Source organism: Coffea arabica, chromosome 6c, assembly GCF_036785885.1.
Source record: "Coffea arabica cultivar ET-39 chromosome 6c, Coffea Arabica ET-39 HiFi, whole genome shotgun sequence".
In the NCBI taxonomy this organism is placed as follows: Eukaryota; Viridiplantae; Streptophyta; class Magnoliopsida; order Gentianales; family Rubiaceae; genus Coffea; species Coffea arabica.
Window position 1 is genome coordinate 3688125 of NC_092320.1, and position 241864 is coordinate 3929988.

General features: G+C 37.1%; 26 protein-coding genes, 3 long non-coding RNA genes, 3 other non-coding genes and 1 pseudogene across 56 annotated transcripts; 15 read left to right on the plus strand and 18 right to left on the minus strand.

The window, feature by feature from the left end:
- Positions 1-9621: 9621 nt before the first annotated feature.
- Positions 9622-10569, minus strand: LOC140008173 (uncharacterized). The gene has a single exon (XM_072051731.1). It carries the CDS (start codon positions 10567-10569, stop codon positions 9622-9624), a length of 948 nt encoding a protein of 315 aa, XP_071907832.1.
- Positions 10570-15858: 5289 nt separating this feature from the next.
- Positions 15859-17005, plus strand: LOC113694622 (uncharacterized). The gene is made up of 3 exons (XR_011815380.1): positions 15859-16245; positions 16344-16513; positions 16669-17005. It is a non-coding gene; the product is annotated as an uncharacterized protein (transcript).
- Positions 17006-19258: 2253 nt separating this feature from the next.
- Positions 19259-22535, plus strand: LOC113696076 (cell number regulator 8). Its single transcript, XM_027215408.2, has 3 exons — positions 19259-19834; positions 20808-21010; positions 22080-22535. Exons 1-3 carry the CDS (start codon positions 19540-19542, stop codon positions 22317-22319), a joined length of 738 nt encoding a protein of 245 aa, XP_027071209.2. The 5' UTR covers positions 19259-19539; the 3' UTR covers positions 22320-22535.
- Positions 22536-23907: 1372 nt separating this feature from the next.
- LOC113697519 (DNA-binding protein S1FA) lies at positions 23908-25616 on the minus strand. Its single transcript, XM_027217174.2, has 2 exons — positions 25459-25616; positions 23908-24323 (listed from the first exon to the last, which is right to left on the minus strand). The coding sequence occupies exons 1-2, from the start codon at positions 25507-25509 to the stop codon at positions 24108-24110; spliced, it is 267 nt and encodes an 88-aa protein (XP_027072975.2). The 5' UTR covers positions 25510-25616; the 3' UTR covers positions 23908-24107.
- Positions 25617-28760: 3144 nt separating this feature from the next.
- Positions 28761-32022, minus strand: LOC113696768 (L-type lectin-domain containing receptor kinase VIII.1). The gene is made up of 2 exons (XM_072052112.1): positions 29509-32022; positions 28761-29330 (listed from the first exon to the last, which is right to left on the minus strand). Exon 1 carries the CDS (start codon positions 31672-31674, stop codon positions 29518-29520), a length of 2157 nt encoding a protein of 718 aa, XP_071908213.1. The 5' UTR covers positions 31675-32022; the 3' UTR covers positions 28761-29330; positions 29509-29517.
- Positions 32023-36867: 4845 nt separating this feature from the next.
- LOC140004289 (peroxidase 21-like) lies at positions 36868-39218 on the minus strand. Its single transcript, XM_072052113.1, has 5 exons — positions 39064-39218; positions 38627-38775; positions 38283-38471; positions 37986-38151; positions 36868-37383 (listed from the first exon to the last, which is right to left on the minus strand). Exons 1-5 carry the CDS (start codon positions 39140-39142, stop codon positions 36977-36979), a joined length of 990 nt encoding a protein of 329 aa, XP_071908214.1. The 5' UTR covers positions 39143-39218; the 3' UTR covers positions 36868-36976.
- Positions 39219-43802: 4584 nt separating this feature from the next.
- Positions 43803-45409, minus strand: LOC140003790 (uncharacterized). 2 transcript variants are annotated; one of them, XR_011815669.1, is made up of 2 exons: positions 44847-45409; positions 43803-44720 (listed from the first exon to the last, which is right to left on the minus strand). XR_011815669.1 is itself a non-coding variant. In XM_072052114.1 (2 exons), exons 1-2 carry the CDS (start codon positions 45060-45062, stop codon positions 44048-44050), a joined length of 813 nt encoding a protein of 270 aa, XP_071908215.1. In that variant the 5' UTR covers positions 45063-45392; the 3' UTR covers positions 43803-44047. The 2 variants fall into 2 exon arrangements, 1 of the variants encoding a protein (XP_071908215.1); XM_072052114.1 differs by having other exon boundaries at positions 43803-44644; positions 44847-45392.
- A 2683-nt stretch (positions 45410-48092) lies between these two features.
- On the plus strand, positions 48093-48164 carry TRNAP-AGG (transfer RNA proline (anticodon AGG)). The gene has a single exon. It is a non-coding gene; the product is annotated as a tRNA-Pro (tRNA).
- A 158-nt stretch (positions 48165-48322) lies between these two features.
- TRNAP-AGG (transfer RNA proline (anticodon AGG)) lies at positions 48323-48394 on the plus strand. The gene has a single exon. It is a non-coding gene; the product is annotated as a tRNA-Pro (tRNA).
- A 1558-nt stretch (positions 48395-49952) lies between these two features.
- Positions 49953-55092, minus strand: LOC140008273 (uncharacterized). The gene is made up of 2 exons (XR_011815670.1): positions 51859-55092; positions 49953-51388 (listed from the first exon to the last, which is right to left on the minus strand). It is a non-coding gene; the product is annotated as an uncharacterized lncRNA (long non-coding RNA).
- LOC140008271 (MLO-like protein 6) lies at positions 51005-56459 on the plus strand. Of its 3 annotated transcripts, XM_072052117.1 has the most exons (13): positions 51005-51124; positions 51211-51268; positions 51357-51604; positions 51911-52027; positions 52110-52170; positions 52299-52387; positions 53919-53993; positions 54104-54198; positions 54522-54571; positions 54957-54997; positions 55085-55258; positions 55341-55376; positions 55497-55568. In XM_072052117.1, the coding sequence occupies exons 1-13, from the start codon at positions 51005-51007 to the stop codon at positions 55566-55568; spliced, it is 1236 nt and encodes a 411-aa protein (XP_071908218.1). The 3 variants fall into 3 exon arrangements, with proteins under 3 accessions (XP_071908218.1, XP_071908216.1, XP_071908217.1); XM_072052115.1 differs by lacking the exons at positions 51005-51124; positions 51211-51268; positions 51357-51604 and adding exons at positions 55674-55734; positions 55835-56459 and having other exon boundaries at positions 51779-52027; positions 55497-55564; XM_072052116.1 differs by lacking the exons at positions 51005-51124; positions 51211-51268; positions 51357-51604; positions 51911-52027 and adding exons at positions 55674-55734; positions 55835-56459 and having other exon boundaries at positions 52064-52170; positions 55497-55564.
- Positions 56460-58046: 1587 nt separating this feature from the next.
- LOC140008272 (polyubiquitin 11-like) lies at positions 58047-59148 on the minus strand (annotated as a pseudogene).
- Positions 59149-60809: 1661 nt separating this feature from the next.
- LOC113694805 (uncharacterized) lies at positions 60810-69867 on the minus strand. Of its 9 annotated transcripts, none has more exons than XM_027213683.2 (8): positions 69431-69710; positions 64703-64857; positions 63772-63913; positions 62531-63277; positions 61978-62459; positions 61493-61591; positions 61279-61416; positions 60810-61083 (listed from the first exon to the last, which is right to left on the minus strand). In XM_027213683.2, the coding sequence occupies exons 3-8, from the start codon at positions 63863-63865 to the stop codon at positions 60934-60936; spliced, it is 1710 nt and encodes a 569-aa protein (XP_027069484.2). In that variant the 5' UTR covers positions 63866-63913; positions 64703-64857; positions 69431-69710; the 3' UTR covers positions 60810-60933. The 9 variants fall into 9 exon arrangements, with proteins under 9 accessions (XP_027069484.2, XP_071908222.1, XP_027069482.2 ...); XM_072052121.1 differs by having other exon boundaries at positions 64703-65656; XM_027213681.2 differs by lacking the exon at positions 64703-64857 and adding an exon at positions 67259-67483.
- Positions 69868-71568: 1701 nt separating this feature from the next.
- Positions 71569-83339, plus strand: LOC113695865 (valine--tRNA ligase, mitochondrial 1-like). 3 transcript variants are annotated; one of them, XM_072052118.1, is made up of 22 exons: positions 71570-71868; positions 71964-72014; positions 72133-72204; positions 72604-72666; positions 72829-72998; positions 73087-73159; positions 73875-73940; positions 74029-74112; positions 74824-74901; positions 75092-75175; positions 75290-75369; positions 76169-76226; positions 76318-76620; positions 76715-76885; positions 77192-77391; positions 77594-77996; positions 78304-78555; positions 78639-79139; positions 79816-79922; positions 81753-81852; positions 82515-82660; positions 83004-83339. In XM_072052118.1, the coding sequence occupies exons 1-22, from the start codon at positions 71749-71751 to the stop codon at positions 83164-83166; spliced, it is 3345 nt and encodes a 1114-aa protein (XP_071908219.1). In that variant the 5' UTR covers positions 71570-71748; the 3' UTR covers positions 83167-83339. The 3 variants fall into 3 exon arrangements, with proteins under 3 accessions (XP_071908220.1, XP_071908219.1, XP_027070846.1); XM_072052119.1 differs by lacking the exon at positions 83004-83339 and having other exon boundaries at positions 71569-71868; positions 82501-82660; XM_027215045.2 differs by lacking the exons at positions 71570-71868; positions 71964-72014; positions 72133-72204; positions 72604-72666; positions 72829-72998 and adding an exon at positions 73711-73791 and having other exon boundaries at positions 73107-73159.
- A 1883-nt stretch (positions 83340-85222) lies between these two features.
- On the plus strand, positions 85223-90364 carry LOC113695867 (syntaxin-71). Its single transcript, XM_027215046.2, has 9 exons — positions 85223-85619; positions 85758-85883; positions 88721-88880; positions 88996-89081; positions 89207-89275; positions 89355-89399; positions 89481-89543; positions 89648-89724; positions 89998-90364. The coding sequence occupies exons 1-9, from the start codon at positions 85464-85466 to the stop codon at positions 90011-90013; spliced, it is 798 nt and encodes a 265-aa protein (XP_027070847.1). The 5' UTR covers positions 85223-85463; the 3' UTR covers positions 90014-90364.
- A 764-nt stretch (positions 90365-91128) lies between these two features.
- Positions 91129-93831, minus strand: LOC113695457 (NAC domain-containing protein 18). 2 transcript variants are annotated; one of them, XM_072052125.1, is made up of 4 exons: positions 93482-93831; positions 93108-93391; positions 91991-92197; positions 91800-91920 (listed from the first exon to the last, which is right to left on the minus strand). In XM_072052125.1, exons 1-4 carry the CDS (start codon positions 93654-93656, stop codon positions 91864-91866), a joined length of 723 nt encoding a protein of 240 aa, XP_071908226.1. In that variant the 5' UTR covers positions 93657-93831; the 3' UTR covers positions 91800-91863. The 2 variants fall into 2 exon arrangements, with proteins under 2 accessions (XP_027070370.1, XP_071908226.1); XM_027214569.2 differs by having other exon boundaries at positions 91129-92197; positions 93482-93828.
- Positions 93832-109597: 15766 nt separating this feature from the next.
- Positions 109598-112460, plus strand: LOC113695197 (zinc finger protein JACKDAW). Its single transcript, XM_027214213.2, has 3 exons — positions 109598-110359; positions 110555-110954; positions 111200-112460. Exons 1-3 carry the CDS (start codon positions 110194-110196, stop codon positions 112296-112298), a joined length of 1665 nt encoding a protein of 554 aa, XP_027070014.1. The 5' UTR covers positions 109598-110193; the 3' UTR covers positions 112299-112460.
- A 6545-nt stretch (positions 112461-119005) lies between these two features.
- LOC113696233 (dnaJ protein P58IPK homolog) lies at positions 119006-124969 on the plus strand. The gene is made up of 9 exons (XM_027215641.2): positions 119006-119418; positions 120403-120568; positions 121389-121590; positions 121672-121832; positions 121969-122062; positions 122153-122365; positions 122537-122617; positions 123489-123707; positions 124530-124969. Exons 1-9 carry the CDS (start codon positions 119289-119291, stop codon positions 124713-124715), a joined length of 1452 nt encoding a protein of 483 aa, XP_027071442.1. The 5' UTR covers positions 119006-119288; the 3' UTR covers positions 124716-124969.
- A 562-nt stretch (positions 124970-125531) lies between these two features.
- Positions 125532-126643, minus strand: LOC140008274 (fasciclin-like arabinogalactan protein 11). The gene has a single exon (XM_072052126.1). The coding sequence runs from the start codon at positions 126500-126502 to the stop codon at positions 125699-125701; it is 804 nt and encodes a 267-aa protein (XP_071908227.1). The 5' UTR covers positions 126503-126643; the 3' UTR covers positions 125532-125698.
- A 1825-nt stretch (positions 126644-128468) lies between these two features.
- On the plus strand, positions 128469-136005 carry LOC140003801 (uncharacterized). Of its 3 annotated transcripts, none has more exons than XM_072052127.1 (12): positions 128469-129248; positions 129883-130200; positions 130282-130390; positions 130491-130584; positions 131637-131724; positions 131815-131898; positions 132857-132950; positions 133052-133139; positions 133344-133449; positions 133539-133631; positions 134062-134151; positions 135244-135779. In XM_072052127.1, exons 1-12 carry the CDS (start codon positions 129063-129065, stop codon positions 135637-135639), a joined length of 1746 nt encoding a protein of 581 aa, XP_071908228.1. In that variant the 5' UTR covers positions 128469-129062; the 3' UTR covers positions 135640-135779. The 3 variants fall into 3 exon arrangements, with proteins under 3 accessions (XP_071908228.1, XP_071908230.1, XP_071908229.1); XM_072052129.1 differs by lacking the exon at positions 135244-135779 and adding an exon at positions 134250-134395; XM_072052128.1 differs by lacking the exon at positions 134062-134151 and having other exon boundaries at positions 135244-136005.
- Positions 136006-137609: 1604 nt separating this feature from the next.
- On the minus strand, positions 137610-142270 carry LOC113697165 (uncharacterized). 2 transcript variants are annotated; one of them, XM_027216649.2, is made up of 9 exons: positions 141874-142270; positions 141610-141779; positions 140673-141152; positions 140093-140267; positions 139134-139425; positions 138758-138830; positions 138595-138685; positions 138425-138504; positions 137610-138264 (listed from the first exon to the last, which is right to left on the minus strand). In XM_027216649.2, exons 2-9 carry the CDS (start codon positions 141739-141741, stop codon positions 138019-138021), a joined length of 1569 nt encoding a protein of 522 aa, XP_027072450.1. In that variant the 5' UTR covers positions 141742-141779; positions 141874-142270; the 3' UTR covers positions 137610-138018. The 2 variants fall into 2 exon arrangements, with proteins under 2 accessions (XP_027072450.1, XP_027072449.1); XM_027216648.2 differs by having other exon boundaries at positions 141610-141785; positions 141874-142269.
- Positions 142271-148754: 6484 nt separating this feature from the next.
- Positions 148755-152416, minus strand: LOC113696222 (probable E3 ubiquitin-protein ligase LUL2). Of its 4 annotated transcripts, none has more exons than XM_072052132.1 (4): positions 151372-152416; positions 149985-150489; positions 149632-149766; positions 148755-149000 (listed from the first exon to the last, which is right to left on the minus strand). In XM_072052132.1, the coding sequence occupies exons 1-3, from the start codon at positions 151839-151841 to the stop codon at positions 149650-149652; spliced, it is 1092 nt and encodes a 363-aa protein (XP_071908233.1). In that variant the 5' UTR covers positions 151842-152416; the 3' UTR covers positions 148755-149000; positions 149632-149649. The 4 variants fall into 4 exon arrangements, with proteins under 4 accessions (XP_071908233.1, XP_071908232.1, XP_071908231.1 ...); XM_072052131.1 differs by lacking the exon at positions 148755-149000 and adding an exon at positions 149327-149541; XM_072052130.1 differs by lacking the exon at positions 148755-149000 and adding an exon at positions 149327-149545.
- A 7025-nt stretch (positions 152417-159441) lies between these two features.
- LOC113695247 (uncharacterized) lies at positions 159442-161843 on the plus strand. The gene is made up of 3 exons (XR_003449548.2): positions 159442-159655; positions 159810-160265; positions 160831-161843. It is a non-coding gene; the product is annotated as an uncharacterized lncRNA (long non-coding RNA).
- A 1173-nt stretch (positions 161844-163016) lies between these two features.
- On the plus strand, positions 163017-165257 carry LOC140008275 (putative serine/threonine-protein kinase). 2 transcript variants are annotated; one of them, XM_072052133.1, is made up of 6 exons: positions 163017-163274; positions 163440-163555; positions 163678-163894; positions 164041-164278; positions 164462-164615; positions 164747-165257. In XM_072052133.1, exons 1-6 carry the CDS (start codon positions 163169-163171, stop codon positions 165053-165055), a joined length of 1140 nt encoding a protein of 379 aa, XP_071908234.1. In that variant the 5' UTR covers positions 163017-163168; the 3' UTR covers positions 165056-165257. The 2 variants fall into 2 exon arrangements, with proteins under 2 accessions (XP_071908234.1, XP_071908235.1); XM_072052134.1 differs by having other exon boundaries at positions 163140-163274; positions 163435-163555.
- A 3555-nt stretch (positions 165258-168812) lies between these two features.
- On the plus strand, positions 168813-170006 carry LOC140007948 (uncharacterized). The gene is made up of 2 exons (XR_011815381.1): positions 168813-169089; positions 169509-170006. It is a non-coding gene; the product is annotated as an uncharacterized lncRNA (long non-coding RNA).
- Positions 170007-170415: 409 nt separating this feature from the next.
- On the minus strand, positions 170416-173224 carry LOC140008276 (serine/threonine-protein kinase-like protein CCR1). The gene has a single exon (XM_072052135.1). It carries the CDS (start codon positions 172937-172939, stop codon positions 170600-170602), a length of 2340 nt encoding a protein of 779 aa, XP_071908236.1. The 5' UTR covers positions 172940-173224; the 3' UTR covers positions 170416-170599.
- Positions 173225-176552: 3328 nt separating this feature from the next.
- LOC113696041 (V-type proton ATPase subunit G1) lies at positions 176553-179542 on the minus strand. The gene is made up of 4 exons (XM_027215355.2): positions 179397-179542; positions 178261-178359; positions 177443-177543; positions 176553-176850 (listed from the first exon to the last, which is right to left on the minus strand). Exons 2-4 carry the CDS (start codon positions 178349-178351, stop codon positions 176707-176709), a joined length of 336 nt encoding a protein of 111 aa, XP_027071156.1. The 5' UTR covers positions 178352-178359; positions 179397-179542; the 3' UTR covers positions 176553-176706.
- A 926-nt stretch (positions 179543-180468) lies between these two features.
- Positions 180469-182005, minus strand: LOC140008277 (aquaporin PIP2-2-like). The gene is made up of 4 exons (XM_072052136.1): positions 181562-182005; positions 181107-181402; positions 180805-180939; positions 180469-180675 (listed from the first exon to the last, which is right to left on the minus strand). The coding sequence occupies exons 1-4, from the start codon at positions 181872-181874 to the stop codon at positions 180556-180558; spliced, it is 864 nt and encodes a 287-aa protein (XP_071908237.1). The 5' UTR covers positions 181875-182005; the 3' UTR covers positions 180469-180555.
- A 7832-nt stretch (positions 182006-189837) lies between these two features.
- Positions 189838-190768, minus strand: LOC140008278 (large ribosomal subunit protein uL11-like). Its single transcript, XM_072052137.1, has one exon. It carries the CDS (start codon positions 190601-190603, stop codon positions 190103-190105), a length of 501 nt encoding a protein of 166 aa, XP_071908238.1. The 5' UTR covers positions 190604-190768; the 3' UTR covers positions 189838-190102.
- A 5711-nt stretch (positions 190769-196479) lies between these two features.
- LOC140008279 (uncharacterized) lies at positions 196480-197678 on the plus strand. Its single transcript, XM_072052138.1, has one exon. It carries the CDS (start codon positions 196792-196794, stop codon positions 197374-197376), a length of 585 nt encoding a protein of 194 aa, XP_071908239.1. The 5' UTR covers positions 196480-196791; the 3' UTR covers positions 197377-197678.
- Positions 197679-207616: 9938 nt separating this feature from the next.
- On the plus strand, positions 207617-210842 carry LOC113697221 (uncharacterized). Of its 2 annotated transcripts, none has more exons than XM_027216739.2 (4): positions 207617-208068; positions 208971-209082; positions 210010-210075; positions 210238-210842. In XM_027216739.2, the coding sequence occupies exons 1-4, from the start codon at positions 207894-207896 to the stop codon at positions 210263-210265; spliced, it is 381 nt and encodes a 126-aa protein (XP_027072540.1). In that variant the 5' UTR covers positions 207617-207893; the 3' UTR covers positions 210266-210842. The 2 variants fall into 2 exon arrangements, with proteins under 2 accessions (XP_027072540.1, XP_027072539.1); XM_027216738.2 differs by having other exon boundaries at positions 207624-208057; positions 210238-210790.
- A 3020-nt stretch (positions 210843-213862) lies between these two features.
- Positions 213863-217227, minus strand: LOC140008280 (CASP-like protein 5A2). The gene is made up of 3 exons (XM_072052139.1): positions 216654-217227; positions 215420-215552; positions 213863-214287 (listed from the first exon to the last, which is right to left on the minus strand). The coding sequence occupies exons 1-3, from the start codon at positions 216863-216865 to the stop codon at positions 214096-214098; spliced, it is 537 nt and encodes a 178-aa protein (XP_071908240.1). The 5' UTR covers positions 216866-217227; the 3' UTR covers positions 213863-214095.
- Positions 217228-225730: 8503 nt separating this feature from the next.
- Positions 225731-230454, minus strand: LOC140008281 (auxin response factor 18-like). Of its 3 annotated transcripts, XR_011815671.1 has the most exons (5): positions 229750-230454; positions 228333-229590; positions 226893-227779; positions 226524-226750; positions 225731-226222 (listed from the first exon to the last, which is right to left on the minus strand). XR_011815671.1 is itself a non-coding variant. In XM_072052141.1 (4 exons), the coding sequence occupies exons 2-4, from the start codon at positions 229440-229442 to the stop codon at positions 226630-226632; spliced, it is 2118 nt and encodes a 705-aa protein (XP_071908242.1). In that variant the 5' UTR covers positions 229443-229590; positions 229811-230454; the 3' UTR covers positions 226450-226629. The 3 variants fall into 3 exon arrangements, 2 of the variants coding, with proteins under 2 accessions (XP_071908242.1, XP_071908241.1); XM_072052141.1 differs by lacking the exon at positions 225731-226222 and having other exon boundaries at positions 226450-226750; positions 229811-230454; XM_072052140.1 differs by lacking the exon at positions 225731-226222 and having other exon boundaries at positions 226450-226750.
- Positions 230455-241864: the final 11410 nt, after the last annotated feature.

Consider the following 241864-nt stretch of genomic DNA (forward strand, 5'->3'; position numbering starts at 1 on the left):
CTGGATTCAAGCTTGGCAGGATTTGACCGAGCAATCTCACGAGTTACTCGGATAAACTTGACTTCTTTAGTTCTTTACACTCTTGCACTGTAGCATATTAAGGATGGCAATGGAACCGATTGCTCGCGGGATCAACACAAAAAAATGTGAGGTGGAGGATGAAATAGGGGAGTTTTTCTCCCCCAACCTTTAAACGAGATAGAGGCAAGAGCATCCATCATCGTTCCATCTCCTACCTCGCCTACCACTTATAATTTTAATAGTTTATGCATGATATATAAAATATATAATACAATTATATATATGCAATATGAAATTTTTCTGTGATAAAATAATATCATCTTTCTTGTTAATTTTTTTTTGTAGTTAAATGATAATTTTGTTATGTTAGTTTACTTTTTATTTTATCATGGCATATAATTTGTTTTAAAATATTAATAATTAATTTTAATTTTATGTAATATCAATTATAGAGAAACGGATTCACAAGATAAGAAATGATTTGTCAACTTTATCTCAGTTAAACTTTGTGCTAAATGTTCAAGAAAATGAGTAATAAATTCATTACTAGCGTTACACATGTATAAAAATAAAATTAGCACTGGAGCAATCGTTGGGACGGAAACGCCTGCCGGGCGAGGCAGAAGGCAGGGCAGGATCGACAATAATGGAGGACGAGGCGAGGGACGGGGGAGCTTTTGGGTGATGGCTCCGCCATCCCGTTGTCATCTCTATACCGTACAGTGATGAGGTTTGCAAGAGCAAATAGTAACCACAGTGAAAGTAGGGAGATGCCGGTGACTTTTTTGTTTTTTTTTTTTTTTTTTTGATAAGCCTAGAGTTGCAAAATCCAAGCAGAACCCTCCAGCCTCGAACTTAAAAAGCCTAGGAATCTGACTCACCCATCCGTGCAAAAATAAATTAATGTGAGAAATTGACAGCACAGAACGAACAGTAAAAACAAGAGCGCTAGAGAAGAGGAGGGAGCAATGTACGAAAGCAACGACTTCTCTCCACCCACTAAAACACACAGTCCTCTCCTCCCCCAGCCTCAAAAGCCAAGATAAATACGGAGTAGAAAGGAGGTGACGCCAACCCTGACTCCTCAGCCTCAGGGAAGAGGAAGATCCTAGCCCGGGGAGTAGGAATGGGAAATATGATAACAACAGTTGCTATGGAGAGGCGTCGGGTTTGGGCTTTGGGGAGGAAGTAAATAAAAAAGTGGGTTCCCAGATACCAGTCGTATTGAGTGCTCGCTATTTTGGAGGTGGGATTGGTATAAAAAGTGAGGAAGAAGATGAAGCTGTCATCAGCAAAGCCCATATCAAGTCCGAGCAGGGCAGATAAGTTTCCAACCCCATTGATGATGAGGTTTCTGAGAAGCAATGTTGGGAGCAGAAGCAGAGGGAGGTCACGTTCAAGTCCTATGTTCATCATGCGACCCAAAAAGAATGCTGCGGCGGCGATTAATGATGCTCAACAAGAACCATCTTCCCCCAAAGTCACTTGCATAGGCCAAGTCCGAGCCAGAAGGTCCTCCAAGTCGAAAACTACCTCCCGGCCTCGTAAACGACTTCCACCTTCCCCCTCCTCCTGCTGTTCTGGTCCTTGTTCCTCTCCCTGCCGCTGCTGCTGCTCTGGCTGTTGTCCTCCAACTGCTCTTCCTCCTTGTTGCCATTTAAAAACTACAAGATTCCGCAAGCCCAGATCATTTTGCAGACCTTTCCGCAAGTTGGTACTGTTTTTCAGGTTTGGATATTGCAAGAAAATTGATGTTAGGGATGATTGTTCTTCTTCAAGGGTTGTGGTGTCTACTGCTCAAAGAGGTCAAAATCATGTCAATTCTGCCAACAGCAATGGTGGCGCTGGTGACATTGAAGATAAGGAGGCAAATGGAGGAGAAACCAAGGAAGATGTTCTTGAATCTTCTACAACTTCTCCACCAAAGAATGCATTATTGCTGACTAGGTGCAGATCTGCTCCTTATAGATCTTCATCACTGGCCAGTAGGTTTTGGGGCTCTCCTTTAGGGGCATCCGATAATACAGAAACAGACAGGAGCCCCAAGAATAAGCTTCCGCAAATGCCCAATTCACCCAATAACTATGGAGATGAGGCGGTGGAATCAAGAAGCAGCAGCTGTCCCGGCGAAAGCGGGAGTGAGGAATTGGGCAGTTCCAGCAACGGTGGGGGGAGTAATGAAGCTACTACTAACACTCAAGAAATGGGAGGATCAATTCATCCTGTACTACTAACTAGGTGCAAATCTGAACCAGCAAGAACAGGGGAAAGGCTCGATCCGGAGGTAATAAATCACTGGCAGCAAAGAAGGTCGTATGCTACCGAGTCCCGTTTACAGCAAAGTAGGAGTAACTGTGATTAATTACTAGTTCCATTAGTCATTGGTATATGAATTACAAATTGAATATTCTGCAGTTTCTTGAAAGAAAATTATACTCAACATACGTATATTAGGCCTTATCAATTGTCCTAGGAGTATTTTTTTTGGGTTGGTTGCTTAGGTTCACTAGTTCAAGTAGCCGATGAAAATAAAACCTCCATAGCTAATTGGTGATAATGAGATATGCTGTTCGGTTGTTTTGTGCATTTGGGGATGGATGCATGACCTGTAATGACCATGGATAGGGAATCTCTTGGCTTGGAAGTTATTTTATGGTAATGATGTTGATGCTAATAGACAGATAGATTATTAAATGGGGTATTCAGTGAGTCGTACACTGAAAGATGGAAGGGCCATATGAAATTGTTTCTCATATTGTACGCTGCAACTCCTCCTCCCCAGGGGCAGAGGCCGGGGCAGGAGCAGCGGCAGCTCAGCTCTATGTTTATTACTGACATCGCTTATAAAAATTGAAGTGCTTACCTCTTGGAAGTTGGGCCTCGCCTCCCTGTCTGTCTTTGCCTTATTCCGTTAAACTTATTAGGCTTCGTTTCCATTAGTTGTTGTTTTTGGGTATTTTTAAAATATTTTATTATAGCAATATACGTAAAAAAAAAAAAAAAAATTTTACTGTAAATGAGATTATTTTTTGTGTCTTTGATATTTTTTAGGATGTTTTTTTTTTGTTTTTTGTATTTTTGAGGTTGTCGAAGTTTTATATATTATTATAGTAACATATTGTATCTTAAGAACTTGTTTCTCAAAAAATGATCAATCCAAATGGAGCGGTACATTTCGGAGATTACTTAATTAGTAGTCTGCTTTTTTTTTTTTTTTTTTGGATAATCATAAGTTACCTCTTAGAGAAGAGCATAGATATGTGATGTGATGGTGGTTGAAGTCTTTTTGCTGCATTATCATTATATGTAAATGGTATGCGTGTTATATGAAAATGTTTCTTCATGAGTATGATTAGCTGTTTGCTTACACTTTTACCCGGTTCTATTTTGATGGTGTATCCGGTCGTATTTGTGGGCCTCATATAACTAACTGCCTACCACATCAGTATCGGTGGGTAAAGACTGAAGCAGCTAAATTCTGCTTTTGGGTTTGCCTAATTTAGATTTCCCCATTCTTTTGGGCCTTCTCGGTTGGACTACTGACTCGATCCCCCTCATGACTCTTACCAGTTAAGAATCAAGAGACATGCGGTATATTAGAAAATTTGTCAGTTCTTAACATGTTGAAGGCTCTGCCGCTGTTTTTAGGCCTATTTTCAGTACACAAGTTTTTTTTTTTTAACAACTTGTTTACAGGTTTTCTCTAAAAACACCTCAAAATTTTTAAAATACACACCCTATCCATCACCGGCACTCCCTCCCTCCCGGGCCCGCCCCCTCCTCTTCCTCTCCTCCTCCATCTTTCCTCTTCTTGTCCCTCATTCACTTCTACTCCTCTCCCTCACCTTCTTCCTCCTTCTCCTCTTTCTTTTCCTTCTTCCCCTTCCCTTTTCCTCCCCGTCCTCACCCTATCCTCTCTCCTTTGCCGGAGAGACGAGGGAATTAGAGGAGAGGGGGTGGCAGGGATAAAGGGGAAGAAGGAGGAAAAGGAAGAAGAGAGGAGTAAGAAGGGGCGTAAAGAGCAAGGAGGAAAGGGAAGAGAGGAGAAGAGAAGGGGAGAGAATAAAAAAAAAAGGGGAGGGTGAGGTGACAGCGGCCATTAGTGGTCAACAATGGGAAAGCAGGAGGAGGAAGAGCACAGTGGCATACTGGCATATGAAGGAAAAAGAAGAGATGGAAAAAAAACTAAAATTTCTTCTCTTCAGCCTCACAAATACATAAATTTTTTAACAAGTTTTACAATAAGGAACGATAAAATTTTATCTCCATTAGCATATTATATTTTGGCAGAGAAAATGTACACTAATACATAAGGAAAACAGGACGATTGCATATCCTGTGATTTTTAAAGCAATAGACTCCTACTAACAAATTTTCTGAAAACCATGTTGCTAGTTTATCATAAAATTCTCACGTGAATCTTTAAAATTTTAGACAAAAACAAACTGTTTTAGACATGCATGTAACTTTTAAAGGTACAACTATGGTGCTCCTGTAATCTAAAAGAAAAGAAAATGCACATCTTTGTTTAAGTATTTTGTCTGTAATTTTTTTTTTTTTTTTGTCGCAACGATAGAAGTTTTATAACTTAATCTAATCTAATATAAGGGGAGGAGGAAGGGACTCAGCGTGAATAGAGACTCTATCGAAGATGACTAATTAAAACCGTCACATATTGTGATAATTTTTTGATGAGAGACAATGATCGAACCCTTGACCTAGCCAAAGACCAGTGGCTATTGTTGGATTCTTAGATGAATAAATGAGTTTAGCCATTTCTGCAAATTTAACCTTTTTTTTATGAGGGGCCCCACACTTTGACGCTGTGGAGTCCGGAGGACAGGATTTGGCATTGGCGTGATAGAGGAGGCTTTTGATTGGAAAGTGGAAAAGCAGAAGTTGGTACTTGGTACCCTCTGTGTTACGCAATCGGAGAAGCAACCCACTTTTTTGATGAATGAATCTGACCGTTTGGGGGGTTTAGTAGTTAAGTGCTGCGGAGCACTTCAAAAGTTGCCGGCTTTTGAAGTGTCTTCGCAGAGTCCATTTATCGAAACACTCATACAAAAAACTGTGAGTTATGAAAGGGGAATCTGACCGTTTGGGGCCTTTCCAATTCCTTTTTTTTTTTTTTTTTTTTTTGAGGAAGTTCCAATTCCAATTCGCCGTTGGCGTCGTATCCGGCCAAAGGGCAAGACAAACTTGTACTACCATTCCATCTATCTATCAGTGTATATCTTCATTGTCATATTTCTGAATTCTGATGATGGAGTAGGGGGTTTGTTGCTCTTTCTTTTTCATTGTCACAATTTCCCGTGTGACCGCTGGTGTGCAGTCTTTCAATTTTTCCCGGGGAGATGGGGTTGTGAAGCTTTGGCGAGGCCGCGAGGGCACTCGGCTTCAACATCATGGTCATTAAATTCGGATAGATAAGGAATCGGACTGAGGACGGCAGCATCAGCGGGTCACTGATTCAAATAATGGATCACTGTTTGAAACGATGAGTATTACAATAATAATTTTAATATTGTTATAAAACTAATCAAATAAGCTACTATAATATCAAGTGAAATATTGGAGAAAGAAGTAGAGAAATGGAGAGTAATATTCTTATATTCCAATACGATACAAAAGTCTTCCCAAAGGGTCTCAATGTACCTCTATATATAGGCACTACAAGATTAAAGGTACATAAATTTTATTAAACATCCATTACTACAATAATATGAAGAAACCTATGAAACGGTTTCTCCATTACATGAATGGATTTATGAATTGTAACTTCTATACATAAGTAGCCATAAAATCATGAATTAATCCCCTTGGGAATACAAAGGGACATCCACATTTTTGTTATTTCATAACACTCCCCCTTGGATGTCCATTACACAATGAATATGCCTCGTTAAAACCTTACTAGGGAAAAACCCAGTGGGACCAAAAACCCTAGTGAAGGAAAAAGAGTACACTATTCTTGTGTAATAATTTCTCCCCCTGATGCAAACGTCATTTGAGATCTTTTAATCGTTGCATTCCAATACTCTTCACCAATTTCTCAAATGTCGCAGTTGGTAATGCCTTGGTAAATAAATCGGCCAGATTATTATCTGATCGGATTTGTTGCACATCAATTTCACTATTCTTTTGCAAATCATGAGTAAAAAAAAATTTTGGTGAAATATGTTTCGTCCTATCTCCTTTAATATATCCTCCTTTCAATTGAGCTATACAAGCTGCATTATCTTCATATAATATAGTTGGAGGATTTTCTTTTCCGGAGGATAACCCACAATTCTTCCGGATATAGTGGGTCATTGATCTTAACCAAACACATTCTCGACTGGCTTCATGAATTGCTATTATTTCAGCATGATTCGATGAAGTGGCGGCTAGTGATTGCTTTGTAGATCGCCAAGAAATGGCTGTGCCTCCATATGTAAATAAATAACCAGTCTGAGACCTTGCTTTATGCGGGTCGGATAAATACCCAGCATCAGCATAACCAACCAATTCAGGTTTGGATTTATTTGAATAAAATAAACCAAGATCTATTGTTCCTTGGAGATAACGAAAAATATGTTTAATACCATTCCAATGTCGTCTTGTGGGCGAGGAACTAAATCTTGCTAATAAATTTACTGCAAATGATATATCAGGCCTTGTACAATTAGCAAGATACATTAGTGCACCAATTGCACTAAGATATGGTACTTCAGGACCAAGTATCTCTTCATTTTCTTCTCGTGGTCTAAAAGGATCCTTATTAGGATCTAATGATCTGACAACCATTGGGGTACTCAATGTATGTGATTTGTCCATATAAAATCGCTTTAATACCTTCCGGGTATAAGCAGTTTGGTGGACAAAAATTCCACCTTTCAAATGCTCAATTTGTAAACCAAGGCAGAATTTTGTCTTTCCAAAATCTTTGATCTCAAATTCTTTCTTCAAATATTCAACACTATTTTGAATCTCTTCAGGAGTTCCAATTAAATTTAGATCATCAACATATACCGCAATTATCACAAAATTTGATCCATTTTTCTTGATAAAAACACATGGACATATTGGATCATTGGTATAACCTTCTTTTGTCAGACATTCATTGAGACGATTATACCACATACGTCCAGATTGTTTGAGCCCATACAGAGACCTTTGTAATTTAATAGAATAAATATTTTTAGGATTTGATTTGCATGCTTCAGGCATGTTGAATCCTTCGGGAATTCTCATATAAATATCATTTTCAAGATTCCCATATAAATATGCAGTAACGACGTCCATTAGACGCATATCTAATTTTTCATGTACTGCAAAACTCACAAGATATCTAAATGTGATAGCATCCACTACAGGTGAATACGTTTCATCATAATCAAATCCAGGCCTTTGTGAAAATCCTTGGGCTACAAGTCTTGCTTTATATCTCACAATTTCATTTTTCTCATTTCTTTTTCTCACAAATACCCATTTATATCCTACTGGCTTTACACCTTCAGGTGTTTGGACTACAGGTCCAAAAACTTTTCTTTTAGCCAGTGAGTCCAATTCAGATTGGATTGCATCTTTCCATTTTGGCCAATCATTTCTACATTGACATTCATCAACCGATCTAGGCTCATGATTCTCGTCCTCTGCCATAATATCAAGTGCTATATTATATGCGAAAATATTATCAATAATTATTTCTTTTCGGTTCCAACCTTTTCTTGAAGTGACAAAATTTATTGAATTTTCTATAATTTCATTCTCTTCAAGAATTGACTCTTTAGGAGCGACCTCTTCAGGAGGTTGAATTTTGTCACTAATTGTTGATTCATCTACTTCTCTTTTCTTTCGAGGATTTTTATCTTTGGAACCAAGAGGTCTCCCACGCTTCAGGCGTGCTTTAGACTCATTAGCACTTGTGATTTGTCCTTCAGGGACATCAATTTTAATCGGAGCATTTTCAGCAGGAATATGTGATTTAGTAACTCTTTTGGAGTCATTAAATGCATCCGGTAATTGATTTGCAATTTTTTGCAAATGTATAATCCTTTGAACTTCTAATTCACATTCTTTTGTACGAGAATCAAGGAAATTCAATGATATTTTCCAAGTGATTTCCTTTTTCGGTTGATTTTTATCTCCCCCTAATGTCGGAAAATGTGATTCGTCAAAATGACAATCTGCAAATCTCGCAGTAAATAAATCACCTGTTAATGGTTCCATATACTTAATGATTGAAGGTGATTCATATCCGACATATATCCCCAATCTTCTTTGTGGGCCCAATTTACGACGTTGGGGCGGTGCAATTGGAACATACACCGCACAACCAAATATTCGTAAATGAGAAATATTTGGCTCATAACCAAAAGTTAATTGTAGGGGAGAATAAGTGTGATAATTTGTCGGCCTAATTCTCACAAGTGTTGCTGCATGTAAAATAGCATGTCCCCAAGCAGATGAAGGAAGCTTAGACCTCATCAACAATGGTCTAGCAATTAATTGTAGCCGTTTAATAAGTGATTCGGCTAGACCATTTTGTGTGTGAACATAGGCTACAGGATGTTCAACAGTTATTCCAATGGACATACAATAATCGTCAAAAGCATGTGACGAATATTCACCAGCATTATCTAGACGAATTTTCTTTATTGGAAAATCTGGAAATTGTGCTCGCAATTTAATTATTTGAGCAAGCAATCTCGCAAATGCCAAGTTGCGAGTAGATAATAAACATACATGTGACCATCTAGTTGATGCATCAATTAGCACCATAAAATATCGAGATGGTCCACATGGTGGATCTACAGGCCCACATATATCACCATGAATTCGTTCTAGAAATGCAGGGGATTCAGTCCTAACTTTAACTTGTGATGGTCTAATAATTAATTTCCCTTGAGAACAAGCAACACAAGAGAATTCATTGGCTTTTAATACTTTTTTATTTTTCAATGAGTGGCCATGTGAATTCTCAATTATTCGTCTCATCATTATAGATCCAGGATGTCCGAGACGATCATGCCAAATTATAAAATCATCGGGATGAGTAGACTTCTGGTCTACTAGGTGATGAATTTCAATTGCACTAATTTGTGCATAATATAACCCAGAAGAAAAAGAAGGTAATTTTTCTATTTCGCATTTTTTCCCATAAATGATACTTGTGATTAATAAAAATTCACCATTTGTCTCAGTCATTGTCTCGATATGATATCCATTTTCGCGGATATCTTTAAAACTCAATAAGTTTCTTCGAGACTTGGGAGAGAATAGTGCATTATTTACAATAATTTTAGTCCCTTCAGGGAGAAAAATAGTGGCTCTTCCGGAGCCTTCAATCAATTTTGCACTACCACTAATGGTATTAACATTTGTCTCTCCCATTTTCAAACAAGAAAAATATTTTTTATTTTTCAATATGGTGTGCGTAGTAGCACTATCAATGAGACAAATATCATCATCACCATTATTTAATCCCAAATATTTGACATCCATTTCTTCTTCAGGAAGAAAATTTCAAACAAAAATAAATATTAATAAAGATGCGAAAATAAATATTCAATGGAAATGAAATTACATGAAAGATATAAAGCATCATAAAAATATCTAAATAATCATGGAATATTTGTTGACATCTTCAGGATGTTCAAAAAAATCAGCAACATCGAGGTGTGTCATGTCAGCATCATCACCATCATCATAGTCATTCTTTTGATCAATAAAATTTGTCTCAACACCTTTGTCTTTCTTTTTCAATGATGCTTGATAGAGGTCAACAAGATGTTCGGCCGTACGACAGGTACGAGACCAATGACCTTCCATACCACACCGGTAGCATTTTTTTTCATAAACTTTCTTTTCTCCATTTTTCTGATCGTAGTTATTTTCCTTCTTTTGGGAAACATTTTGTTGCTTGCCCCGGTTAAAATTTTCACGGGGCACAAATTTACTACGATCACGTCCACGGCCACGACCACGTCCGCGGCCTCCTCCACGGCCACCTCTACGGCCACGTCCACGACCTCGACCAGAATTTTGAAATTGGGTCGCATTCGCTTCAGGGAATGGACTTGCACCAGTTGGTCGGGACTCATGATTTTTCAGCAACAATTCATTGTTTTGTTCAGCCAAGAGAAGACATGCAATAAGTTCAGAATATTTTTTAAACCCCTTCTCTCGATATTGCTGCTGCAGGAGCATGTTAGAGACATGAAAAGTAGAAAATGTTTTTTCTAACATATCTTCATCAGTGACTTTTTCGCCACATAATGATAATTGAGAAGTGATTCTGAACATGGCTGAATTATATTCGTTGACAGATTTAAAATCTTGCAGCCGTAAGTGAAGCCAATCATATCGGGCTTTTGGAAGAACGACCAACTTCAGGTGGTCGAATCTTTCTTTCAAATCTCGCCAAAGGACAAGAGGATCTTTAACAGTAAGATACTCTGATTTTAATCCTTCATCTAAATGATGACGAAGAAAAATCATAGCTTTGGCACGGTCTTGGTTTGAGGATTCATTTTTTTCCACAATAGTATTACCAAGACCCATTGCCTCAAGATGGATTTCAACATCCAATACCCATGATAAATAATTTTTTCCAGAAATATCAAGAGGTACAAACTCTTGTTTTGTAAGATTAGCCATAAGAAATTGAAATAAGATTTTGACTTAGAAATTTACCTCAAAAGTCACTTGAAGAAATACGGGCAGAATTTCGGCAAAATCTTGTGCTACACTTTTGCTCAAAGTAGCGCCTTCGTTTTCGCCTTTGCTCAAAAGAAGAGCTTTCGTGCTGATAACGTGTTATAAAACTAATCAAATAAGCTACTATAATATCAAGTGAAATATTGGAGAAAGAAGTAGAGAAATGGAGAGTAATATTCTTATATTCCAATACGATACAAAAGTCTTCCCAAAGGGTCTCAATGTACCTCTATATATAGGCACTACAAGATTAAAGGTACATAAATCTTATTAAACATCCATTACTACAATAATATGAAGAAACCTATGAAACGGTTTCTCCATTACATGAATGGATTTATGAATTGTAACTTCTATACATAAGTAGCCATAAAATCATGAATTAATCCCCTTGGGAATACAAAGGGACATCCACATTTTTGTTATTTCATAACAAATATATATAAAATATCTAATAAAGTATCTTCCTCGAGGGGATCCGGAATTCTCCTCCTCCATCGTGTTGGTGTATTTTGAGTTGATTTTGTTTTATTTTATATTTTTTGGTTCTTGTTTGACAGGTCTCTATAGCTGTAATTAGAAAATTATAATGACCTCTTCTTTTTGCCCTAAAATTCTACATGCTATCAAATATAAATTAGAGTAAACCTTATATATACTAACAGTATGTATACTATCATCGTTAGATCTATAACATGTGTACAAAAGTTGAATTTCAACATCATGGTCATTAAATTCAGATAGATAAGGAATCCGACAAAGGACCAGGTTAGCGGATCACTAATTCAAACAATGGATCACTGTTTGAAACGATGAGTATTAAAATAATAATTATAAATATAAATAGTAATTTTAATATATATATATATATATAATATCTAATAAAGTATCTTCCTTGAGGGGAGCCAGGGTACGGAATTCTCCTCCTCCATCGTGTTGGTGTATTTTTATTTTTGAGTTTTTTTTTTTTTTAATGTTCGGTGGTTGTGGTAGTTCAACTTTTTTTTTCTTTTGATAAAGGAAAAAATAATATCATGAATAAACTAGTTGAAAACGTCCGACACAAGTTGATTCAAAAAACAATTCGTGCTAATGGCAGAAAATGGTTTTCAGTCACCAAAATGACTATAGCTATTTTTGCTTGGGCTTCGTCAAAGATCATTAGCAAGGGATTTCAAAATGGGCCGTTCATTTTTTTGTTCCAAACCATAATGACAAATGGGCCGTTGGTTGATTGAAACGGGAGAATTCTATGGTAGACCTCTTTTTTTTTAAGCCGAATTAAGATGCAGTCCATTTAGACCTCTTTTGCCGCCTTCATTGCATTGTGTACGAGCCCTCAGCAAATTACAAGATTTAAAAAATCGGATGATAAGTCTTGAAATGCTTTTGATACTAATTGAGTAATAATACTTAACTAGTGTGAATACCCGTGCTACGCACGGTGCTACTGACATTATTAAAAAAGATAAAAATAAAATAGTGAACAAACAAAGGTGAAAAACTTGTATCAACAAAATTAAAATGTAATATCTGTTTAATAATAGTTTAAAATATAATAGAATGTGTATATCATTCAAAACTTATCTTTTTTCGGAAGATGGATCTTGAAAAAAAAATTAAAATTTATATTAAAAAAGGGAATGATATATTTTCACAAATGAATGTAATTGAATGTTGTTAAAATGAAATACTTACAAATACTAAGCATTCGATTTAATAATCTTACTTGAAAGTGCGAACACTTTTCACACCAATCCACTTTTATTACGAATGATAAAATTGGTGCTTTAATTAACTCTGTATTTTATGGAGTGTGTATTACAAATGAAAATGCACGATCTTTGCATGAATTAATTCGTTAGCCAAACAACCTATCACCATTTTACTGATAATTAAGAACGTACGAAATTAGTGTATTTTTTTACATAGTTTATAAATAATACTCTAAAAAATAAATATATATTAAGAAATTCTATCTTCCTTTATAATTCTCTGAAATAAGAAGTATCACAACAAAATACAAATCGTGCATGTCTGTCTTGTAGATTAATATGTATGTTACCACTGGAATATCTGATTTGTATGTTAATATTGTACCTGTTTGACAAATAAAATATTATATGCAATGCAGAAAAATATATTGAAGTTAAATATACATGAAATTAATTACCTAATAACAGTGTCAATCACGTCATTACAATGCATACACACTGTCTTTGAAAAATGACCTTCACAGAGTTGTCCACAATTTTTGCATAACTCATAGAACATATTTTCTACGTTAATGCTTTGAATGTAAGTAAGTATTCGAAAATATTTAACCTAATAAGAATGAAAGAAGATATAGGTTATGATTATAAGTTAAAAAAATTCGTTCAGTAATTAATTAAAATTGAGTAAACTTACCGTATGCATGATTGTATATTCAGATATCTATATTCTTTTTGAATTTGTTATCAACAATGCTTGTGGTATTGTGAAATTGCTTGATCTCAACCACGTAACTAACTTGCGGGCACATGTATTATTTTCAAACCTGCAATTTTTTTGAAATACATGTCAATAAAAGTACAAAACAATATTAATAGTTTGATATAGTGTTACTGAGGAACCCACTAACTGCGCAGGTATCGAACAAAATCTAAATTGTGATTAATATACAATTTGCTAGCTCTAATTGTACACAGTGATGGTCCTGCATAGTATGGTTATATTCGCTCAAAAGCTATTCAAAATATATAGAATATAACTAAAAGCAATTGATTTACCTCTGAAATTTCGTAAGCAAATACCACATGCTAGTAAAATATTATTTTTTGTAGCAGACTGATATAACCGTTCACTATCATCATTAGCAAATTTATCCCACAATATGAATCGAGCTACTGTCAAACTGTGTTAACAAAATTTTGATAAGTGCAAATCTAAATTCTCTAAAAATAAAAAGTTTTAAAAATATCGACATTTGTTAACTAATCTTTTGTCAACCAATAGTATATCCTGACCAATTTTGCTATTAGTAGATATCTGATAGTATGGACCAACAGATACAACTAAACCAATTATATCTGTAATAAATAAAAAATTTTAATTAATAGCAAGTGATTTGCAGAAATATAATAAAAATGATATTAATTGTGAGGACGTACCTATCAATTGCATATCATTATCCATGTACTGTTTTATACGTCTCAATTTGACCAAATTAAACTTGAAAGGGGGGATAGTTGCACAATCATCTAAAGTCTTCACTATTTTTGTATCATTCTCAAATGACATCTGGAACTGATGTGGTGCAATCCGGTACTTGGCATCTGCTGGGATTACATGTACATTCTGAAACAAATATATCTTACCTTCACGGAGGTGTTCTCCTAAAATACTGAGCATACTACTCCCTCTTATTATTCCTTGCATGACAAATTTTTGATAATTTTTTTAAAAAGTTAATAAATATTAAAACTCAACATAATAAATAAGATATGATTTGAATGATTACCTGATCATCAATAAAATGCATTTTGATGCACCCTGAACGCTGAAACACTCCAGATATCGTCATATCAATCAATCTAAATAATCTAACCTTTACATTCCATGTACATCTTTGAAGGTCCAGATAAATCAGAGGTGTGTATTGAATATCTATAAATATTAAATAACATATTAATTAATTATTTAAATTGGAGGAGGATGCTATGTTTGGAGGAGTTTTAATTGGACTGGAATTTTTAAATTAGAGGATTCTTAATTGGAGTGAAAAACATGGGAGGAAATGTGGAGTGAAACGTGGAATGATGATTAGAGGATTTGTAAGAGTGGTTATAGGATGAGTTAAGAGATAGTTGTAATGGACTCTTAATTAGAGTCGGAAATGTGGGAGGAAATATAGGGGGAAACGTGGGATGATGATTAGAGAATTTGTAAGAGTGATTGTAGGATGAGTTGAGAAATAATGGAAATATTTTAAATTTAAATTTGATTGGTGATAAGGTGGATTATAACCCATTTTTTATGTATTAAAATAAATACAAAAATTTAGAAAAAAGAATGAGAAATTTAGAAGCCATTGAGTGGGTTTCTACTAAAAACCCCCCTTCTTGAATACATATAGATATAGATGTCAATCAAAATAGAATTTTATCTTTTTTTTTCCAATTTTTAACTAGCAAATGCAATTTTGCGAAAACGTTATTTCTGGATATCGTTATCTGCATTGACACTTACCGCCTGAAAAAATCCAAACACTAGATAAGCACGTTCAATTAAAAAAACAAAAAGCCCAAAAAAGCTAGGGGGAGATTCATTCATATGAGCCTGAATATCCAGGAGACATGAATACATGATTATACATGTAGACGGTTGCTTCGGCGGAATGTCCTGCCAGTTTTTGCTTTTGTCGCCAGCTTCTTGTAGCTGTCCCCTGAGTGAAAAAAGCTCTCTTATCATTCGTTAAACAGTTTCTTTTTCTGTTACTAAGTATTTGTTTGTTAAACAATGGGATTAGTAAACCATCGATGTAGCTGTCCCCTGATGATCAATCGCGAATCCCATAGCTTAGCTTGGACTCTTGTTTAACATGCTGTGAACCTTTAGCTTTGTCCCGGACTCCTTCCCTAATCCTTTGTGTTTTTGTCACAGTAGTCAAAAACTGTTAAATCCTGGCAATGTTTCTGGGGAAACAGGCGCCCCTCCAGGCTTCAGACAAAATCATTCCTGAGCTAGGAGACCTTGCTACCTTGTTTCTTTCTAGGCCCATATGTAAGAGATTAAACTCAAATTCTTTAGGGTTGTTTTTCCAAAAAAAAAAGAAGATATGCATTGCAAATGCATTAAATGTCCAACCACAATCTGCAACACGCAATGGCGCATTAAAGGAAATGATGCCTATAATCCAAGTACATATAATTACAGCCCTTCTGCTCGACAAATGTGTTTTCAGTTTCCAGAGATTAAGTCCCCATATAATTGTGTTCTGTCATATTATGCCATGCCATAGCAGTAAGATGTGAAATCCAAGAGTTTAATGACAGAAAAGGAGGAAAAATATAGGTAGGTGGTACAGGTGTAGGTGTTTTGCTGTGAATTCCGGCAAAGGGGGTCTGCTTTGCCAAGGCCTGGGACATACAGTATCAATAATACACACATGGGACTGTCCAGCCTACCAAAGCAAAGCCAAAATCAAATTTATCTAAAACTTTTTAATGTCTTCTAGTTGCAACACAATGCACTACATAAACATAAATGTTCCGCCCCAACACATCTACATCAGGACCTTGCAACTTATTGCTGTTCGGATGGCGACGGTTTCAATTGCCAAAAGTTCCTTTGCACCACTACTGTCTTAACTAAAGTCTGCGTGCTGCTTCCTTGATCCTCCCTAAGGACTGCCCAAGAAACCAAAGTGAGCTTTACCAAATTGATCAACTCAGTCTTGCCGTGCAATGGAGTTCCGGCCCTGCATCGCCGCAGCTGGTTTCCTTCTTTTCCTCCTCCTGACACCTTGCCTTTCGAGAGGTATGCAAGTAAAGCTCTTTCACAAAATTTCTGGGTTCTTCCAGATGATGCTTGATGGAAAAAAAATCGTCCTGACTTGTAAATGAAATCAATTCCAGGTATGCAAAAGAAGGAGCTCGACATCTACGAAATTGATTACAGAGGCCCAGAGACACACTCTTACCTTCCTCCTCCCAACCGATCTAATGGCAGGCACAATATCCATCATCAAAACGTGAATGCGCATGGCAAATCCAAAGACTTCAGAGTTGTCAGATCAGGCGGAAAGGTAAGAGCTAAGAAGTAATTTCTTGTACTAACAAGCTCCAAGCTAATTAGAATCTTTTGATCATTCTGCAGAAGGAGAGGATGATGTTAATAAATGCAGTTTACCTGCAAAATTAAGTCTTGACTAATGAAACCGATTTCGTTCAATTTTAGCAGGGGAAGAAGATACATGACTGAAGATGTTCGCAATCAAAGTCACGACAGTCGCTGGAAATGAAACATAAACGAGTCAAGAATTCTCTATATGATACTGTGACCTATATATGAACGTGTTGTGTGTAAAAGTATATCAAGTGTTACCTTTGTGATCACCAACTGATACAGCAGCCTTTTGCATTCCTTTTATATACAGGTGCTACGTGTAAATGTGGATTGTGAACTTGCTATTTGAAACTTGTAACTTAGATGTAGTGATTACCATATATCTTAGTTCCAAGTTCCGTCATAAACAGCCTCTGCAAATAACAACAGCAGTGTTTTTGCAGTTTTAAAATTGAATTGCAAGTTGCATTCGCGAGTAAATCAAAGCAATTAGAGTCTCACAAACTTTTAGAGCACCATATACTACCTTTCTCGACAGTAACTTGATGGGAACTGTTTTTCTGAGTAAATCCCACATAGTCCACAAAGTTTTCTCAACTATTGTTTTGCGCAGGACTCAGCTCTAACTTTGCTAACTTATAATGATTGATGACGCATGGTGCAGAAAGCAGCCATTGTTTTAGTTTCTGGCTGACATTTACCTGTCTGGGCAAAGACGGAGGAGACTGCGACCTAGGAGCTGGGTTAACAGTCTCCGTGTTGTTGATTCATCAACCGGAGTATTATTTTAGAACCTTAAAAATCAATGTCGGACTTTCTTTATTCCGTGCGTCTTCAAAGTCAGATAAAATTGCAGTGAAAAAGGAGACAGAATTCGATGGAGCAAACTAACCATCCTGCTGCCAGAGAACACAGCTTTAAATTTAGAAAATACAAGAAACACAAGCCCTTTTGTTCAATTAGGAGAAGAACACCAGAATTAAATTATTGAACAGCCAATAACAGCAATGCAGTTAAGTATAACTAGTATAAATCAATGCAGTTAAGATCATGTACGTACGTAACCAAGCACTAACAAAGCACGATGTCATCACCTCGAGCAGGAATGAAAGTATGTGTGTGTGTGTGTGTGTGTAGAAGTTGATTTCTGCAATTTTATCATGGTGTAGTTGAAGTTTGATGATTCCTTAGCAAATAACCTGTCAAAGGAAACTGAGCTTGATCGCTAGAATAGCCTCCGACGATCAAGTTAGAAACAGAACCCAAGTTTTGTTTTGTAAAAAAATGAGATAAGTACTCAAACCCCTCTCTCTCTCTCTCTCTAACCCCGTGACCCTTCTATTGTTTTAAGATGACTATACAGTATATAGCCACCTCTGTAGTTTAATGGAACGTAGAGAGTGGATGGGATTGAACAAGTGAACATAACTAACAGCGTTAGTTGAAGTGCTATTTATACCCTTACCTTTCTTTTTTTGACTATTGTTGTACCCTTACGTAAATATATCCAACATTTTCTCTCTATTTGATTTTTATGTGTTGTATATTATATTTTTCTAGGTCAAACTAAGAGGAGCAAAACTTAGTGGGTCAGAATATAAAATTGATATCATACCTTCTTCTCTACCAGTTCTTCAATATGCCTCAAAATTGCAAAAGCCAACACCATCATAGCGGGAAAAGTCAATCGCCATCACTGTTAGCCAGCTTCGCCCAGAGCAATCGATCCCAAAAACGACATTAAAAGCTTAAAATCCATCAGGATATGAGAAATATTTACCCAGTTTATAGAGGAAAATTCCTAACCTGAAATTTTCATCTTTCCACAATTGTTCACATTAAAGTAGAGGTGGTTGGTTGACTTGTTCACTGTATCACAACAATGAAAGAGAAATTTTAAAAATATGATAATCATCCAAAACCTCACTCACATTTGACCAAATGAACTTTTTGATTAATCACTTTTAAGATATTAATTTCACATATTTATAAATTTAAGTCAGTAATTTGGTTCCAACTTATATTTTTGATCATTTTTTTTACCCTGTGTCCATTATGTGACTCGCATATGATCATTTTTTAACGTAAAAAAGGTTAGATGCTATTTGTAATTAAACAAATGACCCGATTTATATTCATTTTTTGCCTCTAAAAGAAAACTAGAATATGACTTGAATTATATTCATTTTTCTCCTAAAAAAAGTAAAATTTGACCTGGTCCGCATTCATTTTTGCACCTAAACAAAAAAAAAAACCTAACATTTTTGTACCTAAAAAATAATAATATGTGAATCATGTGGTAATTTCAAACTAAAAAGTAGTAAAAAACCTAGGTTAAGATCAAATTTTGTTGATTTGAATTTGTAAAAGATGTAGAATTAATATTTTAAAAGTGAAAGGTGAAAAAATTTATATTTAGCGAAATATAAAGCATATTTTAAACGATTTTTTCAGAAAAAAAAAAGAATTAATTTTTCCTACACTGACAGTGTATACACTATCAACGTTAGATGAATGAAAAATTTGTAAAATTTGAATTTCAAATGCAATTTTTTTATATATATTATGAATCCAACGAAAACATGTATATACTGTTAGTGTGCATAAGATTTACTTTTAAAAAAAAATTTGTATCTAAACACTCCCATTCCACTGTGCGAAATTTTATGGGTTTTGAGGTTCAGTGCTTCGTTCCGCCCAAATTGGACAAAACTCAGGGAGGACCAAATGGAACGCTTGCGGGCCCGCGAGAGGAGAATCTGAAAGAGGGAAAAAGAATTTTAACAAAATTAAAAAAAACAAAATAAATTCCACCGACTTTTGCTGAGTTAGTTGACCTTTTCCAATCTTTCACCACTCTCCCTATTCGTACGTTTCTCCCAATCTTTGTTGTTAAGTTTCTTTAGCTCCCAAAATTTCAAATCTCCTGCCTCCTTATTTTCAGGATTTTCTGAGGAATATAGTGTAGTTCCTGGATCCCTAATAATGGCCAATTCCGAGGAATCGAGTCCTCTTTTGCCTAAGCAACAAGAGTCTAAAGTGGAAAAAGACCTCAGCCAGAATGAAGCTGTTTACCCCACCAAATCCGCCGACGGCAAGGCGCCCGATGCAGCTAAGAAATCAGCTCCTCCCATTCCGATGAGTTGGACCGCCAATGGTCTGCCACTCAACCATGGGAGCGTCATGGGGGAGCCTATGATGGGTAGGGCCCACTGGGACTCCAGCCTCTGCGCCTGTCTGGGCAGGAATGATGACTTTTGCAGCAGCGATCTTGAAGTTTGTGAGCATTTCTTCTTAAATTTATTACCTATTTCTCTTCTTCGTCCTTTTCTTTTTGGAGCAAAAAAAAAAAAAAAGAAATCCTTTGAACATTCGATTTTCGATGAGATATTGGTTTCCTGATTTTATTTTTTTGTTTTTTTCATTGATTGCTGATCTTAGAGCTAATATCAACTTAGACGAGTATTTAAACATCTGAATGTTGCCTTTTTTGTATCAAAAAATTAGAAAGCATTGTTGATTTTGAAGTCGGCTTCTAGGCGATCGACTTTGAGGTTAAAGTCGACTCCTAAGAAATCGAGTGGACTTCCAATGCCCTCAGATATTTTTCTTCTTTACCTTGGAAGGAGGCCATATTATTGTCCATTTTTCAGAGGAAAAGACAAGGAAATAATATACAAGCAATATGATGGTCATTGTATGTTTGTATCCCTCCCAAAATGACAAATTAGTTTTTAAATTTTAGGCAAAAATCACCTTGTGAGATAGGCATCGTGACCTTAATTTCAGCTTGAAGGCTAGCAGAGCAGCCAAAAGTGAGAACCAAGATAGATTGCAAAAGGGCAGATAGGCAAACTCAAAACTGATGAAGAAAGGAGGCAGAAGATTGTTGTTTGAAGGAGAAGATTGAGAGATTTGCTGAAAAATTAAGGGCCAAGATGAATTTTGATGAAGAGAAGAAGAAATAAACGTTTTGGTCTTAGACAATTTAAGCCTGACTTTCATAATTGTGTAAACCTGTTAAACCCAACGATATTATTTTAATTTCCAATAGAAAAGACAATATTTGGGTGAATAACCCCTATTGCAAGGGTGGCTGCCTTTCCAGTTCAGTTGTTGGTAGTTGATTTTTTACTATGTTGTTTTTGCATTGTTTTTTGGTTTGATGTCCTCTAGTGTAGCTTTTGGTATGCTATCATTTCCTTTCTTCCCTTACCTTGTCTCTAGCACTAAAATGTAGTGACATGGAACAGGTCTGCTAGGAAGTGTGGCACCTTGTGTTCTCTATGGTAGCAATGCTGAAAGACTTGGATCAGCGCCAGGGACTTTCGCAAATCACTGCTTGCCTTACACAGGTCTGTACCTGATTGGGAATTCCCTTTTTGGCTGGAACTGCTTAGCACCCTGGTTTTCATACTCCAGCCGTACTGCTATCCGCCGAAAGTTCAATTTGGAGGTATGCCATTGCTTGTATTTCAGGAAACTGTGTTCTTTCTTTGTCTTTTATGGAGTTTGGTCCAGTTGAACAATGATGCCTTGGTCAAAATATTAATAGGTAAATGCCTTGCAATTAAGAAGGTCTAGGGGCATTAAGAAAGTTTAGTGCTGGTTTTTGAGTGCTATGCTGACAAAACAAATGTCCTAAACAAGCTGAAATATTGGGGGCAGATGCAACGATTGACCTTATTATGTAGGTGCACTGACTTATTTAGAAGTATAGCTTCATTCATTGTCCTTGAAATTTCTCTCCCTCTTACTCCACCAACACACTTGCACACTCAAGCATGCAGATTTAGCTTGCATGTTGTAGAAATGTTCTCAGGCATTGAGAATTGTCACAGAAGGCACAAACATTTGGTTCACACTAGCTCATATGTGGACACTTTCACTATAGATGACCATTGAAGAGTTGAGTCTCAACTTCTCACTTAGTATTTGAACTATCCTTTGTGTATTGGTCTTGGAATCATGGGTTATAGGCGGAAGTTGTTTTGAATAACAAACCTGCTGAGTGGTTGTGTTGATATTGAACTAGCTTCAGCTTGTCACATTCACTAAGGAAAAAGGTACCACAGCTTGAGTTCCTTGCTACCTTACCACTTGTCTATGAAGCACCTTTCTTATTATGAAGCACCTTTCTGACCATTTGTCTATACTAGTGTGTTAGAACGCGTGGACTTGCAATAACTGCATCCATAGTTCTTGCAGCATCGTCCATTGTTCACTTATGATAGTGACACCAGATCCCTGATGAGTATACTTGTTGATTGGTCTGCCTGTGATTGTTGCTTGAATTATCACTTTTCTGTCTGTCCGAGCGATGATTTTGTTTTTCATTGGCTATTATGTTTTATCCCTTTCAAGGGGTTTTAGCTGGTTTTACTTTTAAGCGTTATCAGTGGAGAAATGTAAGTTGAGTTCAAACTTGCTTTAAATTGTAAATTCCTCTATATTAAGTGTTGGGATCATTTTATAGTTGGGTTGTGAGGCCTTTGCATAAATGTTGGGTCATTTGATGTCAATAGGGAAGCTGTGAAGCGCTTACCAGATCATGTGGGTGCTGTGGAAGCTTTGTGGAGGATGAGGCGCAACGTGAGCAGTGTGAAACAGCCTGTGACTTCGCAACCCATGTCTTCTGCCATGCATGCGCCCTTTGTCAGGAAGGTCGCGAGGTTCGTCGCAGGCTTCATCACCCTGGATTCAATGCCCATCCAGTCTTGGTCATGATTCCACCAGGAGACCAGATTATGGGCCGAGGAGCCTGAATATGATGCCTGAATTGTGCGTGGATTTTATAATCCTGTACGGATCGTTTACTTGCGAGACCCGATTGTTAGATAAACACTCCTATAACTTGCAAAATTTGAATGTCAGTTTCTTTTTTTTGTCTGTGTGATATGTATAAATAAATAAACATGAAAACTTTGAAGACTTGTAAGTTTGTATTGGCCAAGTTTTATATGTACTTTTCGAGTGAATGATCCTAGGAGTATTATTTACAACTTGCATAACCCAAAGCCCTTGCTATTGAGCTATCGGTGTGGAATAATATCATGAACTTAATTTTGAGGAACCATTTTTTGGTTAGAGAAAGCAAATTTTCTCCTACCAATCTTTTTAACAGAAAAACGAATATACTTCCGGCTAAATGTGGGCTTGCAGTCACTCTGAACTAGGGCTGCAAACGAATCGAGTCGCTCGCGAGTGGCTCGAGTCAAGCTCGAGTCGAGCTCGACATTAATCGAGCTCGAGCCAGCTCGAGTCAAACTCGAGCTCGAACTCGAGCTCAGAATATTAAGCTCGTTAGGCTCGCGAGCTTAAATATATATATATATATATATTTTTTTTATTTTTATTTAATAATAAAATTACGTATATTATATATATATATTTTTTTTATTTTTTATTTTCATAGTGAAATTACGGATATATCCTTAATATTTTATTATTTATTCAGAAAAAAATATTATTTTATTTATTTTTTTTAAAAATAAATTTTTTTTTATTTTTTTCGAGCTCGACTCGACTTGATTCGAGTCGAGCTCGAGCTCGAAAATTGCCAGCTCGTCGAGCTCGAGCTCGATAAAATTTAGCTAAGGCTCGGCTCGATTAGCTCAAAGCTCGACTCGGCTCGACTCGTTTGCAGCCCTACTCTGAACTAGAAGAACACGCCCTCGAGCAAATGCAAAATGAAGGTGAAAATTGGTCACGCAAAAACTCAAAAAAAATTAAGCAAAAAGGGCTTAGAAACGTTGGAAATGTCTAGCAGGATTAGAAACAAGTACAGCGCCTGAAAAGAAAGTAGGTATATTGTAGAATTCTAGGTAGTGGTAGGTCAAATTAGCAATGCATCCAGATTAGGAAATCAAATTAGCCGAGCCAAATTTTATTCTAATCAAATCAAATCTTAACTTGATTTTATAAAATTTAAGCTTGAGTTCGATGAGTTTAAAATATAAAACTCGAATTTTCACTTAAAAAGATTAAAAAATAATTATTTTATTTTTTAAAAATAAATAAAATAATAATTTTTTAAATAAATAATAAAAATATTAACAAATATATATATAATTTTTACTATTAAAATAAAAAATAAAATTATTTAATCGAACCGACTCGCGAGTTAACGACTTAAATATCTTTAAATTGAATTACAACTCAAGTTCAAATTGATTAGTTCGGTTCGATTCATTTGCAATCCTATTTCAGATCCCGGTGAGTTTTAAACATTTTTTTAGCAAAAAAAAAAAAAAAAAAAAAACATTTTTTTAGCATCAAATACTCGTGAAGTCGGACAGAGTCAACCAGAAAACGCAATGATTCAAAAACTAGGAAATCAAAGCAGCAAACACATTTTAAACAAAAAACAGTTCTCTTTCATAACAGGAGGAAAATTTTCCAATTTTCAAGTTCTATCTAGTTTTATAACAAGTAAAAGAACAAAAATGTCGGCACAACAACGTTCAGGCATCCGTCAACATTGCTAATCAATGAGATTTGGATGCAGCAGCTCAACATCATCAAGACCAGTACAATCCTAGACTTCAAAATGTCTATTCTCCTGGTGCTGAAACACCTTGCTTCAGTCTCTCCCTCTTCATCTTCTTCTTGGAAACTGGCTTCTTTTTCTTTGGAGGAAGGGTTTTCTGTGCATACATGTAAAGAAAGTAATTCCCAACAAGGAATGCCAATATTAGCCCACCAACGAGAAGTAAGACAATCAATCCCGGATTGAATCCTTTGGCTTCAGTTTCCACCCCCATGTTTCTCTGTCAATCCATCAGATATAATATGTAAACTGATTATTCACAATGAACAAAGTCTTGATATGCCCAGAGGGGGGGGGGGGGAAGGAACACTGCACAAGTGCACTAGACAAAGTGACGCTGCAAAAGTCACTCCTAAACCACATTTCCACAATTTCTGAGATCATGCCATCACACATTTTCAGAAGTTCTTGACAAACAAAAGCTTGAATCAATCTCCAAAAGCAAGACACCAAACACACACGGGGTTGACAACCATAAACCATACAGTGCTCTCATCCAAAGCAAAATCAGTGCTCTTAGCCAGCTCCTATTCACATAAAATCTCGTTGTTTCTTTTCCAAGACTCAGTTGATAAAATGCATAACTTAAATTTCTTCTCTGAACCTCCTATTGTCAAAAACGGACGAAAATAGGAGCACGAGGCAGCTGCCATTAAATAGTCTGGAAATGCTAGTCTAGGTCTCTACACACTGCAACTTAACATCCAAAATCTAAATGATATACAGAAATTTTCTAAACTTATTTCGAAAAAGAAATTGAGAATAAATTCTCTGAAAGTAATCTCAACATCTTAAGCATCTACATAATCTTCCCAACTTTTTCTCAGGTCCATTTAATCAAATTCACATGAATTATAGCATCTGCAAAAGTTCACGGAATCAAATGTGGATTTCTATGGTAGTCCACAAATTAATTGTTCATATGTTCCCTTCGATCAGCCAGTAACATTTTTTTTTATAGCCAATTTTAATATTTCACCTCTGGATTGGAAAATCTTCAAAAAATATATAAAAAGGAAGAAGCTATTCTGCATCATCGCCACACACCACCAAAATTTTCAGGACCAGATGAATTTAAGTTACCACGAAATACAAGAAGTAAGAAGATTAAACGATTTCCAACAAAATAAGGACAGAGTGAGCAAATTCTTAATCAAACAAGTCCATCTCTAATTCTAGAGCACAAAGAAACAAGAGAGGGAAAAAAGAGAATCACATGAACAAACAAAATCACTCGGATTACTGAGTTATAACCACAGATCAGAACGAGAAATAGTTAAAATTGCTTGCAATCAAATTGGATCTCATGAATTCAAAAAATCCAGATTGAGAAACACAGATCTGTGAAAAAGTACCGAATCAAATGAGGGAGGCACGCGATCTCCGAAGTCCTGCTCGTAATCCATGGTTAAAAATTGATGAGAAATGAGAGGATCCTTAGGGGCACCGAGACGGAATGGCTTTTGTTCAGGTTCCAGAAGAAAACGAGACCAGTGGTGTCGCAGGCAATAAGAGCTGATCTCCGTGGTCGAATATTCATTTTCGGTCCTCGAGTTTTTTCTATGTTTGCAATTAGTCTTACTGTAGAATTGGACTTACACCTTCAGTCCCTGAATAGTGAATACCTCGGAATGCCAGACTTTTTTTTTTCTTTTTTCTTTTTAAATATATCAACCCACAGACTTTTTTATTTTTACTTTTTCAGTTGGAGTTAGGGTACAAAGGACTTTTTCTTTTTAACATTTTCGGTTGGAGTTAGGGCTCAACTACATAGGAATTTTTTTTTAAGAAAAAGTTTGAGTGAATTTGGCTTCAGTCACTCTCATGAGTCCGGTCAGGTCAGGACATGCTTCCAATCATAAGTCACTTACAGATGTTCTTATAAATCGTCCATCAAAATAGCCTTTATATATCACCAGGAAAATTCGAACACATAACTTTTTATAAAAAAATAACACATCCTTATCAACTAGACCAAGTACATATGTTCTAGCCTAAGTTTCTGCAACTTATGAGTTAATTCGTGTCACCCTGGACTATATATTGCTCGTGATTGTAATTTATATCATACACACTATATTAAAAAAAGTAAATGCACTAGAGATTTTCTTTATTTGTTTGCTTTGTGGGTTGATCGTTGCTCCCTTGAAACCCCTTTTTTTTGGCCCCTTGAGAAGAAGTGTGTCATTTTGCTTTACGGTGTTCTCTGAAGATATTACGCTCTCAAGTTTTGGAGTTCATAAATTTCAATGGATTTGGACATATAAATCTAGTAATCTTTTGAGATTACTCCAATTTGATCCCAAAACACCCTGTTTCTCGTATTATGTCTAAAAAATAAAAGAAAAGAAAAACTCTTATAATTTTCATATATTGATTCATAGCTCTTACCAGGTATCTCTTTTTGAAAAATATTTTTTTTAATGTCAGTTAAAATCTATCCAAGAATAGCTTTTGTTAATTCTGGTCAATTAGTTTTTTTTTTCTTTCAAATTTTACATCAATCGATAATGGCCCCTTATAATTCTAATCCCCCTAGCCAAGACTGCCTATAACACAACCTAATTTTCGGTTTTCAATTGTTCACATATGAAATTTGAGTCGTCACCTAAAAAAAAAAATCTATATTTATATAAATTGCAAAAGTGGATTTTAGAAGGGTCGCCTAAAATTTTAGCCTTAAGACTCTCTCAAAGATAAACAGGGCCAAATATGAAATTTTTTTGGGGTAAAGGCCGAATTTGAACTGCACTCGTTCTGAAATTCTTATTTCGTTTGGATTCAACCAGGCACCAAAACCATCGTAGAGGGTTGAGTTCTAGTTGTGATACATGAAATGAAGAATCACAAAACGGGCTTATTTACAGGGACCCGTTCAGCGAAGACTGTGGACAGCTTGGAGCAATCAATGGATGATTGGCGTAATGGGCTTGTGACTGCCACACACAGCTTTGAGGATGGAAACAAAAATTAAGCTAAAAAAAAATAAAAAGAACTTATCCCGTTGATGTGATTCGGAACACTTGTAAAATCGAATTGGCATCTCCGCACGTTCAAAGAACTAACTAGCAAAATTTAAGCATGTACATCTAGGGATGGCAACGGGGCGGGGTTGGGGCGGGGGACCCCTCCCCCGTCCCCCGTCCCCCGCCCCGTCCCCCGCCTCCCGCTCCCCCCGCCCCGCCCCGCCCCCGCCCCGCTTCCCCCGCGGGGGCACCCGCGGGGTTAATGAAATTTTATTATATAATTTTATTATAATTAAATTTTAATAAATAATCAAGTACTAAAATATCAACACATCACCAAATTATTATTCATTGTAATTTTACAATTAAAACTCATAAAAACAATCAAACATAAATTATTTGAATACAATCTAATATGCTGAAATAAATATAACTAAAATAGTCAAGTTTTCACTTTTATTACAAATGCAATCACTAATTCATTATTGTGTTTGTGCTTTTTTTTTTGAGAAAAAAGTGTTATTCTATTAAGTGTAATTAGAAATTTAGTATAAATGTATTAGTAAATTTAGTATAACTAATTAATAAATTCTATTAGTAGACATATATAATTATTCATATAATTGATAATATCAATTATATTACATAAACTAATATACATTATATAATACATCTAACTAATAATATCATTATCATAAGTTTATAACTAATTAACTTACATATTATATATAATTATATATATATATTTTTTTTTTGCGGGTGGCGGGGCGGGGGAGTATACCCCCGCCCCCCGCCCCCCGCCCCCGCCCCATCCCCCGCCCCGAGAGCCCCCCGCGGGGCGGGCACCCGCCCCCATTGCCATCCCTATGTACATCTTGTAAGTTTCAGTTTTTATAACGTACTTGTAAAGTGATTTTTTTTTTTATCAGACGATAATAGCTAATCTATTTTACTCGATTCCTATCCCTATTTTAGTCTACATTAGGACAGAGAGATCTAATAGAATTTAGAAAAATCGATGAAAATTAAATCATCATTGGATTAGAAGGATGCATTACACACCGTATGAATTTAAAGAAGATGGAAGGCAAGGTAAAAAAATGAACTTATCCCGTTGATGTGGTTCGGAACGCCTGTAAAATCGATTTGACATCTCCGCACTTTCAAAGAACTAACTAGTAAAATCTAAGAAAGTACATCTTGTAAGTTTCAATTTTTATAACGTACTTGTACAGTAAATATTTTTTTTGTTAGTCTAACTTTACTCTTACTCTTATTTTAACCTGAGTGAGAGGATGTACTACCCACCATATGAAAAATCGATAAAAACTAAATCACAATAGAATAAAAAGACTGTACTGCACACCATATGTATGAATTTGGTGTATGAATTTAAAGCAGTCACGTTTGACGGAAGGAAAGGTAATTGAAACGGTGAAACGGGGAATAAAGAAGGATACATGCCCAAATGAAGGTGCATGTGAAGCGAATAAAAGATTCCCGGAATTGATTCGGTTGGTGTCTGGTTATTGCAGGACGACATTCCATTTCTACGTGGAACCGGTGTAGCTGTCTGCATGCATGCGTATGTGAATTCCATCTGACATGATGTGAATGATGATGATTTACTTACAAGTATATGTATGTGTATGTGTATGTATACATATATATATAGTATATATATTAGAGAGTGAACCAGCCAAAAATCTCTTTTGTTGTTAAATCATATACCAATCATCATCCAAAAGAACGAACGAACAGGGATCACGAGATTCATGACTTAAATTTTTGCTCTTGCTCCACCCCCAATGCTTCATTACTAGATAGCTACTGCTACTAACATTACGGTCTACATACGATCAAATACTACCATACCATACCATACCATTCGCCTTTTCCCATAAGTCGCTATACTTTACCGGGCGTCCACTCAAAACACTTTGCTTCTCTGCTTTTTGACTTTTAACCTTTGCCCGAGACACCAAGTTCCCACCTCTCTCTCTCTCTCTCTTCTAGTCTCTAAATAAACAGGAAGGAATAAAGAGGGATCCCGATTATCCAAACCCAAGAAAACGACTTCCACAATTTTGCTTGCCCCCTGCCACCTACCAGCAGCAGCCACCCCACCAGCCCTCCCTAACTACTAGTAGTAGTACTATAATTGAAGCGGAGAAAACAGTCAGCTGATGAGACAACCCAACGGAATTCCTCCCAAAGGGCCCAAACCTCCTAATTCTGTGTTGGCATGCCCCATTTCGCACCTAGCAGCAGCATATGAATTAATTTACAGCAAACAAATCAACATATAGATAGAGTTATTTTTCTTTCTTTTTTTTTTTTCTCGAAAGAAAAAAGAAAAATGAAGAAGAAGAAGAAGAAGAAGAAGAGACAAGTGAAATAATAATAATAATAATAACAACAACAAGGAACCACCACCACCATTAATGATTAAACGAGGTTGATTCCATCACCGTTAAAGCTGTGATCCGACGAGGAGGTAGAGATGGTGAGCAATCCATTCAAATCAGAAACGCTGTCCTGCAAGTTCAGCAGAAGGTGAGATGTGCTGAAACTCAAGGCGGCTGGCCTTGCTCTGGGGACTAATGGGACCTCAGCCTCGCCCACCAGCATTTGGACCACACCCCTCATTGCAGGTCTGGCCATTGGGTCCGGGTGAGAGCAAGCTAACCCCACCAATAGCACCCTCCTCATCTCCGCCTCCTCAAACTCTCCGCAAATCCTCGAATCAGCCGCCGTCAACAGCCTCCCTTCTTTGTGCAAGCTCCACACCCATTCCACCAAATTACTCCCCACCCCAACTTTCCCCACCCCACTCGCTTCTTTCTCGATGGGCCTCCTCCCACTGGCCACCTCCAGCACCACCGCTCCGTAGCTAAAAACATCCGTTTTCTCAGAAGCCCTCCCGGTTAACAAATACTCGGGAGCCAAGTAGCCCATCGTTCCCGCAGCCACCGTAGCATCGGGAGATTTGTCATGCTCAACTTGCCTCGCCAGCCCAAAATCTCCTAATCTAGCATTGAACCCTTCGTCTAACATTATGTTACTGCTCTTAATGTCCCTGTGAATCACCTGATTTTCGCATTCTTGATGCAAATAGGCCAAGGCAGAAGCAACGCCTAACAAAATCTTCAGCCTGTGAGCCCACGGCAAAACCATCCTCGACTCGAATAATGCCTTGTCAAGACTCCCATTGGGCATCAAGTCGTAGACCAACAAAATCTCACCCTTCTCATGGCACCAACCTTGTAGCCTGACGAGATTTCTATGCCTAAGGGTTCCGATTATCGACAATTCAGACAAAAACTCTGTCTTCCCCTGCCCACTATGGCTACATCTCTTCACCGCAACAATGTCGCCGCTATCCGGCAGTATACCCTTATACACCGTCCCGAACGCGCCGTGCCCAATAACCCGCGTAGAATCAAATCCTTTGGTCGCAAGCTTAAGCTCCTTATAGCTGAATTCCTTGGGCATCTTGATGATATCTTTAGCCAATGTCTCGGAATTTTTTACGTGCTTGAATTTTTTGGAGTAAACCCATATCAGAAGCAATGCACATAATGCCAGAAAGAAAGCACCAGCCGTGACCACCCCAACAACGGCCCCTGGGCCTTGTTTACACAATTGGTTGTGACACTTGCTGCTGCTCTTCTCGTGCAAGGCTGTACTGCTACTGGCGTTGTTAGACTGCGATGGAGCTAAGGCAGGGGACGTTGAGTTGACGTTGTTCCCAGGCGGTGGCGGTGGCGGTGGCGGTGTTGATGACATTGCTGACGGGGAGTTAGACTTGGAATTTACGTCAAATGACGAACTGAAACTCCACCATTCAATGCTATGAGTCTCAGTGCTCCCCTGAGTCGACCCACTAAACCCGACGAACATGACATCATTCACGTACTCGTTAAGATTAAGGGTGGTTGATAGCAGCGGCTCTTTCGGTTTGAGATTGGAGTAGGATACAAATACATTCAGTATCCGGGTTGACCCGGAGTAGTCGATCCACGAGTTAACCAAGTCACCGCTCTTGAGATCCACGCCGACGGCATCCAAGTCGCTTGCTTCAGCTGACACCATGGAATTCAGATCCAAACCCACGTGGTTCCCATTGATGTCCTTGAACTCAACGTCCATCAGAGTGTCGAATTCGACGGCCACGACGCTGGCTTGGGCACCCTCTGAGTCCATGATCCCCAAGTATCCTCCGGCGTCGCCCAGCGCAACGTCGTCCGGCGTGATGATAAACGCTAGACCGCCACCAATGGAGGACGGATTCAAATTAGTAACCGAGAATGAGAAGAATGTAGAGAAGCTCACTGGATTCTGAGACCCAGGCTGGAGGAACCTGACGGGTTTCGAAAACAAGACTTTCCCGGCGCCGGAGTTGGGGACAGTCAGATCGCCAGTTAGCCTCACGCTCCCGTTGAGCATGTGGGCATCCCCGATTAGCTTCAGGCTGGATATGGCTAACGTGCCGAAATCAAATTGAGCGGCGGAGACGCTGACGGGAGAGTGGAGAAACACCACACAGTTGATGAGGAGTGTCAGTACAATGGTGCCGGGAAAATCGCCGCGAAGTGACGTCATTTGCTAGATATTTTTAGGACAACATAGCCGTAGGAGTACGTTGATACTCAGGGCGGGCGGGCGGGTTTGTTTGGCAGCGAAAAGACAGGAGTTTGCAGCAGGAGAGACGAATCACGAGATTTTAGTGAAGGATAGATAGGAACAGGAGCGGGGAAACGGAAAAGGGAAAAATGGTGATTGGGAGTTTAATTAATTAATTAAGAATAAAAAGAGAGGAGGAATTAGGAATGCATGGGAATGGAAACAAACAAGGAATAGAGATGGGAGGAAGGAAAGAAGGGGTGGGCGTGAAGGTGGGAATCCAAGGACGAGCAGGGATGGAACTTGGAAGAAGACAGGTGGCTAAGAATGGACGCCACGTGTTCTTCCCTCTAACGGTAAAAAGGATGATAAAGAAACCTTTTATTTCCCATCGTCTTGCTGGAAGAACTTTCCCACTGACTTGAAGACTCGGGGTCCCACATTTGTGTGTGTGTTTTTTTAGTTAGTGCTGAGATGGGAATGGAATAATAAGAATTTAGTAGCATGTTTTTACAGTTTGGCAATTTACTGTGCCTGCCAAAGCAAAGAGTACAAATACAAACCACTCTTCTTCTGGGGATATTGGCTGGTGGAATTCAGCGTTGATGTGTTTTATTGACTTCAGAGGAAAAAACTCTCTTTCACCGCCGACTCTTTCTAAAATTCTACTAATATTAAAAAAATTCTACTAATATTAAAAGATCACTGCTTCAGCTACAAATACAACCGAATTCCACGTCTATATATTGAGGAAGAAAAAATGTCATTAAATAAAGAAAGAGATAATCCACTTATTTTCACGTCTGTGTCTATACAGCTGTCAGTGTGACGTGGTATGACTCAAGATACGAGTGGCATATGTGTCATGGTCTACTCTGTCATTTTTTTTTTTCTACCTCTCTCATTTGTCCGTCATCTAGCAGTAGTCTTACTTTTTTTGCGAATGAAGTGATTGTTCGGATCAATTCTTACAGGGCTGATTAATCCCACTTCGATTCGAGAGGAGATGCTTCATCCCCAAACATGATAATCACAGGACTCGAATTCTTACGGGCATTCGAGAAGAGATGCTTTATCCTCAAATATGATAATCACAGGACTCGAATTCTTACGGGCACTGGACATCAGCTCCTAAGTAAACTTGCTGAGATCAATCAAATTATCTACGAGGGACAAATAATTTGATGGGAGGCAAGGAAGACAATTTGGTGCTGAGACCAACAAGTAGTCGAAGTGTGCATAACTATTGCTAGACTTGTACAATGGATAAGTGTGCATTACTATTGGTCCAATTGGGTTCTCCTAAAATATATGGCAGTGTAGAAGTAAAGTAGATGGTGCTAATTATACAAACAAATATATATATATATAAAAGTGTGCATTATGGACCAGAACTTTGCACGATGGATCCCGAAACTCGAAAGTTTGCGTAAAAGCTGAAAGGTCTGGCTCAAATACAAAACTTGTGGCAGTAAATTTATTTTTTTACTCTACCGGGTACAAACTGTGGCTATTCTTTATGAAAGACGATTTACTCAACTTTAAGCTTAAATATATATACGATGACTCGATAATCCATAGCATTTGGGTAAAGGGTCCATTTCACAAAACCTTAAGAATAGATGCTTATTTCTTGGGGGAAAATGGAAACAAAGAAGAAAGGAAAACCCAAATTACAATTTGAGGTATGGTTAATTTTTTATAAGTTAAGAACTTAAATATTGACAGAAGAATTATAGGCGATTCAAATGGTGGTAAGTTTCAAAACCTTTTCACCCTTTTAGGCGCTTTGGCCGTCCAAAGGAAATTTGGTTTATCCAATTCATTCAGCATTTTTTTCTTTTGGGGTTGCTACCTCGGAAATACCAAAGCGGGAAAGAGAAGTTGAGGATTGACCGGAACACAGATTAGAAGCCTGAGTTAATCAACGAGATAGTTGCACGCGAAAGGTAGTAAATCGAACCAGCCAATCATGCGTTAACTTTATCAGCAATGTAACTCTACACATTTATAACCAAAAAATGGAAAAAAAAAAGGGGGGGGGGCCCTTGATCCCGCGATAGGAATGAAGAAAAGCAGCGGACAGAGATGCGAAAGAGGTAAAAGAGTAAAAATAAAAAATAAAAATCACATGTTGAAAGTGCATATAAGACAATGAAAATGTGGCGTGTGTGTGCCAAGAGGATACCTTGGCCAGTCGGCCGTTACAGACAACTCACTTCAATATAGCTTGTTTACCTGAGGTCAACAGAAGTCTGGTCCACCATTATATTCTGATCGATAATTGACATGATGATTAATGTGACAATCAATCACTCTATTGTTCAATCTTATTATTGACACATGCGTCATGTCTTATCGTACGAGATCAAACTATCAATAGATTTCATCATTTCTTTCCCTAACTCCTCTAATATTAGTCCCTTTATCTCCTTGAGAGATATGCTTTCTAACCAATTCGTCACAACTTCTAATAGCTATTGATTTAAGCATCGGAGTGATCTCGAGGGACATAGACCCGAACACTTTCTATTTTGTAGGTGAACTCGTCTTGTGTTCGATTTCAGCTCGGTTGCGCAAACCTCACATGCACAGTGTGCATTGTGAATGGGCATAAAACTTAAAAGGTTATATTGCTCCAAGTTTTTCATCTTCAACCAGTTATAACAATTGTGTGATATTTATGATTTTTTTTCCCTTTGGGTTCTTTCTTTTCTATTTTGTGTCATTTGGAGGCAAGGGGTACATCACTCAACCATGGGATAATTATCAACAGGGTAAGGGTGTCACAAGAGTTGAACTATCGATCTCATTATCAATGACTTTTGGGCCATACATCCAAGTCTCTTCTAGTATCATGCACCTATGTTGTTAAACTTGGACATGATAGTAATTTGGCTAAACTATTGGATTGGGACTTAATTGATCGGATTATTTTCAAAAAGTCGCTGATGTAAGTATCACGTCATAATTATTTTACATTTTATAAGTTCTAGGATATTGAAATTATGTTCTTAGTTATATTTGGCCAACCATGTAAAACGTTACAAAAATATTAGGCTTGCAATAAAAAATACACAAAAAATTATATATAAAAAAGTGAACTCATGTTTAAAATATGTCCATTCTCCAAAATTATTTGGAAACTAAATTAAAACAAATCATACACAATTCGAGATGTTTTTGTTGGGAATATGGCTTTATAATGTAAGTTAAAATCACTGATGATAAAATTGATAAGATGATACAGATGAAAACTTCTCGATTTAGAGATCACTTAGGTAAGCGAATGATTTTGATGTTTACTTTAAGTGGGCGGAATTTTTCACTTCCTATTAATAAATGAAAATTTAAAATTTATGTAATTCAAATTATGTTTTAGGAAAACAAGAAAGAAAAGTTTGAGAATTGGATCGGGCAATTGAACCGGGTCACTAATTTGGCTGATTTTTGACAGTTTTAACTGATTTTTTTATCAAAATGATTTCACACTACTAATTAATTCAGTAAGAAAACTGGTTCACGGTCGGACTTACGGATCTTGTACAAGTCTAACAACATTGGCATGCACGTGAAAGATGAATACATTTCGACTCCCTTGTTCAAAATTGACACAAATTAAGGCTGGAATGCGAAAACTAAAATGTGAAAATCGTCAACGTATGGCGTCCAGAACAAGAATATTCTTATTTGGAGCAATTGACCAAAATATACTAGTTGTTGTTGAGAGTTTGGAGAAAAAGAGAAAGGGGGGGGGGGGGGTTGTTGCAAACCTGTTGCTTGCAATTGATAGTTTCGTGAACTTGAAGAGTGGGACTTAGATGGCAATTTTGCACCAGCAAGTTGAAGCTGAACTGGAATATGATGAATTGTTGGTTACGAAAGCTACACTTTTGCACAGCAGCTAATGATAATTCCCCTATATATGACATTATGCATTAGCTGTTGTACATTGGCTCTCAAGTCCACCAATTTTGGTGGACGTACTAACTGGCCTGATATATATATATATATACACACACACACACATACACGTACGGTCATCTCAATTACTACGACTCCAAAAGTCATTCATTCCTGGTGATCCATCCCGATATGGTAGTTGTTACGGGTGGAACAGAGCCGAAGGGCAAAGAATGTCTGCGATACCCCATTGAAGAACCGGATTAGCCAAGCCAATCGTTAAAGATCTTTTCAAGCCCTTTTCTGGCATCGTCAATCCAACAAATTTACCATATCTCATCGGACATGGTTTTAATGATCAATTTTTAAAGGATTTACTTATAACTGGTCAGTAGTGAATGAACTTTGAGAAATAGTGCACATTGTAAGGTTACATAAATTTTTTTCTCCACATCAAATTTAGACAAACATTTCACGTTGATTGAATTCACCAAATTTCCTTGTTTTTCTATTACTGGTATGTATTGGCCAAAACTTGACTTGATCCGATTTTCAAAAATCTAATGATCCCAAATTGTGTCACACTGTTCAGTAAGTAAGATGATGCGGCATAATTTGGACCATTACATCTTTGGAAACCTGATTTATCCAAGTGTGAGCTGTATCTGCTAAACAATGTGAACAACGATTGCTGAGAATGTTTTTTTCAACAAAATTGATTGCGAGAATTTGTCCGATGAAGGGATAGAGAATAAGGAGTGGAACTACTCTCGTTCTTGTATCCGTTGCTTTGTTTTGTTACGTTTTTCATTATGGGGTACTCACACTTACCTCACTTTTTCTTTATATTGTTGAAAGTAAACCATCGTAGATAAAATTCTTGCGCTCTTCTTCTTCCATCTTTTCTGATGGTTAACGCGAATTGAAAATTCCTTCGCAAATTGACATGACCCAAACAAGAAAGAGTAAAAACCCCCAATGGCTCAATGGCCACCAGGGAGGGACTTAAGTCCATCCTTGGACTGTAGATGAGTGTTCAAACCTCACCTGTAGCGAAAAAAATCTAAGGATTGTGCCATAGTACTTCCTTGATCTAGTTGAGTCTGTATACCCACTAGTCTCCTATCACACCCTCGTTAGGCTCCCCCTCCTCCTATATTAGGATAAAGTCTATATTAGGATAAAGTAGGTTATACAAATATACCGTTGCTGACACAAAAAAAAAAAAAAACAAGAAAGAGTAAATATTCCTACCTCTTAATCTCTGCAAAAGGGGAATACAGAGTCAACTTCTAATAATATCCAGGCAGGAAGTAATTGGCTCCCATTAATCCTCACAAAAGAGTTTGTTTCTACTTGGTCGTATCCCTAAACATGATTAATTCTTGTTAGCAAAGCGACAATCCTTTCTTATCTCTCCCTCATCATTGAGAAGGGGATTATTCTCGGACAAAATCAGCAGAGCCCTTGAAAACTGGTCGTGGAAGTAGTCATTGTCAGCAGCCATCTTCTGGACAAAAGGAGACGTCAAAGGATCCGAAGCCAATTCTTGATCGACTATCAGGAGCCCTTTGCCGTCCAAGATGCTCTTGTGATATAAGTTATCGAGCACCATGGGCGTTGCAAGATCATCTCTGGAATACTCCACCGCCTTGGGGTCTGGTTTTGGGGAGGGGCATCGACGTTTGAGGTATTCAACATGAGCAGGGTTAAGGGTCGGGTCAGCGTTTGGATAGAGTCTGTCCACAAAATTGATGCAATGAATTCGCCCCACTGAGTGACCGCCTGTAAAGAAACCAACCCATGTTATATAATTGTACGTTAAAGAACTAAACGTCCTCGGTGCAAATAACGTTAAGAAATTACTCCCACAAAAACTGCTGTCTATCATTGATAAGGTGCATTAATCTTTGATAATCATGTGTGAATTTGGTTAAAGAAGAGAAGTTGTACCAACCGAAACGTATGGGTTGTCATGCCATGCATAATTGCTGTCATAAGTTAAATGACGACTTCAACAGTGATTTGTCACAATTTGAAATTTTTTGACTTGCGAAGAAAAGCTTATCACTCTTTCATTTTACCATAAAATTGAGAGGAAGCCTTCTTTTTCTTTTTCGAGATTTTTTTTTTTTTGGGTTTAGGTAGATATACTTCTTTTTTTTTTTAGAAAAAAAAGTTTGGATAATTTTGATTCTGATCACACTGTAGGGGTCAATGCGTGTTCAAGGGGATTCTTACCCATCGCCCACTAATATAATTTTCACATTGATAGCAACAAGATTCGAGCGCGCCAGATTTTTTGTCAGAAAATGATCCGCCCTTACTAAGTAAGTCAATTTGTATTGTGGTTCAGGTAAGTATAGCGGCATACAAACGTTAATTACCTAGTAAAGCAACAGTTCCTTCTGCATCGATCCCAACCGACTGAAAGCGCGAAAGAACTGAAGACATGCTATCGTTATGGTTAGGAATAAGGCTGTCAACGTCCGCAGCATGACTGACTTTGCTGTCTTTCCTCCCGGTTTTCATCTCAATTTCTGGCCCTCCCAACTGTAGCATCAAATTTCAACAATATGGTCACTGGTCAGGCAACCAAGAGAATTCGACGCCAATTTGCGCCTATAGAAATCTAAGGGGAAGGCAAAGGGTTTTTACTTATACAACATTAGAATTTGTCTCACCAAAACGACGCCATCCCTTGCAGAGAGAGCGACGATATCAGCACAAGAAACTGTACCGGGGCATTCACTTTCCAGGGCCTGCTTAATTGTGTTTATGTACTTGAAGTTTCTCATTCCAAAGCTCCTCGCTGAGTTCTTCTCAGACTCCATGCCAGGGGCGTTGTCCAGCAGAAGCGACGCATCGCATGACTACAGATTAAATGCTAGTAATATAGTAGCCCATGATCATCGAATAACACGACACACAATATATACATATACATATATATATATATATATATATATATATATATAGTTGTTTCTTGCATGCATGCATGAACCAATAGGATAGTGATCATACATACCTTAACCATGCAATCATGGAATATATTTCTGAGCCACGAAATTGCAGTATTTCCATGCTTGTGGTACAGGTTGATGACTTGCTCTTTGATGATCTCTTCAGCCCTTGGGCAACTTTCTGAGTAGTAGTTTAATTGGAGATCACTTTTCCCTGAGGCACCACAAATAATGTAAGTGTGTTACTACTACAAGGTTTGTAATTTAATCGGCAATCAACATAATCCAAACGGAGACGCAGAATAAGGATGAAGATTTCACAATTAAGACAAAAAGATACAAAGAAACAGCAGCGATGAACTAAAAATTTTAAAGGAAAAAAAAATTTGTTGACTTTGACTGGGATCCAAACAACGACTTTACGTGCGTGGGGTCAGCGGGGATTACAATTTAAAAAGAAGATAATGTAAAGAAAGAAAGCAAAAAAAAAAAAAAGAAGTACCAGAACAAAACTGTAAGAGCAACGGTAATAACAGAAAGATGAAGAAGCAGGAGCTAGAACGAGGGATCCTGTTGGCCATCTCTCCTTCTATTGCCTTTCTTGAGAAAGGGATCCTGTCTGCAGATTTCTACGCAGTACATATATATATACACATAGTAGGCTAGCAGGGAGGGATATATTATATGCTGCGTCGGTGGATGCAGAATGGAACTGAAATCGGAGTCTTGTTCCACTCAAGAGAATTTGTTTGACCTTTCGGCTGTTTATTTCAATTTTCACCACGCGTGCACAACCTGCACCCACCGAAAGTCACCGCAGCAAATCAAGTTGCAATTTGGAGACATGAACACTACATAAATTTGGTACAGGCCAATTAATGCGGTGCTGCTGTCATGACTTGTACATTCAGCATATATATTCCCCACAAATTTCAACCAGAATTGCCATTTCGTAATTATTATTTTCTTTATATTAGTTTAGTTAATCTTCAATTGGACAGCAGTTACAAGACACGATCCCGGAGCACATAACCTTCGAGACTATGGGCAGCCCTCCACCGCCGCCAAAAGTAGGTATTATTATGATGGCAACTCGGTAACTTAACGGCCACTCTATGTGGATGACACACGCCGTCCGGTGTAGTGTGGTGCACTTGTAACAGTTCGAAGGAAAAAAAAAACTAAGAAAAAATATCACTCACTCGCGTGGCTATGGTGAAAGCGATTTTAGTGGTGTGTGGATTCCATTGCGACGACCAAAGAAAGAGTGCATTTGGATTGTTATTTTCTTTGACATGCATGAAATAAAATAAAAAGGTGATTAAAAAAAATGTTCGCGCATAAAAATGTTTCGAGACGAAATGACAATCAAAACAAGTCTAAATCTCTATGAAACTAGAAAAAGGCATGCGAATTATAGTGCCACTACAGTGTCCCAAGAAATCATGAAGCTAATGCTCAACCCACCCCCTCTAAAAACAAATTCATGAATCTAATAGCCCATTAACCTATTGAAAACATCGCGACTTTCAGGACGAAGTATAACATGAACATGAAGGCTATTTATGATCCTTACCTCTGAGATGGTGCGCGGAGGAAGGGGAAGCTTTGAAGGGGTGGTCCTGAAACTGAGAAAGCAGTCTCCAGAACGTAGACCACCGATAAATAGGTAAAAATAATAAACTCAAAGAAGAATTTGATCCATCGGGGACTCCTTGAAGATAATCCCAATCTAACACAAATTGCTATCCAATTTTATCTACACTGACGATTCAAACTTACGTATAGGCATCTACTTGCTGTGCTCAGATAACATTGCATAACAAGTAAAAGGGAAAATAAGATAAACACCCAAAATGAATAAGCATTTATAAGCCAAATAATGATCGAAAAGAAAATCTATATATCTATATAAATTTGAGAAGGGATTTTTAGCAACAAGCCTCCACGCATCTTCTCACTACCAATTCCATTTTTCTAGCATTTCACATTTAATTTAATTTATAAAATATATTCATCTCAACTTCCACATCTACTCTTCACGTTTGAAATTGTTGGTTACCTTTTAAAATCATTTCATTTCAAATTGTTGGTTAATATGCATGTTATCCTATTTGAACTTCAACCCATCATGTTTCCAATTGTCTTGCAGTATTTGTGATTCTACAACAATTAAAACTTCTATAAGACCATAAGAAAAGATAACAAATACAACATCTTTCATGCTTTCTTATTAATTTAAATAAGTAAGATTATTTACACTCCATTTTTGTTATTCACACTTCAATAATCATTTTGGTTATATAATTTTCATTAATTATACTATATGATAAAACAAATAGTGAAATTGCAAATAATAAAAAATGGAATGCAAATAATATTTTCTTAAGTAAGAAATGGTTTCCATGCCTTTCTAATTTAAAAAAATAGTGACTCCACTTATATAGGCATTTGGTTTGAAGTTTAGTAGTGAGAAGGTAAATAAAAAGAAAGCATTGCCAAACTTAGTAAAAGTAAAAAAGTAAATGACAATATTTTATCTTTTAACTTAGTAATCCTAAGTAAAAGGGTAAAATCAAATAAAAAATATTCATGAAATAATGTCGTCGATTTAAAAAATCAAGAATGGTACCATTCGTGAAATCCAAATTATGAAATCACTAAATAAAAAACAAAGTACTACTAGCCTTTTAACGTAGAAATTTTTTTTTAAATTTTCATTTTCGATAAAAAAAATAATGATAATGACAACACCAATTCTACCAAAAATTTTTAAAAAAGTAACATTATAGTTTAAAAGAAAGATATAGAACATTCAATCCTAAAATACTATTTAATTTGAATATATCTGGCCCAAATTTGACATTAGATTTGAATAAGAGTGCAAAACCCAAACACTAAGGATAACTTTTGATATCATTAATTATTTATGTATTCTTATTGCTGTCTTCATATGTAAATATGTATTTGCTATGTTAAATATATATATATATATATATATATATATATATTGATTGTAGTAATTAAGGATATTATAGATATTATCAGTTTTTCATTCCCATTATTAGATACTAATGATTGCAACCATTGTAATCAATTTTCAAATTTATATTTTCATTATGATAGGTAAAGTTAAATATATTGGGTTGCAGGGATATGAATTTAGAGGTTAGGTATAAGGGGGGGGAAGGGAGGGAAGAAAATGGTGAGAAGTTGAAAGTGACAAGAAAGGTTGAAAAAGAAATATGGGTTACAAGGATGAGCAGAGAAGGGAAAGAAGAAGAAAGGGGATTGCAAAAATATGACCGAGATGACAAAAAAATAATAATAGAGAGAGTGATACCATGATAGAAGATATGAAAGTCGTAGGAGACATCTGATGACTAGGTGTCGGATAAGGGAAGAGAGAAATGATGGTGATTTTTAATAATTTTGAGAATTCTAAAAACACATATTACGGAATTTTTTTTTAAAAAATATACGTTAAAGTTTATGAAAAATGCTAATCTAAATGCATTCAACAATTATAGGGGCACAAGATAGGAGAAATATTTTTTTTTTCTAAAAATGGAAGAAAATAAATTGGTTATAATTTATTTTTTTTTATATTATAAGTATTGATATATGAGTATAACATAATATGTTTTGTCAGATATTGATAAATTGATTTTTTTTTAAGAAAACTCTTTTCACCTTACCACCCAACCTAACCCTTTCCTTAAATGCATTAACAATTCTTTTATCTTGTAAATCATTATAGATTAGTTTTTTTTCAAAATATTAAGCATCACTTCTTTAAAATTTTTAGTATATATATTTATTATTCTGTACCATAATATATAAATATATACAATATCATTTTGATTTGAAATATAATCCCGTGCATAGCACGGGTCAAAACACTAGTAAAAGAAAGATTGTGAAGTTACCTAAATATATCTACTAACATGAGAATTCCAATCTTGTTCTTGTTCGACGTGAGCTATAACGAGGTTAATATAATCATTTAGCATTCTTATGTGAAGCAAGGCGAATCGAGGTGATAAGTGTAGATTGTTTAAATTTATTTTTGGAGATAGACTCGAACAAGAGATTAAACACATGTGCTAAAAGAAATTTGACAAAGACAAAGATAGTTTTCAATTTTTTTTTTTCAAAAATTTTAAAATTTTCATTAGTCTTAATATCCTTTCCCTCCACTTTCATCCACTTTTGGATGGATAACATGCTGACAAAAAATAAGTATACCTTATCCTTCGTTTTCCTCCCTATCCTTTCCTTTCCCTTCTCAAAAATTAATCCAAACATTAAAAGAAAAAAAAAACCTTATCCCTCTAATTCCCTTCTTTTACTTTCCCTCCCATTCTCTCAAAACACAAGGTACCTTATAGACTATAAGTTATAGTTTTGGTTGTAGGAGTTAGAATAGGGATTAGCTTTATTTCACTATCTTTATCTCATAAAGAAATTAAAAGAAGAGACCCACCTTTTTCTACATCTTGTATACTTCTTAAATTGTAATTATAGTTATCTTTCTGAGACATACTTGAGATAGTTTGTTATGTCATCATGTAACCAGCAACAGATCTAAGATTTTAGTTTAGGGAGCGAGGTATCAATGATATGATAGCAAACAAATTCTACAACAAATAAAATATACTATACGTAAAATGAAAGTTCAATATAATAGACTATAATTAGAAATAAGAAATTTTTTGAAAACAAGGACATAATGTAAAAAAAATATATACGAAAATTAGACTCTATACCATTTCATTTATTATCGATGTGATAGTTAGATTTTTTTTTTCTCTTTTAATCTTTGTCTTTGGTTTCCCATGTAATATGTACAGTGTTACAGTTTTATTTATACCTTTTTTTTTTAAATCTTTCTAAGACTTTTTTATATACAGTGTTAGCTTTCGGAAGTCCAAATAGTAAGGCCCAAATGATCATAATCCATATCAGGCATCACGAATTTCTTCATCAAGGAATTATTCGGGAAATAATCCCAAAAATTCTCCAAAGTTGTAGTGGCATACCAGTACATGAGGCAACATGCATGGATCCGATGTAGGCACGTACCAATTGTAAAAAATCACTTCATTTACATCTCTCGTTTGTTTCCATTTATTTAAGATAAAGGAAAATGATCATGATCACCAAATTGTCTCTTGCTAAAAGATACATTTACACGTGACCCTTTGAAGAGTAATAATGCACTAGAATTGAGACTGAAAATTGAAGTAAATCCTTGAATCGTCACTTCTTTTGTTTTGAGCAAAAGGGCAGTAGGAAATTGTTTTATTGATAAGGTACAAAGGAGAATTTTTTTTTTCCTGTTTGTCCTTTGTTGTTCTATAGTTACAGGCAGCTACAGAGAGAGGGGGAAAAAAAAAAAGCACTAACTGATAACTCTTTTTACAGTTCCCAAACTGTCGGTCGGCGCTAGGGAAGTTCTATCGTCTTCATATTGGTAGCAAGTTTCAAGTTTCAAGCGCAATCGCGGAAGCGACGGTTCTAGCCCAGTATTGGAGATGTTTCTTCATATCCGCAGCGGTAGAGACTCTGGGAATTCTTAAATTTAGGAGCGGTGAGTCAGGCCTTCTGATTAGCCACGCCTCCGATAGATACGGCCTAGTTATGGTTTGTTCAGCTCCTCCTTCAACTTCAACTCGTCGAGTTTCATGATGTGGAGGGCTGCCCATTAAAATGTTATCTTTCCCTTGAATGGTGCTTCCGGACAGCTCCAGTCTTTGCAACCCTGGAATTACGCTCATCATCCTTTTGCTCATGTTTTCTTTGTTAAAAATGAAACCCAGGTCCATGAAACCTTGTACCTCTTCCAGTTCAAGCTCGCACAGGCTTTTGCAGCTCATGGTTTTGTGCAATCTCCTGCCAGTGGTACCTGCAGTACTAGAGAGTAGTCTGAGGTTTCTTGATCGCTTTAAATTAGATGGCGACGATGACTGAGACCGGGCTCTGCTGGCCGTAACGTTCAACCTTGTTGGTCTTTCCTCTGATTCGGCACAAGTAGAAGTAGTAGTTTCCTTCTCGTCACTCTCTTGCTCGTCAAACTCAGCCTTTTACGTGAGTATACATATATGTATGCACAAGCGGCAACGTAAATTTAATACTCATTTCGTGGACGCGTCCGTCCTAGCTTGCATATACACACACATCACTACGTGTGTGCTCATTCATGTGCTTGTGTGTCGGTGAGATCACAAAGGCAGGCAAAGGCATAGGTGGTGCAATAAATTAATTGCTGGAGATTTTGCTAACCTGATTAGTTATGGAAGATGATGAAACAAGCTGCGTTTGAGAGTCGTTGCTTGATGAGTGTAAAAGTTCTTCTGAGACTGCACCAGCCATGGATGACGGCTTATGGATCTTTGCATAAAGTGAAGACGCCGATGGTTCCGAGACAAGAATAACGTTGCGAAACCAAAGATTATCCATGAGCCCTACTAGACATGATATGGCATAATTGTCTGCCATGAAAGGATATATAGTGTACTGAGGGCCGGGAGGAAGGCTGCAGAGAGAGTCCAAGAAGCAAGCTAGGTGAAGGGGATGGATGTTTGAATTTGGGTGTAGAAACTAGGAACATTCGATATTATCTTAGGATGCGTTTATGACGGTGTGGTGGTTGTGAATTGAAACAAAATAAATGAACCAGAATCGATTCAGAAAGTCTGTGGGATCCCGGAGACAGCAGATGTGGCCACGAATCATGGCATGGACCTTTCCCCTCCTCCTTTGTTTCACATGCCAGTATATGTAATCATCACTGATTGGCCTTGCCCGCTGCTTAAAGACAACACTCCGATGAGGACGCGCGACTGGATGAGTATTGTGCTGCTGGACCATTATCCTATTTTTTGGTTGTAATTGTAGTAACGTACGGGTTTTTGCAGTCATGCTGCCAAAAAAAAAAAAAAAAGGTTATATTTTTCTTGAAAAACGCAACCTTCCCTATCATTTACCGGCATCTACGTCTAATTCGGATTGTGTTATAGGGTTTGAACTTCAAATTTTGGCTATCCTATCGTGTATGTGTCAACGTTGAGTAGATAGATAATGTAACAAAATTTTAATTTCTTTAATCAAAATCTACCTATTTAAGATTTCTTCAAACTTGACTTTTTATTTTATTACTCCCTCCGTTTCACTTTGATAGTCCTATTTTCTATTTTCATCTGTCCCAAATTGTAGTCCATTTTCCGAGAAATTCTTCATCTTAGAGTCCGTTTGTTTCAGGTGAAAATGTTTTTCAGAAAAATATTTTCCTAATTTCCCGTGTTTGGTTGTACAAAAGTTACTGAAAACATTTTCCTATGTAAAATATTTTCACTCATCTTATGGAAAACAACATCCCTTCCAAACTTATTGAAGTTGTTTCCCGAAATGCATGCATCCCGCCTGTAATATATTCCAAACTTACTGAAAACATCTTGTAGTATGTTCTTTTTTTTTTGTGTAAACAAGAGGACTTGAACCCAAGACATCTTCCTTACACTCCCTCCCCCGTACCACCCAACCCAACCCTCCCCTAGTATATTCAAAAAAAAAAAAAAAACATCATCCTGCTCATCCTATGCTAATAATTAATTATGTATAATAGGGACAGTCTTTTCTAGAGAAACTTTTAGCAGTGAGAGTGCAAGATATACGTCACAATAAGCATTGCATGTGATTGATATTTGACACTAAATGGCCAGCAATTTGTTTATTGCTTAAGGAGATATTTTTTATTCATATATACATTTCTGCAAGATTTTTTAAATTTAAACAATGAGATAAATTTTCTTATTTTGCATGGGAAGAAGTATGTAGTTATAATGTGTAGAAAGTAAAGATAGAGATAAAAGTGAAAATATTTCAAAAGTTAAACAAACACCAGAAAAATGAAATAAGAAAATATTTTCAATAAACTAACCAAACCCCTGAAAATGATAAAAGGGAAATAATTTTCATGAAAAATTACTTCCACAGAAAATATTTTCCCAAGGAAAACATTTTACTTCCAACCAAACAGACCCTTAATGATTGCCCTATCAATCAGTTAAATTTGGTGTCTCTATTATTTTTAGCTTCTTTACAGAATCTTGAATAGTCAGAATGTGTGACAAGAAAAAAAAAAAAAAAAAAGGTACTTGAGTTGAGTAGGACATATGTATTCAACTATTCATTGCGAAATGAATCACGATGCTTTATTATATCAGTTTTGTTTTCTCTAGCAATACATTTTTTGTCTTTGAGTACAGTAGTATGATCCTTTCTCCTAACATGGATGGAGTTAATGGGATCTGATCAGTCTTCGACGATTTCTTGTTCATCTTCCTCTGATAGGTTAACCCGGCCTCAAGTACACCATCAAATTAACTACTGCTATACATATTCTGGAACGGACTCGATGCCATCTGATCAGGACTTAATTCAAGATTATTTTACTACTGAGGATGAGAAGGGCAAAAGAGTAGGATTTAATAAAGTGACCAGGAGTTTCAGTAGATCGAGCGACTGCAAACAGGCCATAAAGTATGATGATATTTCCTACTCCCTCCCTTTTTTTATAACTGACATTTAAGAAATTTGCTCTTAAGTACTTTTATTTATCGTTGTATTATCCCCATCCAACATTAATTATTTTTTCACAATTTTACTCTTTCATCTCTCTTTACCAATACAGGACCCTTAATTACTACTCCTAATAATTATTACTTCTCTCTTTGCTTTTGGCCTAGTAAAACAGCACCATTTAATACTCTAGTGAGAGAAAACATGAGTGAATTGGACAATTAATGAGGGTACAAAAGAAAAGTAGTGTATAGATTTAAACAATGAAAAACTTTTCTTAATTAGTGTGCAAAACCTTAAACGTCAGTTATAAAAAAAGGGAGGGAGTACTTGATATAATTTGGTAATCAAGTATAAATGGACCAACATTTCTCAAACTTTGCCTAAATTTTGTCAAAACCTGACGATTAGTAGAGAATTATAAATGATAATTATGCTTTTCAACGGTGTTTGATGTGCTGATTAAACAAATTTTGCTGCTGGGGCAAAGAATTGTTGTAGGGTGGCCAATTAATAAAAAATTCTTTTTTTTTCTATTTTTTTCATTTTTTCTCGTAAGAAAGTTCTCTATTATTGCCTTTGTATCTGTACTTCTATTTGAAATTTTTAGTGTATATTTATTGCAGGACAAAGTTCATAAGTTTGCAAAGTTTTCATCACCAACTTTTTGGATAGGGTATTATTTGGAATAATTACTGTAGCACTTTTTGTGATGTGATGTATGTGAGATAAAAAAAATAATTGAAAATATAAAAAGGTAGATTGAAAAATGTATTATGATGCAAGCGAAATATTATTTCGGATAAGTTCACTATCCAAACAAACCCTTTATTTTCTATCAACTCATTGAAAGAAAGAAAAAAAAATGGATTTGAATAATTTAATTCCTTTTCCTACTTGTTCTCTTGCTCCAATGAAGAAATTTAGAGTTATTCAACCACTACAAGCGGGCATTTGGTCTAGTGGTATGATTCTCGCTTAGGGTGCGAGAGGTCCCGAGTTCAATTCTCGGAATGCCCCTCGAATACATATATTTTTTTTTGGGCTGCAAGTAAAGTAATGTTGTAGCCTTGTAGGTATTTCACAATGGGCCTGTGTGAGCGAGAGTCTTTGTAACTGGCGCTTTGCGGCTGGCATTTGGAAGACCAGTTTAGAAAAAATCAAACAGCACCACAATCGGGCATTTGGTCTAGTGGTATGATTCTCGCTTAGGGTGCGAGAGGTCCCGAGTTCAATTCTCGGAATGCCCCTCAAGTTCTTTTTGTTTGGCCTGCAAGTAGAGTAATGATGTAGGTTCTTCACAATGGGCCTGTGTGAGCGCGAGTCTTTGTAACTGGCGCTTTGTGATCTTTGAAGCCCATGCGGCTGGCATTTGGAAGACCAGTTTATAAAAAATCAAACTCGTCGGAAGAATTAAACGATCGTTTTTGAACACTAGAAATTTGGTTAGTACTTACTAATCTCTCTGTCTCTCTCAAAATGGATATGTTAATCTGCAAATTGCATGATATGGATGCAAATTCTCACGACTTTTGCTATTGTCAGTTCCAATTGTACTCTACCAACCATGGAAAAAAATTAAAAATTATCAAAATTGTTCATATTGTAAAGCCTTCAACTTCAGTGCCAGCGTCTTTTGATTTGTCTGCCTTTGGGCCGTGGTGTGGTTAAAATAGATACTTTATTTTTTTGGAACACCATAAAATTTATTTAAAACCTACTTTGTTTGATAACATAAAAACTGCTACAACTGAACCTTTTTAAACATTTAGATATTTTGAATGTTTAATAAATGAAAATCTATCTGCCGAATTTGTTAAGCAATGCTAAACTTCTGAATTTGTTAAACAGTGCTAAACTTGTGTGTATTTTTTCAGTACAAGAATCATAACTGAATGCTTAATTCTGATAATAATCAATAGTATTACTTTATCTACCTTATCTTATCTACCAAATCTACCCTGGTTTGTTAATTATATTCAAAATTTTTATCTAATTAAACAACCTGATATTCTTTATCTAACAATTTTCTGTTTCTCTTTTCTCCTCTTTTAATGACTTTCACATCTTTTGCATAATGCTCATACAATATATTTCATCTTTTATACTAATTTGATTTAAAATAAATATTATCATTTTCATACATAACAATTTTAAGCTAATTAAATCATAAGTTTTATTTCTTTTTTTAAATGAAAAGATAGAGGGGCAAATTATCAAATTAAACTTATTAAGTATTCAGTTATAAATATTTATTAAACAATATAAATAGGTTTGATATTAAAATTCAAACATTCATATATTTTTTTCCCTTACTTAAAATTCAGCAAATTAATTATTTCAGAATTCAGATTCAGTTTTATTAAATGAAACTAGGGAAAAATGGATATGTTAATCTGCAAATTGCATGATATGGATGCAAATTCTCGCAACTTTTGCAATTGTCAGTTCCAATTGTACCCTGCCAACCATGGAAAAAAAATTAAAAAATTATCAAAATTGTTCAAATTGTAAAGCCTTCAACTTCGGTGACAGCATCTTTTGATTTTTCTACCTTTGGGGCATGGTGTGGTTAAAATAGATACTTTTTTTTTTTTTGGAACGCCATAGAATTTATTTTAAACCTACTCTTACTCTATATTAGGGGGAAGAGGATCCAAAGAGATTCAAGGAAAATTCAGAGGAAATTAAATTACTATCGATACAAGCGGCTGCCTATGCATCCACTAGTAAATTTTTTCAAGAAATTCTGAATTTTTTAAAATGCAAGGCAAGAAATCCCTTAATCTACGTCCAAATAGAATAGAGATATTAAGTGGTTTTTTGGTAGAGTAGTTGGCTGGTTAAAATAGAAACTTGTTCCGGTACCATTTCACATTGACGCTCCTGCGAATATTTCAAAATCAAGTGAAATGATGCTATGGTCAAGCTGAGAGACTAGAAAAATCCCCACTGACAATGTCCGATTCCACCTCACGATTTCTAATTCTAACCATATTCTAAAATCTGAACAGCGAAAGCCATGCATATGAACCTCGAGGATTCAAAACCTGCTAGGAGATGAATGATTCTCGAATTTGTTCGTTACTCCTTTTGTCTCAGCATACAGGCTTGGTCGTACGAGGAAAATGTAAGCCCCAAAAAAAAAAAAAAAAAAAAATCTTGTGAATCGCAATCTCAAAAACTTTCTTGCAACATCAAACAAAGTAGTAATAAACACGGGAGATGAACAAACAAGACCATGACTGACTACTAAGTAATTGTAGATCACGTACCAGAAGGAAGATGCAAATTCCTTTGAATATCTATTCAGCACCAAGTTCATCAGTCTAGGACATTTTACGAATGCTCAGTACTCGCAGAATCAGCAGTCAATTTTCCAAAGGGATACAGAAATCTACAATCGCCTACCAGTGAAAGAAGATGAGCCGTGACATATTTCCACATGTGAGCATCTCCATGAACCAGACAATCAGAAATGCCCCTGAAACACAAAAAAAAGGGAAAAGATGTGGATGGTTCCTTTCCCATATTCCACCAATTAACCTGATATGCTATTTTGTATTGCACATCCCTTGAAGCACTGACAGATTGTCCGGCAAATATGGTCTATAGACAGAAGAAGGAAGACAGGGTCAGCAGATACAATTAACGAGTCAACTAATAAGTCGACACGCCAAGCTTTCTTTTGTGCCATTTTTTCACCATATCTTAGTCACATACGGTTCCCTTTTAAAGCACTGTTAAACCAACGTAACTAGTGTCTCAGTTCATTCATATTCTAAATTATTTTGAATTTCCTCTATCTTTTGCATGATCACGAATTTGAGTGAACTTTTCCGATACTCGTCAAAAGAAGAATGGCAGCAGGAGGAGGTAGATCTCTTGAAGAGACACCCACTTGGGCAGTTGCAGTTGTCTGCTTTGTGCTAGTAGCACTATCTATAATCATTGAATGCGTCATTCACTTGATTGAAAAGGTAAACTTAACATTACCATAGCATTATGCAACCACATCAAAATATAGGGTGCATGAACTCTAAACGTATGATTCTGCTGGTTGCAGTGGTTAACAAAGAGAAATAGGAGAGCTCTTTGTGAAGCACTTGAAAAGATCAAATCAGGTTGGTCGTCCAACCAACATTGAACTTACCCTCTAACCGAGTGTGCAGAACCTAACTCACCATTCTGTTTTCTCTTGCATCGTCTCAGAGCTTATGCTTCTAGGTTTCATGTCATTGCTCCTAACAATAGGACAAGGACCAATTTCAGAAATATGCATATCAAAGTCCCTAGGCAATACTTGGCATCCATGCAATAAAAAACAAGAACATAGCAGGCACGACATTGATGCAGACAAGGAAGCAAGTGGACATAGGAGGCTCCTCGCATTTCCAGAATCTAGCTACGGTCAACGACGTGTTTTGGCAGCTGCTGGCTATGACAAATGTGCAGCAAAGGCACGATTATTTACATCCTTGCGACCGAACCAGAAACGAATTCTTTACAATAACAGCATTACTAGTGTATACTTTCTTGAGTTCACGATTGGACAATTAGAAATCGCCACTCACATGATGAAGGACAATCGTTCTATTTCAGAATATGGACTAGCCAAGATAACATAAGTAAAACCAATAAACATTTCTTGATCAAATATACCAAAAGGCGATAACGAAAAGGGGATATGAACCGTAAAAGAGTAAATACATACCTCGAGCTGTTTTTGATGCATTGCGTGCTATGTTTGAACTGCCTTCTTGCAGGGAAAAGTTCCTTTTGTGTCCTCTGATGGCATCCATCAACTTCACATATTCATCTTTGTACTAGCTGTTTTTCACGTGCTTTATTGTATAACCACATATGCTTTGGGCACAGCCAAGGTATGGTCCTCCTCAGTCCACATATTTATTCATACATTACTATGACCATCTGGTGAGTCAAGTTTGTTTAACTACATCACAGATGAGAATGTGGAAAGCATGGGAAATGGAAACCAGAACATCAGAGTATCAATTTGCACAAGGTAAGTACTTGCTTGACCGAATAAAGTAATGTCTTTGTGAAGGAGAATTAAGCATCATCTCACTTCTAATATACTTGTTCATTCGTGTTACCAACTTCATGAGAAAATGAAGTATTTAAATTTTGCAGATCCAGAGAGGTTTAGATTCGCAAGAGACACGTCTTTTGGGCGACGGCATCTAAGCTTCTGGAGTCACTCAACCATTCTTCTATGGACGGTAAGACCAATGAGATGTCCTCCTCTGTTTACAACTATCAGCTACTGACCAACTGCCCCCTTGTTAGTAGGGCTTTACCCCGAAGGGAGCCTTACCAGAAATTCTCAATGGCCAATGCCAATGAGGGGGTTTGGAAATAGTTTATTGTGCATCATTTGTCTTTGCAGGTTTAAAAGAGCAAATCATCACATAACGATCATCAACCTCTGAACCCATTTGAATGTACCAGACAATTGTTCCGTCTCCTCTCTCTCTCTCTCTCTCTCTCTCTCTTCTTATTCTTAATCATCCCTACCTCAAGCCGCTGCACCTCATTTGCCACCTCTCCATCCTTCGCCGTTTTTTCTTATCTATACCACTGCATTCAAGTTCTCAACTGATCCAAACAATCCGAAATTGTTCTGTACGGCCCTTTCCCACCGTTAGGCGGTTCCAACAACTGGAGCCAACTTAATTCGTCATATGAGTATAAGCTACATTTACAAAACCTTCCAGCCAATTTAAGTCAGTCAGCTTCTAATCCTACAGTAATATGGCATGATATCCAAGCTAAGCTCAACTTTCCTTTGTCATTGTTTCAGTCTCCTGCTCAAGCTCAAATTAAGATTCAATCCAGTTTTCAAAGTCTGCAAACCCTATCCCAACAAATTCATGGGAAGGAAATTAACTATTTCACCTTGATTGAAATATACGAACGGAGTATCAGATGACATTAATTATTTAGTTACGAGCAAACAGGGAAACAGAATTTAAGGATTTTCAGCATGATGCACCCCATACTTGGTGTCAATGGATTTGATAGATCTGATACAAGATGGGGAGAGGAGAGGAGAGAAGGTAAATGGGAAAAGCAACGTTGTTGGTTTAACAGCACAGGCTGTCATGCAGATGAAATGGAGAGGGGTAGGAGATTGAAATAGATGAAATGGAGCAAGCTGTCATGCAGATTACTCATATGCGCTCGAAGCAAGCTCCCATGTGTAGTTTAAGAACCAAGCTGACTTGCTGCACCCTAAGATGCCACTAATTTTGTTGCAGCAAACAGAATGCACATATCTGAGACATCAAAAGTAGAACATTTCACTGTATTTGTTTTACAATTAGTTTGTTGCCGTACAGACATGAGAAATAGACCAACAAAAGTAGAAAAACAAACAGAAAACAGTCTCAAAGTAATAAGATTGGAAAGGGTTCATGTGATGAAGTTGCCAACCTTGATTCATTCATGGTATTTTTATTGCAACCACATACATATCTGTTCTTCAGTTGTAGAAGGAACAGACAGCTTCATGAATTTTTCCCAGTTGCCAAGAGAGGACTCCTTAAGAGTCCTCCTCGCTGTCAAGTTCAAGGTTCGAATCCTATACCTAGCAGTTGGGGGGTAAAAAGCAAATGGGGAGGGATAGAAGGGAAAAAAGGGGAAAAAAAAGTTACAAGAGCAGGATAAAGCACAACTTGCTCCAATTAATTCAAGAAATTCTAGCCAAGAATGGAAATTCTTACCTGCCTCCATTTCTAATTCAAATGCCAGGTGTCTTTCTTTAGACAGTTTGTCAGATCAGTACCCAAGGTGGATTATCTGACTCTGCGCTATGGATTTATAATTGTAAGTTGTAGATAAATTCTTTTAATTCCACCACTTTAGACTGCCCCAAGATATAGTTATACATCAGTTCCAATCATCAAGTTCTCAGCTCACCAACATGAATTTACCAGGCACATTTAGCACCACAGAATCAGGCTAATTTTGATTTCCAGCAGTACATCAAAAGGTCACTTGAAGAAGACTTCAAAGTTGTTGTAGGTATCAGGTAAAGTGTGTTTACCATATTATAAACTTCATGCCACATGGGAAACATCTTCAGCTTAATCCCTTCACCCTTGAAGACAAGATAAAAAGGACAAAAAGAAAAGCTTTTTGCTATCTTTGTAAAAGACATACTATCATCATGCTAAAAGTATTCTGGAAACTGTTTCCCACTTCCATGATCCCAAATTTAACCACCAAAGGAAGCCCAATTAAACTGAAAAACAAGATCACAACTACAGCAATAGAACAGACCATTAAGTTTTCACTCAACAATTACTATTGCTAACAAAAATTTAGACTTACTAACACCTTCCATTATTGCAGCCCACTTATCTGGTTGTTTGCTGTACTTTTCCTGCTGTTTAACACTCATGGTAAGAAGATCACCCTTCCCTTTCTATTGGAGGGCATGCATTGTGTGTCTCTGTGTGCACATGCATGAGTATAATGTGTTAGTTTCCCCAGGTCATGAGACAGAGAGAGGTGTTATCGAACATGGATTACTTAATATATACAAAAGTAACTAAAGCTGAGGGTGAAAAATAAGCAGATTGATATGACATTATTAGTAAGTCTAAATATGGTACTATATATCTTAGTCAGTTTACGCTTGACTAAACGTATTCACTGTAATACTTAGATGTGACATCTACATGGTATAGAATTCAATGGTTGTCTGATAACACCAGAAATTTAATTACCCCCCCTCATGAGTCGTCGAATTGGCATGATCCTGATAACATAACCTCTTTTAAACAGGTTGGCAGTCCTACCTGTGGTTACCCTTTATCCCACTGATTGTAAGCATCATACTGTGTTTTTCAAGAATCCTCCAAGTTCAACCAGTCATACCATAATTGATCGAGATATTCACATCTCAAATGCAGATTATCCTATTGGTGGGAACTAAACTTCAGGTTATAATAACCAAGATGGGTTTAAGGATTCAAGAAAGAGGGGAAGTGGTCCAAGGAACTCCTTTAGTTCAGCCAGCGGATGATCTCTTCTGGTTCAATCGCCCTCGAGTCTTACTCTATCTGATCCACTTTGTTCTCTTCCAGGTACTTAAGATCACAGTCTAGTAATATCATGGGCTCTCTGAATCAATTATAGCTGCTTCTAAACTCTCTTGTACTCTCACAGAATGCATTTCAACTGGCCTTGTTTGTCTGGTCTTGGGTAAGCCATCAAACCAATATGCATCAAAACTTTTAACTCTGTACTAGTACATGTGTATTATTGTTTTGTTGTTGTTCTGTTCCTCCATCCTCTGATAGGCGTTTCTTTTATTTCTACAAGTATGAATATGGATTTCAGTCGTGCTTCCATGAGAACACAAAAGATGTGGCGATCGGAATATCAATGGGGTAAGTTTGTTATTTCTGCCTCTTTATTGGTGTCATGTCAATCTCAGCAGATACAAAATGATAGATTAATGGACATCACTAAGAAATATAAGGTCTGCAATTTCGCCAGGGTGCTGATACAAATACTCTGTAGTTACGTGACTCTCCCACTCTATGCTTTGGTAACACAGGTGAGCTGTCATATCCATCAGATAGAGATTTGTTTTTAATTTTTTCCCTCTCGTGTATGAGCCCTTTTGTCATTCACCTTGATTCCTCTACGTCAAACAGATGGGTTCAACCATGAAACCAACAATCTTCAATAAGAATGTAGCTAAGGCACTGCATACCTGGCACCAAACTGCAAGAAAGCACATAAAGCAGAAATGTCACTCAGATTCTGTGGGTCCAGTTTCAAGTCAGCCAAGCACTCCACTGCAGGGAACATCCCCTGTTCATCTACTACACTACTACAAAAATGAGATTGATAGTGTAGAGACATCTTCAAGAATTTCCAGTTACAATACACAACCATGGGAAAAAGGATCCCCTCAACTCTCATGCCTGCAAAATGACCCATCAAGTACTCAACAAGCTAGAAATAATCATACTATTGAAGGAAGAGTAGCTTCTGAACAGGTTAAAAATAAGGAAGGCTTAGTCCCTCAAACTCATTTATTCCAACACAAAGTAGATATTCCGTCAGCAGATTTCTGATTCAAGAACTGTGGCAGAATGGGAAGGTTGAGGCCACATGAACCAATTGTAAATGGGACAACCTGCCAAGAGTTATAGATGATTCAGGAAAATAGTTAGCTAACACAGTTCTGAAAAGTAGAAGACTCAGTTAGCATCATTAACATGGTACCCAACTTTGTCAATGCCAGTACTCATGAGACATGCATAACTTGAACAAGTCATTTTTTTCAACAGATTATTTTCTCCACTAAATGAGAAATATTCATTGCTAAGAAGATCTATAGTATCAGGAGCCATGGCAAAGATATATCTTTTACTAAGATTCAAACTTACTTCAGAAAAATCCAGCAAATAAGTTTTTGACATGTTCAATGTTGGTAAACCTTCATCTAATCCAATCACGTCTTAATATGCGCCTGGTGTTATTCGATTCTACCATCATCAAGTGGGTTATAGAGGTATATTCCAGCATCCATACATGGGATGCAACACAGGAGAGCTCTATTTATGCACAGGCCTGCAGCTTGCAACCAGCCAGCGTATTAGTATAATTTTTCCCTGGTAGCCATGTCCCTGGCAAGACTGGATCCACTGATTTGTGATCTCATTGGTTCTTCAAGGATGTAGGACAAAAAAATAAAAATAAAAAACCATCTGATAAATCAAGCATAAAAGAATCCAGGTTAGTGACAGAAAAATAACTTGTTCTGTTATATCCCCTTGAGGAACCTAATTGCCCACGGCTGACAGCATTTGATGAAACCAAATGTTTGGCAAACTCAATCATAGAGAGAGAGAAGTATTATCAACTGGTATGGTAAACAGCCCAACTATACGGTCAGTCAAAGTAAAGCACAAAGAACGAAGGAAATAGTCATCATTTCCTATTTTTCTCTTGTTAGGTGAGAGATGTCACTTGTTTCAGAAGCACCAAAACCAGTTCAACATTAAAATAATAATAACACCTGATAGATAAAGCCACCCAAAATTTACCGCGAAAATGAAACTGCTGTTTAATACTACTACATGCAACCTAAAGGGAACATATGGCAACACATAGATGTAAATCTTACTCATGCTTACCAAGTTGTACAGGCAAAAAAATGGTACCAAGACATACACTGAAGAAAGAGAAGGTAAACCACATGATTTTCAAGAGAATCATGCCACCAGAGAATCATGGTACCACAGAATTTCATTTACCATCAGAGAAGAACGTAGTTCTGTAGGTCCTGCCAATTATTAAAATCTACATCCAAAATGTCTCAGTTTGTATTCCGTTCAAGACAGCTGTGAAATACAAAAGGCATTTGGATATATGTGATGGAACCAGGAAAAAAGACAGGTCATAGAGTGGTGCCTGTTGAGAAACATAGAAAAAAATCCCAAGACAAAAAGATTGCTTTGTAGTCAAACAAAAAGCTATCGCATAATAGTTAGTTAAGTTACGAAAAACACCAATTTGGATGCCTCGAGTTCTGTTGTCCAAAATAGAAGTCCATAAGAACGAATTTCATTAGTCTCATTATCCCATCAAACACCAAATGATGAGCCAGAGACATATGATCCACGTAACCAGTCAACTGAAACGGAACTTTTTGTCAAGCAAGTATATCGATGTGGACCAAACTGCAAATGAATCAACAATCCACAAACATCTTCTTCTTTTTTTGTTTCAAGCTAATTGATGGATTTTCCAGAACATTGAAGCCAATCATTGCAAACAAGAACCGTCCAGAAGAAAAGATGTTAGGAAGCAAAACCAACAACATGATTAGAAAAATTTGAAAAACTAGAGACAACGTACGAGATAATAGACATGGACTTTAATTTAAATCGTTAAACGAACATTGAACACATAGTTTTTTGTTTCACCATTAAAACAGCGTCCAGACAACCAATACAAAGATTTATCTAGAAGACACCGCCCGTGAGCCAAAGGACAAGGTGGACTCATCCGGAATATTGTAATCAGCAAGAGTGCGCCCATCCTCAAGCTGCTTCCCAGCGAAAATCAATCTCTGCTGGTTGGGTGGAATCCCTTCCTTGTCTTGAATCTTGGCTTTAACTATCAATCGTGTCCAAGCTCTTTCACTTCCAGAATGATAGTCTTTCCCGCGAGCGTCTTCACAAAGATCTGCATCCCACCACGAAGCCTCAAGGCCCTCAACACCAGATGGAGTACCGACTCCTTTTGAATGTTGTAATCCGCTAAGGTTCTGCCATCCTCCAGCGACTTTCCAGCAAAAATCAAACGCTGCTGATCTGGGGGAATTCCCTTCTCATCCTGAAACTTTGCTTTGATGTTGTCAATTGTGTCCGAACTCTCAACCTCCAACGGTCTTCCCAGTCAGGGTTTTCACAAAGATATGAATTCCGCCACGGAGTCTCAAGACACGGTGAAGAGTGGACTCCTTTTGGATGTTGTCCTCAGCAAGAGTTCTGCCGTTTTCGAGTTGCTTGCCGGCGAAGATCAATCGCGGCTGTAGCTTATGTAGAAGTTTTTTAAAAAATTTTTAGAAGTGAATAAATTTTTAAATATTTAAAAATATATAATTTTTAAAATATTTGTAATTAAAATTTTTAAAAAATTTATAACAGATAAACTTGATAAAAAACTCAGGTCACAAACAGATTGCAATCAAATGAAAGATTCAACAACTACACCAAATTGCTTACTTTTGATAATGAATCCATGTGTTCGGATGATATGACGATATATGAAGCAACGGTTCCGCCTTCGGGTCGCTAATGACCTGGGGTCCGAATAGGTTCAGGTTTTTAAATTTCCTTTAGGCTTAGTTTGGGAGTTTAGGGATAGAAAAGATAAGGGAAACTTAAGTCACAAGAGAAGAGAAGAGAAAGAAAGCGATTGTTATGTTGTTTTTTAGAGTGTTGAAAATTGGTGGAATGATTTGGATATAAAAGTCGTGAAATATTTGTTCAAAATATTTTTAAAGATAAAATAAATATTTTAAAAAATTTTCACAAGCTTCCCTGAGATAATTTTCACACTTTATGGTATTTCATTTTTTTTTTCAATTTGGAATAATTTCAAAAACCTTCCCTAGAATTTGTAGCAATATTGCTTGATACCTGTGAATTTTGAAAAATCTCGCCCACCTCCTTTATTTTCAACTATTTGTAGCATTATCTACTCATTTCAAAAATCTTATTATGAAACTCATATTCGAAGAGGAAATATTTTCATACCAAAATTGCCCTTGTGTTACCCTACTATTTTTCTAAATGTGAACACATATTTACTACAAAGTACAAACCTAAAAATAAAGATAAATAGTGTGAAAATATAGTTCTAACATAATAGATTATATAAGTAGGTGTTTTGACGTATAAAAGATTACTATCTAAGAGTATATTTAAGGTGCTTCAAGCTATTTTTTTTTTATGTTGTTCACTGTAAAGTGTTTTCGTTAATTTTCGGAGTTTTTATAAATTTAAGAATTTTGAAGTTTCTAAATTTTTTATATAACCAATGGCCTGAAAATAAAAAACATACACAATGTGAAACTTATATTTACAAACTCATTTGAGGTGTTTTCAAAAATATAAAGCAACTTTCTTTATTACAAAGTTTTTTTGGATGAATTTATAATTTTTTTGACGTTCTAACATTTTGTCCAAAGTGTTGGCTTGAAAACAAGAGAAAAATAATTTATTTACGATATATTTAGAAACTTAATTGAGGTACTTTCAAGGTACAACATATTATTTTTGTTCTAATTATAATAATTTTCTCTTTTAAATTTCTTGTCTAGACAGATGATTTCAAAAATTGCAAAAGGTCTTTTAACATCTTCAACGTATTATAATTCTTAAGGATTTAACTTGGTGTGCTATGAAAAGTGAAGGTCCACAAGAAAAGGGTAATTATGAAATTGAAATATTTTATCCCTCCCAAAATAAATTTTTAAATCACACCTTCTGAAATGGGTTAATATAAGTTACAAAAAAGTTGAAAGGAATGGGTTACTATAAGTTACAAAAAGAAAAACTTCTATGGAATACTTTTTCACTTCTCTACCCAAATACTACTCTTTTTGGCGAACACACATTCTCAAATTTATCATTTTTAGATTTAATCATATGCTAACCTACTGAAATTTCTACTTGCTCTTTTTTATAGTTAAACGAGCCAAACTATAAAATAAAATAAATAAAACCCCGAGCTTAAATTTGCAAGAAAGCAAAAAAGCATGCAGTTGTGCATACTAACACAAGTATCCATATGTAATCAAATCGCCAATGCAGGCAATTTGGAACGGTGCCAGTTCCTAAATGCTCTCCTCAAGCATGCACAGAGTTACCTACCTAAGCAGCAAAAATCAGCAATAAGAATCTGACTTCAAGATTCATAAAAGGTGCTGCGGTAAAGTCGGGCTATAAAATTAAAGATGGAAAAGCCAAGGACATTGATTAATTCATTTCTGAGCTGGAATGAAGCTCTCGGTCAATGAGGGTGCCAATCCTCCTTCCCGCTTCATTCTCTTCATCTAGGTAAACTATTGCAGGGGATTTTTCGTAAAGAAAACAAATGAAAGATGGATTGGAATGAACGAGGATTTGCATTACAAGTTCTCTGTAATTATGCCATTTCATCCATCGGAGGGGCACATTAAATACATATGTACACAAATTTAAAACAGTAATTTACTGGAATACGAATAAGGTTATTCCTCCTTCACATTGTCATCCAAGGCAGAAGCTTTGCAGATTGGACATAAGTTTTTAATAGATAACCACTTTCTGATGCAACCGACATGGAAATCATGGCCACAGGATCTCAGAGTCCCCACGTTATCCATGTTCTTGTACTCTTCCTGTCAACACAACATACAGAATAATGACCGCAATTGAAAGATTAAAATTTCATATATAGAATGAACACAATGTAGGAAATCAATCTCTGCTAGTGTCAGGGTTCTGAGCTCTGGATATGCATATATTATTATGACAAATGAAGTACCATGTGGTCCTAACTCGAGATTTAGCAAGAATCAGATAAAAGTTCTCACCAGGCAGATAACACATGTTCCTTCCTCTTGCAGTTGATCTGATGAACAATATATCGACTCTGTGAGACACTTAAAAAGTGAATCCTCCGACAGGCCAGTGCATACAGTCCCAATCCTCTCCCCAAGCGCAAGAAGTTCCTATTTGTGCCAGGACATCAGTAGTTGTACATTGCTAGAGAAGATATAAGAAGAGTCAAGGCAATAGATTTGCTACCTCATAGCTCATATTGTCTATGTCAAGTCTCATGTCTCTGTGGTGATCAAAGAGACTTCTAGAACCATAAATAGCAGATCGATCCATACTCATGAGACCCTGAACAAGGCACCAATATTTTTGAGAAAACAAAAGTATTTGGGACTTAAATAAGCAAATAAATTTTAAGAGAGAATTTTCAAGAATCAGTTGTGGGACCATAGATCCCTACTTCTCTTCAGCTTTATCTGCTTCAACAAATAAACAGATACATCCTTTTCTGTGATTCACATTCATCACCTTTCCCGTGATTTGGATTTCTTTCACTCTTTTATCATTTCCTTTCTTGTGCAGAGAGAACCTGCCCGAAGTCTTTTTACTTCTCTCATCCTTTGGGTGCACAGTTTTCTTTTTTTTTTTTTTTTTTTGGTTTTTTTGGGGGGGGGGGGGGGGGGGTGTGTTGATGGGGGAGGATGGGTGTTGTAACTGAGACAAATAGAGATAACCTGGAGAATCCCGTCTGACCCCTGAACCGTATGTAGGTAAGAATCTAAGTTGTAGAAAAACTGTCCACAAACCTCAGGTGTTGGTCGCTCATGAAAACCAGCATGATCAGAAAATGATCTGTATCTATCACTCGGTATCCTGCTTCGGCCATTCCTATCACCATTTCGGATTCCTATAGTAGAAAATGGCCGTGGATGTCTGGAGGCATAACTCTCTGAAACCAACTGTAACCCTTCATCACATGGAGCTGTGCTTGCCACCTGCATGTTGCTTGAAGAAGCCCTGAATGTAGGCATAGGCCTGTGGCTGTAGCTGCTTCGAACTCCTCTGGAATATTGACTTGAGGTACCATGCAAAGCTTGAGGCGCAGGGTTTCTGTTTGAGGAAAAATCATTTACATATCCCCCAATCTCAAGTGAGGCACCAGGATTACCATTTAGTGCACCAAACTGATTTATTTCATGACAAATGAAATTGGTATCTGCAATTTCCAACCAAAGAAATCTTAGAAACAGAAGAAAGCACAACAAAAGAAATCAAATAAGCACCTACCAGAGGTAACATTCCTCCCATTTGAAGCAGATGATGCAAAAGTATAATTCCATTCCCTTGAAGGAGCACTTGAACTCTGAGCCAGCAAATCCACAGAGCTAGGATGATCAGTGGTTTGCCCAGGAAACGGATGGTGGGAAGGGTTACTTGACAAATGGCTTCGGGCTGGGGTGCTCTCCAAGTCAAATGCAGGTCTACTTCTCACATTCCTCAGACTGCTTTCACTGCCTATAGAAAGGCCATTGCCTCTATAACTGGGAGCAAAATCCCAAGGTGAATGATGAGGGTCAGTACTTTGTTTATCCAGCCATGAGTCAGCAGGAAAGGAATGATCAGAAGAACTTCCAGCATCATAATATCGGCTTGTGTTGCCCCTCTCACAAACTGCTGGAATGCCAGGGCTTTTTCGCTTGTATGGTCCTCTACCATTGCCCATGGAAAGCTCAAAAAAGCCACCATCAACCCCATGAAACGTTTGTCCACCATGGCTGGATGAGGATGCTTGATGTGCATAATTTTCTTGGGCCATGTTTAGGCTTCCAACAGCTGATGGATGCAGGAAAGGATCACGAGATGGACCTGGAACCTGTGGTTGATAATGCGGCATTTCAACATTGACACCAGAGGAAGAGTATCCAGGAGTTGACCTGGGTGCCGAATTCCACTGTGCAGTAAAATGGCCCTCATCAAGAGTCATATTATCTGGAGGATAAGGAAGAGCACTGTTTTCAGGTGCCCCAGGCCTTGCTGCAACACAAGATCAGAAGTAGAATATTCAGAAAAGAAGCATGCATTGCATATGCCAAAGATGTAAATCCCCTGCAAATATAATCTCTACTAGTGCGAATGCTAAAGGAACGAGTGTCAGATCCATCATTTGGCATAATGCACACTAATGACCTTCCCCAATCGAAGGCCACAGCCTTGTTTTATAAGAATTGCATGAAAATTTGGTTAATAATACATTTATTTCTTAGTCCTCAGAAGTTGATCAAGAAAACGTCCAAAAAAAAAGGCCTTGCCATCAAAGAGACAAAGTGACTGGCATAACAAAAATGACTAAACTGTAGTTCCTCAAACTATGTCAATGTCCTCATTAAGTGCATAGTCTTACTCACAGCTTATGCACCAAAATAAGTCGCCAGTTTCTCAAAATGTAATCCAAATATCAATAACCTAATCAGACAATGAACAGAAAGGAAGGAAACATGCAAAAGCCATGGAAATGAGGATGTCAATACCCAAATGCATGTAAGGTTGGTCAGAATGATTCCACCCCTGTTCATTCTCGTTCTCAAACATTTGGGAAGAACTGAATAAATGTCTATGCCCCATAGCAACGTCAACAACTGCAAGCTATTTAGCTTTAGATCTCACCAATACCTGCAGGTTGTCACAACCAATTTCAGTGCACCTTGATCAGAAACTCTTAAACTTGGAAGGAACATGAAATGCAGCATTCTGATATGCTTAAGATTATTTCTATTGACTTAAACCAAACCAGGGATCATATTAATTTTCATTGCCAGAATTAGTTTCAGAACTCCAAACTTCAGTAATCTATATTTGCTTTGAACACGTGTCAGAAAAAATAAACCATAAAAATTTCAGAAGATGGATTAAGATGTTAAACATCATACAATAAGAGGAGATATGTCCAAAAGCTTCTTAGTCAAGGAAGTTAGTCAGTGCTTCAACTTCCTAAAATGTTCAATATTAACCATAGCAATGTTAGCAACCTTATACCATCATCATACTCTGCTGATAAAAATTGTCATGGCACATGACTTGAAGACAATTGAAAATTGAACTATAAAGACAACTAATTTTCAATGTACATGCGCACCCGTCCAAGCAATTCTGTCGATGGGATAGCAGGGAAATACATATGTATTTTCTACTCAATGAACTCTAGCAAATTTTCGAGTAAAATCAATACAAACTGTCAAGACTACCCTTATGCTTAATGTCCCACCCTCCTCTTTAAGTGATACAGCCTTCATAACTGCTACTCCCAACAAAAGACCCTTGACTACACAAGCACAGAAAACTAAGAGCATATCTTGTAGTGCCACTGACATTTTAGCAACATTTGCAGAAAAATAAAAACGTAATGTACTATCATTCACTTGTCTATTCAATAACCATGCAAAAGAACAAAACAACGGATACCTTAGCCAATTATGTTGTCATTGATGAGCCAAAGAAACTCAAACACCATACTAGTATCAAAAACTCAAATTAGGAACCTTATCCTCAAGATGTGTGAATTTCTGAATTTGACTTTCAAAGAAAAAGTCAAGTTGACTTAGTTGTCAAATAAGTTCCTGCCCATAACATTTTAAACATCAAAACATAAAATGAAATATCTTATGTACCTAAAAAAAAAAAAGATCTTTTAAAAGCCAAAAGCTGCAATTGTATGTGCACCATTTAAATCTAAAAGACACACACAACCAACCTGTTCAGCCAAAAGGGCAATGGATGATCATATGCGAACCCCCCACCCCCATCCCCACCCTCCAGAAAAAAAAAAAAGAAAGAGAAACAAGCTAGAACAGAAGAGGTTGTAGAACTGCTAAGGCATACAAGGAAGATCTCCAAACACCAACCAAAAAAGCAAAAAGAAAAAAGTGCTGTATTTGACTGAACAAAAGAAAGAATACATCAAACTAGGGCCTTGGAGTATTTGCCAAGACAACCAGGATATTGGGTTTCTTGAAAATTCGTTTAGGAATCAACATTTGCAAAAGCCTACAAGGTACTAGTGCGAAGTGCGAGATTCTTCCCCACTTGAAGCACATCAGTTCTAGCTGGCTCTACCACTCGACATGAAGATATTTGGAACCTCACTACAACGATGTCAACTACAATTCCTGTCAGCATTTCTATTGTCAGAAAAGAAAGATTATGGAGTGTTTCAAAAGAAGAAGTTAAAGAAAAAAATAAACAGTGATAATTACCTCTGGAACCTCACTACAAAGAAACCTGATTAAGCCATTATGTTTTTCCAGATCCAATGATAACCCCTGAATAAGCTGCACCTTGGTGATCTAATGACAGATTTTGCTCTAACTCTAACAATACTTCAACTTTAATGCCAAGTTACATATCCACATCCATGGCCTAAAAATTAATTTTCCCAGAAAGTGCAGAGAGAGAAAAAGAGAATGGGAGAGCGCAAATAAGTACATATGTAGCTTCTTAAGAAATTATTAGATCAAAGGGCTCTAAACAGATTACAAGAAATTGAAATACAACAGCAAACAAAAAATTAGTATTACAAAAATTTCCAGAATTTCTAGGTAAAACACATAAGGGCACAGTAACAAAGCCCCAAAAATGGAAAAGGAAACTTTCAAGCTAACGTAACATCATGACTAAGCCTTTTCATCCCATGAAGAGGATTCCATCCGCCAAGAGAGAGCTTGACAGTAAATACACCACCTAACAAGCAATTAGGATAGGCTTGAATGTTTCCGCCTATGCAATATCAAGGTGTCATATGATTGGAATACCACGGAAAATTTGCTCCATAAAAGGCTTCAAGCGTGGTGATTTGTACATGCTAATGAAAAGCATAAGAAAATGGAGCATGCCCCTATTAATCTTGATTGTTCTCCTACATGCTAGGGGGTGTAATTTGAATGGTATATCCAGCTTTTTAACAGCTTAAGAACCACTAACTCAAGAAATTCAGATAAGTGAACTCTGAACCGTCAAACCAATGGAAGCTGAAAAAGCTAACTGTCAATCATCAGAGGAAGAGCTGTTCTTCAGAGAGACCAAATACAATAATTTTTTCAGCTACTTTAGATAAAGATCATCAAGGGAATGCATAGGCAACCTCGAGCCAGGCCCACCCTCTCCATAGTTTGACCAAATAATTGTAAAAACATCAGCACACCCATCAGCGGCATCCAAGAGCATTGAGAAGAAAAGTAACTAACATCCTATAATTGATGGGAAAGGTTTGAGTGGTTTTATGATCAACCCGCACCCTCACCTGGCATCATCAACCAACATAAGGAGAACTGATGCCAGTCTGCTCTCATAGAAAAGCCCCCAACCAAAAGTAATTAGCAGGCCACATGTTTAGCATCAATAATCAAATGATAATTTGGGAACCCTTAGATCGAACTGGAAGGTACATCCAACAAAGTCTCGCATTAGTGAAGGAGCATGACCAATTCTATTAGTATCCCTACAGTTTGCTCTCCCAACTCAAGGCCGAAATATAAGACACTGCAACAGCAGCAGGTCATACTAATCAATCTTGACAGGGGACACCAGATATCATAAACAAATCTGTTCATGAGTCTTCCACATTGACCGAAAAAGTTCCTGCAACACCATTTGTGATTGAAATTCTAGAGATTAGTAATCTATCCATCTACCACCAAAACTAAATCCTAACATGGCTAGTCATTACTAAATTTCCAGGTCTTCTGAAAACATAGCATTGCCTACAATTAAATGTATAGAACCAAGAAATCTGAATTTCATGGAGCGATGCTAAGTTATTGACCAGGGAAACAAGATGGGCAGATTTAACAGTTTTTTTTTTGGGAAAAAAATGAAAAAGAAATATATATTGCCAAGGGCTGAAGCAAACCACAGTTGAAGCACAGAAACTATCATGTAGAAGACGCTGGTTATAGAAGACAAAAATCAGAGACAAGAGCATAATATCTCAGATAAAAGAGCTCTAAGTATTAGATACCTCACCTGTACAATATTTTGCCCACAATCCAATGCCTGCAGACTAACTCATTTGCAATTCAAATGCAAAAGAGGTGAACATAAACAACCGACAACGCCCCAAACCCTCCAGCAGAAATCAACTTGAGAAACCCTAATCTTAAACTATTAGGGTCATTAATAGACAAATTTTCAACAAACTAGGGCGAAAGACAATATGTCCACTCAAAAAATGTGTTCAGCATCCAAAGCCTGCATAATAAGAGCAATCTAAACCCTAGTTGTTCTCAAGGTAATCCAAATAAATCCATTTCTAAGGAAAGAGTAACCTGCCTCAAACCCTAAGGCAAAATAACATGCACCAAAAGATTCAATCAGATATTAGAGATCCAAAATTCCAGTCAGACGAATAGTAAACAGACCACAAATGGTACAAGCTCATAACTCTTCTGCCCAAATGATATGGATTACAGAAGGAATGAATAACTATAGAAATAATTTATTTAGCAGTTGCTTTCCATTAGATAAGATCGGTACATCAGTTTTGAATGACAAGACCACAATAGGTGATGAAAAGCATTTGAGAGGATGTAAATTCAACCATTTGAAAAAAGAATAGTATAACATGCTCAAAATCAATTACTTGCAGCGTTTTCCAAAACCCGAAACTTTTGCTATTTGAATGCACGCATTCGCCCATGACAACATGGACAGGAAAAGTATATCCTTTAACTTGGATACCAGTCAAAAATAGTTAGACTGCTTGGGTGAAGAAGGATATGAAACGTGAAGACCAAGACATGTAAAACTCTACTAGCAACTTCATTTGGTCAGCAAGAAACAGTTATTGCCATTCAGCTATGACAACAACCAGCAAGCCCACTGGCAAGAGTTTGGCAAGTTGAAAATCATCAGGAACCAAGTTCAACACAGAAAGCCGAAAGTTGGCCACTCCCAGAATTTAATTACATTATTCATGAGTAACATATAATTGTGGCTAAAAATTGTCTTTATACTACGTGCATTTCTAGGCACAACAGTATCTAAAGTAACTTGAATGATCACCATCATGTGCAGAAACTGGTCATCCCAGAGAATCAAAATTTAGTAGATAGAAAAATACGTTCAACAACTTTGATGTAAACATCACTCTTTCAGTATATGGCAAAGTGAAAAATAAAATAAAGTATAATAATATAGCAAAGGAAAAGTCAAGTTTAATAATGTATTGTTAAACAACTCCACCATTAATCAGCTAGTAACTACTATTGGTCATAAATAATAGTCAAGCTATTGTCAGAAAAACATATGTGCAGATCTTTTGTCCTTCACATTAGGCCAGACTCCATCAAAATCCAAGTTTCTGAGTACACTAGTTTGCGTGCTTGTAACAAAGTACAAATAGATACCTGATTAACAAACTTGTGAGTATATTTAGAACTTTCAGCAATCTACCGCTTTATGATATGCACCTTAAAATGGTAAATATACTCCATTTTACCATAAATGGGTTCTATCTTTTTCAATTTTTGGACTTCCAATTCTATATTCACAAGGATAAAACATATTCGACTATTAGTCAGTAGAATAATCTAATTACTGTAATTGGAACCCACTCTTAGAAATTTGTAAAATGACCCAATCAGGGCCCAAAGTATGCAGATTTCTCATCAATAACAAACCCTTTCTCTCGTTGGGGACCAAGAAGAAATCATCCAACGACTACAAATCGTGTTTCTCACAAAAATCCTGATGCCGCCGCAACTACCACTAAGACAATCGTGAAGTTGTCAACAAGTTTCTGTTTGATCAAACATGAGTACGTGAAACTAAAAGGGCAAAAAAGGTGATATTCGAGGAATTACCTCAGCTAAAGTGAACGGAATTTTACTTTTTCTAAAGGAAGAGAAAAATAAAAAAAATAAAAGAAAAAAAAATAAAACTATAATTGATTGACTAAATGAGCGAAAAAAAATCGAAAACTGCATGCATAAAGTAAAATGGTATCACGATTAGAAAACTAAATAAACAAAAATAAAGATCATGCAGGAAACTAAAGTCTAAAATCAGAAAATAAATAGAGATAAATTGAATAAAGCAATTATAATCAGATATGAGTATAATACACATAAATAACAAATTAATGAATCAATAGATAATCAGCCGGTGATCATCGGTCAGACAGGGTGAGGATTTTACCGGTAACACAAGATAACTTTATTGGTGGATGATCGGTTGGAGAAGGGCGGCCGATCAACCGTATTGATATAGATAAAGAATGGCCCACACGCAAACGCCGAGAGATAGCGAGAAAGAAGAGAAATATAAAGTATATACTAAATCCTCCAAGAAGAAGATGGTGGAAATATATAGCGGATGGGTCATGAACTACAAGGCCTCATGGGTGCCTTCTCTTCAAGAAAAAAACTATCAAAGGGCTAAATAATAAAAATTCTTTTCGTCTATTTAGCTTACGTGCAAAAGAAAAACTTACGCGAACATAAAGCAAACCACGCCGCTTTTGTTTCGTTTGGCTAGAAATTGATTTGGGATCAGTTACTTTTTGTTTCTTTTTCAGGGGCGGACGCAAATTGGTGGAAACTAGGGATGTCATTCGTGCAAAACGTGTACTTGTTTGAAATTATAAACAAGTGTACATACCATTTACTTTTTTGTGTGATTGAAGTTTAAACCACTGTGGAGTAGAAGATTTATAGGAAAAAAAAAATAAAATAAAGAACAAACGGTTACAAATGAAAATGTCGTCGTACATCAATATATATGGTCGGTAATTCATTTCCATCCTATACAACAAGTTAACTATTCTAGAATTTGTATGGTAACTTTTGATTTTTATAATTCTTTTAATTTATAAATGACTATAATTGGGTGAGACATAATTATTCATAAATTCCATTGTAAAAATCCATTGTTTGGCTTCCAAACAATGAAGTCTAGCTCAAATAAATTGTTTTTTTTTTTACTCTAGAGGTGAGACAAAATTCTTCATGAATTTAACTCATATGATATTCTTGATAATTGGATTAGTGTAAAATAATCAAGAAATTTCTTAACACAATAAGAAATAACTGACAAATATAAAATAATTAAAGAAACTAATAATAAATTCTCTAAATATCTACCTGTAAATATACTCCAATAAATATATATTACATCGACTAAGGGCCTGATTCAAAAAACATATATTTAGAGTGCGTTTAATAAAATTGGAGTTTGAAGACTGAAATCTGAAATATGAATTCATTAAATTACTGACTGTGAAGTGCTAAAATTGATATATTTGAGTGTATGTAGTATTAAGTGATAAGTGAATAACTTATTATTTATTTTTTGGAGTAAGTTTTGCATAAAAATTGAGTACTATTTAATTAATTCAGATATTCTATTTTTTGTTATCAAATATGTTTGAACATATAAAATTTTGAATTCATAGTGCTAAATTTGATTATTAAACAATGCCTGTGCTTAAACATTAATTGGGTGTTGATATTCTATCTTTTTGCGAGGGAGTTAAATTTTAGACTATTCCATCATAAATCATATTTTTCATGTACTGATAATTTACACCATTAATATTGAATAAGTTCATTATTAGTTGATCATTCTAATTGATTGTAAATTTTGATTTTAGATAATCACTTTGTGATATTCTCATTTGCTTTTGTCTTTAGACTATAGATTTTTCAGTACCCAAAAAAGTTAAAGTATACCAAAATGTAATTTTTTATAATTTTGATTCTTTTCCATAACCAACTTTTGTAAAATATAAAGCAAACAAAGAAATGCTCAAATTGTGAGTTTGGAACGAGTTTCCAGTCCTTTTGTTACTAAATCTATTTCCTTTACAAATTTTACAATACCAATAACAAAATGTGAAGTGTCAATATCATTACTCTCGTGAAAAATTTTGAATAATTGTTTCATGTAGATATTTACCACATATGATATGACTTTTACACACACATATATATACCAATTTTCATTATTATATATATATATATATATATATATTTGTTTAGAATACCTTTTCATTTAGTACTCAATCGTAAGCTTGTTGAGATTTTCGTCAACTCAACTATTTGATATGTTACATAAAAAATTCTTATCGGAACTACTCAAATTTGTTGCCAATTTTTTGTTGAAATTGGAAGTTGTGGGGACCAGATTTTGTTTTCACTTTTTATTTATTGGATGAAATTGAGGACTACTTTGACCCATTTCCAGAACTTAAGGGGCCAACACGGCGAATACAAATTCTGCTTTTTTTTTTTTTTTGGTCCGCTTATAAAGCTTATGAGTAGTATTAGTACTTAATTTAATTTAATTTGACTTGGACCTGTAACGGCGTTATGAGCGGGTAGGGTTTAGCTTCAGTTTTGATTCCTGACACATATTGCTTGTCCTCCACGCCCATCTGCATCAACGCTCCGGCAATCGGCACTTTTCGCGTTTCACTTCCTTCGCCATGCTTATAAGTCTACACTTGCTCGACTTGCATGCATGCTAATCTCAGGCTAGCACTAAATCTATTCGTACGACGAGGGAATAATATTATCCGGAGCACATCCCCGTTTGCCATTTCCAAGCTCTCTTCATTCTCCAAAGCAGTAACGATGGTAATTTCGATAAAGCATTGAAAAGTTTTAAATTTATCCGACTAGGGTTTGTTTTCAACAGGCTATTAAACAGCTGTTCAATATCGTTACTACAGGTCGAATCGGAGACCAAAAGTTCAGAGATGGAGAAAAAAGATAGCACCGAGGTTGGATTGTAATCTGAAATCGTTTGCTTTCCTCGTTACCGCTGTGATTTTCTTGTTCTCTTTTTATGTTTTATTTTCGGAATTGTATGTATTGTGCGAGTGGGTAATTGCATCGCAGGCGGGTTTGGCGTCGGAGCCGAAACAGCTTACTCCGGAGGAGCTTGAAAGGAAGAAGAAGAAAGAAGAGAAGGTAATGCCTTTGTACCAGTTATGTCTTGCTGTGTGAAGTTCGATCAATTTTCTACGCTTCCTCGAGTTCAATGTCACTTCTTCTGCTTACCTTTAGAACTACTTTTTGAAATTTGCTTCTTCAATTGAAGCGGAACGTAATTCTTTAAACCTTTATTTTATCATAGGATTGCTTTGCACTGGTTTCGTTCATTGTTTTTGGTGGTGGAAATTAGTTTCCTCCTCTGTTTGCTGGTTAAATTAGTTTTTTTTAAGTTCGAAAGCCTCTCCATGGTGTTTTGGTAGTTATTGGAGTTGAGTTCTGTGCATTGCATGAGTATAGCTTGCTTGATCAAGCCCTCTTGTTGTTGTAAACTAAACAACTGTTTCTCTTGTTGCTTTTCTCTTGTTCACATGGCAGGCTAAAGAGAAGGAGCTGAAAAAGCTTAAGGCTGCACAAAAGGCAGAAGCAGCCAAACTTCAGGTAAGTTGATTTTAAGTTTTCCACATTAGTAATTTATTTTTAATTCCACGTGTACATTGCCTGCGTTGTTTAAACATTTAGGGAGGAATTGTATATCAAGTTTTATTTGTTTTACTCTATGCATTATAAATATTTGGAGCATACTCCTTGGTCATATTTTAGGCACAGCAATCTTCAAATGCTCCAAAAACAGGGAAGAAAAAGAACTTAAAACGAGAGGGATTAGAAGATAATCCTGAGGATTATGTTGATCCAGAAACACCTCTGGGTGAGAAGAAACGTATCTCTCGTCAAATGGCAAAAGCATACAATCCCAGTGCTGTAGAGAACTCGTAGGTTCTTTAGTAGTATTTCCTATTTACTGCTACATATGCTCATTTTCTTCATTTATAGCATTTTGTTTCATAATGGCTGGTTTAGGTGGTATGCTTGGTGGGAAATGTCAAATTTCTCTGTTGCAGATTCCAGCAGCTCAAAGCCGCCTTTTGTGATTGTGAGTTTCTCTGTGGGCTTTAGATTCCGGAATTGGCTCCTTTTGATGTAGTCGATAGCTTACAGACTTTATAATGAATAATCTTAAATAACTGAATATCTATGTTGACTGCCCTGACCTCCGGAGATTGTACTGAAGAACATTAAATGAGATTTTCCAAGTTAAATACCTGAATATCTATGTTGTCTGTCCTGACCTCCGTCTTTATTGTACTGAAGAACATTAAATGAGATTTTCCCAGTGGATGGATGGCATAGCTGTACAATGAAATTTTGAAGGACAATTAGAACATCTGATCCAAAAAAAATTTCGGAATATTTGACTGTCAGTCTTCAATCATGAGTTATTTGTTCACAATAAGCTCTTTGTATGAGGTTTCTTTTCATAAAAATAAGTGAATAATGAGAACAAAAATATTCAACTTTTTTCCACAGAATTAATCTTATAATTCAGCATACCTTCTAGGTTCTAATTATTTGTTGCATTGTACTTATTGATATTTATTCGAATATGATTGATACCTTTTTGTTCGATCTGCCTCAAATGGGTAGAAAGCGTAAATGGAATCTGGATGGTTGAATTATTAATAGCAGTCAATGGAAAATCTAGCAGAAATGATGAGGATTAGTCAAGTATGGCTAAAATTCTTTCTTTTGAGTTTCAATTTGCATGTGGACATTTTGCTTTCCATGAGCATTTTTCCATGTAATTTCAGGTCCTGCCACCACCGAATGTGACTGGAGCTCTACATATTGGCCATGCCCTTACTGCTGCCATTCAGGTCATGTATAAAGATATATTTGCTAGGACTCTTCATCTGGTGCTCCATGTTATTTTGGAGGTTGATAATAAAATGTTTTTTTTTTCAGGATACCATTATTCGTTGGCGTAGAATGTCTGGATACAATGCCTTGTGGGTGCCTGGGATGGATCATGCTGGGATTGCAACACAGGTTGGTTATAGTTGCCATTATCTTCTTTAGATCAAATGTCTTCCAAGGTTTCTCCTTATGTATGATAATGGTTGTGATTAATTATTTTTTCTCCTTGTGTGTGATGGAAGATATTTACCCGCACCTTTTTTCTATTAGTATTTTGATTTCAAAACTTGAACGTATCGAGATGAAGGTGTAAATTATGTAATTACGTGAAGGCTTAATTCCTATATAGGAGGTTAGAAAGACCAATAAAAAGGATTATTTCTGTAGTATATTTGTGCTTTGAATGTTAATTAAGTGTTTACTAATTATGTAATTACGTGAAGGCTTAATTCCTACATAGGAGGTAGACCAATAAAAAGGATTATTTTTTGTGCTTTGAATCTTTACCAGCAGTAATATGAAAAATATGTCACTGGTGCATGGCTTCTCTAAACTCATATTCTCTGCTCCTGCTGTATATATCTGAGGTGTATTCAATGTTAATCACATGGCGCTAACTGCAGATCAAGCAATTCTGTTGTGCAGTGAAATGAGTGCAACTTATCTGTTTGCATAGTTGCATGGTCTTATCATTTTGAGTCCACAGATTTTGATTTAGTGCTATATGTCCTGTTCTCCATGCTGCGAGACGTATGGGTTGTCAGTATTACTTGATATGGTTACTTCATTATATTATATTATTCTTTGTGAATTTTGCTATTTTTTCTGTATCTTGGCATCTAGGTGGTGGTGGAGAAGAAGCTCAAGAAAGAAATGAATAAGACAAGACATGACTTTAGTCGTCAGGAGTTTGTAGATGAAGTAAGTTTCTGTTTTGTTACTCCATGTCAGCATGTCTAGTTGATTTGAGTTTTCTGATGGTACCTCATTTGAGCTGATGCCTCGGTGGCTAAATAGCAGGCCCCGGTATCCCTGTGCTTTTTCTGAAATAAAAACAGTGATGCTTTGGTTCTCCAGCTACATTAACCATTGACATTTTCTCATCGATTAGGTCTGGAAGTGGAAAAATAAGTATGGTGGCACCATATTGAAACAACTTAGGCGTTTAGGTGCATCTCTTGATTGGTCTCGTGAGGTAAGCTATAAATGATACTTTGATTAGTCAACATATTGTCAGTCCTGTTGTAGAGGTGAATCATGTCGTGAATTAGCCATCTCTTCTTGCCTCTAATTCCCTTTTTTGATACAGTGCTTTACCATGGATGAGCAAAGGTCAAAAGCAGTGACTGAAGCTTTTGTAAGACTCTATGAAGAAGGTCTCATATATAGGTTAGCAGAATGCACTTCTTATTTTTGCTTTCCATACTTGGATTAATGTTATAGGACTTGTAATGCCTTTCTTTGCGTTGATGTTGTTGTTTTGAATCCTGAGTCTTTTCTACTCACAGATGTGGTCTTCAAGTTAATCAGTCATGTCATCTTTAGTGTGTCCCATTGTCCAAGCATCCTAGCATGTCTTTTGAATTGCAATCCTTCTTTCCTTGGATTGGCTGAATTTGGGCAAGTTATTAAAAATATACTTTGCAATCACAGTTTGAAGGCTTTCATAATTTCCTTTTGCTTGCAGAACAATTAGAGAGTCTATGCTTTTTAATGATTTTTCAGTTATGAAAATAAACGGCATTAGAGTATTACTTGTCATCCATCTCTATCGCGTTCATATATAATGTGAACCAAAATACGAGTAAAGGGGAATATGCTTTATTGGTTTGCTTTTTGTCTAGAGTCTTGCATATATCTTGTTAATTTAACTCCTTGCATTCTCATCTTTGATGTTGTGGTTTTTCTTTCTCACTATTTATTGTACCCATTATTTAGAGGATCACTTATGATGCACTAGGTTTTCTTGAAGTTTTGACAAAGAATGATTTGCTTTTGTTCTTAACTTAGTTCTACTACCAGCTGACTAGTATTGTTGCTTCTCTTGAACGGAAATCAACCGCGACTTCTTTGGTCGATGGCATCGAAAAGTTTTGATAACAGACTCTAGTATTGTCTTGTAGGTTTCAAGTTGGTATCTATCTAATCTGGATTTTTTCCTTTCTTTTTGTTTTTTCAAATGGCAAAGGGAAATCCGACTTGTGAACTGGGATACCATTTTGAAAACTGCAATATCTGATATTGAGGTGAGCCATGGCCGTGGCAGTTGCTTTTGTTTTATGAAAAGGTGCATATTATAGTGTCTGACATTTGTCCTTGCTCTCTCTCTGGGTGTAGGTACTGCACGACGATGTATTTGGGAGAGAACTACGACAGATCCCCGGTTACAAAGACCCTGTGGAATTTGGTGTTCTCACGTCTTTTGCATATCCTCTTGAAGGGGATCTTGGTGAGATTGTTGTAGCCACTACAAGAGTTGAGACAATGCTAGGGGATACCGCTATTGCTGTACATCCCGATGACAAAAGATACAAGCACCTTCATGGAAAATTCGCTATTCACCCATTTAACGGAAGGAAGCTTCCTATTATTTGTGATGCAATTCTTGTTGACATGCACTTTGGTACTGGTGCTGTTAAGGTGCATATGCTCTTGCACTTGCAGATACTCTATACAGAATTCTCCTCTCCCTCCTTTATGGAGTCAATATTGATATTTTCTCCATCTGTTGCAGATAACTCCAGCCCATGATCCAAATGATTTTGAGGTCGGTAAGCGACATAATCTTGAATTTATTAATATTTTTACTGATGATGGGAAGATTAATAGGAATGGAGGCTCAGAATTTGCTGGTATGCTGCGCTTTGAAGCCCGTGTGGCCTTGACTGAAGCTTTAAAGAAAAAGGTAATTTTCCCATATCTTGATCAGTGTGCTTATTGCTCTCAGGGTTCCTTAAAAAGGTCATTTGGCTTACTTGAAAACCTCATCTAACTCTTAATTTAGTTTGATTGTTGGATTTTGTAATGTCAGAGAACTTCATGTGACTTGTTAGCATGGCAAGCCTGCTTGGGGCATAGTGAAGAACTCATTTAATGTTAACGGATGGGAACTTTTTCAACTTTGAAAGATGGTGGCAAAACTTGCTTATTTGGGCCTGTTTTTTATTTAGATAAATATATTGTAACAATATCAATGATTTTGCGTGTTTAGGGGCTCTATCGGGGTTTTAAAGATAATCCGATGCGCCTTGGTATTTGTTCTAGAAGCCAGGATGTGGTGGAGCCCCTAATAAAGCCTCAGTGGTATGTCAACTGCAAAGGGATAGCTAAGGAAGCTCTTGATGTTGTCATGAATGATGATAACAGGAAAATTGAAATCATCCCCAAGCAGTATGCTGCGGAGTGGAAGAGGTAACTTTAAAACTGAGACATAGAATCTGTAAGTTAGTAATATGGCGTACCAGATAAACAATTTAATATCCTTGTTTATTGACTTGCTCTTCTTCCTCCCCTTCCTCTTTTAGGCCTCCAAAGTTCAAGCACAAATTCTTGTTCTGATACATGGCTATTGGTATTTCCAAATCTTCTAAGAGTTAAGTTTTCCATTTTTCAGATGGCTTGAGAATATTCTTGATTGGTGCATCTCAAGACAGCTTTGGTGGGGTCATCAAATTCCTGCCTGGTATGTGACTCTGAAGGATGATGAACAGAAAGAAATTGGTTCCTATAATGGCCGCTGGGTGGTTGCGCGAAATGAGAAAGAGGCCCAAGAGGAGGCTCAACAACTTTTCCCTGGAAAGCAGTTCCAGTTGTCTCAAGATCCTGATGTGCTGGATACCTGGTTTTCTTCTGGTTTGTTTCCATTGACTGTTTTGGGATGGCCAGATGATACTAAAGACCTAAGGACATTTTATCCAACTTCTGTTCTTGAAACTGGTCACGACATTCTTTTTTTCTGGGTGGCACGCATGGTTATGATGGGAATTAAGCTGGGTGGCGATGTACCTTTCAGAAAGGTAAGTGTCCTTTATTATGCTTACAGGATACACTAAATTAGATTCTCCCTGCCTTGTTCAGTTGTAAATATAGGAATGCTTTCTGACAAGCAAATGCAAGAAGTGTGATAATTCATCTGAGAACTATAAGCTACTCTCCCTGTAGATACTTTTACTGTTTATACAGCTGGTAACGCCTAAAAGCAAAAGCAATCTGGTGTACTATCAATAGTAGACTTTTACTCCAAGCACAATACAGCATCTGTGAATTTTCCTTAACAATTGAAGAAATTTGCTGGATGATTTTTTTTAAAAAAATTCTGTACAGGTTTATTTGCACCCAATGATTCGTGATGCACATGGGCGTAAGATGTCCAAGTCATTGGGAAATGTGATCGATCCCCTTGATGTAATTACTGGAATAACGCTGGAAGAGCTTCATAAGAAACTAGAGGAGAGTAACTTGGATCCTACAGAACTAGAGAAAGCTAAAGAAGGACAGGTGAAAGATTTTCCCAATGGTATTCCTGAATGTGGTGCAGATGCTCTTCGTTTTGCCCTTGTGTCCTATACATCTCAGGTTCATCACTTTTCAGAATTTTCTTTTTTTTCCCCCACTTTTAAAGGGCAACTTGGTGACATTCTTCTTCTTTTTTTTTCCAGTCTGATAAAATTAATCTAGATATTCAAAGAGTGGTTGGATATCGTCAGTGGTGTAACAAACTGTGGAATGCTATAAGGTTTGCAATGGGCAAACTTGGAGATGATTACACACCTCCAGTAGATGTAGTTCCTGACGTCATTCCATTTAGCTGCCAATGGATACTCTCAGTGTTGAACAAAGCCATATCAAAAACTGTCCTTTCCCTTGATTCATATGAATTCTCAGATGCAGCAACAGCAATATACTCATGGTGGCAGTTTCAATTATGTGATGTGTTTATTGAAGTGATCAAGCCTTATTTTTCTAGCAAGGATTCAGAATTTGTATCAGAGAAAAAATTTGCGCAAGACACTTTATGGGTATGTTTGGATACTGGATTACGATTACTTCATCCATTCATGCCATACATCACAGAAGAGCTGTGGCAGCGCCTGCCTTCTAGAAGTGATTGTGCAAGGAAAGAATCTATTATGATATGTGATTATCCATCCACTGTTGAGGTGAGATATCAGTTTACAGAGTTCCGAAATCTAAGGATCTCCTGAAGTACTTGTTATTTGGCTGTGTTAGAGCTTCTTATTAAATATTGAAAATTTTGACTTCTGTGATATATTGGTTAGTAAAAGGGTTTTATGTATGTGAAGATGGGTTGAACACTTTTAATTCAAAGAGAAGGGAACTACAAAATGTAGTCTTTTATACAGGATTGTGCTGGCTGACTAGAGTACTTCCATCACCTTGCATCCTAAAGTGTAGGACTTGCAGAAAGAGATAACATGTATCATAAGCAGATGCATGCATGTGTATTTCCTGTCATTGTTATGCATTAGATTCTTAAGCAAAAATGGAAACTTATTTTAGAACATGTGGGTTTCATTTTCTCTTATCTCTTCATCCTTTATTTTCTTTATCTACTTTAGATGGCTATTTTAGATGTACTTAGATGAAGGCTTTTAGTGTCATAGATTCTTTGATAAAATAGGATTGCAGTGCTCTGATAAGTTATAATAGAGTTAAAATAGAGGCATTAGAAGCTACCTTGTACATTTTATTTGAGGAGCAATTACCTCCATTTGATGATATTCTTTGTGCTAAACTTTCAGTAGGCTATATACATACATTTGAACCTTAAAATAGTGCAATGATGCCACTGACTCAACACTCTTCCTTGTCCAGGTGTGGAATAATGACACAGTTGAATCTGAGATGGATCTGGTTGAAGCTGTTGTTAAATCCCTGAGGTCAATAAGGTCATTGTTGCCTGCAAATGAAAGACATGAAAGGTATTTTTCCTTCACATCTTTGCCTGTGTCTTTGGAGAATTACTTAGTAAAATGTAATTAGCGTAGAAGCTCTTTTGGGCTCTCAAATCTACATCCTGGTTTTAGTCCCTCTGGTATATGCTCTAATTTGTCCTTTTACTTGGTGAATGTAGTCCCAGATATATTTTGTAAAATGGGCATTGGCTATTCTGTAATTTATTTGAATATCTTTTGCATACTTCTCTATTTCCTCTGCTTCACGCTACCATCAACACCATGCGCCTACAGCTATTCTTCTCCGGCAGCACCTGCTACCAACTAAACCTGTGAAACAGGTCCCCTTAACCCTCCCTCTCTGATGCTGTTTTCTCTGCTGCCACCTTACCTGTTCCAGCACACCTTACATTCCCTTTTCCCAATTTGTCGACATCCAACTCCTCAACTGTTATATTTTTCCTAGCTTTACCTTAATAAACAGGTACGGGACAGGTTGAGATTTCCGATTGCTGTTGTAACACTAAAGGAAATGAGAGATAGAAGTGACTTTGTTGAATTTTGATATGAACTCAGAAAAAGAGAAAATAGCATCTTTTTTCTTGTTAAATGTGATAGAATGTAAAATTCTCTTGCTCATGTATAATTTCCTGGAAAGGATTGTGAGGTTTGTCAAAAGTTTGTTATTTTTGCTGCATCCTTTATTGGGTACTGCAGGCTTAAATGATTTCAAGTGATTCTAGGAGTTGTAAAATAAGAAGTTAGTGGAGGGAGAACTACATTTAAGGATTTCTCAAGTTTTGGTCCTGTTTGTAGATCTCAGGACTGTCAAATATGGCATAAATGTTTTGGGAGACAATGAAGAAGTGTGGTTGAAAAAGGAAATTATTACCAAAGGTTGAGATGCATTATGCATTAGTATTGTATTCCAGAATTAGCCTTTGTTCCCTGTACAAATAAAAGGGGGTTATGCAGGGGTATTCATCAGGAATTATTAGCATTCGTAAGTTCCCAAGGCTGTTCCTATATGTTGGGGAAATCTAAAAGCAAATTTAGGTAGCAGAGCTCAAGTACTAGGATTGATGAAAAGAAAGCATAGAAGTTATGAAGGAGATTAGCTTTTAGGCTGTTTGAGAGCCCAAGACTGCTGATACAACGTTTAGGTAATGACTGATGTGAAAAAACTGCTGGCTGCAGTACTTGAGATGAGTACTTGTAGGGTTCCAAACACATTTGTTTCCCTGAAAGGATGAAAGGCCAAAATCTCTAAAATATGCAAAGCCGGATTCATGTTTTGGTGTGAACATTCAAGTTCACTTTTTATAATTCCAAATTCACCCTTCTAATTAACTCTTCACCTGTAAGCGTGTTTATAACTACAACTGCTGATATCACACAATTTCTAGGGCTCCAAACACAATTTTTCCCTAGAATGACAAAGGACCAAAATCTCTAAAATATGCAAAGCTTGATTCGTGTTTTGGTCTGAGCTTTCAAGTTCACTTTTTATAATTCCAATTCACCCTTCTGATTAATTCTTCACCCTGTAATTTTGTTTATAACCCAAAATCAACCACTGGCATCACTGCTACCTATACTGGGGCACATGCTACTGCAACATTTTAGCAACAAAGCATAAGGACGTACTAACATGCTTTTGCATGTCTATGCTTCATGAATGATTAATTACTTGTTTATTTTTTGCATCTTCTCTCTAGTAAAAGGTAAAGCAAAAGATATGAGCTTGCTACATGTTACTATTGCTATCAAATCCTCTGGATTTCGTTTTGAGAGTTGAATTTTCTTTTTAGTTATGAAGCCTTATTTCCACCAGATTAAAGGTTTTCTTTTCTGCAGGCGGTCAGGGTTTGTCCTTTGTCGATCCAATGGTGCCACTGGTATCATCCAACGCCGTCAGCTGGAGATTTCAACACTAGCATCTTTATCATCAATTACAGTATGTGCTTGAATGCCTTACTTGATAGTTGTTGACTTCAATGTATCTAATCTGTTATTAAGATTCAGAGGTTATGAAGTAAAGTTTCCTTTGGTAAAATGTTTTTGTGGGCTTAGAAGAATGAACTACGTCTTCTTTTCCTTGACAAGTTAGGTATATATGTCTAAGTATCTATTTTAAAACTTGTCCAACCATTCTTTGTCTCCTTCTGGCTTCTGCATGATAAACTTAACGGAACTTATTTATAAGAGGAATAACAAAATAAAATAACCTCATGCGATGTTTCTACACTATAGGGGTTATTTTACTGCTGAAGGTGAGGATGTTAATCACTGCTGAAGCAAAAACAGAAATAGTACAACCAATTGGAATGGTAGTTAATTACTTGCTTTGTAGCTTATTTGTAGTGTGAATAGTGCAGGTTACATGTCATCACACATATCTTAAAAATTGGGGGCATCCCAAAGAATTGCTACACTCTTTTGCTAGGAGAAAGGAGGTCTGGTGGTTGGGGGAGGGGAAGTCGTGAAGCCTAAATAGTTTACTTTTCAATCAACAACTAGCTGCTTGTTCTTTCCTCTTCTTTTGCCCTACTTTTGTGGGATTTTTAATCCTTTTCCAATCCCTTATCCTTGTGACCTTTAAAAGATCAAAATGTGCAGGTTTTAAGTGAGAATGATGTCTCTCCAGCTGGATGTGCAGTATCTGTTGTAAACGAAGTGGTATCTGTCTACCTGAAACTTCGAGGGAGCATTAATGCTGAAGCTGAGCGTGAAAAGCTGAAGATAAAGATGGAGGAGATTCAAAAGTAAGTGACATTTCTGATCTTAGATTATGAATAACCATCGGATTTGTGTCGAGGAGCTCAGCTCAAATGCCCCTTCAGAGTACATTGGAGTATTGTAGCTTATCAATAATCCCAGTATTTTCTGTCAACTTGCAGTAAATTTTCCAGTAGTTTTTATATGGTTTTGGACCATATTCTGCAATTAATTTCTAGAATTTTAATGCAAGGGGAATTTAATGAGCCTAACTATCATGCATCATTGATCTTATAGCTGGTTTACCTGAGCTCATGGGTGTTACGCTGACAAGTCAGTCAAGATTTTTGTTCCGAAATGTGGTATTGATGTAGTTGAACGTTTTGGCAGGCAACGGGATAGCTTAGAGAAAATGATGAATGCTTCAGGGTACAAGGAGAAAGTACCGGCCCATATCCAGGAAGAGAATGTTGCAAAGCTTTCCTCACTGATGAAGGAAATTTTATCTTTTGAGGAAGCATTCCAACATTTGGAACGTAAAATGGAAACATGACTTGTATGACTCTGATTCGCTGTGAATGTTATTATTACAGAGGAACTACTTATAATTACTGTCTCCAAAAGAAGTTGTTGCATTTGTAAGTTTTCATTTACTTCCATTCAGATCTTGACTCAGCAAGCTTAAACCATTTTGAGTAAACTGATAATCGGCTTTGATTGATCCCATTCTGAACTGCCTTTTCTTCAATTACCTTAAACGGCAGCCTGTAATACAGTTTTGACTTTTCATTTTGGGCCCAAAGTTTCAAAGGGTCATGCTACGGAGAGTTGGAAGCTAGATAGGATAGGCTATGGCAACAGCAAAACACTATGGCCGCAGTGTGAGTAAATGGGAACATGCCATCTCATCCTTCCCACAAGATATGCCAATGGATTGAGTCTTATCTAAATTCAATCCAGATTTAATGTACGGGTTTGGATTTAATTTCTCAAGCTCATATCCTATTTAGATTCAAACCTGCAAAAGAGTTATGGGTGTGAGTAATGTTTAGTTTTCTATATTCTATATTCAAATTCAAATTCATATTAGACCCTATCTAGATATATATTTATTTATTTATAAATTTATAAAAATTATAATATTCTATGGTTATTAGATCCAATTTAACTATATATGTTCAAAATTGATTTCTTATGAATTTTATATGTTTTTTTCAATATCTGCTCAATCCTTGTTCAAATCATTAAATTGTACCAGTAAGGTCTCATATTGTTTTCTGTTTTCAATTTCATCCTAGTTGTCATTGTAATTAGTACAAAGTTTTCCAAAATAAGGAGAAACAGTAAAGGTAAATAAAATTATACATATATATATTAGTAAATTTATAAAATATTATTATATTCTATGATTATTAGATTGAATACAGTAAGACTTCATATTGTTATAGTTGAACTTTCAAACCCAAATAGAAGCAGTCAATAGTAGTTTTTTTTTTTTTTGAGTTCATAATATTGCATTCAATTTCTTGAATATTATTTTTATTATTTGAAAATAAAAATTGGATAGTTATTATATTGTTTTGGAAATCTATATATTTTTAATATATTTTTATTTTAATGCGATTACAAAAATACAATCCAAAGAGAATTTGGGTTTGAATTTTTTTTTTTCAGACCCATAAGAGTTAATGGATTTAGATATGGATTTGAATTACAGGGATTCAATGCATTAATATGCCTGTTTCCCTCCGTTGGGCTTCTATAGTTTTACCCTATCCTTTCGAACTCCTCTGGCTTCAATAATCCTCCATCCGCACAACGCCAAGAACACCAAGAACAACCTGCAGATATAAAGAATACTGAAAATTGAATCGCGTTAATGCACAATTAATTGCCAAAGCTTCTGCTGGCATTGGTACTGGCTCAACTTTCGGATAGTAGCTCGCATGATCTAAATCATGATGTACCTGAAGAATGGACGCGAGACGAGGCTTGTGGCCTTTTTTCTATTGTATTTTCTCCGTGACTCAATGAAGCGCAGAATTTGTAACCAAAAGTCTAAAATCATTTTCCCAGAAGCTCTTGCCTTAGAAGACCATTTTTTTTTTTTTATTCAAGTCAAAATTCTCTCAATTCTAATAAAATGTAATAGGATCAGGTGTAAGTTTGATCAGAGCATATATAGATAGAACTTATAACGGAATCTCGAAAAATAAGTAATTTTTATTGGGCCTTTATTCTTTTTGTAGGTTCGGCAGGGTTCTTATTGGTTGGGAAAAAAATTTTTTGTCCCAAAACGCCAAGTTGAATCTATTGATTTGATAAATCTCACAATCAGTTTTTATATGTTATGCTATCCACCTATTCGTATAGCCTAGAAGCTTCCAATTATTTGACATGTGTCGTTTTTATGATTATTGAATTATTTTATTATTTAATAAATTCGATTATTTGTTAGTTAAATTAAAAGTTTTAATTTCGTACATACCATTCAACATAAATTTAGGTGTTTAAATTCTTATTTTATTTTGAAATTTAAACTACTTTTAATCACCAATTTATAGTTGTGCACAGCACAGCATGGGATGCAAAATTAGTACTAACTACTAAGTTTAGTCGCTGAACAAACGCTAGTGAAATGGGGATAAATAATTCACCTCGATCATCCCACTATTCCAGGCTGGGTTGCAAGCACCCTTTGGTCCATGGACAATAATTAACAACAGTTAAAACCCACCCTCTGGCCTCTCTCTCTCTCTCTTTAACTTCAATCCTGACACTAGTTCTTCGTCGGTGATCTTATCAGAATTAAAGGGGAAAAGAGCCAAAAACAATTTTGATTGTTAGAAGATGAGTGTGATTGAAATTCTCACTCGCGTCGACGCGATCTGTAAGAAGTATGACAAGTACGACATCGACAAGCAGAAGGACGCCAACATCGCCGGCGACGATGCCTTCGCTCGCCTCTACTCTGCCATCCAATCTGACATCGAAGCCGCTCTTCAGGTCACTATTAACTTCTCTCTCTCTCTCTCTCTCTTTTGGGTATCTAACTCGTTGTGCCTTCTAGGGGTTTACTGTTACTCTTTATGCAAGTATGAATTGAGCTTGAATTATGTGGCCGTTATATTATTTTATTTACAGAAAGCTGAAACAGCTGCCAACGAGAAGAATAGGGCATCGGCAGTAGCCATCAATGCTGAGATTCGTCGAACCAAGGCGAAGTTACTGGAGGAGGTTCCCAAACTCCAGAGATTGGCTGTCAAGAAGGTCACTCTTCCACTTTCATTTATTACTTCAGTTTTCATCTTCGTTTCGTTTCTGGTGATTTGTTAGGAAATAAATTATGGCGAGGGCTTTGATAATTTGTTTATACAAGGGAAAATTGTAGGGAAACAAAACTGGCCTTTCAATTCGTCTGATACACTATTTCGTATGTTTATTCGGAAATTTTCTGATATCGTTCTGCATTGTGGAGTTGGTAAGCGACGGTTTCTTCAGTTATGGTGATTTTCAGGCTTTCTGGTTTCTTATCTTTTGTCTATGTTTTTTCTGTTGCAAAGAAGCATAACAGCTCTCCAAGAGTGCTTAGACATAGTGTCATACAGTAAAACTTAAGATGGTAGCTTTTTTGAATTTGTCTTAAAGATCCAAATGATTCCTTGTTTTGAAGGACAGCATCCGATGTCTAGCTGCTCCATTTGACAACTAAATTTTGTATCTAGGATGCTTTTACTTCTGATATTGCTGTTCCTTTCTTGTATAAGGAAAATTCAGGTAAGACGGAATCTAAATTTTGTAAATGAGTGCTTTTACCTTGAATTGTGAGTAATACTAATTCTGCAACAGCAGCGTATGTGAAATTTGGTTTATTTGGGATGAATAAAAGGGGATGTTATGAATGAATTAATCAAATTGACCCAAAAAAAAAAGAACAGAATAAAAAGGAAGATTCAAATTCCATGTGACAACCTTTATAGCTGTCCTTGTGGTGCAACCTTTATAGTTAATAAGATTATTGTGATGAATGTGACCACCGACCACTTGCTTTCATTTTGCAAAATCTCCTCTTCCTACCATTTGCTAATGTGTGCATCTCCAACCGCAAAATGACTTTTGGTAGCAATTACACCTGTCAAGTGAATCCCTGTCCTTCATTAATATGGATTTTACAAGTTCTGTTCTGCTGGTTCTGCCGTTGAAAACTTCCCCGAGAATTTCATCACCCATCTTTCACATCATGCTTCAAAACCCACACACTTCTCCTCCTTTGGAAGGAAACATTGATTCCAATGTACTGTAAACGTCTAAATCCCTTCTGCCAGTGTGTTGCTCTTACACAGATCACCTGTTTGCTGTCTTCTTCTTTGACACAGGTTGTATGACTTGGAATTTTTCCTCCCACAAATATTTGCTTTTGCTTCCGAATGAATCAGCAACAAAAGGCATTCCTCATGTCAGGATACTGTTGGAGGATATGTTTATTTTAACTAAGAATACATTTAGTCCTTTTCTGCTTAAGAAAGGAAAATTTTTTTTTTGACCCCCTCCAGTTTGGAGGTGGGGGCGTGGATGATGGAGAATTGTTGAATAATGCCCTGGGGTAATTGTGGTCTCATATTTAAAGCTGTTGAATGTTTGATGGTTATGGAAGGTTAGAGTTAGTAGGCTTATAGTATTGATGGGTTCATAGTAATTTGTTTGATATTGATTGCTGGAATCAGGAGGACAAGGTAATTTTTGAATGCTGATGGCAACAATTACAGCTATTGCTTTCTGGCATTTGTTTGAATTCTGGGGCTTTGATTGAGAATGAGAAAAGAGGGAGAATGAAATAGAAGTAGAAGGGACCCATATTCCAATGGCCTGCAGCTGTGATAAGCTGAAGCAAAAGGTGATAATCAGAAAGAGAAGACAGATAAAATCATGGATAACTTTTTCCTACTCCGTCAGTGTAAAACCATTTTACACTGATGGCTCACAATTTACGCTGCCACATTAGTGGGAGTTGGTAATCTGTTGTAACCTATTGTCTACTTTATTTAATAGTTTAATTTCTTACTCCTACATTTTTCTTTAAAATCAATGATTTTCTCTTTCTTTAGCTTCTCACCATATCGAGCATCCATCCCATCCCTCTTTCTCTCCCTAACCCTCTTTTCATCCATCATCTGCTCTTCCCAAGCCTGCCAACGGAAAGTTTGAAAGAAAGCAAAATTTGGGATCAAATAGGTACTAATGTGGAATTTGTTTGGGATAATTTATTTATTTATTTTTTTCACTGAATAGAATTTTGGGTAGCAACAGATTAAAGTGTTGGAAATTGAATCAGGTTTGGCGATATGGTCAATAAAGCTTCTATGCTGCTGTGTTTGAGCCCTGACCTTCAGAACCCTTTGTACTTGTTTTCTGGGGTAATAATTGTTTTGGTATGTGATTTCCAGATTCGATAGTGAATAGCTGAAAACTCTTGAAGTATTTTAGGCCAGTGAAACCGTTGGGTCTTTGTGATACAGGAGGTCCTCCAGTTCATTGCATCATCTTCCTTTAGAAATTTTCAATCCAGGAACTTTTTTAAACATGTTTATGAAATAAATAGTGTTCCTATAGAGAAGCTTTCGTATTCAGCATGCTAAAGAACAAGAAGATAAAGAAAAATAGTTGAAGTTTTCAATACGCGTAGCCTCAGGAGTGATTCCTTTATATGAAACTCTTTGTTTTGTTGGGTAAATACGTAAAGTAAATTTCAGTTAATATAAAATTTTATTTTTTTAATAGAATAGGTAACAAGCAAGGACATTGGGTTACCGAGTTTCTTCAGCGAGGTTGGCCAAAATAGTGAGCCATTAATGTAAAACCATTTTACATTGTCAATTTAGGAAAGATTTATCCTAAAGTTTATGCCCATTTTTTTCAGTCATTCTAAAATTGATGAAATTATGAAGTTTTGTCTGCCCCCACTCTCTCTCTCTCTCTCTCTCTCTCTCTCTCTCTCTCTCTCTCTCTCTCTCTCTCTTCTGTGTGCCTGTGTACTTTTGGCCTGGCTATGCCACAAGTAACTTTTATTTTGGGTTGGATTCTGTTTTCATGATACTCTTTATCTGCAGGTTAAGGGGCTTTCGGGTGAAGAACTTGCTGCTCGTAATGATCTGGTACTTGCTCTTCCAGATAGGATTCAAGCCATACCAGATGGTGCTGCTGCAGCACCCAAGCAATCTGGAGGCTGGGGAGCTTCTGCTTCTCGTACAGAAATAAAATTCGATTCAGGTGGTATTTTGACCAGTTTATCTGTTTAATCTTCTCTTTTTCCTTTCTTGGATCAAACACCTAAGGATATCCTCTGTAACTTTCTCTTTTAACTTCTGCTTTCTCACTAAAACAGATGGGCGTTTTGATAGTGATTATTTTCAACAAACTGATGAATCAAACAACTTCAGACAAGAGTATGAAATGCGGAAAGTGAGACAGGCATGTGCTTTTCTGGAACTTAGTAGAGTTGTTTCTTATATTCTGGAAACTCTTTTTTGTTTTTCTCCTGTGAATATCCTGTATTCTTGGTTCTTTTCATTACTTGTACATCTTCATTCGTGTAGGATCAAGGTTTGGAAGTCATATCAGAAGGTTTGGATACACTGAAAAACATGGCCCACGATATGAATGAGGTTTGCTGCTTTTATGGATTTTACTGTTGCTTTTCCATGTGCGCTGGTATTTATTTGTGCTGTTATGCATTTTGTGCAGGAGTTGGATAGACAAGTTCCTTTAATGGATGAGATTGACACCAAGGTTGAGAATCTTGATCTTTCCTAGTCAGTCTTCAGAAGTGGTCCATTTTCGTGACATAAATGCCCTTGTCATTACTTGCAGGTAGATAAAGCGACATCTGACCTGAAGAATACAAATGTCAGACTTAAGGATACTGTAAATCAGGTGATATGAGCTGCAATGTGGAATTCTCATTTTCCATTTTATTGCTACTGTGCTTTGCTTCACATTCATTTATTGTTCCTAATAAACTTCTGTTTTTGTTTCAGCTGAGATCTAGTCGAAATTTCTGTATTGATATCATTTTGTTGTGCATTATTTTGGGAATTGCAGCCTACTTATACAAGTAAGTCCTTTCAAATGAGATTGTTGTTAAAACTCAATGGACTGCTCTCTTTTACTCATCTTTCTCGGAATTTTTTAGCATAGTTTGTGCAATGGTTGCATGCGTTCTTAGTTGTTGCCACTCGGCAGGCTGAGAGTTTCAGCTTTTGTTGCTGGAATACTTTGTTGATCTAATTTGTATTCTCTTCTTTCCTGCCTTTATGATTTGATTTTTTTATTAATTGCATTCTTTTGGAATTTCATACTGATGATTGGTAATTTGTCTATTTTGCAGTGTACTAAAGAAGTGAAAGTGCTTGAAAAGTTTGGACGCTAATGTATAATGTTGGTCTTTGGATTTCCCTTGCATCAATTGGAGGTGTTTTTGCTTCAGCTTGGTTGTAGAGTTGGAAATATTTTTTAAGCTTTTTATGTTTGCTTTTAATGCATTTGTTGGCTGTTGCATTTTGATTTCGGCATAGAGATTAATTGTATTAGCCTATAATACCTACTAAGGCTCTAGTCTTTCTACTTGAAGTTTATTTCCTGACTTGTATGTTCTTAAAATTTATGAATTCTGACAAACATGAGTTGAGCTGGTTCAAAATTTATGAATTTGTCAAGGCATCAAACTCCTTTGACGATTTGTCAAGGTAAGCAAACATGGCGGGCGGATTAGTGTTGGTCTGCAGCAACTTATTGCGTTGATCAAATCAGATCTGTATTGCTGCGACAGTTGCATTTGATTACATATGGAGGTTGCCTCTCACCAGCCATGTTTGTCAGTAAAGATATGTTTTGTCAGTTTGTCTATGCGTCTTCCTGCCTTCATTTTTCTTTTAATTTTTAGTTAGAAGAGAGGCAGGGCAGGGACGGGACAGGACAGGAACGAGAAAATTGTACTACGTGTTGTTTGTTGTATTCACAGTTCGGGAAATGACTAGAGTCTAAAAGTAATCATAGCTGATTCTCTACACCAATTGGCTGTTGTGGATCCCATAAATGCTAAATTAATTTCAGTTTTTTTTTTTTTTTTTCAAAAAGAATGGAGAAGATGTTCGAAGTTCCGCTTAGCCTGTGTTGTCAATGAAGTTTTATTTTTTTAATTTTTTTTTTTAAAAAAAAGGGATCTTTAGGGGGCAAAGTATAATAGTATTTGTTTTGGTGGATCCCAACGACAAAATTAATAAGAAAGACATCAGCTTACATAATCCCACGAAGTAACCAAAACTCTCGAAGAGCATGCAATAAACACGAGCAAATATTTACATGGCCAATTGCAAACAGCTCTTTCTCGTTTTCTGCTGGAGTTACACTACTAAGATCCTGTACAATTGAGCCTCTCTTAACTCTTTGCTAGAATGAACGAGCAACGTCGGACGGTCTTCCGCTGAAAATTCATAAAAGTTAAAAGAGGCGCTCATAGTTATTTGAAATGATTCTCCAAATCATGTCCACTAGTGAAAAATGCTAGAACGTTGATCACGTCTTCATCTCGCGATATTCACAGTTATATATTCAAGGAATTCGTGAACTAATAAAAGGTCATCCATCATTCCCAATCCACACACCCCAAATATATACAAAGACGACTCCTACCCAGGGACTTCTTACGTAAATACATAGTGCATGAAGAAATGTTATTGTCTGTGCACCTCACACTTTACACTCCATAGCCATGAGTACTGTTAGGCTGAAGCTGCTTTGGAGGCGAGAATTAATGTGGATGGCGCTCATGGTCACTTTATTTGTATTGCTGGTCTTGTCCTCTTTGCCAGCTCGATGCCTCATTCTCCTCAAGCAAAGGCCAAACTGTATAGATCTTGATACATCATGATAGAGCCCAACTGATCCGCGCTGGAGTTGTTTCTCTCCATTTGGTTTGTACTGCAAGAAACGGTACCTGTAGTGTCGTTGCTCGTAGACTGGGGCTGATTGCCCTCCATTTGGCCTACTGATCTGTGGGTTTGTTTCTTGTGGGGGTGTGTGAAACTAATATCCCCTTCACCACCATTCCCTTCTATTGTTAGTATATTTTTCCTCTTCCGCATGTGCAACAAACCATTACCGGAAGAAGAAGAAGAAGGAAGGACAGCATTTTGCAAATAGTCTATGTTAAAGTTGTCCCCGCAAACGGATGAAGTCTTGTTCCCTTCGAAACTTATGTTGGATACTGAGTCCACGCAAGGAGGGCCAGTTTGTGAGGACGCCTTGCTGCCTTGGAAACTTATTATGTTAGAGACGGTATCCATGCAAGCAAATTCTTGAGAGCCAAAGAGAAATGGTACCATTGGACAGTCTCTGTATAGATATTCTCTGACCATTTCAGCAGTTGCGGGAGCCGTACTTGTTGTTCCCATAGGGACAGGGCAGTGTTTGTCCAATTTTGGATGGCATTGAGCTGTTTCTTTGCTTGCAGGACCATTTCTGTCTTCCCAAAGGTTTCCTGCCGTGCCGGTTTTCTGCCTCACTCGGCAAAGCACCCAGTCATCCAACTGCAAATTCAAAAGCGCATACTCAATTCCATCGACCAACGTTATATTTTGTTTTGACCAGAGCAAAGAAAAGAAAAGAAAAGAACAGAACAGAAAGCTTCCCGTGATGAAAGATCAGAAAGTACTTACACACTCCATCTTCATTAGAACGGGGGGGTGTTATCAAGAGGAGCCAAGATTTAAACAAATGCTAGCACACCAAGAATTATTCCACCAATGGAGTCTGACTAGGAAAGTGTAAAACCTTAATTATATGTCATGCAGTACTAGATGTTAATCCGCAAGGGTCGTTTGTCGGCACAATATAATACTTTGAAAGGGGGCGCAAATTTACGATTCTATATTTCTGTTATAACCATGGTTCAAAGTCGTGGTCACGGTCACGGTCGCGGCCCGAAACGTTCCACATCGGTCTCGGCATATCGATCGCGGTCTCGGTGAGACGCAAATTTTAAAGTATTTAATATTCTAAAAATTGTTAATAATATTAAAAAAAGTATGCTAAACAAAAATAATAAAAAATAGCAAAAGAAATGGCCGAGTCAATCCGTCACGGTGTAACTCGGCTAATTTCTCGTCTTGACTCGGGATAACTCGGAGTGATTCGGTGTAACTCGGCCGAGTCAATCCGTCGCGGTGATGTCTCTGCCGATTTCTCGGCGAGTCAAGTATCTCGGTATCGTTTCGTCACGGTATCGTATCGGTAGGGGCCGAGGCGGTGACGACTCGGCCGAGACTTCGAACCATGGTTATAACCAGCTTAAAAATCAAAACTAGCTACACGTGCAGCAATCTTCAAGAAGAATACGAAATGATTATGGTCCGCACCAAAGATCAATTATATAGCAATATGTTATTTAGTGAGTATAAACTGTGGGTTGTAATAATGATCATGAGGGTATCAACTTACTCTCATAGATCTTTCTTTCTTGGCGGTCCAAGTTGCTTCGGGCAGCCGATACTCATGCATGATCCAGTCAGTCTTGTTACCCTTTGGGGGACGTCCTGTGTAGAACACTAAAGCTTTCTTGGCTCCGATGACCTTTGCACCAGAGGAAGACAGGATAGGCTTATCGGTTCCAGTAGCCTTCCAGTAACCTGAGGATGCCATTCGATTAGGCCTCATCCCATTCGGGTACTTCCTATCCCTCGGAGTAAAGAAGTACCATTCGTCCTCCCCAAATAGAGCTTTCTCTGCCAAGCCAAGATACATGCTTTTTTCTTTTTAGCGTTACAAAGCAGGAACTAGTAAAGGAAGAGTAATACATGGGGTCAAGTACTTACTTGGTAGATCCCAGGGGTTAAATTTGTAAAGTTCAACATCAGCAATAATAGCAGCCGGGAGTGGAATTTTGGTGGCTTTTTTCCTGAGATAGTGCACGATGAGTTCCTCATCGGAGGGATGAAATCGAAAGCCAGGAGGGAGCTGAATCTCTTGATTGAGTGGATCTTTTTCCATGGAGCTGCCGCGGACGACCAAGGACCAAGGAATTTATGTGTCTTGTTGGTGTAAGAACCAAGGGAGGGGGAAGGGGAAGAGGAAGGGGAAGGGGATGTGTCTGAACTGGACACCTCGCGATATAACCAAACACTACAATTTGGGAGCAAGCAATATTCACCATCCATATATATACTGCTAATATCCAAGGAGCACCCACCCTGTCTATATATATATATATATATCTCCACAAAAAAAAAAGAAGAAAAAAGAGAGATCATGAGCAGATTGCGCGTAGCTTTTCAAAGATTGAAAAATTAGATTGCATTGCATTATATATTTACACGCAGGCCCTGTCAAAGAAATTACTTGAAATTAAACTTAGGAAAAGTACAGGTTTTTGTCTGTTTGTTTTTGAGCCTTATTAGAAAATCCAAGCACATAATAGCATATCTCCTGCGAACAGGGGAGCATTTCTACCGTACATTCAGCTTTGTAGTAGTAGTAGTTTATACCTTTTTTTTTTCTAATTATTATTTAGTTAACATCGGCTGCTAAGTTTTTGGACTTTGGATGTTATGACGAAAGATAAGGGTAGATGCGTTCTTCATCAGAGCAACCAAAACTGGATATTGTTATTGACCAAAAGAAGGAAATTAAATAAATGCAAATATTTCAGAACAGATATATAATTCTTAGGATGGATCCTTGTATGTGCCCACGGGACGGGATAAAATAAGTGGAATCTTTATGACTAGCTTTTTCTGAGAAAGTGTAAAACCTTTTCACACCCTTTTTTCTTTTCGTCTCTTTTCTTTTTTGAAAAGCGATCATTCTCATACTTAATTTTCAACAGTCGAATGCTAAAAACGTAATCCAGACATCAGGACGGTCAAGTTAGGCTGTTGCTGAGATAACTCGTCAGCATAGCAGACGTTTATTCAGACAAATCCACAAGCTTAATGGCTGTTTAACTAAACCCAAAAAAGAAGAAGAAGGAGAAGAAGAAGCGACATTGCAGGGCAGCCAAAGGCATTTAGTTGAAAGAAAAATCAACAGCCACATTCCATTAACATTGTAGCAGCTCAGCTGTGTCATTCGGGAAAGTTAACAATCCGACATTCCCATTCCAAGTCTTGATCCTGTGTGCTCCCTAAATTCCTTGCCCCACCTGCGCCAGAGGAATCAAACACGTGTGCGTTTCATACCCTTGTCCTGGATTCCCTTTTTGAAAATCACCAGAGGTACTTGAACTGTGCAAAGCACAGTTTGGGCCCCTAAAAATTTAGTCGAATACAGACAAGGGGCAGGACCTGAACAGTCAACGGCCAGATTTTGGCCAAAAAAAATATGCGGTCCAGATTACAAGTTGTATATCAATTTTCACAACGTGTGTGGGGCACGTAAATTTTTGTACTAAAGTTACACGTTGTGCAAACAAAGTTAAGCCGCGTGCAATCAAAATTACGCGCTGTGTAAAATGATCAAAATGCCCACTATCCGTCGAATGCATAGCATCAAATTATTTTGACACATGATGAATGAATAGAAATATAGGAGAAAATTTGAGCATTAAAGCAATTGAATTTGACAAATATTATTTGAACTCTCATTTTTGTTAATCATACTTTCGTTATTATTTTTATCGTATAGTTTTTGTTTATTGTAGGAACACAATTAACACAATATGGAGTATAAATAAAATTTCTCTCAAAATTTGTTGTGAAGAGAAATTCCATCTGTGAAGTCAACCTTTCTATTTATTGTGATTTGAATAAAGATTTTTGAACCACTATTATGATGATACCTAAAAAGGAGAGAAACTTAATATATTATAAGTGCATTGGTGTATTAATAGTAGTATAGTTTTATTTAAAAAGCAGTCGTAATACTTTTAGTACTTTAATAATGAGAAAAAGTTTAGAAAACTACTAAAATATGGCACAATCTTCAACATCAATATATCTTACTATAAACTTTCATATTTTTCTTTCTTTTGATAGAAGAATCCAGTTCATCTATTTAAATTCTGCTTAAAGGTGACAACATTATCCTGCAGCTCCTGAATATAAATAGCAAGATTAGATAAAAATATGGGGCCTGTTTGGAACCTGAGTTTTTGGGAGTTTGTCTAAAATTTTACTGTAGTACACTGTAGAAGTTTTTGAAAAAATTTTGTAGAAGTTTTTGTAAGGTGGAAAACTTTTTTTTCTTTTTTTTCTTTTTTTTTTCTCTTTCCCTTTCTTTTTCTTTTTCTTTCTTTCCTTTTTCTTTTCTTTCCTCTCTTTTTCTTCTTCTTCTTCTTCTTCCCCGTCACCTCCGCACCCCCAGTAGCAACTCCACCTCCCGGCTGCCCCGCCTTCCCCCTCCCCCCGCCACCCCCTCTGCCCCTTCCCACTCTGCCCCTTCCGCCGCCCCCATCTGCCCCCCTCGCCACCCCCGTCTACCCCTTCCCCCTCTGTCCCGCCTTCCCCCTTTCCCCCGCCGCCCCCCTCTGTGTCACCCCCCTCTGCCCCTTCCCCCTTCTCCCACTGTCCCCTTCTGCGCCGCCCCCTCTGTCCCTTCCCCCTCTCCCCGCCGCCCCTTCCCCTCTCTGCCCTCCTCGCCGCCCCCCTCTGCCCTCCTCACCACCCCCCTCTGCACCGGACGTAGAGAGAAAAAAAAAAAGACAAGAGAGGATGATGGCAGAGGAGGAAGAGGGGGAGAGGGAAAAAAAGGAGGAAAAAATTTTCTTGTTCGGCACCGGCAGCGGCACCGGAAATTGGTGACGGAGCCGGCAATGGAAGTGGTGGTGGGGGAGGAAGCAGAAGAAAAGGGGAAGGGAATTTTTTTTTGTTGTGTTTTGGATATTTTAAGTGTGTAGGTTAAAAACTGTTGATAAGTTTTTTGGGATTCCTGTAGCAAAAGTTGTTAAAAAACTAGTTTTATACAAACTTGGTAAAAAACCAAGCTTCCAAACAGGACCATGAATTGCCATGTTTCCTGGTCTATATATACAAATTAGAATTGAACTATTTTTTTATTGCAAAAACATCTTTCTAATCAAAATTGAAATTTCTAACAATTTTTTGTCAAGTCACACTCTAGGCCGAAAACCTCAATTGTGACTTCCACCACCAACTGCAATCCTTGTATACCAATCCAATTCATACTACAACACTTGAGTAATTAAAAAACAAACAAAAATTAACTTTAGTTTAAATATATACAAAATCTTATTGGATCCTTCAATTAAATTTAAAGGCCATAAAGTAATTGCAAAAAGAAAGAAATGGAGAAAAACGGAGATACAAGAATGCCTAACTAGATTTATCTTGGTGGAAACATCACATGATATATCTTTCTCCTAAACAAATACACAAAATTGTAGATAATTACAAAATGTAACCAAAAAACAAAGAAAAGGAAACAAACTATGAAGTAAGAAATCAAAATGTGAAGTAAGAAATCAAATCATAGGAGAAGAAAATAAAAGAATGAATTTTTGTTCTATTATTCATAGAAAATGATCATTGGTATAAAATGAATTCTAAATTTTTTTTTACATATTTTAAAATTTCACATTTTATCCATGAAGAACTACCAAATAAAACATCATCCTATAAATTTAACAAACAAATGCTAGTTGGCTATAACATTATGATAAAAAAATAGAGCAAACATGCGAGATTAGTGATGAAGAAAAAAGGAAGAAAAGAAAATGTAAAATGGGATAAAAAATAATAAAGAATTCTTTTTGGTAAGTAGTTATCATCTTGACAAAAAAAAAAAAAAAGAACATGGCAACAATCTTAGTTAGATTAGTTTTAAAAAATAAAAAATAAAAAAAAGTGAGGGATGACAGTAGTTACTGCAAGAAGAAAAAGAAGAGATAGAGTTGATGGCTTTTTCTTTGATTTTAATACTATAAAATAGATTGTCTAAATCATTTTCCCCTTTTTTTTCTTCATAACAAGTGGTTGGACTACTGTTCTCTTATCATACTTCATATCATATCATTATTCCATGGCTCAAAATTTGCAGCCCGTTTGGATTCTTATAATGGCAGAAGAAAGGTCAAGGCAGTAAAAGAAATGAAAACTTCACCTCCCATCGTGCCGCGTGGCACTGCCCAAAGAAGTTACAGTGGAACCAACTGGGAGCGCATGTGGTGTAAAGTAATCTTGAACCCTTAAGTCCCAACTGCCTGGACAATATCTAATCCCATGATTAAAAAAATCCCTGTAGTGGCCTGTAACGCAAAACGCGGTAGGTTGCAGCTTGTAGTTGCCTAATTGCCTAAACCATTCCACTTGTCAAAAGTATACGTAATACATGTGTCAAAAAGATAGGCTGCCACGATAACTTGATTTTTTTCTTGTATACAGGGTAGATATGGAACACATGTATGCCATTGCCAATATTAAGGATTCGCATAGTCATGGGCAGGGCATCCTTTTTCTTCTTCTTCTTCCTTCTATCGGGTTCGGGGCAAAAGAATCCCTCTCCTCTTTAACCAAAATGTTAGGCTGTACGACATTGCCACAAAAAGAAGAGTATAAAGAGCTTCTTGCTGTTGAATCCTTCAATGCCTGTTTTTAAAGAAAAGTCATAACCATGATATGTATTCCGTCTGAGATTTTTTTTTTTTTTTTTTTAAAAGACGAAATGTTATCCTGAGCCTTTTCCATACAAGAAAGCAAAGAGGTTGCTGTAAATAAGACACAGCCAACAAGAAAAGTTTGCTAATTCTCATAAATTGCTAAGTCAATAATAAAATGTTTTCAGTGGTGACGTCCCTCTTTAACGTACTTAGTGTACCATTCAGGATGGTTAAAGTAAATCGTACTTTCACTGGTATCACCATTCCATGAATTTAGCCTAGTAAGTGTGGTGGTTTAACATGGTGTCATCCTCTAATTAACCCTTCTTAAATCGTAACTGTATATATATATATATATATATATATGATCCTGATTCACAAATATATGCTTCCAACGCTCTGGAACAAACAAAACTTGGCTCAGTGTTAAAACATCTATCTAATCATGTGCCATAACAAAACTTGATAATACCATTTATTTTTTCCGAATACGATAGACCTACATTTATTCTATGCTATGAAGAGGAGGACCTGAAGAGGCCCAAGGGAAAATCGCTGGAGACTGAATCACCATCGGCCCAAATGGGTGTACCACGCACCCGTTTGGAACCATTTTAAAGTGACAGGTCATATATAGTAACAAATTGTGGACGACAAATTTAAACTCTTGACCTCCCACCTCACCAAAAGCCACTGAGCTAAGCTCGGTAAAACTTGACTTGATAATACTACGCAGTAGTATATATGTAATTAAAAGTCCCCATGAATAGACAGATGATTTTTTAGTATTCGGTGGTGACGTAAACAGAAAATGAAGGTGGCTCTGCCAATTGGCTTCCAACTCCAACCCATAAAACAAACCTAAAATATCCCAACACACGCGTATGTATATATTTCTTTTGGCTTCATGTTTGCAACGGCCAGCGATTTCCGAATAATATTCCGGCTAAACCATAGTGCCAAAACATTCTCATTATAAATGTTAAGCAAAAGCAATAAGCCAAAATCACCCTCTGGACTGAGTGACGAAATGCTTTTATAAACTCCCACTTGTAATTTGCAGATTCAATCGTGCATGACGTGAATGTGAATGAGGTAAAAAGGGAGAAAATTTTAACAGGGTTGTCCTCAAAAGGAGGTGGTTGAAGAATGAAAAATTGAAAAGAAAGTAATGCATGTGAAGATGGAGATGCTGTTACTGTCAGAATCATTGGAGAGTCGATCCAATGATTGAAGGAGGGTTGTTAAAGTCTTTGCCGTTGGGAAAGGATGAAAAAAAATTTCTTTTTTTTTTTTTAAAGAATTGCTATTAATTAAATACATGAGTTAGAATTAGCCCGTTTCGAAGAGTTCAAGAAGTAATTGTTGGTGCAAGGGGTCTCTGCACCTTTTCTCGAAGAGTTTCTTGGATGCGCCTTGTTTAAGAGGATGTCATTTTGTGAACATCAAGGAAGTTTATTGGTGCAAGGGTTCCTTTTCGCAACGGATCTTCTGTCCTACATCCTGTGCCATTCTCTGTCCCACTTTTTATTATATTGTTATTTCTCTTACATAAATATTATGTTTTAATTTTTTTTTTTATTTCCTTAAGATCCAATAACTATTAATTAAGTAAAAAATAAATATAACAGCTTCAAAAAAGCAATATATAATAGAAAATTAAAAAATACAGCAGAAAATTCATAAAAATCTCATTTTTTATGCATTTTGATTTTTTGAGTTTGTTAAATTTTGTGTATTACTCAATTAATAGTTATTGGATCTTAAGGAAGCAAAAAAGAATTAAAACATGATGTTTATGTAGGAGAAATAGCAATATAATAAAAAATGGGACAGAGAGTGGCACAGGGTGTGAGACAGAAGATCCGTTGCGGATTTCGCCCTATACCATTCTCTGTCCCACCTTTTTATTTCCTATCTCAACCTTTAAAATTGCAATTTGCACGGTCGGAATTAGCATAAATTATAAACAAAGAAAGAGCAGAAAGTAGGAAATGTCAGAGTCAATCTCACAAGTAATTTTCAAGGAAGCGGATCTCTCCGTTTCTGTTGAACTGGAAAATCAAAATCCAATTACTAATTCTTTTGCACCTCTCGCCATGAAAGACCAAACACAAAACGGACCTTATTGTACAATTTTACGGTCACTGGTGGTGAATGGTGATAAGTTGTACAGTGCAATGTAATACACTAAATAACCATGCATGTACAATTTAATGCAATAAATGTATACACTCAAATAATAGCTTTCAAATTTTTTAGACTCAACTTGATGGACAGGAACATTAGTCAAATAACCGTGACAATCTTAATTCGATCGTCAAACTTTTCCATTTCTTCTTTTTCATTGTAAGGTGTGGAGTCTCCCTTTCAACAAAAACCAAATTTCAAATAACAATTAATATATTTTTTACTCATTTTTTGGAGTTGTGTTCTAATTTAATCACAACAACAGAAATTTATTTTAAAAAATATATATATATATATATATATCTTGCCCATCATGATTATACTCTTACACTTTTCTGGCTACTTATTAGTTCTGAGTGAGTTCTCTCTATTTATTTATTTATATTTTTGGCCAAACGGCAGGCCTAAGCCCACGAATACAGAAAGATGAAGTCATGCAAACTTGGGATTTGGGCCCACCCCAGGGAACGGGACTGTGTTGTTATTGGGCCTTCTATTTTCTGGATCAACATTTAAGGCCACGGTGCAGCAGACAGAAATCTGAGATGACTTTGCTCGGCTTGGGAGCTTCAACAGAGGCTCCCACATGTACTATACTAGGCTTAGTAGCTTTGGTCAGAAATTGTGGGAAGACAACAGGAATTCGGAGTTGATCTCCGCCGCCTTTGAAGTCATCCCTCTGATTTCAGGCCTCCTCTCCATCTCGCTCTTTTTTTGAAGTCTAAGGATCACATAAATTGTTGAGTCTCATTCAAGCCCAATAATGAGACAGCAATAAGGGTCGCGTATTTAATAAATATATTCTACACTGTGGAAGCTCAACGAAAACAACGAAAGGTCATGACATATATATTTATATATATATGCTGAAAGTTAATTAAGAAAAACAACGAATCGACAAGACAGCCGAATTAAGCAGGATTCTGATGCATTGAATTTCAACCATCCTGTTCAAAACTTTGTAGGATCTGCAGGGTTCAAACTGCTTTTTTGTAGAAACTGTAATCAACATTTCCATTTTCTGAATTGATTTGGTCTTTGAAGATGTCATTCAAGGGAAATCGTTTTCAGGTTAACTGGCTAAGCGTGACTTTTGAAAATTCAGGCTAAGAAATCGTTTTCATAATAACATATGAACTTCATCGGTGTTATTGATTGATGACATGGAGTCCTACCAGCGGACAGAAAATACGTATGCAACCGTGTCTTCGCTGTTCTTTTATTATTATTATTATTTCTGTTTTTCCCCCCATCCAGAGTGGAATATGATGATCGCTAAAAAAAAAAAAAGTAAATCTTGTATAGACTGACAGTTTATTCACTATCATCGTTAGATGAAGTGTAGTGGGCCTAATCCACCGGAATCACGTGTCAGTTCGGGCCTGGTGACCTGGCAGTTCGGACAGATCAGTTCGGGCAGAAGGCATGACAGTTCGCGCATAGCCGCCGCCTCCTAGCTGGGTGGGCCTAGTGGGCCGCGGCTCCCGAACCTTTCGGAGCTAGCAGACGAAACCCTAGAAGGACTTCCTCCTCAGCAGGACTCCTATTCCTATAAGGAAACTTCTACCCCGAGGCCTATAAATATGGCACAACAAGACAACACGAGGTACGCCGTCTACAGTATTTACGCTGTTGTTTTACTCTTCAGCTTTTACTGACTTGACCGTTGGAGCTATTCCGAGAAACTAGCCCCGCCGTTAGTCTTTCTTGTAGGCCAGTTAGCTCACCTCGCTAGTATCAGTTCGCTCAGCCCGCTGCTGCTCAGTTCGGAACGTGCTCTCAACAGTTGCATCAAATACCGCATAAGTGAAATTTAGATTTGAAATTTAAATTTAGCATATGTGGTATTCATCTAAGCATCACAATGTATATACTGTCAGTACATACAAGATTAATGCAAAAAAAAAAAAAAATTTCAAGAAGAAAAGTAAGAAATCCTCCCACACGTGAAAATTATGAAAAATAATTTGACTGCGGTATCTCCATGCCAACTTAATTTGGACATCAAATGAATTATTAAGGTATTTTCAAAAGGAACTGTCAAAAGTACAGATATACCAGCAAAGCAAAACTAAATATCCATCTCTTAAGCCAGACTGGAACTATGGTTCTGCACTGAAGCGCCGACAGCTCCATGCCAAATTGGTCAAAAGAATCAAGACCCCTGTTCAAAATGAACAAAAACTGTATATGATTTTGCATGAAGAAGGTTAAGAATCTAACAGATCCACACACACACAGTCCGATTAATATAATGAACTGCCTGCAGTTTCCTATTTGGTCATGCGGAGGGAAGAAAATTGAGACTCGTATCTCTTCTCTTTGCAATTAAAAAACGACAAATAGAAACTACCACTTGGACTCGCGCGCCTTAATTTCTCAAGACAAAGAAAGAGAGAGATTTTCCCCTGGAGAAATGGTACAAAATATATAAATTTGGAGTCAAGTATGAGCTTCCTAATTAGCTAGTAATTAAGTATCAAATCTGCCCAAAGCTGAATGCCATCCCATCCAGTTGACAAAAAGCTGAATGCCATGCAGTTTGACAAATGAACTTTTTATTGCGTGAGGGAATAGCCATTTAGTTCCGAATTTTTACTTTGACTTGTAGCAGAGATATTATAGAATAAAGAATTTCTAGTTTTACTATTAACGCTAGCAAAAATGGTTACTGCTGCGCCTGCAACAACACACACATATATATATATATGCATTCATGCAAGCGTTCTATATATATATATACACACACACATATATGTATGCATTCATATATATGTGTGTATGTACATATCAATCAGCATTGGATCCCTTCTGTGCCTAGACAGCCCCATGTGTGTTTATTCCCAAAAACATGGAATTGTTTGCCGTATAGGCGAACGTGCAGCAGGGCTTGGGCACTTTTCCATCGGTTGGTCAAGCATGATAATCCAAGGATTCATTAACGGTAAGAATAATGCTTGGCAGCAGGGAAGGGGAAGAAAACAAAGGAAATATCCAAATCGGGTACGTACTACATACATTTATTTCCTGGCAAAAGGATAATAATTTGAGACATGAGCAACAACGCCACATTCTGCTTACTGATCATTGTGGAAAAACGGCAAATCAAGTTGCAGCATATGATCTTTGACGTATGGACTTCTCTTTTTTCTTTTTCGGTGAAAGCTGTTGGTGTTTGGTTGATTAAAATAGGAATTGATGAATATACCCCGAAATCATAGGGATGGAATGGACAAAGCAAACGAAGCTTTCCAAATATTCTTTACGTGGGTGGTAATGCTACATGGGCAGCTTGAAAATGTAACACTAGGACGCGTTTTAAGGAGAAGGACTTGCCAACTAATAATTCTTGTGATCATCTGTATATAATTAATACCCAATAATTTAAGTTGTTAGCCAACAAAACCATATGATCTAGTCTCTAGTCTAGGGGAATAAATTATATATACATATATAGTCAGTCCTCTACGTGCATACATCGGGGAGAGAAAGGTGGAATCTATGCTACGGAATGGAAAGTGATGTCGTATGTGGTCGGACTTTAATTTTATGTAATATAATCTTCCCTCACAACCCCACAACCGCCCCGCCCCCAACCCCGGAATTAGGGTTTGCATGTTTTTGATACAAAACACACGTACTACATACATACGTATTATACAAAGCAAAGTACCAAATTAATTACAGTAGACTAATTGAATTGGAAGAGAAGGGTGGTTTTATGGATTGGCTGCCCCAAACAGCCCCCGCGCCCGCTTTTGGGGTTGGGGGGGTTGGAATGTGGGAACCTTGGGGACCCTACGGGTGGGGTATGAGAACAAGAAGAATAATTCAAGTTGTAGTAGGATCCGAAAGCATGAGGCCAAAAGCAGTTAAATTATTTTTATGTGTTGGGATATACTTTATCGCATAATAATGTGTGTTTTTTCTAATTGATTATTAGTGCATTAAGAGAGGGTGGACCACTCAAAGTCAGCTCCGAAAAGGACACTTGAAACTTTCTTCCAAAGCTGTTGTTCTTCGTGTACGGTCTTTTTTTTTTTTTTTTACACTTGGGCAAGCGATGATTAAAGTTTATACATTTGAGTTAAAAAGGCATATAGGAGTAATAAATAGCTGATGTTTGTAATAATTACTACATATATAAATGTTATCACGGGCTGGAATGTGAAGCATGAAAAGCATGGCCGTATGGGAATTGGGAAACTATGGCCCAAATGTTTGTTTGCACCCCGCAACCCGTTCACGAACGGAACACGGACGAAGAAGAGAAATTTTCATTTTAAATCACAGGATTTTTGTTTTGTAACGATGAAAATGAATCCTGAAAGTGGTAAAATTACAGCGTTTTTTTTTTTTTTTTACCTTTCCTCTTCTGCATGTGCCCGAGATATAGATCTCGTGAGTCCTCAAGGTTCATGACTCGAAAGTGAATAAAAATACTGTAATTAACTCGCAGACAATGAACAAATATACTACTCAACTTTTTTTTTTTTTTCATTTTTGGTCATAAATCAACAATGATTGCTGCCATGTTCGGCGTACTACCTACGTGATTAATCCAAAGCTAGCTAATTGCGGAGCCTTTTGTTACTACAAATAACTTAACATAGCAGGATTCGATCGTTCTTTTTGGTGGCTATGACAAAGAGCAAGCAAACAATACATATATATTGACATTATACTTGTTCTATATATGCTGCTTCCAATCCAGGACGTTCGTTTGCTGCCGTAAATTCCTCTAACTACGTACGCGAGAGAGATGTACAAGTGAAACCATGCCCCGCCGTGTACTCTTTTTTTGGAGTGTTTTTGTCCCTCTGTTCGATGCATGCAGACCATCTTACACGTAACACTTTTATGAAAATATACTATCAATTATGTGTGTACCCGGTTGTACAACACTTTTATGTATACACACACACACACACATATATATATGTGTGTGTGTGTGTGTGAATTTTTCTATCAGGTACTGCATGGACACTCGTTCGTACACTTATATTCTACATAATCTATCATGTATATACACATATTAATTATTAATACTTTTTCTTATATTTATACAATTTTTTTAATTAATTTCCTTGCACATTTTTTTTAAATTAATCTCATATTTTTAAAATTCTAATACTTGAAATATATCTTATCAGTGTGTCCATAGGGCACCCATTCGACAGACCGTATATATGCTTGGCCTTACGTCACCTCAACTTTGTTCACTTTTCAAATATCACCTAAAATTTACGTATCAACTTTGTTCACTTTTCAAACTTTGTTCACTTTTCAAATATCACCTAAAATTAACGTACTTACTTATTAGTAATTCAATTAATCCCAACCAAAGTTTCTAGTTTCTAGAATTGCTCAACTTGAAAGGTGCATGTCCCAAGATTTGTTTACTCCGTTTTTAGAAATTTCTAGGCATCTCTAATTAATATCGCTGACATGCCCATCTGCCAATAAAGATTTGATTCTTTTGAAGCATTCCTTCTCCCCGCCGCTCAAAAGCATTCCTTACCATCAAGATTATCGTCACAAAAATGAGATTTTTAAGCGCTAATCCCCAACAAAGAAAAAATCTTAACCGCTAACACATTTATTTTAGCAGCTTCGAAGCCCCTTAATTACCACCCTTTAGCCATTATTTGAAAGAATATTTTGTTCACACATTTATTTCATCAATCTGTCAGGTGGTGTTTGGATCGTAGCTTTTTACTTAAGGTGATCGTATTTTTCAGTCACCTTTTTTTATTTTATATCCGTCAAGTAGCTGCGCTATATATTCTTTTTCTTTTTTTTACAAAAGGTACAAAAAGTTGCCAGCCAGCCAGCCATCCATCCAAAGGAGACCTCCCACATGAGATAAGTCGTGATTGGTTTATCGCCATGGAAATAGACAAAGGAAGCAATCTTGTGATGATCAGGGAAACCGTGATACCATAGTTGGACGTCTTCGAAATAGAACAGCCAACAGGACCATGCGTGCACCAAACCACATTATTGGACTCCAGTGCATATGAATTACGAGCAGTAGTACCTTGGCTGCGAATGGTTGTACTATCAGAGAACAATAAAAAGGACCCCACAGAGGAGGGAGTGGTATCACGGACGACTGTTACCCACGAAAGTACCTCGGGAAATTCAATTCAATTCAATTCTTCATTTTCTCTGTCTTACTAATTCTTAAACAGCAGCAGCAGCTGTCTCTCTCTCTACCCTCGCCCTGACTGACCCCTGATCCATCGATGGATGACGAGTCTCCTCTCCTGACATTTCCCCCCCCCCCCCGGCCCACACTGCAATTTTGTATCCTCTCACTTGGGGTCCAACCTTTAATTATGCTGTAATCATTTTATACCTGATCGGGTCGGGGGGCGGGGGCTGTAAAAGGCAATCCACTTTCTTTTTACTTTCTACGAAAAATATATCATTGCCTTCCACACGTTTGTCAAAGAAAGTTTTTTCTTTTTTTTTTAATAATAAAAAATTCACCATCCTTTGACCTTTCTCTTCACTCTTTTAGCCTCTCAGGTCCACAAGCTTAAGCTTGATGATATTTGCAGTTTTGCACTTGCAGTCCTGTCTGCAGTCTGTGAAACAACAACCCAACAAGTCTTTCTTCTAAAGGAAAACAAAAGAAAATTTGTACCTCAATTAGGGCTACTTTCAACGGAATTTCTTATCGTGGGAGCCTTCGCGCAATTTGAAGTAAAATTAGGAAAACAAACTAATAATAACAAGCGGAAATCTCCATTTTTTTTTTGGGTGGACTCGGCTTCGTTTTGTTATTCCTCTTCTTTATTCTTTATTGTATATAGTTTAGCTAGTAAAAGTTCATGTTATATCATCACAATAAAACGTTCTTATGTATAAGTCAAAAAAAAAAATTTGTAATTCATACATTTCAATGCATATTCTGAAAAACACTCGTTTTTTCAACTAACAATATGGAATTCGAAATAAACTTTCAGCGTATTATACTTTACAAATTATACATTAATTTTCGGTGAAATCTAAAATTTATGTAGCACGGTATGCATAATTAATGACATCCTTCTGAGTTACATATATACAAATTAGCAACCACATAGGTCGCATACATACGAAAATAATAAGGTGATAAAATTTTAATGTCATACACAATGATAAGAGTTAGATTAATTGTACTAATATTATTTTTGGTTCCACAACTTAGAAATACTTTCACACTATTCAGGTATGACTTTATATATGTAATTGTGCAAAATATGCACTCTTTTTTTGCCACAATTTTACCCGCATCAATATTTAATTTAGAGATGTTATAGAGATGCCAAATGCCAATGTTAACCACATAGATACTAAGAAAACATAGTGCAAGGTATTATGCAAATCTACATTCGCATTTATTGCTTCAAGTACATGTAAATTCGTTACTACGTTAAAGAATCTCCTTCAATTAGGAATCCCAGGTTTATAAGCTGTCTTTTTGTCTGTGGAGAAAAGAAAAGAAAAGAAAAGAGGAAAGAAGAGAAATAGTTAAGCCACCTACATTAATTAGAGCTTGATATAAATAACTCCAAGCTCAGCTAGAAGGATGATGTCTATTTAGAGTATGTAATTGTACGCATCACTAGTTATAGTAAACTTACACATTTAGGGTTGGAAACATAAATTTAAGCGTCAGTGTGAACCTAACACTTGATGTGCTCAAATCTGAAGACGCCAAACCAATAATATTTAGTGTGTTTGGATTGTAAGTTATTTGAAATATTTTTACTGTAGCACTTATTGTGATGTGATGTATTTGAGATAAAAAGGTAATTGAGAAGATAAAAAGGTGTATTGAAAATTGTAACGGTGATGTCAGCAAATATATTTGGCCAAATAATTGGCTGTCCTAATGACGACGAACAATATACTCTGTTACTTTACCGTGTCAATAAAAATAAACTTTTCGATTGACCATCTGCGCATCATATGCACAACATCATTGCAGCAGTATTAGTAGTGCTTCCCCCGTCCCACTTTGATAGTCCTTTTTTTTTTCACACAGTTTAAGAAAAAGTAATTAAATTTGTTGGAACAATCAATTTAGGTAGCTATTTTCCTAAAATACCCTCACATTAATTAGAATACAAATTTATGAGAACTTGAATTGATGGTTTATGAAAACTTGAATTGATGGTACAAAAAGAATCAACTCTCATTAAATAGGGTAGGTTTATAGTAACAACAACTTACATTGAATAAGGGTATTTTAGGAAAACTAAAATACAATTATATTCTTCAATTGGAAAGTGGACTACAATTTGGGACAGACGAAAAAGGAAAACAGGTCTATCAAAGTGGGACGGAGGGAGTATCAAAATATGAAAAGAACATAATTGAGTCTTGATTTCGCATAAAACTTTAGAATTTAAATCTACCAGCTCCATGAGTTCTCAAAGTACAATACGAGTACTTTGGAACATATATAAGCGGGAGTGGATGTTGTTAATCTGCAAATTTTCAGATTTTGAAGTGCAAAGAATATTATTAATTCTCAAAAGAGAGAGAAACAAGAAACAAAAAAAAAAATCTTGTTCAAGTTCAACAATTTATGAATATTACAGAACTAAGGTAGCACACAAATACAATATATAGTTTCCTAACTCATAACCATGAAATTCATTTGATAAGAGATTAATGAAAACCCCCCCCCCCCATCACCTGGCAATTAAAGTAACCTTATAAAACTCAATATTTGACGCAGTAGAGTGATGTTCTCCTTCCAGAAAAGGTAAATTCAATACTGACAATTGTTATGCATCTCAGTTCAAACATGAGAATGCATTAATAAACTCGATGCTCCGAAGTGTTCAAAAAAAAAAAAATCCACAAAAATCGTACTGCTGCAGAATATGTCCAGCATTTAGCTCTTTTTTCTATTTAAAGTTTCCAAATTTCCGAAGAATCTGAACCGTTCCTCAATATTTCATAGATCTTGGTAAATAGAATTTGGCTCGGAATGCTACATAAGTGTTGACACAGAGCTCTACACATTCTGTTGAACAGCATACAGCCAATATATATATACATAATAAGTACCTGTATAGGATTATACTCCATAGCAGATATACAAGGGGGAGGTGGGGCCCATCTGCTAAATCCTTGGCTGACCGACTTTGAAAATTGTGGGTAAGATAAAAGGTGAGAGGACGTGGGGTGGAGAGGGAAGCTTGCAAGTTTGTAGAAGCGAGATTGAGATAGATAGAGAGAAAGAGCAGCCGGTTAGGAAAAAGAGTGGAAATATTCTCTTTAGCTTTCGAGGGTTTTTTTGGTGTTTTCTTCTGAAATCAAAACAAAGGTCCGAAGTGTTTTCGGATCTCTCTCTCTCTGCAAGGAAAGTGTCCGAAGTGTTTTTCTAGATTATTGTTTGTTTTTTGCTTTTTATATTACGATATCAAGCTTGTTTTGTTGGGTGTTTTGTGTGTGCTCTCTTGTTCTTTTGGCACAATCTGATAAACCCCTCCCTCGTAAGATCTGGGTAATACACTAATACTACCAAAGTTTTATCTGTTTGTATCTGGAGGAACTCACTCTTGCTCCTGCTTCTTCTTTTGTTTCCTAGCAGACAAGCAGTCAGCCAAGCTAGTGTTGGAAGCTATCAACTGGTGGGATAACCGGAGTTTTTAGCTTCCAAAAGCTAGTTTTTGTGTCCACTAAGCCAAGAGAAAATCCTTACCCTTAACACCCCACCCCCACCACCCCCAATCCCAATCCCAATCCCAACCCCAACATCAGCATATATTCATTTTCCTTATGCTAGTCATGTCTGCAAATATGTTTACAGTTCCCCCTTCAGTCAATGGCTTTTCTCCAGAGCCAGCTGATACGAACCCTACTAGCAGTAATTCCAATCCCAAATCCAACTCCACCACCACTAACCCAGCTGGCAAAAAGAAGAGAAATCTACCAGGAAACCCAGGTAAAGCGGAGACGAGCCTTAAATTTCAGTTGCTATAAGCTCTCTGATTTAATTCACTTGGCAAATGAATTGGCATGCACCCTTTTTAATATGTGCTTTGGTTATCATGTAAGTGTTAGGACTATACTAGACCACGGAGCCTAAACTGGAAAGACTTTCAATTAATTTCCCACCCTTGGTTCTTCTTAAAATTAGATCCAGATGCTGAAGTTATTGCTCTCTCGCCCAAGACCCTTATGGCAACGAACAGATTCATATGCGAAATTTGCAACAAGGGTTTCCAAAGAGAACAAAACTTGCAGCTTCATAGAAGGGGGCACAATCTTCCATGGAAGCTTAAACAAAGGACTACTAAAGAGCAAGTGAAGAGGAAGGTGTACATATGCCCAGAAAAGACATGCGTCCACCACGACCCGTCTCGAGCACTCGGGGACCTCACCGGGATAAAGAAGCACTTCAGCAGGAAGCACGGGGAGAAGAAGTGGAAGTGTGAGAAATGTTCAAAGAAGTACGCAGTTCAATCGGACTGGAAAGCTCATTCTAAGACTTGCGGGACTAGAGAGTATAAATGCGACTGTGGAACGCTCTTTTCCAGGTACTAGCACTGGTACTATATATTTAGTATTTCTTTCCCTCTTTTGCAAACTTCGCAATCCTCAAATGAAATCCTTGTTTGATCGAGAATATTTGTCTGTTGAAATAAATGCAACTAGTAATGATATCAAGACATTTGTGGTTGGAACTGAATTAATTGCCGAGAAATCATTAGGATGAGTCAAGTTGTTTTCGAATTAAATGAGGGCGTTTCTAGTTTATTTTATTTTTCTCCATTTACTACAGAAAAGACAGCTTTATCACGCATAGAGCTTTCTGCGATGCCTTAGCTGAAGAAAGTGCAAGAATTACTTCTGTTGCGGCCAATAATTTCAACTTCAAAACTGATCAGCAGCATTTAAATGGTGGTGCTCTGCTAAATCATCCGGGTAGTTTTCCTCACGGACTGAGCGGTCCGTCTGGGATTTCACAAATTGGGGTAGACTTTGCAACTGGAAATCAGCTCAAGCCTAGACTTTCATTGTGGTTGGATCAAGCTAGCAATCCTCAGCTCAATCACGCTGATATGCCCCCAAGCCAAAATCTTTACATGCCCTCGGCTTCACACCATGACATCATGCAAATGTCGTCGGCTGCTGATGTCTTTGGCAATTATGGCATGCCTTGGCAGCAGCTGGAAAAGAGTAGCGCACCACCGTCATCAGCATCATCGTCTTCCGCAGCAAATCTCTCCTTATCGCCGATGATGCCCCAGCAAGTCTTAAAGGATGAGGGAGCCGGAGGCAGCATTAACACCCAAACCCTTTCTTCTTTGTACTCCCCTAGTGCTGCCAGTAACAATGATATCAGTCATTCAAAATCTTCGGCGACGCCAATGTCGGCCACTGCCCTTCTCCAGAAGGCAGCTCAGATGGGGTCATCTAAAAGCACCGCAGCAATCTTCGGCAATGGCTTCGGCATAATGAACCCCTCCTCTTCGTCGTCTTCTCCTGCTGTTGCTGCTAATATGATTGCCCCAGCAGCTTTTAGCAGTGGTTTAGCGCAAAATAGGACAGAGATGATGCAGGTTTTCGGGAAGCAAACGGACAATATGATGGGCGGGGGTTCGAATATGACTTCGTCAACCAGTTCCACGTTAACCAATAATCTGGATCATCAGCCCATGGTGCAAACCAGTACTGTCGCAGACAGCCAAACTGTGGCTTCCTTGGGCGGTTTTCATCGTCACCCGGGATTCAATGCAGTCGTCGAACACGCAAGTCTAACCAGAGATTTTCTTGGAATGGGTGGAGACGGCGGACGTCCTTTCTTGCCACACGAGCTTGCGAAATTTGCCTCAATGAGTTCAGCCATGGGTTTGGGGCATTTCAGCAGCAATCACTAGCTAAGAATTATAAATGCTTCCTTTCTTTTGGGTTCTGCTTTTCTTTTTATTATTTTTTTTCCTTTTTTTCACAATCGTTTCGTGTCTGGAAGTCAAAACTAATAATGTAAAAATGGCTGTACGTACTTGGTACAACTAGAATGCAACCTTACCTTATGATCAGGTGGCCTATATATTCACCAAAATGTACAGGCCAGGGTGAGCTAGATTTGTTGATAATTATCTGTACAGGTGCCTAGCCTCCACGAGGCCTCCGCAACCAAAAATGAAAGGAAACGGGAGAGAGAGAGAGAATGAGAGCGTGAGAAGGTAGACGTAGGCATTGCGACAAAGGGATGATGATGAAAGAAAATTAGATGGGTAGGTTATGGTTTTGTGGCCGGTTTGATGATTGATGGGTGGGGGACTAATTTAATGAATGTTGGGAATGCGACGGGAGAAATCAGAAATACTACTGAGAAGAGCATGCAATTTGATTTGATTTGGGAGCATGCACAAGCGGCAACTGGGCCTAAATGCATGTTGTTTACTTCTTCTTGTTCACATCTGCACGGCCTGACTTCCTTCCTCTGCGTCCCTGAGCTGTGTGCTATGTGGTCTCCTCTTGTTTGTTTGCTTCCTTCCTTTCTTTTTTCCCCAAAAACAGTGACTGTGGGTGTAATAGGGTCGCATCGCTATCGCGACTGCTCTCATTTTGGAGCCAGAACGGCACGGAATACTACGAGATTCGTTGTTGACACAACACGTCAAGGTAATCCAACGGCCCCATGTCGTCAATGTCTGTTGCCTCCTTTAAAATTCTTTTCGAGTAGTATAATTGCTACGAGTACGAGTACGTAGTCTCTCTGCCTTCTGTCATATTTTGTCCTCTGACAATGAAATGGTGGCCTCTTTTTTTTTTTCTTCCTTCTCTTGCCGTTTTTGCCTTTCTTTAGATTGTTTCACTCAACGAGTTAATCAAAACTTAAACATGGTATGTAATTGGTTTTGATATTTAGGAAGAAATGGCCAGGGCCGTAATGGATTTTTTTTTTTTTACGTTGTTCGGATTAATTTTCCATCCATGAAACTGTAACATGAATCCAAATAAACAGTACCTACCGCTGTTGATCTTCTTCTTCTCTTTATATATAAAAGAAAGATAGATAAATTAGAGCCATATGTATAATTACTCCTACAGAATTTGCTTTCCAGTTTAAACAATCCGCCTTCAATAGCCAAACTATTATATATGGACATGAATCCCAGATTTCAAGGAGAAACCACAGCTGGCTGGCGTTGGTAATTAACCAGATTTAGCTTTATATATGTCACTTGGAGAGTGAAATATCGGCTACTCACACTTTGGTTTTGTACTAAGGCAAATACTACTATATACATTGCCGGCCCTTTGACTTCAGCTTGGGATTAGATCCTCAGGAAAGGAGGACTTGTTTTTCAAAACTATTCCATAGAAAAGAAGATGAGAGGCCAGAGAGCCGCTTTGGAACTTAGCTAAGGCTTTTTTTTTTTTAATTATTTATTTATTTATTATTTATTAAAAAAAAAAAAAAGAGGGTCTGGGAAACAGCGTGGTCGTCTTTCTATGACTTTGATCGTGTTCTACACAATTTACCTTTCTTTACTAAAACTCCAAAAAGTAAAGTAAGAAATTCAAGGCAGCTATATTATATGGTACTATATAGTATAAAGTTGCCTTTTCATGCATGGTGATCCGGGGATATGGAACATAGAGATGGCAACCTGTGTTTTCTCGGAGGGACAGTTTTTTGACTTTCCAATACACCCCCCCCCCCCCTTTTTTTTTTGTTTTTGTTCTTTTGGGTTGGGTTCTGTAATTTAATTCATCAGTAAACTCAGATAGAACCTGGGACTGAGAGCGAGAGGCTGCGAGGTCCTTCCTTCCTCCTTTCCTATAGTATTATTATTAGTTACATGCATATATATATATAGGTCGTTTTTGACATTAACGTCGAAGTTCGAATCAAACCTTCTAATTAAACAGTCGAGCCCCCCGATGGCTTTCCTCAGCCTACTCATATTGGATAAACAAACCCGAAGAAGAAAACGAAAGGCTAATTGAGAGCTTTGGTTGAAAAGGACTACAGCATTATCGTGATGTTAAGAGGGGTTTTTTTTTTTTTTTTTTTAAAAAAAAAAAAATTCCTCATCTTAATTTCCTATTCCTGGTTTCTTTTATTTATCCCTGGCTATAATTGACTGGTGGTTGTGTCGCCCGCCACTGACTTTTTCGAACTTGGACGGTTCCGTGACCGGCTAATCCCTGATTCTGTGCCCCTCTTTCTTTCTTTTTCTTTTTTTTTTTTTGTTTATTAAATTACCAAACCAGTCGAAATGAAACCTGTTAATAAAAAAGATGATAAAATGAACAAAATATTAAATTACGACCTCTTTTTTTTGTGGTTTTCTTTTTTGCATGTGTGTTTTCATGCAGATGTGGCGTTCTGCTAATTCCAAGAACTTTCTACCTGCTCTAACGAAATCTTCAGCTAAATAGATTTCGTGGCATGAATTCTTTTCATAACTGATGTTGATTGGTGCAACGGAATATGACAAGTCAAAGTCAGGGTAGGATTGCGGAATTACATGTAAATAAAAAAAAAGAGCAAAAATTACAGAATAATAATAATTCAATTGGCAATTAGAATAGGTATTATGTCCTTGTCAAATGTCAATTTTTGAGCTGGAAATTAGACAAATTGCATTTTTATTATTATTTATTTTTTTTTCCCCCAGGCCGAAACGACGGTACAACATTTAACGACTCAATGTCACTTTGCGTGATGCTTAAACGCTCGAGAAGGGTATATACGAGGAAAATGCAAATTTAATGCTGCCTTGTTCGTTTCTCAAGTACTTTCGCTCTGCTTTTTTCTTGCCCACCCTCAAGTAGTTTAGAACTTGTCAAGAAAATTTTGAATCACCTTTGAAGCTGTTGCGGCCTTGCATATAGACCCTTATTTATTTTTCGAGTTTTAAATAACGTCATCATTTTGTTATTTCGTGTGACTTTAATAACTCCATTTTCTTTAATATATATATATATATATATATATATTAGATTTGGCTTTTTAGAGCGTGTGATTATTTAGTTATAGTGTTAAATTTGTAATGTAAGGTAGATGTTAGGCCTTGTTTCATAACCCAATTCAACGCTTAAATTTAATGGATTCAGATCTTAATATTTCCAGGCATGTTTGATGACAAAAAATTGAACATCTAAATTTATTAAATAATAAATTATTTACTTATCACTTAATGTGATATACACGCAAATCAAACAGATTTAGTACTTAACAATTCAATAATTTAATGAACTCATATTTCAATTTTACCAAATGCACCCTCGCTGTAAAATCGTGTACTTGAGATTAGTACACAAACAACCAAGCATACCGCTCACTCCATATGTTGTTCCTGTGTTTTCTCTAATAAATAAGTTCGTTAATTATTTTCAAATTAACATTTTCCAGTTCTCACTATTTCTTTTTGCCTCATGTGCAATTTTCCAAGTCCCGACCGATAAACTTACTCTTTCGTTGTTAATTATTGTTTCTTTTTTGGTTAAGGGGAAAAACAAGAAAAAAGAGAGTTTTAAAAGAAAATTTCAGGAACTTTTTTACTGTCGCTCACCTAATTTTCGTACCAGCTGAACAGGAGGGTTTTACGTGCCACTTTAAGTTAGTTTGGTTACTTGACTCAACTGTTGCAGCGTGACGGAAGATGCGATGATTGGTCCAATTATATCAAGCATGTTCACTCGCTGGGCCCTAGAGTTAGAAATGGGGTCCCAACTCGCCTGACTTGGAAATTTATTTGCTTGGCGAGTTGATTGGTTCTTTATCCCTATATGCATTTTTTTGTGTAAGAAATGAATTATCACTGTCAAGAAAGTGCTGTAGTAAGGCCGTGGTAGCACGGCATTGGTAGCACGGCCTAATGAATCGAGGCTCTTGTTGTAAGTTACAGCTTTGGTCCTCCGTGTCCTTTTTATTTAATTTTGGGGTGGAACTCTTGTCTAATATCTTGTTTTTTTTTCAACAGCCTGAATCAGACTTTTGTTGTTTTATAAACCTAATCCCAGAATTAACCTCAAAAGCCGGCAACTCTTGAGGCAATCCCAGGGACTTATATCCCAACCCAAACCCAACCCCAACCCCGATGTGGGACAAATGTACCTATAGGGGGGACCTGCTGCTAAGTGGGATACTACCACCCAATACCCTTTCAACCCTGAGGCAATTTGTCTTTTTTCAACAGCCTGAATCAGACTTTTGTTGTTTTATAAACCTAATCCCAGAATTAACCTCAAAAGCCGGCAACTCTTGAGGCAATCCCAGGGACTTATATCCCAACCCAAACCCAACCCCAACCCCGATGTGGGACAAATGTACCTATAGGGGGGACCTGCTGCTAAGTGGGATACTACCACCCAATACCCTTTCAACCCTGAGGCAATTTGTCTAATATCTTGTTTGATAACCTAATTCATCGCTTAGATTTAATGAAATCAAATCATTACTTTAATGAAATCAAATCTTAACATATTCTAATCATTTGATAATCAAAAATTAAATATATAAATTAATTAAATAGCACTGAATTTTATATACAAAATTTGCACTTAAAATTAAGTGATAAACTATTCACTTATCGCTGAATGTGATAGACACTCAAATATATTAGATTTAATATTTAATAATTCAATAATTTAATAAATTCAAACTTAGATTCAGACTTCAATTTTTAAATTTCAATTTTATCAAACACGTCTTAATATTTACGAGACTAATTTATTTACGGATCGAGGGCTACATGATTTTGAATCCCACATTCGACTGTGTTAAGACGAGAATCCTCCCGGGAGTACTCGATGAATGGCCCACAGAGCCGCATCATTTTTGGCCCAAAAACAGCAGTTAGGAGTCCAACCCACAAACTCTTGAATCTTGATAAAGGCCGAAGAGCATCACCACCACTCCAACTCGCACGCCCAAGACCAACATCAAAACGTTTGAAAAATACTTAGCCTCCTTAGTACTCTTTTATTTTTCCAATTTCATTCTATTTGTCAAAAAACTCCCAAATATATATCCAATTAGCTCCTGAACAAGGATAGAATTCAATTAGGCCCTATTTGATAATTCAATACACCACTTAAATTTAATGGATCCAGATCTTAATATGTTTAGATGTATTTGATAACAAAAATTTAAACATTTGAATTCATTAAGTAGCACTAAATTTCCTAAACAAAATTTGCTCCAAAAAACAAGTAATAAGTTTCTATTCACACGTCGTACAAATTTGTTTGTGATATTAATCAACAACCTTTAATGCAAGTAACGGCATGAAATGTTTTTATCATTGAATTGGTTAAAATTTATAGTTATGTGAATATAAAGTTTTCTTTTGACTTTTAAGATTGCATGTATTGTAATACTATCAAACAAGTCAATGATTTAAAACGTATTATCAAACTCAGTTTTTCTCTCAAATTTAAGGATAAAAAAGGATGATCATTCTCGTCGCATAAAATCACCTAAGGTTCATGCTAGACCAAAGCCAATAGCAAAAAATGGGCAGACAAGACAATTGATTCCAATTGACAAATGAACTTTGAGTTTAGTCGTTGAACTAAATGATTAGTAGTACCCATAGTTATTAAAACCGGCCCGGTCTGATTGTTCGATCGGTCAATCCGATGAACCGGTTTTTAAACCGGATCGGTTCTCTAATTAGATCGTTTTTTGCAAGTGAATCGTTGACTTTTCAACGGATCGACGGTTCAATCGGATTAAATCGAAAATCCGACCGTTTTTTGTGGGCAAACCGATTTTGAGAAAAAAAGTCTTTCCAAGCCTTTGCTTGGATTCAAACCCAAGACCAAATTATGACACGCTTACCACCAGGGCACTTTGTCACTTGTTAATTAATGGCCATTCATATGTTATATGAACATTTTGTTAATTTATCTTTATTTTTTAATTCTCCAAAACAAATTTATTTGTAATCTTTTAATAAAACTTATGACCCCTATATTCTATAAATTATAAAATAGATTTCAAAAATAACATATTACATAATTTATTTTAAAGACAAATATTTTTTTAATAATTTTTTGCACTTAAAACTCGTAAATAATCTAGATTATTACATTAAATATATAAAATTTTACACTTGAAGTTTGGTGGATTACTAATTAAATTTATGTTTTGCTGATTCTTATATAAATTAAATATTCTATAGCAAATTAAATGAATATTTGTTATGACATTATTTATTACAATTCATATCATATACTCTATATCAAAATTTATAAGATATAATATTTAAATATATTTAGTGACCCACTGGTTCAATCACTCACCCACGGGTTGAACCAGTGACCCGTTGATCCACCTCCTTCGCCGATCTCCTCTCCGGCCGAGTTTAATAACTATGTTAGTACCTAATTGCCAACTAGGACCGTTTGGTGGAGAGAGAGGAAAGCTCGTTCCTCGCGGCGTCCTGTGATTAGCCATGCACTGCCTGTTAAATAGACTGCAAGAACACGTGGAGCCTAATGATAGGTGGGCTTAACGTGGAATGACGTGCAGAGTTCCTAACGTAGTACATGATTACCAACAGGTGTGAACAAAAAAAAAAAAGTAATAAATGAAGTTCCGGGTAAACAGGTGTAGATGAACAAACAGAAGAACAAGATCAAGAAAGCCTCTCACGTTACGACTCCGTCCCCTCTGCTGGCCCAAATTCAGATTCAACCCAACATCTTAGCAAAAGTTTTATTTTCCAGCGGCTCCCGCTCTCATTGTCTCTCAATCGTCTACCCCGTATACGTGCTCGACCAGCTCAGACGGACGGTCTTAAGTCTTAACCGACGACGCCGACGACAATAACACTATATAAATATAAAACAGTGTGAGGGTTGAATTGTGGAATTGAAGGGCTGCGAAGAGAAAGAAAGTGATGAGGAGGCAGTGGTCGGCGGCGGCGGTGGATTTGATAGCTTGTGGAGGCTTTGCGTTCACCATATTCCTACTCAATTTCGTATTGGTTTGCCAATTGCTCCTCCTTCACCCACTTGTTTCGGCATTAGGTATAACCTTTTTGTTGTCTTTTCTATTTATAGCAGGACTACCAACAACTTCCTCGCCATCTCTTTTTAATATTCGATGAATAGAATGAAAGTACCGAAAATCTGTATATGTTGATTAGCAGTACTTTTCTGATTAGTTCATCAACCTTGTCAGTCAAAGATTCGATCTTTCTTAGTGCGTTTCACTGGGTTGCTATGGCGGTTTAATTGTTTATCTGACACTGTTGCTAAATATTGTAGTACTTGGTATCTAGTTACATTTAGCTATGCCTCTTTAAGATGGTACTTTCGGATTATGAGAGAGCTTCCATGCTTGATGAGATATGAAACCTAACTTGTTTTGCCAGTAATGTGTAAAGGACTAAACTGCCACTACTTACTTCTCCAATGTCAGTTCTTCTATTTCTTTGGCTCCTGGTTTTGCTGCACCGTTGCAGTTCAGAATATCATTTGCAGTGCTTTCACTACAGGCAATTGTCAGAAGAAGACCATTAGAGCATAAGCATGGATGTTTTCTGCACACTTTTAAGTTACCTTTCTCTGTTGTAGTCATATAGCGTGCACTACCCTGAAAAATAACGATTTTGAATTGGATTTTTATAATGAAGCTTGACTTTTTGCTCTGCTGTTTCCTAAAGATGACTAGTGAGCTAGACCTGTGGTTTCAGCATTACATTTTATGCAGTAACTGCACCAGGAGTGCTATAGATAGCTTATACCCCAAGATTTAATTTTTACTGTCAATGACTTGAGTAAAAAGTGCATTCAGATGCTAAATGGTTCTCTGGAATTCAAGTCATTCCTGTATGCATCAAGATTTATGCTTAAATATACAGCTAATGATTTATTCTTGCTTATGCGTATTGCTTGTCAATTTCATGATGATGAAGTGCAGAGTCTTGTTTTTGCATCTTGATAATGGGTTAGATACGAGTCTGTTTCAGCAGTCCATCAGGGTTTGAACTTTTTAGTGTTAATTCCTAGATGGCAAACCTGGTGATGCTGCCGCATTGTTTCAAAGAGTTTCAGAAAGTGTAAAAGTCAAGAAATATACTGAGGCCCTTGACGACCTCAAAGCTGCCATAGACGCAGATCCGGCTCTTTCAGAAGCATATTGGCATCAAGCATCTATTCTTCGTCAGTTGTGCAGGTTTCCTTCTGAAAATATTCTAATCTACTGCATTTTGAATAAAAGCAAATCAGGACCCTACTCTAGTATATTACTGATGTTTCTTACATTAATAGATTTAATTGTCTTCCATTTTTGGGTTTGAAATAAGGATTTGTGAATAGGTGTCCAGTAGGACTTCTGAAAATTTACTTGAACATGAATACATTGTTTCTGGTTGCTTCTTGTTGTTCCATGGTCACTGGCAAATCTAAACAGTACTGCCTGCCCTCTTCCCTCTTAATAACCCCTGCTTACGTGTTTCCAAGGAGCTGAAAACCTTTTATTTTGGTTCTATCCATGATGTAACTGTATTTTTTTTTCTCGAATAAGTTCTCATGAATAAAATTTCTGTCTTCTACATGCTTGTATGGGCCTATGCCTAGATGTTCTTTGTTTGGTTTTCTTTTTTTGTTTTGTTGGATTCAATTCTTATAGTTCTGCCCTTTGTTTCAAAATTTTTTTTAGTTTTTCTTCTCTTTTAGTAGGAATCACGTGTATGTATCTTTCACATAGCTGCTGTGCTTCATCACCGAATCTCTTGCTTGATTTTTACATCAAAATTGTGTATCGCAAAAGAGGTTGATTCTGGCTATTATAGAAGAGATGTTTTAATCATTGTAATATTATATGTTGGACTGGATCTTCCTCCATTGTCCTGGTTCCGTCCTAGGCTCCCTCCCTCCCCCCCTTCGCCAAAAAAAAAAACTACCTCTCTCTCTCTCTCCCTCGTTCTCTCTCTCTCTCTTTCCAATATCTGATTTGAAAATTATATGATTCTGGCAGTTTTTGGCTGATGTAGATACGAGGAGTCAGAGAAAAGCTACAATAAATTTCTGGAGCTGAAACCAGGAAATTCAGCAGCAGAGAAGGAGCTATCTCAGTTGTCTCAGGCTCAGAGTGCTCTGAATTCAGCTTCAAATCTCTTTGATTCTGGTGATTTTACAAAAGCTTTGGAATACATCGATAAGGTGGTACTTGTTTTCTCTCCAGCATGCTCAAAGGTAATCGCAGTTATTTCTATGGTCATCTCATGTCTATAGTTTTTATACTCCGTTTTGTGTATAATCTATTGGTTGCTGCAGGCAAAAATGCTTAAAGTGAGGCTACTAATAGCAACCAAAGATTATTCAGGTGCAATATCAGAGGCAGGATACCTCCTTAAAGAGGATGAAGATAATTTAGATGCATTGCTGTTACGTGGGCGTGCCTATTACTACTTAGCTGATCATGATGTTGCTACAAGGTTTGTTGAGAAACATGTTGGATCTGCTTTCTTCCTTCTCTAGGCCTGATAGGTTGGGGAAGGGGAGAGAAGGCTAATTCTGTGCGATACTACTTGGACTTCTGCTTAGCAGGATGTTTGATCTATTTTTTCTCAGGCATTACCAGAAGGGTCTTCGCCTAGACCCTGAGCACGGTGAACTTAAGAAAGCATATTTTGGATTGAAGAATCTACTCAAGAAGACCAAAAGTGTAAGTAAAAATGTTTTCTATACTTCTAGATTTTCCAAAGTATCTAAGAGATTTTCTGATTCTAGCTTGAGCTTGATGAGATTAATGCAGGCAGAGGACAATGCAAGCAAGGGAAAGCTTCGCCTTGCTGTGGAAGAATATAGAGCAGCACTTGCACTGGACCCAAATCACTCTGCGCATAATGTAAACCTTCATCTTGGTTTGTGTAAAGTCTTGGTCAAGCTTGGTAGAGGAAGCGATGCTGTATCAAGTTGTTCTGAAGCGCTTGAAATTGATGGGGAGCTTGTTGAGGCTTTGGTTCAGGTTTTTCTTTTTATCTGGGCTCACTATTCTCTAAATTCTTAAAGATGGATATGGTTTTAGTGTGAGAATGCTATCTATACTAGAGATGTGTGTATTACTGGAAAGAACTTTTTAGCCAAATTTGATCAGTAGGTTTCTTGTTCCATAAGATTGGTTTATTTTTGCTTTCAGAGGGGTGAAGCTAAACTTTTAACCGAAGAATGGGAGGGAGCTGTGGCAGATCTGAAATTAGCAGCAGAGAAATCGCCTCAGGTTTGTCTTGCACTTAAATTTCTTGAATTTTGTAGTATTAGGATTTTATCCTCTGTGGTCTGTGGGATAGCCAGGACCTTTGGCCGGGGGAGAAATGTCATATGTGTATTCTGCAGTTGGTTAGAGATGTTGTAATAACAAATTTGGCATGTTCTCCAATGCTACAGAATTGGAAATATACGTTGTGGTTCAATATAAACTTCGTATGCAAATTAATTATTTGACTATATTATGCGTCATGTTTCAAAATCTGTGTCATCTCTCAATGAAATATCTTTTGAAATGTTCAGCAAGTCCAACATTTTTTTTAAAATATGGTGCATAACCCTTTTCCAGCTTCTATGGGGGGCAATTGTGGAGAGCAATGTGGTTATTCTCAAATATTAGGGGTACAAACACAGTGCAATTTGCAAGAATGCAAGAATAATATCTTTCTTTAGGTGATCTTGTTATTTTCAGAAAATCGAATTTAGCTCTGCCAGTTTGTATGGTGGTCTACTTTCTTCCATGTTTCTAACACAATCGGTTGTATTTTGGTGTTTCACCAATTCATCGTGGGGTTTGAATGTTTGGTTGAGCTAATACTGGAATGGTTTAATTCATCCTTGTTCTAGTTTACACATAGAAATAAAGACCATAGAGACTGACCTTGGCCTCATAAAGTATTGTAGGCTTCTGGGAATAGGCCTTTCATTTGCTGTTTGGTACTTAGCATTTTTAATGAGAAAATCTTTGAAACTACAAATTGGATGTGATTGGTACATGAAATGATAAGCTTGTATGCTATTTTCTTGAGTTGGCTGAATTGTTCACAATCTAGATATCTGTAAGCTTTAGTGCTATAATTTAAAATTTTGATTTAATTGCTTAGGATATGAGTATTCGTGAAGTGCTGATGAAGGCAGAAAGATCTTTAAAGTTGAGCCAGCGGAAGGACTGGTACAAGATTTTGGGAGTTTCAAAAACTGCACCTGTCTCAGAAATAAAAAAGGCTTACAAGAAACTTGCATTGCAATGGCATCCCGATAAGAATGTTGACAATAGAGAAGAGGCAGAGGCCAAATTCAGAGAAATAGCAGCTGCATACGAGGTCTGTTTCAGAGCATGTCCTTTTATGTCTATCATTTTTTATGTGCTCTTGTGCAGTTAATTTCCGTGTTCAAATACTTAAAGCTGCAATGCATTAATATTTATTTTTTTTTAAAAATTTCAAGTCCCAGATTCACTGACATCGTACTTGGGAATGTTTTCTTGATTACAGTAGTGCAAATAAAAATGCTGTGGAGTTTTGTATTCTTATGGTCTCAATCAAAAATTCCATTTCTGAACAGCTATATGTTTCTCATTTTTGGAATTTTCTTCCTGATTTTGATTATAACTATAATCAGTTAAAATGAAGATCAACTACAGATTAGTTAACTTCCATAATGGATAAAAAAAAGGTTTGAGAGAAATCAGTGTGCTAGTTCTAAATGGAAAAGGATATTTTACGGCAACAGAAGGTTCTGTTCCATAACTCTCAGAAGACAATTTTCCTCTCTTCTCTAATTGGAAATGTAAAGGATATTTATCGGTATTCTTGTAGCCAGATAATAGTTCTACGAGGAGTTGTTTTGATTGTAAGTTGGAACGAATAAGTCGGGACCCCTTGGTGTAAGAAACATGCTAGGAGTTGCAACAGATTTTTATCCGCAAGATGCAAGTTGTTTCTCCAAGAAAAGGCATCAAGTTTTGGAAAGTCCTGTCTCTCTTTGTTAATAATCATTTTTCTGATGATTTTTCTTTTCCTGTGCTTTTGAAAAGTTGGCCATCTTCCTACTGAGCTGAAATCTCTGGATGCTTTCTATGTTGAAAAGGAGACATGGCTGTGCAAGTCTTGCTTACATTGTTCTTTTTATTCTTGTCATTTCAGGTTTTGGGAGATGAGGAAAAGCGTACCAGATATGATAGCGGTGAAGACATAGATGATATGGGTTCTGGAATGGGTGGTGGAGGATTTAATCCGTATGGTGGTGGGGGGCAACAATTTACCTTTCACTTTGAAGGAGGGTTTCCGGGTGGTGGCTTTCCTGGTGGATTTGGTGGTTTCCACTTTTAGCTGTGGTGACGTTTTTATTATTTGCTTTGTGCATCTGGAGAGAAGTACAGTAGGCAGATAATATTCTTTGTAAGAAATTTGAACTGACCGAATGGAAGGTCTATAGGGGATTGAATCAATTTGTTGGCACAATTTTGCTTGGGGGATATTTAGTAATCCAGTAACAACTGGTCAAGGAAATAGATGAGCCCTTGTATGAGCTGATACCAGGTCCTTTTTAACTGATAATCTGAGGATCGGTTGGCTTGATTGGATCCCGTTTTGTTCCTCAAATGTCCACTAACAGAATCCTCGTGCAACAAAAGCGTACAGGAAAGAATTTCCTTATCATTGTTTTTCTTGAATCATTTCTGAAATGCTAACCATTATGTTTACACGTTTATTGCTTAAAAGGAATTTTGCTTAACTGCTTACAGATATATGTCTGCTTGTTTGGATCAGCATACGATAATTTCTTCTTTGAAATAGCTATGTTTGCATGATGTGCAATTGGCTGGTAGGTCATATCTGCAGTAACTAATGCATGACTTGTGTTTGCTTCTAAACCTGCATGCGACAGCTCTATTGGAATAAGGTCTCCACTTGGGTAAGCTTCTGTAGCTGCTATACTTCTTGGCTACGGATATCCGGTGTTCTATCTTGCTTTTAAGCTAAAGCGGACCATGCTGTAAGCGCGGTTCGTTTTCCACATTTCAGAATATCGTTCTTGTCGGAAGTGTGTTGCTTTATAATCGTTTCAAATCAATTAGGTTTACGTCTATATGATCCCTGCTTTCCTTGTTGGGCTTGGAATGAAGCTTATACAGGGAACACGAATGATCTGTGGACACACCTTATCAATATAACAAAGCCTTCAAAACAGCAAATTCATATACATATTGCAAAAGAATAAATTGGCAATAGGAAATGAAAAGACAAGAAAAACAACCAAAGTAACAACACGCTGGCACACAGGCTTCCATCAACATCAGGTCCTCGTCCGCTCATCCGATCAACCAAGATGCTGCCAGAAGTGCAAATGCGTAGGAAGCTTGAAGCAAGCCTTCATGGATTAGACTAATTGCACCTGAAGATTCCACGGGCTTTGCAGTGGATTGAGCCTTCTTGGGTTTTGAAGGTGCTGGAGCTGGTGCTGCAGGAGGCGGAGATGGAGGTGGAGCAACGAAGAACCTTTGTGGAAGAAGTACTCGATCCACCTGATACACAGCAAGCTGGTTATCAGTGTACACTGTGCCAACAACTGATGCACTGGCAAAACCTGTGGTTAGGTTCACTGCAGCTGCTGATGTGGTCACATTGAGCGGAAACTCGCCGTAATTAGTTCCACCAGCTTGTGTGCTCAATGGATTGCTCGCGGTTTGGAATTGTTGGACGGACATAAAAGAAGGAAGGATATGGGACTGTATCAATTCGGCTTGCTGCTGGTTAGAGTAAGAGTTCAGGCTGCCTGCTTTGAGTTTTGCAAATGCAGAATCATCTGGGGCAAAGATGGTAAGGCCTTGCTCGGACTTGTTGAGCTGCATGTTGATTCGATCTGCAGATTGGGTGCTTTTCAGAAGGCGAATAAATGCAGAAAACCCACCGGCTTTTTCGAGGATTGCAGTGATATTGGTCGGGCCTGTGGGTGCAGGAGCCGCTGCTGGGGGTATTGGAATCGGTGCTGGGGGTGCTGGAACCGGTACTGGCGGTGCAGGAGCCGGTGCTGGGGACTGAGCAAGAATGGAGGTGAAATGGATGCAAAACAGCAACAGAGAAGCAAATGTTGGCATTGCCTGCATCATCTCCATGGATGGGATAGGCGGGGGTTCCACTTACTTTTGAAGTAGTAACTAATAAAATAATGAATGGCCTCGTGAAAGTCTGGGGAAGAAGAAAGAAGCTAATCAAAGCTGATCGAGTGTGTTGGACGTGGGATGCGTTTTTTGGTTCGCTATATATAGGGAGTTTAATTGATGGAATTTTCTTTCTTGCAAAATTTAAAACCCGAAAGTGAAATGGGGAAAAAGTTGAGTGGGGTATCGAAATCAGGGATTTAGCCTTTAGGTGGAAGGGTGCGATTTAAGGTGGCAGGAGATTTTGATGATGTTGAGGCAGCTGCGGCTTTGCTTGGCATGGGAGGAAAACCAGCTATTGGATTATCATGCCATTTTTCCATCGCCATCAATCATCATTTAGGCTAATCATAGACATATATACATACGACAGCTTCTTCATCTGTTTTCCAACGAAAATGATTTTTCTCCAAAAAAAAAAAAAATATATATATATATATAATTGGTAAGAGAATACTTTTTCCTCTTGAAATCTGCGAAGTGGAAGTAATAAAAAGTTAATTTGCTTTTGGAAAGTCTGAGAAATTTGTCAGGATATATATATATATATATATACACACACACAGAGATTTATCCAGATGGAAAGCAAGAGAAATGTCAAAATCTTCTAGTTAGGCCGCCGTAATCCGTCTGATTAATGCATGTATAGCAGGAAATGCAAAGGTACATCCATTATTATCGACGTGGACGTGCGGAACAAACTTTTGTTCCGCAAACGGGCCGTTAAATCAATTGCTCCATTAATGCGTAACGATTGCCGGCTCGAGTGGACGCAGTTTTAATAGCCTAACACTATGGGCTTCAATATTGGCTGGGCGCTTTCTGCTAGGCTACACTTCGGGGGCAACGTATGGGTTTTGTTTGGTCTGTTGGGTGCCTGTCCTACAATTGGGCCTAATCTATTAAGCCCAATACCTGGAACCGGAGGCCTGCTCTATAGTCATCATGCACGCCTCTGCGTCCGCATCCGGCTGAAAATGAGGATGCCGCAAATAAGAAGATTTTGATCGTGTAACGTGTTGTGTACTTGCTTTACTAACCTACTTGGTGAATACTTTTCGGTAAATAATTAATTGTGTGATCTGGCTAGAATTTTTCAATAGCAATTGCACGATCGATCCTACTTAGCGGCCAATACAATAACAAAGTCGGTATGTGTCAATGGTAAAAAAATTTTAAATTAGTCGAATGTTCGATCCATTCCACAATGGTGAGTTATATACAGCCTTACAAAAGAGTAAAATGATCAAAATTTACACCCTCAGCAATATTCAACATTAATATATAGTTAGGAAAAAAAAAATCAACCTGGTTGATTTTTGTATGACTCCCGTTTGGAGTTGTGATAAATTATTGAAAAGTACCTCCCTAATACCTGAGCGCTTTTAAATATATTGTTTGGAGATATTGTTCGACGAGTACTTTGTAGTAATAGATAATGCGTAATTTGAAAATTTTTAAATGTATTTATCTTTTTATTTAGTTCATAATATAGGAAAAAATGATTAAGTTAAGCGTTTTATTTTTAAAATCATAAAATTACTCTAAAAAGCACTGAGCTTGAGCGTTTGTTAAAAATATTTTTAACACCAAAAACTGCATTCCTAATTTTATGAAATGATGGCTCTGTTTGGATTGTAAATTATTTGAGATATTTTTACTGTAACATTTTTTGTGATGTGATGTATGTGAGATAAAAAGGTAATTGGAAAGATAAAAAGATGCGTTGGAAATTGTAATGATGATGTAAGCAAATAAATTTTGGCTAATAATTCTCTATCCAAACAAACCCGATGGATATTTATTAACGGTGTTAAAAAAAGTACACCGTAACTCCGAAGGGGCCTAAACATCAGTTGCATACACGGATAAACATCTCGTCGACCTTTTAAAAATACCTCCTCCGTGGTGCCTGGTGTCTACGAGACGTGTATGCCGTGCGTCTCCAATTCACAGTAGTGTCACTCCTTAGATGATAAACGTTACCCCTCGGTTGAACTAAACTGACCCCTTCGCCATCGGCATCGGACAGTGGAATTCGCACACACTCGCGCACACATTTGCACCGAGAAGAGAAGCAGAAACAGGAGACTTTGGTTGTCCTCCCGACTCCCGATCCTCCGTTCCCAAAACCCAAACCCCCCAAAACAAAAGTCAATGCCCTGCGACAACAAAAACAACAACAACTACAACTTACCCCCTAAATTCCCAAAACTCAAAACTCGAAAGCTATTCCGTCATTAAACATTAAAAACGCTTCCCCCTCTCCCAGGACCGGGAGGCCTTTCTCCCCTGTTTGCTTCTGCCTCTGCCTCTGGTCCCATCCCCCTTATATTTCACTGATACAACAAAACAATAAACACCCGAAACGCAATTCCTTCACAAAACGGACCCAATTGAAATTGCAACTGTGTGATCGATCCCATTGCAATTTAATACTGCCAGGAAAAGGGGGATTTTGATTTGAAGACGTATAACTATCAATTGTTGGGTTTGTTTATTTGAAAAAAAAAAAATGATCAATACGGCCGGAAGTAATAACATGATGTCGCCGTCGGCTTCATCGGCCTCAGCAAATAATGCACAATCGCCAGGTTTAAAGACGTATTTCAAGACGCCAGAAGGGAGATACAAGCTTCAGTACGAGAAGACTCATCCTTCTGGTCTGCTTCACTATGCCCATGGGAAGACCGTAACCCAGGTTATTCGTTTCTACTCAGTTTAGGGTTTTATTTTTCCTTTCTTTCTTTTTACAGCTTTCATGTTATCTAGCCTGTTTTGCTAAACCAGCGTTGGTTTGTGGACCGAAGAGCATTAGCATTAGAGGCTAGATTCCCATATTTTTTTTACAGTGAATTTTGCAACTTGAAATTAGTACAAATGGCTAGTTTGCAATTGAGTTTTTTCGTGGTTAAATTTAAATGTATTTATCAGATTTTGACTTGGGATTGTTATCAAGTAGAATTGAAGTCCATTTATAGTGAATTTGGAAATCTGACCTTCACTTAATCGGAGTACTTTATTGCTTTGTATAAAATTTAGAACTTCGATCCAACTTATATCGTTGATACCTTTTGTTTCTGTTGTTATCCCCAATTATTTGTGTTGAATATCTAGGTTTCTTTTTTCGGGTTGTAGTTTCTCATTACAAAATTAATCTGCCCAGGAACTAAGAATCAATTCTTGTTTAAGGTTCACTTGGGCATGAAAAGAAAAAGATAAGACAAAAAAGAGCTGGCTATGCTTAGAAAAATCTTGCATGGTCAACAGTGTGCATCTAAACAAGTAAATCAGAACCAAGTTTGTGTTTTGAGGGTTTTTTTTTTCATGGTCAGGTAACCCTAGCTCATCTCAAGGATAAGCCAATGCAGGCACCATCACAATTATCGTCAAGTCTTGGAGTAAGCAGTGGTGTTAGGTCAGCTGCAGCACGGTTCTTGGGTGGAGGGAATGGAAGTAGGGCACTTAGTTTTGTTGGAGGAAATGGAGGCACTAAGTCAGTGAGTGGTAGTAGTAGTAATAGAGTTGGGTCATTGGGGGCTTCAAGTTCTAACAGTGTGATATCTAATTCAAATTTTGACGGCAAAGGCACTTACTTGGTATTCAACGTTGGCGATGCCATTTTCATAAGTGACTTAAATTCTCAAGATAAGGTACTATAATGGTTGTCTTGATCTTGTTTCTTCAGATTATATGCACTGGATTAAGTTTTGAGAGGTTTATGTTTCGTGTAGGATCCTGTAAAGTCTATACATTTCAGTAATTCAAATCCTGTTTGTCATGCATTTGAGCCGGATGCAAAGGATGGGCATGATTTGCTTATTGGATTAAATTCTGGAGATGGTAAAGTTTTTAGTTCTACTCAAGAAGTACTTCCCTCTCTCAAGTATTTATGAGCTATTCAATGATTCCTTGGGAGGCTAATTTTTTCTTTAATTCTTAGTGTACTCTGTGTCTCTTCGACAACAGTTACAAGATGTTGGCAAGAAGCTTGTCGGTGCGCAGCATTATAATAAAGATGGTTCTGTGAATAATACGTAAGATCATGATTTTATCAAATTTGTCTTTAAAATATCGTCTCTCCAATTTTGTTCAAATAGCATCTAGTGCTTTTATGCTGTGTTTCTGATACATCATCTTGGTTGTCTGTAGAAGTTTGTTTTCATGTATTTCTGCTGAGCTGATATTCACGAGGTTTATAATCCCAATGATAGAAATTGCTCTTTAGAACAATGACTTTCAAGAACAATATTCTTGTCCTACTTATGCTCCCCTTGCATTGAAAAAGGGTAAAGAAATAAGAACAAAAGAAATAATGAAATTTTTCCAAAACAGTTCTTTTTAGCAAAATTTTAAGACTAATGGTCGTTTTCTTGATAATTATTATAGTTTTTTCAAGATCTTCTTGTTACCTCTTCAAACCTTATTTTCTTTGCCTAGACCACAATATGTTTCCAAAGTTCCTCCAATCCCATGGCTTCTTGCTTTACTATCTCACAACCATGTTTAATGATGTTTTATCTCACAACCATTCTTTTAGTACCTCATAAGTTACTAGTTATTTTGCTTGGTCTCGTGATTGATTGGGTGGCGACTAGCAGGCAGGATAGTGCCCATTGAGTTTGCTTTTCAACACGTAATTTGAAAGCTTATAGGTGCTTTAACTATTGGGACTGCTTTATTAAGCTCTTCAAACTTAAATCTCAAGTACCATGAGAATGCAAATTCAGGGTACTGGTAAACATCTTTGTGGTAGAAGGTCTAGACTTTTATTCTCAAGTGTTACCTTGAGTCCACTACTTGGTTTCGTCTTGGGTTGGTTGTATGGGAGGGCATGTGGTGGCGTTTAATTTTAGTTCACAGCTACTTTTAAGTTTTAAAGTTGACGGTTACTTAATCAAGTGAATAGAAAAGTTGCATTAGATGCCTTGAGACCATTGATCAGCAACAAATATATTCCGTAGTTGTGTTAGATGTCTTAGGACCATTGAACTACAATAATTATGTTCCTTTCCTTATGTTGAAATATATATTTTTTGGTAGTCCGGAACTTCCTCGCTGAGTTCAAATAATTTGCTTGTGTTAGCAGTCGTTGTGCAAGTATTGCTTGGGTACCCAATGGTGATGGCACATTTGTTGTTGCTCATGCAGATGGAAATTTGTATGTATATGAAAAGGCAAGTCTTTGGATATTGTTGATGTATGTTTTCTTTACATCTGCCATTTAATATCCACATCCGACTGGTATGTATCTGTGTTTCTTTCAGAGCAAAGATGGTTCTGGGGATCCTTCATTCCCTATTATTAAGGATCAAACCCAATTTACTGTAGTACATGCACGTTACAGTAAGGTACTGTTTTATTTAATGAGAGTTTATCTTCTTCATCCACCACTACACACGTATACTTCCTTCTTCTTGCTTAGCAAAATGTTTTGTTGATTGAGAAAGTAGTCTTCTATTTTGTCTAATGAGCATTCCTTCTTCATATTTGGATATGGTTACTATCTTCATGAACTGCTTTACTGGTATCAGTGGTAAGGTTCCTAGGTCTTGTTCAGCAACAGTGTGTTAGTAACTTCGAGTAGCAGTCAATAATTCTATACTATAGGTAGATAAGATTGGCTGAGCTAAATATAGTATGTTATACACATGTATTCTCATTTTAGGACTCATTTCTTGTGTAGCTTTACAAGGATAGAAGGATTTAAACAGTATTGCCTTTTGTTTCGGACTCTCTATTTAATTACTCCTATGCATGTAATGTGTTTGTTGTGATGGTCACTCATTATTTCTTTGAAGTTTCGTCAACATGAAGTAATGGTGTTACTTTGAACCCAGTTTGCTAGGGATCTGTGGCACCTCTCCTTTTCAGACCTTTATTGGTCTATTTGCCATTAATGATAATAATTGTAAATGTTCAAATGAATTTGGAGTAGGGATTGTTTTGGTGAGTGACCAATTAACTGATGTCATGTCTCTCACAACGTTTTGGTTTTCCATGGTGTACGATACTGACATGTGGTATTGCTAATGTGCTGTCTTAGCTGACTGGATACACTATCACAGACTTCTGTTTAGGAACTGGGAGACGACATAATCACTTTATTTTTTAAACTTATTCTTTTCTATTTTCATTCTTTATCTTCCATTGCTTTTCACTACAGTATATTATCTTCCTACCTGGAGAAGTATTACATAGGTCTGCACAAACTTTTTTTTTTTTAAGTTTGTGTCATCGGTATCTCGTTTATAGTTTTTTCAAGTTTATCCAGCTCTATTTTGAGTCATTTTCTGTTTTCGTACTCAGAATCCTATTGCTAGATGGCATATTTGTCAAGGTTCAATAAATAGCATCTCCTTTTCAGCTGATGGAGCTTATATTGCAACTGTAGGAAGGGATGGTATTATCTCCATCTAATAATTCTGTATTTTTGTGATAAATAAGTATCTTCAGATGAAAATAAGTAAATATGGAATGGCTGAGGCAGTTTAACAAATGTAGGTTATCTGCGAGTATTTGACTACAAAAATGAACAACTTATATGTGGCGGGAAGAGCTATTATGGTGCTTTATTATGCTGCACTTGGAGGTGAGTGTTGTCTCCCATCCCCCACCCTTCTCCCCCCCACCACCAAAAAAAAAAAAAAAAAAAGGCCCGTCATTTGTTCATTAGTGCCTGTCATCTTCCCAGCTGATGACAAGGTTGGCCTTTTTCATCTGATTAAGCTGATCAATAAGAGTTTATTACCTTTTTCACAAGAGAAGAGATAACTGACAGTAAATAAAACAACAGCATGGATGGAAAATACATCTTGACTGGAGGCGAGGATGACCTGGTTCAAGTATGGAGTATGGATGATCGGAGAGTTGTAGCATGGGGTGAGGGACACAACTCGTGGGTGAGTTCTAGCAGGTCCAGTCAAAATTTTCCTTTTGTTGCATTGCATGTTGATGACTACCTCACACATTTTGTAACGGATGCTGGCAGGTCAGCGGAGTGTCATTTGATTCGTATTGGTCTGCACCAAATTCTGACGGCACTGGAGAAAATATTGTTTATCGTTTTGGATCTGTTGGTCAGGTACCATGGAGTTAGTGTAATATCTCTTTTGCCGTTTTCGTTCTATTCTTTTCGATTTGTCATGATATGTATCCATCAATCTGACAAGGATAAAATCTGTCATGGCCGCTAGATTCTTGTACATGTCCTCTTTCCTAGTGTCCATTGTGTGGTCACAGTATTGAGTGATATACTCCTTTTTATTCTTTTATTGTGATACTTAAACGTTGGAACCTTAGTCGTTTCATTTCATGTTATTTGAACATTACAAAATGCAAGAAAGATTGGTATTTATCAAGCCATACAATTTATTTGCTCAAAATCAGAGCCTTGCTAGCACATCCCATTGGTTTTAAGTGACTGCTAGTTTTCTGGGTACAATACTTAATTAGTCATGCTACAGGTGTTATATCTCCACCATCCGGCTGATCCAATCTTGGATTACTTGCAGTTTGGTGCACCTATTTTTGGACTAAATGAAAAATTATCAAACAAATCCTTGTGTGTAAAAGGAAGTCGAGACTTCTATGGCCATCTGCAAGTATCATCTCTGATCTCTATGTTTCTTTACTACTCCTTTCTTGTCGCACATCCTTCTGTGCCCTTTGATTAGGGACCTGACTCTCCACTCCTTGCAAGTCCATAGGTTGCCGATCCATGTAGCATTGGCACATTCACTGAAAATCAAAGTTGCGAGGGCTTGGGAGCTTCTTGTTGACTGGGCTCCCCTCTCCAACATAGTACTTTACTGTGATATTGGCAGTTAAAATTCCATTTGGCTGTTTAATGGGTGAAACTTGCTACTTGTTTGCCTTGTTGTTTAGGTTTTGGTATTAGACAAGCTAGGTTTTGGCTTGAGATTGTCTGTGCTGAGGCTGGTCTCATTTTATTGGTGAGGCCTGAACATCTCTTAAAGGTTGACCTTTTGCCGTTCAAGATCAAGTTAATTAAGCTCCCTCTGATTTACCTGAGAAAAGCATCTTATAGGTTTGCCTTGAAGATAATAATCAATATCTAGGAGTTATGTTTTAAGTCAAAAGTTCAATTTAGCCCAAGTTATCTTCTATTCATAAGAGATCTCCCATGTTTTGTCCTCTAACTTATTAACTGATTCTTCTCGTAGTATACATAATTGATATAATCTGTTAGGGCAAATCACGAGAAGAAAATCAATATCAAACAAAATCAACAATATTAGACGTCTAGGCAAATAAAGTTGTCTTTTCTCATTGAGTGATGGGTCGATTGATCTCAGGTTGGTTTAGAGATGTCAAGAAGAATTTTTCTGCTAGGCCCACCACTTTAACTTTGGGTTTGGGTTTGGGTTTGGCTTATAAACTGGGTTTTGGTTGGTCTATTGGTGGAATCTTCTTGGACTTTTAAGGGAATGGACACTTCTGCTAAAGAGCATCCTGGTTGTTTGGTCTTTGATTGGGATCTTTCTTCACCTTGGAAATGTCATTTTTATTGTACTTTGAGTTCATAAAATTGATTTTATCAGCCATGAACATGTTGAGGTGGAAAAATCTATGCTACCTAATAAGTACATCATTCATTTTACTTCGTTACATGCTCTTAGAAATCAAGTTCTTTGCGATACGCATCATACTCTTCACAACTTGATGTTGCCCAGGACACCCAATTGCTCTTATGGGATCTGGAGATGGATGAAATTGTAGTGCCAGTCCGCCGTCCTCCTGGTGGGTCCCCTACTTTTAGTACTGGAAGTCAGTCTTCTCACTGGGACAGCGCTTGCCCTGTTGGTACTTTGCAAACTGCTCCAAGCATGAGAGATGTTCCAAAGATATCTCCACTAGTTGCTCATCGTGTCCATACTGAACCCCTTTCTGGTTTGATATTCACACAAGAATCTGTCCTCACCGTCTGCAGAGAGGGGCACATAAAGGTCTGGATGCGACCCGGTTTTGCTGAAAGCCAATCGAGCAACTCTGAATCACTGTTAGGTACCAGTTTGAAGGATAAATCCTTGATATCAGGAAAGGCAGTCAGCTCCAGTTATAAGCAATGACCTGCCGTCAATGTGTCACTAGACTGTTGAGTCGAGCTGCACGGTGCATGCTGCTCTTGTCATATGTTTTCCTAGGACTGAAACATTATATGACTCGAGTCGTTTGCAGAGAGATATAACTGACAAGTTTTTTTTTTGTATAGCCAGGGCTTGAAATGCCATGTGGGCACCACGAAATTGAGGGGAGTGCCCGGCGACGTTGTAAGTATGAAAGGGCTGTCCATGAAATGACCGGCATAAATAATTGAAGCTGCTTAAAATTTGTAGTTTCCAGTTGCTTTTCGTCATCTGTAGCCAAATTTGCCTGGAAACAGCTGGTTGACATTTAAATTATGCTTTTTAATCTAACATTATTGGTTTTTTTTTTTTTTTTTTGGTGAACTATTAATTTATTTTTTTTTTTACATGCAAATTGAAAAAAATCCGTTTGAAATGCAGCGAGATAATTGGAACGGAGAGTGGGTTTGAATTTTGCGACCATTAGCTCAGGTCTGAAGATGGTAACTGCTAAATCGAAATTGTAACAAAGGGAAGCCTTTCAATGTTGCCTGGGTTATCTAAACTATGTAGCAGCTGCAAGTCGTTGGATTTTGTTGTAGTGTCGTCCATTCTATAAGTTGTTGGATTTGTTTTATTTTAGGATAAATTTCACATATACCCCTCGTGGATGAGAGGTTTTTAAGATCCACACCTTGTGATTTAAAAATGTCCTCTTACACCCATTGTAGTCTAAATAAATTTGAGTGGAAAACAAATTGAAATGGACTCTACTATTGACAATTTAACAACAATGCAACTAATTACTTGCTGCTAATAATAATGTCATGCTTTAATAAAGTGTTTCTTTTGAAAATGTCCCCAAACGAATGTTAGCACTCTATAAAAAGGCTCAAAGGTTCGCACTCCAATAGTGATAATTTGTAATTTAATTTTTTTTTTTTATAGATTGCAATTGTTAATTTGGAGGAATTTGTAGAAGAAAAATATTATTAAGACCTTTCATAATTAGAATCAAGTAACTAGTTGTACTATGGAACAGTGTATATAGATGGTAGTGAACTCCATTTTTATATGTTTTCCATTGAAATTCAAAGTACAGGGAGTGTAAGTGGACATTTTAAATTACAAAAAAAATATATATATATATATATTTTTTTTTTTGGTATTTTGCGAATCCTTAAAATCTCAAGGGATACAAATTGGGGATAAAGAGAAGTATGTCTTTAATTTTGAAAGTTATATTTCATCAAAGAATTTTGTGAATAAAGTAATGAGTTAATTTTATGAACACTAACAGTGTATATATATCATCATGATACATATATAAAATTTTAATTTTAAATTCAAATTCAGATTATATGTCATACGTTTAACGGTGAAAGATTTTATGCTATAATGTACCACCGAATAAAAACAAGAGCGTGACCAAAAAGAAAGAAAAATGAAAAGCCTATAAGATACCACAGATGCGGTATACCACATGCTGGATGGTCCCTTCTCTTTCCCTATGAGTTTAGAGATCAAATGATGGTACTGTCATATTCCCACAGTTGCAGATGCCTATGATATAATAGAATTGCGAGAATTGATAAAACCCGCGACGTTATCTCACGTGATTCCCATCTTGCGATCAATTTTTTTGAGTTTGAGTTCTACTGGTTGTAGAGAGCATTTTGATGACTGGTAATACAATAACCGGTATTGGTGTTGTTTTCTATCCAAGACAAATTAGAAGGGAAAAAAAAGGGTTGTAGATGACGATGGACAGCCATCCTCATCAACCGAGGAATTCAAAAAATTGCAGCATAATCCGCAGGTTTCTCGACGACATGACAATCATAGCGGGACCCTAACAATTGGGCATTTTGGGTCAAGAGAGAGGTCGAGCGTTGGAGGGTAGAACTGTTGAATGAATCAGATTTGGTCTCGCTGGATATGAATTGCTCTGGGAATAACATCAGCCAGTCGGGTACTGAATTGATTCGCTTATCATATATCGCAAAAGAGGCAACTAATCCTCACCCCAAAGCCAAAAGCCAAGGTAACACAAGAGGTGAAAGATTCAGACTTCACAGATCTGATCCTCCCCCCACGCCAATGCAACTGGTGATTCGCTTAAACTTGACATATACACCATTCCCTGAAAGAATCCAAAAGCAACTGATGTACCTGGTTCTTGCTCCTCTTGCTGGAAGTCGCATCACCATGTTGGCTTGAACGATGAGTTTCACAATTTTTGACAACAGGTGTCAAGTGTTGCCACAAAGTCGAATGAGACTCTATTATGCAGTATATTTCAAGTAACCAGTAGTAGTAGCACTTTCCTGTACAATTGGCAATCCTGCTGTTTGGCGTTCGCGGGCTCAATGTGTTCACTGTCTATCCACGATCGATCCCTGAGGTGACCATACTACCTGCCTCTGGAGGCTCAGTTTGTTGTGCGCCCCTTCCATCTGACAACTCATTTGGGTTCAAAACCTCCTCAGAGGTGCGTTCCTGAGTCGACCAAGCATTCCACCGTCTCCTCCATTTCATGAGTTCAAAAACAATGGAAGTCCCACACATCGCACCTCCAAATCCAGCAAATGTCGCTAGCAGCACAGATAAAATTGCCTGTACATGAAGCTACTCTCCAGCAGCCATAAATGAAAATGCCCCGTCAGCATACGCTCTTAGCATTTCAGATTAATTAATCAACTCAAAAGATAATAACAATGTCATCTCTTCAAAGCCTTCTCCTACCTAGCAAATCTTTAATTATCATTCTAAATGAAGAATTTCTTACCAGCGAGTAGAAAACATGGGCAAAGAGAACCACCAAAACAAACTGAATAGTTGCATACATCCATGCATATCTTCTCCTTACTGAGCGCACAAGGATCAAGGCAGATATATTAGTAAATCAACTACTTGAAACTGCAAGCGAAAAGACAACATTTCATTACAGGCTTGTACCCATTGTAGTAGATGTCATGGATGCAAGAAGACCCAATATGCAGGAAAAGGGTAGAGATATGGCAATGGCACCAGATCCCATTTTTATTACCTGTACACCAAATCATACCATTAGAACAATTGATTCATTCCAAAGCAAGCAATACAAAGTGGCATGAATTACCAAAAGTTGCTCAAGAAAACAAAAGTAAGCAAGCATGCTGACGATCACAAGAACCGGAACATCCTGCCATACCCTGCAGACGATTACACCATCGTCATCAAGTAGTTAGAAATTTTAAGATTTTAACTTTCTTAAACAACTTCATACACTTCACTATCAACAGTTGATCACAAAATTGAACAATCAGGAATGAGTCTAAATCTCCAGATTTCAAACTTTAATAACACTATAACTTAAAAACAAAAACATTTAGAGACAGACAGACACAGACACAAAGATCCATGAGCACGCAAACACAGCATCTTCATATAGACACTCTGTCAGTTATAAACATATAGACACAGAAAGATTCAGAAAGCAAACATTTCTGACTTGCCTGTATCGAGGAACTTCAATAGACCTAACTGCTGCACTTCCTCGGGGCTGACCCTCTTGAATTCGTAAGAGTGTTACAGGTAAGTTCTGAACCTCTTGCTTGCAGACATCACAGGTTTTGTTACCTTTTATGCTAAACCATTTCACAGCACAATCTTGGTGGGCCAGGGCAAGTTCACCCTTACAGTTGCATTCCATCTTAAGGGTTTCTGAACTCTCCCCTAGTTCAACCAGACAGATTCTGCAAACTGCTTCTTCTTGAGGGATATCTTCACCATTATTATCACTTCCATCTGAACCAAAAAACTAAAATAAGGTGGAGCTTCGTTATCACAAGTCAGAAAAAAGGGGATTATAGATGCAGTAGATTTGCAAACTTGGTCAACATACAGCATCCTTCCTTTTAAAAGGTAGAACAAAAATCCCCAAAACCAGATGTCGAAGGTTCAAATCCTACATAGTATGATACAAAAAGGGCCCCTTTATCAATTTTATCAATTATTTGATAATTCTTCGTACCAGAGAACTGTCCCAAGTCCAATTTTGCTTGAGCATGTATTTTACCATAAAGAACTCATGGAAATCATCTTAAATTCCTTTTAGTATTCTTGAACAACTTTATCTGTGCGAGTTCCAGAAATGCAGTAACATTTTCAAGCTCTGATTTGGTTCTTCCCATAGATAGAATGATTAACAGATAGATCTGAATGCAATTTTTTTCATATCTCAAGGTATTGTGTTTACTGGAGATCAGAATCTAAAGGTTGAGTTGCTGCTTTGGAATTAGGTGCCACTACTCTCCTTCTTGGAGTCAGCCAGATCAACAATAAGAAACTTTTAAAACTTATCAAAGAGTAAGAACCTAGACCTATGTAATATTGAAGATAATAACAATAATAATAATTAATAAAATACTTAGCTGCATCACATAAAATAAGCATGATTAGTAAATTGACACACCTATATCAACTTTCACAGTTGCGTCCAGTGTTGGTACATTGTGTTCTGTAACCCGTGGAGTAGCAGGGATGACACGAATTACACCACCCAAGTTATCAATCTGCCTTACACTTCCATCTTTGTTTAACACCGGGACTGAGCGTGAGCGGTGGATGGGATAAAATGTCCCACCTTTCTGTAACGGAACTGATTTGGTAAGAGACTAGCTAGAGATAAAGTATCTCCAAGTTACTTGGCAAAAAGCGAATTAGCACCAAAGAAGAGCATACTAATAATTGTATACATGAGCTTCAACTTTGTAAGTAATGCAAATTCTTGAGGAACTTGGAAAATGCACCAGGAGCAAACTCAAGTCTTGTTCCAAGCTTCTATGCAGCAAAATTGTGAAAATGAAAAGAATAGAACAGAACTTAAAGATGATCAAAATAAAATTATGAACACAGAATGGTGATCCTACCATCATATTTTTCTTAACTGAAAGAACCATCAATTACCCATATTATTTAGTAGCAATTAAAAAGTTAACCAAAGCAACTGCATAAAATAGAATAAAAGCTAATATGAAGCAACTATCACTCACAACTGAATTTCCATTCCCTCCATGTGTTGACTCTGGATTTGAATGAGCAATTGGAGTTACTGGTAAAGATGATGTTCTCCTCATCCTTGGTGTGAATAGCTTTGTAAGAGAAAATGTCCTTGTAATTGACCTCTTCTCCTGTGGTCCGAGTGGAGAACCTAGAGCTAGCATGGCTGCCTTTTCGATCTCTGAATCTGTATTCCGAAACTTAAAGCTCAGTTTAGGCAGGAGGCTCTTCATTGATGCTTTACCCTTGTTTGATGAGGAGGGAAGCGGGGATCCATTAAACCTGATATGACCGGGACTCGGTAATGGTGAAAAGTTCACTTTTTTAGGAGTTGGTGACGGAGGCACGTTTATCCTCACAAAATCGTCTATGGAGCCATCAGCTGTTGTTTTGGGTATATCCACAGTTACAATTTCATTCCTTTGGTGCTGACTACTTGTTGATTCCTCAACTATTTCACTTGATTCTCTAACCTGCCAAAATAATTTAAAAAAAAACACTGATCAGAAGGGGAAACTTCAAAGTGCAAAATTGAAACTTTCTAGTGGGACGATTGAAATGAAGAAGTCAAGGCAGACATAGCTACAGCGCGCAGACATTATGCCCAAGAATTGCACCATAAAGGAAAAAGTTCATTTCTCGGAACATTCAAACATCATAGTATGGATTATCGCCAAAGTCCTAGCTAAATTATAGTAAAAGGGGAGAAAAAAAAAAAAGGGGCAATGAAAATTCTAATTGGAGATCAGTTAATAAGGCAAAGGGAGAATATGGAAGTGAAATTCTGACAGGGCAGGGAGGATTTCTCATTAAAGAAAACAGAGTTCAGTCACAAGAAAGTCGAGAGATATGCTGACTTAGTTAAGTGTAGCATGTAAATGCGTGGATTAATTTAGAAAAAGAAAAAGGAGGCCAGAGGACAAGTAGTACCTTTTGGATACCAGCAGCAGGCGGTGGATGAATTGCGGTTGAGGCGGCGGGGAAGGAGGGTGGTAAGGAGGCCACCAGCCCCTGAACGTCGTCATGGTGTTTAGTCAAACAATTCTCTTGAGAATTTTCCATAAATGCACGTAAAACGGTAAAAGGGAGGAGGAGAGAATCTGCAACTAGTAATTAGTCAAGGAGTCAAAAGGGAATCAACTGGAAATTCAGAACAAGCTTGTAAGAATCAAAAAATCCATAATCAGAAGAAACCTCAGAAAGTCCCAATCACAATACAGTACTAGGCTGCTGGTGAAGTTTTCACAGACAACTCCTTAACACTGACAGAGTTTCGTCTCTCAGAGAGAGAGAGAGAGAGAGCAAAGGGAGGATTTCAATTTGGCAATCGATACTGATATTGATACTGATGTGGGCTCTGTCTACATTTTTGTGGCGCAACATAATAATAAGAGAGTAAAGGTACAACTGCACGCTCTGGCTAGTACAGCCGTACACCCTCCACTTTTACAAACTTCGAAAGCTCCCAAGAAACAGAACCACCAATCACTTGCTCCTATGTTTTATTTGTTTTCTTATACGGCTTCCCGCCGGTTACCTCTTGCCAGTATAATTCTTCCCATTGTTTCCCTTTTCCCCCCATGATAGTTGCATCACATATTGGCAACCAGTCCAGGGAACAATTCGGGATATGGATTTGGCACATATCATACCTTTTTTTTTGTTCTTATTTCTTATTAATAAAAAAAAAGAGTTACAAATAATGCAAGAATTAAGAGTGTGTTTGGATAGTGAGTTATTTTCTCAAATATATTTGCTTACATCACCATTATAATTTTTAATACAATTTTTTATCTTCCCAATTACTTTTTTATTTCACATATATCACATCACAAAAAGTGCTGCAGTAAAAATATCTCAAATAACCCACCATCCAAACACACTTATGGCTTTTACAAAAAAATGTTACCAAGTATTATACAAAAAAAAAAAAAAAAATTGACCATATGGCTTTTAGAAGGGTAATGCCTTATAAATCATTCAAGATTTACAAGGGGAAGTAGCGCAACATGAAGAGAGGAAAGTTGGGAGGAGGATTCATGGCCAACTTAATACTAGCCAGATAGTTTGGGGAATAATCATATGTTTTACCTAAACTAACCCCTTCTGAAAAATGCATGCATACATACATACATATATATATATATATACACATATATATATATACATATAGATTGACCTTTATTAGTTCAGAAAGGTCTGGTGACGTTTTGATGATGAGTTGTCCAATGAGAAAACCTCATCATTTATGATCGAAGCATAGTTATTAAATCCGGCCCGGTCCGGCGGTCGAACCGGTCAAACCGGTGAACCGGACATTGGACCGGGCTGGGTTTTGAGTTAGATCGTTTAAGCAATAAACCCGTTGACTAGTCAACGGACCGGCGGTTCGACCGGATTAAACCGAAAACCCGGCCGATTTTGTCTACAAACCGGGTTCCTGAGAAAAAATTTATGCCTTTGATGGGACTCGAACATTGGACGTATGAACATTACAACAACGCAGACACCCCCAAGCTACTTCACAATATGGTGCTAAGGTTTCTTACTTATAATATATAAACCTTTTTCAATTTTATCTTTTTTTTTATTTCTCTAAAACAAATTTATTTGGAATCTTTTAATAAAAATTTATGACCCCCAAACTCTATAAGTTATAAAATAGACTTCAAAAATAACATATTACATAATTCATTTTAAAGATAAATATTATTTTTAATATTTTTTTGCACTTAAAACTTATAAATAAGTTAGATAATTACACTGAAAATAGATAAAATTTTATACTTAAAATTTGGTGTATTACTAAATAATTTTATATTTTATTGATTCTTATATGAATTAATTATTTTATAGCAAATTAAATTATATGAGTATTTGCTATGACATTATTTATTACAATTTATATCTTATATCTTATATTTAAAATTATGAAATATAATATTTAAATATATTTAGTGACCCACCGGTTCAACCACTCACCCACTGGTTGAACCAGTAACCCGTTGACCCACCTCGTTCGCCGGGTTCCCTCCCGGGTTGGGTTTAATAACTATGGATCGAAGTGATATCAAAACCCCGAAATGGGTCCTCCCTGATTTATAATTTGTTTTGGGGCTTGGCCCGTCTGGTGTTAAAATTTCCTAACAGTTGCAAGACCGGTTTGTTTGGATGGTAAGTTATTTGAGATATTTTTACTGTAGTACTTTTTATGATGTGATATATCTAAGATAAAAAGGTAATTGAAAAAATTGAAAAATGTATTAAAAATTGTAATAATAATATAAGCAAATATATTTGAAAAAATAATCAGCTGTCCAAACAAACCAAAATACGATGACTCAATACAATACTGTACGATGACTCAATTTAATTGTATTGCTTAAATTTAATATATATTAGTCGCCTTTCCCCAACCCCAGAGCAAGAGGGAAGACGAACGAACAAGGCAAAGAATATTTTGATTAAAAAGTAAAGAGTTACATAGATATCCTTTTGTTTTAAATTGAAGAGTTACATAATTGTGTTTGAATTGCATTTTTCATAATTTTTTATGAAAAAATTACTGTAGTGATTTGATGTATACGAGAAAAAAAAGGTAATAGGAAAATGTGATCACGAAAAACGACGTAATTTTTTGACGAAAACAACAATCCAAACAAGGATTTTCATGGATTGACTCCTATGTTCTATCACGTACGCTACAGTATGCTTCCGGCGAAGAACGGGTTTTGACATAGAGAATATATATTTTTTTTAGGAGGTGGTGGAGGTGTTGTTGTGGTTTGGGGGGGGGGGTGGGTGTAAAGAAGGGCCTTTTTTTTGTCTGAAACAGATTGGTGGTAGACTAATACTCAAGCCATAACAAAGTCAAGAGATGTGCTTGTAGTTATTATTTAACCCTCGAAGGAGGTTGACAAACTAAGCAGTAGCAGGAGGATTACTTAAAAAAAAAATCGTAATAGAAGAAGAATGAGATTTTAAAAGTGAGGAGGAAGTAGAGAGATTTGAAGGGTCGTAAAACCTTAACCTTAATCACTAAACTAAAGCCTCTTCAACCTTTTGGAAGGAAAGTTAACCATCTACGAATTTTAATTTCAGAAAGTTAATAGAATAGAATATTTTGAAAGTATGACTAAGGAAGTAAGGGATGAGGTGCAGTACTATATAAAATGGAATAATTATCATAGTATCTTTTAGTGTGATATGATATATATGAAATAAACGACACTTGATAAAATATAAGAGATGGATTAGAAAACATAATGGAATGTCCAACAATTCCCGGACAAGAGGTCTCACTCCTGCAAGTCAAAACAGCTGCAATAGAGGGCAAGTGGGCAATGGATCAAAAGGATTACTTTTTTTTTTTTATCTCAAGAAATAAAGAACACACACGCACACAATTAGATTAACACTACTCAGGAAGTCACCAAAGGACAATTTAAGGTGGACCCACAAAGTAACCCGATTCAACCAATTGGAATCAAAAGGATTACTTGATGTTAAGTTCTTTTACTTATTGTGACTCAGAACCCAAGTTATCACTTCAGCTGTTGATTCAATATTGCGGCGAAACAGCTTCAATTTTGTGTCATATATTATTGTTGGTGCATTCTCCGCTGCCGACCCATAAATTTAAGGGTAAAATACAAGGAACCTCCTTGTGGTTTCGCGAAAAGACACCTCACCCCCTTATCGTTTAGAAACCTACACATAAACACCATAAACTTCATAACTAAAATGGAAATTACCTTTTGAACCGGTTTAGTTACCGGCAGAAGGTCAAATACCTTGGCAGGCTGTCCAATTCCTTCACAAAAAAGAAAAAAGCTACTGTCCAGGGAAACTAATTTGTACAACGTCGATCAAAGAGATATCTGCGATTCGACTTCACTCTCCCACCCGATATAAGCATACAGAAGAGAGAGAAGGCAGAAGCGAAGAGATCCGCAACACTCCTCCTTTCTCCAGTCTTGCAATGGTATCAGCAGCATGCGACACCACCAAAGCAAATTTGCTATGAATCAGATCTGCCATACAGATTGACAAGAAACGAGCTTTGTCAGGAAAATTGGTGCTGATAATCACGTGAATGCAGATGTCGAAAAGAAATGTTTGCCAAGCTTGAGAAGATTGAAAATAAGAGATTGCAGCTGTTACGGACTTCGAATCTGAGGAGAAGAAAGTGCAGTGAGGCTTGTTAAAACAGAGACCCAATGCTTCAGGTCTGTAGGAACAACATTGATGAAAGAGGGAATATGGTATCGCAAGATTTTCCATCCAAATTTTTTATTCTGAGTTTGAATATCCTTCAGAACACTCTGCAACATGAGACGACCTTTAGTAGTGAAGACATACCTTTCATTGTTCAGAAACGGGAGAGTTGAGTTCTAGCTTTACCATGTCTGTCATTGAATGGATCCTCTGGTGAAAAATTGCTAAAATACATAACCAGTTCAATTTCCATATATGGCAAGCAAATTTAGTCAATGAAATTCCATCTGGAAGTTGTAAATTTTTAAAAACCAGAAGACACACGGATCAAACACTTTATCCAAAACCTGTGCCCACTTAAAAAGCAAAAAGACAAAAAAAAAAAAAAAGGAATTAGCAGAAGTTGAAATACTGGTCCTGCGGATTTATTAACTATTTGTATTTGTAGCCCTGGGTTAGTTCTTCACTACATTAATTTCGAAGAGATCGGTTAACTTTGGCTCAGATCTGCTTTAGCCTTTGGAATTTGTTTGAACCTTGCCTGAGTGTAGCAGTCAATGAAATCCGATGTTGTAATTTCGATTCTTTAATCTGTAGTGGATTACTCTCCATTCATGGGGATCGAGAAGGGTGCTGTTCTGCAGGAAGCGAGGGTCTTTAATGATCCTCAATTGGATCCTAGGAGATGTTCACAGGTCCAGTTTTCAGCCTGCCTTGTTACCTGATATTCGACCAGCACATCCGGTTAAAGGTCAATTTCCACTTTAGTAATGAAGTTTAAGGTGTTTATGTGTATGTTTCTAAACGATAGAGGGGTAAGGTGTCTTTTCGTGAAACCACAAGGGAGTTTTTTGTATTTTACCCTAAATTTAATTTGATACCACACTACTACTAAAGTAACGACAGCATAAAGTAATGCGACCAATCAGGCGGCTTGAATATTGTCGTCATTCGTCTCCATGATAATGATCCTGTTACAGTACAGTACAAGTACAGTTGACATTCACGGAAAAACAAATCTTCTCAGACCATCGATTGATTTAGACGGACATGTTAGGGTAATGCTTTTTCATTCTCTTTTTTTTAAAAAAAAAAAAAATTGATTAGATAAAATTTTTTTAAAAAAAAAAAAAAAACTCACGGATGAGATGGCGCGGATCGGAGCAGATGAGCATCAGCTGCCTGGCAAGTAGTGCTAATCGATTTGCCAAGTCCGTAGACTTACATTAGTACAATGTAATGATGTGTTTTAAGGCACACCGGAAATGACAATGGGGACCCGCTGGGATGAGCTCTTGTAGTGTTCTGGGTTCGGGTGGCCCTGGGGGTGGATTCCTGTAGAAGTCAGCTTTCGCTTTGACAAATGACCGTCTGAAAGGGACCGGAAACGGAAAGCCACATCTATACTATATAGTATATACGAACGGTAGATACCAGCCAAGAATTCAGAAATTTGAGATGAGGGAAGAAGATGATGGATGATGAGTAGGACAACAATAATATATAATTATTAGTGTCAAGTGTAGATCATGACAACCACTGCCTCAAATCTCTCCATTGATGGTGGTGCTCCCCCCTGCTTTGCTTGTCTCCATCAGGCGGCCATTAAATTATCGACGTGATCATGTATTGGCCGCTGAGGTTTTTGGCCCTAAAAAAAAACTTAGAGGGAAAGGGTTATCTCATAACTCCCTAATCCCACAATTGGTTTTTTATGGTACTTTCAGTGGTTCTATTCGGTACAAAACTGCCGCTTGGCTAAATTTTATAACTTGCACTTGGGTCCTCCCTGACTCGGATTATTACAAAGCACAGAATTTTAAACTCGGAATTTGATTAAGATACACATGGAACAAAAAGCCTGATTAAGATCTTTAACGAACACAGAATTTTAAACTTACATATGAGCAGTTTACATTTCATCGGTGTTAACTCAGGTAGCGCATTTTTATAGTTGGCCTATCAGTTGAAGACCTAAGAAGAATAGAGACCTGTGATATGCGCTTAATGTGTGGGTAAACTACCTGTTTCTATTGCTATTTTTAAAAAATTTTCCTGTTTCAATTGCTATTTTTAAAAATTTTTGTAGAAAAATATATCCTACCAATTTGAAATTTTTGTAGCAAGGAGAAATACAAGGACGTAAAAGATTGTTTGGAAAGGGATTTTCAATAAAAAAAAAAAAAAATCTCTACATTTTCCGTGAATACATTTTTCAACCATCTTTTTACCTTACATATACCATATCGCTACAGTACATTTTCCATATATTCTTTTCGCAGTAGTCAAGCCTTCCCTTAAGGATGCTCTCTTCCCTCCCGAAGGCCAATGAGCGGAAATGAAGGAAGGTTCTCGAGTAATGTACTTCGACTCGCATAAGAAATGCAAGGAGTTTTTTATGATTAGTATTTTCTACTACATTGACAATAATATTATTACAAAAAGAAAAAGAAAAACACTACATGAGAAATTTGTATGCACGTCACAAATGCTAAAGAAGGGAATGCCAATGGAATTATGTGTGTCATAGATTTAGATTTGACTCAGGTGAAGAATGAATTTTTCAGGAACGTTTTCCGTGAAGACCAGTCCTCGACCTTCCACTTCCAGTTTTTTGTACTACCACAAGGCTTAAGGTCGTGGACAAAGCTGAGAAGTAAGCGCAGACGCGATAAACTTTCATGATTTTTGAGTAAAGCAAAATAATTCCCCTCTGAGCAACATGCCCTGAACCACGATAAGATTTCAAGAACCGCCGCACCGTTAGAATATATGTTGAACACCCAGTACCCGGAACTGCTTTTTGCAGATTTTGGTCGACAAAGGGGAGAAACAAGTTGGGCGATTGACACCAAAAATGAGCACCTTAGTTCTCCATCAGCATTAATGGACATCCACTCGAAAAAAAAAAAACAACTTTGAACTTCCCCCAACCACCCTATCATATGATTTCAAAACCACCATTGCTCTCATTTATTGTATTAGTAAGAGTAAATACATATTCATCACTGGTTTCAGAGGACTCCTGAAGAAGACATAATAAAGAGTCGAAAACCCCTCACATATCCCACACGCTGATCACAAAATTTCATTTCGCAAGAAACCTACGCCAAACAAACCGTCAAAGGTAACTAAGATACTTTAACAGTTGGAACTATTGCAATTAAAAGAGAAAATTACTCCACAACCACAATCCAATAGCAATTAAGCTAATTCAGCAAAGAGCTTTAGCTGAATCATCCAAACTCCATTAAATTGGGGCCCAAAAGCAGACCCCTAAAAGCTGTTTAAAAATAGGAAAGCATGTAGCCTGCAGGTTTTCAAACTAAACCTTAAAGTAAATAATGTGAGTGTTAGGACCATCACCAAAAGACCACAACGAGAGTTTTCTTGGGTGGATGACAATAAACTTATAAGGACAAGCCAGAAATATTGCAAAAGGTTATAGAATTTCAATCAGAGAAACAACAGGAGAAAAAAAATCACGCTAGTAAAGTAACAAAGCTAGAAAACACGCTACATACTGTACATAGTTGAGCAAATAATGAGTAGCAGGAAGTATCATTAAGCACCTTACGAGCAAGGAGCCATTAAACTATGAGCAATGAGCTCAGTTTGCATTACATCCAAGACTCGTGCACTTTCCTGCCTGATTAAAATCATATCAAAATAGGCGCAACCAAAACATGGGTGCAGACGAGAAGACAAAAGAAAAGGAGATAAAAGAAACTTTACACAATGGAACACTCGTCTTCATTCCTCAGCTGCATTGCTAACCTTAATCTCCAGAAGCCGTTCAACTGGCTGCCTGCAAATTGGGCACCTATTTGTTTGGAACCTCAAAACTTTGGCACATCCGTTGCACATACACTGCATTCAGAAATTTTAACTCAATTATTGCACTATATGGCAAGATAGGCATAAAACTTAAGAAAGCATGAGCAGTCTTTTCAATCTATATCGGCTACACAGATTCACGTAATGAGACTAGAATGCTGACTCTATTGTGGTGAATAAGATGAGTTCCAGAAGAATGAATCACAAAGTCCAAAAAACAACAACTGAGAAAAGAGAAGATAGTAGAGTACCATGTGTCGACATGGAAGGACAGTAGTGTCTCGGGGTTCTGAAAGACATATTACACATTCTTTTCCTGGATCATTTCCATCGAAGTCACTGTCAACTGAATTGCCTATCCCAAATATTTCTTGCAATTCATATCTCATGCCATTGACCCATAAGATTTGCTTCACCACCCTGACCTGATATTCACCTTTCTCTTTCTCAAACACTGCCTGGGTAATCTGAGAGTTTGTCGATCCAGGTTCTGGCTCTGTGTTTCCATCCGCTGATGTACTCTGATTATCTGCAAATGCCTCTGCCTTCACAGCTAGGGGATAAACATCCATCTCCCCCTCCTTCAACAAATATGCTTCCTCAAACATTGAGAGGTCTAGGCCAGTTCCAGAGGGCTGTCTAAACTTCTGTGCTAAGCCCTTTTCGAAAGACACTGTTACGGGTGGAAGTAAGCTATCCTTCATTGGAGTAAGAGTACAGTCTTCACCTTCTTTTGCAAAGAAAATTATGGTGATGCTGCATAGAGCATGAAAACTCAGACTTCAACAAGACAAAGCTTCTAGAGTTCTAATTAAGGAGTAAGCATCCCATTCAAAGAAAGTAAAACAATTAAACCAAATAAGTTAAAAAAACTAGTTGAAATGCCATATTTGATTAACTGAGAAGAGTATTCTAATTTTAAAAAATTGATAACAAAGAAAACAAGATAAAATGACTACTTTCACGCGCATATGTAATTACATATTTTCCTTATGATGCTGTAAACATCAACTTACAAAAGTCCTCGTCCAAAAATAATAACTTTTGGCATTAATCATTATGGCCCGAACAGACTGAGCATTAAATCACCCATGCTTGATCAAAATATAAACATTAAAAAATTTTATATGACCTATCATCAACAAGTGCTCCTACAAGATTTCTTCTTGACAATGAAACTAGATCAAAATGAGATAACGCTGCATAACCTTTTTCTATAGAACTATAACGATACCAGCCACATTTTTTTCTTAAAAGAACCTCAATCAATATGTTTATGCGTGAAGGGCATCTCAAGAACTACTGAGCAACTGAAACAGTTAGGAGGCAAACAAGTGGTTCCTCATTAAATACTACCATTCAACGCCTCTGTCCAAAAAACTTCAAACTGCACAAACAATTAATTTCGATCCATCCACACGCTAAGGGGTAAACCAGTAAAGCAGTAAAACGGTGTAAAACCCATAGGACCATTCGAGTCACCAAAGCTTATTGAGTTTCAAGAATCAAATGAAAAACAACAGAAAAATCAAAGCTTTGAAATCAGGACACAAAAAAAAAAGCTCAAATGTACAATTTCGACTGCACATTGTAATAAAAATCCACGTAAGAACATAAAAGAAAGGGATAAAAATATACCTCCCAGCAACCGTAGCATCAAACGTGAAAGCAACAAGATACTTGCCAGGATTGGCCTCGTCGGGCTCAATCCGCAAAGTTTCCTTCTTCAGATTAACATCGTTCCGGATGGTGACCGCCTTCTGATGCTCCACATAGGGTGTGGGTGGTTGCATCATTGGCCCGCAAGGGTAACGGCCACTGACCCAATTGGTATGGGGCGGGTCCATGCGGTGGTGGTGATCGTATGGAGCCGGTAAAGGCACCGGCATAGCCGGTGGCGGTGCCGGATAGTAGCCAGTGTACTGGTAATAGGGAGGCGGAGCATTAGGGTTTGGGTATTGGGGAGGGTACGGGGTCGCTGCGGCAAAAACGTATCGGTTGGCAGTAATCTCAGGTTGAGGTGGCTGGGGGGGCGGCGGCGGTGGGTGGCTCCGCCGGCTGCCGCTTCTTCGCCGGTTGTTTACGCCTGTACTTCCAATATTACCCATACTATTTTCAAACTAATCGAAAAGAAATGATTTCTGTATAAATGAAAAAGAAAAGATTTCTGTGTGAATGAAAACTAGTATACAATTAGGCAGCAGGCATCATGAAAATCGAATCCTTGACATGATCATAGAGAAGATTTTTGATACCGAAATTTCTTCCCAACAAAAATTTTTTGGCTTAAGCGGAAGGATTCTGCAGGTCAAAAAACGGGGAAACGAAAACTTCTGGGTTTTGCAGGGGGTTGAGGTGAATTGGGGGCTGGATGGGCAAGAAAGAAGTGTATAGGTATTGAAGGTATGTGATAAGAACAACTGTTGAATGCATATAATACGCGGAGGGAGGAAAAGGCGGTGGGAAAAGAAGGAAATAGGAAGGGAGGAGAAGGGGGAGCAAGGAATATTATGAATTGAGAGAGAATTATGATGCAGGGATGGACGGACGTGGGCAAATTCGGGGGTGGGCCGGTGGGGGCTGTTACTTTGCCTTGTTGGGTTGGGAGAGGATCAGGATAATGGGATTGCGTAAAGGTCCACCAGCGCCAACGACACCATCAATGAGTTCTGGCGGAAAAAAAAAATGCCAACTTTTCTATTTTCCTTCACCTTTTTGGTTCTTTGAAGCAACAATTCTGTACATTCTTATAGTAGCAAAAATCAAGTGGATTTTATTTCTTTTCTTCTTTTTAAAAGATCAACAGTTGTTTTCCATTTATTCATTGTGACTCAAACTCCCAAATGATTATAAAGGAAGTGCCTTACTTTGGAGAAGTGTGTTTGGATTGTAAATTATTTGAAATATTTTTACTGTAATATTTTTTGTGATGTGATGTATATGTGATAAAAAGATAATTAAAAAAATAAAAATTTGTATTAAAAATTATAATGATGATATAAACAAATATATTTGACAAATAATCTCCCGTCCAAGCACATTAAAGATTTCATTTCAATAAGATGAAAAGATCGTTACATAGCCATTTGTGTTAATTGATGGAGTTCCATGTCCCACTCTATGATAGTGTTAGAATGAGATATTTCACATAACTTCCCAATTCACGAGCAACATAATTACTTTTTCTACTGTAGCTACTAAACTCCATTTACAGTTTCGCGGATCACATCTATGAATGTGACAGATCACAGAATTGAATCCATGTGCGGATCTTTGCAGGCTTGGTCTCAAAACTGGATTCCCGGGCGGACCCGCTTCTGTGGAGAACTTGAATCCACTTTGCGAATCATGGTGACGTTCAGAAACTTCTAAACTTTGTTTTGGCATATTTTCATGTGTAATTTAGGTCATGTTTGATAATCCAATTCGGCATTTAAACTTAATGAATTCAGATTTTAATATGTTTAGATGCGTTTGACAACCAATAATTGAACATCTGAATTAATTAAGTGGCACTGAATTTTCTAGGCAAAATTTGCTCCAAAAAATAAGTGATTTTTCACTTATCACTAAATCTGATATACACTCAAATGTATCTGATTTAATATTTAACAATTTAATAACTTAAGGGATTTGAATTTTAGTTTTTAGATTTCAATTTTATCAAACGCACTTTTAGTTATTTTGATCCACAGAGATATCTGAACATCTGTGAAAGAGTGTGAATATATATATATATATATATATATATATATATAGCTCTCTTGGAAACATTAATTTTCTTATAAAACTACACGTGCTTCTAGACAAATTAACTAACTTTCACCATTGATCATTATCGTGAGAAACTCAGGGTATTTATTAATTATTTTCTCTAAAATCTTATTATATTTTAGAGGTAATTTGCTATATTCCTATAATAAATACTTTATGTAGTACGAGCAAATAACATCTCAAGAATAAAAAATGTTGATACACATTTCAAGATCATCTCTTCGTCTCCACTTTCTTTGTGAAATTTGTGCATGCACTGTTGTGTGTTTGTGTATATCAAATACACAAGCAATACAAATGGAAAATGTTAAAACCGTAGATCTATGTTACGTGTGCCGTGAAGCTTTCACCTAATTGCTAATTATTTGTGTATCATCTACCACAAGCTTTCACATCACACACACAAAAAAAAGGCTCCACCAGATGAGATTCTAATATTTATTACGATTCTTATTATAAAATATATTCCGGATCAAAGGTCTTTTCGTGCAATAATACCTTCTAAACGGAAAGCAAAAATTCCTTCTTCTTAAACCCTTTTTTTTTTTTGATTGCTTGTTACGGTATCCAAGGCTTTACTTTGACTAATTCGTTAGTCGATTCGGATCGCACACCTGACTGTGATGGGTGAATCTCCTAACAGGGTGATTGCATATGCCAGATTTCAAACACGAGACCTGCTTAAGCAAAATCAAACTGCTTACCACTTGGTCCAACCCGATTAGTTTCTTAATCCCTTTTGAATGCCTATCATTGACTCCTTTATTGTGATTGTTCGTAAATTTTATTTATTGGGTCGTCCTCTAAATGAGGAGTATCTTGATTTCTGTCTTGCTCCTTCGGCAGGCGCCTTCAACTTCATCGTACAATTTGAGACCATCCAGCACTAATTTTGACCACCGTGGAAAAGAAGCTGCGAATAAATAAAACGATTTCCCAATGAGGAATATGCTTTTCTTCAACATTTATTTGCACAAAACTCGACAGTCAATTGATCAAAAGCACCCGACCCTAGGTAACTTTTTTTTTTTTTTTCCTTTGCCGTAAACAAATGATGATGATTTACAAACATCTCTTTCACGTTAATGGCTACTTCCCCGCCTTTATCGGAAAGATTCCGTTTCTGCGTCTCTGGACATTATGATTATTGGCACATATAAAATAGAACTCGCATATTAATTTGGATTAAAAATAAAAAAGATTGCCAATGATATACCTAATATATAAAAAAGTTTTCCGTAATTTTAAAATATATAAAATGATATCTCATATTTTAAATTAAATTATAAACTAATAGAATTCATTAAACTTAACCCTATTAATTTCGTTAAATTGTATATCATGGGGGCTTTTTTTTGTTTTTAACCCTATTAATTTCCTTTTTCTCTTTAAATAAAACTTAAATAAAGTTGTTGCCTAAAAAGGTGGAGAAACAAAGTCCTCCTCTTACGAACGCGGCTGTCTTTTGTCCAGATGAAATGCATCGACGAACAGGAAGTAAGATCTTGCTAGAGACTAATGAATAATGCAAAAGAAATAACATAAAACGACGACCTGAGTGGAAGATCATCCACTCACTCAAGTTCCGTGAACGCAGAGCCCTTCATGTTGCGCTGGAGCACTTTTTTAATTTGGGCAGCATCGATTAGCTTTACTTTACCTGTAGGTGGCGAAAAAAATTTAAATATTATGCCATAATATTTTCTTGATCTAGTTGAATCTGTACACTCATTAACTCCTACAACAGTCTCCTTAGGCTCCCTTAGATTATAATAGATTAGGTTATACAAATGTATCGTTGCTGATAAAAAAAAAAAAAATTTTACTTTAGCCAACAAATAAATAGTGGATCCCACTAATGCGCAGTAAGAAATCATCTTATTTGAGCCGGACAACAGATTATCTTAACATAAATATGATTAAAAATAAAGAAAATGCTGTTCTATACAACACCTGACATTACACTATACAAACAAAATGAAAAAATGGTTATTAATTTTAGATAATTTGTGTCTATCCGTAGGCATAGGCATAAGCGTGTGGATATTTTCCTTCGACATGGGAGCTGTTTTTGTTTTTATTTTTTTTTTGGACAATAGCAATTACTTTAATAGTCCTATTTCTTTTTTCACACAGTTTAAAAAAAAGTTGTTAATTTTGTTAGAAAAGTAAATTTAGATTGCTATTTTCCTAAAATATCCTTACATTAAACATGGTACAATTTTATGGGAATTTAAATTGATGGTAAACAAAGAATCAACTCTCATTAAATGGGGTAGGTTTATAGTAATAACTATTTACATTGAATAAGGGTATTTTAGGAAAATTAAAACACAACTACATTCTTCAATTGGAAAGTGGACTACAATTTGGGACAGATAAAAAAAGAATACAAAACTATTAAAGTGGAACGGAGGGAGTAGTAGTTTGCACTGGAACAACCATTTTCGGTATTTGGGTCAGCTAATTTTCCACTTCAATATTTTAGGCACGAGGCTTGTCGATAAAGGACTTGAGTGGACTGGACTGATAAGAGTATCCAAATGATAATAAATCTAACCCCATAATGCTATCCTTGTTTAACTTGTAATCGTTGCTGGTTAGATTTGTGTAAAAGTTGAGTTCAAAATAAATTAACTATGTTCCGACCATTCATAGGTTAGTCATTAATGTTATTGGGTTAAGGTCTTATTGACAAGTCGAGTGTTACTTTTAAAATTTAATATTATGGCAAGATGACCAAAAAGGGGTAATTAATTGGTGGTAAAAAATGCATGCGTAGTTTAATTCTTTTGAGACAGGGCGTTTACGTCAATGTGTAAATTCGTAAATTAAATGGTCGATCAGGAAAGCGAGGGGAATCCCTGATTACGCTCATTTGAATTGAGTTGGATCCTTTATTTTGTTACAGTATTAGGATACAATTTTGGGCCACAAAATCAGGGTAGGTTTCCTCAATGGACGTGGTCACATGATTGGATTGTGCCAACTGGTTTGCTCCATCAGCCCATCTAAATTCCCTCTGTTATTGTCTCTCGAGTATTTGTTTGCAAGTTAAATGATCAATTCAATTTCCTTCTGCTGCTGATATGTACATTTTAACTGCGATCTGCTGAAATTTCTCTCTGCTAATATATTATTATAAACTAAATTAATTGCAAGGACAATATGCACGTAAGGCCTCATTTGAGCTTGCGGTACATTTATAGGAAATGCGCTTTTAAACGCTCGCTAAAAGTATTTTTAGAGTATTTTGTAGCTAATTTTTTGTAATTTGAAGGGTCTAGCTTTTGATAATTTAAAAGTACTTATGTCGGAAGTGTATCTTTATAAATCAACGTCACCCCAAATGAGGTCTAAATCTTTTCTAACAAGTTTCTTACCGCGATTAGTATTTGATGATTTGACAAATCGTGTAGACAAGTGCTCCGTTCAACATTTTTACAGTTCCTATATTGAGTTGAGTTGGTCAAATCTTGCCGTGCTCTCGATGGTAAAAGGTCAAAAAAAAAAAAAAAAAAAAAGCCCCCGAGAGGAGGTAATTTTGCTAAAATTCAATTGGTCGCAAGTCATTGAAGAACTGAAGTGAATTGAATCACCAGTCAAAGAATAATTTGGTCGTCATCACTCATTCTTAGAGCAGAGAAGTCAGTTGGGAGTGATGGGACCACATGTACTAAGTATAAATACTATTCACACAATCGTAAATAAACCCGCCCTACCATACTCCATAACCTGTATGGTCAACTCAAATGCAATACAAAAAGGAGGACCGACTCAGTGCCATTTACTATGTTTTAATAATACTAATAGGATCGTGCCCTTGTACATCTCCCACTCCAATACGCATTACTACTAAGTCTTTTATTATTTTTTTGGCGGCTTGGACTCAACAGTGGATTTTCCTTCCTATTTTTTTTTTTTACACGACGATCACATTTGTATAGTCTACTTTAAATTAATTCTCAAGAAGAGAAAAGGAGGATCCGGAGGAAGCCACAATTAAATAACAAGGTGCAAAACAAGATTCAACTCTTGACCTTCTATCTCCACCAAAATTTGAATGTCTTGGTAGTACAAACAGCCTGGCTGTTGGCTGATTTTCCTTCCTATCAACCTGACCAAATCCCACAATGTAGCTAGACTTTTCACCTATCGTAGTAGTATTTTTGTGTCATACATTTAAGACTCAGTTGTGTATCTTAATTAGCAATATATAAAATGGTTTTTTTTTTTAAATATCTCCTAGGAATTGAAGGTGGAAGGGGTGAGCATGAGATATTGAATGATGTCCGTTCGATTCAAATGATTGCTTTTAAGCAAAAGCAATAATGAAAGTGATCAATTGATTCTCAAATATTTGTATATATAAGCCATAAAAGTAACACTTTGACCATACAGAAAGAGGCTACTAATCCTTGCAACAAAGTCTGCTTATTTCCACATATCTCCTTTGACCAAATTATGATTTGTAATCTGGACCCTGTTCCATGCTGAGTAAAAACGGGGGTTGCTGTATCCCATTCTATGGCATCATAATCTTGACTAAGTGCATCGTGTGCACATTGTATGAATTGTTGAAAAAAAGATTTCCACTGAGACATGAGAAGTTTCGAACATGAAAGTCCGCAATTCAAAGCTAAGAACTCCAGTATTCATAAGATCATATTTAAAATCAACCAACATAAATGATCAAGTGACGGACCAAATAATGCTAGTTTACTAATTAATGAGTAATTAAAGTTGCATGTTAAAAGAAACTCGGAATGGTTAAAAAATGTTTCTTGGAAGTAGAGAAGGACGCATGCTTGTGCTTTCAATTGAAATTTTTTTTTTATTGAGATAAAATGGACCCAAAAACAATTTTAATATTTGGTTATTAACAAAATAGCAGCTTCCTCAATATTCACAATTCAACCGTAGACCGTAAAAATTTGCAAAGAATGTCAACCATTTTATGACTTAGTTATTAAAAAAGCTAGTCTAATCAATCATATTCGAGAATGACTTTGACTTTCACCTTGAATTTAATCAGGAAAAGAAAAACTCGAGCGATTTTAAATTTGAATATTGGTGGGTTACATCAAAGCCACATATTTGGTGAAAAAAAATACAAGCCAAAATTAGGTCTTGCAAAATAAGGGGAAAGAACGAACTTTCTTAATCTGTTGCAATCGGACGAGACTGTATCATTCATTCCCCTCAATACTTGAACGGTTTACAGCGAGAAACCAAATCCATCTCTTTCTGCAATGTTTTGAAAATCGAATCGGTGCGGCTGATTTGATCGATTGAACCGTAAATTGGTCGTATCTTCAATCCGATTCAATGATTAACTCAAAAGCTCAATTGGGCCGATCAAATCCAGTCAAACCAATTGAATCGGTAAAAATTGAGAAGTTCAATCGATTTTTATTAATTTTTTATCTTCTAAAACAAAGATTTCAGTTTTATTCAAAATTTTTAATATTAAAATAAAAAAAATAACTAAATCTTCAAACCAGGATCGAATCGAGTCGAAGTATGAACCAATAGCTTTTCCGGTTCACATTCACATCCCAGGTTCACATTGGTGTTGCGTAATTGTCTAACCCCCTGCACGCCGGATACATACACATGGCAAGACAGTGACAGATCTTGGCTTTTGGCACCATTTGGCACTTGAGGGGCTGCGGGAAGATTTCTTTCGGAAAAAAGAAATCAAACGTTTTCCAATTCTCGCAGTTGACGTTTCAAAATATATGAATTGTCTAGATTTATTTTGTCCTGCTTTTTGACTTTTAACCAATTGGGTTTCAAGTTTTTATCCATCAAATTAATTAAGATTAAAGATGCCTCCTCATATGGGATGTGACTCTTACTTTATAAATTCATCTCTTTCTTAATTATCAATCGACATGCAATCTTTAATCCCTCTGCTTTGCATCACAGCAACTCGGCAAGCAAAGGGGTCAAAAAAGCAGGTGGAATGGAAGATAATCTTCCAAGCATATACTCTCTTTTCCCTCTCTGGTCAAAGTCTCACTCATAGCGATTGGCTTTCCTCTCTTGTCCGGTCATCAATTAAATATTACGCAGTCATCTCTTCTTCTCTTCTCCTCTATAATGTTGCCCAGAAACCCCGCTCCCTCTCCTTCCAGAATTCATGGTAGGTAATCTTTATTCTTTCGTGTTACCTTTGTCCAATTTTCGTCAGTTCTACGCACTACAAACCCCCTTGGAAACGCATGCATATATTTGAACTGTTCAACTCCGATGATTATTTGTTTGCATTGCTTCTTTTGACTCGAGGGTGCTTGCAGGTAGCGTTTCTGAGAAATTAGGATCATAGGTGAGTTCCGGCCACGTCTCCCTTTTCGCCGGTGAAGATTCACCGATCGTGATTGTCTGGTTTTATAAACGAACTCTGCCCTTTGCGGCTTTCTTCTTTCTTTTCGTATTTGATATTTCTATGACTTCTAAACACAGTTTGGGCACTTAAATTTCTGAGCCCCTGTTTGGGTATTTTTCCTAATTTCAATTGTCGAATCAGGTTCCAGTGGAATAATAGTTTAGGTACAAAACAAAAAACTTAAGGATAAGTTGTTGGACTATTTTCTTTTCCTCTTCATTTTGACCCGTTTGAATTGATTCAAGATCAGTTTGACGAAATAAGCAACTCAACCTGCACACGGCCGACAAGGAATTTTGGTCAGACCAATCAAACTTACCTTCCCCGTTGCACGACGGATCATAACCTCCTGCACGGTTTGTTGGAGGTAAAATTACACCAATAGTCCCTCGTGTTTTTTGTTTGTCCTTTTTTAGTCTCCAACTTTCGAGATGAGCATAAAAAAACGCACAAATATTAGCACATGTTGGTTACATGCCTAATTCCACAAAGAATATGATACTAAAACATAGATTGAAAGCCCCAATCAAGGAAAATCAAACTCGTTACTTTAAGAACAAAAGTTTTCAGTCCATAAAGAAAGGAGCAATTTCAATTTCAATTACTCGTATATCCAATAACACCTCTCCTTGAAGATTACCAAATTGACAATGAAATCCAGAAATAGAATAGCTAATTGCCAGTTACTACTTCTTGTTTCTCGTTATTTTAGACTTGAACCCTTATTGATGTCAGGTTAAAATTATTTTTGAATAACAATGAAATTGCTCAAATTTACTTCTAAATCTTCAAAACTGTGTTACAGTAATTATTTTAAACCGTGCTCAAATTTACTTCTAAATCTTCAAATTTTAATTTATTTTTGTTTCTCCCTTTTATATTCCCAATCATCTTTTTATCTTCTAATCACATGTATCTTGTAAATTTGTTAGTCCAACTTCCGTACAAGCAGGCGGCCGATGCTGAAATAATGGGCCCCGAAAGATAAAGACTGCAGGGGGTAGTGTCACACTTCCACGTAAGATAAAGACTGCAAATTGCCTTCGTTGCAGAAGCATCTAACTCGGTTGCTACCTGGAGGCTACAAGCCTACAACCATAAATGAAGTTTAAAAAAAAAAATCACCTTTTTACTTTTTTTTAATAAATACAATTTTCAATAACCTTCCTATAGGATCACAAACATCAATTCCCTTAATTTTTTTTACAAAATTTCCCAAAAAAGATGATTCCAACCGAGTTCTAAAACTGCTCGGCCTGAGTGTTTGTCCCAAAAAAAATATATGTATATTTTTTTTGCCACCGTGGAGTCAAAATACTTATAGCCTAGCTAACGTACATTATGCACCGCCCAAAAGTCAAATCGAATCGAATACATTTTTTTTTCTTTTTTTTTTTGATGATTTTAATAATTTTGCTTTTCTTTGAGTAGGAGTTTTAATAATTTTTGCCTTTTTGATACAACAACTTTTCTGGTGAACTTACACTACTGTCTGAAGGATTTATTGTTTTTTATCAAATATTGAAGAAAAAAGGACCTAAAAGATTAAGAAAATTAAAGGCGTCTTATTCTTTCTGAGCTCAGCAAAGAGTGGACTGCTATACTGCGCCTCAGCCGCCTTCCCTTCCCATCCCAGCAAAATAGCACGTCATTACTCTTTATTTCTGTGGGTCTTTCGAACTGCCAATTCATCTTGGAGCACGTGTGACCATCAAAATTGTACTAAATCGCAACGATTCACATTCCCCCCCCCCCCCCTCTTTTTTTCTTTTGAATCTTTATATTAACTCGGTTATTCAATTTTGATCACATGATGACAACCTCAAGATATGAAAATCAATTGTGAGTTTCATACCAGGCACGAAGAAAAATGCTCTAATTTGAGGATCGACTTTAGACTTTTGCTAGACAATTTGTGGTCGAACGTTATTGAATTTAGCAAAAATAATTAGTCTTTATTTATATAAAGTAGGAAAAATCGTTCAAAACATCTCTCACATTTTGTAAAATAATTTTTTTTCATCTCTCACTTTTAAAAGTATAATTTTGCATCTCTTCCAAATTTACATTGATCAAATTTTATCCTTACTGAAATTTTTGACTAGTTTTTTATAGGAATCCATCACGTACCGTGCACGTGATCATTTTTTAGGGGTAAAATTATCAAATCAAATTTCATATAATCCGATTCATAGTCCCTTGCATTTCATAAAATAAATTTTTTTATCTTTCACATTTTACAAAATGAATTTTTCGTCCCTCATATTTCACAAAATAAATTTTGTTATCTATTATTGATCATATGTACGAATAACTCTTTTTTAACTCGTGTATACAACTAGTTGATTTCATCTGAATAATACAAATAACATAACAAACCTACTCGTGCACATGATCAATGAGAAATAAAAAAAAATCATTTTGTGAAAAAAAAGGGAGACTATGGATCAAATTATGTGAAATATAATTTGATAATTTTGCCCCTCAAAAAATGACTGGAAAACTTGTGTAGAGATCAAATTTGACTAATGTGAATTTGTAAGGTACGTAAAATTATACTTTTAAAAGTAAGGGACAAAAAATTTTTTTTCCAAAACGTTATGGACATTTTGAACGAATTTCTGTATAATTACTCACTTAATGCTGAAAAGTTGTATCCGTCCGTACACAAGTTGTGTGATTGTATTTGTGCAAGGTGCAGCTCATGCGCTGCAATTTGGATCACTTCAAAGTTCAATGAATTTGCAATGCTGCATTCTATTTCAAGTGTGTACATACATATTGGACAAAATGAAAACACCACTACACTAGTTTCCTGGCTTTTTTTTTTTAACCCCCTTTCTTGGTGGTTTGGAGGGAACAGGAAATCCCAATTTCTGAATTAGTCAAAGTCAATAATAAGATTTGGGGCTTCGGCTACATATATTAGCGTGGCGGTTTTTCGTATTTTTATTTTTGTTCTGTCACCGTTTCTGCCCCATTTTGTCTCTTCTCCTTAAACCTCAATTGTCTGCGTTCCTCTTTCCCAACTCTTCCTGCTTCCTTACGTTTCCATTTATCGTAATCATGCCCTTTCCCATCACTGCTATGTAGAAACTTCCAACTTTTATAAGTAAGTAATTGTAGTAGTTCTTAAGTAGCCATAAGCAAAGTCGATAATGGTCGCCGGAGACGAGTGAAAGAACATATATAGTCCTTCCTGAGATTCAACTACAATACAATAACGACACTAATTTTTTTTTTTTTATTTTGAAAAAAGGAGAGAAGAAAATGAAGTTTTCTTTACCGTTTGTCAACTGTTTCTGCTCCATAGCTCAAAATAATTCCCAGGTGGACGACGACGGAGATGGCTACGGCCGTGATTTAAGACGACCTGGTAAAGAATTTTAAAACCCTTATTACTTATCTCGATATTCATTTAATAGCATGTTTGAGTAGGTTAATAAGGGTAGCAGTACAATACTATATGAATACTGCTTGTAGATGTATGACGTCTGATGAAGAGATAAGACGCTTAATTATATTTTGAATCTCAGAGCAGGTGGTCAAAGGGTTGAGCATTTTCCTGTGTATTCTTACGACGCATTGAAAGCTGCGACTCAGGGGTTCAGATCATCCAACCGGATTGGAGAGGGAGGCTTTGGTTCTGTTTACAAGGTAATTACTGGCTATTTGTTATAGTAATTAAGCGACCAACTGAATACGGTGATATACATTTTTTGCTAGCTGGTTCTAATATTGTGGTTGTGATTCGACGAATGATCAATATAAATTAAAAGGGGATGCTGCAAGATGGGAGTCTAGTGGCTGTGAAAATTCTTTCAGTTGAGCTAGAATCCATGAGGGGCGAGAGGGAGTTCATATCTGAGATTGCTGCTCTATCTGGCATTAAGCATGAGAATCTGGTTAGTCTCCGAGGATGCTGCGTAGATGGCGCTAAGAGACTCCTGGTCTACAATTATATGGAGAATAATAGCCTCGCCTACACCTTTCTTGGTAATCTTTACTTCTTTGTCTGATTTCAACTGCTAGTATGCATACACACTGATGTTGTAGCCAGTTGTACTTGTTCTGGATTCGCCTGAACAATTCAATTCCCAATTCTTTTACGCCTGATGCAATTCCCAATTGTCGATTGACAGGTGAAGAGCATAACAGGATGAAATTCAGTTGGAAATTGAGGAGAGACATTTCAATTGGGGTGGCTAGAGGACTTGTATATCTGCACGAACAAGTCACTCCTCATATCGTGCACCGAGATATAAAACCCAGCAATATACTTCTCGATCTGCATTTTACCCCGAAACTCGGTGACTTTGGTTTGGCCAAGCTATTCAGGGATGATGCATCTTACATTAGTACTCGCGTTGCAGGGACATTGTAAGTGGGATCGTGTCCCTCACTACTTAAATTTTGGCACATTAGAAAAGTTAGCTCGCTTAAAAAAGGAATGAATGTCCAATCTTGGTGATCATTTTTCTTGCTTTCTTTTGTTTCCTTTAAATCTTTTTTCTGGGTGCTGCTGCTTCTTGTTGATGGGTATTTTTCTTTTTCTCTCAAAAGAGGTTATCTTTCCCCGGAGTATGCCATTAGTGGACATTTGACGCGAAAATCGGACGTTTACAGCTTCGGAGTACTATTATTGGAGATTCTGACCGGTGGTCCAGTTGTCGGTTATGACTTAGAACGTGGAGGAGAGTATTTCCTTGTCGACAAGGTGAGGAAAACAACTAGAGTATTAGCTCCTAAAGTTGTAGTACTAGATTGAAGAATACTGGTTGAGCCTCTGTAACATGAGATTATAAATTTTTTTCTGATGAGACACGATGAATGCGGGTGGTGGTGCAGGTCTGGGAAATGTACAAGACTAACAATCTTCGGCAGATGGTGGATCCAGTGTTAAATGGAAATTTTCCAGAAGAAGAAGCGGTTAGGCTCTTCAAGGTTGGATTGATGTGCGTGCAAGAGACCACCAAACTCCGGCCTAAGATGTCTACAGCCGTCAAGATGTTGACTAATGAGATTGGCATTGGAGACACGGAGATATCAAAACCCGGGCTACTTGCTGATCTAATGGATGTGAAAATAGACCGGAAGCAGCAATCCTCGCAAAGCTTTTTCTCCGGCGACAGTGCCAATGCAAGTTCAGCGACGTAGACTGGAGCGCAGAGGACGCTCATGTAAAGAGCTGGGGAGTTGTAAAGTAAAGTTGCAATCATGCGATTGCCTAAAAGCAGTTTTTTTTTTTTTTTTTTTTTTGGGGGTAGTTGTTAATGTACAAAGTTCAGACGTATCAACTGGATTGATGAGATTGTATAAAAACGTGCAATAGCCTTGGTATATACTGCTACATTCAACATTGTCGAGGGAATGCGCTAGAGTAATGGACCTTTAACAATAGTTGTTATGCCAATACAAGTTGGCTCAATTGATAAGGAATTATCATTTTTTCATAAAAAATCGTTTGTTCGAATTTCACTAGTGAGAATTATATTACTGTTTAATCTATAACAACCTTTTATGAGTGACTTATAATTTCAGAGGCATCTCTCGATACGAGAATTGTGTTGGTGTTTGATCTACAACAACTTTTATGAGCAACTTATGGTCTGAGAGGCATCTCTTCTATACAAATTATTCCTATAATAAAAAATTGGTACTATATTGACCTTGTAGTCTCTCTATTTTTCCTGTACTCCAACTTCTATCTTTTTCTTTTGCTCTTTTCAAAAGCCTTTTCCCTCCCTCTCATAAATTTCGTTTTGTTTTATTTTTTAAATAAAGTTTCTCCTAAATTTTCTTAGTGAATTTTTTTTTTGTTTTTTCTAGGAATTCCTTATGAGAATTTTCTATTTTTCTAAGAATTTCTATGGAGATTTTTGTATTTTTTTCCTTATTTTATTGTTATATTTGAATTTATTTCAGATATGAAATTTTTTGAACCTTAAATCTATTTCGACGGATCTTATTATCATTAATGTTGATTAGCAGATCTGGTACTTGGAGCATGCAAAGAAGGGAGATACAGTGATTTATTAGATGATAATTTTAAAATTTGTTGTATTTTTTTTGATCTGTTCATAATTTTTCAAATCTATATATCTGTCAATTTGTAAATCTATAATTTCTAATGCATGTTTAACCTACTATTAGTGCAACGATGTAAATCATATCTTGTTGGATAAATTTCAACAATCTATTGATGAAAATTGATTTTTATCAACAAAAAAAAAAATATATATATATATTGATCGTGTAGTGAGCGAAAGCAAAAAGCCTCGTATTTATAGAATTTACCTTGTTTTTCAGCCAATTAAATTGATTTGGAGAACGAAGCCCTTAAAGAGCCACCGCCATCCGTGGGAAAGTCTACTATCCTACTGGCATTCTAATATACGGCATAATTCGAACTTCTAAAATCACTTGAACAATCACCAAATTATCAAGGAGACAAATGTCAATTCTCATTTTAAATAATAATAGCAACCTCTTTCTGTTTTTTCTAATGATTCTCTCATCAACACAGCTGAAGAAAGAAAAGGAGAAAAAATTATTTGTTGGCAAAAATATCTTAAATTGTTCTGAAGTTAACAAAAATAACTATACACTAGTTTTTTCTTTTTGGATAAATGGGAGATCTTGAATTTAGAATTTTCTATTTATAATTTCTCTTACCTCAATATCTAACTCAACCCCCTAACTGAATATTTCAAATTGCCCTGTATAACCTTTTTCTATCTTCTTCACTAATGTTTGGTAACATAAGCAGCCAGGATAATTTGGATATTCAATTATTCAATTGATTTGGATAAAATTTTCTTTCGAGTTGTTAGAACGCAGAGACATTAGTTGGATTGTTGTCGGTTGATAAATAAGGTAGGCGGACGAAATATCCGCATTCAAAGGAGGCGAGCTGAGGGAGCCGCCGGAATCACATCAACGTATTCCGCCCATGCTTCCTCCCTGTAGTGTTGGGTACCTTTATTCGACGGCTAAACTGTGTTTGGTTTGACTCTTTAATGGATCACGGAGTTCTGTCCAGATCAAAACTTGGTGTAAACCCGTACAGTTTGCATATAAACATGAATTTGTCAATTTATACAACTCATTTAACGATCATATCAAAATTATATCAATCTACATCAAATGTAGTAAAAATTATACGGATCGGATTGAACTGAACTAAGCCACTGGCCATTTGGTCCAGTGGTCATCACCCTCTTTGATGATGTTGGACGTCAGAGATTTTACCCCCGCCTCCCTCAATCTTGCCACAATATGTGACTGGTCTTAGTTGACCATCTCCCCTTACCCCTTCTCCTTAGATTAGGTTATAGAGCATCTATCATTGCCAAAAAAAAAAAAAAGGATTGAACTGAACTAAACTCAACTTGTTGTGAGGCTTTACCCTTATTTCACCGTCTCGACGTGCATGCCAGAGTGGAGGAAGGATACGTCACTGTCCTGACGCCCAGAACAAGTCATTAATGAAACGTTGGACAGTTTATGGCTGACTGACTTCATTCAATGGACTCAAGCAGCGGATGTATGATGTATCATGTATGCATGATGGCTGATTCCGACCAGGGGACTTTAGCCCAAGGAGCAGTATTTTTGACAGGGTAACGACAATTCTTGATCGACTTTTCCACCAGTGCCTCAAGACATAAAAAGTGAACGGTTTTCCAGTCATAATAATCAAAGTTGGATTGACTTGGGCTCTGAGCGTTGGACAATGTAACAATGAAAACACTGGTAACTCACGGAGAAAGAGCAGCAGTCAAAAGGATCTGCTTCCACGGGTAACTCATGGATTAAAACCATGGTTCAAAGTCGCGATGGCTCGGCAGTTCTGCTTTGATTTCAGCATATCGATCACAGTTTTGACAAGACACAGATTTTTGAAATATTTAATATTTTAAAAATTATAAAAAAATGATAAATAAAAATAATTTAAAAAATTTGTAAAAATAATAAAAATTCGAGTTGGCTCGGCTCGACTCAATCGTTTCTATTCGTTTCAGAAACATCTCGGCTGAGTTGTCGGCGATTTATTATCTCAGAATCATCTTGTCCATGTATCGGATCGAGAATCCCCATTCGGATGACCACTCGGGCGAGTCATTTTTGTGTCAGCCGAGTCTTTGAACCATGATTCAAACCGTTCACAAGCAAGAATTTTGGCTCTCGGTCTAAACTCTCCTGTTGAGTCATTTTGATTATTACTTTTAGGAGTTTTTGTAAAAATTTACATGGTATTTATTATATATATATATATGATTAAAAAATGTATTCACGAAAAAAACATAAAAACTTTTCCGTGCAAAAATACAATCCAAACAAATCAATATATGTCATGTACTAGTATGCAGTATCTATGTCGCCTGGTGGTGCAAAAGCTCACTAGTGACAGCACTTGTACTATTTTCATGAAGTTAAAAATTTGTTAAGGGATTCCATGATAATCTGGCTACAAACTTCGTGAATTATTCCCTCCTTCTCCATATCCATGTACCCTTTATTTCTGAAAATCGAGTGTGTTTGATAATAAACCTTTTATGTTGCCAATCTCTCTGTTGTTATAATGATCTGTGCAGCAGAAAAAGCAAATGTGGGTGTTTGGATAGATTCATAGTCACAGATGCCAACCAAAGATCATGTATGGGTTTTGAGAGCTTGAAACCCATTCTATAGTAGTGATTCCGCTTACCAAACGGCTGGTAAGTGGAGTACTTCTTAACAGAAAGGGAGATTTTTTGCAATTGCAGATTGATCCCCTTTAATTTGAGATATTGCACAGACCTCCCTGAACTCGTTGAATTTCCTAAAATTTCCTTCTTTTAGTTCCAAATTTACATTGAAAAAGAACCTGTAGGAGGAAAAAGGAAAAGGAACAAGTTTTGCCAAGGAGCTCAGGGTTGCAGACCTTCGCTTCAAGTCGTGGTTCACAAATTTCCAAAATCAAACTCGGTGCTCTCTCTATTGAGCGTAAAAGGAGCGACTTTCCCCTGCCAAAGATATAGTAGCCCAACGAATTCTTATTCCAACTTTCAGCCAAGCTAAGGCTGCAGCAGTTTCGACTTTCAATCAGAGGGTCTCTCATGCATTGTCGAAGGAAGAGCAATCGTTCAAGTTGCCGAACCCCAACCCCGGGGAGTCGAGACGAACACTGCCTTTGTCCTGCCCCAGCAGTAATCTTTCTCTCACCATTACTTAGCCCCAGATTCTTTCGACATCCATTTCTTCTTTCTTTCTCGTTCGTTCAACCACAATCAGTGATAACTAACTTCTGGGTACTGGTTTTTTTTTTTTTTTTTTTCATGTTCCCTTTTGCATTTTACTTGTGCTTTTATGCTATAGCTAAGAAATTAGAGGAGAATTATTTCATGCACGAGCGGTGGCCATGGTTGCCGTATGATAACTGTAATTTGCTTGGAACAAGCAGCGAATGGAGAATTGTTATTCAATTTTCCTTCCACAATGACGTTTCTGTTTAGTTGGGTCTCTCATTGCAGTTCTTATAATTTAACTTAAAAATTTTTTGAGCAATTTGTTGGTAATGGTCTTCGTCTCGTGTTTGTGAGAATTTATGAAGGCTGAGCTTTTGTAGGATTGAATGGATGGTGGATCTCTTGGTAGAATACTTGGTTCTTGATATGGGTACAAGGACATGCAGTCAAAGGATTTTCCATTTGTGTTGTTTTGATGATTGAAGATAATAGGGAAGACAACGGCAAAGCTAGTGGCTGTAGTGGAGGACACTGAATGATTGAATGTGGCGGCGGTGATGAACTGATGATTGGAACTGATGATTGGAGATGGGAAGCGGCTTTTTTATTTATAAAAAAAAAAAAAAAGAAGGAAGGTTTAAGAGCGGGCATGTTAGGATAGTCAGTTGAATATTTTTGCTTACATCTGCAAATTGGGCTGTTTCTGTTACCAGAAACATGAAAATAGGTGTAATTACTATAATTAGAGCTGAGGGGCACTGAGGTTTCTCAAATTATCCCTAAAGAGAAAAGAGAACGTAGAAGACCATAGCATCAAACCCCTCTACTTTACTCTATAGTTATTTGATTTTAACACTCAAACATTTGCTTCCTTCTTACTTGGAAAGCGTGCTGTCTTCTTATACATAGAAGTGACTTTGGATATAGTCCCTTGCAACCTCAGATTCTTCTTCCAATACTTGAGATGAAATGTGAGAAAGTGGTCTCAGGAGCACTAAAATTTGAACAATAAAATGATTTTATAGATGAGCCAATTGGGACAATCACAGGATGAAAGTATAGCTATGTTGTTGCTATCATCAAATGAATAGACTGCAACAAAAAACCCAGACAAGTTCGAAATGTTTCTCACAGTTCTGAGCAAAGTTTGTGTACACAAGGTTATCTCCAAAGTGCACACTGTTGAGAATATAGCAACTCAACGTTAACTCCAAAATGTAAACAAGAAATAGGCTGGTACAGTTAATTAAAGAGACCCCCCCCCCCCCCCCCCCCCCCCAAAAAAAATTTCGATTCTCTGCCTCCTTGAACAAGATAGAGGGAAGTTATTTAAGCAACATAATTTACAAGAAGCTCATTGAAAATGTACAGTTGCCCAAGAGCAGTGTTTACCAGAATCTGCTATTTTATGTCTTTGTTTGTTGGATAATTAGATTAAAGAATGGAATGAAATCAAAACTCCAACTTTAAACTACAATAACAATCCCTCCTTCACTAGATGCTCCAACAAAAGTACCAAATCCGACATGCTGGGCCGTTTGCACGGATCTTCCCTCAAAGCAAGCTCTGCTATATCTGCAAGTTTAAGTAGGGGTTCAACGTTTCTCGGTAAACCTATGCACCGGTCAATGATGGCAGCAGCTTTGCCCTGTCTAATTAGAGGCAAAGCGGAATCAACTAGACTCGGCGGCTGGCAATCGGCGTCATAAGCTTTTCTCCCACTGAGAATCTCTAACAGCACAATCCCAAAATTGAGAACATCAACTTTCATGTCTTGACTGATATCACCATCATTTGGAGTAAGAAGTGCAAAATCAGTGATTCTTGCTCCCCAATCAGCATCAAGAAGGATTTTTGAGCTCTTTAGATCACGATGTGCGATAGGCGGAACAACTTCATTGTGCAGGTATTCAAGTCCCTTTGCAGCCTGCATTGCAATTTTCAATCTCATGGCCCAATTCAAAGGAGAAAGGCCCCCGTGAAGGTGGTCATGAAGGGTCCCATGAGGCATAAACTCATAAACCAGAATCCTTTCTCCCATCTCTGTACAGCAACCCAACACGTTCACAATATTAACATGGCGAACCCTACAAAGGACCTCCAACTCTAATTCAAAGTCCCGGCTATTCGTGTGGATTATCGTGGCAGCATTTGCCCTCTTTACTGCTACTTGCCTCCCATCAGGGAGAACAGCTTTGTAAACAAAACCATTGTTTCCCCTACCAAGCTCATTGAACTCCTTGAAACCATTGGTGGCATCCTTCAGTTCTGAAAGCCGGAACACTTGGGCAATCCCAGGACATTGGACCACACACGAAGGAGGATTTGGATCACCATTGATTTCAATCTCCTGCTCAGGTTTGCCAATGCAGGAAGCAAAATGTATCCTTTTTCCTCCTCCTCCTCCTCCTCTTTTTGCGGATGCGACGCGGGGTAAGAGGTACCAGCCAAGTAAAATCAACATGAACCCTGAAGCAGAAGACCCAATTATAAGCAGCAATTCACGCAATTGATGCTGGTGCTTCTGCTTCATCTCCGGCGAAGATTGGAGCCCACAAATATCCCAGCAAGAGCTGTTCTGGCAGAGGGAGCAAGCCGTGCAAACCCTGTCAGCATTCTCAGTACAAGCACTCGAAGTAAAAAATCCTGCGGAACAATTCAGCGCACAAGGAGAACAAATCTTAAGATCTTTCCGAACACACAAGTTGGTCAGATCTGGCTCATTGAGAATGCTGGCGTTGAAGGCAAATTTTCCTTCACCACAAGTAGCAGGGTTGCATAATCCGGGACTGCATAACTGCAATGGAGGATCATAATCTAAAGGTGGAGGACCATTTGCGAACCAACAATCAAGTACTAGATCAGCCTCCCTGATGCCACAGGTAACAAAATCTGTGGAAGCAAGGGCAAGAAAACCAGAACTCTTAGGAACCAAAGAGGTATTAAAGTTCCCCCAGCATTCAACTCCGTGATCATCTTCCCGAATCCCACAAAAATGTTTTGCTCCAGCTGCCACCGAAACGAAGCGAATCCCATCTGGTAGAATGCCAAAAGAATCATTATTACCCCAACACTTGATTCCACCAGAAACTCGAGAGATGCCGCAAATGGAATCTATCCCTGAAGTCATGCTAAATAGATCTCCCGGTTCGCTGGAAACTTCCAAAGTCTTAGAATATGGACCCCAGCAAACAAGGCCACCATCTCTAACAACTCCACAACTAAACCCATCGCCAGAAACAATTTTCTTGAAAGCAAGTGTACTCACATGTTGGTCATAAAAGAGGGTACTTGGCCTTGAGGTCAGGCCATTTTTCGATTGCGGAACAATGTCCCAGCAATCAACAGTACCCCAGTCGCCTTCGGAGTAGTAAGTCCCTCGTATAGCGCAAACATGGTTCTGACCAGCCGCAATGTGAAAATAAGCATTGGGCTTGAAACTCTCAGGAACAAGATCAGAAATTGGGCCAGTGGAGTCCCAACAGTATGCCTGGGAGCTATTTGCTAAAATGCCGCAAAGAAATCCACGGCCACCGGTGAGAGCAGCCATTGCCGGGACTTCATCAGGATAAATGGGCGGTGGATTTGCAGACGAGGAAGAGAGGGATTTGTTGCCCCAGCAAATGACTTCTTGCTTGCCACTGGCGTCAATGGCACAGAAGACGCCATTGTCACCGAAGGAAGCTGAAATTGGGCCCATTGAGCCAAACCCAGACACCAAATCCACGAGAAGGAGAAGTAAAACGAATGGGAGGGAAAAGAATGCGACGGTTTGAGGGGAGGGTATGAGAAATTTGGGAAGCTTTTTCATGATTTGATGCGCATATGCAGGATTTTGAAACAGTAGAGAGGAGTGCAAAAGTCATGGAGAGAGAGAAACGGAAGGAGAAGAAGGGCAGTTGGTGTTGGGGTGTGTGCTGGAGCTGGGGTTTCACCGAGTCAGTAGTGTTGGTGGAAGTAGTAGTATAGTTGATGGGGAGCTGATGAGGAAAGAACGTGGGGGTCGCCATTTTTACAGTTTCTTGGCTTTGGCCCTGTTGCCTGTTGGTGGCTGTTAAGTTGTCAACTAGCTATTTCACTGTTGAGTTGGTTATTAAAGTACTGCTCCTCCTTTGTATTTCCGGAAAGTTAAGCAGAGACAAATAAGGAAATTTATTATCTCCGCGCCCCTTTCTTGACTTAGCGTCGCTTTCCTGCGATTTGACTGTTGTCAACTTGCAATTTTTCTTTTCAAGAGTTTTTGAAAAAAAAAAAAAAAATTACTGTAGTATTTTTTTTTATGATGTTATATACTCAGTAATTGAGATAAAAAGATTATTAAAAATTACATTAAAAAATATTCATAAATATTTAAAATTTTTTTTAAAAAAAAGGCAATCCAAACAAGACTTAAACTCCTTGATATTTATGTAACAAAACAATCATGGATTTTTTCTTTTTCTAACGGGTGTCTCTATGTTATTGTTATTAGTACGGAAAATTTACCATATGAATACACGCTCATATCATATCTAGTGTATTCTTATATTTAGATATTTTTTCAATTTTATTTTGTTTTTATCAAAAAATTAACACACGAGACTCTCAACAGGTGCCTTCGGATACCGCTCAGCGAAACGTTTTTATATATTTAGTGAACCGCCTAGAAAAATATATATATATTTATGTATACTGAATCCCGATTTTTTTAAAGCGTATTCATACCTAATGACGATAAAAGAAGAAATATGCAATTTAGCGCTGACCGCCAACCCATTCCGGCATCCCCAAATTTCTTTACTAAGCATGGCCGTGATGAATTAGTTAATGAGCCAAATGTTACGAGGTTGGATCCTGGCCGGTTGGACTGGGAAGGGCCCAGTCAGCGTACGTACCGACTAGCATCTGCGCAAAATCACATACTATTTGGGATCTGGCAAACATTTATCTAATCCAAATGATTCCAATCCCATAGCTTTCTAGAATTCTAGTATATGCACAAAATGGACATAACGATGGGCATGAGGACGCATAAAAGACAACCCACAAAATTGAAAAAAGATTACCTAGGACAAATTTGAGGGTTCCCTGTGGCAATGCACATGTTATTTTATATTCAACTCCGAAACCATAAGCGATTAAGTATAAATAAAAGCAACTAGAAGTGTATGAATCGGAATGGAAACTATATATTCCTTTTTTTTTTTTTTATCACTGTCAGTATCCGGGTCTACACCCGACTAATTTCACGGCGCTCCAGCAGAGCGGGCCCGACCGATGCTGAAGAAAATAACAACTGGATTGCAGGCGCGAGCGAAACGGAAACTATTAATATATTCCGATTCCACAATTGTAACTATAAAACTGTTCTTATAAGAGCTCTCGTTTCGATTCCGCTGTTTAAAGAAATAGAAACCCACGACTCCAAAAAAGCAATCACCCCTACTTTAATAGTAATAGCTAGCACCAGCAGTGTAGGCTTCATGTCGGAATGGGGATCCAGGAAATTCCGGATTTGGCATCACGTGATGGTCCACTTTTTCTTGGCGTCAAACCTCGCCTGCCTTGTTACTGGTATCACCTTTTCAACGTCAATTGAATCAAATCTATCTAGCAAAAGCGCAGGATGGGATAGCACGATGAGCGTGGTCAGCCCATGCCATCACCTATTAAAATTTACTATAATTAAAATTATTAGTAGAAGATAAATTTGATACCAACCCGTAGTCGTTAATAACGGTGGGCTTGACTGACAATCAACTTGATTCCGTCTACTGGTATCAACTTTTATGACAAATTACAATAAAATTTTAGATACATATCCAAAAAAAAAAAAAAAAAAAACTCATTTATTTGTCAAGTAGGTAGGGCCGAAGAATAGAGACAAATCAGGGGCTGGGATGCAGGGGTCTCTTTTACCTTTTTGTTCCGCTGCCGCATAGCATGTGTGTGTGCTAGATATTAGCGGTCCAAATATGGGTGTGGGGGCTTCAAATCTTGGGAACCACCGAATCAAGAGGGTTCGTTCAATGTACATGGATATTGGAATCTTTGTGCTAAAGAAATTTCTCTCTTCTCTCTTTCCCCGTCGGCCTCATCATGATGTTGTTCCCCGAAACGTCCCTTTTAACATCTTCTTTGGATGTTACCCTTTGACAAATATGCTCTGCACGGTCTTCTACTCCAGCATCCATCCATTAATTCAGGTATTACACTCTTTATGTCCGAGCACGTATTTTTTGCTAGGCCATTCAAAATCACGTTTTTATCTGCCAAATTTCTCGTACCTTTTTTTTTTTTTTTTTTTACACAGAAGTGTCCGGATCAATTCTTACGGGGCCCGACTAATTTCCCGTGATCCGGGTCCGGCGTCCCAACCCGGCCCGAACATGTTAAGTGCGCGGAGGAATCCAGCGGAACGGAGACTCGAACTTGTGATCTCAAGGTTCACTGGTGAGAGGCGCTGCCGTTGGACCATTCACACAGGGGCCCAAATTTCTCGTACCCCACCAATGCACTTTTTATATTTCAATTTGTTTGTAGCTGGCCGGGAGGAAAAAAAAAAAATAGGAGTAATAATAACAATAGTGGCACTGGTAACGGGTATTGGATATGGAGGAGTATATCATAATCAGGACGATTTGTCCCACTTGCTCTCAACGTCACTCACTCATCTTTGCATGTGATCTGTCCATAAAGAGAAGGAACATGATGATATTTGCTGTTTGGATTTTTGTACATTTGATACTACAACCCTCCATGGCCGCGGACTTGCATTCGCAACTGGTTACAGTTCAAAAAAGAAAAAACCTCTGGCCGACCCCAACTTTTGTTAGATGATGATCCGATGGTAGTATTTCTTTTGCAAACTGAACCATTCTCAAAGCAGTCTCCCATCTTCTAAGAGCAGAGTAGGCAGGAGAAGACAAACAGGAACAAGTAATCAGTGAAGATGCTGTTTTAAAGGCTGTCATCGTTGGAAGATGGAAAAGAACCCCTTTTTTTTTTTAACATCTGTCAAGGAGCAACCATCCAAGTAACCGAGATAGTGAGATCCATTGGCAGAATATTTTATTGACTTTGGAGTGGAATCAACTTGATCGGTTAACCCGATTTTAAAGCCATTAAGAATTCAGGCTGAGAGATCTAATCGTACCCCGCATTTACATTCTTCCTGGGGTTACGGATGCTACGGTTACATGCCTGCAGAGAGAGCAGCTTCCTTATACTGCGGGGTTTAGTGTCTAAACACAACAACAGCAAAGCAATACAGCGGATCTGGTGAAATGAAGATTGGTGATACTGAAGACAATGTCCTCTGCTCAATTTTGTGGTACAATTATTGCAGACTGGTTGGGAAGCATCAGTAAGACAGCCACCACTTAGACAGCCTACAATGTGTCAAATGTCCTCCTTCAAGAAATCACAGGTTATCTCATCTCAAGTGCAAAAATGAAAGTCCCATAATAAAAGCCGTGTGGCACTCCCTACAATATTGTACCAGAAAGAGTGAATAACAATAATAATAAGTCAAATGCTGTTGAGGGCCATGAGGCCATTGCCATTGTACTGCAAATCTATAGAGCAGCTTAAAGTCTTTTAAGTTATCACAGTTGTGGCATGCTTAAAAAGCATGGAGGCAATTCCATTGCGCACACTCGCAGCCTCCATTTGCAGGTGATTGATCTTTCCTTCTGTTTCTTGTTCGAGGCGCTTGATGATGGCTCTCAATTCTCCGGAATTCTAAACATAGAAACAAAACATTGGATAATTATGTCAGTAACAAGAGAAGAGAAAGGTGATAAGTGGCAAAAGTTCTTGCAGCTCAAGGCTGTCTAAAGTAAAATATCACATGGGTTCTCCTAAAATGGCATTGATTACCATGGAAAAATACTCAAAACTGAAACTACGGTATGAGATATAGCCTCCAAACCTAATAATGTTGTCTAAGACTAATAATTTAAAAACAAATGTGCACAAAACACTCTCTGGGTTACTTTGTCTTTATAAAAAGCACCTCCTCAGATCTGAAGTATATATGTTAGAGCAAATCGGACTTTCTCTTGGAAAATAAAGGTTAAACTGTTAATAAGTTTTAACAAATTCTGGCTCTGTCCTGGTATGTCAAACTTTGGAAATTAGGTAATTGTTGCATTCCAACATGACTCCCAGAACTGCATGGTATGCTAAACCTGAGTTAGACATACACAAACAAGGAATTAAGATCTCAGATATCTCAGCCAACACAGAGCTGCTCTCAAAATTATAATGCACAAATGTCAAATTCAAGCTCTCGCACATGGTGCTCAAGACTAAGATTTAGTACAGTAGCTACCTCTGCCTCGTTCTTTCGGAACTCGAGCTCCATTTCTCTATGATGTCCAGCTACCTCCTTTTCAGCCTCTTCCTTGGCTTGTGTAAGTTTGCGTACTCTCTCTGGAATAAAGGACACGTGAGTTTTCACGGAACCCAAAAAAGAGAACTAGGTCCTAATTTCGACATCATGAAATTTTCACCAAGGATCTGCACCAATTTTACAAGCTAAATATATTACATATTTTTGTGTTATTTAAGATTTTCTAGCTCTATATTAAGAGTAATAATGCCATAAGCTGGGGGTGCTTATTGCAACCTTCATTTAGAGAATCCTCGATCGTCAACGACCTCCATGAGGTTATCAGTACAGTCTTGAAACAATAATTTGCATACTAGGCATGAGGCAATTGTATTTGCTACTGTAATCAAATTCATTTTCTAAACTCCAACACTCTGCAATTAATATTTCCTTCTTACATTATCATAGTTAAGCAACATTTTCAGCTCAAAAAAGATACCGCAATCAGTATGGCTTAGAATGAAGATGCATTCAAGCCAGGGAAGACATGCATACTCGTGTAATTAATGATTATCAAAAGGAGTTTGCAGAATCCAAACATCAAAAGCTATCCGTTATCTATTCATCAGATGGACAAAACAGTCAATCTGTCCCTCTTCAATGATCCTATGAATCATTCACATTCAAGTCATAAGCACAGACAGTCTGGGAAGACTAGCACTAGATTTTTATGGAGGACATACGGCACCAAAATCATGCATCTGCTGCAAATTCAGATCACACTTAAAAACACAAGCACAAAGTGAAAGAGGGTTTACCAGTTTTGGCAGCATTCACAATTTGCTGAGCTTCATGTTCTGCAGCCAGAAGTAATCGAACAACAATTTGGCGCCTGTTGGCTGCGTCCATTGTGCATGCTGTAAAAGCAGTATAAGAGATGACAACAAAGGCAACGAGGAAGAAGTTTGAAAGTCGACAATAGCAAGTTGCTCAAGAGAAAACGTAGAAGCAAAGCAGATACTGGAACCGTACAATCATAAAATGGTGGCTTTGAATTAAATAACTAAAGAAATATCTTGGTGATGTTTATGAGGAGGAAAACGTAAGAAATGGGCACCACAGAGAACAATTCAAACCCTCCACTCCTGAAGAGTTCTCATCACCAAAAAGCCTCCCTTAATCAGAATTGAATCAAGGACAAGGGACTATCCACGAGCACATTGAAATTTCAAATGCTAATCAGCCCATTTTGGAAAAGCCACAATCCAATTACTCAAGCACCTGAAGCGATTAATATCACCCCAATAATTCACAATAAAATAGAACTGCTGTACTTATCAACATATCTTGGTTAGGGCCACGAGGTATTTGTTCCTCATCTTAGAACAAAGGTCCAATCCCACCTGTCCCCAGCCCCCCTTCCGCAGTCTCGTAATTTGCATTGTTTCAGACTGGTATCAACTAAACTAACCCCAAAAAAAATTTTTTTTTTAAAAAGACACTAGTAGCAATCAATCCTCCACCAACAGCATAGTAACTCCAAGGGCGGCATTAAGTAAACCGAAGAACCGCATAAAAGTAATTACTCGATACCTCAATAAAGAAATTGTAAATTCAAGACAATGATGCCTATTCTGTGGCACCAAAAACTTTTCCACCACGACGAATCAAAAGGTAAATTAGAAGGCTTAAGGAAGTCTACGTAAGCCCATATGTCCAACATCAAACGAGGACAACTAGTAAAATTAATCTGTATTCGTCAAGGACCCCAGGGCCCGGTGGGTGAAGCAATGGGGCCAACGAAGGCAGTTATGACAAAAGACGACGCGATAATGCGAAAAGAGTTTAAAATGAAGCAAACAAACCATGAAACCATCAGTAACAGTAGGAAGAGGAGAGGGGCTAAAGCGTATGCCGATGTAAATAACAACGGGGACTAATGGGGATGTAGTACCTGGTGGTGATCGGTGATGGATTGTTTTGATCGAAAATTGAAGATAAATTCCGTAGAATCTGAGAATCGGGGAGGAGATAGTAGTGGAACGTCTCTTACTTTCTAGTTTCTACCGGCACCGCACTGTATTGTCACAATCGTTCTATTCTGTTCCGTTTCGGCTCGCTACTTACTACTGCTACTGCCAGCGTTGTCGTTTTCTCGACTTTGGGCTGTCTTTTCTGTATTCCGTATCAGAGTGGACCCCCAAAGATAACCAACCTAATAGGAGTCATCTCATGAAATTAAAAAGTTGGGCTTCATTTAACATATTGTGATACATGCGCACATTTGTTGGGCTGATTCTAGTTGGTGTCTTTTTATGGTGTGGTTTAGACATGTTCCATCCTCAAAGCCCAGCTCAACTAAAACTGCTACTGACGTTAAAATCGCCCTTGAGTTGGGCGGGGCTGAATAAAGAAATTTTCTATTCCATTAATCGTGATGCGCCTTATAGCAGAAACTTCAAAAGTCCCAGGAAAAAAACCTAATAAATTTGACACAAAAATTTAGAAAAAGAAAAACCTTGAGAACGTCAAAAGGACCCAAAAAAAAAAAAAGATATTAATCCTAAATAACAACAAAAGGAACGTAACAATCACTAGAGTTGATCCAATAATTAATCCAGTAGTTAGGAGAGAGCTTGTTCTTTCTCCCGTCAAATTTAGAATTCGAACTTGTACCTAACCTTTAGGGTGAAAAAATGTGTCCTGTGGCCTTCTGTTGTTAGTTTAGAATTCGAATCTTGTGTGCGACCTTTACAATGGAAAAGTTGGGAGGATTGGAAAAAAAAAAAAAACAAAAGGAACATAACAGATTAATATTATTTCAGACAAACATAACTTCGCTAGCAGATTTATTATTTTTCATGACTACACTGAAAGGTAAAGGCCAAAAAAGAAAAAAAAAAAAAAAGGAGAAGCCCGGCCCGGTACAAGGATGACTTTAGGCACAACTAAAACTAGTGCCCTCTGCCGAGATAGAAAAGCAGGCAACTCATTATACACAACTTATTAATGGAAGAACTGCTTGATTTTGCCTCCCGGGCCCAGAGTGGGCAGTCTTCCGTTCCGTTGCATGCTCATGCAGCATACAGACAAGAGTTGCGGTGCTTAATTAATTAATAGGGAGTGCTGCTCTTGAATGAGCCCAGAGCTTTCACTGCTCCTGCTCTTAGAATGTACTGGTGGTAAAATGCAGCAATTGCAGCACCAATGAATGGTCCAACCCAGAAGATCCACTGCAATTAAAAACAAAACCCAAAAAAAAAATTTTGTCAAAGCTAACTATCAATCTGTGATATTGCTTTTCCTGTCCGTAGCTATGAACCATTAAAGATTAGGATGCAGGATGCGAAAGTTGCACGTACATGATCGTCCCATGCCTTTCCATATATGACAGCAGCTCCAAAGCTTCTTGCTGGGTTAATGCCAGTGCCAGTTACCGGGATAGTAGCCAAGTGAACCATGAATACTGCAAATCCAATTGGGAGTGGTGCCAGTACCTTTTCATCAAAATACGTAGCACATTACGATCAGTTAGATACTCTTACTTCATCAAAAAATGAGCAAAAATTCTTTCTTTTTTTTTAAAAATAAAAAATAAAAAATAAAAATTCCCCCCTTCTCTTTTCTGGGTGAAGATTGAAATTTAATAGGGAGTACCACTCACAGGAACGTGAGAGTCTCGTGCATTTCTCTTGGGGTCAGTGGCGGAGAAAACAGTGTAAACCAGGACAAATGTACCAATGATTTCAGCTCCCAATCCGGTGCCAGTGCTGTAGCCGTCGGATAGCCCATTGGCACCACCGCCGTACCTTACGTAGTAAGCCCTTTGGAAAGCCTTAACCAGCCCACAGCCACAGATGGCCCCCAGGCACTGAGCCACCATGTACAAGACTGCTCTGACCAGGGACACCTTCCTACCCAAGAATAGCCCAAATGTCACAGCAGGATTAATGTGCCCTCCTGTAGTAAAGTCACGAGTTTGGCCATCATATCAGTACAAGTGCTACTTTAAAATGATTACACTACTGACTTTTGTGTGGAATTAGTAGTGATAGCAATTCTGCAACTTAAAAAGGAAAATTAAGAGGATGGTAGAATATTCTTTGTTCAGCTACGCACCAGAAATGCCAGCGGTGCAGTAAACAAGGATGAAGATCATGCCCCCGAAGGCCCAGGCAATACCCAGGATGCCAACACCCCCACATATATCTCCGTTGGCCTTGGTGTCAGATTGGCTTTTATAACCAATCACCGTTAAAACCGTGATGTAGAGGAACAAGAGGGTGGCGATGAATTCAGCGATGATGGCTCTGTAGAAGGACCATTGGGTGAGTTCTTCGGGGTCAACAAGGGGTGCTGGAGGCGGGTCTTGGTAGTCCTTGGCCCCGTAATGTTCATGAGTACTGCCCCCAACCTCAATATCCTTGGCCATTTTTGCTGCACCCACCTAGATGATCTCTTTTGCTAATACCAGCTGCTACAAACAAGTACGTGCACGAGTTGGATTGTTGGAGAAGCTATAATATTGTAGTATCGCAAGACACGACTTGGGATGACTGATGACAAGAGTCTGGGAGATGGCAGGGGTATTTATGGAGACGCAGATCAGTGATCGGGTCATTAATTAAACGAAAAGCTTTTGCCGCCCCCATCACACTCAATAATGTTTTTTTTAGACTACGTGACCACTGGGACCTAACCTCAGTACTATTCTGTGTATTTCCTGTTATTTATCGGTGCACTTGTGATTAGTCTCTTTTAAGTTTTTAATGGCTTCGTCCCTTTTCTTATCCTTTTAATATAGAAGTACATGTGTGTGTAGAATACTGACCTTTGACATATATGTGTGTGTGTGTGTGTGTGTGTGTGTGTGTGTGTTTTGCAATTAAGATTTAGATAGATGAGATTAGTCACGGGACATCTGTAAATGAGTAATAGAGAGTTTGCTTTTGTGTTTTTAAGTGTTATTATTTCAATATCCATGTTATTGTATTAATGCAAATATTGTGCAATATAACTGAAACTTAATCTACTGGTCCTAGTATTTTGTACTGGTATTTGAAGTCAGACAGTGATCAAATGGTCATCTTCACGTTGTTTTTGACCATGTAGAAGGTTTTATGATAGATTTGCTCACGCGGTTAGAGAGGTGCAAACAAGTTGAGTTTAATCGAATAACTCGCGAGTTTACTCAATTAAAATTTGAATTTGAACTCGTATTGACCAAATTCGAACAGTTAAAACTACTTGACGAGTTGACCTTGAGTTTAATATATAAAACTCGAAATCTCGTCAAACTTAATCGAACTTGACATGTATACATGTTTTTGTTTTACTTTTTTTTATTAGTATGAACTATCTATTTTTTCCTTTATTTAAAATTATATAAAATATAATTTTATATTTTTTATGTTTGATTAAACTCGATTAAGTTCGACTGAACTCGAAGTAAACTCGATTAGGCTTGATAAGCATGAGTTCGAACTCAAACTCAAGTAATGCAAAATAAAATCGAACTCAAACTCGAGCTAGACTTTCAAGAGTGCGGCGAGCCCAAACCTGATTTCAAGTTCAAGTTTTTTATTTCGAATCAAATTCGAATAGTGTACTATTCAAGTTTGACTCGGTTGAATTACATCCCTATACTGTTATCATTTTGTCGATTGCGCTATATAGCTGAAAACTATTATAGTAAAGCTATTTTATTGGAGTGTTATACTTGTTATTTTACAAAATGGTCACCATCTTATAAAAGTTAAAATTAATTTTGATATCTTTTTTTAATGTTATAAAATGTTGATATCTTTTTTCAATGTTATAAAATTTTAATTTAAAATTTTTTAGATTAACTTTGAAAACAAATTTACTAACATGTTGTTCAAAATTAAAATCCCAAAATATGAAATAATTTGGAATTGAGGAAGTTACTTAAAATACTTCAACAAAATGTGAGGTTTTTGGACAAATTTCTGGACGACGGGGTTGAAGTGAACTTTAAAGCCCACATGTCAAATCAGACGACAATGCCGACACATCACGACGAACCGACCATCATCATCATGAGCCATGCATTTAGAACTTAGAAGCACCACCACCGCCCATTCCAAGGTAATTCCACATCTTTGTATCGCCACCGCCATTCAGATATTGCCACTTCATCCCAGCCGCCATGGACCCTATTTATTCATCACTTGCCAATTATTGAAAATAAAATATGTCTCCGAGAGAAAATTGTGGAGGGTGCCTGGTTATTGTTGCGCCAGATGTCCACCCGAATTAAAGCCTTTGGAATTAAGAACAATTGTGGACAATATCAATTGGTCGGTTGCCCAAGCTCCTGTCCTCCATGAATTCTATCCCTCCTTTTGAATTTCATTTTTTTTTTAGAGTGAAACGTGAAAGAATTCGATATAATCAAACGCCACACATTGGTGTGCGTGCCCAGATGAAATCATGGTCGACTCTTCTAGTTTTGGACCTTTGTCGTGCTGACACCATATGCATCAATAGGTTATGGTCCGGTTGCTTGCGTCCAGTTTTGGTTGGACCGTGAATTTCCCTTGAATAGTATGTGCGTGTATTATTTAGTGTTGCTTGGATTGATGCTATGATTTTTGGATGTTTATATGAAACTTTAATATAGTTTATTGTAAAATCTGTGCATTTGAAGGTTTGTAAATATTGAAAATTTGGTGCGCTTGGATTAACTGTTTTTTTGTAATATTTTTGAAAATTTTCATTATAATAGAGTTTTTATAGTATATTTAAAATATTTTTAGAAAATATTTTGAGATATTTAAGAGTCGAAGAGTATTTAAAATATATTTTGAAATATTTTTTAAATATTAAAAAAAATTAAAGTACCTTTTAAAGTATTTTTTAAAAATTTTAATAATATTTGAAAAATTAATGAATCCAAACCGAAATTGAAAAACTTATTCCTTTTTCTTTCTTTTCTCTCTTCTCCTTCCTCCCCCACATCACCGCTGTTGTTTCTCCTCCCCCTTCCCACTATTGCCACTTCCCCTGCCATCACCTCACCCTTCTCTCTCTCCCCCCTCCTCTTCTCTTCCCCATCTTTCTTATTATTCCCTTCTCATGCCATCCTTTTCTCCCTCAGCCTGCCCCCTTTCCTCCCTCTCCACTATAACTAGAGGTCACGCGATCTTTCCCCTCTCTCCATGACATGGAGAGGGAGGGAGGTACGAGGAGGAAGGATAGGACAGTGGGAAGGGGGGGCAACAGCGATGATAGTGGGCTAAAACGCGAGGGTGGTAACGGAAGAGAGAAATGGGTATGTGTTTTTTAGTAAATTGGAGTGTGTATTTTAAAAAATTTATGAGGTTTTAGGAAGTTAGTGAAGATAAAATTATTAAAATTTTTGTGTAATAAAAAAAAATCACAACCATAGGTGGGGAAGGAATTTGGAATTTGTGAGCTTTTCGGTGCCAACCCCACACTCACTTCCTTCTCTATTTGGCTACGAAGTGCCAATGCAGATGCTAGTAGTAACAAAAGTGGAACAACTTCTAAATGCTTACTATATTGCTAGTAAATGTAAACTTTTAATTTAAAATCTGCATTTTAGAATGAATCAAGTATAACAATTGAAGAATTTTGATATCAATTCTCATTTATTTTTAAAGTAAAAATATTAAAATTTCACATAAATAGACAATTACTATCGTACAACAAATAAAATAAAATGTAATAAGACATCTTATGTCCTATAAACTAATCAAAGTTAATAAAGTCAATTTTTTATTTAGTATATTCCATCTGACACCTAAAGATTAATCATACCGAACATTAGAAACTGAATTAACATTCCATTCGGACTTATTACCAAATTTTGAAACCATATAATTTTTTCCCTTCTGGATGGAAATATATTCTGGGCAGAAACGCCTTTCCATTCTGGGCATTCGAGCTAACGAGGATTACAAATTAAGATCTGGGGCGTGTATTTAACCATTCCACTAACAATACTCAAAACAGGAATCTGTACACAACATTTCATTGCCATAACATCGGCAGAAAGGCATCATCATCATCATCCTAGCCCTCAGATTCTTCTTCTCTTGCCCGGGAGAATAATTGCTGGCCTTCTGAGCTAAAATGGCAAGCGGTGGTGAGACCTCAATCCAAGAATGCAAGTACCGGTGAACCCGCTTCCCTATCAAGCTACCATTAATTGGTTCGGGCACAGTGCCCCCATTTGCTTCGACTGTTGCCAAAGATTTTAGCAAATGCAGTCCCGTTTGGCAAGTGAGTTTTTTGGGTGTTTATCTAAAATTTTTAAATTGTAACTTACTATATAAGTTGTAGAAAAAAATTTTGAAGTGTATAAATTTTTGAATATTTTGAAGTGTATAGTTTAAAAATTTTGAAAATTTTTTTGAGATTACTGTAGATAAAATTGTTAAAAACTTATAACAGACAAGCTTGGCCAAAAACTTACTTGCCAAACAAGACCTGCAGACTCCGCTCGGTAATTTGCTTCATAGCTGTCCCTTTTTCTTTTCATGTACTTCTTTGAAGCCACATTTGAATTTGGAGAAAGACTGCACCGCCTCCGTTTAGATTGGCTATTTTTTAAAAAACAAAATTTTAAATACAATATTACAGTAATACACACATAAAAATAACTCAAGAAACATCTCATTTATACAATATATCAAATATTTCAAAAAAATACTTATAGTAAAAATTTTTCATATACATTGGTATAGTAAAAATTTTTCATATACACTGGTATAGTAAAATTTTTTTAAAAACATCCTAAAAAACAGCTAACGCATCTCTGGCAGATGACAAAAACTGTCGGCAGATAGCAAATGGGAGAGGTCTAACACTAACAGTATTCTACATATGTAGTACCAGTTGGGTGAGTAAATAAACGCGCAACGTGTGAAAAATATGGAAGAACAACTGATAACAAACTGTCGGCAGATTGAAAAATGCATTTGTTATTTGAATTGCTATTTTTTAGAAGTTTTGTAATAAAATATATTGTAATAATTTGATGCACATAAAAGAAAAATGCGTTTATGAAAACATATATATTTGGATAGGAAACTGCAATCGAAACACATAAATTAATACTTTGTACGACTGTTCTGGCTTAGAGCTACTAGTGGCCCTCACCCTGTGAAATTGATTCTGGAGAAACGTGAATATATGCAGAGAGAAAACAAACCCCTGTCCAGATTTACATAATGGTGTTCTCAGAATGAATTAGAAATCATAGAAGTCAAGCATCTTCCCTTTCAACCGATGCTTTTGGTTCTCAGAATTAATTAGGTGCTATTGCGAGTGCACAGGGCACATTATCGTAATCAACATTATGCTTTGGAGGGTGCGGTGCTCAAAACAAACAAAATTCTGATTCCCTGTTATACTTTTATACCCTGCAGATATAAAAAAGAATAAAAATTTCTTCTCACCAAATTCTGATTCCGAACCTTCTCCCGCCGCATATAACAGAGATATGTAGCGCCGGAAGCCTAATTGATGCCAAAATACAAGTCATAGACTCATAGACCTGCAGATTTAAATTTTGATTTCTTGATAGATTGCTGAAACTGAAAGGGAATTGTTGACGGGATTAGGGATAGCACAAGTTTACAAAATTTACCAAATAGCAGATTTAAAGGTCGCAAACAGGGGAGATCAACTCCCATAATATCATTCTCAAGCTGACTTCAATTCCTATTTTTTTTATTAAAAAAAAAAAAACTAGCTAATGAAGGCTCGTCTGATCGGAATGGAGACGATTCAAGGAATGGAGACGTTTCGGCATGGTTTCCTTTCAGGCTGAAAACCTAACCTCTGAATTGCAACATGTTCGACCTCTACAAGATTAACGATTTAACATTTCACTTGTCTTCTGACAGCTTGAAGGCATGGATGTCGGTGATTACATGACTGCAAGCGTTGTGCCCCTCCTCATTGATCTCTTCGAGGATGGTCTCCAATTGGGGTGAGTTGCAAGGCTTAGGTTTTCGTGGGTTTATAACAGGAGGCGGAGCAACTTCTATCCATGTCTTGGTAACCCAGCTAATGCCCATCTTTTTTGCCATTCGTGTGTGTGTGTGTGAGAGAGAGAGAGAGTCGGAGAGTTGCAGGGGAAGAATTAGTAGTGGTGGTGGTGGTAGTAATATTGGCAATAGCTATGGCGGCAAACGATGTGGAGAGCTCTTGAGGAGGATTGGTCTGAACCGGATGCGGACGCCCTATTACTACCACCACGGCTGTCATATAGGAGGATGCGCTGCACGTGAACAATGTGATCGTCGCAGATCCTGTATTTTAATGTTAACAAAAGTTGGCTTTCACTCTCTGTAACTTTTGTAGGCAATTGTTTGGTTGGGAAGTTTCCAGCCCAGCGCCTTGGCTGAAGCTGGGGTGAGGAACCGTTTGGATTGAGAGAATGGGAAGGGAAGGAAATGAGAGGGAATTTAGATGGACTAGTTTTTCTGTTTTCATTGACTTTTAAGAAGAGAAAAGATAGGGAGGAAAAGGCAGAAAAATGGTCTATAATAATTTTGTTGAAATTTGATTTCCGTTCACAAGTGGTCAGAAATGAATAAAATTCAATCGTACACTTTAATTTCTCTTTAACAAACCATTTTCTCCTTCCTTCCCAGTTTATTAGCACTATCTTTACCATCCTCAATCCAAACAAAACTTTCAGTTATTACTTTTCTTTTCCATTACACATTGCATCCACTCATATCCTTTCCCTCTCGGACACCTTCTTTTCCTTCAATCCAAACAGTCCCGCCCTCCGAGGAATTTTTAACGTGTCTGTGTTACTCTTTTTTACGCGTCAGTGCGTCACTTTAAGATGCATGTCCCCTTACATTTTTGGTGGCTGGCTGCAGCTTCAGCCCTCAAATAGGCCAAGGCAATACGAAGCTGATTATTCCGCGAATAAACTGCTACTACTTGATGACCATCAGTTGTAATAGCATAAATTTTGGGCCCGGCTGGCTATCTTTTTGTGATTACTGGGCAACGATATATTGCTTCATCACTGATTTTTTTTTTTTAAGTTTAAAACCCAAAAGGAGGGAGAATTGAACCCCAAAAAGTGGATTAGAACCCAAATTTTTTTTTTTTTTTAAAAAAAAAGGGGGGCAGAGCGACCTCAACCCCATCCCACCCCCCCCCCCCACACCTTCGCAACCTCAACAATTTAAAACAAAAAAAAAAAGAGGTTGTACCAGGGCACCAAAAAGGGAGTTGAAACTCCCTCCCTCTTAGGCTAAGTTTGGAAGTTTAGAATGGAAAAGAGAAGAAGGGAAAACTCAAGTTATGAGAGAAGAAAAGAGAAAAAAAGGAATTGTTATGTTGTTTAAGAATTTTGAGAATTAGTGGAATAATTTTGGATATGATGTCATTAAATATTTGTTCAAGACATTTTTAAAAATAAAATAGGTATTTTAAAAAACTTTCATAAACTTCCTCCAACTCTCTCCATTTCTCTCCAATTTGAAAGGAAAAATTTTGCCTACCATTCATCCTCTCAAATCCTTCCATTTCCCTTCTTTTCTTTCCTACTAAAAACTAACAAATGAAGGAAAAGTTAACTTTCTCTTCTTTCCCTTTCTTTTCTGTCCAAATCCTCCACTCCCAAACGAAGCGTTAGACAAAGAAGAGAGAAAGAGAGAACACCCTTCAATATTTCATATGCCTACTTTTTTGTATAATTCAAAGAGTGTCAACTGCATTAGCACACTACAGAGGTTTGGAACTAAAATTGCATGATACCTGAAGTAAGCTTCAGTTGATCCAAAATATCAAGACAACAATAACCAAATATGCATCCAAAATATCAAGACAACAATAACTTCTAAACCACTAAAGATGGATATTGACACCTTTCCTAATGAAAGTTTTGCTGGAACCACATGCATTAAACACAAGAAAGCAGCAGTGTTTCTCTGTATCCAAACACTAGAACATTTCTTGTGCAACTATCAGATCACACCCGTAATTAAAGTCAGCATCCTCCTCTCAATCATGCTAATCGTTAAAAACTGTTTATTCCCAAAAAAATGTCAATTAACCCTCTCGGCTAGTAAGCCCCTTTAAAAACATAGACAGCAGCATCTTGCCAAAAAGATTTGAACCTCGACAACAGAGAGTTATCCAAGCAATTGCAATGCAAAACTTCAGCAACAAAAGCATAGCAACTATAGCCAGACGCAGCCAGATATTCAAGCAACCCGAATGCAAAAAAAAATTACCAGAAACTCCAGCACGTCCCTATCCAATTGTTCTATTCTACTAAATCCAATTTCAGCATTTACGTCATATATATTCTTCCCCAACACTCCTTCAAATGTATGTCATGTCACAGAATCACCATTCAATCTAAACATCATATGTGAAGCTAAAGTGTAGTCGATTGATATATAACTAAAAGTATGACAAGTAAAAACAATTATCCGTAACGATAACAACAATTCCTGAGAGCTCCATCCAAAACTTAATTATGAGAAATTAACAAAGTCTACGATATCTGAGTTTCCCATTATCCAAAAAGAAAGGTAAAGGAAAAAAAAAGAGAAAGAAAAGCAAAAGCAGGCACAAAACTCCAAAATAAATAGAGAAAGGCACAGTTATGTCTGTTACTAGTACTAAATATGACTCTTAATCCTGCGGGATATCGACATCGCCGTCAGTAATCTCCTGCTGCAGATCCTTTGGGTCTTTCCCATCGACCGTGCAGCCGACGGATACACAAGTCCCAAGAATCTCCTTAACAGTTCCACTCAAATCCTTAGCCATGGACCTAGGCCTCATCACCTTCGCGATCTCGATGACGTCATCGAGGGAGATGTTGCCGCTGTGCTTGATATTCTTGGTCTTCTTGCGGTCGCGCTCGGGCTCTTTCAGGGCCTTGATGACCAGAGCGGCCGCGGAGGGGACCACCGCCACCTTGGCCTGACGGTTCTGAACGGTGAGCTTAACGGTAACGCGGAGGCCCTTCCAGTCCTTGGCGGTTTCTTTGGCGATGTCTTCACCAATTTTCTTTGGGGAGAGACCGAGTGGGCCGATTTTGGGAGCGAGGGAACTCGCTGCTCCAACTTCGCCGCCAGTGACCCGGACGAACACTTCCACCACCTGGGTCGGATCAAACTTCGGCGGCATTTCGGATCCGACGGCGGAAGCTGGTGCTGCTGCTGGTTAGGGAAGAAAGAGCTGAAAAGATACACAGAGAGAGTGTGACAAAAATGGGGGGAGGGGGGGACGGAGATTGTGGTTTTAGCGTCTAGGGTTAAAGGATATATGGAGGTCTAGGGTTTTTGCGGGTGGAACATGAAAGGACTATTGTATCCTGGGTCACTTCTTCGGCCCCTTTGCTTTGCCTTGTTAATTGTCTTTTGGGCTTGTACCTGCATTGCGTTATGGGGTGGGTCTACTTGCAAGAAGCTTTTTGGGTTTTAGTAATCGATATTTGCTTTTGGGCTCTGACTCTTGAGCCTTTGAACACCTTGTACAGCCCTTTACTCTTGGGCCTGGTTTTATATCCCAAAAAGTAGAATAAGATGAGAAGAAATGAAACACTCGTCTCCACCATTAAGCTGCTTCCTTCCCTTCCCTCCCCCCCCCCCCCTCCTCCTCTCTCTTTGTTTTTTGGGGAACTCTTTGAAATTTGTTTTGCGTCAAAGCATATTTTGCATCTCTTCTTGAAACCAATGTTTTGAAACTCGAACTGGCCATCAACTCGGTCGAGGTCAGGGGTCAATTGATTCGATCCAGAAGAACCCATCTAAGAACCAGATAACCTCATCATTATGTTATAAATATATTTAATTTTAAAAATTAATATATTGTGTAAAATTTCTAAAAATATATAATACTAAAAAATGTATGTTCAATATAAGTTTAATGTTTCTAAGATACTTTACAAAAAAATACGAATAAGGTAGTAAAATTAAGTAGCAATTTAATACATATTCAACAAGTTTAGAACCAAATTGGAGAGCTCTATTGAAAAGTAATACAACAATTTAGGGCTTTAGCTATAAGTCCTAAAATTTTTCTAGGTGTAATAATAGTTTTCTAGTACTTTAGGGGTCAAACCATAAAATTGATAAAATATTTCTAGGTGAATTTTTTACGTTATTTTTTTAATGTTTCATCCCTTTTTAACTTAGATCTTCCATCGGAGTTGTTTGAGAGAGTTTTATGATATGATATGTAAAGAGGTTTGAGAATAGTTAAAAGAAAGAATAAAAAAAAAAAGGAAAAGAAGAAGGTAAAAAAGGAAAGAATGGAAAAAAAAATCTGATTCGAAGCAATTCATTCGGTGATCGGGTTTGATCGAGTTTTATTTCACGGTCTTTAAGTCAATTCGGACCAGATGCCTTTCGGTTTTTCTCGGTTCAACCGGTTGAATCGATGAATCTGATCTAAATTTCAAAACACATCTTGAAACAGGTACAGACGACTTGATGAAAAGATTAAATAGAACCAAACAAAACGTAGGAAGTAGATGGCTTAGGAATTACGAGCACGTTTACAACCTAAAACAGCAGTATGAGGTGCTCATATATGGTAGCAAGTGGTAGTATAATTTTAGGATGGGGGAATTGTGTGGCTGATGTTTATGGAAACTACGACCGGGTCCAGGTACATGTTTGTTACGTATTGCCAAATTAAATAATAAAAAAAAAAAGAACAAAGCGTTTTTTTTACACGCTATTATTGTTTTTTTTTTTTACGCGCTATTAATGTTTGAAGAAGGAGTACTCGTGCGTCAGTACATAGATTATTGGTACCTCAATGAATCATTGGCCGTTAATTTAATGAAGAATTACTTTGAACATCTTAATCTTATCCTACTGGCTTCATGTCAAGCTGGCCGATGGCCATGAAAACACGCCAACTTCTCTCCCTTTCATAACTCACAGTTTTTTGTATGAGTGTTTCGATAAATGGACTCTGCGAAGACACTTCAAAAGCCGGCAACTTTTGAAGTGCTCCGCAGCACTTAACTACTAAACCCCCCAAACCCCCCCAAGCGATGTGGGAACTTAACCCCACAGGGTGCCCCGCTGCTAAGAGATAAAGACCCCCCAGACTCCCCGAGACAGGTTTTTCCCTTTCATAACTCACAGTTTTTTGTATGAGTGTTTCGATAAATGGACTCTGCGAAAACACTTCAAAAGCCGGCAACTTTTGAAGTGCTCCGCAGCACTTAACTACTAAACCCCCCAAACCCCGCCAACTTCTCTCCTGGTCAATTATTTTTTGGTGCTAGTACAAAAATGCGTGCCAAATTAAAAAAAAAAAACAAAGAATTTCTATGCCCCCAAAAAAAAAAAAGAAAAGAGAGAGTATGGGCATGTGACCGTAACTTTTTAAACTTAAATATGGTGGTCTTTCTCCCGTTCCGGTACAAGAACCTAGACACTCAAATTAATTGTTGATGCTTTCGAGGAATTTTATGGAAGGTGGAAAAACGGGGATTATCTTTCACACCAGTTACACGTGATCTTATCTTATTACGTATTAAGGATGTTTTAATTTTGTCAACCAATAATTAATTATTTCAGAATTGTACGAGCAGTGAACAAGCAGCCGCAACCAGGCACGCTCCATCAGAAACTAACAAATACGAGTGAGTGTAATAATTTAAGGGACGTTTTTCGCTCAACTAACTTAACTTAATTAATTAATTAACAATTTGTCCTCCTCAATAATCAACATAACGCCATTATTTGATAACACTACTGTTGTTTCTAGTTTAGTTATGGATATAATATCCAAAAGGTTGCTCCCCACGAGCCATGGAATCTGAGATATTGTCCCCATATTAAAGCTTTTTCGAGACTCGCAGCAGCGTATGGCCCTTCCAAGCTGTATTGTGGTACTACATTTCAGCATTCCCTGCTCCCGCTTTAAATTTCATTAATCTCACCGAGTCACTGAGTTTGTTTGGACAACAAGAATTTGGAATAAAAATTTCAGATTTTGTTTTGCTTGCATCATATACATAATTTCCAATCAACTTTTTATCTCACATACATCACATTATAAAAAGTGCTACAGTAACTGGATCAAATAAATCATCCAAATAAATTCTTATCCAAACAAACTCACTCTTTTTTTTTTTTGCCTGACACGATAAACTTACACCATTTTATATTAGGGGAAGAGGTCCAAAGACAATTCGAAAAGTACTGAATCACCATCGGTCCAAACAGGTATCTACGCACCTACTGATAATTTGATCATTTTTTCCCCTATGTTTGGAATGTTTTTAAAAAACTAGTTTTGCAAATATAATAAAAAATTTTAAAAGTACTCTAAAAGATAATCTAAAAATTAGTTTAAATTTTTTTAAAATTTTAAAAAGTATCTCAAAATATATTCTAGAAACTCTTCAACTCTTAAATATCCCAAAATATTTTCTAAAAATATTCCAAAATATATTCTAAAAACTCTGCTACAGCAAAGTTTTTCAAAAATACCCCAAAAAACAGTTAATCCAAACAGAGCAAATATTTTTAGAAAAACTTGATTTTTTAGAACGTAAACAAGAGAATTTGATCATTTGACCCACACTCACGTGGAGTTTTAAATCTCTTTTGGTGGTCAACTAATCTCACCGAATCACTCTAACTAAGCCAATTCCAAGAGTGTAAAGCTGGTGCATGATTGGCCCAGACAATAACCCCCCACCAATTCAGAATAATTCTTTGAAAAAGGGTTATTCAAACTTAGTGATTATTTCTAACCATTTAGATTTCAATAGTAGAGGTTTTGGTCGAAATCTATGCATAATTGTACTAGAAGAAGGATGAAACTTAAAAGCGTACCAGATAAGATCGGCTGATTTAAACGTTAGAACCAATTTCCTTCCCTTTTTTTCCCCCCTTTTCTGACATTTTGAAAGGGTTGAATTTTTCATCATCATTTTTCCGTGTCATCCAAATAGAATAATACGCACAGTCCAAAACTGATTGCAGTCTTTTGTGAAAAAAAAATTAAAATTTATATTTTTAAAATTTTTTTTTACTTCATGTACGTCAATTGTTACAGTAAATTTTTTTTTTTTTAACAAAAATTGACTATCCTGAGGGGTTCTAAATTAAGACCCAACGCTATGTTCAATTCGCACGAACAAAGCATTTTTAATGCATGAAAAAGGTAAACATTCCGTGGGGGAGTTGCTTTGGTCGGTGGGGATCATTAATCAATGTAACAAAAGCTTATTGGGCGTGTCATCCATAGGGACCTCGCCTCCTCCAAATGTGATTCTCATAACCTTCCACATTGCATAAGAAAATTCTTATTGATACGTATCATTGGCCACCCCCAAATTCAATTCAATTCAATTCTTCCTCGTGTCGCCTTTAACTCGTTTGGCATCATGTTTTAGAACGATCGGTGCCGTTCATCTTCGCGGATCATGTGGATGAGCGACAGCAACGTACGGTTTCCTGGCGCTTGACTATTGAAGGCATGGACAAGAAGGACGTTCTTCAACTACGTCCAGATGTTTCCGAATGGGGACAAATTACGTAAGGGCCATGAACAAATTTTCGTACATGACGACGTGGCTGATAAGAACATTTTGATCCGGACCCACAGCAACATGGACTGGATCACTATATCTATTATCTAGGCCCACCAAACACCCCGTGTAGTCATTACTTGACGCAAGCGCTTATTGGTCCACGTATACAACATCATTTTTACTGGATAAATCATAACACCCCGCTCTCAACTCCTCTCTCTCTTTGTTCTCTCTATGTGTAATTTTTTTTTTTTTTTTTTTGTGGGATATGCTATCAAGTTCTAAATGTGTGTGACCCCGCTAGTGTCCAATACATTATTAACTTGAATTTGTAAATTTTAGTTGCTTGGATATCACCATTACACCTTTTTATCATATGCATATTAAATTATCATGCTAGTATATTTTTTATTAAAAATTCAGAAAATAAAAATCTTAATGAACATAGTCCCTACAAAAATTGGTCAAATTAAATAAGAGGAAAAAATTACTTTGGGGCCGAATTGCTTTAAATGAAACATCATCATGAAAATTACAAGATTGTCATCGACTCTTGTAATTTCTTGTGATCGAACACTCAGAGTGTTTAAATTTATTTATTTATTTTATCAAGTTTGAAATTATGTTTTAAGTTTGGATCGTTTATCTGTCAAACCGAACCAAAAGAAGTTTTTATTGAGTCAAAGTCGAATAGTTTGAATTTACTACTTATAAATTTCAATTTTATGCTAATACAGCCAACCCTAAAGATTTATTGAATGCAAAATGCTGTTCAAGTTTAATTTAATTAATTGACAAACCAAATTTGAAATGCTGTCACCTAACTAGACTCGATTCTAAGTATCCAGTAATTTGATTCGTCTTCTAATCCTCCTAATTTTTAGCTAACAGGTGTCTCGGTCACGCGTTAAACTGAATTTTAGGTGTTAAATTTTTTTTTTTTACAAAAGTAAATCGATTTCGGGAATCGTGTAGATGCAGAAGTGGATAGAGATATAAGTGTGTGAATTCACATGATAAATGAAATTTGATTCAGGATACTAACGAGTACGCTGACACCTATTAGAAAAAAAAAACTCACAAAATAAATAGATAAAACCATCTCCTGACGTGCCAATGTAGCATCTAATTGGATCCCCGATATCCATAATTGACGCTGTGTTTACGCTTTCCTAATATGATGTTAGAAACAAAGCACAACAATCCGATCAATTTCTCGCTTTCTCTAAGCAAATTACTAGGAACCAACACACTTTGACGTGTGACTGATAATATGATGGAGGCAATATAGGGGCTGAAGACGCTCGCACATTTCCTCTTTTGCGGTCTGCTAACGCTCGAGTGAAATGGGAGCTGAAAATCTGAAAGGAAAGCATCAGGCGTTAATAGGAATGCCCGATGGCTGACTCACGGGATATTGCGTGAGGCCGTCCTTATCCAATGCTGTCACCTTTTGTTAACAGGAGTATTAAGTAGTAGCAGTGGGATATCGTAACTTTTTATTTGGTAATGGAGATGAAATTGAAACAGAGCTTATCCGTTACACGACACTCTCTATAATAATAATAATCTATATATGAAGCTATGAGCCGCTGCCTCACGCCACCAAATCAGCCCTGCTTCTCTACCATTGCTACTCTACTCAGACAGACCAGAGAGAGACACCTAACTCCTCTTTAACACACACACTGCTTATATATATATATATATATATATATATATCTATATATATACATACACATGTATTTTCCCACACAATCCAACCACCAGGCTTCCTGAGTCCTAATTACATACGTATGTAGTTGTGATAATGATGGCTTCTGCTGCTGCTAGGAAGAGTTTTCTGAATTATTTTGGAGGGGGAGGAGGGGGAGGTGCAGAAAGAGTTGATGACGATGATCTTGAAGCTGATTTGGATTTTGATGAGTCCGATGTCTGGGATTCCAATACGGATGGTGTTGGAAAAGTTCCCACGTCAGATCAGGGTAATAAGAAATCCATGATGATGATGAGCAAAAACAACAACAATTCACGTCCTTTGAAGAAACCGACAAGAAAGAGCGGCGGCGGTGGCGGCAGCTTTAGTCACGCTGCCAATCACAGGTCAATTGCTGCTGCTGCTGCTGCCGCAACATCATTGCCGGTAAACGTACCCGATTGGTCCAGAATACTGGGAGATGAGTACAAAAGCCGCGGCAGCAACGGGAGAGAGCACGAGGACGGCGAGGATGACAAGGATGAGGATGGTAAGTTACCTCCCCATGAGTATCTGGCGGCCAGGACGAGATCAGGTTGGTCGTTTTCCGTTCAAGAAGGCATTGGGAGGACGCTCAAAGGGAGAGACCTGAGTAGGGTCAGAAACGCGGTCTGGAAACAGACCGGCTTTGAAGATTAGCACCCGAACACACCCCAATCCTCTCTCTCTCTCTCTCTCTATTTTTTTTTTTTTTTTTTGGAAGGAGTAGATATATTTTTATTTTTGCTTCACCATCATCTTCTTCAGACTGGCTTTCGGGGCTGGTAGTATGTACTATGTAGTGTAGCCTCAGATCCTCTAATTTTGGGTGGTTTTTTGTGGTTGCCATTTCAGTCCAGAGGATCACCGCTAGGCGCAAGCATGTAAACTTTCTAACTCTGAGATTTGCCCCAAATCTCACTGCTTAAGTTAATTATTACCGCTACTGTTTTTCCCAAGAATCATTTGATACTTAGCTAGCCAGTTCTAATGTCTTCTTGCATCAACTCATAATGATCAATGTAACATCGCTGCATTTTTAGAAATTTTCATCCCCCCTTTTATTGTTTACAAAAAAAAAAAAAAAAAAAAGAACTCTTGGAAGTTTTACAGAGTGTTGCCGTGGGTATTACAATTAATTAAAGGATGGGTCGAACAATCCATGCATGGCATGCAATTGGTAAATTTGAAACTTTCCAGTGAGTGATGACTGATGATCATAGCTACTGTTTTTCTGCTAAACAATGGAGGAGTTGCATTCTTTCTTTGTTGTTGGCATCGAGTCGACAAGTATGGTTTTTGGCATATGGTTTAAGACATTGAACCGATTGCAACGAGGGATGCCTTTAGTAGATAGATGGCGTAGCGGTAGAAACGAAGGCAGATTTGTAGACTTTTAGCGGATTGTTTGTTTCGACCTTTCATTCAGCGTTAGGTGAGAAAGCAACAGCCTATCTAAACGACTAAATTCTAAGACCACCCTTGAAGTAAAATTCATCATCCATCCTCTTGTAAACGACAAATATGTACTAAAATATGCCTCTCTTTCGCTTCTTCATCTTTCCTAGTACTAATACTTTTTTCTTTTTTGGTTCTCTAATCTTATCTATCTATTTGGATCGGACGGGAAGTCTTTCATGTTTGTGAATGACGCTAATAAATTGACATTCTCCTACATATTCCTCCTATCCAAGTTTTAGGCTCTTAGCATGGGCCGCAAAATGAAACTTACACATCACCAAATGTTTAATTATAGGGATAATTTCAGAAACCTCTCCTGGGTTTCTTGACAATTTCATTGAGCTCTTCTAAGATTTAAAAAATTATACTTACTTCCCTTGATTTGATAGTTTTAGTAACAAAAACATAAAATAATATTGATTTGCTCAATTTTTTAAATGAATACCCAAAAATGCTCTCGTGTAATGAGTTTTAATTTATTTTTCTATATAATTATAAAATTATTTAGTATAATTATAAGGAAAATGTGCTGAATTTTCATGTTCATATCTACTATTTGATAAATAATTATAATTTATTGTTATGATATGATACTTTTGATGGTATTTTATTATAGATTTAGATTTATAAGATAGAAAAGAAAATGTTGAAATAATTCATTTAGAGTTTATGAATTTTTGAAGCAGTGGAATTATCATAATTTAGTAGTGCTTTTGGGCAATTTTTTTTTATTTATTGTTAATTTTAAAACCAAAAGTAGAAAACAAATATCACCAAAAACATTGGATTACATATAAAATTAACTTGCCAAAAAAATCACTAATTCGATATTTGGTTATATAGAAATTAGGGGCAATAGTGGTAGTTCTATAGTTTTATTGGTGAAAAATTTGAAAAAAAAAGGGAACAAGAATGAAAAAATAATTTTAAAACCCATTCTAAGTATAAGCATACCAAATAAGAGAATTTCATTAAAATATTTAAGGATAAAATCGTCATTTTAAATGATAAGGGAGGTATATGTAATTTTTTAAACTTCAGAAGAACTAAGTAAAATTATTAGAAACCTCAAGGGAGGTTTCTGAAATTAGCCCTTAATTATATGCAGCCATAAAAGGAGGAGACTGTCAATCGATGCCAGCACAAAGTGCAATCTATCTAATAAAGTGCATGTATGTATTCCTTTTGTGAACAGTTTTGAATTTTTAGAAAAAAAAAAAAGAAAAAACTTTTGATAAGATCTTGATACTTCTTATCACCGACTGTTTACAAATTAAACAAGCTCGTGTCCTGTATTTATTGCGCCGAATTAAATGATCATAATAATGCAGAGAGTAAATATCAAACCAACTGACCAAGTTAATTTCGTATCTACCCCCGTACAAATTGAATTTACGATTAGTATCGAAACTCCTTGTACAATCTCCGTACGTGCCGCGTACAGATTAAATGCATTGGCCGCACCCTGCAAAACTACGACCTGATCTCCGTTGTCTTTTCCTTGCGCGCAAATAAATTCAATAAATAAATGAATAAACTTGAGCACCGATTATAAATATATAGGAAATTGCAAAACTACCACTATAATAACTTAGCTATTTTTATGACGAGCTTCTTTGTTTGTTTTGGCGACCTAATGTCACCAGACAAATATCTTGTTAATTGTTGAATTTATGAACTAATTAATTGATGCTTGAGATTATCCCATCCGTTAATTTCCACTGTATTCAATTATTTAAAATGGAACAATGAGATAATAGAAAATGATGCCCGGCCAAAGAGAGAAGTCAAATTTTCATGGTTATGAAGTGTATGATGAAAGAAAATGGCATCGGTTGATTTTGCGGCCAATTAGTTGTTTTTAAGTTAATTCCTGCAACCACTAGGGTCGATTTAGTGGTCAGGAAATGACGCTTGAAATTTTCCCTATTAGCATTCTGTGCTTGGCAATTAATTGTTTACCATAATGTATTAAAGTAATTTGTCATTTTATTTGACAAACCACGTGATGAGACACCACTGGATCTCACTTAGTGTAATAATACTACTAATATAGCAGCGAGACATTTGATTAGATGAGGCAGCCATTGGCACTTTAGTCTAATCTATCAAGGTTGATGTTTGCGTGCTAACTTGGATGGGATGGATGCTTCCCAGTGCCCGATATCCTTAATCCTTAATTTGACGCTTGTTTGTATTGTAACTACTTGCTCTCCAATAACATCAAAAGTCTAAAACTGTTGCGTAATCACTATTAACTTCCATAACCTAATGGATATCCAAACTGGCGATGTGTTCAGTTCTGACCATGCATGGACGTTTGTCATAACATGCAACCTTCCGTTCCCACACACTAGCCACCGGCCACCCATGGTGGGAACACAGAAGAAAAAGGTGATCCACGAGACAAACTAATACAGCGCCACGCAAACAATTTGCTGTCCTTCCTCTTTTCACGACAAACATAATTTATAAATTTTAACCGCTATTACTATGTTTTGTTTCTAAAGATGAAGGATGTTAACGTATTATTGTTTTTCGAAATTTTCTTCAGAAGAGTCTTTTTTTTTTTTGTCATCGACAAGGAAATCCACAATCGCTATTTGAGCATACACACTAGATAAACTCCCGTTACGTGCAATAGTCCGCCAATCACACGAAAAGGTAAGATGCGCTAGGCAAGCCCTGCTCCACAAACACTCCAGAAGAGTCTTGTTAAAAGATATCGCCTTCCAATGACATTTAGTCAATTACTCTTTGAGTACCTAATTGGTTTCTCTTAAGATATATAAACTATATAAAAAAAAAGACTCGTCAAAGTTGTTTCGTAGCACTTTTATCTTGCGGATTACTACACTAAGTTATCTATATGACTCACTTTCGTATATATATAAACTATTAAAAAAAAAAGACTATAAACTATATGTAAAGCACTTTCGTATATAAACTATAAAAAAAGACTTATCACTAGAGCATCGTTACCACCAAACCACTTAGTAGATGTTGGTGAGGTAACTTTCTTATAATATATAAATGTTTTATCAATTTTATCTTTATTTTTTTATTTCTCTAAAACAAATTTATTTGAAATATTTTAATAAAAACTTATGACACCCCAAACTCTATAAGTTATAAAATAGATTTCAAAAATAACATATTACATAATTTATTTTTAAGATAAATATTATTTTTAATAATTTTTTGCACTTAAATTTTATAAATAAGCTAGATAATTATACTAAATATAGATAAAATTTTACACTTTAAGTTTAGTGGATTACTAAATAAATTTATATTTTATTGATTCTTATATGAATTAATTATTCTATAGTGAATTAAATTAAATGAACATTTGCTGTGGTATTATTTATTACAATTTATATCATATATCTTATATAAAAAATTATGTAAATATAATATTTAAATATATTTAGTAACCTACCGGTTCAACTACTCACTCACTGGTTGAACCAGTGATCCGTTGATCCATCTCCTTTACCGAGTTCCTTCTCGGGTCGAGTTTAATAACTATGCTTCAAAGTTGTTTCATAGCACTTTTATCTGCGCGGATTACTGCACTAAGTTATCTGCATGACTCACTTTCGTATACAATTGAAACAATTTCGGTTGAATCATATGATGCCTAAAGTTATTTACGTAACTCAGTCGCGTTCACAACTGAACCAATTTCGGTCGACCCATGTGATGCACGAGGGGAGTTGTTGATTAATTTCATGTGTAAGAAATTTTCTGTTGCGAAGGGAAATTTTCTTTTTCAGAATAGTTTCATGTTACTAATCGTGCTTAAATCATGATTTCTCTGATATTAGTAAATTAAACATATCATCGAAATCTTACGGCAAGCAACCGGCACAATCGAAAGTGTTCTATTATTATTATTTCCAACTCACCAAACAAAAGGTATGACACTCACATTTGTTTGCCTCTACATTTTAAAAATCCCTCGTAGCTTTAGGATTTTACTTTCTTGGTCAACCATTTTACTTTTGTTTACTCTTTTTGTTTTATTATTACATTTACCATCCTTGTGTTTTGACCATATTATCAAATGAACTATATAGTTAATTAAATTATAGTCAAACCCCTTGAATGTCAAAATGTTTATCAAATGCCCACCTCACATTAACCATAATTAGAAATAGTGCTTGCATCATCAAAATACATGTGATACGAGTCAAGCTATGCCATCGGATAAGGTTCAAGTCCCACTAGGACTGGTAACTCGAGCACGAGCTAACAAGATGAGGGAGGAACTCCAAGGACTTGTTCATGAGATACAAGGCCAAGAAATTGTCCCCAAGGTCATTGAGAGTCTTGAGCATGAAGGAATGAAAGTCATCCATGTAGTGCACGTCAAAGAGAACCATGTGTGACCCTTCTCTAGTCACATTTGCTATTTTAGTTAAGTCGTTTGTAATAAGGGCTTAATGGTCCATAGCCTTGCTTTATTTACCTAAGCGATGACCTCATAAGGTTATTTACCTAAACGATGACCTCATAAGGTTGTTTACCTAAGGGATGACCTCATAAGGTTGTTTACCTAAGGGATGACCTCATTCTTAGTCTTATGGAAATAGTCAAGCCTACAATTGTTAGTCTTAGCCAAGACCACAACTCTAGACTAGTTCCACATTTAGTTGTTCATCTCTATGTAAGGCTATAAATAGCCTACACTTCCAATGGTTTTGGCATTCAATCAATAAATCAGATTTTGAGAGTTTTCTTGGTTTCTCCAAGGCTTCTTGAATACCTTAGAATTTCTCTAGGTGTTCGTGACTTATCAATCTAGAATCGCACTAGGTTGTGGCGTCTTCTACCATTATACCAAGGTTCGTTAACCACGTGATTAACGGGTTGAGGTCATCCGCTCCAAACTTGGTGTCCTCTTGTCGATCCTGAATCTAATCTTTTACGGGTTTCGTCACAAGGTTGGCGACGTTCGTATCAGTTGGTAATCAGAGCTAGTTAAGAGGTATCACGTTATATCCCTTTATTTATTTCCTTTCGAGTCAAGTTGTCCAAAATTCTGTTTTCATGTTCTAAGTTTGCTATCCGCAATTTCCAGATTTGTTGCATCGTGTTCTTGCGTTATTTTTCCAGATTTGTTGCATCATAAACTTGCGTCTAGTTGTTGTTAATTGCTGTGGTTAGCCTTGTTTGGTCCAGCCTTTCTTTTGTGTCTTATTCTTGATTCTTTGTTTGTGTTTGTGTCTTGTTTCTATCCTGTTATATCCATTTAATTCCAGTCTTTTGTTCTATTTGATCATCCGAGGTTACTGTTCATCCGAAAAAAAAAATATAGCTGGCTGACCTTACAAAATTCTTGAAAATCTGTCTTGATCAAAACTTGGGTTTCTTGAAGTTCTTGATTGTTTAAAACCACAATCTTGAAGTTCTTGGAACTTTAGTTGGGATTCTTGAAGCCAACCAAAATCTGTCTTGATCAAATCGAGAAATCTTGGATTGTTTTGGGAGGAAATCATCTTCAATTTTGTGTTTCTTGAATTCTGGAAATTAACATCTTGAATTCTTGAAAGAATCTTGAAGTTTCTGGGTTTTGGGAACCAAATCTTGGTAAACAACAAGGCTGCAAAATTCCAGCTGCCAAAATCCTTGTCGTTCTTTCTTTCTTGATCAATCTTCTTTATTGATCACCACAACAATCTTCTTTCTTGATCAAGAACATTTAAGCCACAAAATTTGACTCTTGAAAGCCTCCAGAATTGACCATTGATAAGAAGAAGAATGTTCAGCCATGAAATTTGACTCTTGAAAGCCAGCCTCCCTAAGCCACGAAATTTGACTCTTGAAAGCTTCCAAAATTGACCATTGATTGTGATAAATGCCTTCCTAAAAGCTGACCATCAAAAAAAAAAAGAAGAGCACCAAAACAACCAGCAACCCTACTCCAATTCCAAGTTGGATTTGATTAGTTTAGTCCAACTTGAATAAGGCTGTCCAGATTTACTTCAATTTCGTTTTTACAGCCTGTTAAATCCTTTTTGGGATAGGAAAAAGGGATTAGTTCCGGAATAATCCAAAAATTTCCACTATCCATTATTTCCTAAATTGCTGCAACAAGAGCAAGTGTTGGTGCACTCTTTAGGCAGTTGTTATTGAGTCAAATCTTTATAGCTTTCTTGAATCAGTTGTTCTGATTATTTTTTCCAGTAATTTCCAGCCAGAGTAGTGTCCAAATTTCCAGCTCTTGTATAGCTAGTTTTTGTGTTGCATAACTAGTAGTCCTTTTGTCGTGCATCTACGCATTTTTTTCCAACAAATTCCAGCAGATTATTTTTTTTTCCAGTTCTTTTGAGTCATTTTTGTCTTATACCTCCTCAAATTTCCAGCTTATAACGAGCCACATTTGAGTAGATTCTTGTGCGAAGCTAGTTGAACTTTTCAGGGAAATTTTCTACTTTCTTCAAGGGAAGCAAGCAGAACCTTGAGAACATTAGAGTGTTTTAAACACTTGAGTGATACACGAGTGACGAGTGTAAACATGTGAGCTTGTGTGGTAAGGAAAAATATCTTTTGTTTCACTAAATTTTTGCAGGTTTCCTCAATACATCATGGCGAATACGAGGCATTTAAAAGCTAGCTTACAACATCTTCTTCCTGATCCTAAGGGAGTCGAAGAAGTGGCATTACGTGGTGTAAATGAGCAGTTGGACATCGTCAAATCTCAGTTGCATTGTTGGTTTTATACTCGTTGTGGTGTCAAAGATAAAACATGCAGCTTGGCCATTGATAGGAGTTGTGAAGTCAATCTTGCAAGCGCTATCATGGTTCACAAATTAAATCTTCCAACCATTGATCATCTTCAACCGTATAAGTTGTCGAGTGCTCATGGTGATGTTTGGGTTACTAAACACACACTTGTACCTATTCAAATTGGCAAATATGTGGATGAGGTGTTGTGTGATGTAGTCCCAATTCAAGTGACACATGTGTTGCTAGGTAAAGCGTGGATGTTGAGGCGAGAAGTTAAATATGATAGACATACTAATAAGTATTCCTTCTTATTTAATGGTCGTCGTTCTGCACTTGTACCACTTATTTATGACCAACTTTGTATTGATCTAGCATACATGAGAAGTGAACATGAGCGTTATAGTATGAAGAAAGAGCTAGATGAGGGAATTGTGACTGATGAGGTAAAATCTGAGGGAGTTGAAAAGGAGAAAGAGGCTGAGAATAATGAGAGGAAAAAGACAGCTATTGAGCATGAGAAAGAGATTGAAAAATCCAAAGTGTTGACTGAGGAAGCGAAAGAAAGAAGGGATAATGCACTGATTTTAAGTTTCAACAAAAATGAGAGTGAGGGGACTTATTGCCATTCTAACAACCTTAACATTGCTCTGTCTAGTGTTCCTTGTTTTGTGCAGGTTAAGCAAAGTGCAATCGTTTTGATCTTACAATGTTCCATCCCAAAGACGCTTGTGCAATTTGCGAGTTTCCATGGAGTTTGTCTTCTAGGAGTTAGATCAATTTGGTTCCCATTCATGGAATCAGATAATTTCAATGCTGTTCACGTCTTTGGAGGATCAAACTATGTGTACCCTCAAGACCTTAGAACCGACCATGTTCCACGAGTTTACACAAGGAGCGAGGTCTTCAATGGTCACTACAATACCTATGCTCATCTTGCACCTAGTCCACTTGAAGCTCCAACTTCACCAAGTCAGCTTCCATACTTTGCAAGCTTATTCAAGTTTGAGGAGTATGATTTCATAGGATCTACATCGCATCACGTTGAGGATCCTTACCTCATGATCACAAGCGATCAAGTTGGGCATACATTGAAACTGGTTCGTGACATTCAAGGTTCAACAATGTTTACTTTCCAGCTTAGCAAGTGGTTTATGCATTGGATGAAAATTGTGGTAATCATAACAAAATTGACTCGACGGCATGTAACTCTTCTTATCATCATTCATGCTTCAATTTGTGGGCAAATTGCTTTCAAGAGAAGGGGAATGATACGAGTCAAGCTATGCCATCGGATAAGGTTCAAGTCCCACTAGGACTGGTAACTCGAGCACGAGCTAACAAGATGAGGGAGGAACTCCAAGGACTTGTTCATGAGATACAAGGCCAAGAAATTGTCCCCAAGGTCATTGAGAGTCTTGAGCATGAAGGAATGAAAGTCATCCATGTAGTGCACGTCAAAGAGAACCATGTGTGACCCTTCTCTAGTCACATTTGCTGTTTTAGTTAAGTCATTGTAATAAGGGCTTAATGGTCCATAGTCTTGCTTTAATTACCTAAGCGATGACCTCATAAGGTTATTTACCTAAGCAATGACCTCATAAGGTTGTTTACCTAAGGGATGACCTCATAAGGTGTGGTCAAACCCACAATTCTTAGTCTTATGGAAATAGTCAAGCCTACAATTGTTAGTCTTAGTCAAAACCACAACTCTAGACTAGTTCCACATTTAGTTGTTCATCTCTATGTAAGGCTATAAATAGCCCACACTTCCAATGGTTTTAGGCATTTAATCAATAAATCAGATTTTGAGAGTTTTTTTGGTTTCTCCAAGGCTTCTTGAATACCTTAGAATTTCTCTAGGTGTTCGTGACTTATCAATCTAGAATCGCACTAGGTTGTGGCGTCTTCTACCATTATACCAAGGTTCGTTAACCACGTGATTAACGGGTTGAGGTCATCCGCTCCAAACTTGGTGTCCTCTTGTCGATCCTGAATCTAATCTTTTACGGGTTTCGTCACAAGGTTGGCGACGTTCGTATCAACATGTCTGAAAGCACCAAAATACCCTTTTGTAAATTGTGTTAATTAAAACTACCTCCCTTGAAATTTATCCAACTTATGTTTACCTCTTTTGACGTTTGTTCAAATGACAAAATGAATCCCATATATTTCCGTTAGTTGGTTTAGAACGCCATAACTCATGAAGGGTCATTGTAATTTGGCCAAATTACAGGATTGGTGTAGGAGGGCATTGACCTAATGACATTTATGTAAAAGGAGGCCTTTTCTGTTCTTTTTTTTTTTTTTTGAAGACGACAACAGCAATATATCCTAATTTATCCTATACTAGGGGGGAGGGGGAGGGGGAGGGGGAGGGGGTGGATCTATGGAGGTCCAAGGATAATTCGAAGAAAACTGAATCACCACCGGACTAAACGAGTGCATTACACATTCACCTGAATTTTTTTGAATCAAATCCACATTTTAATATGATAATTGATGGGTTTGAAACCTTACCTCCCACGTCAAACCTTAAAGGTTTGATGGTGACCATCTGCCTTTGAGCTGGTGGCTTCTTTGTTCAGCTCATTTGCACTGCTATAACTTTTTTTTTTGTTTTTTTTCAAAAAGTTTGTACTGCTGTATGTCGAAAGAATAAAATAAAATAAAAAACAAAAGAAATGAGATGTCCCCTTGCATTGTAGGCGGTGCAGTGGCGTTGGACCAATGGCAACTGTTTCAGCTTCGGGGCTGGCTCTGTTATCAGACTCGGGCGAAAAAAAAAAGCCTTGTATAGACCCAAAAATTCCTAATGACCATCCTCGCTCCAACGCCTCCTGCTACTCGCCCTCCTACAGCTTCATATCGCTGCATAGTCAATAGTGATAGGTAGATTTTGGGAGAGATGGGCCTTCCCTAATTTCGGATTTGTTATAAGATTACTACTAGTAGTAGTATAAAAAGAGACATTTAGGGCCAAAATGGATATTGTTACAGCAAGAGACACCAAAGTGGTAGCAATGGGAAGAAAGAGCAGCGGAATCTTGATAGCCTTCGTGGTGATTATGCTGATGGCCATCGCTGCCTACATCAAGATTTGGACCATCGACTATCGGATCTCTTCCCAGGAATCCCTGTTGCTAAGGTCACTATACTGTAATCGTCTCGTCTACCCTTGCTGCTCCCCTTTCGTCATTTCGCGTTTCCCCTTTTCATTCTTTCTGTCTCCTAGTCAGAGATGTATGGTTTGGTAAATAATTCAGAAAATGCGGGCTTTTTTTTTTTTGACCAAAATCTAATTGCTTGGATTCTTGAGAAAATATCACAGGGAATTGCCTCTTCCGGAATTAAATTCTGCCAGATTAATTTCACAGTACTTAACCTGTACCCTATTCGTAAAAATCCATAGTCAATTTTGTTGTTAATGAATATTTAGAAGAGGGTAACCAGCTTATTACTTTAGTCTTTTTATTTTTTTTCTTATTATATTTAAGGAACGGGCATTATTGGTTCTCGTGCTTTGATTTCATTTACTTGATCAAATCAGCTAAAGGAATGTGAGTGGCATATACGTGTTGTTCCTCGTACCGTCCAGTAATACGTAACTGAAACCAAAAGAATATGACAAGAAAGATTTTAGACAAGTCTAAGCATTACCTCTTGCTATGTGGAAACTCCAGTCTCTGGCAAAAAGAGGAAATGCAAATTCGGCTTACAGAAGTAAAAGGACCTAAGAATGGTAAACAAGCACTCAATAAGGTCAAATGTAGTTTATGTAGTAAAGTTTGGGGCCGAGGAGGCCTTGTTCTAGTGGTTAAGGTTGAGGCTTCAGGACGTATAGGTCTTGGGTTCATCTTCCCTTCTCCCTCCCCACTTCTTAAGTCCCACCCCTCCCTTGCAGGAAAAAAAAAAAAAAGAGTATTTTATGTAGTTTATGCTATCGAGTTCTATCCTCGGCTCATTACATTACCATTCCAGTACAATTCCTCTTCTGTAAATATATTTGGTTATTCTTGTCCTGAAATGTGTAATTGTATCTGTTGACTGACCACTTGTAGGCAACAGTTTGATCTTGCCCACAGAGAAGCCATGGATGAATCTGCAGAGTGGAGGCAGAGGTTTGATATGGAGGTCGAGAAGAGTCAAATGTGCATCAAGGAACTCGATCAAGTATGCTCTGTTTGTGGAGTTTTTTGCTATAATGTCATATCTATGTCTTCATTTGAGGAACATGATCCATGACAAGTAGGTGATACTGGTTTGCGGAACTGTTATGTTGTTACTTGACACTGTAAAATTGCTCAACCTGGATATGAATATCATTTCTGTGAGCTTGCTTCAGTAACCAATATGCATGTATCGTGTAAAATACACTATGGAGCTACTTTCAGTCTTATTTGAAATGATCAGTAGCTAATTTTTTCCTTGGTCAGGTTATTGATGGCTTTATTGTCTATAAATTTGAGTTTCCTATGGTGCTTTCAGAAGGGTTATTTATCTAAATATTGTCTTTTTTTATCAGAAATGGAAAAAAAAATTTGTTGGTTTTCATAGAGTTCAACAAATGAAAAATCTGAGGTATTGTACCTAGGCTTCCCTAAAACTCAAACTGGTCCGAGTATGATAGCATAATGGAGATTAACTAAACCAAAATATTTCAGTCAGTTCTGTGCAATTCATTTTCTTTAGGTTCTTTTCACTTTTTTTTTTTGTTTCAAAATCTTCCATTAGTGCAGAAAAGTAATTAATAGGGACCAAAAAGCTTAGCAGCTGGAACAGTATTATCTTGTCCAAATCTGCTTGGCAGGGAAATGCATGCGAAGAAAAAAAGTACCTGGATCTTGATTTTTCTGTGTGAAAGGCTTGTTTGTGGTACTCAAATGTGAAACTGTCAAGCACAAATTAACTTACCACACACTTGTGACCTAGCAGCTTTCATTCATTGGATTGTTAGTCAATGTGATTGAAGCCCCATCCAGTCACTTTTGTATAGGAAATTCTTTTAATTTTCTCCTCTTTTGGCCATGCACATCAAAAAACCTAATCTGTTGTTGGTTGTTTTAACCTCTGCATTTAATCCAAGTGTTTGCCTCATAGATCAAGGAATCTCGCCAGGCTGCGAGTGCGGCTGGTATCAACAAGAAATTGGAGTTGTTGGAGAAGGTGATTGCTCAAGGCTCTTATTTTAGGTTTTGTCTGAATTATTTCTTCTGTTGATCCACACAGATGTCATGAAAACTAGTCTAATGGAAGCCCCATAGAGGTAACTATTGTTTATGCAGTTAAACCGATACTAATTATTGAACATTTTTGAACTATTACAAGGAAAATATGGACCTGCTTGAACAAATAGAGATACTGAAACAAGAGCTTGAGGCAGAGAAGTTTAACTGCAGCATGCGACATATTTAGGTGTTATCTGGTGTCAGGAGTTTTGGAGAATGTTATCTGAATATGATGTTGCTCAAATTTTGATGGAGTTCACAACTTTTCTTTGTTTGGAGAAGCTGATTAATCACGAGAAGAACATAAGCCAAGAATGCATGCGTGCATATGCCATTGATACGGCATGACTTGCTTCACAGGAAGAGTAGACATGTACTGAATTTTCCTGCTTATGTGGTTGGATTGCGACTGTCCAACTTCAGATGGGCTCCAATTTCTGATCATCCGACATGTTCTGGAGACATCTGGCAGCTAAAGAGGCTAACTTTCTATTCTTACCAGAGAAGGTATTGTGAGAGCTTTCCCGATTGCTCATTGTTGAAGTTAGTCTAGATCTCTGGGAGCGTGTTGTGGGGATCGATCGTGTAATTCACATTTTGTAATATGATACACCTTCATTACATGTCATCCTCGTATTGCGTTCGCTTTGGCATTCTGTTGTCTGTTTAAGTAGTAATTATTGAGATGATGGACTTTTAGTTCGAGATGATTATGCCTATGCCACAATATGGAAGTAGGTGTTTCATCATTAATTAATTTTTAGGCTAAAATCTGAGCGATATCATTTGTTGGAATCCACATCCAAAGGCTGATCAGATTGCAATTCAGACAGGTGTTTTGCTATGATCTGCTCCAATGCTGCAGTTTTCTCAGCTTGGCTTGCTGAAGACATTGCGGAACTGTCACCCTCACCGACCTCCGATTGTTGAGAATTCGTCTGACCGGTTGAAGTAGCTGAATTGATTGCTGCAGCACCGGCAGCAGATTTCTTTCTTTGAGGGTTCTGGAATTTAAAAGTGTCGAAGAGTTACAGCTCACGCTTATTAGCACCTCAATTGACATAAATCGACGGATACTCGGCATTAACGAATTAGCACGCAAATGAACGAGCAAATTCACAGTACATGTAAAGATGAGGAAATTGGTGGCACAAGAACAATTTTTATGGTCTAGGACTGGCCAGCCACGTACATACCATTACTGCGCGACGAAATCCAGGCGTTATTTCCAGAAAAGGAGGGGAAAAAAAATCAGGTCTTTGGTGTAGGAAAAGAATAACGTATGGTTGGCAGCCCCCAAGTCCAAGTAAAGTTTGCTAAGCCTCGCCTTCGGCATTCATCATTCATCTCAAATACGCACTTTGTTTTTTTAATATATATATGTGTGTGTGTGTGTGTGTGTGTGTTACTGTTATCAATGCCTCCGTGCACTATAACTATTTCTGCAAATTTCAGAAGTGGTATACCTTCTTATATCATATGATGGTAGGGATCGGAGAAGAGAAAGGTAGTAGAAGAAAACTTACGGAGGCTTTTCGACGCTTCCGCGATTGTGTTACGGAGTCCACCGTCTCCATCAACTCCTCAAACTGATCACCCACCCAAAAGAAAGTACGACGAATGATCAGCGAAAGAAAGAAAAAGAAAGAGGCTTGTTACATATATATATATATACACACACACACACACATAGTTAGCCTTAATTTATTTCAATTGGAAAGCCTAACGCTTTCTTTCTACTTTCATCAACTTAGTCGTGCAGATACAAATAGCAGTGTAAGCTAGGATTAACTCAAGAAACATGCATGCTCCCAAGGAAAAACATTAACAAAATCGGGCGCCCCCGCGCGTTCACTCGCATATATATAAAAACGGATGATGGATGATTGATCAGAACCTGGTTTACAATTTTTTCAAATTTCACAAGACATGCATTCTGCCTCGTCTCTACAACACATTCTTCCTCGGACGTTTCCGAGCGCTTGTCCATTTTCTCTGTGTTTTTTGCTTCGTCTGTTTTGTTGTTCTGAACTGTATTTCACGGCAACATGATGTGTGTGTTTGTGTGTGTGTATATATATATATATATATAGAGAGAGAGTGTTGGAGAGCGAAAGAAGTGTGTCGAAATTAGATGTAATAATCAAAAGTAGATGCATTAGAACCTCTCGCCATGTCAAAAAAATTCCAGAAATTCATTTTACCGAGTACACCACCCGGGAAGAAAATATACAAGTATATATATATATATATAAAATTTGAACATTACAACTAGGTGGTCGTCAGTATGACGTCCTTTGCCGGTTGGCAAGACTTTCAACCATACTGTCCACACTTCACGGTGGAGGACATAAAAAGCAAAACCGTTATGGTAACGACCATCTCTAATTGTCCGTTCCTTTGTTTATTGTTCTCTAAATCAGACGCCAAAATCGAATTTCCACAAAGAAAAGAAAGCATATAACTACCGGTTTTTGTCACACAACCTTTGCATTCATTTGGGATGCTTTTACATATCCTGCCCAATGTCCAGAAAGAATAAATCGTCGCAGTAAACAAGTAAACGGTTTTCAGTTATAGATGCCCCCTAATGACTTGTCGGTCGGTGGTTACGTTGTGCTCACGCTAAAATCTACCTCGATGTGATGTCACCAACGTCTCTCTGCTGATCCTAAGTTGGCAACTCATAGTTCTTAATTCATTGCTTTTGGGGAGAAAATGCATAGTGCTTGGTTGCTGCTTAGACAAATGTAAGATGAAAAATGAAAAGCCAAAATTGAAGCCTCAACAATTTAAAGCTCCCCTGTGCTTCCTCGACATAAATAGAGGGGGCCAAAGATTGGGAAAAAAAAAGAGAGAGAGAGAAGAAAATGTAGTAGCATGACTAACAATTTGACAGACATTTAAAACTCGAATAGACAGCTTCTCAAACCTGATCGATGCACCAATCAAGCGGACTCCTCTTCAAAATAACGGACATCCAACTCAACGACCAATCATGCTTGCATAAATACACTTGAAACAAATCAGCCACGGGTTAGATGAATCGAGTCGAGCGGGGGAGTTCCGAGTACCGTCCAGAACAACTTGTTTTGCTTGGGCAGAGCTTGACTCGATCAACAAATACTATGAAATATTCGAGAACACGAGTTCGAGCTCATCGAGGACCTTTTTTTTTTTTTTAACTCGAGTAGTGCTTGAAATAAAAATTGAGCTTAAGTTAGCATGTTTGATTTTTTATATATATATAAAAAAAGATTCTATTACAATTTTTCAATATTTCATGTGCAATTATAAAAGCCAAAACACTTGAACTAATATTAAAATGATGAAAACTAATTAGCCATGTCTAAATAGAAGCAGTGATTTCTTCAATACAACATTTAAAACCCAAAACTAAAAAATTTTTGTAAATGTAAAAGTCTCAAAGTAAAAATTAAAAATTAAATAATAATAATATACTCAATTAAACTCTCATAGCTTGCAAACACAACATTTGCTACTTCAATTTCTCAAAACACAACAAAATCGAGTTGAGTCGAGCATCACGCTATTCAAAAGTAGCTTGATTCACTTACAGTCACAGAATACCTTTTTTTTTTTTTTTTTTTTTTTTTTGGGGAGAAACTGACACCCGAAGGTTGACGCAGCATCTTTTTACCTTATCGGAAGTCCTGGTGAACCAATTTTGAGCCTTCCGTACCTCACCCTCTAAAAAGATACCATTAGGAACAAAATAAGACTTCATAATTTCGTTATCACAAAAATTTACCGGTACATAACATTATGGTCTACAAAATCTCACTCGTTGAAGTAACAAATGAGAACCTCGATCAAGCAACAAGGCAGATGTGCTAAATGATGATAATATGTATCTAACAGACCCCTCCCCCCTCCTCTTTTTCCCCGGGCCCTGCAAGCTCTTCCTGCAGTCCAAAGCACTTTCTAAGACCTGACTCTACTGGGAAGCCAATGACCAAAAGTTCAAGAAAAATGATGGAGATACTGCAAACCAGCTCAGAAAAGCCATAGCTGTAGCAGACATAAATCTTTTGCAGTGATTCACGCTGCATCTATCAAGATCATTGCCAATAAGGACCGTAATACCAGCAGATGCACAGGCAGCAGCAAATGTAAGAGTGGAAGTAATCTACACAAGAGATGAAACGTATTGTCAAAATAGCTTCCCAAAAAAAAGGAGAAACGGACAGTTATGAACATGAGAATCCATCGAATACCAAGTATGCTATAGATATGTTTGCTTCTGGTAAAGACAGGATGAAGCACCTTATAGATAAATATGAAATTCAGATAGGAAAATCTATATTTGCTCGAAAAGATGCAAAATGAACTTCCCCATGCGTTTGTTATTTTAGCTTATATAGGACTCTGCAATGACATTTCAGTTATATTAAACCAGTCACAATAAGTGCAAAAACTAGGTTAGCCATTTGGTTTGATTTCCAAAACATTCAAGAGAAGTTTCTAGGGGACAAAAATTTCATTACATTCCAGGTGACAAAAACTCAACTGACATTGACGGTAAAATTCCAATTCATATCTTCATGCCAAAGATTCCTCTCAAGATTGAATTTTTAGGAGCCATAAGAATCGAACCTCTGGGTCTTTGATGCAAAGAGAACCATGCAACTTTGATTTGAAACACTGAAGCTTGAATGTAATTGACAAATTGACTACCCCACAAGAGAGAACAAGTGATAATCCAATTACAGAATCATTAAGCAGCATGACACCACCAGCTTTTCATCCAAAGCCATTTCAGAATGACAAAGATGGAACGCTACATCATCAACTGGAGCCGCATATGCCTATCTCCAAAGTGATAATATACTAATAGAAGTTGAATGAGCATTTAATGTACATGAGTATTGCCATCAAACTATGAGAAAAGTGACTGAAGCATCAAAAGGCATTAACAAGCAGGAGGTTGAGACCCGAAACTCGCATTAGGTTGCTCTATATCCAAGAAGGTCAATACCACTCTGGTTTCTGGCGTACGGCTATACCTACCTCAAAACCATGCAATGTCAAGAACTTCTTACAATAGTCACCAAAAAGAAAAAAACACCTTTCAATTACATAACAGTTGGCATAAATGGTTGCTAGCTGCATTAGATACAATTCAGCACCTTCCCTTTGTACACACTGAAAAATCAAATCTTCATGCTTTACATAGTTAGATGATCAAACAAAATCAAAATTCTGTGCCAAGAAAAATAACAATGACCAAAAGTTCAAAGTGTTAAAACTTTTTTTCTTACCGCATCGCCAATGGTGAAAAAACTGACCAGTCCAGGATTCCGAAAACTTCTTCTAACTAAAAGTGCATAAATATCAGCAATCGCCAGCAACAGGCTCCACAAACTTTGTAAGCTAACAGCAGCAACGAGGTAGCTAGGCAACCAAAGAGTAATTTAGTCTTAGATCTCTAATTTCAAGACACCAAAGATACAGAAAGCATGATAAAGCTATAGTATCACTCTTGTCAAGATACGAGTGAAAATAAAACAGATAAAGACATCCAACTTGCCTGTTTTTAATCTTTAATACACTGGCAGTTATTTAGTATTTTGTAGTGACAACTATGAAATCAGTACTTAACCACCTTGTCAAATGCATAAGCCCAACTCAAAATGGTAACCAAATTGGGCTATCCTCAGTACCCTTAGTTATATGGTTCATATAAGATTGACAAGAGAACAATGCAACAGCAATGAAGGAACTCAAGGCAAACATCTAAAATCGTGTTACACCAAAAATCCAAATTTGAAAAACAAGCAACAGCACTGTATCATAGCAAGAAGCTGCTGCGAAATCTAATTGCATGTGGTCAAAAGCTTATGCTTTTAAGTCAAGAATAACGGGGTTCAAGGCAACAAGACAAGTAAATTCAATCTGTACTAGTCAATCCCATCACTTCATTCAAAACTTTGCAAATTGTGATTACTTAAGCTACTACATGTGATCATCTACATGTGGATCATCAATGTTGTCTAGACCCTAGAGGATTTGATATCCACACATCTGGAACCCATTCAACTAGCAAACCATAGATCCTTTCTCATGCATCCCACTGGAATACCTCTAGTTACACTGCCAGACTTAGAAAATTAAACCAAAACTAAAGCATACCAAAAAGATAGTAGGAGAATCATATTGTTTTCCCCGCCAAAGCTCTAAATATACAATCCACGTATATCTATCACACTAACATCCAGAAACAATCATTGCTAACTTGATCATTGCTGCAGCAACTGTAAACTTTGCACAGAGAAAAAGAAGAAAAACATTTTGACAAAAAAAAAAAGAAGAGAAGAATCATAGCTAAACATGATCCCTCGAAATCAGACCATCTCTCGGAGAGAGAATGATGCCTAAAGCACGGAAACTAGCCAGCATAAACCAAATCAACTGCAGAGACCATATAGAGATGTTAATGATTGCACACGGAAGCAAAAAGCAGAAAGATAAGGTTAAAATGGTAAGTTAACGAACCTAAAGGCGGTGACGGATGGGAAATCGGAGGTAGTGGCCATGACGCAGAGAGAAACGACGGCGAAGCCGAACTGGCAGAGGCGAAGGAGGAGGCCACCAAGAGTACCGCCCATGCCTTGAAAGTCTTTCATCCTCACTCTAGGCATCGCGGCAGCTGCATCGTTGGTCAATGAAGGTGCGTCCACCGGGTGCACCGAGGGCCTGCTCATCATCTTCCAAGTGCTGCCTCAATCCAGCTCCAAATTTTCACAGCTCACTGGTACTTTTCGTACTGGTCTGAGCATGAATATTTACCACGTGTGTATCCGTCTCTCTAGGTAATTCAGAAACCCTAATTCGGCGACGATCGGACTTTTGCAGTCGGAGCTAGCTCAGGGAATCTCTTTTTTTCCTTTTTTTAAAAAAAATTTCTCCCTATGCTGCTGATGGACTGTACTGCTGTTGAGTGTTGTGTGAAGAGGCTACCGCAAATTTTACAATGAAAAGGGTAAAAGTAAAAGTGGCATAGGACCAAAAATGGACCAAAAATTCTCATGCTCTCATAATCTTGTCAGTTACTCTGTTCAGTTGAGTTGCTGACCGCTGTTTTTTTTTTTTTTTTTTTTTTTTTGCAGGATAAACCTAATTTATCCTGCACTAAAGGGAAGGGACGGACCTAAGGAAGCCAGGGATAAATCGAAAGGGACTGAACCACCACTGGATCAGATGGATGCATAGCACACTCGTCTGAATTTTTTTTGGAGACAAACCATAGAAATGTGATATTTTTGGTGGGAGGTAAGGTTCGAACCCTTGCCTCCCACCTCACCAAATAAGTGGTGGCTACTGAGCCTAAGGAGTTGCTGTCCGCTGCCTGCAATGACCAATTTTACCTTTGCCGCGGTACTTTCGTTACTTATTTTTCCTTTTTTTTAACGTTTTTATTTTTTGGCAATCCTATGGGACATGATTTTCCATGCTCATGATAATCCCCCCCCTCTCCCCGCCTCTCGCGTAATGGGTACCACCCATAAGATAAGTTGTAACTTAAGAGCTGAATTGCTATTTTCTGAAATTTTTATTAAAAAATATATTATAATAATTTAATATATGTGAAAAAATAATTAAAAAATTTTATCGAAAAATTGCATTCGAATACAACTCTTAGGGTCTGTTTGGTTGGAAGTAAAATGTTTTCCTTGGAAAAATATTTTTCGTAGAAGTAATTTTCCATGAAAATCATTTTCCTTTCATCATTTTCAAGTGTTTGGTTAGTTTATTGAAAATATTTTCTTACTTCATTTTTCTGATGTTTGTTTAACTTTTGAAATATTTTCACTTTTATCTCTATTTTTACTTTCTACACATTATAACTACATACTTCTTCCCATGCAAAATAAGAAAATTTATCTCATTGTTTAACTTTAAAAAATCTTGGAGAAATGTATATATGAATAAAAAATATCTCCTTAAGCAATAAACAAATTGCTGGTCATTTAGTGTCAAATATCAATTACATGCAATGCTTATTGTGACATATATCTTGCACTCTCACTGATGAAAGTTTCTCTAGAAAAGAATGTCCCTATTGTACATAATTAATTACTAGCATAGGATGAGCAGGATGAGGTTTTTTTTTTTATTTTGAATATACTAGGTGGAGGGTTGGGTGGTACGGGGGAGGGAGTGTAAGAAAGAGGTCTTGGGTTCGAGTCCTCCCGTTTACACTAAAAAAAAAAAAAAGAACATACTACAAAATATTTCCAGTAAGTTTGGAACATACTACAGGCGGGAGGCATGCATTTCGGAAAACAACTTCAGTAAGTTTGGAAGGGAAGTTGTTTTCCATAAAATGAGTGAAAATATTTTACATAGGAAAATGTTTTCAGTAACTTTTGTGCAACCAAACACGGGAAATTAGGAAAATATTTTCCTGAAAAATATTTTCACCCGAAACAAACGGACCCTTAATTGCAGATTTGCGGCTCATCTTTGCCACAACATCAGCACTAGTTTTTTTTTTTTGGTTCTCTCCAAAAGTGAGACAAACGGCATTCTAAATCTGTACTTAAGAAATCACAGAGTTCTCCTCAGAAGCTTTCTGGACCAAACGTACTCCCATTTGGGAATCGGATTCTACTTCCAAGTGTTCAAAGCCCATATCCCAAGCCCATTGCAAACCCTGCTATAATGCCCGCAATTCCTTGCCGAACCTGTACTGCCCACTGCAGATCCATCCAAATTGAACTTGACCCAGCATTGTCTTATGAATTTTGTAAATTCAAATCAAGCAATTGGAGCAAACAAGGGCAGGTTAACACATTGCTTACAAAGCCATGGAGATTCTCAAATAAGCTCAATATCTCTGTGAGAGAACAGCATAACCAAAGATTCCACGTGGATTTATCCCAATTAGTGTTGGACTAGGTGTGACCGACTTTCGTATAATTCTGTGAAATAGGTGTAACATCTTTGCAAATTTTCGCACGTTTAAAATTTTTCTTCTTTTTTTTAAAAAAAAAAATTCTTCATTAGGTAATAAATCCAGCACGCCGCACTGGCCACGGTAGGAATTGCCAGCGAGTATGTCCCTTTAACTTCCAAATTCTGTCCCAAGCAAAATATTTTTTCTTCGCTTCCCACAATCGGTTAATGTAAAAACCAGGACGCATACTCGGTTGGGATGGGCTACGTTTGCATTGTGATTGAATGTAAGTAGAAGTCACACGGTTTTAGCCAGATCATTTGTTTGACATTACAAAAAAGTGTTTTTGGACGCATCAAAAGGATTCCTCTTAGGTTGTCCCCACAACTTAGGCCCATAAACTCTTCCGAAGGAGATAAAAGAGACACTAACTAATTGATGGTTCATTTCTCTGATTTTAAGAATTTCTACATATGTATCTATCATTTAGACACATCATAAATTTAGTAGACATTTTTGCAAGTGATCTCTGAAAATGGCCGAAGATTGCTTTCCTTGGGTATAGTAGCACATGTAGAAGATCGAACCTCATACCGTGAAACCAAAGCCTTGCCTCGTTTGGAAAGTCATTTTTTTCCAAAAAATAGTTCTTCGCTTTCCATTAACGTATTTTTTAATTATCTTGTACATTATATATACCAAATTATTACAGTATATATATATTTTTAAAATTTTCAAAAAAATAACAATTCAAACAATTTAAAGTCGCAGTCTCACTACGTGGTAAGCTCCGTGTTTCCACTTTTCAACTCAACTGACAACTGAGCTACCAAAAAAAATTTAAAAATAGAGAATTTTTTTTTTTTTTAATGTGGAGTAGAATTTTGATTGCTAATAGCCAATAATAAAGATGACTAAAGCCAGATACTCCATTTAACATGAGCCCCTACCAACCCAAATTCCTAATACATCGCGAGAAGGGGGAGGGGCAAAGAAAAAGGTTGCATTGTAATAGACAAGTGGTGTGAAAAATGATGGTACTAGCAAAAGACAGAGAGATTTGAAGAGATGCAGTAATTACAGTTTGCTGGGACCCTCTTCAGGCTTGACACAAGCATTCGAGGAGCTTTCCGAATCTCTGTCCGTTTGGGCTAAGGCCGCAAACGAATCAAGCGGCTCGAGTTAAGCTCGAATCGAACTCGATCAATAGCGAGCTCGAGTCAAGCTCGTACTCGAATTCAAAATATTAAATTCGTTAGCTCGCGAGCTCGAGTATATATATATAATATTTTTTATTTTTTTTATTTTAAGTATATATATATTTTTATTTTAAGTGTATATATATATTATTTTATTTTCTTATTTTAATAGTAAAGTTATATATATATATCATTAATATTTTATTATTTATTAAGAAAAAAATATTATTTTATTTATTTTTTAAAAATAAAATAATTATTTTTATTTTTTTCTAGCTCGAACTCGGTTCGATATTTAAATTGCCGGCTCGTCGAGGTCGAGATTGAGTTTGAAGTTGGTAAAATTTAATCGAAACTCGACTCGATTAGTCCAAAACTCGACTCGACTCGTTTGCAGCCCTAATTTGGGTCCCATGAATGGACCATTTTAACAACAATGATGGGGAAGTGAGACGACAGAGTCGACGAAGAGTGGGCCTGCCTTTCTTTTTCTCTGTGTCAGGCTCACACCAGAACGAGTGTGCGTTGTTTTTTTGTTTTTTTTTTTTATGCGTAAAACAAAAATAGATGTGTTTGGATATCAAGAATTTTTTTAAAAAAATTTCAGAATTTGTCTCCCTTAAAATTTGGGGTAGAATTTTGATTGCTAATAGTCAATAATAAAGATGACTAAAGCAAGATACTCCATTTAACATGAGCCCCTGCCAACCCAAATTCCTAATACATCGCGAGAAGGGGGAGGGGGGGGGGGGGGCAAAGAAAAAGGTTGCATTGGAATAGACAAGTGGTGTGAAAAATGATAGTACTAGCAGAAGACAGAGAGATTTGAAGAGATACAGTAATTACAGTTTGCTGGGACCCTCTTCAAGCTTGACACATGCATTCGAGGAGCTTTCCGAATCTCTGTCCGTTTGGGCTAGGGCCGCAAACGAATCGAGCGGCTCGAATCAAGCTCGAGTCGAACTCGATCAATAGCGAGCTTGAGTCAAACTCGAACTCGAATTCAAAATATTAAACTCGTTAGCTCACGAGCTCGAGTATATATATATATAATATTTTTTATTTTTTATTTTAAGTATATATATATTTTTTATTTTAAATGTATATATATTGTTTTATTTTCTTATTTTAATAATAAAATTATATATATATTCTTAATATTTTATTATTTATTAAGAAAAAAATATTATTTTATTTATTTTTTAAAAATAAAATAAATTTTTTAATTTTTTTCTAGCTCGACTCGAATTGATTCAAGTCGAACTCGAGCCTTAAATTGCCGGCTCGTCGAGTTCGAGCTCGAATTTGATAAAATTTAGTTAAAACTCGACTGAATTAGTCCAAAACTCGACTCGTTTGCGGTCCTAGTTTGGACCGGTGAATGGACCATTTTAACAACAATGATGTGGAAGTGAGACGACAGAGTCCATGAAGAGTGGGCCTGCCTTGCTTTTTCTATGTGTCAGGTTCACACCAGAACGAGTGTGCGTTGTTTTTTTGTTTTTTTTATTCGTAAAACAAATTAGATGTGTTTGGATATCAATATTTTTTTTGAAAAAATTTCAGAATTTGTCTCCCTTAAAATTTGTCCAAACTACCAATTAGTCCCCAAGGTGTGGCCAAATAACAAAACAAACCTTCCCACCAATAAGTTCATACCAAAAACTCCCTCACCGTGAGGCAACAAATGTTTGACCATTTATTTTGGTGATGTCAGCCGAAAATATGTAATAAAACTCCAAAAATATCCTTAACTCTTTCACCTTTAATCATTTCCTCTTTTTTTTTTTTTGGCTTTTTCCTTCTGTATTTTGTGCTTGGTAATTATCGTCTAGATTTTTTCTACCTCTCTAAAGCCTTCGATCTCTTCTTCTCAAACAATTATAACGGCTCTTTTTTTTTGGGGCCCCTTCTCCCTAATTTTGCATATCAATTTTTAAATCAAAACTACAGCTCAGTACACATTTATGAAATTCAAAAGTTCATGAAATCCTATAAAATAGATTAATGTCCATCATGAACAAATTCCACAACTCGGTTTTAATTAAACCTTGGGGTGAGAATAAAAATAAATAGAAAATCAACCACATATATCGTTTCATAATACAACCCAAATTCCCAACACTAGGTTGTAGATGATGTCACTGGCAAGGGAGGTGAATGTAATTTGATCAAACTTCAAGAATTGATTAATAGTTTGGCCAAATCTCGAGAGAGATAAACGTAAATAGCCCTTCACGTTTCTGTCCGGTCTCCCCGTAAACTTGAATTGCAAACTCATACAAATGAGATCCAAGTCCAACAATCTCTTTTAATCCATGCGACTTTGTGTATCAGCAATTTTACAAGACTCTAATTTTCACCGGTGCCCTAGCGTTTCTTGACCAAACTTGTTGATGGTCTATTTGTACACGTCAGGTTTGAGGCACGTGGATGATGAGTGACGCGCCCTTTAGAGTTAAGACAATGGTGGTGACTCAGCCCTTAATGTTTGTCAACATTTCCTTTTTTTTTTTTTTTTTCTTTTTCTCTCTCTCTCACTTTTGTTCTATAATAAGTATTGATCAATTTCGTGTCGTATCTTGTTTGGAGTGGAATTAATTTCTTTGTTTTGTGTGGGAGGAGTAGGACTGAGGACAAGCTAACTTAAAGCCACTGAACGGTGACGATGACATACCTGTCCCAAGAACAAAGCCCCACGTTTGGCGTGGCCTCGGATCTTCTTTCAAGTTTCCCATTAATCAATCAACGGAAAACAAGAACGAACGACTTTGCCTTGTCCTGTTGATGTCTCCCCGCCCATTCACTCACCTCCAACATCATCATTATTATTATTATCGTAGCAAGGTTATTAAATCCCCATGCGTGCATATAATTCACCAATTAATTTGCAAAAAAAAAAAAAAAAAGAAGAAGAAGAAAAAATATCACGGATGGATCATGGAACCTCCTCATGCGATGTCTGTGGAGGTTGTTTCCCTCGTGTGAAATCTGTCACTTGAACCTTGGCAGAAACCATGGCATGTATGGTGGAAGCTGTGGGTACTGAAAACACAGCCCCATCGTCAGTTGAAAACCAGTACTAGTAAAATGCGGATTTGAGTCGGGGGACGGTAATCAGGTGGACCGTTCGTAAGCAGTTCACGGTCAATATTTGACAAAAAAAAAATTTGTACGGTCCAAATCTCATTTTGTACCTCATTTTTAGCAACATGTGTGGGACCCATGAAATTTTGTTCTAAAATTACATGTTGTTGAAAGTAAGTTACACCATGTACAAATAGAGTTACGCCATGTATAAAATACACATAACTTTCAGGAATGATTGCTATTTTAAAATTATACGTTGTTAAAAATAAATTATAATAATTACAAACAGAATTACGCCCCGTGTAAAATAGAATTACGCATTGTGTAAAATTACGCGGTTTCTGCCGCTGGTCCGTAAAATGCAAACAAAGCTTTGGAAAGTGATCCTGCACTCAAATCTAGAGGGATATGTACGGTTCATTGCAAATATGATCCGGCCGTTTCCATTTTTCCGTCCACGCTGACGCTGACCAGTGATTATTCTCTGAGATATGCATGTACCTACACCATCTCCACACCCCTCTAAGTCTCTAACCCCCCGACGGCGGGCCTCAAACTTTGATGCCCGACACGGGCCCTGTAGTATTAACTTCAAGGGGCCAGCTAGACATGTAGCTTAACTGTTTGTAGCTGACCATAGATTAATACTGGTGGGCAAAAAGACAGAAAGAAATATCGGACCAGAAAGGCAAATTTATTCATGTCCATAGGGATTTTACAACCACCCGTTTTCCATCTGGTCTAACTTTAAAAAGTCAACTCAAGGCACTTCCAAGTTGTTCCTGTTTGTTTTAAGGATTAGAAGAAGGCAGGGGAGATTTGATTCCAATTTTCCTTCGTGGAAGCTGATTCCAGATTTTATTTCTTCCGCTTTTCCAACATGTAAGGCAAAAGAAAAAAAAAACACACACACTCTTAACAAATTAACTGGTACGTTTACTTAATTTCTTTTAACCTTAGAAAAACCAGAAGAGAAGGGTGATGATGGCAGTACGATGTTATCGCTTGCTAGTTACAGGAGTCTTGCTGGGTTTGTCTTTTGCTGTCGGTGCCAAAATTGCAATACATCCAATCACGTCTTCGTACGTAGCGTATGTAAAAAGGGGCATCTCGATTTAACGATTCCGGGCTTCCGGCGTACAACAATGCAATGCAGCCCACCATTCCATATCAGAAATCCTTCGTCGTCATTAGATTCTTTAGACTAAAGAAGATTCTTCTGGGCTTTTGATTGTCCGTGTGAAAAATTCACAGAAAAACTGCTGCAGACGGTAGTCGAATAGGATATCTCCAGATATTTTTGTATTCTAATTATTCCCAAGAAGATAAGAGTTGATATACATGTATACAAGGCCTTGTCCACCGCAGAGAGATCAATTTTATCATAAACACCTTTTTATCCCAAATAATATTTCACTTGTATCATAAATATATTTTCCAACCCACCTTTTTATATTCCCAACCACCTTTTTATCTCACATACATCGCATCATAAAAAGTGTTGCAGTAATTATTCCAATTAATATTTTAAATAATACTCTATCCAAACAAATCTGTTACAGTTACAGTTTAAAAGATTTCTCGAAGGCAAACGCTCCAAAAGTGTTTCTTTTTTTTTTTTTTGGGAGGCAAAGTGCGATTTACGTTTAGATTTTGGTGCAAGAGGTAGCAGTAATTAGCAACAAACAGCACGCTCTTTTTAAACTCCGCAAATCACTTGATGTTACTGAAAACTGATGCTAATTAATAAAAGCTTGAATTGCAAAATTTGAGGAGGACTCATGGAGTAGTATGTACTCCCTCCCTTTTTTTATAACTGACGTTTAAGGTTTTGCACACCAATTAAGAAAAGTTTTTCATTGTTTAAATCTATACACTACTTTCCTTTTGTACCCTCATTAATTGTTCAATTCACTCATGTTTCCTCTCATTAGAGTATTAAATGGTGCTGTTTTACTAGGTCAGAAGCAAAGAGAGAAGTAATAATTACTAGGAGTAATAATTAAGAGCCCTGTATTGATAAAGAGAGATAAAAGGGTAAAACTGTGAAAAAATAATTAATGCTGCATGGGGATGATACAACGACAGATAAAAGTACTTAAGCGTAAATTTCTTAAAAGTCAGTTATAAAAAGAGGGAGGGAGTATGTTAATTTGCTCTAATCCCAAAACTTGTAAAAAGTAGTTATTCAATGAAAGCGATCTACTGGCTGTGGAAAACCCAAGACTTGCGGCAATAGAATAGGAAAACATCAACCCAAATAAAGATAATAACAATAATTTTCTGAAGTTTGGTCTTCCATCCATGTGACTTGCGTTCCTAAGTAATTTACTTGCGAGGGTGCGGTGGCTTGGAAGGGAGCAGATATTCGTCATACCCAGACACAACATAATAATCATACACAATATTAATATAATGACTTTGTTCAGCTGAGCTGACAAAAAGATCCATGGATCTTTTGCCTCTTCTTATGAGCCTGCCGTTTTGAAGACATCTCACCAGCAAATCCAGTCTAACTTGGCCAACGTATAGTTTATTAGACTAGTAGTACATTTCTTCCACTAGTATACGCTAGCCTGGCTGGTCAATTTGAGCGCCAGTCTTCACTGAAAACATTAGTCGTGCACGCCAAAATCAGAGCCAACGATTCTTCTGATTCTCCTCCTCCTATTCCTAAACAGCAGCTACACCTATCCATTCCAACGAATTACATGACAAATCAACCAGGATCCTGGGAGGAGCAAGGTTTGTCCACGTTCCAGCAGCTACCAAATTCTTGTTGACTTCTGCTTTTGTTCCAGCTGCCACCAAATTCTGCAACCCTGACGGCTTTGCTGCGTTTCCCTTACGTAATACCCAGGATACGTTTACAAAACCTGCAGACAAAATCAAATGTACAGAAACCAACAATCTGGCTGAAAACGGATTGGGGCGAACCATTTCTTCGCTTGGTCTAACTTTGTGACTGTACACATGATGAATTCAGGAATTATTTGCCAATTGAAACAGGAGAATAGAATCTCTCCCCCCCCCCCCCCCCCCCCCCCCCCCCCCTCATCCCAGGAGCTAAAATGGCCGCCTCCTTAGAAGGCTACAAGTAAAAGCTTCAGAATAATGCAACATTTCAAAGTGATCGTCTTTACAAGAACCATCTAAGCAGGCGCAACTTTAAGATACCTATAGTGAGCTCCTCCGAATGCAGTCCAAGAGCATCACTTTGGGTAATGATGGATTTCACTTCAGACATCTAGCAAGAGTAAACACTTTAGGAACAAGCATTTAGTCATCCGGCCATACAGTTGGAAACGGATGTTTTCCTCATTATCTCTGCCGTATACGGCCCTACATTGTCACTGCTCGAATCTGTTAGAATTGTCAACCTTCTCGCTGTTTTGGCGAAAACACTGCAACATCAACAGAAAATTACATCTTCAATCAAGAATATAGAATTTTAATACAATTTAGATGACACTCTCAGTTTCGAATCGTACAAATGATTTAAAAATGCTGTACAAATAGGTTGTTAATAAGGATCATGCTACTCACCTAAACGTTTCATCACCAAGTTGCCTTACAGCACCTGTCCTATCCCGGTAAAGCACATGGTTCAACACCTCTGAAGTCCTAACGCCAAACATTTCCGCTAATTTCTCATACAGTTGCTCATAAGATTCCAGCAATGAGAGGTCGAGCGTACGACCTACATCTTCCGACTCCATGAATACCTTACAGTGACCAATATCCAAGTTATCCTCAGACCCTTCACACGAGGACCGTTCATTCACACCTTCCAGATTAAGTGCAGAACCTGAAACATCAGAAGTATTTCCCATCTTATCTGCATTATCATCAGAAGAACTGTTGCCTGTGCGAACTGGTGAAACTGCATCTCCGGAGCAGCTCAGCGAGATTTGCTGCTCGGTTAGAATTGGTTGACCAAATAGAACAAATTGGGGTGCCTTGCAGCTACCAATTTTCTCTGCACTCTGAGCAGAACTTCCCGCTGTTAGCAGGCAGGAAATATTCTCACCGCTGCTGGGCTTGTGAATGATTGGACGATTGGAGTGCCCAGGTAGAGCAGTAGGATAAAGAGGCTGAAGACCTACCGGAAACAGACCTGACTGCAGTTTATTGAAGTGGAGATCAGATAATGATAATCCATATTGAGCATGCCTGGCTCCCTGCATGCCAGCAGGAGTGTTGTCAGGTAGACAACCAAAATGGCTGCTGGGCCCAAGAAGGTGGTTTCCAGAAAATGTTGGCGCTGGAAGTTGACCATCAAGAGGAAACTGTGAATGTTGTGGTAATCTCAATTTTTTCCGAGGAGGAGAGAAGGGGAACAGATGAATGGTAGGCATGTTCGACACTAATTCTACCAGCCACGGACTGACTCTTTTCACGTTCTGAAGCAAATCTGGCTCATCCCAGGTCACCTGAATTGATTTACCACAGAAATGAGAGGACATCAACAAACAAGATCACAAAAACACACAGCTTGGTTAGACTTGCAAGACGAAATCCGGATGTGTAGAGATTCATTTCATTCTAACTCTCTAACTGACGATCTGTTCATTTAGGGGGGGGGGGGGGGGGGGGGGGGGGGGGAATTGAATAATCACCAAATTAGAGCCTGAATTTCAGGGCACTCCCCCCAATTAAACTTCTTCCGCAACTCAAACTGGCAAATATTCATACGATGCAATAAAGTTAGAAGTAACGTCGTACAGATTAAAGTCATAACAACTAAAAGCCTATCACCAGCATATGGGAGCAAACATGTAATTAAAAAGAGTACATCCACAGATTCCTCTGCAGTCTCAAGTTCATAACTTCAAAAAATGATCCCCCAAATCAAAAAGAGTTTGCCATGAAACCATAATAGTAAGAAAATCAACCATGCAGGAGCATATCTTATACGCCCACAACATTCGCAGGAAGTCCTATATTCAGAAAACAAGGAGATGCAATAAAGAGAAGATAAAATACCTGGAGAAGTCTCCAAGGGGAATCTGGCCAGCGAATGGGATCTGCAACTTGAACGGAAGATACGGTTCCCATAAACCAACTTATTCGTGAAGAATCCTCGGTTTCAAAGGGCATCTTGAACCTCATACCGGAACACCAGTGGATCTGTAATGCTGCCCTTACAAGGGAGGCCTTCACACAGAACTCCGGATTACTAGCTCTAGGGTAGTAAACTATTTCAAAGGGCTGTCCGTTGGCTGCAAGAGTTGCAGCCTCAGTAACAGATTCCGCCTTCAATCTTCCTCTGCCCATTGAAGTTCCACTACTGCTTTCACTACCGTTCCTCATCAACTTGCTTTCATCTTCCCTTAGAAATGCTGAAAATCCCCCGTGCGGCATGACACAACTCCTTCCTGCCGCATTCCACCCTGATGACGGTTCAAGTCCACCTCCAACCCCCCGCCTTGCACGCCGGATTCCAACGCAGAGATCCCCATTCTTCGCTCTAAGAAAAACAATGGAATCCCCAGCAACCAATTTCTTACTGTTCACAAAAGTGCTCCATCCAGTTGTTAAAAGATGACGCCTAGGTGTCCCTCTGTATATATGCCGGAATTTCCAAGTGTCCCCATGAACATCTTTTGCAAGGATGGTTTGAACAGGAGGATCTGCAGAGTAGTCCAGCCGAGGAAAAATGGTCTCTGCACAATACCTTGGAACTGAAAAGCCTCCCCCATTATTTGCATCTGATTGTGTCAGTGTCTTGGCAAAGGAGGTGGGCTTTTCTCGGTCATCCATCCCGCTCACCCCCCCAACTCCGTCCTCATCAAAATCAGCACCATTTCCCTCTATGGGAATCAGCCGAACTTTCGCAAAAACCTCGTCAGTCTCGGAATCCGCCATGAACTTAATAGCAGATACTCTACAACGGGTATAGGCTGGAATTAGAGGGCAATTCCCGAAATCCACATTGCCGCAAGCATGCTCCGCGTGTCCCTGGGGAAAGTACAAGACTTTCGAATTCGCCGGCGGCATTTGAACCATACTACCGGCACAGGCATGCCATAATTGAGAATCCAAGCACTTTTCAGTTTCGTGTACTTTATCCCTCGAGTCCATAAACGCAATCATCTCAAGTAAAAACAAACAACAGATTTGTGGAATCCACCCCTCAGTTCATAAATAATCCTAGCCGCCTTCTTGAGAGAACTTCCCACACAAAATAAAATACTAGGAAATGCTGTCATGTATTGAAAGACCAATAAAAATTCCTTGGCACCTGAGGAGATTGACAACAAAAACGGAATAAAACAAAAGGAAGTAATTGTATCGAAAGACCGATAAAATTCCTTGGCATCTGAGGAGATTGACAACACAAACAGAATAAAACAAAGGAATTATTGAAAACAATAACTGTATAAGGATTCGAACTACTTACTTTAATTTTACTAACACCGAGCTGACAAATCAATATCAGTACAAGGATTCGAACTACTCACTTTAATTTTACTAACGCCCAGCTGACAAATCCTATCTCAGGTAGACACCCTCAAATCCACAAAATTATCGGCAAGTGAGCGAAAAGCTTAAAAGACAACAAGTCTCTTGCCCCACGTGTGCTGCTCTCCAAATGCACGAAAAGTTTTTTTTTTTAGTTTTAAAACTAAAGAAAACCCTCAATTATTTACATCAAAATATTTCAAAATTAAGCTATCTCAATCTGCTACACCACATTTTCCTCGAATTGACCACTTCAAAGCCCTCAAAATCATCAAAACTACAGAGAATGAGAAACCCTACCAAAACCAAAATACTCCACGAGTAATGCAACTTTTGACTGGCTTTTGGGTTAAAAAAAAAAATAAGGTTCACAACACAACACGATTTTTTTTTTTTTAAGCACTCCAAAACTCATGAAAATTCACAGATAGCACTCTCTAATCTAAAATTCAACAAAATAAAATAACTTAACCCGAAAAGCCTGCCTTAGACAGAAGCATCAGAAACTCATGAAAATAAACCCAAAAATGCTTTTGCTGATGGTGCTATGTGTTTTAAACTTCAACGCTTTGTCATCTTTCTGTCTGAGAATATCCATATACTAATATAAAGCTCTGTCTACTGGTAGGAGTACTTGTCCTTGTGTGTGTGTGTGTGTACAAATATACAACCAAACATCTGTATAATGTATTTATGTCGTAGACATAAAAAGTTCTTTTTTCGCACGCACGTGCCAACCACTTATATTCTCCTGGTATTTTCACACGCATGAAAAAGTTCTTTGTCAACACTTTTTTTTTTTACAAAAAAAAAAAAAAAAAAAAAATTATTTGAACTAGTAGTAGCAGTTTTCTTGGGTGCATCAGAGGATTTCTTTTATTTATACAATTCTTTCCATTTTCTTCGGCTCTGGAAGGGGAAGCCCCATCTGTCTTGGGAAGCCCGCAAAACAACAGAGAATTTTTAAAGCAAGCTATCCATTTTACTTTTATATACATATTTATGATATTGATATACAGAGTTTTATTGTGTTGTACGGGAAATATTTATCTACTGAATAAATAATTACTAAACTTATTCTGTTGGTACAGAATTGGATTTACTTTGATTTATTTAATCAAAGGTAATTTGACTTCTTCAGAGACAATAATATCGTCGTGAGATGTTGAGGACACCGAGGTCGTGGGATTAAGGGTCTCATGACTCATGGGATGGAAGTCAATACTGCTCTAAGGCAAGTCCTTGGCTCCCCAAAAAAAAAAAAAAAAAAACTAAAAAAGCAAAATTTAACTCTAGTTGAAGCTTGTGGATTGCCTTTGACTTAACGCAAACTCTGAGTTTGATTCCGTTAGTTTTCTCTAGTTTGTACTTCTAATACTTTTTTTTTGAAAAAAAAAAGGGAAAATGACCGATGACAAAAATGGTCTTCCAACTTTTTCATGAATCCCTAACTTTATTGCGCATCAATTCATTCCTCCAACCATCAACGAAAAGCTTGAAGCTTTTGATGCCGTTTTGTAGGTATTGGTGACCCAAATTCATACTTTATTATTATTATTATTACTACTACTACTACTATTATTATTATTTGTAGGGTTGGTTATAGGGTCAGTGTGGTGATAAATATTTCTTAATTATAAAAATGTAACATTGTATTAAAATAGCATACGAATGAGCATATGTCTTTGATTAAGGAGTGAAAAGGATTTAAAGTATAAATAACAAACTGTAAACCGTTTATGAAGTAGATAGTGGGAATGTTTTAAATTTTAAATTTGATTAGTGATAGGGTTAATTATAATCCACTACTTTTTATGTATTAAAATAAATACAAAAATCTAGGAAAAAAAATGAGAAGTTTGGAAGTTATTGAGAGGGTCTCCGCTAAAAATTCCTTCTGCAATACATATAGATATAGATTATTAAGTAAATTTTACATACATGGTCAGTATATATACTATTACAGTTAGATGGATGATACATAGTAATTTTTGAATTTTAAATTTAAATATTATATATGTGTTATATATCAAATAATGATAATATATATTGATAGTATATATAAGATTAATGTATTATTATTTAGGTAAACTTGATTCATAGGAGGTGGTAACAGGAGGATGAGAACCACACCAAGCTTCAAGATGCTTAACTGAATTGGGCGGATGCCACTTTCCTTCCTAAAAAATCATCTCAAATGGCTAGAGAAAAAGCAAGCGACAAAAATCTATCGCAAGAAAAGCAAAAGACAGAGTGACAGATGAGGAATAAAAACGATATGACAGCATCTGAACTCGACTAAACAAGAATTTAACGCAACAAAAAACGGGTCACTTTCTGGCAATCAATTTTTTATTTGTTGGGAAAGCCCAAAAAAAAAAAAAAAAATCCCTGTGAATTGCAATAGTCAGCAAACCCATCATCAAGCCTCGGATCAGCAATGAACATCTCAGTCCTCTTACCAATCAAATACCCCTCATTCATTCACCAACTCCTTTACGCCTTTTTTTCTGGGGTAGAGGTCCACCCCCTTTATTTCACGATGGAGATGACTCACTTTTTTGGCTTGGTTAACTTTTTGTTTTCTCTTTATTTTTATTTTTTACAAGTGTTTGTGTTTTCCAAGAACAAGAAGCTATCGGCAGAGTTGGATTTCCCATTTTACTCCTATTCAAATCGGTCAATGGTGGAGACATTTTTACCTTTTAGATGGCGCCTCTACTTATGGATCAAAAATTGATTAGCAAACAGGGTGATAGTCAGAGGATTTAATTGGAGCAAATTTTTTAAAAAAAAATAAGGACGAGTTATACTTTCTTCTTGGATACATAATTGATCCCGTTATATAGTTTAGTTGATTTATCAAGTACCATACATAGCTTATTTTATTGTTGATTTATACAGAAGTTGGGGTTGTTGATTTATACGGAAAGGAAAGAGCAAACAGAAGGGGTATTTTGCGAGTCAGATTGGAGATTTCATGCATCCAATCGATGTCCTCGCTGATCGAGTGGAGTCTTGAGGACGAGAACGAATTTTTGTGTGATTCCCGCTCTATTAGTGCAGAAAGTATTTTTTTGCAAATATCTAATCTATAAAAATACATATTCTATCATCCAAGAAGAAATTGAGTGATTCCTTTCTTTTTCTAACTTTGAAATGAAAGCACCGGTAGATTAGATGCTATCAAGGAGCGAGTGTTGTGCATCACCTGATGAAGTTCATTTTTCAAAAAAACATCAACAGAAAAAAGAACTCAACTCAACGGGTTCTCCCTTTCGAATTAGCCAAAGAAAGAATGGAATTCTGCCAAGTTCATATCTACAACATAATTCATTCGATTACTGCGTGCAGGGATGAACCCAATCTAGAATATAAACCATAAAAGAAAACACCTATTACATCGATGATCACAAGAATACCAGTTATACAGCAAGTACTATCATTTAGCGCCTTGTATTATACGACACCAATTACTGATGATCTCAATTTTTCATTAGATTAATGATATAACAATAAATCTTTTGGAGCGTCTATGATGGTACATACTGGGTTGTTTTAGGCAACACGACGACACCACTAGGGGTCAGGCAAATTCAGAGGAAAAATATGGCAACTTCATTTGATTGTAGCAACAAGCCGTAAGCAACTGATACAAAAGGGGGTAAAATTTAGAATTATCAGTTCAGGAGGATAAAAATTGCAAATGCATCGGGGGGTTATTTTGCAAGCAACCCAGAAACAAAAGACTACAAGGCGAAATACCACAAAAAAATGGGGGGAGACAAGACAGTACAAGACAATAAAAGTGCATAATCACAGGTGGGCTAATATTCGTAAGGGACAATTAAGAGCTGACCCAAGGCCAAGCAAGCATGTAGCAGTCAGGCCTGGGCAATTATTGTGTCAGGAACTACGGCCACTCTCTCACTAACTGCAGCGACCCACATTACAAAGAAAGGGACTGCTGAACCATATCATTTCCAGGAGCTGCTGCCTGACCCTCTTATGCTACGGCTGTATACCCTGGTGTATCCATTACTGATTGCTCGTGTCAAAAAAAAAAAAAAAAAACTACTCGTACATACGTTTGATTTCGTACAGAGGTTAGGGTGTTTCGTTTGTCTCCGAGACTACGCACGTTGTAATGGAGATTGGTAGGGTAGAACACTGTTAAGACTGGCTAGTTATGAGAGATTGAGGTCGCAATTCTACAATATGACGTCCTGAGGTTCTTTTTTTCAGTGATTCTCATACATGATACAACAACATAAACCGTCCTTTTTTGGATGGATTTAGTTTCGACGGGTCAAAACATGTCTTCGAAATCATTAGAGTTTTTACAATTCGTCCACTAACGTAATGCTCATATCACCAATAAAAAAATTTTTTTTTTTTTTGAAGGAGCCAACCACATTCAAACACGTAACTTTTTGTTTGTGAGCAAATAATCTACTCTTATTAATTGAGCTAACTTATATTGGCACAAGTTGGTGGAGTTTCATCCTAGGACAAGAGTGCTTTATCATCCGACGCCGTACAATCTGTTTCCTGGTCGGACGCATTGCCTCCCTCCCCCACCCCGGTTCGGCGTTCTACTGCATGCATGCATTGACGCCAGAACGATTAAGCGGTCACGTAAATTGATCAGCTGTACGTTTACATTTACATTTAGAAAACTTTATCTTGCTACAATGTTCTTCAAGATGGCAGCCATTACTGCTAAAGTGAATTGGTTAAAGTAATTACCATCGCTAATTAGTGATTTAATTCATTTGTCTGCGATACCAACCGTCATCACTAAAAAGCCGCAATCAGTCTAGTTTGCTACAACCGTTGTCCGTTGTATATATAGCTTGCTTATTCTTTTTCTTTTTCTTTTTGGGGGGGAATATATAGCTTGCTTTTCAGTCCAATTCATACTCAAAGAAATTAGTAATGAACTTAAACTGTATGAGCTAGGCATATTGGTGGCCACTGCATGACACTCCTAGTTTCGATTCTTGTTCGAACAAAGCCTGAAGCAAGGGTTTTATGACTTTATCTCAAAAAAAAAAAAAAAAAAAAGGCTGAAGTAAGGGTAGAAACTACAACTCAACTTTCAACCAATCTAACTTGATTCTTTTTTACTGCTAATTGAAGAACACAAGTCCTAAGTTTATGCAAAGTGTAGTTTATTATTATTATTATTTATAGATATAAGAGTAAAATTAAACAGAAACTTTTGATAAACACATATATAACCTTACCTTTACGTGCCAAGGTAATGAATATAGTTTTGAAAAATTTCGTCCTTATCAGCGTTTTTCTTATATATATATGAAGAGTAAAAAATTGGTATGAGAATTTAATTTACCATCGTTGAATTGCTTTCTACTTCTTTTGCATCCTTTGGGCATGTCTAAAATGCAATTATATTGACCCGAAGTAAGTAGAGTTGGAATAAAGGACCAGAATATATAGAGTTAATGAATATATGGTGCAGTTTTTGTTTTCCAGAGAAGTAACATGCTTGTGAAAAACGCTACATACGCTGTATAATTACATTCTTATTGTACAAATATATTTATATTAAACAAAAAAAAAACAAGTGTTATAGTAATCAAAATTTTTATAAACACAAATGTCCAAGCGAAGCATTTTGTCGAATAGTACTGGCTCTGTTTGGATTGTAAATTATTTGAGATATTTTTACAGTAGCATTTTTTATGATGTGATGTATGTGAGATAAAAAGATAATTGAGAAAATCAAAAGGTGTGTTGGAAAGTGTAATGATGATGTAAGCAAATAAATTTTGGCAAATAATCCTCTATCCAAACAAACCCATTGTAAGTAATCAAAATGTCCAAGCAAAGCATACAAAATTATTTAATTTTTTAAAATCAATATTGTAACATGTAACATAAATAAAATATATATTTCGAACAATGGCCTATTGTTTGTCGAATAAGCAGATGAGACGGTAAGGGATGCAAAAGACAGTGAGTTTGTTTGGACAAAGATAATTTAATTTGCAAAATTTATTTTCACAAATCTCAATCACTTTTTTATCTTCTCAATCGCCTTTTTATCTCACATACATCACATCACAAAAAGTACTCAGTAAATATATCAAATAAATCATCCAAATAAATTCTTATCCAAACAAACTCAGTGTGTGCGCGACGGAGGGGAGTAGCAGCAGAACAGTGGTAGTCTGGTTTTGTTAGTCCACCAATAGAGGTGGCAATTTGTCCCAAGTCCCAATGGGTTACCCATGCCCATTGAGACTTTGGGCGGGATGGGTATTGAAATTTAATATTGGGTTTAAAATGGGACAAATCCCAATTGTACCCATTAATTGATGGGAAATTTTGGAAAATGCTTGGGTACCCATTGGGCTCAAATAGCAAGGGCTCCGTTTGGATTAACTATTTTTTAGGGGTGTTTTTGAAATATTTTATTGTATTAGTGTATATGAAAAATTTTTACTATAAAATTTTTTTGAAATATTTGATATACTAATATGGATGAAATGTTTTTTGAGTTATTGTATATTACTGTAACATTGTATTTGAAAAACTTATTTTTTGAAAAAATAGCCAATCCAAACGGAGTCTTAGATTCAAAAATTATCTTTAACAATTTTTATAGTCATGATTGTATATCTATCTTTTCCTTTATTTGTTAATCCAATTTTTAGTGATAATCCTGAGTATAAAGCACTTGCATGTTTATTTAATAAAACTAAAAGAAATTTAATAAATCAAAAATATTAAAATTATATAAAAAATAAAAAAATAAATTAAAGAAAAAATATATATAAAAAATATATTTGGGTATTGGGCGGGATCAATCTAAACCCATCCCAAAGTGATCCCGCCCAAATTAGTCCCAAAACATATATGGGTAAGGTTGGGCCCAAACCCATATGACTCGATTCCATCTTAAACCCAAGCAAATCCCGCCCATCCCGCCCATTTTGCCACCTCTATCCACCAATAAGCACAGGCTGAGTTGACAGCTACAAGACAAGGAGCAGGAGGAGGAGGATGATGATGGCGGTGGGGGTGTTGGGCAGTTGGCAATTGCCGTATTGTCAGTAGAATAGGAGCGGAGTGCAAACGACGTTGACATCCTTTTTACTTTGGAATCCGTGGTAGACTAGAGAGGTGGTTAGTTACTGGGCTGCTGCTTCTGCAGAGTGCGCAGAGAGGGAGAGTGGCTCCCATAATCGGTAAATAATAGGGATAATTGCAGAAACCTCCCTTGAGGTTTCTAACATTTGCACTGACCTCCCCTGTGATTTGAAAAATTATACTGACCTCCCCTGAGGTTACTAATTCTTTGCAAATTTAGTCCAAATGATTAAAATATTATTTTAGGGAGTGAAATTAGAATTTTATACCAGATTTGCCCTTTGTGCTACATATTCAATGAATGACAAAGTACTATAAATCAATTAACAATTAATAAATTTTAAGGAGTATAATTTATGGGTAAACACGCATTACTCATTTAAAGTACCAGCTCTTTACGAATATTTTACTTTTAAATATTTAATTTATGATAAATATATCAATATTTGTAAGTAAAATTCAAAAGTTGTTATAGTAATATTCTTGTAAAAAGAAAATCGATAGTTTATTTATTTAATATAAATTAAATATTTTTTAAAAAAAATAAATGGCTCATAAAGTATTAATTTTTTATGATTTTCATCTATTACACGAGTAAAGTATTCGCTCTTTATGTGCATTTTATTCTGAATCATTTAATTTATGTTAAATACATAAATGTTTTGTAACTAAAATTGAAAAAATGTTATATTAATATTTTTACGGAAGAGAGATTGGTAGGTTTTGTATTTAATAAAAATTAAATATTTGAAAGTAAATACAAATATATATTTGAGCGTAAATATTTGTATTAAATTAAATGTTTGAAAGTAAAATACCCATAAAGAACCGGTACTTTAAATAGGTAATGCATATTTGCCTATAAACTATACTCTTTAAAATTTGTTAATTGTTAATTGATTTGTACTATTTTGTCATTCATTGGACATGTAGTACAAAGGACAAATTTGGTAAAAAAATTCAAATTTCACTCCCTAAAACAATATTTTAATCATTTGGACTGGGCAAAGGATTATTAATTTCAGGGGAGGTCAGTATAATTTTTCAAACCACAGGGGAGGTCAGTGAAAATATCAAAAATCTTAGGGGAGGTTTCTGCAATTATCCCTAAATAATAAGGCATGTGGGTCATCTGATGGCTCGTGGACGGGGACGTGAGTGGTGGTGATGTCTGGTCCCTTCTTGTCGTGCCCTTGTTTCCAGTCTCCGTCGCTTTGCTCCGCCGTTTCTCCCACAACCCATCTCTACTCTTGGATTTTTTGGATCGAGATTCATACATACTTAACTCTGGGCCTTTTTTCAATTAGTGGAGCTTTGGATCCGTCCAGGCACTCAGTGGTGGGTTTTGTCTATCGGCTCCATTCTTCTCGGCCCAGAGAATCCAAGCCCATCACAAATTGGGGGATTTAACATCATCATATGGGGGATTTAAAATGCTTATTGGATTTCCACTTCTGGGGCACTTGCAGTTTGTATTCTTGGACCCGTTTAGGGTTCATTTGGGAGTGAATGATTTGGATAGAAAAGAAGAGAAAAGAAGAAAGAGAGTGATTTTCCTTTGTTTGATAGTTTTAAGTAGGAAAGAAAAGAAAGGAAATGAGAGGATGAATGGTGACAAAAATGTTTCCTCCCAAATTGGAAAGAAATGGAGAGAAAGTTTGGAGAAAGCTTGTTAATTTTTCTAAAATACCTATTTTGTCCTAAAAAATGCCTTGAATAAATATTTAATGACTTCCATATCCAAAATCATTCCACTACTTCTCAAAACTCCCAAACAACATAACAATATCTTCTCTTCTCTCATTACTTAAGCTTTCCCTTCTTTTCTTTTCTATCCTAAACTGCCAAACTAAGCCTTAGGCGCAAGATGCATATTGGATTTACCGCATTGAATGTGCAAAAAAACCTATTCCAGCTTCTTTTTAAAAATTTTTTTTTTTTGGGTAAGTATCAAAAGGAAAATAAAAAAAAAAGAAAAAGAAACCTGTTTACTGCATTGAATATCTGACTGTATCAAAGAACCTATTCACAAACAAAAGAAATAAAAAAGCCGTACAAAATCCAGTTTAGTAAAAACACTGCTGATCCGATGGATTTATCATTTATTTACTTCTTGCTCTTCAAGTGTTGATTTTGTTGAATGCGTTTAGACTGAGGAGGATTTCGATTATTAGAAAATCAAACCTCAAAAGCATTTGATTCTGCTCTTTTCTCCTAGCCAATGCAAATTGCAAACCCTCCCCCAACAAAAGCAGAAAAAAAAAAAAAAAAGCATGCACCTTGAAGATCGCAATGTACAATTACTTACATAAGATGTGCATGAGGATTGATTGGCTTTAGTTACTTTGAGTTGATTGATGGCTTATGTACTTTGAGTTTTCAGCAATAACATTGCCAACAAAATAAGGGAAAGAAAGCTGATGATGGGACTGTAAAAGATTTGCCCACTCGCGAAAGATTTGATTGGATCGCTCTCTCTTGAGTTTGTTTGTTGACAGAGCTATATATATATATATATTCCATTGATTTGCATCAACTCAAAGCTAATTCTGTTTAATCCTTTCCACACCACATTTTAGCAAGCTGCAAGAATATATATAATTACAAGGGAAGAAGAATGTAGACCAACTGAGTGGACTTGCCAACTAACAAACGCATTTGAATTATTCCAGACCCGCAATGCACAATACCAAAAGACGGCCGCGAAATGAACAAAATGCAGTTACAGGTAGGATGAAGATTAATATGAAAGTAGTGGATTTGGCCATATCTGCAGCTGCTTTTGGTGGGGGTGGGGGGGGGGGGGGGGCGGGCGCGCGGGCGGGGGAAGGAGACACCAACATCATATTCATGGTGGCTCACAATTCCCAGGCTCACGTGTTTAGCAGTTGGCCCCTCACCAAACAGGTGGTGAGTGAAGGAAAGGCAGTGGGGAAGGAGAGGACTTGTGCCGCTGTCCTATTAATTTGTCGAGCAGGTATCTCTTATGCATTACGGCCTGCGTTTCAGTCCCTCAAAAGTGATGACTCGATCGACCAGGTTATGAATGATCCACATTGCTGACCTTTCTTCGTTTCTTTTACATAATCATTCCCACGAGTCGATTCTGTATTACGTTTGTCTGTAGAACTGGAGACCAACATTACATCCTCTGTTGCCATAGTGTACTCCCACCTTAACCGCAGACAACCATTTTATCTTTGGTTCAGACATGTCCCTCACTTGGGTTCTCTCCTTTGCTAAGTTTCAATAGATTCTCTTCTTCAATAATGGTGAAAGGGGGAAAATATTATGGTAATTTAAACCCAAACTCTTGCCTGTTAAAATGTGCTATAAACTACAAAAACTTTTCACTCTGTAAAATACATTTGTACTGCCATGTGATTTGTTGGAATAATGAGATGAATGAGACAAGAAACTGGAATGTACTCACTTTACTTGATATGACTTTCAGCCCTTTTCTCTACGATATTTGTTTAAAACAAATTCTTGTACACTTCCAGATATAATATCTACACCGGTAAAACACTCCACAAAGAACGTTCCCTTCTCTGTATCTTCCAGCTGGTCTCCAGAAATGTTGAGCTCCACACATTCTTGCACAATCTATGGCGATCAATTTCGCAGACAACTAGATCAGCAAATGTTAATTCATAGAAATTTGCTTGTCAGACCGTGCAATTCCACCAAATGGAATTTGCCTTCCATGCTGTATCGATAAATTCATCACAATCATTTTTTTTTTTTTTGTAAATTCTGCCCGGAATCAGAAATTTTGTACTAGCATACCACAAACCAAAGTACTCGAGCAGAAGACAAAACTGACGTTACCCGATTTTTCTTCGGCTTGGTTGACTGATGATTACGCAATTTTTGGCAAAACTTAAAATGCTGTTTGAACTGGTATAATTATGATTGTGTTGGCTCGACTCGACTTGCTTGCTCGTACACTTTCATTTCATAATTCTTATCTCATAACCCAAAGAGTGAAATGTGGTGGAAGTTTGACTCGGCTCGGCTCTACTTGGCTGCCTCGTGCACTTTCAATCTTTTTTGTTCTATTTTTTGTGGAATTAAAAGGTCTACAGGGGCTGTGTTTGCATGAGAACGAGTGTTTGCTACAGAGACTTAAAGATACTTTCGGAATCTTTAAAATCAATTATAGTATCAAAGTTTGAGATCAATTTCATGCAACGGACAAGTGTCACGACATCAGCATTATTATAATGAACTTATCTCCAATTGCGGACTCTTTTTTTTTTTTTCTGTGGAGAGATAGAAACACACGCACCCCCGATTAGATTAGAAATACTTGGGAATTAGTAGTTAGAGGACCCAATTAAAAGTAATCTAAGGAAACCCACAACAAACCTACCTACGTCCAACCAATTGGTAACTGGACGAGGGTCCAATTGCGGACTCACTCGCTGCCCCTATTATTCAGGCTTTCAAATTTAAAAAGTTCGTCAATTAAATTGCAAGAGAATCACATGGTCCTTCTTGCACAATCTAATTATTGCTTTGCTTTGCTTTGCAGAGGAAAAATTTAAATGGGTCAACGTTAGTTGGCGGCTATACGCGGAGGATATCAAGACGTTGAGAGTTGCACAAAATGGCCAGACCAGGCCGCATCGGCAGATGAGTTGATTAAGTATCCACATCTCCTTTTTCCATTTCCGGATTCTCCTTCGCATGTTCGAGGACTCTTCCCTTGTCACGATGAAGATGGACATGGAGACCAATTTCTAAAATTTCCTCGCAGACAGAAATCAGAAACTGGGTAAATCCGGAAATCCCATGTCGGAATATATAACTCGGGGACAAAAACATCATTGAACCGTCCCTTCAACCACCAAATCACAAAATTGCTCGGGCAAATAAATGGGCATTAGCGGCATATGGATCAGCAAGAGTAGCTGAGCAACCGACTGACC

Coding starts and splice junctions, on each gene's coding strand:
- LOC140008277 (XM_072052136.1), bottom strand. CDS start 181,874: ATGGCCAAGGATATTGAGGTTGGGGGCAGTACTCATGAACATTACGGG. Junction 181,403..181,561: donor CTGCACCGCTGGCATTTCTG/GTGCGTAGCTGA, acceptor ACTTTACTACAG/GAGGGCACATTAATCCTGCT. Junction 180,940..181,106: donor CACGAGACTCTCACGTTCCT/GTGAGTGGTACT, acceptor TTTGATGAAAAG/GTACTGGCACCACTCCCAAT.
- LOC140004289 (XM_072052113.1), bottom strand. CDS start 39,142: ATGGCCAACAGGATCCCTCGTTCTAGCTCCTGCTTCTTCATCTTTCTG. Junction 38,776..39,063: donor GCTCTTACAGTTTTGTTCTG/GTACTTCTTTTT, acceptor GTGGTGCCTCAG/GGAAAAGTGATCTCCAATTA. Junction 38,152..38,282: donor CAAGGGATGGCGTCGTTTTG/GTGAGACAAATT, acceptor TTGATGCTACAG/TTGGGAGGGCCAGAAATTGA.
- LOC113697519 (XM_027217174.2), bottom strand. CDS start 25,509: ATGGATTACGAGCAGGACTTCGGAGATCGCGTGCCTCCCTCATTTGAT. Junction 24,324..25,458: donor TGCCTCCCTCATTTGATTCG/GTACTTTTTCAC, acceptor ATGGATTGACAG/AGAAACATGGGGGTGGAAAC.
- LOC113695197 (XM_027214213.2), top strand. CDS start 110,194: ATGCTAGTCATGTCTGCAAATATGTTTACAGTTCCCCCTTCAGTCAAT. Junction 110,360..110,554: donor AAATCTACCAGGAAACCCAG/GTAAAGCGGAGA, acceptor TCTTAAAATTAG/ATCCAGATGCTGAAGTTATT. Junction 110,955..111,199: donor TGTGGAACGCTCTTTTCCAG/GTACTAGCACTG, acceptor CATTTACTACAG/AAAAGACAGCTTTATCACGC.
- LOC140008278 (XM_072052137.1), bottom strand. CDS start 190,603: ATGCCGCCGAAGTTTGATCCGACCCAGGTGGTGGAAGTGTTCGTCCGG.
- LOC113696222 (XM_072052132.1), bottom strand. CDS start 151,841: ATGGGTAATATTGGAAGTACAGGCGTAAACAACCGGCGAAGAAGCGGC. Junction 150,490..151,371: donor GATGCTACGGTTGCTGGGAG/GTATATTTTTAT, acceptor TGCTCTATGCAG/CATCACCATAATTTTCTTTG. Junction 149,767..149,984: donor TCCTTCCATGTCGACACATG/GTACTCTACTAT, acceptor TTCTGAATGCAG/TGTATGTGCAACGGATGTGC.
- LOC140003790 (XM_072052114.1), bottom strand. CDS start 45,062: ATGGCAGACAATTATGCCATATCATGTCTAGTAGGGCTCATGGATAAT. Junction 44,645..44,846: donor CATCTTCCATAACTAATCAG/GTTAGCAAAATC, acceptor CTCACGTAAAAG/GCTGAGTTTGACGAGCAAGA.
- LOC113694805 (XM_027213685.2), bottom strand. CDS start 63,865: ATGGGGCATAGACATTTATTCAGTTCTTCCCAAATGTTTGAGAACGAG. Junction 62,460..62,530: donor TGGGAGGAATGTTACCTCTG/GTAGGTGCTTAT, acceptor TGGAAATTGCAG/ATACCAATTTCATTTGTCAT. Junction 61,417..61,492: donor TAGACAATATGAGCTATGAG/GTAGCAAATCTA, acceptor TGGCACAAATAG/GAACTTCTTGCGCTTGGGGA.
- LOC113695865 (XM_072052118.1), top strand. CDS start 71,749: ATGCATGCTAATCTCAGGCTAGCACTAAATCTATTCGTACGACGAGGG. Junction 73,941..74,028: donor CCCTTACTGCTGCCATTCAG/GTCATGTATAAA, acceptor TTTTTTTTTCAG/GATACCATTATTCGTTGGCG. Junction 77,997..78,303: donor GCGATGTACCTTTCAGAAAG/GTAAGTGTCCTT, acceptor AATTCTGTACAG/GTTTATTTGCACCCAATGAT.
- LOC113696076 (XM_027215408.2), top strand. CDS start 19,540: ATGGCCAATTCCGAGGAATCGAGTCCTCTTTTGCCTAAGCAACAAGAG. Junction 19,835..20,807: donor CAGCAGCGATCTTGAAGTTT/GTGAGCATTTCT, acceptor GACATGGAACAG/GTCTGCTAGGAAGTGTGGCA. Junction 21,011..22,079: donor GCCGAAAGTTCAATTTGGAG/GTATGCCATTGC, acceptor TGATGTCAATAG/GGAAGCTGTGAAGCGCTTAC.
- LOC140008275 (XM_072052133.1), top strand. CDS start 163,169: ATGAAGTTTTCTTTACCGTTTGTCAACTGTTTCTGCTCCATAGCTCAA. Junction 163,275..163,439: donor CCGTGATTTAAGACGACCTG/GTAAAGAATTTT, acceptor ATCTCAGAGCAG/GTGGTCAAAGGGTTGAGCAT. Junction 164,616..164,746: donor AGTATTTCCTTGTCGACAAG/GTGAGGAAAACA, acceptor GTGGTGGTGCAG/GTCTGGGAAATGTACAAGAC.
- LOC113695867 (XM_027215046.2), top strand. CDS start 85,464: ATGAGTGTGATTGAAATTCTCACTCGCGTCGACGCGATCTGTAAGAAG. Junction 89,082..89,206: donor AAATGCGGAAAGTGAGACAG/GCATGTGCTTTT, acceptor TCATTCGTGTAG/GATCAAGGTTTGGAAGTCAT. Junction 89,400..89,480: donor TGGATGAGATTGACACCAAG/GTTGAGAATCTT, acceptor CATTACTTGCAG/GTAGATAAAGCGACATCTGA.
- LOC140008271 (XM_072052117.1), top strand. CDS start 51,005: ATGGCAGCAGGAGGAGGTAGATCTCTTGAAGAGACACCCACTTGGGCA. Junction 52,028..52,109: donor ATGCTTTGGGCACAGCCAAG/GTATGGTCCTCC, acceptor ACTACATCACAG/ATGAGAATGTGGAAAGCATG. Junction 55,259..55,340: donor TCCACTTTGTTCTCTTCCAG/GTACTTAAGATC, acceptor GTACTCTCACAG/AATGCATTTCAACTGGCCTT.
- LOC140008276 (XM_072052135.1), bottom strand. CDS start 172,939: ATGAAAAAGCTTCCCAAATTTCTCATACCCTCCCCTCAAACCGTCGCA.
- LOC113696768 (XM_072052112.1), bottom strand. CDS start 31,674: ATGACGTCACTTCGCGGCGATTTTCCCGGCACCATTGTACTGACACTC.
- LOC113696233 (XM_027215641.2), top strand. CDS start 119,289: ATGAGGAGGCAGTGGTCGGCGGCGGCGGTGGATTTGATAGCTTGTGGA. Junction 119,419..120,402: donor CCCACTTGTTTCGGCATTAG/GTATAACCTTTT, acceptor GTTAATTCCTAG/ATGGCAAACCTGGTGATGCT. Junction 120,569..121,388: donor ATTCTTCGTCAGTTGTGCAG/GTTTCCTTCTGA, acceptor TGGCTGATGTAG/ATACGAGGAGTCAGAGAAAA.
- LOC140008173 (XM_072051731.1), bottom strand. CDS start 10,569: ATGGGTCTTGGTAATACTATTGTGGAAAAAAATGAATCCTCAAACCAA.
- LOC113697165 (XM_027216649.2), bottom strand. CDS start 141,741: ATGGAAAATTCTCAAGAGAATTGTTTGACTAAACACCATGACGACGTT. Junction 138,686..138,757: donor GTTTTCTTGAGCAACTTTTG/GTAATTCATGCC, acceptor TTTGGTGTACAG/GTAATAAAAATGGGATCTGG. Junction 138,265..138,424: donor CCCATGTTTTCTACTCGCTG/GTAAGAAATTCT, acceptor GCTGGAGAGTAG/CTTCATGTACAGGCAATTTT.
- LOC140008274 (XM_072052126.1), bottom strand. CDS start 126,502: ATGGAGATGATGCAGGCAATGCCAACATTTGCTTCTCTGTTGCTGTTT.
- LOC140003801 (XM_072052127.1), top strand. CDS start 129,063: ATGATCAATACGGCCGGAAGTAATAACATGATGTCGCCGTCGGCTTCA. Junction 130,201..130,281: donor ACTTAAATTCTCAAGATAAG/GTACTATAATGG, acceptor TGTTTCGTGTAG/GATCCTGTAAAGTCTATACA. Junction 131,899..132,856: donor TACATGCACGTTACAGTAAG/GTACTGTTTTAT, acceptor TTTCGTACTCAG/AATCCTATTGCTAGATGGCA.
- LOC140008279 (XM_072052138.1), top strand. CDS start 196,792: ATGATGGCTTCTGCTGCTGCTAGGAAGAGTTTTCTGAATTATTTTGGA.
- LOC113696041 (XM_027215355.2), bottom strand. CDS start 178,351: ATGGACGCAGCCAACAGGCGCCAAATTGTTGTTCGATTACTTCTGGCT. Junction 177,544..178,260: donor TGTGAATGCTGCCAAAACTG/GTAAACCCTCTT, acceptor CCTTTATTCCAG/AGAGAGTACGCAAACTTACA. Junction 176,851..177,442: donor TCCGAAAGAACGAGGCAGAG/GTAGCTACTGTA, acceptor TTCTATGTTTAG/AATTCCGGAGAATTGAGAGC.
- LOC113695457 (XM_027214569.2), bottom strand. CDS start 93,656: ATGGAAAAAGATCCACTCAATCAAGAGATTCAGCTCCCTCCTGGCTTT. Junction 93,392..93,481: donor TAACCCCTGGGATCTACCAA/GTAAGTACTTGA, acceptor TTGGCTTGGCAG/AGAAAGCTCTATTTGGGGAG. Junction 92,198..93,107: donor AGAAAGAAAGATCTATGAGA/GTAAGTTGATAC, acceptor TTGAATTTGCAG/TTGGATGACTGGGTGCTTTG.
- LOC140008281 (XM_072052141.1), bottom strand. CDS start 229,442: ATGATTGCGTTTATGGACTCGAGGGATAAAGTACACGAAACTGAAAAG. Junction 227,780..228,332: donor CCCCTTGGAGACTTCTCCAG/GTATTTTATCTT, acceptor AAATCAATTCAG/GTGACCTGGGATGAGCCAGA. Junction 226,751..226,892: donor CTTGGTGATGAAACGTTTAG/GTGAGTAGCATG, acceptor TTGATGTTGCAG/TGTTTTCGCCAAAACAGCGA.
- LOC140008280 (XM_072052139.1), bottom strand. CDS start 216,865: ATGATGAGCAGGCCCTCGGTGCACCCGGTGGACGCACCTTCATTGACC. Junction 215,553..216,653: donor CCATCCGTCACCGCCTTTAG/GTTCGTTAACTT, acceptor TTGGTTGCCTAG/CTACCTCGTTGCTGCTGTTA. Junction 214,288..215,419: donor TTTTCACCATTGGCGATGCG/GTAAGAAAAAAA, acceptor TCTCTTGTGTAG/ATTACTTCCACTCTTACATT.
- LOC113697221 (XM_027216738.2), top strand. CDS start 207,894: ATGGATATTGTTACAGCAAGAGACACCAAAGTGGTAGCAATGGGAAGA. Junction 208,058..208,970: donor CAGGAATCCCTGTTGCTAAG/GTCACTATACTG, acceptor GACCACTTGTAG/GCAACAGTTTGATCTTGCCC. Junction 210,076..210,237: donor AATTGGAGTTGTTGGAGAAG/GTGATTGCTCAA, acceptor AACTATTACAAG/GAAAATATGGACCTGCTTGA.